Source organism: Panthera pardus, unplaced genomic scaffold, assembly GCF_024362965.1.
Source record: "Panthera pardus isolate Hobbes unplaced genomic scaffold, ASM2436296v1 HiC_scaffold_2, whole genome shotgun sequence".
Lineage (NCBI taxonomy): Eukaryota > Metazoa > Chordata > Mammalia > Carnivora > Felidae > Panthera > Panthera pardus.
Genome location: NW_026526765.1, coordinates 107,233,306 through 107,521,663, shown reverse-complemented (window position 1 = coordinate 107,521,663; position 288,358 = coordinate 107,233,306). Strand labels below are relative to the sequence as shown.

The following is a 288,358-nucleotide window of genomic DNA, read 5'->3' as shown; positions in this document are numbered from 1 at the left end:
CTTCTGCATGTTGCTATCCAGTTCTCCCAGCACCATTTGTTAAAGAGACTGTCTTTTTTCCATTGGATGTTCTTTCCTGCTTTGTCAAAGATGAGTTGGCCATACGTTTGTGGGTCTAGTTCTGGGGTTTCTATTCTATTCCATTGGTCTATGTGTCTGTTTTTGTGCCAATACCATGCTGTCTTGATGATGACAGCTTTGTAGTAGAGGCTAAAGTCTGGGATTGTGATGCCTCCTGCTTTGGTCTTCTTCTTCAAAATTATTTTGGCTATTTGGGGCCTTTTGTGGTTCCATATGAATTTTAGGATTGCTTGTTCTAGTTTCGAGAAGAATGCTGGTGCAATTTTGATTGGGATTGCATTGAATGTGTAGATAGCTTTGAGTAGTATTGACATTTTGACAATATTCTTCCAATCCATGAGCATTTCTTTATATCATCTTCAATTACCTTCATAAGCTTTCTATAGTTTTCAGCATACAGATCTTTTACATCTTTGGTTAGATTTATTCCTAGGTATTTTATGCTTCTTGGTGCAATTGTGAATGGGATCAGTTTCTTTATTTGTCTTTCTGTTGCTTCACTGTTAGTGTATCAGAATGCAACTGATTTCTGCACATTGATTTTGTATCCTGCAACTTTGCTGAATTCATGTATCAGTTCTAGCAGACTTTTGGTGGAGTCTGTCGGATTTTCCATGTATAGTATCATGTCATCTGCAAAAAGCGAAAGCTTGACTTCATCTTTGCCAATTTGGATGCCTTTGATTTCCTTTTGTTGTCTGATTGCTGATGCTAGAACTCCCAACACTATGTTAAACAACAGCAGTGAGAGTGGGCATCCCTGTCGTGTTCCTGATCTCAGGGAAAAAGATCTCAGTTTTTCCCCATTGAGGATGATGTTAGCTGTGGGCTTTTCATAAATGGCTTTTATGATCTTTAAGTATGTTCCTTCTATCCCGACTTTCTCAAGGGTTTTTATTAAGAAAGGGTGCTGAATTTTGTCAGAGGCCTTTTTTGCATCGATTGACAGGATCATATGGTTCTTTTCTTTTATTAATGTGATGTATCATGTTGATTGATTTGCGAATGTTGAACCAGCCCTGCATCCCAGGAATGAATCCCTCTTGATCATGGTGAATAATTCTTTTTATATGCTGTTGAATTCGATTTGCTAGTATCTTATTGAGAATTTTTGCATCCATATTCATCAGGGATATTGGCCTGTAGTTCTCTTTTTTTACTGGGTCTCTGTCTGGTTTAGGAATCAAAGTAATACTGGCTTCATAGAATGAGTCTGGAAGTTTTCCTTCCCTTTCTATTTCTTGGAATAGCTTGAGAAGGATAGGTATTATCTCTGCTTTAAACGTCTGGTAGAACTCCCCTGGGAAGCCATCTGGTCCTGGACTCTTATTTGTTGGGAGATTTTTGATAACCGATTCAATTTCTTCTCTGGTTATGGGTCTGTTCAAGCTTTCTATTTCCTCCTGATTGAGTTTTGGAAGAGTGTGGGTGTTTAGGAATTTGTCCATTTCTTCCAGGTTGTCCAATTTGTTGGCATATAATTTTTCATAGTATTCCCTGATAAGTGTTTGCATCTCTGAGGGATTGGTTGTAATAATTCCATTTTCATTCATGATTTTATCTATTTGGGTCATCTCCCTTTTCTTTTTGAGAAGCCTGGCTAGAGGTTTGTCAATTTTGTTAATTTTTTCAAAAAACCAACTCTTGGTTTCGTTGATCTGCTCTACAGTTTTTTTAGATTCTGTATTGTTTATTTCTGCTCTGATTTTTATTATTTCTCTTCTTCTGCTGGGTTTAGGTTACCTTTGCTGTTCTGCTTCTATTTCCTTTAGGTGTGCTGTTAGATTTTGTATTTGGGATTTTTCTTGTTTCTTGAGATAGGCCTGGATTGCAATGTATTTTCCTCTCAGGACTGCCTTCGCTGCGTCCCAAAGCATTTGGATTGTTGTATTTTCATTTTTGTTTGTTTCCATATATTTTTTGATTTCTTCTCTTATTGCCTGGTTGACCCACTCATTCTTTAGTAGGGTGTTCTTTAACCTCCATGCTTTTGGAGGTTTTCCATACTTTTTCCTGTGGTTGATTTCAAGCTTCATAGCATTGTGGTCTGAAAGTATGCATCGTATGATTTCACATCTTGTATACTTATGAAGGGCTGTTTTGTGACCCAGTATATGATCTATCTTGGAGAATATTCCATGTGCACTCGAGAAGAAAGTATATTCTGTTGCTTTGGGATGCAGAGTTCTAAATATATCTGTCAAGTCCATCTAATCCAATGTATCATTCAGGGCCCTTGTTTCTTTATTGACCGTGTGTCTAGATGATCTATCCATTTCTGTAAGTGGAGTGTTAAAGTCCCCTGCAATTACCACATTCTTATCAATAAGGTTGCTTATGTTTATGAGTAATTGTTTTATATATTTGGGGGCTCCGGTATTCGGCACATAGACATTTATAATTGTTAGCTCTCCTGATGGATAGACCCTGTAATTATTATATAATGCCCTTCTTCATCTCTTGTTACAGCCTTTAATTTAAAGTCTAGTTTGTCTGATATAAGTATGGCTACTCCAGCTTTCTTTTGGCTTCCAGTAGCATGATAAATAGTTCTCCATCCCCTCACTCTCAATCTAAAGGTGTCCTCAGGTCTAAAATGAGTCTCATGTAGACAGCAAATAGATGGGTCTTGTTTTTTTATCCATTCTGATACCCTATGTCTTTTGGTTGGCGCATTTAATCCATTTACATTCAGTGTTATTATAGAAAGATGCGGGTTTAGAGTCATTGTGATGTCTGTATGTTTTATGCTTGTAGTGATGTCTCTGGCACTTTGTCTCACAGGATCCCCCTTAGGGTCTCTTGTAGGGCTGGTTTAGTGGTGACAAATTCCTGCAGCTTTTGTTTGTTTGGGAAGACCTTTATCTCTCCTTCTATTCTAAATGACAGACTTGCTGGATAAAGGATTCTCGGCTGCATATTTTTTCTGTTTAGCACACTGAAGATCTCGTGCCAATCCTTTCTGACCTGCCAAGTTTCAAAAGAGAGATCAGTCATGAGTCTTATAGGTCTCCCTTTATATGTGAGGGCACGTTTATCCCTTGCTGCTTTCAGAATTTTCTCTTTATCCTTGTATTTTGCCAATTTCACTATGATATGTTGTGCAGAAGATCGATTCAAGTTACGTCTGAAGGGAGTTCTCTGTGCCTCTTGGATTTCAATGCCTTTTTCCTTCCCCAGTTCAGGGAAGTTCTCAGCTATTATTTCTTCAAGTACCCCTTCAGCCCCTTTCCCTCTCTCTTCCTCCTCTGGGATACCAATTGTGCGTATATTATTTCTTTTTAGTGTATCACTTAGTTCTCTAATTTTCCCCTCCTACTCCTGGATTTTTTATCTCTCTTTCTCTCAGCTTCCTATTTTTCCATAACTTTATCTTCTAGTTCACCTATTCTCTCCTCTGCCTCTTCTATCCGAGCTGTCGTCGTTTCCATTTTATTTTGCATTTCGTTTAAAGCGTTTTTCAGCTCCTCCTGACTGTTCCTTAGTCCCTTGATCTCTGTGGCAAGAGATTCTCTGCTGTCCTCTATACTGTTTTCAAGCCCAGCGATTAATTTTATGACTATTATTCTAAATTCACTTTCTGTTATATTATTTAAATCCTTTTTGATCAGCTCATTGGCTGTTGTTATTTCCTGGAGATTCTTCTGAGGGGAATTCTTCCGTTTGGTCATTTTGGATAGTCCCTGGAGTGGTGAGGACCTGCAGGGCACTTCCCCTGTGCTGTGGTGTATAACTGGAGTTGGTGGGCAGGGCCTCAGTCCGACCTGATGTCTGCCCCCAGCCCACTGCTGGGGCCACAGTCAGACTGGTGTGTGCCTTCTCTTCCCCTCTCCTAGGGGCGGGATTCACTGTGGGGTGGTGTGGCCCGTCTGGGCTACTTGCACACTGCCACGCTTGTGGTGCTGGGGATCTGGCGTATTAGCTGGGGTGGGTAGGCAAGGTGCACGGGGGCTGGAGGGGCAGGCTTAGCTCGCTTCTCCTTAGGTGATCCACTTCAGGAGGGGCCCTGTGGCAGCGGGAGGGAGTCAGATCCGCTGCCGGAGGTTTGGCTCCGCAGAAGCACAGAGTTGGGTGTTTGCGTGGAGCAAGCAAGTTCCCTGGCAGGAACTGGTTCTCTTTGGGATTTTGGCTGGGGGATGGGCGGGGGAGATGGCGCTGGGGAGCGCCTTTGTTCCCCGCCAAGCTGAGCTCTGCTGTCCGGGGACTCAGCAGCTCTCCCTCCCTTTGTCCTCCAGCCTTCCCGCTTTCTGAGCAGAGCTGTTAACTTATGACCTCCCAGACGCTAAGTCGCGCTTGCTGTCGGAACACAGTCCGTCCGTCCCCTCAGCTTTTGCCAGCCAGACTCGGGGGCTCTGCTTGGCCGGCGAGCCGCCCCTCCGCCCCGGCTCCCTCCCGCCAGTCCGTGGAGCGTGCACCGCCTCGCCGCCCTTCCTACCCTCTTCCGTGGGCCTCTCTTGGGTCTGCAGACCTTCCGTGGGTCTGCGCTTGGCTCCGGAGACTCCGTTCTGCTAATCCTCTGGTGGTTTTCTGGGTTATTTAGGCAGGTGTAGGTGGAATCTAAGTGATCAGCAGGACGCGTGGTGAGCTCAGCGTCCTCCTATGCTGCCATCTTCCCTGGAGAAAGCCTAGATCCATCCAATTTCTGCAAGTGACTGACCAGTAAATTCAATGGAGATCTGAATGAGATCTCCTTGCATTATTTAAGCCTTTCAGTGTGATGCTAATCTCCGTAATTTTCTCTGGGATGAATTATTATTTGACTTACTGAATTGGCAGGCATTTGCAATAGTAAATGGTTGCATGTGCTTTTTGGGGAAGCACTGAAAGAATCAAGTGTATACAGTACTATACACTTTTTTCATGGAGACCCAGTCCCTCCTTTAGTTGATGGATTCTAGAAATCAAATGGTTTGGAGACAGAACCTGTAAGGGATCATGACTTTTCACTGGGCAGCTGACATCAGGCTTCTATTCATGCAATCCTAATTTATTCTAGAGATGGGTATATATAGTGTCAAGTACAGTCTAGCTTTGGCCTGACCCATGCACCTGTGGGTGGACCAGTATAACCCAATAGAAGTATAGTGTGTAAAAAGAAACAGGTGACATTATTTTTAATCCACTTTATTTAATTTCACATATATATAATGTTATTTCAACATGTAATCAATACTTTAAAAATTGAGTTGTGTGGGTGTCTTGGTCAGTTAAGCACCCAATTTTTGATTTCAGCTCAGGTCATGATCTCGTGGTTCTTGAGTTCGAGCCCTGTGCCATGCCTCTTTCCTTCTTTCTCTGCTCCTCACCCACTTGAGTGCATGTGCTCTTTCTCTCTCAAAATAAATAAACTTTGGGGTGCCTGGGTGGCTCAGTCGGTTGAGCATACGACTTTCAGCTCAGGTCACGATCTCACAGTTCGTGGGTTCGAGCCCCACATCAGGCTCTGTGCTGACCTCTTGCTCAGAGCCTGGAGCCTGCTTCAGATTCTGCGTCTCCCTCTCTCTCTGCCCCTCCCCTGCTCATGCTTTGTCTCACTCTGTTTCTCAAAAATAAATAAATGTAAAAACAAATTAAAATAAATAAATAAATAAATAAATAAACTTTAAAAAAACTACTTAAAAAATCATCAATGGCACAGTTTACATTCCTTCTTTCTTAGTAAGTTTTTGAAATCCGTATTTTATACTTCGGGCACATCTCCATTACATCTAGTCACGTTCAAGGGCTCAGTAGACACATGCGGCTAGAACTGTACTAGAACAACTTTAGACCATAAAATGTAACACAGAGTTGTCCCACCTTGAGTCAAAGGGACTCCAGTACCTCCATATCAGTCAGTTAGGAGAAAGTAGGGGGAAATGAGTATAAAACTTCCCTAGACATTGCAGGCTAAAGCAGCTCTCAGTAGTCAAAACCAATTCTCTGAAAAAGGGAATAGCTATATGCCATTTTCCACGGCACTTGAGGCTATTAAGGAATAGGAGCATTGTCTGGAAAAGGGGACCTACCTTGGAGCTCCATGGTGTCTACTACACTAAGTTAGTTAAGATAGTTTCTGTTACTTGGACCTGAAAATCCTGAGATGCGACAGGGTATCTGAAATGTGTCTTGCTATCCCATGACCTTATTTTTAAGAAACCTTCCTAATGTGAACTACTCCCCAGAGCTTCAATCTTTGTGCAGTTCTTAGTAGAGAAAAAGGAAACAGGCAGACCTAATGCATCTACCTGGGTAACTCTGCCAAATAAAAAAAAAAAAGCCTTAGGTTAAAGCAGTGGCTCTCAATACCTGCTCCCAGAATCACGTGGAAACTTGTCAGAATGAAAATCGAGAAATTGAGGGGGCGGGGGCCAGCAGTCCCTGGGAGAGCCATCCCTCCGAGTGATTCCGACGTATGCTCAAGACAGAACCATTGAGTTAAATGCATGCTCCCTTGGGGAAGGCAAAACCTCAGCCCTAGCACAGCAAAGGGAGACTCATGAAATACCTATGTTCCTTGATGGCTTTACGGAAGCTAGCCTTAGCTGCCTAGATTAACAATCCTAATGCTATATGCACTTTCATGAGAGACCTGAGAAAAGATGGCCTTCATATTTGATGCATTCATAATTAAGACAGTGTAACTTACTGGTTCTGTATTATAGGATACTTGAGGCTAGTGTTCTATTTTCAGAGTTTAAACAATGATTTTGAGTTTGTACCTGATGTATTGCTGTGGGAAAGAGCAGCCCACTATGACACCTGCTGTTGCAATAGACCTAAGGCAAAGTGTCAGAGATACAGAAATGACAGACAAAGAGCCATGGCTAAGTCCTCTGCCAAGATGCCCTAGATTGGCTAAAATTCATGGCCAGATACATCTGGGGTGTTCACAAAGTGCTGATTAGTTTGCTCTTGGGATGCAAGTCTTCCTGGTCAAGTTGCAAAGAACAAGCAAGTGAGCAGGAAAGAAAGTAAGTTCCATTAGAAGCTAGACACATAAAAGTCATCAAAACAGAGGCAAGGGACCCAAAATGCTTAGATGGACCTTAACTTCAGATAAAGGGGTCTTTATTTAGTTAGTGCTTTTTAGTCACTTAGAGTTGAATCACTAGAGGGTTTAGAGGACTCAGTTTGAAAAACACCATATGAAAAGTTTAGCGTGGTTGGTTTTCACTTGTTGCCACAGGGATCAGAGGTACAAGAACACATGCTGTGATCATATGCAAACTTGTTATGTAGTGTGGTCTTCTAGGTAATCCTGGAGAAGCTTGGTACTCATTTGTTTGGATTATTAATGAAAGTAAAACAATTTAAAACATTGTCACAGAGAACTTGCAACCCTATCCCCCAAGAATGTCTGGAAAAGTAGCTGAATTTGAGAAACACCATTCTGAATGATTTTTTCTTGGCTTTTCTCCCCCACTCTATGAAAATTTAAGAGTCCCTTATTGTGAAGTCTCTTCTAGAATTGCGAGATTAATTTCTTTCTGCAGTCTCTAGTGTGAATGGTTCATTTCTTTTCTAATAAAGAAATACCCATAGATGAAAATGTGCCAACTTGATTATAACAACTAGGACATAATGATGACGAAGTGTTTACATACTGAATTTAATTAGTATAACGCCAATTCCTGTTCTCAAGATTGCTATCCATCACTGTTATACTCCAATCCCAATCCCTTGTGAAACTGCAAAAGTTGTTGCAAACATTTGCAGATGTTTCTACTCTGAATGTTTACTAAAATGTTAAATAGGCAATACAATATATAAATAGGATTTTCTCTATTATAATAGCTCTGTTATCCATGATGGCCCAGTTCAGTACAGTGGTTCACTAAACCCTGATAAACCTAGTCTCCTGCACCATGACTTGCTGAACCATTTTCAAAGAACTAGCACATACTAAAACGTGCAACATCTAAAGTCTGTAATGAATAAGACACGCAAGTGTATATGTGTGTGTGAGAGCATTTTAGGTACCAGCTGTATGACTGACTTAAAATCATGACCATTTCCTATTATTATACTGTTTATGTGTGGGGTGGCTGTTGAAGAGATTACATTTATATCAGAATCACATTACCTTCATTTACCAATTGCATGGCTCTGAGCAAGCCTTTCAGCTACTTGGTGCTCAGTTTTTTCCTCTGTAAAATTGGAATAATAATACTTCCTGCCTGTGTAAAATAGTTTGAATAGTATCTCACACATGGTAAGCACTATATGAAAGTGATGGATGTTATTAATAAAATACCAGAACATAAAATATATTCCATATTTCTTCTAGAGAGATTTACAAGCAAATTTGTAGCCAGTTTTATAATCTCTCAAGACATGCTTTTGGGTAAGATGGGAAAATAAGGCTAAATGACATTTTAATGAAGTGAAATCACTAAAGAATCAAATCATAAGCATTTAGATTAGTGGATTGATGTCACTGATCAGGGAAATCTCTACTGTACTTTTTAGTATTCTCTATCTGCTCCTAACCTGTTTAATATATTGTCAATGACCTGAATAAAGATGAAAAGCATATTTAAATTTTCAAGTAAAATTGAGTTTATGATTACAATGTCTATGTATTATAGAATCAGTGAAAACAATAATAGGAGTTTCATCTACTGAACACACTGTGATGGTCAATTTATATGCATTATCTATAATCCATAGGATGGTCCTTTGAGTTTGGTATAATTATCTCCCATTGGAGGACATTTGTGATTGCCTACTTTCCTTCTTTTGATGAGAAAGACTTAAGGGAAACCACCTGCCCCGTAATGGCCCCAACCTTAGCTGCAATCCTAGGGGTGCATCATATTTCATAAAAGCAACAGTTATCTGACTGTGGCCTTAATCAACAATATCAGTATGGTCTGCAGCCTTACTGGAAAAAAAAATGGCTGGGCCATACCTCAGTTTGACTAAATCAAAAACTCTAGGAGTGGAAACCAAGAAATCTGTGTTTTTACAAGAATCCAGATGACTGTGATACTTAACTAGTTTGAGACTGGTCTAAGCCAATCTTATCACCCTACATATTTAAACATAGTTATATGATAAAATTCTGGTCAGTGACCTGTGAAGAGAAATCTGAGAGACTTCTAGAAAAGATTTTCTTTGTTTCTTAAAAAGAACATTTGGGGAAGAGGAGTCCCTCTTTTGCTGGTGGACATATTTCTACCTTTATAAAAACAATTATTTTGAGACAGAGCACATGAATGGGGCAAAGGGGCACAAAGAGAAGAGAGAGAATTCCGAGAAGGCTCTCCACTGTTGGTACAAAGCTTGATGAGGGACTCAATCCCATGAACCATGAGATCATGACCTGAGCCAAAATCAAGAGTCAGATGCTCAACCAAGTGTGTCACTCAGGGCCCCCATGTTCCTATCTTCAGTGCATGGAACTGTGGCAGCCATTTGGAGTCATAAAGGGAATTTGCCTGAGGAGAACACATGGAATGTCACAAAATGGGAAGATGGAAATAGCCTGAATCTTGATCCTATCACTTAACCACCAAAATTACCAAAACTAAAACTGTCTTAGCTCCAGACTTCATTGTTTTTGCTGAAGTATAATCGACATACAATGTTATGGTCTACATTTGAAATGAATATATTGATTTGATAATTCTATACATTACACATTGCTCACCACACTAAGTATGGTCACAATCTGTCACTACACATCTTTATTACAGTATTATTGATAATATTCCCTATACCGTACTGTACTTTTCATCACGATGACTTGTAACTAGTAGTAACTTGTTTTATAACTACCTCTTAATCCCATTCATTCTCTTAATCCCCTTCATCTATATTGCTTATGCCCCATTCACCTCCCCTCAGACAACTACGACTTTGTTCTCTCTCTTTGAGTCTGTTGGTTTTGGAGTGCCTGGGTGGCTCTGTCCATTGAGCATCAGTTGGCTGAGGTCATGATCCCATGGTTTGTGGGTTCAAGCCCTGCAGTAGGCTCTCTGCTGTCAGCACAGAGCCTGTTTTGGATCCTCTTTCCCTCTATCTCCCTGCCCCTAGCCCACTCAAGCACTTTCTCTCTCAAAAATAAATAAACATTTTTTAAAAACCAGAGTCTCTTGGGTTTTTTGTTTTGTTTTTGTTTTGTTTTGTCTTATATTCCATATATAAGTGAAATTATGTGATGATGTTCTTTGTCTGACTCACTTAGCATAACACCTTCTAGGTCCAATCATGCTGTCACAAATGATAAGATTTCATTTTTTCTTATGACTGACACTGCAATAAACATAGGGGTGCATGTATCTTTTCCAATTAGTGTTTCTGTATTCTGGATCAAATGATAGGTCTGTTTTTTAATTTTTTGAGAGAACTCCATACTATTTTCCACAGTTTGCTTTCTCACCAACAGAACACAAGGGTTCCTTTTTCTCCACATCCTCACCAACACTCGTAATTTCTTGGCCTTTTTGCTATCAGGCATTCTCTCTAGTTTAAGGTGATATCTTGGGGCACCTGGGGGCTCAGTCAGTTAAGCATTCGACTTCAGCTCAGGTCATCATCTCATGGCTCATGAGTTCGAGCCATACTTGGGCTCAGTGCATCAAGCTCTGTGCTTATAACTTGGAGCCTGGACCCTGCTTCAGATTCTGCTCCCCGCCCCCCGCCCTTCCCTCACTTGTGCTCGCTATCTCTCTCTCTTTCTCAAAAATAAATACACATTAAAAAAAATTATCAAGGTGATATCTTGTTGTTTTGATTTGTATTTTCCTGGTAATTAGTGATGTTGAGCATCTTTTCATGTGTCTGTTGGCTCTATGTATATTTTCTTCGGAAAAATATCTCCTCAGGTCTGTTGCCCATTTTTTAATTTGAGTGGGGCATTTTTTGTTTCTTTGTTTTTGTTTTTGGCGTCTTGTAAATTCTTTATATATTTCGGATATTGACCCCTTATCAAATATATCATTTACAAGTATCTTTTCCCATTCAGTAAGTTGCCTTTTTGTTTTATTAATGGATTCCTTTGGTATGAAGAAGCTTTTGTTTTGCTGTAGTTCCAGTAGTTTATTTTTGCTTTTGTTTATCTTGCCTGAGGAAACCTATCTATTAAAAAATGTTGCTAACACTGATGTTCAGGAGATTACTACCTATATTTCCTAGTAGAAATTTTATGGGTTTTGGTCTTACATTTAGGCCTTTAATCCATTTTGAGTTTATTTTTGTGTATGAGGTAAGAAAATGGCCCGGTTTAATTCTTTTGCATGTAGATATCCAGTTTTCTCTGCCTCATTTATTGAAGAAACTCTCCTTTACCAATTATATATTCTTGCCTCCCCATGGTAATAGGTTAATTTGACCATATAGGCATGGGTTTATTTCCTGTTCTATTAATCAATGTGTCTATTTTTGTGCCAGCATGGTACTGTTTTGATTGGTTTAGCTTTGTAATGTGGATTAAATCTGGGATTATGAGGTCTCCAGCATTGTTCTTTTTAAGATTCCTTTCACCATTGAGGCTTGTTTGTTTGTTTGTTTGTGGCTCCATGCAAATTTTAGGATTATTTGTTCCAGTTCTGTGACAAAAGCTATTGGTTTTTGATAGGGATTACACTGAATCTGTAGACTGCTTTGGGTAGTATGGACATTTTAGCAATACTGGTGTTCTGAATTTTTGAGCATGGTATATCTTTGCATTGTGTAGTTTTCAATTTTTCATAAATACCTGATAGTTTTCAGAGTGTAAGTATTTTACCTCCTTGGTTAAATGTATTCCTAGGTATATTATTATTTTTGGAGTAACCAAAAATGAGATTGTCTTCTTAATTTCTTTTTCTGCTAGTTCATTATTAATGCACAGAAAAGCAATCGATTTCTGAATGTTAATTTGGTATCCTGAAATTTTACTGAATTCATTGATCAATTCTGATAGTTTTTTGGTTGAGTTTTCAGGGTTTTCTACATATAGTAACATGTTGTTTGCAAAGAGTGACAGCTTTACTTGTGAGTTATCTATTTGGAGAACTTTTAATTTTTAGGTGATTGCTACAGCTAGAACTTCCAGTAGTATGTTAAATAAATGTGGTGAGAGTAGACATCCTTATCTTGCTCGTGATTTTAGAGGAAAATCTCTCAGTGTTCCACTATTGAGTATGATAATAGTTTTCGGTTTTTCATATATTGTCTTTATTATGTTGAGGTATATGCCTCTAAACCCACTTTGTTGAGAGTTCTTATCATGTACAGCTGTTGGATTTTTGTCCAATGAATTCTTTTTGCATCTATTGAGATGATACAGTTTTTGATTGATTGTGATGTGTTGTATCATATTGATTGACTCTTGAATATTGAACCAAGCTTACATCCCTGGAATGAATAACACGTGATCATGGTGAATGATCCTTTTAATGTATTGTTGAATTAAGTTTGCTAATATTTTGTGGAGGATCTTTTTGTCTATGTTCATCAGATATATTGACATGTAGTTTTTTTGTTTGTTTGTCATTGCCTTTATCTGGTTTTGCTACACAGCATAATGCTGGCCTTAAAGAATGAATTGGGAAGTTTTCCTTCCTCTTCTATTTTTCGTAATAGTTTGAGAAGAATAGGTATTAATTCTTTCATAAGTGTTGGGTAGAATTCACCTGTGAAGCCATTTAGTCCTAGACATTGGTTTGTTGGGGTGTTTTGATTACTAATTCAAACTGATTACCAGTAATTGGTCTGTTCAGTTTCAAAAGATTGTATGTTTCTAAGAATTTACCCATTTCCTCTAGGTTGTCCAATTTATTGGCATATAATTTTTCATAATCTTATAATCCTCTGTATTTCTGTGGTGTCCATTATGTCTCATTCATTTCTGACTTTACTTATTTGAGGGTTTTTTGTTGTTAGTGTTGAGTACAGCTAAAAGTTCATCAGTTGTGTGTGTCTTTTCAAAGAACCAGCTCTGGTTTCATTGATGTTGTCATCGTCGTCTCGTCGTCCTCCTCCTCCTCCTTTTAGTTTCTATTGCATCTATTTCTACTCTAATATTTACTATTTCCTTCTTTTTACTAGCTTTGAGCCTTGTTCCTTCTTATTTTTCTAGCTCCTTTGGTTGTAAGCTTAAGTTATTTGAGACTTTTCTCCTTTCTTGAGATAGACCTGTATCACTATAAACTTCTCTCTTAGAACTGCTTTTGCTGCATCCCAAAGATTTGGGACTCTTGCTTGCATTCTCATTTGTCTCCAGGTATTTTTAGATTTCCTCTTTGATATCTTCAATTACCCATTGGTTATTTATTAATATGTTGTTCAGCTTCCATGTGTATGTGTTTTTTTCCCAGTCTTTTCTTGCAATTGATTTCTAGTTTCCATTGTGGTCAGAAAATGCTTGAAGTGATCTCAATTTTCTAAAATTGATTGAGACTTGTTTTGTGGCCTAACATGTGATCTATCCTGAAGAATATACCTCATGTACTTAAAAAAAAATGTGCATTCTACTGTTTTTCTATGGAATGTTCCATATATATTTGTTAGGGCCATATGGTCTAATGTATCCTGAAAAGGCACTGTTTTCTTATTGATTTTCTGTCTGGCTGATGTATCCATTGATGTAAGTGGGGTGTTAAAGTTTCCCAGTATTATTGCATTACTGTCAATTTGTCACTTCATGTGTGTGAATATTTGCCTTATATATTTAGGTTCTCGTATGTTGTGTGCATAGATATTCACAATTGTTCAATCCTCTCATTGGATTGATATCTTTACCATTATGTAATGGTCTTCTTTTCTCTGCTTACAGCATTTGTTTTAAAATCTCTTTTGTTTGATAAAAGTACTGCTACCCCAGCTTTCTTTTGCTTCCATTTGCATGGATTATCTTTTTTCATTGCTTCACTCACAGTTTATATGTATCTTTAGGTTTGAAATCTCTTGTAGGCATCATAAAGATGGGTCTTTTTTGTTTTATCCTCTCACTAACTTTTTGTCTTTTAATTGGAGTATTTAGTCCATTTACATTTAAAAGAATTGGTAGCTATGTCAATTAATGCAGTCTTGTTCATTGTTTTCTAGTTGTTGTGTAGTTCTTCTCTTTTTTTTCTTTTCTTCCTTTGCTCTCTTCCCTGTGGTTAATGGCCTTTTTTAGTGTTAGGCTTGGATTCCTTTCTCTTTTTTTATTTTTATTTTATTATTTTATTTTATTTATTATTTTGTTTTATTTTTGTATCTATTGCAAGGTTTTGATTTCTGGCTGCAGTTCAGGCAAAATGTAACATCTTATGCACATAATGGTCTGTATTAAATTGATGGTTGGTTAAGTTAGAACACATTCTAAAAGCATTAAATTTCCCACACATACATTTTAAGGATATGATACCTATTTTACATCTTTTTATTTTATGTATCCCTTGACTCACTTTTGTACATATAATCGATTTTACTACTTTGTTCTAACCTCCATACTGGCTTTATAAATGATTAACTTACCTTTATGTTTGCTTTTACTTGTGAAATTTTTTTCTTGCATAATTTTCTTCTAGCTTTGGCCTTTTCTTTCCACTTAAAGAATTTCCTTTAACATATCTCATAAGGCTTGTGTAGAGGTGATAAAGTCCTTTAACTTTTGCTTGTCTGAGAAACTCGTTTTCCCTCCTGTTCTAAATTATATAACCTTGCTGGGTAGAATATTACTGGTTGAAGGGTTTTTCATTTCAGTGCTTATATATCATGCCACTACCTTCTGGCCTGCAGAGTTTTTGCTGAAAAATCAGTCAATAGCCTTAGGGGGTTTCCTATGTATGTAACTGTTTCCTTTTCTCTTGCTGCTTTTAAAATTCTTTATTTTTTACTACTTTTTACAATTTTTACAACTGTCTGTTCCCTTCTCTCTCTTCTCTCCTTCTGGGATCGCTATACTGTGAATGTTACTATGCTTGATAATGTTATAGATTTCTCTTAACCTACTCTCGTTTTTTTAATTCTTTTTTCTTTTGGCTGTTAAATTTGGTTGCTTTCTATTACCCTGTCTTCCAAATCACTTACCCATTCTTCTCCATCCTCTAATCTGTTTTCTATTTCCTCTACTGTGTTTTTTTCATTTCAAATACTGAATTCTTCATCTCTTCATCATTGGTGGTTCTTGATATTTTCTATCTTTGTGGAAATTTTCACTGAATTCATTAACTCTTTTCTCAAGTCCAATGAGTATCTTTATGGCCATTACTTTGAACTCTTTATAAGGCAGATTTTATCTTTATTTTATTTAGTTATATTACTTTAATTTTTTTCCTTTTTTTAATTTAGGACCTACTCTATCTATTCATTTGAATAACTCTCTGTGTTTGTTAGGTATTAAGTAGTCAGCTATGTCTCTTGGTCTTGAAACTGGTGGCGTTAGGACACCTGGGTGGCTCAGTCAGTTGAGTGACTGACTCTTGACTTTGGCACAGCTCATAATCCCAGGGTTTTGGGATCAAGCCCAATGTTAGGCTCCATGCTGAATGTGGAGCCTGCTTAAAATTTTCTCTCACTCTCTCTCTCTCTCTCTCTCTCTCTGTCCACCTGCCCATCCCTCTGCATTCCCTCTCTCTCCAAAAAAGGTAAAATAAATAAATAAAATCTTTAAAAAGAAAAAAAAAGTAGTGGTCTTGTGTAAAAGAGGTCCTATGCTGCTCTATAGCCCAATCCTTCCCAGTCACCAGGACCAGGTGCTCCAGGGGTATCCTTGTGTGAGCTACCTGTGCCCTCCTGCTATAGCTGCACCATGATTGCCATCAGCCCAGCCAGCAGCAATTATCTCCTTTGCCTGCTGTAAGTGTATTGGGCAGGGTTTTCTCCCTATGCTATTGATAAGCCAGGCTGTGGTGCTGTGGGTTCATTTTTGGACAGGACCAGTCAGCCTATCTTTTTAAATTTTTTTTTTCAACGTTTTTTATTTATTTTTGGGACAGAGAGAGACAGAGCATGAACGGGGGAGGGTCAGAGAGAGAGGGAGACACAGAATCAGAAACAGGCTCCAGGCTCTGAGCCATCAGCCCAGAGCCCGACGCGGGGCTCGAACTCACGGACCGCGAGATCGTGACCTGGCTGAAGTCGGACGCTTAACCGACTGCGCCACCCAGGCGCCCCAACCAGTCAGCCTATCTAACTGCAATTAGCCTCACTGCCACACAGCAAGTTCATTGAAGGGAAGGGCTTGTTCCTTATAGAACTTACTAGGAGGCTGGTCACAGGAAGTGCTTTTAGCTTGGTTTGTGCAGTTATCTCTCTCCACCTCCTTGGGAATGAGTCACTTGGAATGGTGTTGTCCTAGCTGGGATTGCCTGTTAAATGGGGCAGTAGTCACTTTGGAAGGAAATCTGCTAAGGTGGGAATGTTGGGTTGGGTGGTCATCAGGGGATCATGGGGTAGGAGCACATGGTCCTAGCAAGGTAGACAAAGAGTATCAGAACTGGTTCCTAGAGGCATCTGAAAACCTAAACTGGAGGAGGGGAAGAAAAATACTGTCCACCAGCACTTTTTTTCCTGAAGAATGCTCCTGCCAATCCCTGCTCCTCTGGCACGTACTCTGAGTTTTGTCAGTAAATCTCTTGCACATACACTCTAGAAGCTTTTCAAACTGTTGCTTCTGTGTTGTGTCTCAGGCTGAGTTAGTCAGTATATGGGCCCTTAAAAGGTGGGGTCTCCATTTTCTCTCATGCTTTGGTCTTCTGAATTTAAGCTCTGCTTGTCTTCAAAGCCAGATGTTACAGGCACTCATCTTCTGAGTACAGGTCCCAGTAATGGAGGTGCCCAGTGTGGGATATGATCCTCTCAATTCTCATTACTACTAATGCCTCTCCTATTTGTGGTTAGTTGCACTGCAGGTTTGGTTCCCTCCTACCCTTTTCAATGTGGCTTTCTCTCTACAATTTGCTGTGGGAGATCACCAATATTCAGGCTGTTGATGAGTTAGTTGCATAGACTTAGAGGTTACCTCCACAATGGGGAGGGTACAAAATGATCTCAGGATCCTCCTACTCTGTCATCTTCCTGAAAGCTTCAGACCCTCTTGTTAGGGATAATATATCCTCTTGTTAATTGGCCATTTTAATTTGGAGTTTCTAATATCTTTCCTCAAAGGAATCCTAAACAACACTGTACAATTCAACAGTAAAGCGTACTGAAGCTCTGAAACATTGAGGTAAAAGGACTGGAAGTAAAGATGAAGAACTGAGAAATAGCTTAATATAAGTTTGTGTGAAGAGGCCCAAGACATTCAGATGTTGTATAAGCCAACATGATGGCAAGCAACAAGAAGAGGGAGGATAAAAATTTAAAGCAATCTAGTCCTCTGTTAATGAATATTGACTACAGGGGGCATAAACTAGGAAGGAAAATGTTGAACTCTGTTCCACTCTTGTACATTCTATTCTCATCTGGTCCACTTTGGTCCCCACTTTTCATGGAGACATTGAAAATTGAGAGCATGTATAACAAATTATGACGCAGAGATGATAAGTTATGATGATCCTGCCATAAAATTTTAGTTAAGAATAAATGACTCAAAAAATCAGGAAGGAAGGGAAATGGACCCTAGGTAGGCAAAAATAGAGATAACGACTTAAATAATATTTGATCATCCAACAAATTAAAAATATACCTAGTTTATTTTATGAAGTCTCACTTGACATAACAAGAATTAATGGGTAGAAGTTGCTGGGAAATATATTTCTAATCAGCACAAGAAAGAACCGTATAATTATTAAAGCTGCCCACAATGAATAAGTTGCACCAGAAAGGGAAGATGTACTATCACAGGAAATTTGCAAGCCAAGGTTAAATGACCACCTGCAAATGATAGAATACAGGGGAGTACCTGAATTAGTAGGGAGGAGGAACAGAAAAACTCGAAGGCCCTTTCCAATTGTAAGCCTATATATTTTATGATTTGGTGTATGTCTATAATTCTAAATTGTATCCATAATATATAAAATAATATGTAAGACGTTCTCTATAAACATTCTAGCTAAAAATCATCTGCTGTTGTTCTTGTCATTCCTTTAAATAACTCCTTTAAAGTGATATTTCTGGAAGGTCTTTGGCTTATCAGAAGACTGGGTAATGAATTTTGACCAGCTCTTCTGTTGTTATGGTAACTAGAGAAAGGCTAGGAAAAAGGATTAGCTTGTGATTAGAAAGTTTTTAAATAGCAATTGCCCCAAACAAGGAGAGTTGGTACATGTGATAAACAATACCAAAAGAGCAGTGTGGTTTACCCATCACGTGGAGAGAAAAAAATCAAGATATACAACCAGATAGCATGACAGAAATTTCTCATAGAAATACCTGAACAAAAAGGAAGGAATCTATCAAGAACGGTGAAGAGGTACTGGTGCTAGAATTGATAAAAGTGCACTGAGTCAGTAAGCATGATGTTTTTTAACATATTGATTCAGAAATAGAATTGATTTCCATTGAAATAAGTATTTCGATTCGTTGTAAATTCAAGAACCATTTGGAAATACAAACATGATGGTGCTGCATGAACAGAAATTGACCCCCTCCTATGTGTACAATGTCCTCATCCAGCTGGGGGGGAAAGAAAAGGGAAAAGGGTGATCATTCTGCCTCAGTCAAACACACACACTGACCAAGAAAAAAATGCAGCTAAGTCTACTCAATTGTCTATAAATGTCAAAAGTTATCTGCATGAAAAATAATTTTTATTTCATGGAATTGAAAGAAATTAAGCTTATCTCAACAAAATAGTGAATAAACTCCACTTTGAATCAATTTTTCCCCGTATGTTTATTTTCTAAACACCTAATAAGGATTGGACCAGATTGGGAACTATTCCATGGCTAGGCAAAGGTAGCTCCAAACTTTGTAAATTTGTACACAGGATTGACGTCTGTTAGCTTTGGCTAAGGAAAGATGCTCCATAATCCCACCAGATTTTCAAAAGGAGCTATGACCAACCAAGTACACTAACGGATCTTTATAACACCAGTTCACTTCAGAAAGGTGTACACTGAATCCTGTGATAACTCTAATATTGCTTTAAAACATTGAAAAGGAAAAAGATAATTGAGGCTACATGATACAATGAAGAGCATCATTAAGGCATCAATTATCATAGGACTTTTTCACATACTTTGAGCTGGAATAGAAAAATTAGAACAGCCTTCCATCTTGGACTCAAAAGACAGAGGAGGCTTTCTATTAATAATATTTATTAATAACTCAGAAATATATTTGACATTATTTTTATTTTATTTTTTCTATAGATTTATTCAGCCCACACGATTTCAGAAGATTAAGTAGATAAGCTACAATTAAAGACAGGATTATCTACACTGCTGGAAATCAGAAACCATAAAAATCTCATAGATTGTGAAAATTTTTAGATGTCTTGCTAAATTCTTTGAAGCTGATGTTTTAAAATTTTACATTAATGGAGTGTCTGGGGAGCTTAGTTGGTTAAGCATCTGACTCTCGATTTCAGCTCAGGTCATGGCATCATTGTTCGTGAGATGGAGCCCCTCATGAAGCTCTGTGCTGACAGCATAGAGCCTGCTTGGGATTCTCACTCCCTCTCTCTCTATCTGTCCCCTGCTTGTGCTCTCTGTTTCAAAATAAATAAACACATTTTTTTTAAATTACACTAATACTTCTCATTAGGAAAATAGCTATGAATTAAAATAAATCTTGTCATTAAGCAAAATAATAAAAATATTATAAGAAAAAATGTTTCTAAGGAATGTGGATACTGAACACATGTGCTTCTGACAATAAAGTATCCATGTCTGTCTGTCTCAGCAATACAGCCATTTTATTATTATTTTTAAAATTTATTTATTTTGAGAGAGTGTGCGAGCAAGGGAGGAGCAGATAGAGAGGGAGTGAGACTCCCAACCAGGCCCCAGGCACTGTCAGTGCAGAGCCCAACACAGGGCACAATCCCAGGAACCATGAGAAAGAGATGCTATTTTAAAAGAGTACCCTATGGAGCACCTGGGTGGCTCAGTCAGTTAAGCATCCAACTCTTGACCTCAGCTTGGGTCATGATCTTGTGGTTTGTGGGTTTAAGCCCTGAGTCAGTCTCAGTGCTGACAATGCAGATCCTGCTTGGGATTCTCTCTTTCCCTCTCTTTCTGTCCCTCTCCCACTTGCTCTTTCTCTGTCTCTCTCTCTCTCTCAAAATAAATAAATAAACTTAAAAAAATTTTTCTAAAGTGTACTCTATGAACACACATGTTTCCTGTATGTCATAAGATTGCCTTCACACAAATATTTTCCAGTGCATCATAGACTAAGCATTGTCCTCATGGCTTCAGCCATGACTGAGCTCAATCCCATTCTAGATGTATATTTATTACTGAAATTCCAAACTCTATTCCCCTACTAACAAGACCTTTTCTTTTTTTTCTGCTGCCTCTTTTGTTCTGCTTGTTCCCCAAACCCTAAATTTCTGGCATGCTGCAGCTGCCCAAAGCCTCTGTGGTTCCCCACAATGCACCAGCCAATAATTGCCATTGACACATGTGGGCCTTCAACCCGAAGACAGGTGAAGCTGTGTTTTCTTACTCATTTAACTCTGAGGTCCCCATACTTCTTCCTGGGCCTGATCACCAGGTATAATGGAAATCTGTCTATCTCCATTCCAGAACCCCTCCGTGGTTACTCACCTAATATGTAACATCACATTCTCTGGACTAAATATTTCCAACTACTTTCATCCTTTTTTACTCGGTTTGCTATTTTTTTTCCAAAATATTGTCCTAAAATGTTAAAAATTCTTTCAGCTGAGACTGATCAATAAAAACATGGCGGCGTGTGTTTTCATATCCTTATAGCTATACCATTACTGACATACTTGGTTTAGTAGCAAAACATGAAAATACTTAGAATTATCCAAGCTTACCAGTCTTTTGGCACCATTAGTCCCAGCAGTTATTTTTCATCTTGCAGCTTAGTATTTGTTTTTCTGATTTCTTAAGAAAAACTAATGTTTTAAATTTAAGGAAATTACACTTAATGTCTTTATTTAACCTAGAAATTTTGGTGGGGAAAAAACAAAAAATGTTTTCTTGCCATATTTTTATCTATCTCTCTGTGTCTCTCTTTCCTTTTTCTATTTCCATGTTATGATGCCTGTATACTTTTGCATTCTGATGGGATTATTGTACAGTTTCTTGAAATGTCTCTCATACTTTGTCATAGATCATTTTTACTGATGATCCTTAAAACAAGACAAGGTCTATTTAACAGTAATGTTTGTCCATAGAATTTTGATGTGGCCTCTTCTCGATATACTCAGGTGATGTTTTATTTCTCTTCTCAGATTTACAGCTGGTGGGCAGAATGATATACACCACTTCAAGCTGAATGATAAGCTTCTTGGAGGCTTTTTTTAGTTCACCTCTGCTCTCTGGAAGCAGCCTCATTACCTGTCTTTACTGCCTAAAACTGTGTTATTAATGAACCTTAACTCTAAATCAAGCTCCTCCTGTCTGAATTATCACCAAATGTACTTTACTCTTTAGTATTGTGTTTCCCAAAGGCTATGTAGTGTCACAGTTGTGAACCTCTTCCCCTCCCCATTTCTTTCCCAGTTATTTTCTGGTAGAAATACCTTTTTTTTTTTTTTAATTTTTTTTTTTTTACATTTATTTATTTTTGAGACAGAGAGAGACAGAGCATGAACAGAGGAGGGGCAGAGAGAGAGGGAGACACAGAATCTGAAACAGGCTCCAGGCTCTGAGCTGTCAGCACAGAGCCGGACATGGGGCTTGAACTCACGGACCGCGAGATCGTGACCTGAGCCGAAGTCGGACGCTCAACCAACCAAGCCACCCAGGCGCCCCGGTAGAAATACCTTTTTTAAGGTTTATTGATCTTTGAGAAAGAGAGAACAAGTAGGGGAGGGGCAGAGAGAGAGGAGGACAGAGGATCTGAAGCAGGCTCTGTGCTGAGAGTGGCTAGCCTGATGCGGGGCTAAAACCCATGAACTGCAAGATCATGACCTAGGTTGAAGTTAGACCCTTAAATGACTGAGCCATCCAGGCACTCCTAGAAATACCTTTATTAGGAGCAGTAACTTGGTAGGAAGAAATAATATATGAAGGTTGACAGTGGGACAGAAAAACAGGCATTTGAGCATCTTTGGGATAGAGCAACAGCTGCCTAATTTTCTAAGTGATTTAGATCCTGCATCTGGATCTAGGATAGACCCAGGAATGGGAATGATAGGAAAGGTCTTTATGCAGATTTTTTAGGTGTACTCTATTTCATGAATCAGAGTCATGTTCTATTCATGATAAGCCATGGAAAGGACTCTTGGTATGATATTTATCATTGCTCTAAGTTTTTGGAAGTGATACACATTTATCCTTTTTCTTTTACTGGAAAGTGGGAGAAATAGAGGCTATAAGTGAGGCTGCTAGACAAAATCCTGTATTAAACAAGGAGTTTCCTATGGAAGCTTATCTTTTCAAAGTGCCTTTGAATTTTAATCCTTTTTACTCAAGCACAAATATTTTTTTCTAAATTTGGGGTTATTCTTGAGCCTGATTACTATGCATAGCAGATTATATTTTGCACAGATGGCCACAAAAATATTTGGCATTTTATATGCTTGTCTGCAATGTGACCTTGATATTCCCTCATCAAGAAATGGAGTTGATTTCTCCATGTCCCTGAGGCTGAGTAAGACTTATACTTCTCAAGCAACAACATATAGCAGAATGAGCCTGGCACTTTCCCATCTTGTTTTTTGGAAAACTTTGTTTTTGGAAGCTCATTTTGGGAAAGTAGCTGCTGTCTTAGGAGAAGCCCAAACTACCAAGAGAGGATACATGTAAGGTGCTCCAAGGCAATGACCCTAGGTGACCTCCCAGGGCACAACTAGAATCAATTGTCACTGTGAGAGTGGGTCATTTGAAATATCCAGCCCAGTAGAACTTGGAAATCATGCATGCCCCAGGAGCTATGTGATTTCAGTTAATATGAGTGCCCCAAAGTAAAAACCACCTAGTTGAACTCAGTCAGTCCACAGCACTGAGAGAAAATGATAGTTTTGTTTTAAGCCACTAAGTTTTGAGATGATATGTTAAGCAGTAAGAGATAATTAAAATACTATTTTAAATGAAGCCAGATGCCGTGAATCATTGTCTGTCTTACTCCCCTGAAGCTAATCTGGAACTTTCAGTAGTAATTTTTTGGAAAACATAGAGTGGATCTGAATAACTTTAAGATTAAGGCTAAATTGAACTAGTCCCAGTAATGTTGGTCCAAATAGTGTATAAGAGTGTGTGTATAAATATGTGTATTGGTTAACATACTAGCTCATTAGGGCTGCCGTGAAAAGTCACCACAAAACTAGTGGCTTAAAACAGAAATTTATTTCACAGCTCTGGAGGCCTAAGTCTGAAATCAAGGTCTGTCTTGACAGGCACATGCTTCCTCTAACCCTTCTAGGGGGGAATCCTCCCTTGCCTTTTCCAGGTTCTGGTGTCACTTGGCATTCCTGGGCTTCCTTGGTTTCCTTGGCTTGTGGCTACACTGCTGCAGTCTCTGTCTTCATGTCACTTAGTCCTCTATGTATGTGTGTCTTCTCTACATGCCTGTAGATAAGGTAGGATTATCTCCTCACCCAAGAACCTGAATTGAAATGTATCTGTAAAGACCCTCTTCTCAAGTAGGATGCCATTCTCAGGTTCAGAGGATTTGATAGGGTTATCTTCTGTGGGCCATATTTAGGCCAACCACAATTGGTGTGGGAAGGAAGCGGTGGAAGGAAGTCCCTATAACCCTAAGGTTTCAAGGAAAGTAAATACAGCTTAGAATCACCAAACAAGCAAATGAGTTCATTGCATGCAGTTTCAAAAATATAAATGCTGCAGTGTGAGTTCTTTTCCTAAGGTTGATGACCAAATGGGGGATACTCTGTGTATTTGCCTTCTGTTCAGTTGTTTAGATCACTGACACTACATATATTAGCATGAGACAAATGTAAGATGAATATTTGTAAATGTTTTTAAATGAAGCTCATTTTAGGGTTACGTAGATACTAACAAGGTTAACTTCACCAAACCATAAAGAATAATTTCTGTTATAACACATTAGGATTACCCTGCCAAACTGCTTACGCTGATCACATCTTAGTTGGTTGTCACTCTTGGACTTAGCCTCATTATCCTCCCCCTCTTATAATTACCATAAATATATTGCTTATTTCCTTTACTTAAATTCTGATTATTTTCCTCTGCACTGTTCCAGCAATAATCCTGGTACTTAAAACAATCTAAGCTTCTTATTGACCTTAAATTCTCTAAAGAAGGAAATCTCCTAGGAAAAACTCACAGCTCATATTTTACTAGTTAAGTGAAATGCCAAATAAATATGCCAGTAGTGTTGGCAGGTGTACGTCTGGTGGTAAATGCACTGAAACACCCAAGTCAGTTAATGTTGGCAATTGTGTTATCAGATGTTTATGACTTGTAAATTCAGTCACTATTGATGGAAATTGTGCAATATCTGAGCCAAGATTAAACAGGTAGTTAAATTCCTCTGCTGAGCCATCCATATAATCCATTAAATACTTCTACTGGTAAACACTGATTTTGAAACAGAAGAAATAGCATATTTAAACATTCTTTCTGTCTCTTTTGAACACACACACCCGCGCGCACACATACAGTCTGAGAGAGAGAAGTAATGGCCATGGGTTGATCTGCCAAAAAAAAAAAAGAGAGAGAGACACAGAAAGTAAAAAATGTCAGAATTTTGAAATTCCTGCTCTTCTCTAGTCTTAGAGAATAAAGGCAAAATGGAAATACAAAGAGTGTTTCTTTTATTACATACTTTACTTACCCTAGTCCCCAATATTCAGATTTATATATTCTGAGTCAAAAACTAAGCCGTAGTTTAAAAATACTAATGCCATAAAAGGAAATCAGCACTTGTTTTGGAGCATAGTTACTGATACTAGTGGTACATGTAAATATTTGTAACACAGAGGGTCCCAATATTGCATGTATAACAAGTTTATTGAATAATCTGAATAAGACAGAGTTTTATTTTCCCTCACTACTCCTTTCTGACATAATCTATGAAATCTACCTTCCATTCTCCCTAATGACCTCTCATTCCCATTTTAGTGAGTATAGTTCAACTTTAGGTATGAAAAATACCATCAATCAAAACCAAAACCAACTTCACATTGTCTCTAATTTTGCAATTTTATTTTTATTTTTTTATTTAAATTTAAGTTAGTTAACATGAAGTGTAGTCTTGGCTTCAGGAGGAGAACCCAGTGATTCATCTCACCTGTGACACCCAGTGTTTATCCCAAAAAGTGTCCTCCCAATGCCCATCACCCAATTAACCCATCTGCCGACTCACCCCACTCCAGCAACCCTCAGTTCTCTGTATTTGAGAGTCTCTGATGTTTTGTCCCCCTCCCTGTTTTATATTATTTTTGCACCCCTTTCCTTATGTTCATCTGTTTTGTATCTTTAATTCCACATATGAGTGAAGTCATATGATACTCATCTTTCTCTGACTAATTTCACTCTGACTAATTATTAGCATAATACACTCTAGTTCCATCCACGTTGTTGCAAACAGCAAGATTTCATTCTTTTTCAGCCCTGAGTAGTATTCCATTTGTATATATACCATGTCTTCTTTATCCATTCATCAGTCAATAGACATTTAGGATCTTTCTGTAATTTGGCTTTTGTTGATAGTGCTGCTATAAACATTGGGGTGCATGTGCCCCTTCAAATCAGCATTTTTGTATCCTTTGGATAAATACCTAGTAGTGCAATTGCTAGGTCACAGGGCAGTTCTGTTTTTAAATTTTTTGAGGAACCTCCATACTGTTCTCCTGAGTGGCTGCACCAGTTTGCATTCCCACCAGCAATGCAAAAGTTTTCCTCTTTGTCCACATCCTAGCAAGGGAACAATAAGGAACAATGAAACAGAGACATGGGTACTGTTGGAGTCAAGAGTTAAAGGAACAGTTGAAAGGAGAAGTTGCAGACATAGAGGGGATCAATTTACATAGGGCTTAAAGGGTTAAACTATGTTCCTACCCTGTGGGTGAAGTCTTAAAGGGTTTAAAAAAAGGAAAAAGTATAATAAGTGGCTTTAAGTTTGGTGAGCTACCAACAGTCACTAGTTACAGAAGCTCAACTTAAGACCTCAGTCTACTAACACTCTGACCAAATGTCATCCCATAAGCCTGGTACATCAATACAGCCTGAAGGCTTATTAACACACAGATTGCCAGACCCTACCACCAGAGTTTGATTCAGCAGATTTGGGGTGGGCTCAAGAATTTGTATTTCTGTTAAGTTTCCAGGTGCTATTGATACTGCTGGTCCAGGATACACTTTGAGAATCAGTGCACTGAACCATATCACTCAACAAATTAAATATAGGACCATTCATAGGTTTGGGTGGAAAAAGAAAGAAAACCCCAGGCATAGAAACAGCAAAAAAAAAAAAAAAAAAAAAAAAAAGGATAACCTAAGAATCATTTATATTTAGTCGGGGAACATTTTTTCTTTCTCAGCAGCAAACACAACCTTGGGCTGCAAATTCATTCCCATGCGTCTCATTCTGTTACCTGTAAAACAAGGTCATTGAACCAAATGAGTTCTAACATCTCCTCCAGGTATAAACTTCTACAATTTTACAATTAAGCTTCTTAATTGTATTTTGCAAAGGTGTTTGTTACATTACTTTTTACTCTTCAAATACACATTTGGGTAAAAATAAGGAGAGAATGGTCTAAGATTTCTGGGAAGTGGATCAGAGTTAAAACTGGGCTGTTTTTCATGAATGATAAAAAGGCTGGACCATCAAATTAAATACACATGATATGGAGCATGGTCATCAATAAAATATCAGGATAAAATCAGGTGATTTGCTAAAATTCTTGAATTTTGAAATATTTAAAAACTCAATTTTTTGAGGCATCCTTCTAAATGATTGTTTACCTGAAACATAATCCAAATAGTATTTTCCCTTTAACAAACATATCAATATCCTTCTTCACCATCTTATTAGCTAAGGGTACCCATGGTGAGACAAATTTTAAAGTACCACACAAATAGTAAAATGTCCAGAGTCTATGGTAATGCAAGCTGGTTCAGCCACTCTGGAAAACAGTATGGAGGTTCCTCAAAACACTAAAAATAGAACTACCCTACAACCCAGCAATTGCACTACTAGGCATTTATCCAAGGGATACAGGTGTGCTGTTTTGAAGGGACACATGCACCCCCATGTTTATAGCAGCACTATCAACAATAGCCAAAGAATGGAAAGAGCCCAAATGTCCATCAATGGATGAATGGATAAAGAAGATGTGGTATATATATACAATGGAGTATTACTCGGCAATCAAAAAGAATGAAATCTTGCCATTTGCAACTATGTGGATGGAACTGGAGGGTATTATGCTAAGTGAAATCAGTTGGAGAAAGACAAAAATAATACGAGTTCACTCATTAAGACTCTAACAGTCAAAACAGATGAACATAAGGGAAGGGAAACAAAAATAATATAAAAACAGGGAGGGAGACAATACAGAAGAGACTCATAAATATGGAGAACAAACTGAGGGTTACTGGAGGGGTTGTGGGAGGGCAGATGGGCTAAATGGGTAAGGGGCACTAAGGAATCTACTTCTGAAATCATTGTTGCACTATATGCTAACTAATTTGGATGTAAATTCTTAAAAATAAAAAATAAAAAATAAATTGAAAAAAAAAGTCCAGAGTCTACATAATATTCCTGTCATTTTTTTACAAAAACATCAAAAATATTTTAAGACTTTACCTATAGCACTTTGCTTATTTTTGTTTTGCTCACTATGACTCCTCTTAATTCTTTAAGAACATCACATTTCCTTGTTAAATATTTCTTACTGACTTTGTATTAGGAATTAAACAGCATCCAATGTTTTCACTGCAGGTATTGATTTTTCTGTCCAGTTAATGTCCTCTGCATAATTTTGTGTGTTAATCACATTAAAATATCTCATAACTTCAGGAGGAATCTACTTTTCCATCTGTGAAATAAACTTGTTAGTTTGTCTTCTCTCTGTCATGTGTACCTGTCTTTAATTTGACTCCTTTATTTAATAAGAATTAAATCTTTGTTATTCTTCAATGCTTTACCTCAGTGCACCCATGTCATTTTCCTTTTGTCATATTTCCTAAAAATAGCAGCCTTTTTCAAAATCATACACTCTTGACCATCTCTGATGCTAAGGGTGAAATTCAAACTTTTTGTGGAAGTTCTTACAGACTGCTCAGACTGAGTAACAGAAAATAATTTACTGGAAAGAGGTCAGGATAACTCTCAGAAATACAGGAAGAGCTGCAGAACCAGGGGAAACTCAGATAATATTGAGAACAGAACCAGAGGCCCAAGCAAAATCAGTTGTCTCTCCTTCTCTTCTCCTCTCTGTGCTCTTCTTTGTATGACTTCATTCACTCCTGCTGCAGGAAAGCTTTCTCCAAACAATGGGAACATGGCCACAGGCTACTTGCTAACCTAATAGGAAAAAAGAGTTTTCTCCCAGCTCTCATTAAGTGTGTAGGAATGGACCCAGACTGTCCTTGATCAGGTGATACTATCTCATGGTCCACTCACTTTAGCAAAGGTAACATAGGGTCATGATTGGCCCAATCTATGCCATATCCCACCCTTACAGTGTACAAAAGAGAAATGCCTTGATTGGTAGCTTCCTGGTTGTATTAGAGGAAAAGTCAAAGAAGGAGGATATTTTCCCAAACAGGCAAAATGGCGTGTCCACTACTATTCCGCTTATTATTGGAGTGAAAAAACACCCCAAGGATGCATAGCCAAACAGAGCAGGTATTGGCATGAACTCTCCTTATTGAGTCAGTATTGAGAGAATAATAATCCTTAACCTCAGCAGAGCTTCCTGTGGAGACCTTGTGACAAACCCTTGGCAGCTCCTACAGGTACTGACTCCATAATGGTAACTTGGAGGTGCAGCTTCTATCAGCAGCAACAATTTTGATCCTCTCCTCCCCCAGAACAGCTTCCACTTCCCTCCACACATGCACAGCTCAGTGAAATTGTCCCAAAGGAAACTCCAGAGGGAGTGCACCATAGAACTGTTGTGTGCAGGCAGCAACGATGCTACAGAACTCTTCAATGAACTTGCTCAAAGTGCCCAAGGACCGCATTAGGAAAACCAGCCCATGGAATATACCTGTTGCCACACCTTAGCTGCCTCCTCAGCAGCCTCTTACTGTGTCTTGAAAGGAGGTTCAGGTTCAGCTTCCTGTGCTCAGCACCTTCATAATCCTTAAATGCACCCAAAGGCTGGAGTGTTGGAAGTAATGTTCCACAAAGAGAATGCTATCTGCATCCGTGTTTCCAGTAGGCTCTCCAAAAGCCAAATTTAGGTTTCATTTGTCTCCACATTTGCAAGCAGATTGTACTTTCCCAGCCCAAGATTAGCAGTGTGTAATGTATTCCTGGAAGGGTGTATTAGAAACTAATGCCAGTCTAGAAATTCCAGAATATTTTTAAACACTGTATATCCTTTAATATGCAGATATATTTAATAAAGACCAAGGGTAGCAATGTATGAGAACTTGCGATGCTTCAACTTATAACCAAGGTCTTTAAATCAGAAATACAGAGGTATCTTGTTGCTATTAATAAAAATAACAATAAAATAATGAGGGAAACACTGAGAAAAATTGATGACTACCTTAGGAGATGTTGCTAGACTGTGTTAAACCCAAGGACACTGAGGGACAACTGTCCATTTCTCTGACATGTTCGGCAATGAGATCAGATAGTCAATTACTAATGGTAGTGCTGAGATGAAAGGCCTTAAGATCCTTTTATGGTTTTAAGTTTTCTTTGGTATCTTGGTATCTCAAATTGATTTTGTCTTGATTGCTTATGGTCTCCTATTACTATTCTTGGTATGCTACATATCCATGAATTTCTAAAGAACTTCTTGATCAACATAATGGAGAAAAATTTCTCCAAGTGCCTCTTTCAATTTTATTCTAGTTTATAAAATTGATAATAATGGATAGATTATCCTATGAAAAGACAGATGTTTCCAATCCATCTTTTGATGATGCAATATCAGGTATGCCTATTAGCCTGCTAAATACTTGTTTCCATTTTACTGGATTTTATTTTTTTTAATTTTATTTATTTTATTTTATTTTTAGTTTCAAGTTCTTATTTAAATTCCAGTTGGTTAGAATACAGTGTAATAATACTTTCAAGAGGAGAATTTAGTGATTCATCACTTACATAAAACACCCAGTGCTCATCCCAACAAGTGCCCTTCTTAATACCCATCATCCATCTAGCCCATCCCCCATCAATCTCCCCTTCAGCAAACCTCAATTTGTTCTCTATAGTAAAGAGTCTTTTATGGTTTCCCTTCCTTTTTCTTCTCCTTATGTTTATCTTTTTCATTTCTTTTTTTTTTAAATTTTTTTTAACGTTTATTTATTTTTGAGACAGAGAGAGACAGAGCATGAATGGGGGAGGGGCAGAGAGAGAAGGAGACACAGAATCCAAAACAGGCTTTTTTTCATTTCTTAAATTCCACATATGAGTGAAGTCATATGGTATTTGTCTTTCTCTGACTTACTTTACTTAGCATAATACTCTCTAGTTCCATCCACACCATTGCAAATGGCAAGATTTCATTCTTTATGATGGCTGAGTAATATTCCATTATATATATTTCTATATTTATAATATTTATATTTTAAAATATATAAAATTATATATATGTATGTATATATATACTGCATATATACTGTATGTGTGTGTATATATATATACATATATATATGTGTGTATATATATATATATATATATATATACATACATATACTGCATCTTCTTTATCCATTCATCAGTCGGTGGACATCTGGGCTCTTTCAATAATTTATCTATTGTTAATAATGCTGCTGTAAAATCAGGGTGCATGTGTCCCTTTGAATCAGTATTTTTGTATCCTTTGGGTAAATACCTAGTATTACGATTGCTGGATCATAGGGTAGTTCTATTTTTAAAGTTTCGAGGAACCTCCATACAATTTTCCAGAGTGGCTGCACCGGTTTGCATTCTCATCAACAGTGCAGAAGTGTTCTCCTTTCTCCACATCCTCACCAACACCTGTTGTTTATTTTAGCCCTTTTAACCGGTGTGAGGTAATAACTCAGTTTTGATTTGCATTTTCCCATTGGGAAATGATGAGCATCTTTTCATGTGTCTGTTACCCATCTGGATGTCTTCTTTGAAGAAATGTCTGTTCATGTCTTCTGTCCATTTTTTAAATCTGATTATTTGTTTTTTAGGTGTTAAGTTTTACCAGTTTTTTATATATTTTGGATACTAACCTTTTGTCCGATATGTTACTTACAAATGTCTTCTCCCATTCCCTAGGTTGTCTTCTAGTTTTGTTGATGGTTTTCTTTGCTGTACAGAAGCTTTTTAATTTAATGTAGTCCCAATACTTTATTTTTGCTTTTGTTTCCCTTGCCTTAGGAGACCTATCTAGAAAAAAGTTGCTATAGTTGATGTCGAAGAGGTTACTGTCTGTGTTCTCTTATAGGATTTTTAGGGTTTCTAATCTCACATTTAGGTCTTTAATCCAGTTTGAATTTGGTTTTGTGTATGATGTAAGAAAATGTTCCAGTTTCTTTCTTGTACATGTTGCTGTTCAGTTTTCCCACCATTTGTTGAAGAGATTGTCTTTTTTCCAAAGGATATTCTTTCTTGCTTTGTCAAAGATTAGTTGACCATATAGTTTAGGGTCAATTTCTGAGTTTTCTTTTCTATTCCATTGATTTGTGTGTTTGTTTTTGTGCCATTACCATACTGTCTTGATCACTACAGGTTTGTAGTATAACTTGAAGCCTGAAATTGTGATGCCTCAGCTTTGCTTTTCTTTTCCAAGTTGCTTTGGCTGTTTGGGGTCTTTGGTTTCATACAGATTTTAGGATTGTTTGTTCTAGCTCTGTGAGATCTGCTGCTGGTGTTTTGATAGGAAGTGCATTAATGTATAGATTGCTCTCAGTAGTATAGACATTTTAACAATATTTGTTTTTCCAGTCCATGAGCATGGAATGTTTTTCCATTTCTTTCTTTTTCTTTTCAGATTTTTAAATCTCTTTTATTTGTTTATTTTAAAAAATATGATTTATTGTCAAGTTAGCTAATGTACAGTGTATACAGTGTGCTCTTGGCTTTGGGTATGGATTCCCATGATTCATCACTTACATAAAGCACCCAGTGTTCATCCCAACAAGTGCCCTTCTCAATGCCCATCACCCATCACCCATTTTCCCCTCTCCCCTGTACCCCCATCAACCCTCAGTTTGTTGTCTGTATTTAAGAGTCGCTTATGGTTTGCCTCCCTCTCTGGTTGAAACTATTTTTCCCTTGGTAGTCCCCATGGTCTTCCATTAAGTTTCTCAAATTCCACATATGAGTGAAAACATATGATATCTGTCTTTCTCTGCCTGACTTATTTCACTTAGCATAATACCCTCCTGTTCCATCCATGTTGTTGCAAATGGAAAGATTTCATTTTTTATCATTGCCAAGTAATATTCCATTGTAAACATAAACCACATCTTCTTTATCCTTTCATCAGTTGATGGACATTTGGGCTTTTTTTCCCATAATTTGGCTATTGTTGATAGTGCTGCTATAAACATTGGGGGTACATGTGCCCTATGAATCAGCACTCCTGTATCCTTTGGATACATTCCTAGTTGTGATATTCCTGGGTTGTAGGGTAATTCTGTTTTTAATTTTTTGAGAAACCTCCACACTGGTTTCCAGAGAGGCTGCACCAGTTTGCATTCCCACAAATAGTGCAAGAGGATTCGCATTTCTTCACATCCTTGCCAACATGTGTTGTTTCCTGAGTTGTTCATTTTAGCCACTCTGATCAGTGTGAGGTGGTATCTCAATGTGGTTTTGATTTGTATTTCCCTGATGATGAGCTATGTTGAGCATCTTTTCATGTGTCTGTTTGCCATCTGGATGTCTTCTTTAGAAAAGTGTCTATTCATGTCTTTTGCTCATTTCTTCACTGGATCATTTGGTTTTTGGGTGTTGATTTTGGTAAGTTCTTGATAGATTCAAATACTAACCCTTTATCTGATATGTCATTTACAAAATTTTTCTCCCATTCCATTGACTGCCTTTTAGTTTTGTTGATTGTTTCCTTTGAAGTGCAGAAGCTTTTTATCTTGATGAGTCCCAGTACTTCATTTTTGCTTTTATTTCCCTTGCCTTTGAAGACATGTCGAGTAAGAAGTTGCTGTGGCTGAGGTCAAAGCAGTTGTTGCCTGTTTCCTCCTTTGGGGTTTTGATGGTTTCCTATCTCACATTTAGTTCTTTCATCCGTTTTGAGTTTATATTTTGTGTATGGTGTAAGAAAGTGGTCTAGTTTCATTCTTCTGCATGTTGCTGTCCAGTTCTCCCAGCATCATTTGCTAAAGAGACTGTCTTTTTTCCATTGGATATTTTTTCCTGCTTTGTAAAAGATAAATTGGCCATACATTTGTGGGTCCAATTCTGGGTTCTCTATTCTATTCCATTTGTCTATGTGTCTGTTTTTGTGCCACTATGACACAATATGATGATTGGTGCCAATATTGATGATTACAGCTTTGTAGTAGAGGCGGAGGTCTGGACTTGTGATGCCTCCCACTTTGGTTTTCTTTTTCAACATTTCCTTGGCTATTCAGAGTCTTTGTGGTTCCATACGAATTTTAGGATTGTTTGTTCTAGCTCTGAGAAGGATGCTGGTAAAATTTTGATTGGGATTTCATTGAATGTGTAGATTGCTTTGGTTAGTATAGACATTTTAACAATATTTTTTTTTCTGATCAAAGAACATGGAATGTTTTTCCATTTCTTTGTGTTTTTTTTTTCAATTTCTTTCATAAGTTTTCTATAGTTTTCAGCACACAGATCTTTTACATCTTTGGTTAGGTTTATTCCTAGATATGTTATGGTACTTGGTGCAGTTGTAAATGGTATCAATTTCTTGACTTCTCTTTCTGTTGCTTCATTATTGGTGTATAGAAATGCAACCAATTTCTGTACTTTGATTTTGTGTCCTGTAATTTTCCTAAATGCATGTAGCAGTTCTAGCAGTCTTTTGGGTTTTCCATGTAGAGTATCATATCATCCACAAAAAGTGAAAGGTTGACTTTTTCTTTGCCAATTTGGATGCCTTTTATTTCATTTTGTTGATGGCTGAGGCTAGGACTTCCAACACTGTGTTAACCAAGAGTGGTGAGAGTGGATATCCTTGTCATATTCCTGATCTCAGAGGGAAAACTCACAGTTTTTCTGCATCGAGGATGTTATTAGCTGTGGGCTTTTCATATATGGCTTTTATGATGGTAAGGTATATTCCTTCTATCCTAACTTTCTTGAGGATTTTCATTAAAAAAGGATGCTATATTTTGTCAAATGCTTTTTCTGCATCTATTGACAGGATCATATGGTTCTTATCCTTTCTTCTATTAATGTGATGTGATGTATCACATTGTTTTGTGAATATTGACCTAGCCCTGCAGCCCAGGAATGAATCCCATTTAATCATATTGAATTCAGTTTGCTAGTATCTCATTGAGAATTTCTGCATCCAGTTTCATCAGGGATATTGGCCTATAATTCTCCTTTTTAGTGGGGTCTCTGTCTGGTTTGGGAATTGAGATAATGTTGGCTTCACAGAATAAGTCCAGAAGCTTTCCTTCTGTTTCTGTTTTTTTGGAACGGCTTGAGAAGGATAGGTATTAACTCTGCTTTAAATGTCTGGTAGAATTCCCCTGGGAAGCCATCTGGCCCAGGACTCTTACTTGTTGAGAGATTTTTGATAACTAAATTTAATCTCTTTGCTGGTTATGTGTCTCTTCAAATTTTCTGTTTCTTCCCCTTTGAGTTTTGGTAGTGTGTGGTGTCTAAGAATGTTTCCATTTCTTCCAGGTTGTCCAGTCTGTTGGCATATATTTTTCATAGAATTCTATAATAATTGTTTGTATGTCTGTGATGTTGGTTGTGGTTTCTCCTCTTTCATTTGTGATTTTATCTATTTGGGTTCTCTCTTCTTTTTGAGAAGTCTGGCTAGGGGGTTACCAATTTTGTTTATTTTCTCAAAAAACCAGCTCTTAGAGTCATTGATCTGTTCTAATTTTTTTTTATTCTATATTGTGCATTTCTGCTCTAATCTTTATTATTTCTCTTCTGCTGGCTTTGGGGTTTCTTTGCTGTTCTGCTTCTAGTTTCTTTAGGTGTTAGGTTATGTTTTCTATTTGGGATTTTTTCTTGTTTCTTGAGATAGCCCTGGATTGCAATGTATTTTCCTTCCATGACTGCTTTTGCTGCATCCCAAAGGGATGAACTGTAATGTTTTCATTTTCATTTGCTTCCATATATTTTTAAATTTCTTCTTTAATTGCCTGGTTGACCCATTCATTCTTTAGTAGGATGTTCTTTAACCTACATGTATTTGAGGCTTTCCAAATATTTTCTTATGGTTGATTTCAAGTTTCATAGTGTTATGATCTGAAAGTGTGCATGGTATGATCTCAATTCTTTTATATTTGTTGAGGGCTGTTTTGTGACCCAGTATGTGATCTATTTTGGAGAATGTTCCATGTGCACTCAAGAAAAATGTGCATTCTGCTTTTGGATGAAAAGTTCTGAATATGTATATTAAGTCCACCTGGTCCAGTGTTTCACTAAAGGCCATTGTTTCCTTATTGATTTTCTGCCTACATGATCTATTGTTGTAAGTGGCATATTAAAGTTCCCTCAATTACCATATTCTTATCAATAAGATTGCTTATGTTTGTGATTGACATACATTTCATTGTCACCAAGTTGGGGGCATGAACATTTACAATTGTTAGTTCTTGATGGATAGACCCTGTGATTACAATATAATGCCCTTCTTCACCTCTTGATACAGCCTTTAGTTTAAAATCTCATTTATCTGATATAAGTATGGCTACTCTAGCTTTATTTTGACTTCCAGTAGCACGATAGATGGTTCTCCATCCCCTCACTTGCAATCTGAAGGTGACTTCAGGTCTAAAATGAGTCTCTTGTAGACAGCACATAGATGGATCTTGTTTTTTTTATCCATTCTGATACCCTATGTCTTCTGATTGGGGCATTTAGTCCATTTACATTCTGAGTTATTACTGAAAGATACGGATTTAGTGTCATTGTATTATCTGTAGGTTTCATGCATATGGTGATATCTCTGGTCCTTTGTAGTCTTTGCAGCATGTCACTCACAGAGTCCCCCTTAGGATCCCTTGAAGGGCTGGTTTAGTGGTCATGAAATCCTTTGTTTGTCTGGGAAAGCCTTTATCTCTCCTTCTATTCCGAATGACAATCTTGTTGGATAAAGGATCCTAAGTTGCATGTTTTCCCTGTTCAACACAATGAATATATCCTGCCACTCCCTTCTGGCATGCCAAGTTTCACTGGACAGGTCTATATGCCTCTCCTTGCAGGTTAATGTCCATTTGTCCCTAGCTGCTTTCAGAATTCTCTCTTTAACTTTGTATTTTTCCAGTTTCACTATAATATGCTGTAGCAAAGACCTATTCTTGTTGAATCTGAAGGGAGTTCTTCTTGCTTCCTGGATTTGGATGTCTGCTTCCTTCCCCAGATTAGGGAAGTTCTCAGCTATAATTAGTTCAAGTAAACCTTCTGCCCCTTTCTATCTCTCTGCCCCAGGAAAGCCTGTTATATTTGTACTCCTGAGAGTAATGGCTTCACAATTACTTATTGAAAATGTATTGTCCAGGGCCTTGCACTTCAGGAATTGTTTCTGGTGTATGCTCTGTGCACCCTGATGCTGTGATTTGTCTGCTCTTTCCCTCAGGTATGTCCTCTGCAGAGTGTCTCCTTGCCTGCAGTGGAGAGTGTTGGGACCTTGACCAGAGTGTGGCAAGTTTTAATTAGGTGTGTTCTGGTCTGCTTATTAAAAGAGACCTGATGTTATTGGCACTAGAGCTGAAGCTTTGCAGAACTCTATGTCAGTAGACCTGGTGCATGCAGGGAGCTTGTGCTAGTCATCTGGAGGAGGGGCCTGCTGCACTGGTTATCAGGCACACTTACCTGAGAAAAGCACCACCTGCAGAGCACAGGGCAAGTGGGTCTTGGTATGAGTAGTTTAGGCTCCCATTGTTGGTTCTGTGCTGCATACTGAACTTCGTTTATACTGAGGGGTGAGGGAGAGAAATGGCACCCAGAGAGGTGTGTTCGCACCTGCTGTTATCCAGGAAGCTGTCCCAAAAGAATTGAACAATTTCACCTTATGCTTCCCGGGCATTCCTCAGATCCCTGTCATCACCCTGTTTGTGCCTTGGCCATCTGCCTGCCCAGCAGTGCACCTGTGTTCTATCCCAGGCAGGCTGACTGAGTTTTAAAACTCCAAACTTTAGGGACCTGGTATGGTGGGGACCCGTGCTGGTCCTCTGGGGCAGGGGGATCTTGACATACTGGGAATTATGCAGGCTTGTCCCAGAAAGACAGTTGAACCAAAGTGCACAGGCATGGATTTTGGAGTAAGCACAGAAAAGAGCCAGTGTCCAGGTTATCCACCCATGGCAGATATCTCTGTGCCTATGTTGAGGGGCCGAGAAGGGAAGTGGCACCTGTCAGCTCTTTTGTTCCTGGGTAGGCAACGCCACACTTCCCACATATGCTCCATGAATGAGGAACTGTCTCTGTCAGTGTGTCCCAGGGGATCTTGAGATAGTGCTGTCCACTACCAGGCTATCTGCCTTCCTTCTCCGCAGGAGCACTGCAGTGCACATCAAGTTCCAAACGACCACATGAAAGACCTCTAAAACTCCAGTCTTTGAGCCCCCCTTGTTGTTAAAACTCAGGAAATCAGTCTTCTCATTTTCTTGTCAATGGCTCTGGGAAAGTGTTTTCTTTGTGTAATCCCCTGTGTGCTTCTCTCTCTCTCCCTCTCCCTCTCCCTCTCCCTCTCCCTCTCTCTCTCCCCCCCTCCCCCCCTCCCCTCTTCTGACCAAGGCTCCCTCTCCTCACAGCACCTGCAGTCCTTTTCTCTCCTAAATCACGTCTCTGCACCTCCTACTTTTCATAATGTGGTCTCTTCTCTCCCTCTAGTTATGTAGTTTGTTCTGTCAGTCCTCAGATTGATTTCTTCGGTATTTAGAATGATTTGATATTTTCTAGCTTCGTTCTAGGGACAAGGCAAACCTAGGATCCTCCTACTGCTCCCATCAGCATTTTGTTGATGGCAATCAGATAATGTCATTAATATTCTCTATTATTAAAATAGCTCACCATTACTAAACTTTTTATTTTGGAATGGTCCATCTTAATCTTTATTCTTTGGTACTCATTTGATATTTTTCATACCTTAATAAAGTGTCAAACAGTGCTCTGATATTTACACTTGTTGTCATTTGGTGCTATTTCATTAAGGAATACAGGACTAGAGTAAATGGAAAGCACATTGTCGCAAGTTGCAACTGACCCTCTCCAGGTCTTGGCTTAGCCATATACTAGTTATATGCTCTGAGAATAGGAAGGGATTAGCACTAAATTAGTGGTTCCCAAACTTTGCTGTACATTACAGTCACCTGGAGAGCTCTTTAATCAAATCACATGTATATCAATTAAATCTGAATATCTGAGGGTGGGAGTTAGTGTATACCAAAGTTTGGGAAACTTAGTACCATGTTACTAGATGATCAATAAAAAGAGAATATATTTAATAAAAAGAAATTAGGGCATTAGTGGGAAAAACTAAGCTTTTTGAGGGACTGTGAGATAGAAACCTTCACATGAAGCCTGCCAACAGGATGGAGTCTTTTGAGAAATAACTTGCTAGAATAAATTTTACTTGTGTACAACCCTGAAGATAAGAAGTAAGAACAGAAACTTTAAGAACAAATATACATTGTACATAGCATCTATCCAATAGAGATAATGTCACAACAACCATAAGGATAATGATCATATTATGTGGAATGTGCACTAACATCTAAGAAGAAAACAAGACTCTATTATTTTATTCTCTTGTCAACATAAACCACTCTAATTCTCTCCCCGCCCTCTCACTTCTTTTCTCTTTTTGGGCGGCAAGGAGGATGCTGTATCCAGGGTCCTGGCCTCTTGTAAATACTGTGGTCAGAGCTGTGTCTCTTCCATTGACCGAAGGAGTGTGGTTATGTTAGTCTTGCTTAAGGTAATTAGTGACTTACTGAAGGAATCTGTACGGTAGGAAGAGCTATAACAATGGTTTTGAGAGGGTTTAATTAAAGAAGAAAACAAGGCCTTTCAACTTAGGTTGGTAGAACATACAGTATTGTTTGAAGCAGTCCTTACGTAACTTTATCCACACTAGCAAGCACATTATTAGTCAACCAACTTAATAAAGGAAATATTGTGTTTCATTAGACAAAAGGAGAAATAAATGCAAGTCAAAACATTGTGGGTGTTTATTACCACCCAGCTGTTAAGGAAAGAAATGGTATCTTTTGAAAGCAGCTTGTAAAAAAGATATAAAGATAAGATACTATAATAAACTCTTGTATTTACCTCATTTATCTGGAAATGCCCTCAAAGTTTCATTTGTATGAAGCCTTACATTGCCTTAGTATATTTATAATAACACATGCTTTTAAGTATATTTATAATAACACTCACAATGAGTAAAGTGAGTGATTTTCGTTGTTTTGTTTTGTTTTGTTTTGAAGATCTTTAACCATTCTGAATCTTCCTTTGCTAACTTGTATTTCTCTAAAGTTAGGAGTCTCAAAGCTTTGGAAATCGATCTGTACCTTTCCTTTAGTTATACATATATTTTAACAGCTTTATTGAGTTATAATTGGCATAACAAGAAACTGCACATCTATAAAGCATACAACTTGATAAGCTTGACATAGATAAACACCTGACAAGCCATCACTACAAATTCGATAATGAATATGTCTCACATCCCCAAAAGATTTCTCATGTATCTTTGTGATTCTTCCCTCATAATTTTCCTGGAATCTCCCCCCTTCCATTCCCTGACAAATGCTAATATGTTTTCTGTCATAAAAGATTAATGTGAATATTCCAGAATTTTATTTAAGTGCAATCACATACTCTTATTCTGTCTTCTCATCAAATTATCTTGGGATTCACCCATGTTGGGATATGTATAAATGAGTCCTTTCTTTTTATTGCAGAATAGTAGTCCAATATGTGGATATACCAGTTTGTTTGCCCATGCACCTGTGGATAGACATTTAGGTTGTTTTTAGTTTAGGGCTATTAAAATAAAGGTGCTAGGTACATCTGATCAAGCCTTTGTACGGATATACGTTTTCATTTCTCTTGATCTGGAAGTGGAATGGCTGGCTTGTATATAGCTAATATATGTTTAACGTTTAAGGAAACTGTAAAATTGTTTTACAAAGTGTTCATATTATTTTATATTCCACTTAGCAGCATGTGAGAGTTACTATACCTACTCACCAACACTTGATAGGGTCAGTATTTATAATTTGAGCCATTCAAATAGGTGTCTAGTGCCATATAATTGGGCTTATAATTGCATTTCTCCCATGACTAGAAATGTTGAATACCTTTTCATGTGTTTGACCTTTGTATATCTTCTTTGCTGAAGCATTTGTTGAACTATTTTGTCCATTTTTTCATGTTTGTTTTCTTATAATGAGTTTTGAGAATTCATTTCATATCATGGATACAAGTCTTTGATCAGATATGAAGCTTACAAATATTTTCTCCCAGTCTGTGGCTTGTATTTGCACTTTCTCAACACTGCCTTTGAAGAGCAGAAGTTTTTAACTTTGATAAAATTCTATCTATATTTTCATATTGATCATACTTTTGGTGTTGTATATATGAGAGCCTTGCCTAACCCAAGGTCACGACGTTTTTTTAGCTGTTTGATTTTAAAAGTTTCAGACTATACCTTTATATGATGCAAGGTAAGAATCAAAGCTCATTTCCTACATAGGGCCATCCAATTCTTCAAGCAACATTTGTTGAAAAGATAATCTTTGCTCCACCGAATTACTTTTGCACCACTGAAAATTGTTCATTCTTGGTGGTCCTATTGTGTACTCCTTATTCTGCTATATTGACCTATTTCTCTTTGTGGCAATATCACACTGGCTTGATGATTGTAACTTTATAAGTCTTGAAGTCAGGAGTATTAACCTTCAAACTTGTTCATCTTTTTCAAAGTTGTTTTGGCTATTTTACTACATTTGCATTTCATATAGATTGTATTTTACTTTATTTTTAATGTTTATTTTTGAGAGAGGCAGGCAGAGAAAGGCGGACAGAGGATCTGAAGCAGGTTCCACACTGACAGCAGAGAGCCCGATGTGGGGCTTGAACTCAGGAACTGTGAGATTGTGAACAAAGCTGAAGTCAAATTTTAGAGTCTGATTGTAAACCTGTGAAACAATTTTTGACTGAGATTGCCCAAAACTATAGAGTAATTTGGGGGAAAATGGTATAATAAAAATTTTGAGTCTTCTGTCTCATGAACACAGTATAACTCTCCATTTGTTCAAGACAATGGCAATGATGTGTGAACTTCACTGTACATGACACAGGCTGTAAGAGAAGAAAATAGAAGCATGATAAAAGTGCAAAAAAGTGTGGGGGGGGACACTAGGAAGTGGCCAGCAACATCAAGGACTTCCAGAGGGCCTGATGTGTAAACTGAGTCATTAAAGGTATGTAATTTTCTAGTTGAACAAGAGGATGCGGGAAATAGCAAAGCGTGGTAGGCATTGCATAACAGTGCTTGTGTTTGCCCTGGTGTTCGCAGTCCTATTACTGCTACCCCGTACTTTAATTGCAATGAACAAAGAAGAAAAAGTCAGAGATAGAATTAATTCATAAAGAATGCAGTCACGCCATGTGAAGACCAGATGACTACAAAGTGAGTTATATGAACTCTGGTTTCACAAAAGTTCAAATAGAGAAAAAAAGTAGGAGAAGAATAGAGTCATATACCCCAAAGCAAAATGGACATTTAAATCTGAAATGAAGGTGCACCACTCAAGTCAGAACCATGTTCACGTTGCAACTGATAATATAGTTTTAGAAACAACTTAAGCCACATCGAATTAATGTTCTTCATTTGTTCTCAGAGAGCTCTAACTACCATCTATAGACCATATTTCCTAAATTTTTATCACCACCTTACATTTCTATTCTCCAATTCAGTGGATGTCCAATAAGCATCTCCAATAGAACACTCCCAAATAACAACTTTTGTTCTCTTCTCTAGTCTCATCCCTCCAACCCGCCCTTCCCTAGATTTCTCCACCTCAATAAATGGCACCTGTAACCATTTGTTTGCTCAGCCATCCCTCACCTATGAGCCTTCTCATTCACACCTGTAATTTAATCCATCAGGAAATTCTCTACCTTCAGAACATACCCAGAATTTGACCCCATCTCACTACCTTCATTCTACCATGCTGGTTCAAGTCCATATTACTCCTTACCTCCTATCAAGTCTCCGTGTCCTTTGCCACCCCTGCCGTCTTTTCACCATGTAATCCCTAGAGTGATCTATTTAAATTTATCGTGTCTTATCTCGCTTCTATCCAAAACTCACCATTAGCTTCTAGTCTGGTTCAGAGTAGTGTATGTATTTTACATATATAAATTAGATGGATGGATACATAGATAGATAGATAGATAGATAGATAGATAGATAGATAGAGTTGACTGCAAGGCCCTATATAATCTGCTCCCTCCTGCACAACCATAGCTCTCTGATTATGCCCTCCTACTCCTCATTATTCACTCTGCTCTAATGCTTCAGCCACACAGTTTTCCTTAATGTTTCTCAGACATACCAAACAGACTTCCGCCTCTCTGTTTTTTGTTCTCTTGGCTACTTCCCTCATGTCCTATGGGGCTCAAGGAGAACCTTCTTGGCCTTATCTAAAATTCAAATGCCCGCTCACTCCTATCTCCCTTCTCATCCTTATTTATTTTTGTAAAATTCCTGCAATAGCATTGGGAAAAGCATACAATTAAAATACAATTCCAGAATTCGTACCGTCTTCCGTGGGCCTCTCATCTATGCTTGGCTCCGGAGAGTCCTTCTGCTAGTCTTCTGGCGGTTTTCTGGGTTATTTAGGCAGATGTGGGTGGAATCTAAGCGATCAGCAGGACGAGGTGAGCCCAGGGTCCTCCTACACCGCCATTCCTCAATAAATACTTATCAAGGCTTGAAACCAGAAGGGGGCAGCAAAGCTGCACCAGCTCAGTAGGTAGCTACCATGTTGGGTCAGCAATTCAGAGGGCACAGCAGAAAATTAGACCCAGCTCACACTGAGAGTCTAAGCTGAAGAGAGTGAAACCAGAGAGCTGGTTCAGACGGTGTCCCCACCAAGAAGTAGGGAGAGTGTCAGGAAGAGAAGAAGACCAGGCTTTTCCAGGAGAATGAGACCCACAATGGGGGTCTATGGAATGGATGGCCGGGTTGATATGGAACCAAATCAGGTGCCAGAGAATTAAGCAAATTATCCCTATAAGTCAGTCAAGCCTTTCGGTGGTGACCACAAGGAGGCACAAGTCTCAAATACAAGCCAATTTATCCTCATAGCCAGAATCTAGAGTCACTGACAGTGGACCTACCTCTGAAAAGACAGATGGGGAAATGTGCAGTTACCAACATATGTGATACCTCTTCCTTGAGGGCCATGTTTCTTTTAATCATTTAAATGTTTGACATTTAATATTTTGTTAAGTAAAAACAATGGCAAGTGCTTCGGTCCAGGTTACTGCAAAAGAAAAACAGATACTGCTGCATTTGCACTAACAAAACAGTTAAAATAGGTATGGCCAAAAGTGGTCAGAAAAACACAGGCACTTTTCCCATTATTCCCTCAGACTCTTGTCATTTATTCCCTAATAGATAGTCATTCCTTGAAGTAGGAAAAAAAAAAAGTATACCATAGTCCTGTCAATTCTCTGTTGGCTAGTGTGACTGAGGAACCGAATTTTAAATTTTATTCCATTTTAATTAAACTGCATTTAAAAGCTCATGCTTGATTCATTTAAGGGGAAATTTTTAAGTATGTTTGGAATAACTTGAGTTACATGAATCTACTTTTGACCATAAATGGTATGAAATACAAATACATACATATTTCCAATGAAAATTTAGCATCTGAACTAAGATGTTGAATTTTGATGACTTTGTACAAAAATATATATTTTAGTAATAATTTTTATATTGATTGGTGAAATGATAGTATTTTAAATATTTGGGTCATTTAAAATATATTATTAAATTAATTTCATCTACAATTTCTTCTTAATGTGGTTGTTAGAAAAAATATAAGTTGTACAGGTCTTATATTTTTATTTCACCATTCTAATCTGCGGTCTTACTGCTGAAACTGTAGTCTGTGTATTAGCATTAAAGGTGTCACCTGGAACTTCTAAGAAACACAGAATAAAAATCTGCCTTTAAAAAAATCCCCAAGTGATTTATTTATCCATTAAAGCTTAAGATGCCTGGATCTACACTGCAACTATCAATCCTCACCCACCCACTTTACCTCTGTATCTCTGGCATATGGAAGCCCCTCAATCATTAGTATTTAATTTCCCTCAAATTCCCTTCAAATGGCCAGGGTATGAGACCACGATCAAGCTATTTACTAAACAGCACTGGTCTCAAGAAATTGTTGCCCCTATCTTTCCCTGGCCTCCCCTGCCTTTCAGCTACCATAACCTAATCCAAACTCTATGTTTACTCCACATATTATAATCATGGATTCATATAGTGCTAGAACTAGATGATGACTATTACAGGTGCATTGCCCTGAAAGCAGAGCCTGAGACAGGGACTTGTTTCCAAGTGATTTATTCACAGTGATCTCAGATAAAAGATGAGTAAGAGAAGCAGAATAGGGCAGGGGGAAAAAACACTAAGCAAGAATTTTGTCTCCCCTGGAGACTAGCTTTGTCCTGATGTACAGAGATGGTCTGAAACCCAGATTTTACTACAGTACTGTTTGCACCTTCAGACAATCGTAATCCTTTCGTACCTTTAGGCTAGTCACTCATTGGCTGAAGTTGGGGGTCAAGGGTTAGCCTCCATGTTAGGTGGCTCCTTATAGCTGAAATTTTCTGTGTAAGGGGGCAGCTATGGGCTGTTACCAGCTAACTCACAGTGGTTTGGTAAAGAATACACCAGCCTTTAAAGGAAATTGAATTGAGCAGTGACAGCACTGATTGCAGTGAAACCCCATTGCGTAACAGATTTACTTGGTTTTCAAATTAAGTTCACTCCATCCAAGCATAGCTTCTCTAGGGTTCTGGCTGAACACGATTTCTGGAAAATCTTACAAAAAGAGGATTCTTAATGAAATACATTCCCAGCTGTTGTTTGGTCTTGAGAATAATACTCATACCATCTGCCTCCACCACCACCATTCTAAAATCCCTTCCGTTCAGCTAGCCCTTCTGCTGGTCTTCTTGGCTTGCCTGGAAAGTTGGCCCAAACCTTCATCCTTGAGGGGACTTAGGTCCTGGTTTCCATGAAGCTGTCAGGCCATGATTGCTGTATTGTTCATTTACAGTTATAACTGGGTATATACCAAAAGAAACCTCAGTAGATCACCTGAACACAACTATACTCCATCATGCTTTCATTTTATAGCAGTATTTCTACCTCCTCATGATGGTTAGGATCAATTACATTTACTAGTGTATCACGTTCTTTCTTCATTTATTGCCAACTGTCATGGAGATCCTATTGTGACGTAAGCCATAAATTTAAGTTTGGTGGAACTCATCCTGTGTACCCCAATAAATAGGACTGCTAAAAACCCACAGAAGCTAAAGTCAACACCCCAGGTGAGTCACTGGGAGTGACTTTCACTTTAATACGTTGGTTTCTGGACCCATGCATTCTACATAGTGGTGACACCATTGATTCATGATAGAAACTGAATTCTGAGGACAGTGTATTCCTGACATGGTGTGATTCGCAAGCTCTTACTCAGCTGCACGTTTAAGAAGCCATTCCTTTGCTTTATCCTGAGTTACAAGGTGAAAGATCCCTAAAAATTTTTCAAAAATGGAGGTTCCTGAATCTTTGTGTAGTTCATCTCTCACCCTCTGGGGCATATGAATGTTAACAAGCTATCCAGAGTTCTTGCCTCATGTTTTTCAGATCTAATTAACCATCAATATATTATCAATAATTTCAATATAGTGGACTAATGTTAAATTTAGCAGAATAATCAGATGGTGAAGGTCTCTTCAAACTATATTAGGACAGAGAGCAAGAGGATTAACATAGCCCTGAGATAAGACCCTGTATATAGTCTTGTTTTCTATCTCATGTGAATGTAAACTGCTTCTGATACTGCTTCCGATGTGGGACTGCCCAAAGGATATGTTCACTTGATGGCTTCTCCACTTTTAAAAATATCACAACTGTTCAAGAATCTCCATTACTATAAGGGATTTTTGATCCCTTCCTCTACAGTTTGCTACAGCAGGACTGGCATCTCTACATTATTTCGTGTAGACAACCATTCTTTCCAAATGTCCAAAGGTCATTGCAGAAATGTATTAGAATCAGTGACTTAGCACTATTGCTAAGGGTTTTAATCCTTGTTACAGGAAAAAAAATTCTTATTACAGGAGAGTGCTTATTACAGGAGAGTGCTCCCATATCCTCAAACTGTCTCTTATCCAGCTTTATAGTCCTCCCCTCTTGATTTAACATTGGCATTCATTCTCAGGCATAATATACTGGTTTGGATTGTTATGCATTGGCTAGGAATTGTAGCAAATTGGGCACATAATTTCTCTGCTCTCTTGGCCATACCTAGCACTTGGTCAGGATATGCTGAGGTTTTATTTTCTGGTGGCCAGTATACAATATAGGGCAGATTCTCAGAAGAGTGGGGGTTCTAAAAGGCACCTACCTCCTTTGAAGTCTCTGCATAGTCTTCAAGCAAAGGGGCCTTTATCTTCTAACAAAGAGAGTAGGCCAGTCTTGCAGATTCAGAGCATTTAAGGGAATCCAGGAGATCAAGGATCTCAAAGGTTCTCTTGTACATCTACGCAAATACCCCCTTCCCAACCTTAGCATCCCTCCTGTCAGGGCACTCACTTTAATGTAAAACACTTGACAGCGTTGTGATTTCAATCTTCTCAGAATGTGTACTGCTTTTCCAATTAAGTAATGAGTAGTGTCTTCAACATGACATGACTTGTGGCTGTGGAAGATAACGGACTCTTTCCCTGGTGCCAAGGAGGTCCTCTGATCCTCACCCTTTGCTTTGTATTGTTGATTAATAGATATGTTTTGTCATCTCTCAAACATTCATGAGCCACCCAATGTCAGTCCTTATAGTTATTTCTCCACTTTGTTCAACCCACTGAACATTGCGCCAGTAACAGATCTCTGCAGCTATATCCCATACCAGTTCACTAAATAAAGTCTCAGTAATTATTCTGCGGCATTATGCTTGGGGCTGTCAAATTCCACCTACTGTCAGTGATAGTGTCCTTGTTATCTAGCTGCAAAATAATCCAGAGTGAATGACAGAACTATAGAAACCCATCTTTAGAAGCTGCATCCTAAAACCACTTCCTAGACTCATAAAATTGAAGCATTCAAAGATATCTGTTGTATTCTGTTTCTCTGGAAGCAGACATGGATTCTTGTTCAAGTGATTCTTGATGAGAACTTTGAGAAAAAGAGGGAAAGAAGATAAAGCTTGCTCAAAGGTAGGAGAATTGATCCTACCTTGAGGTATGCCTATCTACCACATGCCAATTGGTCATTGGTTTAAGGGCTGCCCTGCCCTGGGTTAGACATTTGGGGTGGTGGTTTAGATAGCCTCCCAGGCGAGTTGGCTCCAATTTTCCTGAGGATTCTCCTTTAGAAGAGAAGGCATCTTGAGTTTTATTAGCAAACACTGACAACAGCTGACAGGCAAGTACACAAGCCAGTTAAGGGGATCCGGCAGGCACCCATTTATTTATCTGTCTATCTATCTATCTATGTATCTATTTGTTAAATAAAAAAATAGCTAACTCAGTGATCTTTAAAGTTCCGCCTTTTGCACCACATACTCCTTTAAGAAGTCATTGAATGTTGTGAATCCTCCCCACAGAAAAATCTGCATGCGTTCAGATATTTGCATATATTGAAAGGAGGTTGACAGACAAGTTAATTAAGACTCAAAGAATTTATATGACTCAGCCAAAATTTATGCTACAAGTTGGAGCAGAATGAGATGACCAGACCACCAAAGTTGTAAGCACCAAAACTTTTTGATGCAAAAAAATTGATAATGTATTATACATACTTGAGGTATTAAAGCAATAAGATATCTGAACATTTCCCTATTGCCTAAATTCACAGATAGGTTAAAGTCATGCTTGAGATCCTCAATTTTTTGTATTTATATATGCTTCCTGTAACTTTTAAAACAATCATAAAGATGTACTCAGAAGTGGGTGTTGTGTTGGGGCACCCTGGTGGTTCAGTTGGTTAAGCGACTGACTTCAGCTCAAGTCATGATCTCATGGTCCATGGGTTCCAGCTCCACGTCGGACTCTGTGCTGACAGCTCAGAGCCTAGAGCCTGCTTCTGATTCTGTGTCTCCCTCTCTTTGTCCCTCCTTGCTCACATGCTGTCTCTCAAAACTAAATAAACATTAAAAAAAATTTAAAAAAGAAGTGGGTGTTCTGTTAGTGGGACTAGGGAAAGGATAAACGTTAAAGTACAACTAGGGCTCAAAAGTGCCTTGTTTTTACCAAAAGCACATATTTTAATGGGGTATTTTGTTTGTTTTTCTGCTTTCATCTTCATTTAGAATACTTAAAGTAAGAATTAAAGTTCACAAGTTCAAATGTGTTAAGAATGCCTGTTATACAATGCAAGTTTTTATATTCCCTGTTTTCTCATTAGTGGTGTTATAGATTGTTAAAATGTAAGTACTTTTATAAGACAAGGAAACTTTGGATTTAAAAAAATTTTTAAATAAGTTTTAGTCTGTGTTAAGAGTATTGTATGTAATGAAAGGCTATTGATAAGTCCTTTGAAAATGGCTTTTGGATACCAACTTGCTACTTGGGGAGTTAATAGGGGACAAATTGAGCCCTTTGGGAGTTTAACATCTCTGGTTTGATATTTGACCTCAGTAAATAATTACCTATTATTAATAGATGATATGGTTTTAGAAGATGATGGTTGTGGTTTCAGAATGGTGATTTAAGACCCAGGAAAAATGGCTCTAGTTCTGGCATTTAACATGATAGGCTTTGGCTGCCTAAAATAACATGTATACCTAGTGACATAGTATATTTACATACATATTATATATACACACTCAGATTTCCTGTATTCTGCAGCCTTCCATACCTCAGTCATGCCCTGAGGTCTTAAAACTTTACCTTTGAGGATACCCAAGTGTGTAATATGGTGAAGGCTGTATTTTCTTGAATGCATTATAGAAATTACCTCAAACACAGGCCTGTCCTGCTGAAGGATGCTTTTAGGAAACTGACCATCACATCATTTTGTTTTGCAACAAATACTTAGGAATGGTCTTGCGTTGTTTTCCCCTAGTTACCTCTACCTGGAGGGCAGGAAGGCCCAGAATACTAGTTTTTATGCTAGAGGAATCCCTCCTCTGTACCAGCAGCATCACGCATAGCTAAAATCTCTCTGGGGAACTCTGGTATAGAGGAAGCTGTTGGTCCATCTGGAGGGGCTCTATGTTATCTCCTAATTTTTCTAGATCCTTTGCATCGTAAGTAAATGTACATCCTTTAAATGTACCCATTTTATCTTTCCACCTCTCATGCCCCTTTCCCATTATTAAGCTCGAATGCATAATAAGCAAGTCATACTTTCTTAGTATTGAGCTGAATAGTAAGGAGTTAAAAAATAACAGTACTGTTTTTTGAAAGGGCCTAGAACACAGTAATGTTTAATGAATACGCTCAATATATCATTTTGTCTTCCAGCCAAGTATTCATTTTTTCCAATACTAAAAAACAATTAAAATTATTTAATTTATATTTCAAAATTACAATTTTTAACACTTGGAACCCAGGTGGAGACTTTGCAGCGGGCACTAATTTATTTCATCAGTGTGAACTTGATCATTTCTTTTGTCTTCAGTTCCTATCATGTTTGCTTCCTTTGGGCAACATTTTCTGTTTGATTTCTTTTAATTCCCTCTCTTTGTTCTCCTTGACTTCTCCTTGGGCTCTTTCTCAATTGCAATAGTAATGGAGATATGAAAGACTTCTGTTCTAAGAAGCATTTGTAAAGGGATTTCTCCTTTGTGTCCCCTGCCTTAAGCAATGAGAACACCTGCAAAAAATTAACTTGAAACTAAATATCTCTGCCAGTCATATTTCTAAAGACTGAATCCAAACTCTGACTCCATTTAGAAAATCAAAATTGAAATTCTAAAAAAAATATTTAGAATTATTTTATTTAGTAAATAGCTTTCAAATAAATGAATACAAATAATCAGATAATAAGAATTTAATGCTGGCAACTTGCCTACTTTACTGTAACACAACTATTCCTTAAATATGGCTATATTTTTTTCTAAGAATTGGTTTATAATCTTGAGATTTAATAAATAAGGACTTACGATTCTACACTAAGTACTGATAACTGACCTAAGCCAGTTTGATCATTCCTAATTGTTAGATATTTTTGGTAAATAGCAATAGTCTGGTTCAAAAGAGATAAGTAAGTATTATAAGTCTCTTCCCCTAATGTCTTGTTACCAGATGGAATAATACAATGAAAACAAGTATCAGACCAAAATTTGCCCAGCTATAAATCCTAGAGAAAAAGTAGGCCAAAAAAAAAAAAAAAAAGGTGAGAAATGGAATAATATTCAGCCTTATAAAGGAAGGAAATTATGACATATACAAGGTAATAGCAGTCAAAATTATAGAGAGAGAAATTTGAATGGTGATTGCAAGGGGCTGGGTGGAGGAATGTATAATAGGGAGTTTATTTAATGTGTACGGAGTTTCAGAATGGAAAAATGTGAAAGTTCTGAAGATGGATGGTGATGATGGTGGCACAGCATTAATGTTTTTAATAACATTGAACTGTACACTTAAAAATCATTCAGGTGGTAAGTTTTGTTATGCATGTTTTACCACAATACAAAAAAATGGGGAAGAGAAAAAGGTCATTAGCCTATCATGTAAGCTCAGTGATATCCTTATCCTTCGTACTTTAAAGCACTTTGCCAGAAAGCTTCACCCAAAGCAGAGGCAGTAACATTCTAGTTGTAGAGTTCTGTCCACCTTCTGGTAAGATCAAATAACAGACACATCCCATAGTGTCTATCCACATACGAACTCCAGTGGAGTTCGTATGCTTAGCGTTAGGCTATTCTAAATGCAAGGGCACAATCTCCTGGGATTAGTGAATTTGGATTACCTTTTCATGCAAGCATGGAGATAACTGTGAAGTTTGTGGGTTTTTTGTTTGTTTGTTTTGTTTCGGCCAGTCTGTATACTTTGAAAACCACTGACAACATGAATAATCATTTCTAAGAGCTATGTACTAATGATCAAAACTTTGGGTGTGCCTCACTTGATAAAGCTAGTCATTCTGACTAGTCTTTCAAACATCTCAGGGATATGAATGCATTTATTTATTTATTTTTTTTTTTTAACGTTTATTTATTTTTGGGACAGAGAGAGACAGAGCATGAATGGGGGAGGGGCAGAGAGAGAGGAAGACACAGAATCAGAAGCAGGCTCCAGGCTCTGAGCCATCAGCCCAGAGCCTGACACGGGGCTCGAACTCACGGACCACGAGATTGTGACCTGAGCTGAAGTCGGAGGCTTAACCGACTGAGCCACCCAGGCGCCCCATGAATGCATTTAAAAGCCATTACCTAATTGTCCTACAGTATAGCTTAAAAGTAGTATGCATATTTATCACATTATTTTTCTAATTAGAGATTAATGGCCCTTAGTAGGTACTGACTTGCCCTTCATTAACTCTTTTCAAATCTTTTATTATTAATGAAGCATTTTCTAGGCAGAAAATTTCTACCTTCCTGACAACCTCTCCAAATAGTTCATCCACTCCACCCCTTTTAATTTCCCAGCTTTCTTTTTTTTTTAATTTAATATTTTATTTTTTTAAATTTACATCCAAATTAGTTAGCATATAGTGCAACAATGATTTCAGGAGTAGATTCCTTACTGCCCCTTACCCATTTAACCAATCCGCCTTCCCACAACCCATCCAGTAACCCTTAGTTTGTTCTCCATATTTATGAGTCTCTTCTGTTTTGTCCCTCCCCCTGTTTTTATATTATTTTTGTTTCCCTTCCCTTATGTCCATCTGTTTTGTCTCTTAAAGTCCTAATATGAGTGAAGTCATATGATATTTGTTATTCTCAGACTGATTTCACTTAGCATAATACCCTCCAGTTCCATCCATGTAGTTACAAATGGCAAAATTTCATTCTTTCTGATTGCCGAGTAATACTCCATTGTGTATATATACACCGTATTTTCTTTATCCATTCATCCATCGATGGACATTTGGGCTCTTAACATACTTTGGCTATTGTTGACAGTGCTGCTATAAGCATGGGGGTGCGTGTGTCCCTTCAAAACAGCACACCTGTATCCCGTGGATAAATGCCTGGTAGTGCAATTGCTGGGTCGTGAGGTAGTTCTATTTTTAATTTTTTGAGGACCCTCCATACTTTTTTCCAGAGTGGCTGCACCAGCTTGCATTCCCACCAACAATGCAAAAGAGATCCTCTTTCTCCACATCCTCGCCAACATCTGTTGTTACCTGAGTTGTTAATGTTAGCCATTCTGACAGGTGTCAGGTGGTATCTCATGGTGGTTTTGATTTGTATTTCCCTGATGATGAGTGATGTTGAGCATTTTTTCACGTGTCGGTTGGCCATCTGGATGTCTTCCTTGGAGAGTGTCTTTTCATGTCTTTTGCCCATTTCTTTACTGGATTATTTGTTTTTTGGGTGTTGAGTTTGATAAGTTCTTTATAGATTTTGGATACTAACCCTTTATCTGATATGTCATTTGCAAATATCTTCTCCCATTCTGTTGGTTGCCTTTTAGTTTTGCTGATTGTTTCCTTCACTGTGCAGAATGTTTTATTTTGATGAGGTCCCAGTAGTTCATTTTTGCTTTTGTTTCCCTTGCCTCCAGAGACGTGTTGAGTAAGAAATTGCTGCAGCCAAAGCCAAAGAGGTTTTTGCCTGCTTTCTCCTCGAGGATTTTGATGGCTTCCTGTCTTATGTTTAGGCATTTCATCCATTTTGAGTTTATTTTTGTGTATGGTGTATGAAAGTGGTCCAGGTTCATTCTTATGCATGTTTTCCCAGCACCACTTGCTGAAGAGACCGTCTTTATTCCATTGGATATTCTTTCCTGCTTTGTTAAACATTAGTTGGCCATACGTTTGTGGATCCATTTCTGGATTCTCTATTCTGTTCCACTGATCTGAGTGTCTGTTCTTGTGCCAGTACCATACTGTCTTGATGATTACAGCCTTGTAGTATAGCTTGAAGTCCGGAATTGTGATGCCTCCTGCTTTGGTTTTCTGTTTCAAGATCACTTTGGCTATTTGGGGTCTTTTCTGGTTCCATACAAATTTCAGGATTGTTTGTTGTAACTCTGTGAAGAATGCTGGTGTTACTTTGATAGGGATTGCATTGTATATGTAGATTGCTTTGGGTAGTATTGACATTTTAACAACATTTGTTCTTCCTATCCAGGAGCATGGAATCTTTTTCCATTTTTTTGTGTCTTCTTCCATTTCTTTCATAAGCTTTCTATAGTTTTCAGTGTAAAGATTTTTCACCTCTTTGGTTAGATTTATTCCTAGGTATTTTATGTTTTTTTGTGCAATTGTAAAGGGATCGATTCCTTGATTTCTCTTTCTGTCGCTTCATTGTTGGTGTATAGGAATGCAACCAATTTCTGTGCATTGATTTTATCTCCGGCCACTTTGCTGAATTCACAAATCAGTTCTCCCAGTTTTTTGGTGCAATCTTTTGGGTTTTTCATATAGAGTATCATGTCATTTGCGAAGAGTGAAAGTTTGACCTCCTCCTGGCCAATTTGGATGCTTTTTATTTCTTTGTGCTGTCTGATTGCTGAGGCTAAGACTTCCAGTACTATGTTGAATAACAGTAGTGAGAGTGGACATCCCTGTCTTGTTCCTGACCTTAGGGGGAAAGCTCTCAGTTTTTCCCCAGTGAGGATGATATTAGCATTGTGTCGTTCATATATGGCTTTTATGATCTCGAGGTATGATCCTTCAATCCCTACTATCTTGAGGGTTTTTATCAAGAAAGTATGCTGTAATTTGTCAAATCTTTATCTGCATCTGTGGTTCTTGTCCTTTCTTAATGTGATGAATCACATTTATTGTTTTGTGGATATTGAACAGCCCAGCATGCCAGGTATAAATCCCACTTGGTCATGGTGAATAATTTTTTTAATAAATTTTTGGATCCAGTTGGCTAAAATCTTGTTGAAGATTTTTGCATCCATGTTAATCAGGGAAACTGGTCTATAATTCTCCTTTTAGGTGGGGTCTTTGTCTGGTTTTCAATCAAGGTAATGCTGGCTTCATAGAAAGAGTTTGGAAGTTTTCCTTCCATTTCTATTTTTTGGAACAGCTTCAAGAGAATAGGTGTTACCTCTTCCTTACATGTTTGGTAGACTTCCTCTGAAAAGCCATCTGGCCCTGGACTCTTGTTTTTTGGCAGATTTTTGATTACTAATTCGATTTCCTTACTGGTTATGGGTCTGTTCAAATTTTCTATTTCTTCCTGTTTCAGTTTTGGTAGTGTATTTGTTGCTAGGAATTTGTCCATTTCTTCCAGATTGCCCATTTTATTGGCATATAATTGTTCATAATATTCTCTGATTATTGTTTTTATTTCTTCTGTGTTGGTTGTGATCTCCCCTTTTCATTCTTGATTTTATTTATTTGGATCCTTTTCTTTTTCTTTTTGATCACCCTGGCTAGTGGTTTATCAATTTTGTTAATTCTTTCAGAGAACCAGCTTCTGGTTTCATTGATCTGTTCTACTGGTTTTTTTTGGTTTCGATAGCATTAATTTCTGCTCTAATCTTTATTATTTCCTGTCTTCTGCTAGTTTGGGGTTTTACTTGCTCTTCTTTTTCCAGCTGCTTAAGGCGTAAGGTTAGGTTGTGTATTTGAGACCTTTCTTCCTTCTTTAGGGAGGCCTGGATTGCTATATACTTTCCTCTTATGACTGCCTTTGCTGTGTCCCAGAGGTTTTGGGTTGTGGTGTTATCATTTTCATTGATGTCCATGTACTTTTTAATTTCCTCTTTAACGGCTTGGTTAGCCCATTCATTCTTTAGTAGGATGTTCTTTAGTCTCCAAGTATTTGTTCCCTTTCCTGATTTTTTCTTGTGGTTGATTTCAAGTTTCATAGCGTTGTGGTCTGAAAATATACACGGTATGATCTCGATCTTTTTGTACTTGTTGAGGGCTGATTTGTGTCCCAGTATGTGGTGTATTTTGGAGAACCTTCCATGTGCACTGGACAAGAATGCATATTCTGCTGCTTTAGGATGAAATGTTCTGAATATATCTGTTTTTCCATCTGGTCCAGTGTGTCCTTCTAAGCCATTGTTTTCTTGTTGATTTTTTGATTAGATGATATGTTCATTGCTGTGACTGGGGGGTTGAAGTTTCCTACTATTATGGTATTACTATAGATGAGTTTCTTTATGTTTGTGATTAATTGATTTATATATTTGGGTTCTTCCACATTTGGTGCATAAATGTTTACAATTGTTAGGTCTTCTTGGTCTATAGACCCCTTGATTATGATATAATGCCCTTCTGCATCTCTTGATAGAGTCTTTATTTTAAAGTCTAAATTGTTTGACATAAGTATGGCTACTCTGGCTTTCTTTTGTTGACCATTAGCATGATAGATGGTTCTCCATCCCCTTATTTTCAATCTGAAGGTGTCTTTAGGTCTAAAGTGGGTCTCTTGTAAACAGCATATAGATGGATCTTGTTTTATTATCCATTCTGTTAGCCTATGTCATTTGATTGGAGCAATGAGTCCATTGATGTTTAGAGTGAGTACTGAAAGATATGAAATTATTGCCATTATGATGCTTGTAGAGTTGGAGTTTCTGGTGGTGTTCTCTGGTCCTTTCTAATCTTTTGTTGCTTTTAGTATATATATATATATATATATATATATATATATATATATATATTTATTTATTTATTTCATCTTTTTTCCCCTCAGGAAGTTCCCCCTTAAAATTTCTTGCAGGGCTGGTTTAGTGTTCACAAACTCCTTTAATTTTTGCTTGGCTGGGAAACTTTATCTCTCCTTCTATTTTGAACAACAGCCTTGCTGGATAAAGAATTCTTGGCTGCATATTTTTCCAATTCAGCACACTGAATATACCCCACCGCTCCTTTCTGGCCTGCCTAGTTTCTGTGGATAGGTCTGCTGCAAACCTGATCTGTCTTCCCTTGTAGGTTAGGGACTTTTTTCCTTGCTGCTTTCATGATTCTCTCCTTGCCTGAGTATTTTGTGAATTTGACTATGATATGCCTTGTTGATGGTCGGTTTTTGTTGAATCTAATGGGGGTCCTCTGTGCTTCCTGGATTTTGATGTCTGTGTCTTTCCTCAGGTTAGGAAATTTTTCCGCTATGATTTGCTCACATAACCCTTATACTCCTATTTCTCTCTCTTCTTCTTCTGGGACCCCTATGATTCTGATGTTATTCCTTTTCAATGAGTCACTGATTTCTCTAATTCTTAAATCGTGCTCTTTTGCCCTAATCTCCCTCTTTTTTTCTGCTTCATTACTCTCTATAAGTTTGTCCTCTCTATGGCTGATGCTCTGTTCTGCCTCATCCATCCTTGCTGCCGCTGCATCCGTCTGTGATTGCAGCTGAGTTATGGCATTTTTAATTTCATTCTGGCTATTTTTAACTACTTTTATCTCTTCAAAAAGGGATTCTAATCTGTTTTTGACTACAGCTAGTATTCTTATTACCGTGATTCTAAATTCTGGTTCAGACATCTTGCTTGTATCTGTCTTGGCTAAATCCCTGGCTGTCGTTTCTTCATGCTCTTTCTTTTGGGATGAATTCCTTCGTTTTGTCATTTTGAAGGGAGAAAGGGAATTAATGAGGTAGAAAAATTAAAATAAAAACAAATTAAAATTTAAAAAATATTAAAATTAAAAATTAAAAGCAGACATACACATAAAAATCGAATAGATGATGCTATATCCTAGGTGTGTTTTGGTCTGGGTGTTGAAAGTGGTTTGACAGATGAGAGGAAAAAAAAAAAAAGGAGGGAGGAGAAAAGAAAAGGAAATTGTTTGAGAATTTGAAAAAATGAATACACTGAAGTTGACTAAAATGAGATGATGGGGGTAAAATAGAATTTGAAAAAATATACACAAAAGTAAAGAATAGGGTAGAAAAAAATTAAAAATATTTTTAATAAAAATTAAAAATAAATATGAATTTTTTAGTTTTCTATATTTATGAAAAAGAAAAGAAATGAAAAAGAGAAAAAAGGTTAAAAAAAGAAAAGAAAAAAGAAAAAATTTGAAAATTTGAAAAAGTGAATATACTGAAGTGGACTAAAATAAAACGATAGGAGTAAGATAGAATTTGAAAAAATTTACACAAAAGTAAAGAATATAGTAATAAAAATTAAAGACAGATATTTTTAATAAAAATTGAAAATAAAAATGAATTTTTTCTCTTTCTTTTGCGGCTTCTCGTTCCCCACGTTCAGCTCGTCGTGCCACATACCTGCTGAATTCTGTGGTTCAGGTTGTGCACATTGTTTTGTTAATCCTCCAATCAGTTTTCTAGGTGTGTAGGATGGTTTAGTGTTGGTCTGGCTGTATTTCATGGACGCAAGACACACAAAAAGCTTCCATGCTGTTCTGCCATCTTGGCTCCTCCCTAATTTCCCAGCTTTCTTATTTTCCCCTGCAGGCTGATCTTTAAGTGTTTTAGTGAAGAGCCTCTATATTAAACCCAGTCTTATGTTCCTCCCCATACTATTCTCTCCCCTGCAGTGGCACTGAGACACTGAGAAAAGAGCCTGATTTTCCTTCTTTGTGGGAGAAATAAGAAAATGTTGTAAATAGCTCATGTAAAAATATTCATTATAATTTACAATATCCCAATGTCCTAGGAGAATGTGCCCTAGTACTTGGAGGGTCCTTTGTTGTCGAGTTCTGTAAGATGTGAAAGGTTAGAGCTAGAACTAAATTGCTCTGTAGAAGAAAAATCGAGAAGCAGAGACAAATTCCTGAGGAAGACAGGGCTAGCAGGGGCACCTGGGTGGCTCGGTTGGTTAACTCTCTGACTTCCACTCAGGTCATGATCTCACACTTCATGAGTTCGAGCCCCACAGCTCTGTGCTGACAGCTCAGAGCCAGGAGCCTGCTTGGATTCTGTGTCTCCCTCTCTCTGCCCCTCCCCTGTTCACACTTTGTCTCTCTCAATTAAAAATTTAAAAAAATAAGGGGGGGGGGCTAGAAGCACAGAAGCCAGGGTTTCTAACCTAAGCCCAGTGAGATGTGAGGGCAGTAAGAGGAGTCCAGTGACAGTGTGGCCAGAAGCAGAGAATTAGGAATGTACAGCAAAGTGAGATTTTGAAAGAGACGTGGGGGTTGGGGGGGCCGTGTGATCCTGTTGGGATCCACAAAACTACAAGGATTGCAATGTGCTTGGTGAGGTTGGATTTCTTGTGGAAAAAGAGAAAAGAGCTGACTAAGAAGAAGATGGACAGCTGACCCCTGGGTTATGTAAAGATGCATAAGATGCCTTAGAATTCAGCTCTTTGTCTGAAGGATTGGGATTTGTAACATCATGTAGGACTATGGAAAAGATAGAGCCATGTTTGCATATACCAGGGATAATGCAATCCCTGATACCTTCATACCAAGTACAGGAGCAGACACGTAATGAATCAATAACAGGAGGAGTCTAGATTTACCAAAAGCAGTAAACACACATGGTTGCTACATAACACTCTTCCCTTAGTCATTTTTTCAAGTAAACATTTAAAAGCATTTGGTACCTTAAAAATGTATTCCGTTTTTTGTATTTTTCTTTTGCTCCCCAATTCTGTCTTTTCAGTCTATCATACCAAAAGTACACAGCAGAAATAGGGAAGAAACATACCAAGAACAAAGAAAATAAGAAGACACGAGGGCGGCCAAAAATGTCAAATACATGCTAATAGTCAGGAGAACAGTCACAGCTTGGAGAGTGTTGTTTCAAATCACAGTCAGTACCCACTTATGATTCAAGATTTCCAAACTGAGCTCTTGATTAGTATTTAGCACTACCTGATTTAATAGTCACCAAATTGGAGGGATACGTGGAAAGCACATTACCAAATTTCACAGGGCTCAGAAATAAAAACATATAATAGAATCAAGATTTTTGAGATTTTGGTGCAGGTGCATCACAAAACAAAAGCAGTATGATGATCACAAGCTCCAGTGATGTGGAGTCCTGTCTTGTGAGCTTGAGAACCACATTGCCATCTGCCTGCTTGCCCGTACTTCCTGGACATCTTTAGGGGCAATCTTAGGTTTCATATATCCAAAGTGATCCTCTTTCTTTGTAGAACATGTTTCTCTTACAGTATTCTACATTTATTTTGAATACAACTACCATCTAGCCAGTTATGCCAATAAGAACTATAGTGCAGTCATCATAGGCACCAACTTGGCTTTTTGTGACAATTTCACCTCAAGATCGCTCAGATAGGAAAGTTACTCTATTTCTTCCATAATGCCAACACTTCTTCCCAAGGTTAGCACAATAGCCCCTATTGGTCTTATTGAATCTGTTCCTAACTCCCTCCAATTCATTCTCTACACTGTTGACAGAATGATACTTTCAAAACATGGGTCTGACACATTCATGCAGCTGCTTGAACACTTTAACGGATTCTCACTGCTTTGGAAGTAAAGAACAAAATATTTACCGTAGCCAGTGAGGCTCTGCAAGATCTAGCCATTTTTTATCTTGTTAGCTGCATTTTATATTACACTTTTACTCTGGCTCTGTGTCAGCCCCCAAGGGCTTCTTTCCAGTTTCTTGAACTGACAATTCATGGTTCATCTACAGAGCCTTTATATACTCTTTCCTTCTTCCAGAATGCTTTTAATTTCCCATTTCACCAAATTGCCCACTATTTTTTTTTTCACATTTACTTTAATCATCATTTTCTCAAAGGAGCCTCCCTGAGCTCCCAGAGTTGGTCAAATCCTTCAGGTATATTCTCTCCTACTACCTTATCCATGCCTCATGTAGCATTTATCTTTTTAATTTCCTTTTACTCGTGTGATTGTTTCCTAAACTAGGCCGAAACTTTCAGAAGAGTAGAAACCATTCTTGTCACATTGACCGTTGGAGTCCCGTAGTATTTGACATGTAGATGCCTATTAAATACCTATTTAATGAAAAGATAAAAGTTGATAGTGGTAAATGTGCAATTTTACATTCTGTTCCAAAATCTTAATGCATCAAAAGAATTGGATTTGAGTTTACGACAAACCTCTTATTAACAAAGAAGATGGCCATAACCTTTGACTACCCTGAAGAGCATTCACTGTACTCCCACACTATGTCTGCAGCAACATGCCTTTGTACTGGCTGCTCCCGGAGTGCTCGTGTCCTCAGGTAGACACATGGCTTACCTTTTTCTCTTTCATACCTGCTCAGATAGCACTGCCTCAGTCAGAGTCCCAACGGGAAGCTGGGAAGTACTTCCTTGGAAGTACATACATGGAAACAGGGTACTTCAAGGGAAGTTTATGAATTGTAACCTCACCACCGCCCTCAGAAACGTTTTGTTTCTTTCACTGCTTTACTTTTCTCCCTAGCACGTTTGGCTTTGTAACATACTGTGGACTTTATTTATTTGTTGTCTTGCCTTAGGCGAATGTAAGCTCCACAGGAGAAGGACTTCGTTTTGTTCACTGCTGTATCTTCCCAATATAAATGGACACATGAAAGATTATCAGAAAAAATCTCCTGAATGAATGAATGCACTAAGTCCTGGGTTCTATATTTTTAAGAGGGGCATCAAATATTAGAGGAGAGCCCCAGGATGGTGAAGTATCTGGCCTGCGTGTACCATAAATAGCTGAAGAGCTTGATCACGCTTAACCTAAAAGTGAAATGGTAATGGATTGCCTTCAGATCTGTAAAGGGCTAACCTTTAAAGGTTAAAACAGACATTCTATTAATATGTTCCATCAGAGGACAGAATTAAGGGCAGTGGACAAAATGTTTTTAAGCAAGAAGCTTTCAGGATAATATAATAAAGAATATTTGATTAGTTAGATCTGCCCACTAATAAGACAAGGAAAATTTTGCTTTGTTCAAAAGTAAATTGCTCATCATTGGAAAAGTCCTAACAGAACGAAATGGCTATCTTCCAGAATATTATGGAAGAAATTGCTGAATTGAATGGAAAGTTTAACTAAATTTCCCATTGCAATGCACCAAATACACATTTTGGTTGAACGACAAAAGTTTATGTCAATATTTGGCCAAAGTCAAGGCCAAAACTGAAAATTACCATCATAGATTGAGTTCTTGAGGGCCTGAATAAAGCTGAAATTTTATTTCAAAATATTACTGTGGGGAGCCTGGATGGCTCAGTCAGTTGAGTGTCCAACTTTGGCTCAGGTCATGGTCGCATGGTACTTGGGTCCAAGCCCTGCATCGAGCTCTGAGCCTCACACCTGCTTTGGGATCTGTGTCTCCCTCCCTCTCTGCCCCTCCCCTGTTGGTGCTCTGTCTCTGTCTCTCAAAAATAAATAAACATTAAAAAAAAATAAAATTGAACTGCAATGTTGGAATTAAATTTTATCATTTAAAAAGCCTCATATTATAGTCATGAATCATCACTTAGCACCACAGCTGCTAGGTGCTTATTACCCTTGTGATTCTGAATGCTCATCTTCACATGAGCTTGGTGGCAATGCAAGATAGATTTCAGCTAGCTCTGTCAGTGCAAGATACTGACTTTTGTTATTAATCTTTCCTTCCTCTCTGACAGGAACCAACCAAGGTTATCCATTCTTAAGTCTCCTAACCTATACCTTGTTAATGCTCTGGACCCAGAGATTCTTGGATGCACTTTCACCGACAACCCCAACAATGAAGTCTCATTCCCTGACTGAATAAAATGTTTCCTGAGGGCAATTGTGTTAACCTTTTGTTTGCTTTCTTTCATGTATTTGTTGCTTTACAGGATCACTTAGGAGAATTTTTTTTTATTTCATTAAACTTTGGATATAGTAACATATCAAAATAGAAGGTAATTGGTTTTCAAAATAAAGAAGATGTCTATGTCACCAGAAATGACCCTCGAGTCAGCGTTTGGCTTTGTGGCCCTCCAAAGACCAAGGCTGAAGCTAAGGCCAGGGAGGAGTTTGTGCCATAGCTAACCACTCTCTATAGGTGGATAGACACCTTAGAAGTAGAATCTGCCTTATGACTCTGATAGGATAAGGCAGGGCTAAACGAGCATCGGTATTCAGGGGGTCTTCTGGTCCTAAAATTCTACGATTTTGTTATTTTATAGATCAGGAAACTGAGGTTCATGCAGATTAAGTGGTTTGGCCTGAAGCAACACAGATAGTGAATGAACCAGGCTTGGGTCTTGCATCACAGTGGCATTCATTCTGTTCCATGGTGCATATTCCAAAGGATAAAACTGTTAAATATCTAATTAAATTGCCCAATTTCATGTAGGCACTGTGTGTAGAATGCTGCTCTCTAGGTAATACTCTAAGAGTAAGTCTCTAACCATAACCTTTTAAAAAAATATATTTTTTAACGTGTATTTGTCTTTGAGAGAGAGACAGAGCATGAGCAGGGGAGTGGCAGAGAGAGAAGGAGACACAGAGTCTGAAGCAAGCTCCAGGGTCCGAGCTGTCAGTTCAGAGCTCACCATGGGGCTCAAATCCACAAACTGTGAGATCATGACCTGAGCCGACAGTTGGACACTTAACTCAGAGGAGCTGGATACTTAACCAACTGAGCCACCCAGGCACCCCACCTCCTTTTTTTTTTTTTTTTTTTTTTTTAAGAATTACTGACTTGGGCATCTTTCCTTCAAATGAAACTTGTGAAAAGAGTACAAACTTGTCCGTTCTTCATTAAAGGATAGAAGTGACAGCCACTCTGAATACTAACAGTTTATGAGACCGATAGGTATATGACACGATATGCACCAGTGTAAATGATGCTCTTTTGTAAATTTGTGAATTTCATGTCCTCACTGTCTAAGACCATAAACTTAAATATCAGGATAGAATCAGGGTTGGGCCTTTTTCAGGGAAAGCAATAGTAGACTGTCTGGTCCATTCAGACCCACTGCTGCCAGATTGAGCTAGAATAAAGACTGTCATAATATTTAAATGGTTATATTTACTTAAGTTACTTTGGCAAGGCAGCACGTATGAATCACAATTCTTTTTTTTTTCTTTTTCTCTCCTCTCCCTTTTTCTTACTCTCTGATAAATAACCATTGTTTTTGCAAACCAGTTTCATTTAAATTCTGAAACCAAACGACTAACATTTGAAATGGGTCCCCTAACAACGTTTGAAGATGGAAGGGATGTGTAACCTTTTTGAAACTAGTAATATTCTCAATTTTGATCAATGAATTGGTTTCAATAAATGTACTGATGGAAAGACTACTTTGAGATATTCCCTTAGAAAAGACAATGCAGGTGAGGGGCAGACTGATTAGGAAGTTATCTCAATAACCTGGAAGGAGCCACCTAAGAGTTAGTGTTTAAAACATGTACCCTGGACAGGTAGGCTAGCAATTACTGCTCAGTCCACCTAATGATTATTGTAGTAGCCCTCTAAAGAATAAATTGTTCCTACTGAAAAATTACCTATTCAAATGCTTTTGTTGTTTACAAGACACTGTCACATTTGATAATGACAACTGGGCTAAGATATAGCATTTAAGAGAAATCAGTAATTAAGTAATCTTGGAAATAAAGTTATGTGATTTGCACAAGATCATGTAGCTCATAAATCAAGAACCCAAGTTTTTTTTTGGTATTTTCACAACATCATACTTTCCTTTGAAAGAAAGTTTTTCCCATTAGGTGTTTAAAAAATTCGGGACTGAACATAATTTATTCATTCTATATTGTAAATATATATCACATATTTTAATTGGTATATACAACTATGTTATATACAATTATAACTTATTATAATAATGTTAATAAGCTCCTGATTTAGTGTCATTGGAGTGTTTTCAATAGAATCACATTTCATTCCAATAGTAATAAAATCCATTTTTTAAAAGTATCTACTCTTGAGAGAGAGAGAGAATGCAGGTGGTATAGGGGTAGAGAGAGAGGGGGTCAGAGGATCCGAAGCAAGATCCAGGCACCGTGCTGACAGCAGGGAGCCCCCAATGCTGGGCTTAGACTCCCAAACTGTGAGTTCATGACCTGAACTGAAGTCGGACACTCAACCAACTGAGCCACCCACGCACTCCATAGTAAAATACAAATTAGTGTGTATTTAGTAATGGCAAATAAAAATCAGATTTATTCAGCTTTTTCAGATTTCATTTGGCCTCAGTTCCATTTTCAATGGGTCCATTTAGTCTTACATGTCCTGAAGAGAGAGAGTTAAAAGTAAAAATGCATAACCACTTTTCCTGAGGGTTTTTCCTTCTCCATGTGTGTTATCTACAAATCTCTAGGAGCTTTGCCCTCTTTAATAATTTTGGTCTTAGTTGCTTAACTTTTCTTCTGCAGGTACAATGCAGATACTTAGGGATTACTTTGCCATTGTCTTTCTGGCCTCGTTGTATCCTTGTCCAATCTGGGACCCATGTATTCACCAGCAGTTCTTTTATGAAACATTAATTCCTTTGACCTTTGTCTTTGGGCCCTGCTCACTTTCCCAAGTCTAGGCCTCCTATGAATCATATCATTGTACTGTCTTTGTTTTTCTTCCTGAGATGCTGAACATTTTGAAGGGAGTCTAAAAACCTGCATATAGACTTTTACCAACATTCCAGCTTCAGCCTGTGTCTTTTTCTGATGTCCAGTAATCTTTTATTCTGTGCTCCATTAATGACACAGTCACCACTTAAAACAGACACTTTTTTTTTTTTTTGAGAATTCGCCCACCTAAATATCTGTTTCTATATTCTGATAACAGTACCCAATATTCCTTTGGCGGATTATGCCTCTTCCACTTTCAACTTTTGTGATCTGAGTAAGGAGGCTAATTCCTCTCAAAACTCCTAACCCAACACATCCACACATGAGTTTTATGGGTGAGAAAATAACATCCAATTGGTGAAGTTGTTGGTTACGTCCTTCTAGTCACAGTGATTGATGGGAATGGGCATGCTGTCCAAGTCTGTATACTGAGTATCAGTTCTAGAAGTTTGCTGCAACTATTGAGAAAGAGGCATTCTTCCACTGCACTTGCTAAACTGCTTGAATTTCAGCCTGGAACTACTGGTGGCCAATTGTGCCACCACATAGACTGATCCTGCCTAAAATAAAGTCAACACAGAGAAAAATAAGGTCGAAAGATTGAGATATCCTGCTGATGGCATCATTTGAGCACTTAGATCCAAATATGCATAAAACTATCGTAGACTTATTCCTATGAAGTAATGACTGTTTTCCTTGAGTGAACTTGAATTTGCTTTCATGTCATTTCACTGAAATGAGTTCTAACTAGAGTATTGTTCCACAGAAACTGTTTTCTTGAAAATTGTCGATAATAACAGCTGGTATTTGTTGAATCCTTACTGTATGTTAGATGTCATTTTAAGCTCTTGACATAGACAAAATCATTAACACTTCATAATAACTCCGAATTATTTCCTACTTACAGACTAAGAAATTAAGGCAAAGAGAGATGAAGAAACTTGCCCTAAGGTTTTATAAATGTAAGTGGGATTCAAACCCAGGCATTATGGTCTTACAGTCCAACACCTAAACTCTATTGCCTTGTGAGTCATCAAACCCAGTTACCTTTTCTTATCCCCCTTAACCTCTTTGCTGTATTCAGTACTATCCACTTGTTCTTCATACTCTCATGGAAAGCCTTTGCTTTCCACAACATGGTTTTCTTATGGCTTTTTCCAGTCCTTCTAACAGGAACTTCTTTAATTCTTTTTCTGCCATGCCTCCTAAATGTAGAATTTTCCTAAGGCTTCTCTATTCTTCCCTTGGTGGTCTTACAACTTCTAGTATCATTTCCATGAAAATGATGCCATTAACTCAAGCTTTTATTTCTAACTGCCTACTGTCTCCACATCACCTAAATGTCTGCTCAGATCTCAAGTGTCATGAGTTGCAGCATGCATTATTGGGTTTCTAGGAATAATTTATAATAATTTAATCTTGGTTGGAAATTATAACTGAAGCCAGATGTTAGAAAACTCAACTCTCAGATAATGCAAAGCCTATTGACACAGATACTTTGAGATGGCTTCCTACTCAGCTAGCCATTCTATCTGGTTGGATGACAGGAACTGTTAGTAAATTTTGAGATACCAATTACCTAATAGTTAAAATAAATTAGCACTTATCTGGGTCTTACATCATGACATTGTTATCTGTCATTTTACAAAAAAAAATGAACGATCTTCTATGAAGTATTGACAATCATACTCTTCGTTTGTAACTTGGAGATGATGAATACTTGTTAAGATGTTTATTGTAGAAAGTTTCACCTCAGGTTGTAAACTGGTAGAGAGGTTGTTTTTAGTTCACCAAATTTGTACACATTAACTCCTCTCTAGGGTTCTGGTTTTCAACCTTGGTCATACATTGGAGTCACTGGAGGTCTCTTCCCAGGAAATTCTGATTGAATTGTACCAGGGTGACAACTGACATGGGTAGTTTGACCAGTTCTTCAAGAGATTCCAAGGTGCTGTCACGGTTGAGAACCATTGTTTTGAGGGTTCACTTTTTAGGTTGCTATGGATCACCAGTCGAATTTTAACTTCTAACATAATAGGTTTTAGTGTTAAAATTTTAACTGGGCATCCTGGTTTTATTTGCCAAATTTGTCAACCCTGTCATTTCTCTGACTATATTCTGTGGCTTCATCGGAAATAAGAGGCTAAATTACATGCTTTATTCAGTGTTAAGACTTTGTGTCTTGTCTTTCTTTTTTCAGTACTGTTGGCAATAAATTTAATCCTTCTAAAAAATTTATTTCTATAAAAAAAAAAAAAAAAGAACACTGGCTTCTGCTTCCATGAGCTGCCCACATTTTTCTTTGTGGTTTCCATATTGTTTTCTCTAGCCCCACAAGACTCTGACTACAGCTGGAGAAGGTTTTCTGCTTCAAAAGGATCATGTGATTAGCTTGGGCCTACCTGGAAAATCTAGGATAATCTCTTTATTGGAATTTGTAACTCTAACTACATCTGCAAAGTCCATTTTGCTATGCAATGTAGCATATTCAGAGGTTCCAGGGATTAGGATGTGGACATCTTTTGGGGGCCACTGTGCCTACCACGGTTGTCTTGGGTGTAATTTTCACTTTTCTAGCACACCCCCTCCTCACTCCTTTTTTTGTAATAGAGCACACCCTCCAGCTGTTTTCTGAGAAAGAATGAAAAGAATATTTAAAATTTCGCATAACTGAAATCTCTTTTTCATCCTGTTATTGATCTCTAGGTTAGAAATAATTTTCCCTCAGAATTTATCATTTATGTTTCTGTCCAAAAGTCCAATGTCATTTAATTTCTGAATCATAATAAATGATCGATTTTTTTTTCCTCCCTGGAACCCATTAAATTCTTCTCTCTGACACATGTGCTTTGAAATTTCACAAGAACACACCTTTATATAGATTATTTTTATCCACTGAGCTGAAAGCTTGTGTCCTATTGCCCTTCAGTTATGAGGACTGTTGTCTTGGATTTCCTCAACAATTCTTTTTCTTCTATTTATTGTATTCACTCTTAGGTATTTGACCTTGCCTAGTCTAATGGCCCTGGATAAAATGTGCAGTACAAAGTTGAAAAGAAGTAGCAAGAGAGGACCTATTTGTCTTATTCCTGATCTTAGGTATAAGTATCAATTCTCTCACCATTAAGTATGATCTTAACTTTGGTTTTTTTATAGATGTCTTTTATCAGGTTGAAGAACTTCAGTGAGTTGACTGTTTTTATCATGAAAAAGCATTAGATTTTGTCATGTGCTTTTTCTTCATCTATTGAGATGATCCTGTGGTCTTGACCTTCTATTCTAACTAAGAGTACAACTTCAGGAAACCAACTTTGCATTCCTTAGATAAATCCTTGTTGGTCACGTCATAAAATGTTTTTTCTTTCTTTTTTTTTTGTATGAAAAAAAAGTTTATGGTCCCAATGAATAAATTATTTTGACTATATAAAACAGACAAATCAACATACCAAAAATGCCTTCTGAGGTACCTTTTGAAATTTGTACCTTTGTGTACAATACCTATTCAAAATATAAATTAAGAAAACTCTAAATCTAATGTAAGTTTTCTGTTTTTAATTATTTTATTTTTTTCAATTTACATCCAAGTTAGCATATAGTGCAATGATTTCAGGAGTAGATTCCTTAATGCCCCTTACCCATTTAGCCCCTCCCCCCCCACACTCCCTCCAGTAACCCTGTTTGTTCTCCATATTTAAGAGTCTCTTATGTTTTTGTCCCCCTCCTTGTTTTTATATTCTTCTTGCTTCCCTTCCCTCATGTTCATCTGTTTTGTATCTTAAAGTCCTCATAAGAGTGAAATCATATGATACTTGTCTTTCTCCAATTTTGCTTAGCATAATACCCTCTAGTTCCATCCACGTAGTTGCAAATGGCAAGATTTCATTCTTTTTGATTGCCGAGTAATACTCCATTTTGTGTGTGTGTGTGTGTGTGTGTGTGTGTGTGTGTGTGTATCACTTCTTTATTTATGAATCCATCGATGGACATTTGGGCTCTTACCATACTTTGGCTATTGTTGATAGTGCTGCTATAAGCATGGGGGTGCGTGTGTCCCTTCAAAACAGCACACCTGTATCCCTGGGATATCTCTGTATCTCCTGCCACTTTGCTGAATTCATGGATCAGTTCTAGCAGTTTTTTTGTGGAATCTTTTGGGTTTTCCGTATAGAGTATCATGTCATTTGTGAAGAGTGAATGTTTGACCTCCTCCTGGATGATTTGGATGCCTTTTATTTCTTTGTGTTGTCTGATTGCAGAGGCTAAGACTTCCAATTCTATGTTGGAACAGACACAGTGGTGAGAGTGGACATCCCTGTCTTGTTCCTGACCTTAAGGGGAAAGCTCTTAGTTTTTGCCCAGTGAGGATGATATTAGCGTTTGGTCTTTCACATATGACTTTTATGATCTGGAGATTTTTATCAAGAAAGGATGCTGTATTTTGTCCAATGCTTTCTCTGCATCTATTGAGAGGATCATGTGGTTCTTGTCCTTTCTTTCACTGATGTGATGTAAAATGTTTCTTCTGTATTGCATTTGGTTTGCCCGTTTCTGGTTGTGGATTTTCTATTAATATTCATAAGGTATATTGGTCTGTAGTTTTCTGTACTCCTTGAGGTCTTTGGTTTTTGTTAATGGTTTCATTGGATTCTCAGGTGGGAAATCATTACAATGCAACCGTAGTCTTGGACAAGAATCCACCTCAGCCGCTTCAAGCAAATGGAAATTTCTACATCTAGCAGAGAAAGCTATATAGTTTTTAGACGTTCCTCTCCTTAAAGCTTCCTTTCCCTTCCTCAAACCAACTAATAAAACTTGGCCTTTTATGTTCCGAAACTTAGGTATCACCTTCTGATGATCTGTTCTCATTGTTCTGATGTACTGCTGAAAAGTCAACATTTACTGCAAGAGACCCCCCTCTCTGAATAAGCACTTTTGATATACCTCTGGTTCTCCACTCACTTATACCAACTGTGATTGGTCAAGAGCCAAGTCAAGAACACTTCGGTGATTAATCTCAATTGAACAAAAGTGGAACCGAAGGCACAAGAAGTAATAGGCCCTGCAGGTGGTATCAGAACTCAGACCTCCAGGAGGGACAGGGTGAGGCCAAGATTGAACAAGGCACGGGAAACTTCAGTTGCTCTGGTAGCGGATGGCGAGAGAAAGTTCGCCCCGGTGTCCCCTAGCGGGGCATTGCTGGCACGGCTCCGGTCTGCACGTGGTCAGGTCAGGGTGGGGCTCAGCCCACACTCGGCCTGCGGGGCGGGACCCACGGAGGTAAGGGAGCGGGGCGATCCGCGGTGCGGAGCGCCTGGGCGCCGAGACCGAGGCGAGCTCGAGCGCTTTCCGCGGGGTTTGGCTCCTGTCGCTTCCCGTCTCCCAGACCCGGCTTCGCGGCCGCCGGAGCCGCCGGGCGGCGAGTGCTCAGAGCCGGGCTGCGAGTGGCCGGGCGCGCCGGGAGGGGGCGCGGAGCGGGCGGCTCCCGGAAGCGGACGCAGGTAAGGGCCGGCGGCTCCGGGCCCCGCAGGGCACGCCTCGCCGAGAGGGTCTGGCCTTCACCCGCCCTGAGCGGCCGCGGCTGCTCTTCCCCGAGCTAGGACTGCTGGAGGGCTGGCCTGGCCTGGCCGCGCCGCCCCCCACCCCGGGCCTCAGGTGATGTGGCCACGGTGGTTTAACTTTCGCACTTGAGGCTCTCCGTGGAGTCCTCGGGGCGCGACCGGAGGCGGGGTGGAATTACACCGGGTCTGGAAACGTGAGCCAGGGCGGTGAGCATCGGGGCCGGGGTAGTTGGGGGGGGGGGAGGGAGCAGGGATCCGGCGGAGGGCAGGGAGTGGGGGGTGGGCGACTGGGTGGACTGTTGGCTGCTCTCCAGGTCGGAGTTGAGGAACTGAGTCCAACTGGGGAGAGTCGGCACACACCCCCTTCCGTGGCCCGTTGCCTCTGCACAGAGCCACTTTCTTTTGTCTGGTCCTTTTTGGTATTGGCCTTTCAGCTGCTTTTGTTGCAGTCTTGGATCCAGAGTGTACAGAATTTGCTCGGCAGAGGTTAGAAGGAAGCTTTGTGCAGCAGCGGGGCGAGGTGGGCAGAGGGTTGTTGGGGGGATGTTGTTATTGTTGCCTTAATTAGCGTGCATTAACACGTATTTATCACCGTGACCTTTTCCAGATAGTACTCAATACTTCTGTAGCATCTAATAGTTTGGCTGGACCCAAGACAATATTCATTAGCTAACTTCAAAGGAACATTGTGTGGACAGGTTACTATTAAATTGCCCCATTTTATAGGCCAGGCACCTCAGGCACCCACGCCCAAACCTGATGATAAAACTAAGCAGTCAGCCCTTGAGGAAGAACTTGTCTGAGAGTTATCCTCGGTCCAGTCAGTCACTCAACCTCGCACAAAATGTAGGGCCCACAGTGCCCATCTGACACATTGTATTTTTGTTAAGTCATTAATTACTGAAACCTTTTGTTAAAAATAGAACTGAGCCCTTTTCTGACTCTGGGAATAGCACCCATAAAAAATCATTTTAGTACATCAGAATGATTTTGTTACCAGAGCCCAAGTTCAGGGCCACCTGGGTGCCTTCGGACTTCAGCTCAGGTCGTGATCTCCTGTCTGTGAGTTCAAGCCCCCGCATCAGGCTCTGTGCTGACATCTTGCACTCTGTCTCTCAAAATAAATAAACATTAAAAAAATAAAATAAAAACCCACCCAAGTTCAGCTTCCTGTTGCTGGGAAGGCTTAAGAGATGAGTTTTCAGTGGAAAAGAATATGAGCTTTGTTCATGAGGCTGGCCACCTGGGGAGAAGGTGGACTCTTGCCCAAAGGCCAACTATGAGATTTGTCTTGCCCTGATATTTTTAAAGTATGTTGATCAGTTAAGGGAATACAGTCGTCTGTGATGTTTCTTGATTAGGTGCAGACTCCACGATGCCAGATACAGAGTTAGCTTTGTACTCAGAGGTTGTGCAGAGAAGTTCCTTGGTGCCCTGGGTTGATTGTGCAAAAAGAGCTGATTCCTTGGTACCCAGGGGTGGTTGTACAGGAATACTCTGTTGTTTCTGCAAAGGAGGGCAAGGTCTATAGATGCACAAAGGGAGGTCAGTAAAGTCGTTCGTGTGACCTTAAAAAGAAAAAAAAAACATTTCGCTAAAAGAGGGCTGGTCTAATCAGCAAGCTGAGGGGCCTTCAGGTGGACTTCCTGGCCTCTGTGGCCTGGGAAAGTTCTGGTCCCATATTCCCCAGGGCCAATGGTCTGCAAAACTTGAAGAAAGCCAGTTCTGTTACAGATCAAGGGCCTTAAGTCAGCAGGCAAGGAGTGTGTTAACTTGAAGCAAGTTAACCCTTAAGACCAGCTGGAGTGCTCTTACATGTTCAGTTGGATCGGGAGAGTAGTAGTAAGGACTAAGGTGTTTTGTTTTGTTTTGTTTTGTTTTTGTTTTTGTTTTTTTGGTCTTTGGTCTGTCAAATCTTTAATCTCCTATATAAATACTGTGCCACTGGGAGCCCTAAATATTTATTTAATGAATAAGTGGAATAGAAGAAGTGAGCTCCTAGGTATCCTAGAACAATGTGCAGAAAGCTTTCCCAAACAGAAGAATTAAGCATTTAGGAGAATAGCCATTTTAATAATTTCAATGACATTTAACTTGTAATCGGGCACATTTATGTTGTTGTACTTTTTTAACTCTCAGAACCATCGACAGTTCACGAGTTTTCCTAGGGTTTTCTCTTATGTGAATTTGCCAATAGATCTTTTACTGTCCATTTTTCTTCCTCCCTTTCATTTATGTATTTGGTTTTTCACAGTGAAGGTATTTTTTCTTCTAAAATCAAGTATTTAAAAAAACAAGCATTCTTTCTTGGTAAAATAGACTCAAGTAGGACTTTTATGAGTGTATTTTAGGTTAGACACTAGCCTCTCTAATAAGTAGCTGTCAAACATCAAGCAAGAATTCTTTCAGACAAGTATGCAGTGAATCTTTAATCATTTTAATGGAGCTCTGTAATATTTTATGACACATCTATTTCATATAATGCCTTTTTATCAAGCAGCATAAAGCTAAACATTTCATTAAAATTTTGCCAACGACGAGATCCTTAGACTTAATTATTGACTCATGAAATAAACACAATTCTTTGCCTTACACCACCTTCATTCATCCACTTGGGAAAAAAAAAAAAAAAGAATGATAATCTGGCCTTTCTGTCATTAGTGATATTTGGAGAGTTAATGAAGTAAATATTTTTAACCACATGGAAGAAAGATGCTCTGTGACTTCAAAGTGTGACTATAGAGTCATGAAACCCTGCCCTTATCCAAACATGCTGTTATTTATTTTTTAAGGGAGAGTGTTCATTCCAAGTGGTCACTTTAGGACACTACATGCTTCCAAAAGTTGCTATTCACAATTATTTTGAATCTTTTGAAATGTCTAGTCAATTTACAAGTAACAGAAACATGCTTTCAGGATCGCTTTTATAATTACTTGTTTTTGTTTGTATTTTTTAATCAAAAAACTATTAACTCCATTAGAACACCATTTTCATTTGCTAAATTTGAAAAATGATTTCTGCATGACTGTGAAACTCTTTTCTACCTTCCAGATTTTGCCACTATTAAGGATATTAAAAGATTATTTGAAAGGCTATGAAAACAATTTCAAACCAGTGGTTTAAAAATAGTTTTAAACAATGGCAATGTTGTTAGAATAACTTTGCATCCTTCCCAGAGTGACTACTCTAAAGGGGACAATACTTACTTGAAGGCTAAAGTTCTATGTCTATATGTGTATAGGCATAGATATACTTATTTTTATATGTACATTTGCATGTTTGTTAAATAATTTGAATTGTAACCTAACAATTTATAGTAGTCCACAATAAAATGGGGACATAAAAATGCCCACATTAAAATATCTTGTTTTGGCTCTAGTATTCGATAAAGTGCATAAAAAAGGAATCATATTGATGAAAACTAAGTATTCTTGTTTCTTTAAACATCATCCACTTAATTAACAAGGTGTTTTTTTGCTTTCTTAGATTTTGAAAATATTGGAGGAAATGACTTGAATGGCAAATCTCTTAGAAAAGCTAGCTAAGGAAATTAAATCTGTTGCATTTTTTTATCTTTATAATTTTCTCTGTAGCAAGCAGAAATATTATAAATGGTTATATTAATAATAGAACTGACCTCATTCTATAATCTCTTTACTTGATTATTTCACTGGTTTGATGGCTGGAAAAATTTAGAAACAATCAGTAGATCATTAGCACACATATTTAAAGCAGTTTCAAAACATCCTTCATAAAATTGCTGAGATAAGCATGAGAGTTATTCTGAATTAGATTTGCCTGACCTATTTAGAAGCCTGTTGAAAAAATTTATCCAAGGCACCAGAATTGAAGTGTGAACACCAATTCAGGCTGCTTTTAACAAATAGTATAGGCAGGTTGGCCAATGATGTGACGAGTAATTTGAGGACTATTTACTTAATTAATTAATGGAGCTAGAAATTAAAACTGAAGTGTATTTTTCTGGCCATATTCTCAAAATTTTGGGTTTAAGGTAGAGACTGTTCTTTCTCAGACAACTTGTCTCCTGGAGAATATATAAATTGTGTAATAAATATTTATATGGCTGCACTTGGCTGATTTAAAACCAACTAAGGCTTTATGGTCCTAAATAAAACCTTCTCTCTTCTAGTCAGGCATTATTCTTTTTGCTCACCAACCATATCCTTTCCCAGCTTAGTGTTTTGCCTTATATTATTTTCCTTGCTCAAGATACCTATTTCTCTGCACTCTCCTTAACTAATGCTGTCTACATCCTTTCTATCCTTAAGACCCAGCTGTAATACCACTGTTTTCCATAAAGCTTTCCCTGACCCTAGTTCTTGTTTTCAGTTTACCAGGCAGTTGTAGTTGTTGGTTACTATCTATGTTTTTTAATATTTAATTAACCGCGTCCTTGAACTTGTTCTCCACCTAGATTTTTTTTCCTTGAAGGCACAAGTCATACCTTAAATATATATATTTTTTTTCTGAATGCTATACAGCAGCTAGAACACTGGATAATAGCAGGACATATCAGCTTATAAGGTTAGATCTATAAGATGAATTTATTAATCAGGTACTGAGGTAAAATTTCTTAATGCTTCATAATTGTATCAGTCATTGTTCTAGTAGAAAACAGATTGCAGGCTCAGATGGGGTAATGGAGAAGAGTTTAACTTAAAAGGTGTGCCTGGATTAAAATACACCACCAATGGATGGTGAAGTATCTCACGACTATCTGTAGTGGGAGCCATTATCATCCCTAGGCCTGAAGGGTAAGAGAAGAGAACCATTACTGAAACCAAAAGACAGTAGCTATGTGGAGGGAAAGGCTATGTGACTATAGCTCTGGTCTTTCTGTGATCAAGCAGGGGAGCAAGCAGCTGCAGGAATAAATACCCCAGCTTCACTTTCGTCCAGTCCTCTGATGTCCTGTTTCGTTCTCGTTTAATTCAGTTACTAACATGCAAGAACACTTTATTTATGAATGATGTATTTCATTTGAACCACCATCCGTTTTCCCCCCTTGTGATGTTAGTTGGTATGGTATTGGTATACATGCCATCTCCGTGATTTGTTTCGTCATATGTTGTCTTTTGCTTATACAGTGCACAGGTGGAGACCTAGAACTATGTGCATGGTCATTGGTAAATCTCCCTTCACCATTCCAACCATTTGATTTGGCTGAATCAATCAAGGGTGCTCATTTTTGTCTTTGTGCCATTTTCATAGATCATTGATTTTCAGTCTTGGTGTATGTGGTTCTGAGTGTCGTCATTCTGATTCAGGCAGGTTTAGGATAAGGCTTGAGCATCTGTTCTTTTACAAAACATTCACATATTTCAGATATACAATACATGAGAACCACTAGCAAAAATAGTCACTTTGACCCAAAGGTTATGGCTGTTGCCCCCTTTCTCCTCATTGTATATGTAGCGTCATCAAGGCTCAAATGCAAATTTGATTGTGCTTTATGTACTCTTGAAAGCAAAATAACTGTCTTAGATTTTTCATTTTGTGAAATGCTTATGTTATAGGATGCAAAACATGTGGCTTCCATGTTAACAAATTTCAAGTTTAGAAAAATCATAAAACATTTCAAATAAACAATATAGAAAATAATATAATGAACACTCATGTTCTCATCCCTTAGTCTTCTAAAAAATAACATATTACTATTATTAATGATTTTTTTAAAAGCCCCTTTAAATCCCTTCTTAGAAGTTACTATTATCTTAAGCTTGGTGTCTGTTACTCCCTTTAGTATTTTTAAACTCATGCTACAGAAACATCAGTAAACAAAACATAACATTGTTGCACATGCCTTAAATTTTTTTTGTGACTGTTACTAAGCTCTGTGTGTCGTTCTTTAATGAGCATATTTCTGCAGCATTTTTTCCTTGTTTGACATAATGTAGAGTTTTTTCTAGATACATGTAGCTTTAGTTTACTTTTATTATACAGTATTACATTGTATCCACGAACAGAAATTTGTCACATCTATTGATGACCATTTGGTATGTTTCTAGTGTTTTGCTACTGCAAAGTGTTGCTAAAACGAACATTCCTATATGATATATTTTTTAGTTTTTTTTGTGTACATAAACACTTAGATGTATAACTGTAAATCAGTAGATGCACGTTCTCTCTTACCAGAGTTTGCCAAATTCCTTTCCAATATGTTTGTGCCTCGTTGTGCTTTATGAGTCTCTTGATGCTGCTTCCTACCATTTTAATGTGATATTATCAGACATTTATATTTTCCCCAATGTAATGGTTATGAAATGGTGTCTTATTTTAATTTTAACTTTCCCAATTTCTGGTAAAATTGAGCACTTTTCATATGACTGCTAGCCATTTGGTTTTCTTCTTCTAAAAATGGTGTTTCTCAAAGTTTTGCAGCTTTTTACCTTACTGACCTAAATTGTTCCAAGATAAGATGAGTTATAAATAATATGAAGAAATAAATGTGGCATGCAGTTTGTCATTGGAATGTCTATAAAATTATTAATCTTTAAACCAATTGTGTAAAAGAATTTCCCAGTTCAAAAGTGATACCTGAATAGCAGCATCCAGTGTAGTTTTTTCGCATTTTTAAGTTCCTCTGAAGATGCAGAGTAACATGAAAACTCAACATAAAACCAGAAAAAAAAAAAAAAAAAAGAAAACACACACACACACACACATACCACGTAAAACACAAAAAACAGAGAAGTGACCTCAAGAAGCAGATTGTCCTCTGGTGAGAACTTCCCCACATCAGCACCTTCCTTCCCTATGCTACTCTTGCCTGTTGATGCAGACTGCCTGGTGAATATAAACTCGGAGGCTTCTTTCTGCTCCCTCAGTCACTTCCCTCAAGTATGCAGGTCTTCTGCCAACTAGCAAACTGGGAAGACATCCCTCCCACCCTCTGAGATACTGCTCAGTTAGGCAGGGACTCGTGGATATTCCTTTACTTTCTGTGTTCCATGCAAATTGCAGGACGTGCATAGGCGGAATGTAGGGGGTTTGTGGTGGGTGCCACAGAGCATTCAGAGACCTGCAGCCCAAAGAACCCTGTTGACAGTGTATGGAAGCAGTTGTACTCGGACCTGTCTTCGTGGGTCCTGTCACTTCTCTCCCCCGGAAACGGATAGGCCATGAAAGCTGGTGCATGACATCCCCTCTGAAGAACACAATAGAGAACAGAGAAACAGGTGGCTGACACCCTGCTAGAGATAGCGAAACCATGTGGAGCACTTTGTGTTTATTAGCAAGCTCTGCCACCATAGACCAGAGCAGGTGGCCAGAAGAGTGACCGTGGTAATTTTTTCACCTTGTCTGTATAACACCAAGCCTAGGCAGATCTCCCTGGGATTAAAGGGTATAGGGAGAAAAAGAAATAAAACAAACTTAAATGGCACCCCTGAAATACTGTGGAACAAAGGAAGGTTGATTATTAAAGGGGTTGTGATGTAACAATAATTTCAAGGTCTTGATAGGGAGTAGCACCATGTTTTTCCATATTTTTATATTTTATGCCCATATATTTTGTAGCCTTAGCCCTTGATTTGTGCCTCAAGGATTCTACAAATAGTGAAGTATCTAGCCCCTTCATTTATTTTGTCAAGTTGAAATTTTGGAAATCCTTATAAGATTTCGTAGGAGGGGAAAAGGGCAACTGCTGGTATTCTCAAAATACTGAACTTAAAAGAAATCTCGCAAGTTGAATCAATTTCATTAGGCTGTCTTGCTAATCACCATTAAAATTGTTGTGTGTGAAATTATTGATGTTGGATTTAATCATGAGTAACTGTTCAGAATGTAGGATAAGTTAGTACATCACATGTGCAGAAACATTTGAAGAAGGCAAGGGGAACCATACATCCAGTAGCCTCTGGGGGCCTCACTGAAGGGGAAGACGGAAGAAACAACCAGTACACCATGGCTGTTTCAGGATTATTCTTAAGTCACATCTTCTTAGTACACCATATAAGAGCATCACTGAGTTTCAGAGAGATCCATGCTGAAGGCCTGTCTATGCAGAACACCTGTCTGTAGAAGCATCTGTTGCCACATAGTGAGAAACTGGAAAATGATAACCCATTACCTGTGTCCTGATGTGGATTCCATAATTCTAAAGAAGGGCAGGGGAAGGGGGGGGGGGGGGAGTACACAAAGGCAGCGCAAACTTTAAAAGTGAAAAAGTACCACTCCCCATATGGTAAGTGGTACTTACCATAAGTGTTAAGTGGTAAAAATACCACTCCCCATACCACACACAGGAGTGTGTGTAGTTTTTGTGGACTCTGTTAACTCATTGGAGCCTGTTTTATTTTTAGAAGAGTTAAAGGGGAGTACTTCTGGAGTACTTCTGATGTCACCCAAAAGCTGCTCAGGACTGAAAGGAGATCTCGAAGCTTGGAACTAGTTACTACTTCCCTGTCTTACCTCTGCTTTTCTTACTGTAGTCCTTCTGGATGCCAGCAAAAGGGGTGGGGGGGGGGGGTGATGTTTTTGCCTCCTTTGTTCCAGTAAATGGCTTAAGAGAGAGCACTTTCCCCCAACTTTGAACTGTCTGTAAGGACTTCAATCTGCTTCACTCCTCATATCCTTACAAATCTTAAGACTCTAGAAAATAAGAACCTTTTCCTCACAAAGTAGTGAGAACAGTTTAGGAAGCTACTTGACTTCTCTAGGCCTCAGTTTCTTTATCCATAAAATGATCTTAACAATCCTTACCTCATGGGAATGTTCTGATGATTAAAGGAGCTAATGCCACTTTATAAGTACTGTGCTCAAAATAGTATCTAGTATTTAAAATAATACTAACCTTTGACTTCATGTTTGATGATTAGAGATTTTAGTTTAAAAATAACAAAGTATATCTCTTTATGGCCCTTTGCTAAACAGAAAGATGGGGCGCCTGAGTGGCTCAGATGGTTGGACATCCGACTTTGACTCAGGTCATGATCTCATGGTTTGTGAGTTTGAGCCCCACATTGGGCTCTGCACTGGTGATGTGGAGCCTGCTTGGTATTCTCTGTCTCTTCCTCTCTCTCTGTCCCTTCCTCACTTGTGCTCTTTCTCTCAAAATAAATAAAGAAAACTTAAAAAAAAAAAACTTAAAAGAGCAAGGTTTTCTGATGGATTCCTTCATAGATGTTTATAAATAATTTGAATACATCCAGTAATCTATAGTTGTCAAACTACATCTGATGTTCTGAATCTCAGACTGTGTTCTAAGATGGAGTCTCTAAAAAGTGAATCTTTGTAAGCTTTATGAGGCGGGGACCAGCTTCCTTCGGTGGTGTTTGCTAAACTACCCTGGTGATACCAGTAAATTGTGCCTTGACTTTAAGCAGAGTGAGGAAGTAATTTTTTTTTTTTTTTTGTCTTACCTCTGCTTACTTGCTTATTCACTCAACTGATTGGTGCCCAACACTGTGTCAGCACCACAATAAATTACACTGTCAAGGAGCTTGCCACTCAGCAGCGAAGACAGACATGGAACAAGTAATGAAAAGTGTGATGAATGTTCTGAAGGAGAACTAGAAAGGTATTTAGTGGAAAATAATCGTTTAAGGATGATCCCCACCTGCACCCCCTTCGGAAAGGGGTATTTATGCTGACTTGAGGGATATGGAGGTACTCTCTAGAGGGCGGAGGTAAACTTTCTAGTGATCCAGCAGTAGGAGGCAGAGGAGGGAGCCAGTGGAGTGGAGGATATGAAAAAAGTCTGGACTGCTGGACTGTAGAGCCGCGTGGGGCGGAGTGTAGACAGCAGTCTGGTCAGCAGAGCACAAGGAAGCCTCTCAAAGAAGCAGCAGAATAATGATTTGTTTTGCATTAACATCTTCAGTATGGAGAATAAAATGTTTCAGGTTTTCATGGAGTAAAATTTTGGTGACTAGAACCATCATTTCTGGCCTGGAGTTTTTGAAGGCATACATTCGCTTATTGTTTAGAGAGTACATGGGATGAAATATCTTTCTTTCCCCACATTTCTTCCTTGGTCTATTAGACAGATTCTGTTCCACTCTCCCTTTTTGAAGGAACTGGCGAGGAAGCTTCTTCAGTCCACCTTAATCGTCTTCCCTCCCATTGCCCCTCCCTTTTGGACTGCGAAGTTCTCCAAACATATTCTAAGAATCATGACTTGAACTCTCAGTGACCTTACCAAATGACAGGAATAAGTTTTTCTTGCAGTAGTTAACAGAATGGGAAGCTTTCAGTTATAACCTGAAAACCTCTGCTACAAATAGCTTGAACTTGTCTAGAAACGTTTGATTATGTATCATGTACATTCATGAATGACATTGTAACAAAGTAAAAGAAAGCTCTGGAGCCAGAAGGAACAAAGGTGGGCAGAGCTTGGAAAGTAGACACACAGAAACTATCCTTGCTGTTAGAGTGAGGTCACCTAGGTTCACTAACGGAGGGGCTTCTTGTTTTGTTTTGGTTTTGGTTTTTTCCCCCAGGGGCTTGGGTTTTAATACTCAAGACTCATGCAGGAGGCCAGAATCCTCAGGTATACATGAGGGCAGGCAGTTGGCAACTGAAACTTCCCACAAAGCCAGGATTTTGAAAGGCCAACACTCTCAGTGTAACAAGAGATTAGAAACAAAAAACCAAAAAAACAAAAAACAAACAAACAAAAAAAAACAACGTCCACAGACACAGAGAGTATAGAAGTCTGTATCGGTCTAGTCTGAGCAGATTATGGAGAAAAGTCTCATCTGAAAATTTGCTTTATGAAATTTTTTAAATGTGAAAAATTTGAAACATACTCAGAAATAGAATTGTATAATGAATCCTCATGTACCCATCAGCTTCAATAGTTATTATTCTTTCATTCTTTTTTCTACATTATGAAATTTGTTTCTATATTATATAGTTGGACCTGTGAATGACCAAAGTTACAATATTGATCTCTAGCTCAGGACCTTTAAAAAAGATAACAGCATTATATAACACATCCACATTGAACTTAGTTCATGTATAATTTTACTCATTTGTCTCAAAAATCTGTATTTTTAAAGTTGATTTCTTGGATTTAAGATTTAGTCACTGTCTACACATTACTTTTCATTGATATCTGGTATCTCTTAAGTTTTTCCTTCCTCTTAAAAATTCATTTATTTGTTGAAAAACCTAAGTCATTTGTTCTGTAGAATTTTTCTTATTTTGTATTTGGCCAGTCATATCCTTATGGTGTTATTTAACATGTTCCTTTATTCTTCATTTAGTAATTAAAATGGCTCTTAGATTTAGATGGTTGCTTGATTCAGTTTAGGGTTTTTTTTTAAAGAATACTTTATAGATGGTGCTGACTACTTTTATTTAAACAAATTTTTTCTTTAACATTTTTATTTATTTTTGAGAGATAGAGCTCGAGGAGGGGAGGGACAGAGAGAGAGGGAGACACAGAATCCAAAGCAGGCTCCAGGCTCTGAGCTGTCAGCACAGATCCCAACATGGGGCTCAAACCCACAAACTGTGAGATCATGACCTGAGTGGAAGTCGGATGCTCAACTGACTGAGCCACCCAGGTGCCCTGGTGCTGACTATTTTTAATTGCACTGCATCAGGAGGCACTTGATGTTTGGTTGTTGTTATGGGCTGAATTGTGTCCTTGCAAATTCATTTTTTTTTTAACACTTATTTATTTAATTCAAGAGGGGAGGGAGGGGCACAGAGAGAGAGGAAGAGAGAGAATCCCGAGTAGGCTCTGTGCTGTCCGTCCTGCTATGGGGCTCAGTTCCACAAACGGTGAGATCATGACCTGAGCTGAAATCAGGATTTGGACCCTCAACCAATTGAGCTACACAGGTGCCCCACAAATTTGTATATTGAAGGGTTAATTCTCAGTACCTCAGGATGTGACTGTTTTTGGAGATAAAACCTTTAAAGTTACAATGAGGCTGTTTGGGTGAGCCCTAATCCAATCTGACTGGTGTCCTTATAAGCAGAGAAATTTTGGATTCACACAGAGACATCAGGATGGGTGCCTACAGAGGAAAGACCATGTGAGGACACATGAGAAGGCAGCCATCTAAAACCCAAGCAGAGAGACATTAGAAGAAACAGTCGTGATGGTCCCTTGATCTTAGACTTCTACCTTCCAGAACTATGAGAAAAAACTTCTTTTGTTAAAGCCCCCCAGTGCCACAGGGCACTTTGTTATGGTAGCCCTAGCAAGCTAATACAGTTGTTCTCTATTTAGTTATGATTGCTTAGTTTAAGATATTAGGCTTGATCTTTGAGTTCATGTGGTACAGCCTTGTACCTACATTATAAAATGCTCCATCCTTTTTTTTTTTCTAATGTTTTTAGTATCTACTGATGGTGTTTTTTTCCTAAATCTATCATTTTATTAAGGGGTGAAAAATGGTGATTATATTGATTTTCCTACATTTCTGTAGGATCATTTGAGCATGATGCCTCAAAATAGCATGATGTCTCATGAGTTTTTCCCCATCAACTATTTAGTTACTGTAAAAATAGTATGTATAGCAAAGGTAGACTTGATTCTTTTTATAATTCATCTGTTTTCAGATTAAGACATCCTTTAAATCACCTGAGAATCCTTAACTTCAGATTTTAGGGCTTGAATTTATACTACCAGGGTGACCCAAGGATCCCCAAACTGAGAAACTTAACTACAAAACATTCTTTCGTTGGTGATACCCCTTTAGCACCTGGCAGATAGAAGGTGAAACTTTTTCCTGGCGGAACAGGTCCTCTAACAAGGCCCCACACTTGTCTCATGGTAAAGATGAGTTTATATTCTGAGATTATGAAACCAAAGAGGAAGCGAGTGAAAATTAATAGACATAACTGAAAAAAATTTAGATCCCCAGAAAATTTAAGTGGGCCCAGGGCTTATTATTTTGTTCTTTTCTGTTTCCATACTCACAGCCTTGTAGATCTCCTCTGTTTTGTGGCTTTAGAGAACCATCCTCATTTAAATCTCCTCCTCAGATACTGTAATTTACAAGTCCAGATTCTGGAATCCAGCCATGTCCTTAATAGTGATACTTGAAAGTCAAATAGACACCTCAGATTTCATACATCCAAAACTGAGCTCCTGACCTGCCCCTCCTTTGTGTCTGCATCCTTGCCCATATCAGTTGATAGCAATTCCATCTTTAAAGTCGCTCATTCTAAAAAATTTCGAGCTATCTTTGATTCTTCTCTTAGACCCCTCATGCAGTCTCTCTGGAGACCTTGTTTCCTCTATTTACACTGTATGTCCAGAAGTTGACCATTACTTATCACCACCACTGCTACCACCGTGATCTGAGTCCTGTCTTTTGGGTAGATTATTGCAGCAGTGTTTTCCCATTCAAACAGAGTTTATGTGGTAATTGATAGTTTTAGTAACTGTATTTCTACTTTATGCTTAGAATTTTTATTTACAACTAAATCTTGGGGCACCAGGATGGCTCAGTCTGTTGAGCATCTGACTCTTGATTTTGGCTCAGGTCACGATCTCAGGGTCATGGGATTGAGCCCCCCCCCCCCCCCCCCCCCCCCGCCATCAGGTGCCTGCTTGGGATTCTCTCTCCATCTACCCCTCTCCCCTCCTTGCTCCTTGCTCGCGCGCGCTCTCTCTCAAATAAAAAAACAACAAGGAAACACACACAAAATATAAAATAAAACAAAATCTTATGCCCTGTCTCTGGGAGCTTACAATTTATAGGAAGAAACAGATGTACCCATTAGTATAATACCTGGTGGTACAGTGACATGAGTACTGATCAGAGGCTTATGTAACACGTGAACTACTCAAGGGTAAAGGCTGCTCAGGAAAGACAAAGCAAACAGTAATAGCACCAGGAGCTTTAAACCCTTTTGGAGGGAAAATGATAGGATAATTAACTAAATAAACAGGCTCAGGGATTTTGACTCTTCTAGGTCAGTGCTTTCTCCACTGGCACATACCCTTTTCTTTTTCTTTCTTTCTTTCTTTTTTTTTTTTTTTTTTTTTTTTTTTGTCTCTGCTATCAGTCTTTTGCAGTAAGCTAGTATGGCTGCCTCCATAGTCAACAAAAAGCCATTCTGTGTAACTGTTCTTTTGGCCCGAAAGAGAAATGGATTTTGAAGCCAAATCAGTGTGCTTTTCTGTGGTCCCACTTTCTCCTCTGAATCCTTTCTTGATAGTTGATACTTGACCCATCAAAAAGAATATAGCTGTCCAGTAAAAGCATGGCAAATTAGCTACTTATTATCACCTTTCAGTTAAGACCATGTGTTGTATCATGTTAATGTATTTCACATAAAGTAAAGATGTTTCAGCCCATTTTTACCTTTCTGAGAAATCAGCATGAGAAGCATCTGGGGAAGTAAGACTCTGTTTAATCTCAGGACCAATTGGTTATTGGGATGTTTCCCTCCACAAATCATATGAATTTTGTGTCTTCTCTCTCACCTAATTGGTTTAGAATCCCTGTCACCCTCCCATACGTTTTCACAGTCCATGTATTTGTTATTCATTGTGTTCTCTCACAAAATAGTAGTAGAGCCTTGGCAAATACTTACTGAATGAACATCTGTAGCTTCAAAGCACAATTTAAAATTCATTTTAAAGTATCACCTGATTTTATTTTCTTCTTGCTACTGTCTCTTCTTGGTCCAATCAGGAATATTGGTGGTACTTTTATTTAAAATATGGTAGGCCTACTTTAGATTGCTCAAAAATCTCCAAAATGACTAAACCTATTCCTTGGAACAAAAAATTGCAGACATCATCTGGTGGTTTCTGGTATTTACATATGAATACAAATATACACACAGCATTTTTGTAAAGTGTATTTTGCTTTCCTCACAATTCTGTTAATTCTGTATGTAATTTCTACCCTTCCTTAAATTTTCCCCCTAAGAAAGTAGTGTCTGAGGAATAAGTATATGTATGGGTACTCCACACTCTTACTTTGATTCATCTTTAGAATTTATTCCTTCTTTTACCAAAGAATGGTAGCCGTTAAAATGGGTGACATTAATCAAATACAGAAGTTAGAAAATGTGCCTCTTCAGTATCTTTTTTTTTTTTTTTTCAATTCTTAAAAGTGTCACTTGTATTGAAAAGCTGCAGTGAGCATTTAAGACTGAACATCTGACGTAGGTTTGGGAGAGAAAGAAAAGGAAAAAGGACAAATTTAAAAGAATAAAGAGGTGCTGTTGCTTTATAGTATGTAGCTTAAGAAGTTCCTGGAGAAGGTAGGAAATAACTGGTAGATACTACAACATCAAATGCATATTATCTTTTCTTCTTAAAGTTGAATATGCACTGCATCCTGCCTGAGAGTTCAGCAGTTCCAGGGCAAGTAGGAGAGAAGGGAGAAGAGGGGTGAAAGGTAACTAGATGGGGATTATGTAGTTGGAATTATTCATTACTTGGTTATCATCAGAAGTTGAGTGCTTTTCAAGAAAATGGTTTCTGGATATGAATACCAAAGTGTATGCAGAACCATTTAAGCAGTTCAAGTTGTTGAAGTTGACTTCATCATGTTTGAATCCTGAAGTGTATAACATAAGCAGTTATTGAAGAAGATTGAGCTCTCTCTCTGTAATTTATGACAGTTTTAGAAATAATAATTTGCTGACTTTAACTACCATTTTAAACACCCTAGCCACCAAGTCTAGATTGGGAGAATTGACAGTTTAGAAATCACCCGATTCAGTCTCTTACTTGTTTTCATAAAGCATCTCATACATACCCTTGAGAAATTCTGAAAACTAATGGAAAAGGAATCTTTTTTTTTAAATTTTTTAACATTTATTTATTTTTGAGACAGAGACAGAGCATGAACAGGGGAGGGTCAGAGAGAGGGAGACACAGAATCTGAAACAGGCTCCAGGCTCTGAGCTGTCAGCACAGAGCCTGACGCGGGGCTTGAACTCACGGACAGCGAAATCATGACCTGAGCCAAAGTCGGCCGCCTAACCGACTGAGCCACACAGGCGCCCCTGGAAAAGGAATCTTGAATTGTAAGCCAGCTTTCACTAAATTATATGTGTTCTAGAGATATCTATTGAACCACAGAAGGCATGTACATTCCACTGGAATCTGGTCATATCTGGAAGACCCCTTTTTAATTTCTGCTTAAGTTAAGATTACTTTTTGGGTCCTGTCGTGTTCTTACGTAGGTCACAAACAATTGTAATGACTATTAGTTTAAAAACTCATTTATATTTTTGCAACTTTTCATTGACAATTGATTGCAGTATTTATTAGTACTTCTTTTCTTTGGCCTACTTGGGTTTGGCACATTTTATTCTTCTGTGTTCACAACACATCAAGATTCACTATCAGCAAGGGGAAGTGGCATGGCCTCAGTTTACGAAATAACATCTGTGCCGCTAACTCTCCTTAGAGTTATCACATATAATGTTGTACTCGTGTGAACAGTCATGGTTCCAAAGCCCACTTTGGAACATTGGTGGATTACTTCCAGGGTAACTGTGTCCTATGTAAAAATGAGAGTTCTCTTTCATTAAGAACATTCTGGTTTTTTTTTTTTTAATATTATAAAATACATATATTCTCATTTCATGAAATATATATCAAAATATACTATATATATGTACATACACATGCATATATATACATATACATTATATAGTTATATAAAACTATATAAAATGTTCTCATTTCATGGAGACAGAATTCCAGTATGCAATTCCTGTATACAACTTTTAGATGATGAGTTACGCCTTAGTCTACTGTCTCAAAATAGACCATGATGCTTTTAAGCAAGAAAATCATATACACATTTGTAATTTAAGCCCCCATAGGGTATGGCGAGTGTATTTCTCAATCAGTAATGGAATATTTTCTTTCTGATTTTTGTAGTCATTATCTAAAAAACTAATATCCTGTCTCATCAGCATCAAATATGCTCCCATGGGCGTATTGATCTGTAGACCTGCTTCTGAGCCAATCTTCAGCAGATACAGGAGGTATAGATGCTTCCTCATTTAGGTAACATGATAGCAACATGATACTGAGTTAACATGGTATTGAGTATTGAGGTTAATATCACCTCTTACTCTAGTGTGGTTTGATTAGATTTTTCTTAATGTTTTTAACTTTTTTAATTTGCTCTGAGATGGTCTAAATTGGCTAAAACAGTTTAGTGTTTTATTTTCTAATTTGGTATGCATTACTCATTCCACAGTTTTATCAATTTCACCTCCTTTGGTTCTAATTTTTAAGAAATTCATAGATAATTGATAAGGGACCTCTAAATTCTTTGTCCATTTTACTCTTTGGTATTTCTTCCTTATTCACTAACAGATGACTTTTAGACCAAGGAAATTATTATTGAGTCTTAATATCTAATGAAATTTGACTTGTTAGGTTTGGACTTGCTTGGGACCTCTCTCTCCTTTTCTGTAAGATTTCTCTTTATATTGATTTTTTTTTTAAGTTTAACACATCAGACAATAAAAGACATTTTGTATTTCATGCATAGAACCGTGTCTGTCCTCAGCCTTTCCCACCATTTTATTTTAGAAACACATAATTTCTCTGATTTCACAGGTTCACAGCTATAGAGAAATTTTGCCTCAGGAATAATTAAAGGGTCACCCATACTTGACTTAGATGCTAGTTGGGAATTAGAGCTGATTCGTGAATGGGTTAAGATTTGGGGGCTATTAGGATAGGGTGGATGTATTTTGCATCTGAAAGGACATGTAATTTGGGGGACCAGAGGAAGAAATGTTAAGGACTGAACTCTGTCTCCCATCCGCCCCCACCAATTCCATGTGTTGAAGTCCTAACCCCAGTATGATGGTATTTGGAGATATGGCCTTTAAAGATGTCATTATGCTTAAATGAGGTCATAAGGGTAAGTCCCTAATCCAATAGGACTGTTATCCTTATAAGAATGGGAAGAGGCACCAGAAAAGTACACGCACGGAAGAAAGGTCATGTGAGGATAGAGCAGCTGTCTGGAAGCTAGAAAGAGACACCCCAATTCCTGGCACCCTGATACTGGATTTCTGGTCTCCAGAACTGTGAGAAAAGAAATTTGTATTGTTTAAGCCACCTAGTCTATGGTCTTCTGTTATGGCATCCCAAGTAACAGGGAACATATTGACAAGGTAGAAACTTTTCCTGTATTTAGGAAACCAATGTTGATATCAAGTTTCAGAGGAAAAACTATTTTGAATTGCATAACTACCAGGGAAGTAAATGAACCCTACTTTGTTAATGAATAATAACTCTGAGTTAATAGAGCTATGTTACATCAAAATAATTATATACTTTTTTTTAAGAGAGTGAGCACTAGCAGGAGAGAGGGGCAGGGAGGGTGGGGGACGGGTGAGAGAGAAAATCTCAAGTAGGCTGCACACTGTGCTTGATCCCATGACCTTGGGATCATGACCTGAGCTGAAATCAAGTTAGATGCTCAACTGACTGAGCCACCCAAGTGCCCCTTGATGTATTATTTTTAGCTAAAGTCTGTTGTTTACATCGGGGTTCACTGTTTGTGTTGTATATATTTCTATAGGTTTTAGACAAAAATAGTACCTTGTATCCTCTGTTATAGCATCCTACACCATGGTTTCACTGCCTTCAAATCCTCCTGTGTACCACCTACTTATCCCTCCCTCTCTCTGCCCAAATATTAGATGATAATATAAAAAGATGATGAAATTGCTTGAAATCACTAATTTACAATTGTCTTTCTTTACTGTTCTGATAGAAAAGTTAGAATTCTTTTCTAATGAAATACAAAAATGCTTTTATTGATGTTGTTGTCTGACTGATGTGTTGAACTTGAAAGTTGTCCCTGTGTGAGAGTTCTTTGCATTAGTTTTTTCTGTCTTGACCCATTCCCAATTGTTCGGGATTTGGATTACAAAAGGCTCCTTTAGCATTGAAACTATTCTTTGGTGGTGAAAGGGATCAGGACTCTTTATCCGCTCCCTTATAAACTGATTTTTGACACATCAGTATTCTAATGAGCAAGCCCCAGGGGCACATTGCTACATATTCCCCTGTTTTCTCCCATTTTTCCTTGGTGATAGGTAAGTTTATCCTATCCTCTAGGCAGAGGTAGGAATATACATCTCTGACTCCTTGTCCCATTGGAATTCCCTGACTTCCACCTGTCATAAAAACTGGCCTTGTATCCAGGACTAGATGATGAAAGTTGCCACTGTAGACATGGCACCATATTGAGCATTATTTATCTACTGTTTTCAATCAGAGGCAAGCATGGGGTCATATGGTGGTGGGAACAGAAGCAAGGACTGACTTTGAAGTCACTGCAAGTTTTTAAAGTAGTTCCTATATTGAAATATGATACAGTATGAATATGAAAAGTAATGGATCACAAGTGTATAGCAATGAATCTCCACACTGAGAAACTAATATTGCATTAGAATTACTATATTACTAGTCCTGCATCACCTTAGTTTTTAATTTTGCATTGTGTCCCAGCAGATTTCTTTGAGCAGCACACTCTTTGAATAAGGAAAACAGGGAAAATATTTTCCAGGATCTTATTCTCACCATGTAAACTGGTGAGAAATGTTCTTATGGGGTGGGGGGAGGTGTCTTTCTGCTCATTAGTAATACTGAAAGTATTGAATATAAATCTAAAAGTTGAATTTAAACATTTAGACCGCATATATATACGAATACATGAAAAATTTAAATATAGTACCAAGTAAATGAAAGTGGTGCAGTTGAGATGAAAATCAAGAGAATGAACAATGTGGTAATGGAACAAAGAAACGTGCATGTGGTGTGCACGACAGAAGTATTGTTTATACGTGTTTTCTCCTCAGTTATCAAGGAACAAACCTGCTAACCAGTGTGATTTATATAGTTCTAAGAAGGTGGAAACATCTTCAGCCCCAAAGAAGAAAAATGATACCATGTGTTATAACAGGAATTTAGGTTCCTTTTAACTTATTCCTTTCAATCCTTGAACCTTTAATTTACTTTCCTTTTATTGTGTTTGCTAGTAGTTCTGCTACAAAGTTGAATAGTGTGGCGAATATGAGTATCGTTGTCTTTTTTCCCTGATTTTCAGGGAGTGCTTTTAAAGTTTCATGATCAAGTATTAAACTGCTAAAGATTTCAGTAAACTCTTCGTTTTGCCAGGTTGAGGACATTTTCTTCTATGATGCAGAGGATTTTCATGTTTTAATCATGACTAAGTATTGAATTTCACCAGAAGTTTTTATTTTGCATCTTTTAAAATGGTCATATGTTTTTTTCTTAAAATCCTTTAGTTTGTTGAATATATTGGATAGATTTTTTTTTTTTCCCATTTTGTACCTTCTTTGAATTTCTGAAAATAATCCTGTATGGTCAAAATTTTTTTTTTCTTTTCATTGATGGATTCTGTTGGCTAATATTTTATTTAGGATTTTAGCATTTATGTTCATAATAAAATTGGTATGTATTTTTCTATACTCTCCTTGTCTGGTTTATGTATCCTTACAGATCTAAGGATATCCTTATGTATCCTTGGTATGTCAAGGTTATATTATTTTTTTTGAAGCTAGTCTTCCTTATATATGTTACATAGTTATAAAGTTATGTAAGTTACAAAGATTACCCATTTCTGAAAGTTTTGGATAATTTTCCAACTAGATCATTTTTGTCTGGACCTCCCTCCCTTTTTTATATCGGTTTTTGAGTTCTATTTTAATTTTTAAAGTTGTGGTTTATTCATGTTTTCTAATTTTAGGTTAATTTTCAAAATTGATACATGTCCAGTTTAAATTCATGAGTAACAAAGAAGGTGAGCAAACCGTAGAGACCCAGGAGTGTGGAATTAGTCCTGTGCAAAATGCTGATATTTTACCATGAAAAAGTTGCAAAGGTAGACGAAGGAATGAAACTTCTTTATGGAGGTTAATATTCAGTTGTTAGCTTTAGAGAAAATTTCAACTTAATTAATTATAAATATGTTTCTGCATAGGGACTCATAAATCCTTCTTAAATATTTTAAAGGATATGGTGAGAAATAAGACTTTCATAGGCAACGTTTTGGGGATCACTGTTTTGCATAAAGTAGCAATTCTCAGAACATGGTCCACAGTCCCTTATGTCTCTAAGACCTTTGAGAAAATCACGTCAGACTGTTTTCTTGGTAATATTAAGATATCATTTGACTTTTTATTTTACAATTTTTTTAGAGTGTGCGAGTCGGGGAGAGGGCCAGAGGGAGAGAGAGAATTTTAAGCAGGCTCCATGCTGCTCAGCACAGAGCCCAACGCAAGGCTGGATCCCACACCCTAGCCGAAATCAAGAGTCAGATGCTCAACTGACTGAGCCACCCACGTGCCCCTTATTTGCCTTTTTTAAATGTGTTAACATGTTCATTAATAATGCAAAAGCAGTAGTGAGTATAACTGCTGATCCCTTAGTAGAATCAAGGCATTGGCGACAAACTGTGCTAGTACTCATTTTATTCTTCACTGCCCTCACATGTGGTTAATGTTGATTGAAGCAGTACATATTATTGATTTTATTAAATCTTTCCTCTGAAATCAATACTCTTTAAATATTCTGCATGAATAAAAAAATAAAGACTGCATAAAGCATTTCTGCAGTACACTGAAAGCTGATGGCAGTCCAGAGGAAAAGCCCTTTCACATGTTTTAGTTGAGAGCTGCTCGGTATACCTTTCCCTACTACACTGTGTTTCCTTGAATGATTGACAGAATGTAGTTGTTCCCACTCGGGTATCTTGTAGTATTTGTTGCAAGTGATCGAATTTTTAACTTTAAACAAAAATTAGTGCTTTGGAAAAGTTGTATCCAACACTTTGATCGGTGCCATAATTAAATAACTTTTTTGCTGATGTTGATGGTGATATTAACACACATGGCCTTTTTGAAATTCTGTAATGAAATGTGTTGATATTTGAGAGATATGCATAACTTAGGAAACCTTTATTTCCCAAATCCCCAGTGCATTGAGGAAATGTCACAAAGTGTCAAGAGTATCGGGATGGATAATGAAGTACGGCAAAGGGAAACCTATGAACAGGCAATGTGGAGATTAAGTAGATATTACGAGCTAGCTTGGTCCAAGAGACAAGTGTGGGATAGGAGACAAGGTCAACATGACCAAGACTGTGACAGGTAGGAAGAACTAGGGTCCAAGGAGAGCACTCCATGTTAGAAAAATGTATATATCTGATCTGATCAGAACCGGAATAAGAGATGAGGAATAGGATTTGTGAGAAAAGCAGCCAAAGACTACTCTAACTGAATTCCTTAGGCCCTACCCACTTGTAAGTTGCATGGCAATTCTATGAACAGTTAATATCAGGATTCTACACATTGTTTATCCGCATCTGTTGACTCAGAACCCAGCCCCTCTGCACAGTCACTGCATGTATTTCTGAGCATTATGAGATGGCCCCTATGTACTCAGGAATGAGTTCATTTTTGTGTTGGACCATTTCCCAAGATCACCTGTCTCTGTTGCTTTTCTCTTTGTTTCGATAGTACTCTCTATTCATTACCTCCAAGTCCTCACAGTGTTAAAGCCATGTGGTGTTAGGTGTGTGCTGCCCCAAATTTAGACTCGAGTGTATCACAGAGTTCAGAAAACAGTTTCCAGTAGTTTACTTCTACATTCCCCTCTTCCTGTTACCATTACTAGTATCCAGGGTGCTGAGGTGAGGATGAATTTGAGTTAGCAGCCAACAACTATGCTGTGTTCAGATTTATTCAGAGATCACCATTTTGGTAGTAAGTTCATTTACCGTATTTGGCTGTTTCCTTGAGCATAGATTCTTTGACCGAAGCCACCTCAGCTCTCTTAGAAATACATCACTGTTGGGTAGCTTCCGCTTCTCCTTTTAAGCTTAGGTACGTGTAAACATAGCTTTATTTCTTGGGCTCCTCACATCACTGGCAAAAGGATTTCTGTCCACTCTGCCCCACTAATAGTTGTCTAGACATATTTAACACTTGGTATTGGAAAAAAGACAATTTGTAAGCTGAGCTGTCTCCCAGATCTTTGTTCATCTGATTTCAGCAAATGTTTGTTGGGTGTCTTTTTTGGTACCAGGTACCATGTTTGATTGTAAGACTATGGAGTTGAAAAGAATACTGTGCTCTTTAGGAGTAAGTTGATAGGACACACGTTGCACAGATATAAGTGTAATGCAGCGTGACTAGTGCTGCTGTAGAGGTTTGTGCAAAGTACATTGGGAACATGGAAGAGGGAATGGTTGTATTTTCCTGGGGGCGCTTCTGTAAAGAACGCTTTGAGCTCAGCCTTAAAGGGTGAAAAGCATTTCTTAATGTAAAGTCAGCGGGTAAGAGAAATGACATTACAGAAGAGAGAACAGCAAATTTCAAAGTATGAAAGCAGAAAAAGTAATTTTGGGGAACTGCACAAAGATAAGCATTAGTGTTGATGTGGAGTATTCATGGAGGGGGATACCAAGCTTGACAAACATCTTTGAGTCCAATTTTAAAGGGTGTAAAAAGGCTTTGTTTTTTGTTTTGAAGAGGAAAAACTAAATGATATTCCTATTCTCCTTGAAGAAAAATAGTCTTAGTCATATGAAGAGGCAATCAAAAAGTATGCAAAAATATAGAGAAAAGGCATTATAGAGGATTATACAAATATGTTAAGGACATTGAATTGGTGAAAATACTATGAAGTTTTAAAATTTGGACTTTTTACTGTATGTGGTAAACATTGTTTTAACTTTTTACTCCGTGATAGTTGTAGATTCAAGTGTGAATTGATAATTATAGATTCACGGAGAGATCTCTGAATATCCTTCACACCATTTACTTAATTGACATCTCACCAGTTACATGCATTCTGTTGTGTGTATTTAGTTCTGTGCACTTTTATTGCGTGTATAGATTCATGTGAGCACCATTGCAGTCAGATTGAGAGCACTTCCCCCACAGAGATCCCTTGTGCTACCTAAAGGGCCTTTTTTGACACAATAGGGAGCTTTGACTGCATTCTGTGGGTTGGTGTCTCTCAAACTGTGGCCTTTGGGTCACTCTAACAATAACCTAGTGTTCTTTTTAAATATACCAATTCCTACCATAGAAACAGTTTTCTACCCACATTCTCTGGGAATGTGGCCCTGTGACCTACATTTAAATAACACCCCCAGGTGCTCCTTGTGATGAGAACATGATGCAAACACCTGCAAGGAGGAGGTCTGGACCAGTGTCATCTAACTGGAGCATGACACAAGGCATACATACAATTTAAAAATTCTGGTAGCCAAATCAAAGTAAAAAGAAACAAGTGAAATGAATTGTTACAAACATGAAATTAATCTAAAACGATTGGTATTTAATGATTGGTATTAGCTTTTTTTTCCTTCGAAGTATTCCAAATCCAGTGTGTACTTTGTATTTCACATCTCAGTTGAAATTAGCCGTATTTGAAGTGCTCAGTAATACACCTGATTAGTGGCTACCGTATAGGGTAGCGCAGACCTAGACAACAAACAGTCACTACAAAGGCCGTGAGAGAGATTCATACAGAGATGTGCAGTTGACATCTGGAAATTGAAGTTACTGCTCTAGAGCTTTGGAATAAGATAAAAATTAGATATATAGATTTATAAATCATTGATGGAAGAGTTGTCACACTGTAATTTTCAGTAATTCTCAACAAAGACTTATTAGACTCACCTACAGGGTTTTTTCTAACTGCATACTTGCACCCCAAGAAAGCATGGAAAATCTTGACACTTGGAGAAAAGGATGGAAAAATAGGGAGGCATGTGCATCTCAAGGAGAGGAGGAACATAGACAGATAGGGAGTTTCTCCATCGTTGATTTTGATAGGACCCCTCCCTGCTGTCTCCACTCCTGGCTGAGAACCACTGGTGTTTAAAAAGGGAGATGAGGATTTAAGACACTTAGAAGGACTTAGAAGGATCTAGAGCGAAGAAAGGAGTGCCAAAGAAGTAAAGGAGAGGGTTTCAACAACGAAAAAGGCAGGAGGAGATGAGACATTTGCAAATACCGTATTATTAAGATTGTTGAGGACCTAGAGTAGTCAACTGGACTAAGATGGTCTGTGCGGTTGTTGGTGGAGACAGAACTGGATCTAGCTACCTGAAGGTTGGAGGAGCTAGATTGGCTGTAAGAGGGTCGTGCTGTGCCCTCCCAGGCAGTTCCTTAAATCCTTTAAGTTTGGTGAAAGTGTATCAGAATTCTCTCTTTTATAGTTCTTAAGTCTTGCAGTTTAGTTGATTTTTGTATAATACGTGTCTGTCTTCACCCTGACCATAGGATCTGACCATAGGACCACCCTGACTGTAGGATCCCTTGAGGAACTTTACCCACTCCTAACTCCCTCCCCATGTCCTAATAAGTCAAAATTTCTATGACTGGGCCCTAGGCATCATTTTTTAAAGTTTCCCAAGTGATTATAATGAGCTATAGTAGAAAACTGTTCATTACTTTGATCAGTTTTCTACCCAGTGAGTACATTTGTGACAGAAAATAAGTTTTACTCAACTTCTTGTCCCCAGAGTTTGTGTGGCATTTGGTTAGCTGTCAGGAAATGTTGAAGAATGAATGAAAAATGAAAGAGCTAACAAATGAGGAAATGTGGCCAGGGAACTAGTCAGTCCCTTGTGGATACCTTAATAAATAACATTTCCTTTCTTTCTCTAATGAATAGTTACGAGGCCCATTATTAAATATACTGCACATATTTTGGAATTATTAGTGTGAAATTGTTCTGCCAAATTGCTCTAATTTACAGTATTTACATAAAATCTTAGGTATAAAAATAAGACTACAAAGTTGGTAGGATGATTCTCCAAGTTTTTTTGTTTGACTACATATACCACAAGATGCAGTATAATAACTGTTCCACTGAGTACAATATTTAAGACAAATTACTGCATTTTAGGATAAAGAATTTTTGCCATCAATTTAAAGAAAGTACTTACTATTATCATATAATTAACTACAACTCAAATTCTATTATGTTTAAAATTTGGGGCGCCTGGGTGTCTCAGTCGGTTAAGCGGCCGACTTCGGCTCAGGTCATGATCTTGCGGTCCGTGAGTTCAAGCCCCGCGTCGGGCTCTGTGCTGACAGCTCAGAGCCTGGAGCCTGTTTCAGATTCTGTGTCTCCCTCTCTCTGACCCTCCCCCATTCATGCTCTGTCTCTCTCTGTCTCAAAAATAAACGTTAAAAAAAAAAAAATTAAAAAAAAAAATAAAAAGAAATAAAATTTAATGCTGTGTTTATTTAAACTTCCTATTTAGAAGAATATTTGTAGTTCTTTGTTATAGCTCTTCTAAGGCCACTGCAGTAACTTATTTAATTGACCCTTTAGCAGTTGCTTTTGATGACTTTTAGTGAGAGAAAGATGGAAAAAGACATAAAATGTTCTGCAAAAATAAAATAAGCTGGTAGTCACTAACAAAATTCATCATCATCATAATTGAATTTTCTATCCAGAACATAGTTTATAGAGTGTCCCTAGCCCAAGACCTGGTAGTAGGTACCTCAGTAAATAAGAATTATTTTTCTTCTGCTCCACATGTAGCTGATGTGGTGGTAAGGGTTTAGAAACTCAAGTTTATTCTGACACAGTTCAGCATTGAAAAGATGCATTCATTTTCCCACAGATGAAAAGAAATGAAGAATTGATAACTAAAAATCACAATCAAGAAGACATAAGTATTCTTCGTTGTTGGAAATGTAGAAAATGTATAGCAAGTTCTGGTTGTTTAATGAGATATCTTGAGAATCAAGTGATTACGGTGAGTACTCCAAACTTCAAACTATTTCCTAGTATACGAATGCCGCGAGCACGCCCACAGGTGCACACCTATCCCTTAACACCTGGCTTAACTTCTTTTATGTTCTTTTACCTCACCACTGAAAACATTTTCAAAGTGCTATTCAGAAGGCTTCCCATCTTCCACAGTTAAAATTAATTTTATTTTTAGCTGCTGACATTAACATGCCCTTAAAATTTTAAGTGCAGTATCATAGATGTAAGTTGAAGATAATAGTCAGTGTTTTTCTTATTCCCACTATGAATGAACCTTACTCATCATCACAAAATTAAATTCAAGATCCTAGTGAGAAATGGAAAACTTATTTTATTGTGTGTGTATATATATAGTGTGTATATAAAATAAAATAAGTTTTATATATATATAACTGTGTATATAGTGTATATATATGTACACACATACACACACGCATACACACACGTGTGTGTGTGTGTGTGTATGCGTGTGTGTATGTGTTTAATATTCAGTATGGGCCTAGGAAGTTCATGTATAATTCAGAGTCAGTAGGAAAACCTGAATAATATTTAAAAGCATTTAACTGGTCATCCTGGCAAAAATAAAGGCTTTTTAAGCAACAAAACTAAAAGCCCTAAACTTCTCTAAGAGCATTATGAAAGAGGCAGTATGAAAGAGGTGCAAACTAGATCATAATCCATAGACTTTATAGGAAGTTCTCCTTTCAACAAAGAGAGTGGCTGTAATCACCTGTCATTATTCACTTCTCCTTCTTCAAGAGATACTCAGGTTTTGGTTTTTGTTAGTTTGTTTTCTTTTTTCTTTCTTTCTTTTCTTTTTTTTTTTTTTTTTTTTTTTTTTTTTTTTTGCCTCAGCCATGTGTAATTATGATTATTTCCTCATAAGTCTAACAAATTAGCCAACTGGAACTGATAATAGTAGATCATTTTGGTTTACATACTTAACTACATTACAGATACAGATACTTTTTAAAAACTGACAAAGCATTTTAATTGGGAAAGAAAAACTGGTCATGCTAAGAGTATTTTGTTGGGTATAATTTACCTAGAGTAAAAAAAGTTAAGTATGCAACTTCATAAATTTTTTCAGTCCTGCCATGAATCAGATCAAGGTCTACATTTCCATCATTCCAGAAAGTTCTCTTGCCCTTTTCTAGCCAATTCTCTCCTCTCCTTCTCACAGTACAATTACTATTTTGATGTTTATCACCATAGATAGTTTTGCTTGTTCTTAACCTTGATTCATTCACATAGAATCAGACAATATGTATTCTTTTGTACCTGACTTATTTTGTTCGGGATAATGTTTTAGACATTCATTCGTGTTTTGTGTTTGTAGTTTGCTGTTATTGTTTTTTACTGAGTATATGCTATTGATGAATATACCACAATTTATTATTTTTTTCTGTGAATGGGCATTTGAATTTTTAGTTTTGGGTTATGAATAAAACTGTCAGTATTTTTGTAAAAAACTTTCTGTGCTTGTGTTTGATATGTAGGAATGAATTCTGGGGGGCACAGATGAGGTATTTTTTAAATCTATTTAACAAACACTAGTATAACATGCTATGTCAGGTATTGTTTCCAAATGCTTTACAAATATTAATTCACTTTACAGGCTTACAGATCTCAACTGTAATCCTAAAAGGCAGTAACTAGGCCTTCTCATTCCTGCTTTTTTTCATCATTCAGAATCTAAATTAGGGAGTTTTCCAGGGTTCTGCTGGAAAGTTAGTTACAGCTCCCTTCACTCATGTTCCAGGCTGCATCTTCCCAAACTTCATTGGTCAGTATTGCTTCCTGAATCATTAGAGTGGGTATGTTTTAATATTTTTTTTTTAGAAACTGCTACTAGTTTTCTAGGGTGAATGTTAATTTCCAACAACAATGATGACAATTCCAGTTCTGCATCTTTGTCAACACTTGGTATTTTCAGATTGTAATTTTAGCCATTCTGCTAGATGTATATTGGTATATCATTATAATTTTAATTTGCATTTTTGCATTTCCTTACTGATTACTGATGTCAAGTACCTTTTTTGTGTTTATTGGTCAGGCATTGTTATAAATGTTTTGTATTATTTATTGTTTATAGTTTATAAGAATAGATTGTCTTGAAGATAATTTCCATTTCATAGATAAGGAAACTGAGGCACAGACAATTAAATAATTTGCTCCAGTTTGTACTTTTTCTAAGCAGTGCAGCTACACTTGGACCTGACATTGAGGGTCCAAAGGGAGTACTCTAAACTCCACACTCACTTTGCTGCTTTGGCTCCTCCCTCAGGGTATCATGCAGTCTTACACTTTGTCAATAGAGTGGCTGCTACTTCCATTTACCTGCAGAACTCCCAGTCATTAATTCCTTTAACAGTTATTTAATGAGCGAGAAAATTCTAGGTGCTACTTTAGGATGTATTGGGATGGGTTGTGGAAGAAACTGGTATGGAATACAAAAAATATTCTTGTCCTCTAGGAGCTTTGTTTCATTTTATTATTATTTTTTAGGAGCTTTAAACTCTAGTTCAAAACAGGTCAAGTGGTGTAGACTGATTTGATAAGTACAGTAACAGAGAGATGTGAACAAACTGCTGCCTGGGCTAGTCATGGAAGGCTTCCCAGAAGGAGAAAAAAACTACACCCACACATGCTTGTAAACCATAAAGTTCACCCATTGTAAGAATATGATTAAATGATTTTCAGTAAATATTTGTGTTGGGCAACCACCAACTACAGTACAGTTTTAAAACCTTGCCATTACCCTGGAAAGTTTCCTCAGGCCTATTTGCCTGCACCCATGCCCAGCCCCAGGCAACTACTGATCTGTTGTTCGTCTCTGTAGCTTTATATTTCAAATAAAATGTATATGTATACATATATATGTACACACACACATATATGTATATATAAATACATATACACACACATAAAACTATTGAAACTGTCATATATTTATATAAAATAATTTATATTCAATACATATTTATAAAAATATATATTCATTGTTTATGTAAAATAAAATATATTAAAATATCTAATATGCATGTAAAATAACACCTACATATGTAACATCTATTAAAAGCTGGGCTGGGGCGCCTGGGTGGCGCAGTCGGTTAAGCGTCCGACTTCAGCCAGGTCACGATCTCGCGGTCCGTGAGTTCGAGCCCCGCGTCAGGCTCTGGGCTGATGGCTCGGAGCCTGGAGCCTGTTTCCGATTCTGTGTCTCCCTCTCTCTCTGCCCCTCCCCCGTTCATGCTCTGTCTCTCTCTGTCCCATAAATAAATAAATAAATAAATAAATAAATAAATAAATAAATAAAAAATAAAAGCTAGGCTTAGGAATAAGTCAGTATCATTGTTAAGTCTGGAGAAAGGAGGAGTATGTAATCATTAAGTCCTGATGGGGCTTCTAAAGTGGTAATCGTGTTTGTCTTTACTAAACTGGGTAGTGGGTATATTGGTATTAACTTCTTTTTCAGTCTTTCTTTAAATTATAGAAACACTTTACATTTTTAAATGGAAACATTTCATAAAAATATTGAAGGTGAATAAAAGATCTGTTTTAATTAAAGTAAATTATAAAATAAAATACTGGAATCTGAACATAATTTTCTCAGATGCTATGCTGAAAGAATGCTAAATTTGTTACCTATTATCTTTATTGCCTATTACACTACAATTAAAAACATGGGTATAAAATAAATTGTGTTTATTTCTGGAAGTATTGTGTTGTTTTAATTTCTGTAAATGAAATCACACTGTAAGTAGGTATTCTTCCAGAAATTGTTGCTTTTACTTAAATTATCACGTTCTGTATAACTACCACTTATTTTCACTTTTGTGTAATGCAGTATTCTGGTGTAATTCATTCCACCTTTGATAATTTGAGTTTTATCTTGTTTTGTTTTTAAAAACAGTGCTGTTATGAGCTTTCTTCTACATGTCTTGACACAGATATTTTCTGTTGTAAATATCTTTTGCCAATTTGCAGGAGTGTATTTCTAAGAATAAAGTCACAGCATCCTAGGGTACGTGCATATTCCAACCTCACTGGGAGGCGCTAAACTTTTTTCAGATGACAGTGCCATGAGCAATGGTTTAGCATTGCTGTCACTCCACATCCTTGCCAGCATTTAACATGTCATCTCTGAGGCCATTTGTCTTTTCTGTAAAATGTCTTCTTTTCTGCCTGTTTTTAGGTGGTTTTGCTTTGGTTTTTGGAAGTTCTATGTGTATTCTAAATATGAATACTCTGTTTTTTTATTCTAAATATCTTTTGCCAGTTTGTAGAAGTTGTATTTCACTCCTTGTGGTATCTTTTCATGAACAGAAATTCATAATATACTGTAGTTGAACTTACTAATCATGTCCTTTATGTTTTGTACTTTTTGTTTAAGAAATACTTCTGTGCCCTCAGGGGAAGATTTTTTTTTCCCTTTCCTTTCACGTTGACATTAGCAAGTTTTCTTCTGTGTTCCTCTGAGCACCAGATTTATTGCTTGTTCACTCTTAAACTGAGGTTATAGCCCAACTTTATGTAGGCGTTCCCCTTTAGAATCTCCTCACCCTGAGCAAACCTCAGATTCTGTCTCCTGTCTTCATCACCCCACACAGATGTGAAATGGCCTTCAGAACAACCTAGAAGATTAAGAACCTAGGGAGACAGAACCTAAAGTCCATAGCTTTTGGCTTGAGAACCACACTTCTTTAGCCCTGTCCAATGCCAGGAAATGGAGGTTACGCTCTGCCTCTCAACCCCCACAAACTAAAAACTGGATACTGGGATCACAGTAACTTGTGCTGCAGAATAGTCAAATACCTTCAAAACAAAGCACAAATGCAGTCATCATGTAGCTTTCCTAATAGTGAGTGGGTATGTCAGCTTGGTGGAAGCTAGCTGTATATGTGGAACTTGAGCTGTAAGGGAATCTGGGACATTTGAACTTCAGTTTCCAGCCACCAGCACGTAGGAAGGCATGCACCAGGGAATTTAGAGTGGAATTTCGAGGCAGTCTGCAATGCCCACATGGGGAAAAGGGGCTCCTGCCCTACCCTTTAGGGCTGCAGCACATGAAATATAAGTAAGAACCAAAAGCAAAATAACAAAAACCCTAAAAACATAAAAATAAAATGACAGAAATGCCCTCCATTTGTGAAGTCTTTGCCAGTGGCTAGGGATGGTGTCCTCAGTTTTAGTTTTTTAGTCAGCTTTGATGATACAGTTTGGACATGTTGAGTTTATATGGTCTATAGAACATTCCAATAGAGATGTCTAAGAGGCTACTGATTCTGAGGATGTGGGATTGAGAACATCTGCATAAAAATGTGGATTTGGGAGTCATTAGCATACAAGTGGAGAGTGCAGCTATGACAGTAGGTGAGCTCACCATGCTGAGTGTGAATGGAGTAAGAAAGAAGAGGGTCTAAGGGTATTTAAAGGATGGATGGAAAAAATGAAGCTCACAGAGTAGAAAAAAAGAGTAGCAAGAAAGGTAGGACTGAAAATCAGGATATAGTGTTAACAGAATTCAAAGGATGGATGTTTTCTAGGAAGAGAGATTGGCTAATAGCACTGGGTATTGTGGGGAGATATTGAAGAACAGACACTGGCTTCAAAGTACAGGTTGTACACTGCACAATTCCAGAGGGTGCTGGTCTGTAAAAGGTGCCCCCAAGGTTTGTGTAGAGGTGGCAGACAAACTGGTCATATGTAGAGACCCTGCATGACAATTAACAGTGTACATTGGCTTTAGCAAAGAGGAGATCATTGGTCAGTGTTCATTATAGTTGAGAGAGTTGTAGCGACAAGTACCAGCTTCTAGTGAGTTGAGGAAAATGGGGACTGAGGAATAATCCAACACTTAAAAGCATTATAACTGAAAAAGTCTGACTCTTTTTGAGTTACATTCTGTGAAGTGTTTCAGCTTTAAAACACCATTGCCAGCACCAAGGTGGCAATAATGTAATCACTGAGTGTTGAATTGATTATTGGATTACACAACTCTTCCACCTTTTTTTGGCTACATATTTTGCTCATTTTCCCTCTGACTTTATTAATCTTAGGATATCTTTCCTTCAATGGCTATCATATTGAAATCATATTTATATTGTTTATTACATTTTAAATATTTTTATGTTCCCTTAGTGGCAGCAGATATTTCATACTCAGTTTCCACATGCTACAGACTTCATGGAGTCCTCTGTACAAGTTCATTTTGAAGTCTTATTACCCAGTGTGACTATCTGGAGATACGTCTTCAGGAGATAATTAGGATTTAAATGAGATCTTAAGGATGGGGCCCTGGCCTGAAAAGACTGTGGCCTTATAAGAAGAGGAGACAGATGTCTCTTTATGTCCACCATGTGAGGCCACAGTTAGAAGGCAGTCATCTACAAGCTGAGAAGAGAGTTCTTACTCCTATCTGAGCATGCTGCCTGCCAGTTTGATCTCAGATTTCTAGCCGCCAGAAGTGTGAGGAATAAATGTCTTCTGTCTCATGTCTTCATACATGAGCTGTATGGTATTTTGTTGTGGCAACTCAAACCGAGTAAGACACAACAAATAGTTCATGTAACAGACACTGGAAATTCAAACAAGAAGAGAGAGAGGCCTTGTCCTTGTGAAGCTTTCAGGATAGTGGTCAATCATAAATATCTATTGGCCATGTAAGTGGCAAGAAGAAAAAGTATTGGGAACCATAAGAACAGTATGTAGACAGAATTGAAACTGCTTGTAACAGGAAGGTAGAACATTCTAAACTTTGAGACCAGCATGTTCAAAGACCTATGTTGGAGAGGATGTGGCGTATCCATGAAACTAGAAGATTTCCATGATTGGAGTTGAGAGAGCAAGAGGAAGTTTTGGCAAGATTTGAGGCAAGAAAAAAAAGTTACCAGTTAGATCATTAATGGTCTTGTAAGCCAAATTAAGGACTTTGATTTTTATTGTAAGAGCTGGAAAGTTACTGAAAAGAAGTGATATGACCACTGAATTTTAAAAAGATCATTTTGGCTATTGTGTGAAGAGTGAATTTTTAGAAAGTTAGGCAACAACAGATGTGGGGAGACTGCCCTTAAGTGAGTCTTTTAATATTTTTTTTCATTCATTCCGACCTTTTGAGTTAAAAAAAAATGTTTTTTTTCACCCTGAAGTATCTTCTCAGAGTCCAAATAAGAAACAAAGGGCAGTGTGATAGAATTTGGTTCTTTTACTTTTGTGACACTTTAAATATTCAGTTAATAATGTTAATGTAAGTGACATGTTTGTTACTCTGTCTTTTCCTTGTGTTTATAGCAGTAATAGTTAAGTGTATAGTTGGCTCACTTTTGGTAAATTAGCTGAGGGAATATTACTGCTAACATTGGAAATGCCAAATGTTGAACATTTTTCAAAACATCTTGGAATATTAAATTGTCTGTGTCAACTTTTTACATTTAACCTGTTCTGCTTGATTAGCATCGTAAAGATCATTAAATGATAAAAAGATAACACATAAAATTTATAATTTTAAAATTAAATGAAGTTCTCTGTATATACAGCAACAAGAAACATTCCCTACCCTTAAAGCACAAATTAACAATGCCTTAGCTCCCCCTGCTGCTTGAAACTAATTATTTCATTTATGAAATACTTTGTCAACATTTTTCTGACAGCATTAAGTGAAATTAGCTGTTAACTTTTCATTCTTCCCTCACGTATAAATTTGAGACATGAGAAAACTGTCTAGTAAGGTTTTATTAAGTCCTAGTAATACAGTTTTTCTAATATTCAGTTTGATTTTTTTCTAGGAGATAACATCTCATGCCATTACTTGAAAGGCATTAAATTCCTGAAATTGGAATCCTTCCATTTTGTCATTTGTCTTAAAATACATTCATTAGAACTTGTCTTATATAAACTTGTATGATTTTTAAAAAATTAGATGATTGTAGATTTATAAACTAAACATAATATTTTATGAAATGTCCTACTTTTCCTATAAGTCTATATTGGAAGTAAATATCATGAATAATATATATATTTTCTAGGACTGTGTGTATAAGTACAGGTGAAGTAGTTGGCAGTCTCATTATTTATAATTGAGGCTTCTTTGTTTACACTGGCTTTCTTGGTCCTTTCTAAGTTTTCTGAAGAGGAAACAGAACACTATATAGTCTTTATCCGGCCTTTACATTCCTCTCACCTGTATCAGTTGCTGTAACCAATTTTCCTTTTGTTTGTCTTGGCATGAAACTGTGGTTTAACTCAACTATTTAGAGAAAAATGTGTGCTTGGTTTATACTAATAGTTCTCAAATAAAGGTCAGGTTGGGGGAGGTCCCATATCAGAAGAAACTGTAGAATTTTTTCTAAATCTACCTTTCCTCTTATATAAGTTAGTGTAATGGTTTTGGTTAACTTAAAAATAAATTATGCCTCAGGTTTTTTGTTTTTGTTTTGCTTTTTTTCTAAGGCTCAGAAAAAGTAGTATCACCTTAGAACATACTTATGCTAAAGATAACGGAGAGTTGATTGCCCTGAAAACAGTAGTATTTATTACATGCAGGAAGTAACAATGGAAACTTAGTGACTCAGGACAGGAGTATTGAAGCCTGACTGCCTGATGGAAATCCTTGCTTTACTACTTAATATGTGACCTTGGACAAGTTACATAAAAGTCACTTAATTTCTCTTGTCTCAATTTCCTTATCTGTAAAGTAGTAAAAATCCTTAAAACAATGCCTGGGCATAGTAAACACAGTATAAATGTTAGTGAGCCAGTAAACATAAGTACCTTTTAAAATATCTTTTACCTACCTAGAATTATGACTCCCAATTTATTCTCACAAAAATATTCATAAAGCATCTCTATAGTTTGTAGTTGATGGTGGTTTCTTAGTTATCGTGGTCAATCTTAGGGGATTAAATATCATAATCACTTTATGATTAAATTAATGGAATACTCACAATGAAATAAACAAGACAATAAATTTAAAGTACCTAGCATAGTCCCTGGCATGCATTCATAGATATAAAAATATTTATATATGTATATATATGCATTTATATATTACATATAAATTTTACTCCCTTTTTATGGTCAACACTGGGTCTAGTAATCATGAAATAAATATTCATAGGTTGATTGCCATTTCTTACTTTGACATTAATATCCTACTGTTTATTGTACCAATGTAGAATTATTTACTTAGTTCATATATAGACAGAAGCTTGAAAAGTCAGAAGTAGTTCTGGATGTAATAACAAAGTAAAGATGACTTTGTCTATTCGAATTTGTATTCTTGATAACAGCTTTTTAAAGAATTCATTGCATTTAGACTACTCTGAAAAACTCTCAGCTCCTAATGTAAGGGGCTAATGTGTTTGAGTATGGATGTTTGTGAGATTAATTATATTCTAAAAAATGTCATCCTTAATTTCATTTTGTTTCTAAGGCAAAATATTTAGGTAAAGCTAGACTGCTTATTTTTATGGAGTCACTTCCAAATAGTTTCCCAAAGTTCTTTGATAAACAGATTTGTATAGTCCACTTTAATTTGTTATGATGAGCCTTGGCTCATATATGATCAAATTGTTAAGAATTCAGGTTCTTAAATGTATTTAAGAATACAGAAAGGGAAAACGGGCACACTATCTTTGCACATTTGTGTCAGTCTTCAGTAGTTTGAAGGAACTACTTTAAATTTTTTTTTTTTAACGTTTATTTATTTTTGAGACAGAGAGAGACAGAGCATGAACAGGGGAGGGGCAGAGAGAGAGGGAGACACAGATCGGAAACAGGCTCCAGGCTCTGAGCCATCAGCCCAGAGCCCGACGCGGGGCTTGAACTCACGGACCGCGAGATCGTGACCTGAGCCGAAATCGGAGGCTTAACCGACTGAGCCAGCCAGGCACCCCTTGAAGGAACTACTTTAAAAACTATAGGGCTCAGAAAGGTAAAGGTAATAACAGCAGTGAAAATTCTAAAAAATTGAGCACAGAATAGGCTTTCTTTCATTCATCAAGCATTTAGTAAGTGCCTGTTGTATTTCAGGGGCTGTCTTTTTATCTGAAGATACAGAGAGGACTAGGGTAGTATATGTCCTATGAAGCTTACCAACAAAATTGTATGATTCACAAGTGTTTCTTAATAACTTTTCTTAAGGATACTTTCATATTTTTTAAAATCAGTTTTATTTGGGTGTAACTTACTTGTAATGAAATGCACACTTGAATGAGTTTTGACAAATGTATACGTATTCATGTACCTGCAGCCAATGTGTACAGTATTCAGTCTTTTCCAGAGTTTCTATATATAGAAACTATATATGTAGAGAGAAACTATATATATAATATACATATATATTATATATATATATATTATACACACACACACACGCGGAAGCTATATGTGTAGAAAATACACGTATATACACATACACAAATACATATGTATATATATTTAGAGAGAGAATATAAGTGTATTCTTTCATATATAGTTTTTTTATGCTCAGGATAAGTTTTTGAGGTTGATTTATGTTACCACATCTATCAGTAGTTGATTTCTTTTTATTACTGAATATTCTCTGTTATATGGATCCTATAGTTGTTTATTGTAGGGATGCCATAGTTGTTTTGGGACGTTTAGGAGGTTTGCAGTTTTGAGCTATAATAAAGTTGCTATGAACATCTGTATGCAAATCTTTACGTAGACATATATTTTCATATCTCTTGATTATTGCTAGGAATTGCTAGGTCTTGTGGTAAGTGTAGGCATAGCTTTTTAAGAAACTGACAAATGGTTTTCTAAAATAACTTTGCCATTTGCCATTCCCACTGGCAATGTATAAGATTTTCATTTGCTCTTTGTCAGTACTGATATTGCTGGTTCCTTTTTTCCTTCTCCTCTTCTTCATCCTCCTCCTCTTTTTCTTCTTTTTTAGCTTTTTTAATAAATGTGCAGTGGTATCATTGTGCTTTGAATTTGCATTTCTCCAGGGGCTAATGATGTTCTGCCTTTTTCATGTGGTTTTGAGCACTAGTATATCTCCCTCTGTGAAGTGTCTGTTAAAATCTGCACTCATTTATTTTTTAATTATGTTTTCTTCTTACTTGGTTGTAAGAGGTTTTTTTTTACATATATATTCTGGCTAAAAAGTTCTTGTCAGGTATAGGTTTGTGTTTTCATTTTCTTAGTGACACCTTCAAACAGTAGATTGTTTTCATTTTGATGAAATCCAGCTTATCATATCCTCTTCTCTATGGTTTGTGTTTTTGTGTTCTCAGAATCCTTTTCCTATCACAGGGTTTCAAAGGTTTTCTTCTCTGTTTTCTTCTAGACACTTTACAGTTACAGCTTTTACTTTTTAGAACTCTGATCCATTTTGAGTTATTTTTGTGTGTGGTGTATCGTAAGCATCAAGGCTTTTTGTTTTGGTTTTTTGGTTTTCTTTTAACCTCAGTTGTTCCATCACCAATTATTGAAAAATAGATCTTTTCTCATTACATTGAAATATTTACCAAAAATTAATTGACTCTATATACAGGTCTATTTTTGGACTCTATTCCATTGATCTAATAACTGGTGAGATTAGATAGTGTATGGCCTTTACTTTTCTTCTTCTGTTGCAGAATTTGTTGGGGTGTTTTAGGTCAATTTTCATTTTCACATAAATTTTGTAATCCATCAATTTTAATAAATAGATCTTCTGGGATTTTGAGTACGATTGTAGTGAATCTGTGGATTAATCTGGGAAGAATTGAGATCTTGAAAACATTGAGCCTTCATGGTACATTCCTTAGTTTAATTAGGTCTTCTTTAATTTCTTTGTATAGTATTTTGTAGTTTTCAGTGGACAGGTCTTAATTATGTTGTATCAAATTTATACTTACGTAGTTCATGTTTTTTTATGCTATTGTAAGTGATACTTTAAACATTTTCACTTTTTATTTGTTGTCAATATACAGAAATGTGATATACAGAAATTTGTATGTTGATGTTGTATACTGAAATTATGCAAATTTTTAGGCAGCTTTTTTGGTGAATTCCTTAGTATTTTTCATAGTATACTAACTGTGAATAAAAAAGTTACTATGTTCTTTTTTAGAAATTGTACTAAAATATACATAACATAAAATTTACCACTAGGGATATTTAGTACGTTTGCAGTGTTGTGTATCCATCATCACTGTCTAATTCTAGAACATTTTCATCCTCCCAAGAGGAAAGCCCATACTCATTAAGCTGTCACTCTCCATTTCCCCTTCCCCCAAAGCCCAGGCAACTACTAATCTGATTTATGTCTGTAGATATGAATATTACATGCAAATGGAATCAGACACTATGTAGCTTTTTGTGTCTGGCTTCTTTTACCAGCATTATGTTATCAAGATTTATCCACGTAATAGCATGTATAACTATTTTATTTCTGTTGAAGCTGAACAATATTTCATTTTATGGATATACCTCATTTTGCTTATACATTAATCAGTTGATGGATACATGGGTTGCGTCCACCTTTTGATTATTGTTATTCTGGTAAGAACATGTGTACAAGTTTTTGTTTAAACATCTATTTTCAATTATTGTGGGTATACACCCAGGAGTAGACTCGATAAGTAAATTGGTAATTCTGTTTAACCTACTGAGAAACAACAAGGTTTGTTTACACAGTGGCTGCACCATTTTACATTCCCACTGCAAATGTTTGAGGGTTCCATTTTTCCATGTCCTCACCTATGCTTATGTACTTTTTATTTTAATATTTTTTTATTAGCCATCCTAGTGGGTGTGAAGTTGTATTTTGTTATTTTGTTAATTTTTATCTGTGTGTCTCTTTTCTTTTTCTTGCCATATTCTACTAACTTGGAACATCAATACAATGTGGCATAGAAAAGAGTGAATTGTATATGTACACCACATCTTTATCCAGTCATCTATCATTCAACACTTAGGTGGCTTCCATATCTTGGCTATTGTAAATAAGGCTGCAATAAACATAAATGTGCATCTGTCTGCTCAGATTAGTGTTTTCATTGTTTTTGGAGGGGTGAAGGGGAAAATATTCGTTAGTGGAATTATTGGATATATGGTATTTCTATTTTTAATTTTTTGAAGAACCTCCATACTGTTTTTCACAGTGGCTGTGCTAATTTACATTCCCACCAGCAGTGCACCAGAGTTCTTTTTTCTGCAACATCTTTGTCAACACCTGTTATTTTTTGAGTTTCTGATTTTAGCCATTCTGACAGGTGTAAGGTGATATCTCATTGTGGTTTTGATTTGCATTATTGATAGATGTCAAGCATCTTTTCATGTGTCTGTTGGCCATCTGGGTGTCTTCTTTGGAAAAATGTCCATTTGTCCTCTGCCCATTTTTTAATTGGATCATTTTGGAGGTTTTTGGTGTTGAGTTATATACGTTTTTTTATATATTTTGGATACTAGCTCCTTATTGGATATATCATTTGAAAATCTCTTCTCCCATTCAGTAGGTTGCCTTTGGGTTTCATTGATGGTTTCCTTCACTGTGCAAAATATTTTTATTTTGATGCAGTCTCAATAGTTTTTTGTTTGTTTGTTTGTTAATGTTTGTTTTTTGCTTTTGTTTCCCTTACCTTGGTAGACACATCTAGAAAAAAGTTGCTGTGGCCAATGTCAAATTATTACCTGTGTTCTTTTCTAGGATTTTTAGGGTTTTAGGTGTCATATTTAGGTCTTCCATCCATTTTGGGCTTATTTTTGTGTATGGTGTTACAATGTGGTCAAGTTTCATTCTTTTGCATGTAGTGTCCAGTTTTCCCAGCACCATTTATTGAAGTGACTGATGAGATCTTGCCATTTGCCATAGCATGAATGGACCTAAAGGGTATTATGCTAAGTAAAATCAGTCAGACTGATAAAGGCTAATACCATATGATTTCTCTCATATGTGCAATTAAAAAAAATGAATAAAAGGCAGAATCAGACCCATAAATACACAGAACAAACTAATGGTTGCCAGAGGGAAGGGTTAGTGGGACAGCAAAATGGGTGAAGGGGAGTGGAAGATACAGGCTTCCAATTATGAAATGAATAAGTCACAGGGATAAAAAGGTACAACATAAGGAATATAATCAATGATATTGTAATAGTGTACCAGTGACACATGGTAGCTACACTTTTGGTAGCATAGCATAATGCATTTTGAATCTCTGTGTTGTACGCCTGAAATTAGTATAGCATTATGTGTTGTCTATACTGAAATGAAAACATAAAAAATGCTAGGCCCAGAACTGTAACTAGAAGGAACAGGAGCACTGAGATAGCTAAACCCCTAAGACACCGGGACATAGTGTGTGCTAAGACTGACAGAGCTAGGAAAGGAAGATAAATGTGAAGTAGGGTATAGCAAGGAAAAGCTGGCAACCTAGAAGATCAATAGAAACCTAAGCCGCTTTCATTATCTCTGTTCTTGATATTGTGAATATGTGTCAGAAACTATACCCCTTCATCAAAGAGTTAGATACACATCTGTCTGGTCGAAGAGGTGGAGAAGCTGAACTGGGATTCAGGGGAAGATGGGGAAGTTTTAGGTTTGTTGAACTGACTATCCCACTTGAATAGGGTGAGCCAGCATGATAAAATCATGGGAATGGAGAACAGATTGGGAAGTGGGGAGGAAAGTATTGACTATGAAGGGCCAGCATGAAAGAATTTGAGGAAGATAGTGGAACTGTTTTTGTATCTTGGTCATAGTTATGTATAATCTACCCTATGCATTTCACAAAATCCAGGGGACTGTATACTACAGAGTAATTTTACAGTACATAAAATGTTTCAAATGAAGGTGAAATGAAAACTTTTTCATAGAAACATGTCCTCAAAGTACTCATCACCAGTAAATTTGAACTATCAGAGGAAGTTCTTCAGGTATTAGGAAAATGTCATCAAATGGGATTTATATCAATACAACTGAATAGGGTGATCTTGAAATGGTAAATGTGTTGGTAAATGTACATTTCCTTTTAATTTTCCTTAAAGGACAATTGTTAAAGCAGAATGTTAACAGTTTATCGTGTAATTGATAAATGCAAAAATAAAATGTGTGAAAACAATAATACAAAGAATAGGAAGCAAAAAATCAAAGTATACTGCATAAGTTTCCAATCTGCACATACTGTCATATATTATAATTTAAAGGAAGACTATGATAAATTAAAGATGCATATTGTAAACAAAAGAACAACCACTGAGGAGGAGAGGAGAAATAATTAGCTCTAAAGAGCCAGCAGTAAAAGACAGTAAAAGAAGAAAAACAGAAGAGGGATCATGAGACAAATAGGAAATAAGATACTGAATTTAAACTTGAACATATTGGTATTAACATTAAATGTAAGTGATATACATGCTTCAATTACAAATTTCAAACTGTATGTTTTTATAAGAAATTCACTGAAATATAAAATGAAATAATAACACATTTTTATCATCCCAACATAAATCAAAGGAGAACTGGAATTGCTATATTAATATCAGGCAAAGTAGATTTCAAAACTACAAATACTATTAAAAATAAAGAGATAATTTTCATAATTATGAAGTAATACGCCAGAAATGCATAACAATTTGAAGTATGTATGTAACTAATAGCAGAACTTGAAGCAAAAGCTGACAGAATTTAAAGAGCAAATGTATAAACCCATAATTATAATTGGAAATTTCAGGGTTTGTTTCATAAACAAATATTCTTCATATTCTGTAGAGTAAGAATATTCTACATATTCTGTAGAATAAGAAGACAGAAATTCAGTAAGAAAACATTACATTTAGACAACACAACAGACATTTATGAAACATATCCAACAACAGAACAGGTATTTGTTTAAAGTGCAAATGTAGTATTCTTCAAGATATACCATTTGTTGGACCATTATTTAGATTTTAAAGAAAGAAAATAATACCACATATGTTCTCTGAGGTACAATGAAATTAAATCAGAAAACAATAGCAGAAAGTTATCTGAAACATCCTCAAATATTTGCGCATTAAAAAACGTACTTTAAAACTTAAAGTCAAAGAAGAAATCACAAGAAAAATTAGGAAATACTTGAAATTGAGTGGAAAGGAAAATGCATAAGCCATATATTGTAGGATGCAGATAAGGCAGTGGTCACAGGAAACTTTAGAGTGTAAGTACTTCTATTTGAAGAAAGGTCTAAAATCAATAATGTAAGCTTCCAGCTTGGTAAGAAAGCAAGAAGAGCATATTAAATCTTAAGTAAGCAACAGGAGGGGTGTCTGGGTGGCTCAGTCAGTTAAGTGTCTGACTTCAGCTCAGGTTGTGATCTGGTGGTTCATGAGTTCAAGTCCCACTTCGGGCTGCGTGCTCACAGCATGGAGCCTGGAGCCTGCTTTGGATTCTGTGTCTCCCTCTCTCTTTGCTCCTCCCCTGCTTGCACTCTGTCTCTCTCTCAAAAATAAATAAACATTAAAAGAAAAAAACCTGAAAAAAATTTTTTAAAAAAGTAAGCAACAGGAAGAAACTAACACCTGTCAGAAGTTAATAAAAAGGAAAATAGAATGAAATCAAAAGATATATTTTTAGACAATGAAATTAATATGTCACTAACTAGAGTGAACAAGAAAATACAGATAAAACACAAATGACTAATATTAGGGAAGAAGAGAGACATCATTATAGAGGCACTGACCTTAAAAGAATAATAACAATGTAGTGAAAAATTTTATGAAAAATTTGATAACCTAGATGGAATAAAACTTGAAAGAGATACAAATTATTTAAATGAATCAAGAGAAAATAGACTTTACGCACAGACCTACATCAATTAAAGGAGATGAATATGAGATGAAAACCTGTACCCTCCAAAAACAAACAAGTATTCTTTTTTTTCCCCATTCTTATTTATTTTTGAGAGAGAGAGAAGCAGGGAAGGGGCAGAGAGAGAGGGGGACAGAGGGAAAAAATAGATACTATTAGAAAAGATACCCACACATCAACACCTCTTATGAAGATAGTGTCAAAAATGTTTGATAAAACATTAGTACAATTTAGTAATATATTATCATATATATAGTAAATGCTAAGGAATTTACAAAAAACCAGCAAGGAGTGAGTTTAGTACGTTTGTAGACTATAAGGTCAGTATGGTAATTCAACTATTTAAACTAGCCACAGAAGACTGCAGTAAGCAACTGGTAAAACACCAGTTATGGCAGCATCAAAAAACATGAACAATTTAGGAATAAATTTACACATTATGTAATAAAAATTAGTTTAGCATTCATAAATCAATCAATATTATTCAGTGTATCAATAGAATAGAGAAGAAAAAAATGAACATTTTGATACATGTGGCAAAATTATTTGATAAAACTCAATACCCATTCATGATAGAAACTCTCAGAAAATGAAGAAGGAAAATTTCTCAACTTGATAAAAGGCATCTGTGAAAAACCTACAGCTAAACTCAGTCATTGGTCAAAGAGACTTACTTTACTCTCTGATTGCGAACTACAGGGCTTCATTCTCACTGTTTTTTTTTTTTTTATTTTAAAAATTATTAAAATTTTTAAATTTACTTTTTCAGTTTTTATTTGAGTATAGTTGACACACAGTGTTACATTTTTAATTTAGATAGAATTTTTATCTCTAGACATACCATTTGTTTGTTGTTACTTTAAGACTTTTCTGTTTTTGTTTTATTCATGTTTTACTTTTAATGCTTGAACATATTTATAATAGCTGGTTTAATGTCTTTATCTGCTTATGCAGTCATTTCCACCTTTTTCTGGGTTTATTTCTGTTGCTCGATTTTTTCTGTTGGCTATGGGTCATTTTTGCTTTGCACGTATCTGGTAATTTTTTTTTGTAAGTTGGACATTTAGTTTTAATATTATTGAGTGTCTGAATATTATTATCTTCCTTTAAAGAGGTTTTTAGCAGGCATATAAATTACTAGTGATTGACTTTGATTCTTTGCAGGCCTAGTTTTAAATTTTTGTAGGTTGATTTCTAATAGGCTTTATTCTAGGGCTAATTTAGCTCTGCTCTTATGGCAGGACTCTTTAGAATCTACTAAATACCCAAGCTGTTCATTGAGATCTTGCTACTCTGGCTAATTGGAGCATGAATATCTTCCCAGCTTGCTGTGATCCGTGTGTGAATAGTTAAATTTACAGTTTACTAGCAGATGTCTTTTCCTTGGTAAATTTTCTTTATCTGGTTCTCTGGTATTTCACCCAACATGTGTTCATATTGGTATTCAACCAAAGATTTAAAGGAATCTCTGCAGTTCTCTGGAATTTTTTTCTATTTGTAGGCTTCTCCTTGCCAGTACCTTGTCTATAAACTCTAGCTATTTAGCCTCTGTACACTTAGATCTTCACTTTATCAGCAAGGCTTCTTCTATGTTCTTGGCTTCCTCCTCCCTACATAAAGATTCTAGAATTTCCCCAGGGCAGAAATCAAGGGTGATTTTTAGGCTCCCCTCATTTATGTTTCTCTTCTCAGTGTTCACAGTCCTGCCATTTATTTTGTCCAAGGTCTTATACAATTTTTTTTAAAAATATATTTCCCTAGTATTATCTATTATAATGCTGAGAGCATATCTAATTCCACTTACTTTAGGATTGCCAGAATCAGAAATAATCAATTTATTTCCTTTTCACTTGAGCCAATTTTTAAATAAAATTGTAATCATGTAAGTGTAATTTAATATATTCTCCCATTAAAACAATTATGAGAAAGTTAAAGTCTCCTTTTAGTAACTCCTACCCTTGGTCTTTCTTCCTTAAAATCTAACCAATGTTGGGGCACCTGGGTGGCTCAGTCAGTTAAGCGGCCGACTTCAGTTCAGGTCATGATCTCGCAGTCTGTGAGTTCGAGCCCCGCATCGGGCTCTGTGCTGACAGCTCAGAGCCTGGAGCCTGTTTCTCCCTCTCTCTGCCCCTCCCCTGTTCATGCTCTGTCTCTTTCTGTCTCAAAAATAAATAAATGTTTAAAAAAATTAAAAAAAAAAAATCTAACCAATGTTAGCAACTTACTACATGGCCTTTTAGGGGCTTTTTCTATCCATTTTTGTTTGTTTCCATAGAAAAGCCATAATACTGCTCATCTAATTTTAGGTTATATATGCTTTTAATATCATAGTTCAGAGTGCATTTATTTCTTTCACCTGACTTTTTTTTAAAAGAACAAAGAGTATGTAGCAGCGATGCATGTTATTAGTACAAACAAATCTAGTTCACATTCTTTATATGCTGTAGTACTATTTTTAGCAAGAATAGACATTGGTCCTCAGTAGCTCATCTTCTACACTTGCTACAAATGCTTTCCATCTTTTTTAGGCATCTCTAGCTACCCTGGAATGTTGCCCCATTTTTCTCTTGTCCAAGTACTCCTCTTGCCTGGAGACAGACAGACTTACTCACCGCCTGTGATAGTTACCCAGGACCTTTTCTGTTTCTGGTTTTCACCTGTTTGACATGGACCATTCTTTGTGTTGTTCTCATCTATTATGTACTTGGAACTTAGATACATTGTGCTTTTATTTCTTCGCTAATCTTTCACAGGTTCCTCATAATTTCTGATTCATTGAAATCTCCCCATCTGTATTTCCTAATTCAGCGGTTGGGTTCTTTTTGTAAATGTCTTGTATTGGTTTTTTGTTTTGAGAGAGAGGATCAACTGGAATATGTACTCACTTTACCACCTTGAAACCAGTAATTTCTTCACTCTGCCTGAATTTTTCCATCTTCTGTTTTATGAGAATCTAGAATAAAATAAACCTTTGTGTGTCGTAGTATCTCCTCCTCTCTTCCTCACTTTGTTTCCATTCAGTAATATGTTCTTCATTTTGGCCTGGGCCTGCCTGGCTATTTCTCATTATTCTCACTGTTGACATGGTAAGTTGCATTTTGTTAGCCAGAATTAAAGTTCAGGCATCATTAATAGAACTGTAAAGTAACTCTTTGGCCCACTATAAATCCTTTTCAACAGACTTTGTATTGGTCAGTGAAGTATTTTCTACTTGTGTTGTAGATTTTTAAAATATTAGAATTAGAAAATTTTGAAACCTTTTAACAAGAGTATTTTTCCTCCATTATAAATAAATAAATATATATAAAATACAATTGTGTACAGTGTACAAAATAGTGAAATGTGGTCTAACATACAACAATATCTCCTGTCCTTTCCTCTTTTAATTTACTTCATGATTTTTTAAGAGCCTGACAGAAATTAGATTAAGATGGCTTCTTTATAGATCTTTCTGATATATAAATACATCATCCTGAAACTTTTCTTGTATATGGGGCCACCATTTAGTATCTTAATATGTATGAATGGAAGAGAAAAGTGATATAGGGCCCAGAGGAACCAGCTTGGGAGATTAAACCTAGAAATTCAGGGTGATCTTGGTTCCAAGTCACAATGTAAATTATTCATTGAAAGGTTCTTAAAGACATTCAGTCTTCTTTCATTCGTGTCACTATGAATACAAACTTAGAAAGGATGTTTAGTAATTTCCTTGTTTATTTTGTTAATCCAATTATGGTATCTAGTTGTGTAACTGCTTGGGAAATTTAAAAAGAATTGTGCAACTTGGAAACACTATATCTATGTAAAATCTCACCTTGGACATGGGTCCGTGGGCAGAAGCCTTATTTTTCCCTGTTATTCTCAAGCAACTCTTTTTTGCCATCATAGAATGTCATTCTGTATACTCAGAAGGGACCTTAGCAACTATCTAGAAGTATTTTACAGGTGAAGAAACTGAAACCCAGAGGGGTAAAATAATTGGCCTAAGGTTCACTAAGGTCATAAACAGTCATACATCTCCATGCTGCTCTGTCCTGCATTTTTTTGATACGTGTATCGCTTCACCTATATATCATAGTTATTTTTACATATCTATTTCAGAAAGCCAAAAGTATCTCTCTTTGAAATATTTTTTGTTCTAACACAGCTGAAATATAGTTGGGGCTTTTCCAGCTGCCTACACAATTCTTCTTCTCCCTCATCCTCTTGTACTTTTCTTGAGCATCTTGATAGATTATATAGCAACTCCTTTATTCTGTCATTAGTAGAGTACAGATGGAATAAGAGATGAAAGGCCCAGGAAAGTTGTCATGAATGGCGCTGTTTTTTCTTACACCCAGGAAAAAAGAAGAGGGTGCCAGATTTTTCTATTGAGTGTCTTATTGCTAAATTTTAAATTTAATTTGATGCTTTTTTTTTTTAATTCCCAAGTGGTTATTCCCTGAAAAAAAATTTTTTTTGTCTTTGTGGGTTTAAGGAGGGAGTGAGGAGAGGAGAGCAGTGTATATTTTCTTCCTGGCTAAAACTAGATGTGTATTTTTGTGTTTTACTCAAACATGAAATTTGTTAAATAAATCCAGAACCTGGTAATGACTAATATCATGCATTTTTATACAACAGGATAGACATGATTCAGCTGATGATCAAAATATTTGTCATGTGTGGCACATGGATATAGAAGCTCTTCCAGAATGGATAAACTGCCTAATACAAAAAGTAAGTTCCTTAGTTTCTGAGTACAATTAGGAATGTAATCCTTTCAAGTTTTTTTATCCTCATTCTAGAGCTATTTTTTATTGAATACATGGTTTCAAGAGATAAGAAAGGGTGTATAACACTTGATTGCATTTACTGGCTTCATTATTACTGGAGTGTTATAGGTACTTTTCACCCTCAGACTTTGAACTTGGTATTTCCCCTTCCTTGATTGCTCTTGCCACAATTAATCCCTTCTTCCTTCATTTCCATATGTCTTAATCACAATGAGGCATTGCCTGTGCAAACTATCAATTGCCCTTACCCACTATTACCACTCTTCACACTTCCTTTCTCCCTTTTCTGTTTTATATACCTATTTATATTTTACATATGCACACACACACAATAAGTAATATATAGTACTGGTAAATATGCATACGTGTATATGACATGTATAAATATAAACATTACTGCACGCGCGCACACACACACACACACACACACACACATACACTTTCCCACATACATATATGGCTTACTGATCCTGTTAATTGCCTAGCTCCCCTATTAGAATATAAGTTCCATGAAGTCAGAAGTTTTTCTCTGTGGTTTATTAGTGTATCTTTTAGATACACCTAGAATAGTGCCCAATGACTGAATGAAATATCCTGCATCATTCGTGTATCTACACACATATAAAATAAACTAGATAAGTAATGACTGTCATTGGTACAATCAAAATCAAATTACCACATTTTTAAGTCTCCTTGATGAAATATTATAAGAGCAGGAACTCATTTTGTTGACATTATAGTATCATTATTTCTCGCAATTCAAAACACCTATGTATTAGAAAACTATAAGTAATATGATTTTGGAAAAGTATAGCTGCCATTCTCCAATGACTTTCTTTGTTGTTGTTAAAAAATAACATCTGATAGGTATCCCTTGCATTCATTCTCACATTGTAATGATTTCCTGGGAACATGCCAATATGCTGGTTTTAAGTGTCCTGAACTTTACAAAATGTATCAGGATGCTACAGATGTTCCACTACCTCTGTTGAAAAAATAATTTTTAGCTAGTTTATTATTAATTTCCCATTTGAATATAGAAACTGTACTCTGATGTACGCAACCAATATCTTTTGGTTGTATGTAAAAAGGCAGGAAGAGCTTTATTCTGTTGGTTGGGTAAAGTTCCCTCCCACAGTGTTTGGTATGCAAGAAGTGTATCAAAACAGACACTTTTCTGTGAGATTTTACTTGCAAATTAAGCTCTGTAGACTGATTTGCTTCCTGGTTCCATAGTGTATTTTTCTTTTCATTAATTCACACTGCATCCATATTCAACCTATTGTTTGAGAGAGTCTTTTAGAATTCTTAGGAGTATTGTTGAGATGGGCATAATGTATAATATGTTATTCTAGAACTTTGGAGTTGCTTATCTCTGTTTATTAAAAGGCTTATTTCCATTTATTGGTCTGTCTACTAATCAGAAAACAGGAAGCTAGCCTTTTCTGTGGCATAGAAAACTTTCATGTGGTTGGCTTAAAAAAAAAAAAAAAACACAAAACAAAACAACTCACATTCTCTTTGGTTACTTTACAATGAAAGCATTGTCTTATTTTCCTTTATTACCTGTAGGCCCAGTGGACAGTTGGAAAACTGAATTGCCCTTTCTGTGGGGCCCGTTTAGGGGGCTTTAATTTTGTCAGCACTCCAAAATGTTCCTGTGGCCAGCTTGCAGCTGTACATCTCTCTAAGAGCCGGACTGATTATCAGCCAACACAGGCAGGCCGACTAATGAGACCATCGCTGAAATACTTGTCACATCCTAGAGTTCAGTCAGGTTGTGACAAGGAAACTCTGCTCACAGGTGACACCTCCAAAAACAGAAATCACAGGCTTTTAAATATGGCCCAAAATAATAATGGCCCTGGAAGATTAACAGAAGCACTCTGCCTGGAGGTACGGTCAACATATTTTCAGATGAAGAATGAAAAACTGCTCTTCAAAGCATCAGATCCAAAATACCAGCTTTTTGTTCCTCAGCTTGTGACGGGCAGATGCACTACAAGAGCTTTTCATAGGAAATCACATAGTTTGGATCTGAACATCAGTGAGAAACTGACATTATTACCCACTTTATATAAAATACATAGTAAGACTGCTGCCTGTCCCAGGCTAAATGAAACACAGCCTATTCACCTTTCAGGCTTGCCTTTAGAATCTAGTAAAAATAACTGTTCCTTTCAGATTTCATCCAATTTTGATCCTAATATGCTGCTGCAAAGATTTTCAGTGACTCCCCGTGAGACCCAGACACAAAGAGGAGGAGAATTTCAGTGTGGTCTAGAAGCTTCCGCAGTGTACACTGACCATGCTAGTTCTAACAACCTGACTTTCCTGATGGACCTGCCCTCAGCTGGTCGGAACATGATAGAGGCCTCGGACCAGGAAGAACACCTCTCTCCACTGGACTTCCTGCGCTCGGGCACTTTCTCATTGGGTGCCATTAATCAGAGGCTCAATAAAAGAGAAAGGAGCAAGTTGAAAAATCTGAGAAGGAAACAACGAAGGCATGAAAGATGGCTACAGAAGCAGGTAATTTTTTTGAGAGTTTACTAAAAATTCTGTATTACTAATACTGTGCTCTGGAGAAAGGAGCTAACTTTGGATACCTATATTATAAAAACATGGTTTTAATGAGTATTGGAAGGACATTTCTGTCTAGGTAAACTTAATAATCATGTACCTCTCTTATGATTGACAGATATAAGCCTGTCTCTGTGCTCACCTATGTTTAGAAAATGTCCTTTTGTGAGATTTTCCCAATTCTAATATTTTACACAAATATTAATCATGATATTGAGATGAGATTGTCATTATTATTTTAAATTTATTCATGTTAGGATTGTTTACGGCAATTTTATTTCAGGTTAAGTTGAAACAAAACAGTTTTTCTAATTAAATCCAATCTAGTGCCAAATTCATTGACTTTCATCACTTTTAGCTTAAATGGATATTTTCAAGGAGCCTTATGTAATTATATGCTCACATGATCCAGATATAGTTTACTGTGCTAAGTTATGAAATTCGTCTTGGTAATAATTGACCCTTACTGTAATTTTATAGGAAAGTGTGCTTCTCTATGGTTTAAACTTCTGTGCCTATAATGATTTGTTCAAAAGCCATTATGAGAAGGCACTGAATAATAAATTGCAGGTGCTGAGGAGACCAGTGGAAGCCAATGGATGAGGTGCTCATGAAAATTTGAAAGTTTGAGGACCGGTATTTTCTATGTAAACTTTTTTCAAAAATTGCCTTTGTTATTTACTTGTTCATAATAAATAGCAATCCTTATTAATCAGTATGTTGAATATCAACAATGTCCTTAGAGCTTAAATATAGAAAGCTGCAACTGTGCATAATAATTCATTATTTTAAACAAGCGAACTTGTTATTTGTGATTCTAGTCATAGATTGAATACAATAAAATTACTGTGAGTGCTTCAATCAGGTTAATTATTTTTCATTGTCTGGTTGGATAGTATAATTATAGGTCATTACTACATTTTTGAGTGGATGCTGACAAGAGGATTGCAGTTTGATTTATTTGCAAGTGATGGCGTAATGTGGCATCAAGGCATATATTGTAGATTGTAAAAAAATGAATATATTTTAGCATCATTATAATATACTTCACAGCTTAATTTATCGAAGCTGTAAAATACAATATTTTTAATTGAAAATTTGACTTAAACCCATAGATACATTGGAGATGATCATATATTATGTTAATATTCAGAAATAATACCTGAAAAATAAGGTAGAGAGCTCTAAAATAATTTAACAAATAGAAATTTAAAAGAAATATACTTGCTCTGTTCTGTAAATATATGCGGACAACATCCTTGCAATTTAAAAAATGTGTTTAGTTTTTAGGCTGGGTACTTCTGAAAAGTTCATCTATATTACCGATTCCTTTCAGCATAGGAACACTGTACTTCATACAGTTTAGAGCAAAGCAAGACCAACATCAGTGGGTTTTTGTTTGTTCGTTTGTTTGTTTTTATGAAGTTACTTTTATTCATTCACATACGTGTATTTTAGCCAGCCTGCCTGGCTAATGGATCAGAATGAATGAATTCTAGTCAGATCTGTGACACTTCAGGATAGGGGGTAATATGGCAGGACCCTAAGAGGTTTGGTTGGTTGCACAGGAGATATAGGCAAACAAATGCCGATAGATCGTCCGCTTAGCTGTAGCAGCGTGGAAATGACAGTTAGTGATGCGAGCACACACCATGGTTAGAGCCAGAAAGAAGAAAAATTTTCAACTGTTTTGCTAAGTGAAACAAAAGGATAAATCCTAGAAAGATTTAGTATTTGAGATAAATTAATGGTTTAGCTATTCAGTTCATTCCGTGTTTAGTAAAGAGTAGTTAATTCTGTAAACATTTATCAAATATGTGTTTCATATACCATGCCTTTGAGTAATGACTTCATCATAGATCCTGCCCTTTTTTAAATAAGGAAGATAAGCATACAAGATATAAAGGCAAAGTTATCCATTAATGATAAATTTTTTTAAGTTTAAAATAATTTCGTTGGGAAATCTAGATTTCTGACTTTCATTTGATATTTTTAATGATTTTTTTCACAAGCTAGACATCTTTATGTGGCATTTACCTAGTGTTATTGACACTAGAAAAAGTTATTTAAATTTTTGAAGCTTTGGGGTATAAATGAGACTAACATTGAAACAGAAACTATAGCCAACTTTCAGTGTTTTATTCAACAGATGTTAATTAAACATCTACTTTGGGGGAAGATAGTGCTGAGCGAACTTGGTTTTTTTATTCATCATAGTCTTTTTGAGTGTTTTGTTTTAGTTTTTGTAATTATTATGCAATAAAATTGATTTATTCTTGGCATATAGCTCTATGATCTAAATACACAGGTTCATATAACAGCCACCATGATGGGGATACAGGATAGTTTCATCAACCTCAGAATCTCCCTTCTGCCTCTGTAATTGTGCCTTGATTATATCTTTATAATCATATCTTTGCCCTACCTCTAATCTCTGAAAAACACTGATTTGTTCTCTATTACTTTAGCTTGTCTCTTTGATGATGTTATAAATAATAATGTAATGTTATAAAATTAGAATCATATATAACTTCTAGAGACTGGCTTCTTTTACTCAGTACAGTTGCCTGTGAGAACCGTCTAAGTTATTTCATATATCTACTGTTTGTTCTTTTTTATTGTTCAGTAATATTCCATCATATTAATAAACCAGTTTGTTCACCTGTGATGGCAGGTGAGTAGTTCCAGTTGTTTTGGCAATTATGAGTAGAGCTGTTAGAAGCATTTCTGTTCTTTTTGTGTGTGTGTGTGAACCTAAGTTTTTTCATTTCTCTAGGGTAAATAGTAAGATTACTGGATCATATGGTAAGCATATATTTAACTTTATTGGAAACTGTCAAATTGTTTTCCAGTTTGGAAATGGCTATACTCTTTTGTATTCCAAGACAGGATGTATGGGAATTTGCTTTGCTGTCACTCCTCACCAACACCTGGTAGTCTCAGTATTTTTTATATTGTCATAAGTAGATAGGTAGTTGTATCACATTGTGGTTTCAGCTTGCAATTTCCTAATGGCATTTTCCTTATGATGTTGAACATTTTTCATGTGCTTATTTGTCCATTTGTATATATTGTTTAGTGAAGTGTCTGTTTAAATCTTTTAGTTATCTTTAATTGGGTTGTGTTCTTTGTGTTGAGTTGTAAAAGTTCTTTGTATAGTTTGGATGTGAGTTTTTCATTGCTTGTGTGATGTGTAAAGATTTTCTCTGAGTTTGTAGCTTGTCTTTTCATTCTCTTAACATTTTTTTCCTATAAAAACATATTTAATTTTGATGAAATCTGATTTCTCATTTTTTAAAATCAGTTATGCCGTTGGTGTCATATCTAAGATCTCTTTTGCTTAACTCTAGGTTACAAAGATTTTCTCCTGTGGTTTTGTCTAAAAGTTCTATAATTTTAAGTTCCCCATTAAGAACTAGGATTCATTTTGAGTGTATTTTCTCAATACGGTGTAAGGTTAGGTCAAGATTTCTTGTTTTGCATAGAGATGCTCGATTGCTCCAGCACCATTTGTTGAAGACACTGTCCTTTGTCCATTGAAATGTTTCTGCAGCTTTATCGAAGATCATTCGGCTGTGTGTGCGTGGGTCTATTTCTGGATTCTCTTACCTTCAGTTCATTTTGGGGTCTCTCTCATTGCCAGTAGTTCTTTGTCTTAGTTATCATAGCTTTATAATAAGGCATAAAATAGGATTCTAGAATTCCTCTAACTTGTTATTTTTCAAACTTGTTTTACTTATTATATAGTTCCTTTGACTTCACATATAAAATTTAGAATTGGCCTGTTTATGTTTACAAAAAAACCTTGTTGGTATTTTAATTGTATTATATGAAATCTACAGATCAACTTCGGAAAACTGAAATCATTACTATGTTGATTTTCTTAATCCTTGAACGTGGTATGTCTCTCTTTTTATTTAGGTCTTTGATTTCTCTCATCCACATTTTTGCACTTTTTATCATTCAGAACTTGTGCATGTTTTGTCAGATTTATACCTACTTACTTTTTGGTGTTATTCATTTTAAAAAATTGTTGAAAATTGTGTATTACTAGTGTACACAAACACAATTGTTTTGACTTTGTGTCTTCTTATGTTGAAGGTACAGACCTCTGACATCTTTTATCAGATTTATCTCTCAGTATTCATATTTTTTATACTGTTGTTAAATGATATTGTTTTCTTAAATTTCAATTTCCAGTTGTTCATTGATAATATGTAGAAATAAAATTGAGTTTATATGTTGATCTTGTGTCTTAGAACTTTTCTAATCTTACCTATCTGGATCCCATTGTGTTTTCTACTTAAATGATCATATCTGTAAAGAAAGACAGCATTACTTCTTCCTTTCCAATCTGGAATTTGTTTCTGTTTTTTGTGTTACTAAAGTAGCTAGAACATCCAGCACAATACTGAGTAAAGATGAGGAGAACAGACATCCTTGTCTTTTTCCTGGTATTAGGATGAAAGCATTCAGTCTCTCGTCATTAAGTAACATGTCAGTTTTAGGTGTTGTGTAGATGCGCTTTATAAGGTGGAGGAAGTTTCCTTATATTCCAAGTTTGCTAAAAGTTGTAAATGGATGTTGAATTTTGTCAGGTGTTTTTTCTGCATCGATTGATACGATTATGCATTTTCAGTATTAGTACCGATTAATCAGTCCCACAGTAAGCACCACTTTATTATGTTGTATTCTATTCCTGTATATAGCTGGATACTACTTGCAATATTTATTTGTGAGATTTTTTTTTTTTTAACCTCTGTACAGGAAGGATATTGACCTGAAGTTTTCTCTCTTTTTGTACTGTCTTTGTGTGTTTTGGTATCATGACAGTACTAGCCATGTAAAAAGAGTTAGGAGATAATCTTTCCTCTTCTATTTCCTAGAAAATATTATGAAGAATTGATGTCATTTTTTCTTAAATATTTGGCAAGGAAACTTTCTGGGCCTGAAGATTTCTTTTTTGGAAGATTTTTGACTAGTAATTCAATTTCTTCAGTAGTTGTAGGACAATTTATGTTACCTGTTTCATTTTGAGTACATTTCAGTAGTTGTTTTCAATTAATTATCTAAGTTTGTATTGTTGAAATTATGTGTTTAGTATTGTTCATAATATTCCTTTATAATTATTTTAATGTCTCTTGGGTCTGTAATGACATCTTCTTTTTAATCCTTACCATGCCAGTTTGTTTCTTTTTCTTTTTCCTTTTTTTAAATTTTATTTTAGTTTTGCTAGAGGTTTATCGATTTTATTGATCCTTTCAAAGAACCAGCCTTGGGTTTCAATTATTTTTTCTATTGTTTGCTATTTTTAAGTTCTTAATTTCTACTCTTACCTTTAATATTGTCTTCATTTTCCTTGCTTTGACTTCATTTTCTTTTCTCTTAGAAAAAAATACTTTGTGATAGAAACTTATCAAGTGGAAAATTTTTTTTCTCATCTAAGCATTTAATTCTATAAACTTCCCTTTAGTTACTGAATTACCTACATCCTGTGACTTTTATGTTGTATTTTTATTATAATTCAGTTCAAACCATTTTCTAATTTCCTTTGAGACTTCTTTTTTGGCCCACCTTGTTGGTCTAAGTGGTTAGTATGATCATGAAAAGACTGAAATACTAGCATTTTGAGGAAATTAATAAAAAATTTCTTCCTGGGGAAAATAGTTCTTCCTTTCGGTTAAGGGAAGGTAAAGCTGTCTCTAGTATTGTTGCATAATATTTTTTAATTTAAGTCTATGTAATATGAATAAAAGAAAATATCTCTTAAAGAGATATCTTTAAGACCCCAGGAAGCTATTGTGAAAAGAGAATTTACCTTACCTTTCTGTGGAGTGTTGTGCATGAGAATATAAAATAATTGACCAAATATCATGGTTTGTAATAAATCATTGAACTTCTACAATGACTATGATATATTGTAGTCATAAAACATAATTATTTTAAATGAGTTCAGACTCATTTAATAGAATTAAATTAATTAAATGAGCTAAGACTACTTGTATTATTACAAAGGTATGATTTAGACACTTGGGAGAATAGAAGCCAAGAAATTATATTAAGGACCCGCTTATAGTTTATCTAGAAAAGATATTTTCCACAAGGCACTAAATTTCATTTTCATGGATTTGTCACAGTGATCATTTTGAACTTTGCATAAATTTCAAAGGAGTTCATTTAATCATTTACACTTGATTTGTCATCTTCAAATTATGCACAAATCATATTCCAAATACATATTTGGTTGTCTCTTTAAAAGAGGAATTTTTGCATATCTGAATTATAATAGTAATCCACCTATTGAACAATTATTCCCAATTTTTTCTCTTTGTCCAGCAGAAAATTAATGGTTTATTGACAGAAAAAGCCTTAGTAATGAAAATCTGACATTTAGAATTACATGCCACAGATCTTACTGGTTTCATTAAACATAGAAACATAGTCACGAAATGGTCTTTTAGGAAAGAACATCATGACTTTTAGTTATAGGGAGACAAAGTATTATTTATTTCTCTGTCTACTTTGTGTAAATTTATTTTTTCAGTTTAAGTTTGTCACTCTTCTTTTTCTTTTTTTATTGAGTTATAGTTAACATACAGTGTTATTTTAATTTCAGGTGTACAATATATGATGCAACAATTCTATACATTACTCAGTGCTCATCAAGATTAGTCTACTCTTAATCCCATTCACCTATTTCACCCATTCCCCACCTACCTCCCCTCTGGCAAACATCAGTTTGTTGTTTGCATTTAAGAGTTAGTTTTTGTTTGTCTCTTTTTTCCTTTGTTTATTCATTTGTTTTGTGTCTTAAATTTCACATATGAGTGAAATCATACAGCATTTGTCTTTCTCTGTCTGACTCATTTCACTTAGTATAATACCTTGTCCATCCATGTTGTTGCGAATGGCAAGATCTCATTCTTTTTTATGGCTGAGTAATATTCCACCATGTCTGTCTGTGTGTCTGGATACATATACATACACACCACATTTTACTTATTTATCCATTTATGGATGGATGTATACTTGGGTTGTATCTCTGTCTTGGTTCTCATAAATAGTGCTGTAGTAAACATAAGGGTACGTATATCTTTTTAAATTAATGTTTTCATTTTCCTTGGGTAAATATCCAGTAGTGGAATTACTGAATCATATGCTAATTCTATTTTTGATTTGCTGGGGAGCATCCATAATGTTCTCCATAGTGGCGGCACCAATTTGCATTCCCAGCAACAGTACATGAGGGTGCATTTTCCTACATATTTTCATCAGCACTTGTTATTTCTTGTCTTTTTTACTTTAGCTGTTCTGACAGATATGAAGTGATAACTCATTGCAAATTTTATTTGCATTTCCTTAATGATTAATAATATTAGACATCTTTTTTTTCTTTTTTTTTTTTTTTACATTTATTTTTATTTTTGAGAAACAGAGTGAGACGAAGCGTGAGTGGGGGAGGGGCAGAGAGAGAAGGAGACACAGAATCTGAAGCAGGCTCCAGGCTCTGAGCAAGCGGTCAGCACGAATCCATGAACCATAAGATAATAACCTGAGCCAAAGTTGGATGCTTAACCAACTGAGCCACCCAGGCGCCCCATATTAAACATCTTTTTATGTTGCCTGTTGACCAACTCTCTTCATTTTATTAGTGTAACAACATTTAGGGCTTGCTCAATAAGTTGATACTTCTACATTTGTTCTACCTTCCAGGAAGTCACCCTCAACTGAGAAAATAAGATACAAATAAGTTGTCAAAAAGGCATAAGCAAATACCTTAACTTTGTTTTCCTGCCATTTCAATTGATTTCAAAATACAGGTAAATGAATAACTGTATATAGAGCAAAAGTATGTAGAATTGATAATTCCCTTATCTTAAGATCTAAATTTTCTAATGCTTAGCACAATACTCTATGCATAGTAGGTAATCAGGGATTTTTTTAATAAAAGCTTTTTTTTATTTTAGCATAGTTTTTGGATTTTTTATAAAAGTTGTGAAACTAGTACAGAGAGTTCCCCTATGCCAACACCTAGTTAACCCTATTATTAGTAACTTACATTGGTATGGTACATTTACAATTAATCAGTATTGATATATTATTATTAACTAAATTTTATATTTTATTCACAATTCTGTAGTTTTTATCTAAAGTTCTTTTTTTCTGTTCTAGGATCCTATCCAGGGTACCACATTTTATTACATTTAGATACCATGTCTCATTAGGCTCCTCTTGCCTTTGCCAATTTCTCAGACTTTCCCTGTTTTTGATGACCTTGACAGTTTTGAGGAATGCTGATTAGCTATTTTGTAGAATGTCCCTCAAATAAGATTGCCTCATGGTTGTTTCATGATTAGACTGGAATTATTTTTAAACAATTTTTTTAAGTTTATTTATTTATTTTGAGAGAGGCAGAGCATGAGCAGGGGAGGGGCAGGGAGAAAGGGAGAGAGGGAGAATTCCAAACAGGCTCCATGTGGTCAATGTGCAGAGCTCAACATGGAACTGGGACTCATGAAACCATGAGATCATGACCTGAGCTGAAATGAAGAGTCAGATGGTCAACCAACTGAACCACCCAGGTGCTCCTAGACTAGGATTATAGATTTTGTCATGGGTCCCCAACACTACCTCCACATTCAATGATTCACTAAAAGGACTCACAACACTCACCCTATAGTCACACCCACATCTGTGTATTATTATAGTATAAGGATACAAACCAACATCAGCAAAGGGAAAGGTGCATGGGGCAAATTCTGGAACAAACCAGATAGAGCTTCCAAGAGTCCACTGAGTTCTGTAAAATGAACTTAGTTCTTCCATCAACAAGTTGTGACAACATGTTCAATGTTGTATGCCAGGAAATCTTATTACAGAGTCAATGCCCAGGGTTTTTATTGGAGGCTGGCCATGTGGACACCTTCTGCCTGGAACATACCAAAATTCTGGACTCCAGAAAGAAAGCAGGTAATCAGCATAAACCATATGTTTTTGTTTAGACATGAAGCACAGTGAGCCAGTCTTATCAGTTAGGTTGATGAGCCCTCCAGAAATTGAAATACTCAGATGTCAATCAAGGGCCAACCTTTTAAGTGTAGATAGATATGCTACATTAGCACTTTTCTGGACATGGGTTTTGGGGAAGAAGACCACAGAGATAAAATGCTGTTTTCATGACATAAGACATCATGTCAAGGATATATACTACTGACATGACATCAGTACTGATGCTAGCCCAGGAATGGGGGAGGGGGAATAATAATAATTATCACACTTACATATCCCTTATGTATTGCTGCTGTAACAAATAACCAAAAACATAGTAGCTGTAAACAATATAGTTTTATCATCTTATAGTTCTGGAGGCCACATTCTGAAAATGGATGTTATGGGGCTAAAATCAGTATGTTGAAAGGGTTGCCTTCCCCCTAGAGGCCCTGGGGTGGAATCTGTTACTTGGCCTGTCTCTGTTTCTTGGTTTGTGTCTTCCTTCCAGCAGCAGCATCATTCCAACCTCTGTTTCTTCTGTCACTTCTTCTCTTTGACCTATTTAGGGGCCCTCGTAATTATACTGGCCCACCTGGAATATGCAAAGTAATCTCCCCATTTTAAGGCATAAGTTGATCACAACTGCAAAAGTCCCTTTTGCCATGTAAGATAACATATTCAGAAGTTCAGGGATTAGGACATGGACATCTTTCGGGAGCCATTATTTTGCCTACCTCATGAAGCTTACTATAGGCTGGGTATTTTTCCGAGCTCTTGATTTCATCTAATTTTACACCATTTTATGAGATAAGTTCTATTGTCAACATTTTATGGATGGAGTAACTAAGTATTGGAGAGGTTAAATAACTTCCCTAGGCCCACAAACCTAGTATGTGGCAGATGTAGATCCCAAACTCCATGCTGAAAAGTGACCTCTCAAGAAAGATTTCCCACATGTTTTATCATTCTTAGATGATTAAGAAAACATTTTATCATATACCTTAATTTTTCTTTCATCCTTTTGTTCATTTAACTGGTATCTGTTGGGTAGATGACTCTTGGCCAGAAGCTATACTAAATATTGAGGTTACAACAATGAATGAAATATGATTCTTTGACTCAGGGACCTTTGAGTGAAGGGGGAAGGCACATATGAGTATCAGTGATCTTTTTCTTAACGCATTTGCAGAAATGTTGTATCATCATGATGTTTGGACAACAGCTTTTTAAATCCAGGATTGTTTTGGATTTAACAAATGTTGGATTTAACAAACAGACCTTGAGATACACTGAGAATCCCAGAGCAGTCCCAAAGAAAGTAAGCTTGGTTGGGGAAGGGTAGGAAGATTATGCAGAAGTGAGAAGATTGATGGCAAAGAAGAAAAGAGAAACGATTAACTGAGGAACAGTTATGAGGGAGTGGTAAGAAACATATGTTTGATTCTGAAGATGCCATGTGGTTGCTGAGTAATTTTAGGCTAGGTCCACAGTAAGAGCTCAGTAAGTAATTGCTGAGTACATGAATTGAACAAATAAATAATGTAGCCAACACTTTACGCGTGGAAAATAATTTAAGGGTCCTGGCTAACATTGGTTCCTTAACGCTGATTGCAAGTTGGAATCCTCTGAGGAGCTTTGAAAAACTGCCAGTGCCTGGGCTCTATCAGGTTATACTTCAGTTGGTCTAGACTGGACATCACTATGTGTGTTTTTGTATGCTAAAATGTATATACATACAGTATATTTTAATTTTCAAGTGATTGTAATGTATAGCCAGAGTTGAGAACTATTGGAAAGAAGGGAGATCGATAAAGAATTTATTAACAAGAGCAACGAGAATTTATTCTGATTGATATTGCAGAGGAGAGGCAGCTGGCTAGAACCAGACTGAGGAGGAATTAGATGAAGAAGCCTATTGGAAAGGACAAGATACTTTGATCTTATACCTTCTAACACCTAATATAGCTCCTTGCATATAGTAAAAGACAGTACATACTTATGTCCAAGTGACATTTAATATCTTCACATAGCTTTTCTTAGCCTAGTATTATGAGAATGAGAGTTCTGACTAAGAGCAACCTGAAGGGAGGGAGTGGAATGAAGAGTTTCTGGCTGTGAGAGTGATGGTAGCAGCAGTTAGAAGTTACTGAGCCTAAGTGTATGCTAGGTACATTACAAGGTGTTTTACTTGTATCCCCTCTTTCCCATGAGCTGGTAGCTTGCCGGAGCAGGAGGAAGCTCTGAGGAAGGCAGGCTTTGGACACTAGAGAGGAGCATGAAGGCACTGACTTCCCCAGGCACTGAAGGGAAAAGGCAGTGGGGTGTAAGAGAATGGCAAGGAGGCATGCTATCCTTTCCCAAATTTTGTGTAAGACCATTTGGAAAAAGGAGAAAACAGAATCATCAGTAACCTAGTCCCAAAGTAACACTTAAGGAAAATTGGAGCTTATCATGTAGGACTGAGCTTAGTCTAGGTGTGTCGGGTGAATAGATCTAGACTGTGTCTTCAGTTCTTCTGGCCTCTTGTGCTCTGGGAAGATTGTGCCTGGTTTTCATTCTAAAGCTCCACATTTGGCTTCATTTACCACATTAACCAAGGTGGTTTATACACAGTCCACCTGTTGTCCCTTATTCCATTTCTGTACTAACCTATTTTTTTTTTTTGAGATGACAATTTAAGAATTTAAGTACCAGTGTATTCATAGATATATACTGATTTTTCTTTTAATATGCCAGGACCTGGATGAGACACATGAAATGGGTGTGGGTGTGCGCACGCGCGTGCGGTCTAGGCCTTGGGTGTAAAGACTAGAACTTTTCAACTCATTATAAGGATAACTGATGGTCATTTCACAATAGAGCTCTCCATGGAGTTTGCTGGGGCTGTCGTCAGGCATTCTACCTCAAGTTTGACTTCTACCAAATCTTGCTTTCTTTCCCTCCACAAGGATATTCCCTAATAAATATCCTGCAAATTCCATCTCAGGATCTGATTCTCAGAAAACTCACTCTAGAGCAACTGGTCACACAGGTCTATGAAGCTTACTTCTCTAAGGAAGGGGGGAAACAGGTCTTACAGTACCTTTGATTTTACACAAAGAGGAACTTGGGCTGAGACATGAGAGGAGGCTCCCCTCCATTAACAAAGCCTCAAGTAGTCAATCCATGTACTAACCTATTTTTTAAAACCATAGGGCCTTCTTGTCCTGCTCAAACTTCCTTGAAACTGCACAGTGCTGAGACATGTGTCACCCAATCTTCTCATATTTAAGAACGTCACAATGTCAGCTTCTCTTTGTCCCCAAACTGGGGATGTAGCTGGAATCCTCTCCCTGGCTCTGCATGACCAGTTTGAACTGCTGTCACCTGGGCTTTCTTTTACAAAGTAATATTTTAAAGGTAATTTTCAGTTTCAGAAGCAGCATAACATTGTTAGAGAAAATGCAGAAAAGTAAAAATTACATTTACATATCAATCGTTTAAATATCAAATTGAATAGAGTGGTTGCCTAAGAAGGGAAGGGAGAATATGATCCAGGGTGCTGTATAGGGGGCTCCAGCTCTATTAATTATGTTCCTAAGATGGATAGTATTTTTCACAGGTGTTATCATTTGTTTTATTTTTTTTAATGTCTCTAACATTGTGTAATACAATTGAAGCATCAATTATAAATCATAGCATTCTAATAATGTCATGCCCTTTTTATTCTTTTTTTTTTTTTTTTTTTTTTGCCTCAAAATCTTAAACCATTCACCTTTGTTCTTGTTTTAAGGCTAGAGGCTACAACAGATAATATAGGCAAGTAGTCTTACCTAATAGGCTTAATTTTTTATAGTGCTTGTCTAATATTCTATCAATAAACATTGATTAATAAACCAAAAGCAAAACTTTCTGCAAAAAAATAACTCTATATCTGTATTGAATTAAAATAAGCTTTTCCACTCTAATAATTGTGCTTTTATGACCCTCTCTGGAATGCTAGTTTGTAAAGGCTATATGGATCATCTAGTTTTCCAACACCAGAGGGCACCAAATTTCCTCTTGGAGCGAAACAATCAGCCATTTCTTTCCATCAAAGAATTTCATCTACTGGGGTAGAGTATGGAATGGCATAAATTTTAGTTTCTTGTCAAATCAAAACAGTGGAGAATGTGTGCTTTGTGAGAAGGAGTTTACAAAATAATAAGAATGCTTTCTCTTTTTGCCATCAGCTAAGAACCTGTCACTGTTTGTAGTAAGCTGCTTTTCAGTGGTATTTATTATGTTTATTAGAGGGAGTAACACAGGCACTCTGCAATAATATTTAGGATAAAATATTTTGAAGGAGCTATGGATACTCCATATATTTTGGTTTAAGTTTCAGGTGGCATGTCTAGTTTTCTGGAAATGTACATGGCCCTAAATGCAGGATAAAATCAGTGGCAAATGTTGTGCTTCAGTGTGGAAGGGGATGCTGGCTGAGGGAAGTGAAATGATACAAGCTAGTAGATGACAGTGAACTGTTTACACATTAATGTTTGGCAGGGTTTTTTAAACTTGAATCTGATAAATCATCTTTCCCCTATTCTTGAATAAAAGAAAATTCAGAACAGGGCCATACTAGCCAGTGAGTTCTTTTGACTAAATTTTTTGGCCAGTTGAACATTTAAATCTATTTTGCAGTGTAAGTTAAATTACTTAAAATTACTGGATCTTTCTTTTTCCCTTGTATCTTCAGGCACAGCAACTAATCATCTATGTTGTCTAATCACTAACAATTACAAATGAGGCAATTTCCGCCATCAAGCAGCAGCACAATTCAGTAGGAAAAATACCAAGCATGTATTTTAAGGAAATCAGGGTTTGAGCTCCTTCTGTGTACTTTGATGGTATATTAGTTTCCTAATGTTACTGTAACAAATTTCCACACATTTAGTAACTTCCAACAACACTAATTTATTGTAGCTCTGGAGATTAAAAGTCTGAAATGGATCTCACTGGGCTAAAATCAAGGTGTTGGTGGGTTTTATTACCTTCTGGAGGCTCTAGAAGAGAAACTATTTTGTTTGTTTGCCTTTTCTAGCTTCTAGAGTCCACATTTCTTTGTTCATGCCTACTTTTATCTTCAAAGCCAACAGTGGCTGGTTAAGTCTCTCTCTTTTTTTTTTTTAAACGTTTATTTATTTTTGGGACAGAGAGAGATAGAGCATGAATGGGGGAGGGGCAGAGAGAGAGGGAGACACAGAACCGGAAGCAGGCTCCAGGCTCTGAGCCATCAGCCCAGAGCCTGACGCGGGGCTCGAACTCACGGACCGAGAGATCGTGACCTGAGCTGAAGTCGGATGCTTAACCGACTGAGCCACCCAGGCACCCCAGGTTAAGTCTCTCTTAAGATGCCATCTCTTTCCTTTTGACTCTTCTGTTGCCCTTTTCCCATTTAATGACTCTTTTAATTTACATTGGGCCCACCCAGTTAATTCAGGCTAAACTCCTTATTTTAAGGCCATCTGATGAGGAACTTTAATGCCATCTGATGAGGAACTTTAATTCCATCTGAAGTCTGCCTTTCGCCATTTAACATAACCACAGGATCCAGGGATTAGGCTATTGGCATCTTTGGTTGGAGGAGGAGATTATTCTGCCTACCACAGATGGTTTTAGTAGAGTTTATGAGTTAAGCCAATCTTGAGAGAAAAGTGGTAGCTGCTTATAGGTCTTGAAAGCTTGGGGGGAAAATTAGTGTTTTCTCTGACCTTCCCTGGAGTTTCCCACATTACTCACTTCTGTAGTTTTCTTGTGTTTCTGAAGATTAATGTGTTTTAGTGGCATAATTAATTAGTACAGTATTAGACATTACCACCATAATTTGGCTAAAGTGATTATTAGTCCTTCAGGTCTTCCCTAAGTTGGGTGAAGGGTCATCAAGTTTAGATGGAGAAGCTGGATCAGAAAAAGTAAGAGGCGCAAGGCATTTTTAAAAAAGGTTGAGTGGCCCTGAACATGGAAAGCAGCTTGAGAGCAAGGGCTAGTTAGGTAAAAGGTATGGTACTGAAGACAGCATTGATCTACCTTACAGCATTGCCTGGAGCCAGGAACATCCAACAATAAACCAGATCTTCTTGGCACATAAATAACACCCAAGTAGTAAGAGACTATAGCAATATCTCAGGCTACTAGAGTCCATTTCAGTCCATAGAAACATACCACAGGTGTATTGATGATAGAGACAACAGCTTTCCTGTAGGATGTCCATTTTAGTTTCTTGTACTTAGTAGCCTCCTAAGTACCCTAAAAGACCAGTTTTCCTAATGTTTTTTATACTACTTTGAAACAACTAAGTGCCATGTGAAAAGAAAGACAGTCATAATTTCTTCTCAGATAGTGTAAATCAGAAGGAGATTCCACAAACGTGCTTAGTTTGATAAGGAAGAGTGAGTTCTCTTTCAGTTAATTCATTAGTTATCTAGGTCTCTAATCATTATGCTAAATATAGAAGCTAGAACTTTGAGTTAGCCTTTAAACTAATTAGTAATAGTTTGGGGGAATAGTGCATGTTGTGATATGATCAAGAGTTTCGGCTTACTCAGAAGTGAACTGCTGAATTCTCCTCTTCTAGGAGGTTCTGAAGCATTCTCTGCAGTCCCTAACTTTCATGCAGTGCCATCATCTAACCTAGAGTAAATGAATGTGTTTACTATTGGGGTTAAACTGAAAGAGGAAAGAAAGAAAACAATGTGCCAGCTCATCCAAGAGAGCAAAAAGCCTTTGTAGCCACTATAGGTATGTGTGAGCCAAAGAGTAGTGCTAAGTGACTACTTTCAGTTTTAGAATATTTTTTCTATTTCTCAATGCTTAGATTTTATCAAAGTTCAGGGCTGCATACTTTAGAAGGAAAAAGTCTTCGTACACATTTTGTACGGCACCTGGTAGGGGATTGTTGTCACACTGAATGCCAAAACTTTCCTTTCCACTAAGGAATAATAAATATGGAGAATGTAATGGTTTCCTTTTCACAAGGATCCCAAAGCATGAATGTTTATACTTTTAGCTTTATTTAATGTTTTTTATTTTTGAGAGACAGTGAGAGAGAGAGAGAGAGAGAGAGAGAGAATGAGCAGGGGAGGGGCAGAGAGAGGGAGACACAGAATCCAAAGCAGGCTCCAGGCTCTGAGCTGTCGGCACAGAGTCTGACGCAGGGCTCGAGCTCACAAACGGCCAGATTGTGACCTGAGCTGAAGTCGGACGTTTAAATGACTGAGCCACCCAGGTGCCTTTATATTTTTAGCTTTTGATACAACTTGATCTCAGTAACATGTTTAGGGAAGAGAGAGAGATTTGAATCTCTCTAAATAGGTTTTCTTTATGCCTGAAAGAATTACAGTATTGTGGTTGTCAGATGCTCTGGACCAGCTGCATCAAAATCACTAGGGGAGCTTTTTATAATTCCCTCGACACTCTAGTGTCCTAAGTCTGGGACAGGTCCTAGACAGTTTTCTAAAAGCACCCTAGTTAATTCCAGTACACCGACTTGCTAACTCTTAGACACTTGTTCTAAAGTTGACAGAAGTTGAAGTTCACACATCTCCCCTATGTCAGTAGACTACATCTATAAAAAGTCATAAAATCGATATTGGTGGAAAAAAAGCTAACAAACTTTCTTAAATGGTATGTCACATTTAAAGGATTGATTTCAAAGGTAATATTTTTACTTTGGAGTCAAACAATGGTAATGATAATGATAAAGCAGCAACAGTGAACGCTTACATAGCACTGTCTCTGTGCCAGGCACTGCTTCATTCGCTTTAATTATATTATTCACTTAATCTTCATGGCAGCCCTCTGAGGTACTTACTTCATTATTGCTATTTCACCAGGAAAGGTTAGATATCTTGTGCAATGTCAGCCAGCTAGTAAGTGGTAGAGCTGGGATTCACACCCAGGCCTTGAGGCTTAGGAATCTGTGCTCTTAATCACTGTGTTCCATCCCCTGCTCTCCATTTTATCTCATGATTCCTTTAGGCCTTGGAGCGCCTTGTGTGCAAGGCAAAGTAGTGTAGTAGGGTGGTTTAAAACCATGGGCCTGTGGGCACCCTCTACAGCACTGGCTAGGTAATCACTTAGGTGAATGCCTTACCCTTTCTGAGCCTGGATTTTCTCATGCAAAAAATAAACTTTAAAATACGTTCTTTGTAATATATCGGTGAGACTAAATTTGGAAATATTTACCAAATATTGAACACGTGCATTTTACTTAAGGAACACCCAATAATTGGTAGCGGTCATTATCATTATTGTATTTAGTTTTGAGGTATCAAAAAGTCAAGAAGCCTAAAAAGTAAAATATTTTGGCTAATGTGACTGGAATTTATTGACCGGTTAGATTTTAGCAGTTTTAGAGCTCTATGGATAATCTAGGAAAGAGACCCAAAAAGTCTATAGTTTGTTGTGCAGAGATAATCTAGATTGACCAATATAAAGCATCACTATTTTTAAAGACTTGTGTTTTCTATATTCAGCAAAGATGGTGTGTTGTAAAAGCTAAAAACAGAGATGTAAGCACCAGGACATAGGTGATTTATCCTTAGGCACTGTCTACTTCAGGGGATCACCAAAAAACCCTGGGGGGATTCAGTGGGCGTTCCACGATTATGTCTCCTGAGAAGATTTTAGTAACCAATGCTAAGGACTCCCAAGGAGCAGAGGATGTAACTGAGAAATATAGCCTTTGGGCATTTCTTGGTATCCTTGGTGATAAGCTGCATGATTTCCTTTATGTGAAGTCATCTTGCTCCGGAGCAGTAGGGAGGGAAAAAAAGAACTGCCAGGACTTAACATCTTACTTAAAAGTTATTTTTCTGAATGCTGGTGCATCTGAGGAGTTAACACAGCATTGTCACACCACTACCTGTAGAAAGACCTAATGTCCTTAGGATTTCCCTTTGCTTTTATCCACCTTCTATACCTTTTATACCTTCTATGTCTACTTTCTCTTGTAACTCCCAGGACTACTGTTTATTACAGCAATACGTAAGTTTCTTCTTATTTGTACTATCTCACTGGCCTCCCAGCTATTCTCTCTTCTTTTTCAATTTATATTAATTTGTTTGTAGCTCCATATTTGTTGCTTTTACTGTCATATTCCCAAACCTCTTTGACTCAGACTGCCTACAGCATAAATGAATATCGGGGGTGCCATTCCCTGCCTTTGCAGATCTACCGTCAGTTGTATCTGACTTTCTGTCCATGTACCCTGTGTTCTAGCCAAGCTAGACTGCTTACTGTACTCTGAAATTTTCTTACCTCTTAGCTTTATTTTGTCGTTTTGCCTATTTAGACTGTCCTCCTGGAACCAGAGCATCCCTTTGAAATGCTAACCATCTCTTAAGGCACAATTAAAAGAACACTTTTTTTCCCCTCCTCAGTCTTTCTTAGTTATTTAGGCAGAGATGATTTTTCCTTTAGCTGGAACTCCCCAAATTTGTCTCATTCCCTCTCTTATGTCCCAGGTTCCTGAAAGTCAGTGAAAACAATGACTAAACTAAACTTCTTTGGGTCTTCCTTGTATAACATCTAAGACTGTGCTTTGCATATAGACACTCAATAAATAATTATTGAATGAATGGATTAATCTAAGAGCCATTTAGCGAATTCTTGTGAAAAGGAAATATACCAAAAACTTGACATCATTTTGAGTAATTTCATCATTGCACCCAAATACTGTATATTTTGTGTTAGGTGACCTTCAAAAAGTTTTGAGACTTAAGAGCTTACTTATATCCACACACTTTTTAATCCTGAATGTACATGAAATGATATAAAATTATTGTTACAGTAGTTTGTTGTATGTTATAAAAAGCCTTTTCTTATATTTTGGTCTTGTATTTCAAGCTCCAACCTAAATATATGTTACTGAATTATTAACAGAGAAAACAGAAAGACTGTGTTTGCTAAATTCTGGGTTTTTTCCTTGTCTTTTTAAAACACATGAGCAAGTATTTAGAGCACATAAATACTACTTTTGGAGAAGTAGGAAATAATGTATTGCTTTGTCTTTAACATTTATTATGTTCATTAAGACTACTTTACTAGTTCTCTCTTGCTATAATGCTGCCTCAAAACTCACTGACTTAAAATCACATGTTTTTATTTGTCCCCAACTCTGTTGGCTCGCAGTTTAGGCTAGGATCAGCTGGTCTCTACTGACACCAGTTTTGCCCATAGCATTTGGCACTTAACTTGGCCTAAAAGGACCAAGATGGCCTAATATGTATCAGGAGGTTGAAGGTTTTTGAGGTTTTCCTCTTTGTCCATGTCATCTTTTATCCTTAAGGATTTTGATATGGCAGCATCACCTTCCACGATGGCTAAAGTGAAAGCTGTAGACCACTTGAAATCTAGGCTTGGAAGTCACAGAATATCACTTCCATATACTATCGGTCAAAGCAGATCATGAGGGTAGATCAGATTCATAGGTGGACAGATTCTTCCTCTTGATAAGAGGAGCAAAAAAGTAATATTGAGAAGGAACATAGGGCCATGAAAGCAGTTATTAGGGCCACCTTTGCGGACAATCTGTATTACATGTATTGTGCACTTCAGAATGTTGAAAGTTAATCCACAATTGTCTTTTGTTTCCTCCAGAAGACTCCACTGAAAACTGGTTGCATCCTAAGTATGTACCCTCTGATGACTTTTGCCTTTTGGCTTACATGGATTTTTCTAGGGAGATTTTGAAATAGTACTTATATTCAACTCCCCTTCCCCAGAGTCCTATTAAATTCATCAGGAGTTGTCCTAGTCTTTAGAATTTTTAAAGAGCTTTCTAGGTCTATGTTATTTTAAAAATGTGCAGCCAGGATTTTGAGCCACTATCTTAGTGTTCACTGTATACTACTCATTATCTCATTTCTCTTTTAAAGTGGGCAGTGTCTGTGCTGGTAGGTCAGAAATTAGGTGAAACAATTGACAGAGAGCAGTTTGTTGACTTACTGATTTTCAAATTATGCTTCTAGTTTAAAGCGACGTGAAGTACTAAAATAGGAAATAAGACAGCCATCACAGATAATCTGTTTAAAGAAACTGGAAATGAAAGACATTTAAAAAATTGAGGAGCATTATAGTTGTAAATAGCACAATGGGCCACGTTTCACTTATGGGCTCTTGTACACACTGTCCATGAACTGATAGACGAATTGCACGCAAGCCTCTGAGAGGAGACTTTAGATCTTCTCTCTCACCCAATATACATTGGGTGAAAGCACCAAAATCTCTGAAAGAAAACTAATAGCATTGGGAACTGAAAGAAAAAATGGTTCAGGAGCTCTAGTGAAGAGTGCAGAGTCACAGATGTTATCGCTGAAAAGGCCCACTGGAATTATGTAGTCTACCACTCCACCTGCCTGGTTCTTCTTTGCCACCACTAGAATTAAGACTGACTGTCCTAAATAATCTCCTTACATTCTAAATGAATATCCTAGGCCCTTTCAGAAACCTTGTCATTCATTGTGGTTTGTATTGAGGGGAGGCAGCATAGCATACTGGAAAGAGAACCAAAAGTCCTAACAGACTGAGATTTGAATCCTGGCTCCACTGACAATTTAGCAGTGTGGTCGTACAAGTTCAAACACTTGTACACGTGACCCTAGGTTTCTTTTACGTGTTTAGAGTCTCATCCACAAAAAGTAAAAAATTAGATGGGTAGATGCTACTAACATGTCTCTGTCTCCCCATTTGTTAATCAGCTAGTAAGGAGGTTTTTTTCCCATTTAATTAGAGATTAATAGCATGGTCATTGGCAGTACTATGATCTTAAGCTTTCTAACTTTATGGTCTTATATGCCTTTCTAAATAGCAGTAACCCTTTGTCATTTTACTATAACTCTACGAGTATTTTTGTTTAAGTTATTCCTTTCAAATGTTATGTCATAATGATAAATGGGGAAAAAGCAGGGTATAAAAGTATGTTTGTAGATAATTTGATCATAATTATGAAAATTGTTGGAAGAAAACATACCAAAATGTCACCAAGTCTTTACAAAGATGTTTCTCTTTTTTTTCTTCCAAATATTTAAAATAAACATAGATTCAGGGCGCCTGGGTGGCTCAGTTGGTTAAGCATCCAACTTCGACTCAGGTCATGATCTCATGGTTTGTGGGTTCAAGCCCCACATCGGGCTCTGTGCTGATGGCTCAGAGCCTGGAGCCTGCTTTGGATTCTGTGTCTCCCTCTCTCTCTGCCCCTCCCCGATTCGTGCTCCCTTGCTCTCTCTCTCTCTCAAAAATAAATAAACATTTAAAAAAATTAAAAAAAATAAAATTAATAAAATAAACATGGATTGCTTCTTTAACAAGAAATAAACAGTACACACACACACCCTCCTTAATGTTCATATATATTTTGCCAAAAGTAGCCACACTTTGAAACAGGTTTATGTGCTTATTTTGTGAAAGAGCTATTTAAAAAAAAAAAAAAAAAAAATTTTTTTTAACGTTTATTTATTTTTGAGACAGAGAGAGAGCATGAACAGGGAAGGGGCAAAGAGAGAAGGAGACACAGAATTGGAAGCAGGCTCCAGGCTCTGAGCTGTCAGCCCAGAGCCCGACGCGGGGCTCGAACTCACAGACCCTGAGATCGTGACCTGAGCTGAAGTCGGACGCTTAACCGACTGAGCCACCCAGGCGCCCCTGAAAGAGCTATTTTTTAAAAAAATTTTTAACATTTATTTATTATTGAGAGACAGAGAGACACAGAGTGTGAGCAGGGGAGGGGACAGAGAGAGGGGAGACACAGAATCCAAAGCAGGCTCCAGGCTCTGAGCTGTCAACGCAGAGCCTGACACAGGGCTCGAACTCACAAACTGTGAGATCATGACCTGAGTGCAAGTTGGTTGCCTAACCAAGTGAGCCACCCAGGCGCCCCGAGAAAGAGCTATTTTTATAGTGACTGAAGCCACGTACAATTCGGAAGTTTTCTAAGATAGACAACCCCAGAGTGGAAGTTCTTACCACTTTTCATGGATTTTCTGTCTAAATTTATAGCTTCATTTAACCATTTAACTAGAAACATGGGAATTTTTCATGATTCCATTTCCTTCATTACACATGTATTATTATCACACTCATAATTGGTTATTTAAGTTGATTCCTTTTTCCTTTAAACTTTTTCTTCTACTCCCACTGTGTGAGGCCCTTTTTCAAGTCCTTATTACCTTCTTCATGAATGATAGCTAAAACATACCTGGTCACAACATTCTCTTACCTAAAAATCTGTGAATCCTTGTTTATGAAGATAATGTCCAAACTCACTCACAGTTTGCTCCCACTCTACAGTTCTTTTTTCATCCTACTCATGCTTCAAAGCTCCTTTCAAATATGAACCTTTCATCAGTTTGCCCCAGCAAACTTAGCTGCTTCCCTACCTCCTAGGCTTTTTAAAAGCACCTCACTTATAACATGTAGCATGCTGTAAGATTTGCATACATGCTCAGACTAGACTGTGAGCCTTTAATGGGCAAGGCCTTTGTGCCTTTCATCTTGATGCTTATTAGTAGGTTCAACCATTGGATAGTCAGATACTAATTGTTTGGTGAATGTGATATAAAGTGGATATAAAAGTGGATATAAAATTTCCTCCTTCTCCTCTTCTTTCATGACTGAATCAGAATAGTTGGTTAAAGATCAGTCACAAATCTTAAATGTTCAAATAATGAAAAATAACAACTGAGAACAAGGGTAGTTGAGAGTATGCATATTGAAGTGGAGGGGAGAGTTTTCTTAAATGGAATATATTCTCTTATTTCTATCACATAAAAAATTCCACCTTGTAAAGTTCTGTATTTCAAAACCACTATTAAGACTTAGAACAGTACTGTACTTGTACTAATGGTAATAATTTTGCTTTTGACTACATTCAAATCCCTAAATTCTGAAATCAGTTATTATAAGCTATGTGATTAAAAAGAGAAGAGTGTGAGGCAAGTCATGTAACAAGTATTTGGTAGTGCTGAGATACAAAAGAACTGTTAATATTTTAAAATAATCACAAAAAAGTAATGTTTAATTTAACAGTATGATGCAGTTGAATAATGCTTTAACTATGACATATTAAAACTATTATTATTGACATAATCTACAAATGAGCAGTCAACATTTTTCCCAAACACTGGTCTATAAAAGTGGATTCTTATCTATAAATTCATTATCAATTTTTTTAATCCAGCCACCATTCCCCCCCCACCCCCCACCCCCTGCCCCTCCACACATGCACACAGATTGACCCTTACCAATGCACTTAGTGCCAGTAGGCTGACACTTAGCAGGGCTCCATCTTTCATCTACTAACTGCTAGTATGTGTCCTCCTTTGCGTTGCTTATATTTGGACTCAAAGAAGATGCTTATATATTACATGTTTTTAAAGATACTTTCTTGTATCTGCATTTCTTTATTTATGGATCAGCAATGTATATGTAAGAGTTTCTGACCGTTCCCATTTTCCTGATGTTCTGATTTGATAAAGTATTTTCTTTTTAGGTCACTGTGTTTCATGTAAATAATAACTTACTTTGTTCACATCTCATCAAATACATTTATTTTTACTGCTAAAGAAGCAAAAAACACACTGAAGAACAAGTAGTCTTCCAAATTCTACTTTCACGTAATTCTTTTTTCATAGTTCCATAATTTATTAAGATAAGTGCCATTATTAGGCTTGTTTACATATTTTGTCATTTCCTCGGGAACGAGGGAACGAGTTTGTTCTTTCTTAAAAGCAGCTCAGACTGTGTTGAAAGTAGCAAGGTGACTTTGATTGTGAAAGGTAACATTTGGATGACTGAATAATGTGAGCTTTTTGTTATTGCTGTTAAAATGGCAATCAGTGCTTCTACTCTTTAAAATAAAAATATTCAGTGATGTATAAAATTAAGACTGTCCCAGGAAGGTGAAGTTTGCATAAAAATTAATTGTTCAGAAAGGAAAGCTTGAAAGCACTATTAAAGGGCAGCTAAAGGTTACAAAATTAAAGGCATACAAATATATATATGTGTATTGTATGCATGTCTATGTAAACATACTTTTTATGCAAGTAGCAAATAGGGGCATTTTCTATGAAGTGTTTACCAGGTACTGTCTGTACAGCATAAAATTCAAACTACTATCAACTACTCACTTTTATAAAGAAAATCAGGTTCATCATAGGTTTTAGAGTATAGCTTTATTCTATTTTGCAACTAAATTAATTGTAATATTTGGAACAGTTGCAGATCTTTTGTTAGTTCCTAGAGGACCAAAATTAATAAATACTCATCCTTTATACTGGTGGAATTTAATAGAAAAAGGTTGGGAAGTACTTGAAGAAAAGTGCATCAATGAGTAGACTGGCATAGCTGGGGTTATACCCCGTGGTCCAAACCAGGGCATGGCAGAATCCATGTGAAGTGCCTGGCTGTCTAGACAGTCTCTTCAACAGGTGAGACTGGGTTGAAGGCCAGAAGTAACCCAACCTGGCATGTGATCCACTAATGAAAAAGGTCCAGAAAAATAGTTACAAGGGGGTAGGGATGGAACTTGGGGGAAAAAGCTGGGTTGCAGAGGAGTGAGTGAGGTTAAGGTCAGGGAAGGCACCAGAGTCCAACAGGAAGGACTCAGGTTTTAGTCCTAGGACTCCCTTTCCCAAGAAGATTGTGAAGAACAAGGCAACATCTAACATGTCCAACGAGTTCAGTAAGGATGCTGGCAGATAGCAGTGGGAGGAAAATGGATCATGGCCCCACTTACAACTGGAGTACATGTAAGAGCCCAGCCTGTTGATTTAAGTGATTTTTTTATTGTAGTCATAAATTAGTATGGCTGTTAGCTCAGGGCTTGAAGGTATTCTTATATCCTGCATGCATAAAAATGTCTAAAATAAAAAGAACAGGTTTTTTTTAATGCCTTGAGGATACATGATCACTGTCAGCATTGTTTTTCAGAACACTCCAAACTGTTTTGACCCACTAAATTGAGTTCTTGACTCCCTAATGAGTCAAAACCCACAGTTTGAAAAACACTGCTTTTGAAGGTGATGGATAGTAACTTTGCCTCTTCATCTTGGAGCCTGTACCCCCTGTTCAAAATGAGACAGTTTGTGAGTGTTGAGAGCCCTCTGATTTGTCTACTGCTGCTGCTGCTTTTCCTCAGCCTTGCACAGCAACCTTTCTCAGTAGAATCGTCACAAAGAACAAAGAAGAGAAAAATAAACATAGTTGAAGCGAGGGATTCAGTTCAACACAGGTTTGTTGAGCGATCTCCTGCCATTTGTCAGGCACTATACTAGGCAGAGAGGATATGGGAACAAGTTACACATGACCTTTTTCTTGGAGAACCTAGGTTAATGAAAGGAGAAGAATAGAAATAAAATAATGATGGGCGTTTTATCAGCTGTATTGTGCGTACAGAGGAGAAAGTAATCTGTTCTACCTGAAAAAATCTGAAAATATTTCACAGGAGATACGGCGCTTGAGCTGTCTAGTAAGATGAGTAGATATTAAGTTATCTTGGAAGATGAAAGGTTTTTGCTGGTTATTAAAGGTGGTAAAGAACAGTCTGGGCAGTCAGAGTAATTTAAAGAAAAGTACAGAGAAATGAATTAGCCTAGCTCTTTCTCTGAACCTCCATAGTTCAGTGTGACTAGAAAAAGACTGATAAGGTTGATGGTGGGAGGTTGGGGGGTGGGGGGTTGGGGATTCAATGACAGACTTCCAGGTGATGCTGAGGAGACCTTTCTGCAATAGGAGGCAGTGACAACAGTTTACATTTTAGTGAGATTACTCTTCAGGGTACATTGTGGAGACTGACACAAGTTGTCTGGAAACCAGGAGCTCAGAAAGAGGAATAGTCAAATAATCTGGTGAGGGCTTTAAATAAGACAGTATCGGTAGGGATGAGGAGAAATGTAAAAGAAATGGCAGAGAGAAAAAAAAACCAAGGTAGAATTTAAGAAATGTCCTACTGAGGACACATATTTCAAACTTGAATTATCCAAATGCATACTAATTGAGTATACTAAGGAACTGAAAATTGATCATCCTTAGCAATCCATTCAAGCACCATATTACCAGGGTAATTGTCTCAGCCACACATTATTATAATTTTCTCCGAGTTTGATATTACTAATATGTTTGTATCTTCTGATTTGTTCCTAGAAAGATTTAAAGCATACAAAATATATTTTTAAGTAAAGAAAGATAGAGAACGACAAGCACAAATAACTAAAATAACATGAAGCTGTGGGTGAAGTTAGTACATAAAATTGACCCAGCTGGTACAAAGAGGGAAATGACTAGGTACACAATACATAGTGCCCACGAAGTGAAAACTGCTTGGAAAACTAATATTTTTGGCACTGGTGCAAAATCATCTCCCTTAAGCTCCTCACAAAGAGAATATTTGAAGTGGTGAACCGTGTTCTCAGTAGCTCTCCTTGTAGTAAGTAGAAAAATAAATTTGGGAGAGATGTTTTATAATGTGCCTTAATGAAAGTCCATAGCCTCATGCCAGATCAACAAGGAACCAAAGTGCTATCAACATGTATAGCTCCCATCCACTCATTCACATAGTGTTTGAGTCCCTGCATTACGTCCAGTTATGTAGTAAACACTGGGAATACAACAGAGCACAGATCAGACATGTTCCCTGCCCTTGATGGAGCTCGCAGTCGATTAGTAAATGTAGTAAACAGGCACGTATTATATGGCATGAAGAATGCTATAATGAGGGAGGGTGGGGTGCCTGTTTACATATAGCAATGGAGTTCAGGGGTCCCAGCAGATCCCTGAGGAAGCGTTGTTGTCCTGAAGGATGCGGTGTTAACCAGTAGAGAAGAAAAAATGTTGTGAGCAGAAAGTGGCAGGGAGTTCAAGATTACACACTCTTGCTGATATTCTAGTTACCAATTAAACAAAAGTCTATGGGCTTTAATGTTTAATAGTCAGCCAAGCTGGAGGTAGGACCCCAGTACGATAATTAATTTTGATTAGTTTAAAATGTGATAAATAGTAATGGCGATGTGTGATCAAGTAATCTCATCTTTTAAGGTACCTTTCAATGTTTTCATCTATTCTCAGAATACATTCTCTACCAGTCTTTATTTTATAGAAGGGAAATTTAAGGCTCTCCTAGTATCAGAACAGTGTGCCTTGTTTCCATTTGTTCTAAAGACCATAACTATTTAAAGGGCAGATCTAGCGAGGCAGGCATATCTAAATGGCAGTTAACCAGGAACAGGCAACATGAAGCAGCACAGATGGTACTAGTTATATGGTGTTTACCTCATCATACTTTTCTGCCTTGGTTTACTGTTAACTGCTTTTCTCCTCCTTCCTTCTCCCATTCTTTTCTTAACACCAGTTTGCGTTTAAACTTCCTACGTGGGTGCCTTTCGAGTATATGCATACCTTTTCTCTCTTAGGCTCTTTCTCTCTAATATCTATATAATAGCTATCAATTCATTTATATATTTCTCTGTAACTAGCTTCATGTAGATAAACTTAACTATTTGGTTTTTATTACAATACAGCAAAAACGTGGGCTTATTGTTAAAAAGATAGCAAAAAAAAAAAAATAGAAATCAACTGTGTTCGCACTGGTAATAGCTGCTATTAACATATTTTAAGTTTTTGTTTTAATTCCAATTAGTTAACATACACTGTACCATTAGATCCTGATGTGCAATGTAGTGATTTAACATTTCCATACAACAGCCAGTACTCACCACAGCAAGTGCACTCCTTAATCCTCATCACCTTTTCAACCCCCCCCCCCCCCCCCCCCCACTCCACCTCCTGGTGACCATCAGTTTGTTCTCTATAGGTAAGAGTCTGTTGCTTGGTTTGCCTCTCTGTTTCTTTTTTTCTTTCCATTTGCTTGTTTTTTTGTTTTGTTTTGTTTTTAAATTCCACACAGGAGTGAAATCAAATGGTATTTGTCTTTCTCTGACTGGCTTATTTCGCTTAGAATCACACTCTCTAGCTCCATCCATGTCTTTACAAATGGCAAGATTTTGATCTATATTTTTTATGGCTGAATAATATTCATATATATACTGAAATATTATGTATGTATAGCAAATCTTTTTTCCATCAGATCTAGGATTAGGGTTTGGTTTAGGGCTAGGATAAGGGTTAATTTTAGGATTAGGGCCAGGCTGAGGCTATATGCCTATTGTCCTGAAGTTCAGAGATCCCTCCAGAGGGTAAGTTTAGGGTTAGGCTTACAGTTAGGGTTAGAGAGTAGTCGTTAACAGGAGTTTGGGTAGGATTAGGTTTAAAGCTAGCGTTAGAGTTATGGTGAGGATATATGCCTCATATCCTGCAGTTCAGAGACGTCTCCAGAAGTTACGTTTCAGTTTAGAGTTAGAATTAGGGGTAGAGCTTAATTGAGGGTTTCTGGTTAGGGCTAGTGTTAGGTTTAGGCTCAGAGTTAAGATTAGGGTTAGGGTTAAGTGTTTATGCTTGGCATCCTGTACTTCAGAGACCTGCCCAGAGAATAAAACCTCAGACTTCTGTCGGGGTGAGAATAAACATAGTAAGTAGACAGTATCCTGTAGTAAAGAGGGGTTTTGGTGTCTAAATGCTCTTTAAATGGATACTCCATCAGTCTGTTTTGATCTCTGTTTTCACATCCATTTTCAGAAATACAACAAATACTTTTTTTTTGTTAAGTATTTGTTTTAATTCCAGTTAGTTAATATACATTGTAATATTGGATTCTGATGTACAGCATAGTGATATAACACTTCCATACAACACCTGGTGCTCATCACAGCAAGTGCATTCCTTAATCCCCATCACCTATTTACTATTTAACTCATTCTTTCCCCGCCCCCCCATCCTGGTGACCATCAGTTTGTTTTCTATAGTTAAGTCTATTTCTTGGTTTGCCTCTCTCTTTTTTTTTTTCTTTCCATTTGCTCATTTCTTTTGTTTTTTAAATTCCACATAGGAGTGAAATCTTATGGTATTTATCTTTTTCTGACTTACTTTACTTTGAATGATACACTCTAGCTCCATCCATGTAGTTGCAAATGGCAAGATTTCAATCTGTTTTTTGTGGCTGAGTAACATTCTGCTGTATGTGTATGTGTATATATATATATATATATATACACATACACATACACACACTAGGATTAGGGTTTGGTTATGGCTGGAAGAAGGTTTAGGGTTAGGACCAGGGTAAGGGTATGTGCCTATTATCCTTCAATCAGAGACCTCTCCAGAGGGATAAGCTGAGGATTATGGTTAGGTAAGGAGCTTGTGGTTAGTGGTTAGGGTTAGGGTTTGTGTTAGGATTAGGGTTAGAGCCAGGGTTATGGTGAGTGTATATCCCTCATATCCTACTGCTGTTAACATCTTTATACATTTCTTATCACTTCACATTTTTGTACATTTTCTGTCACACCTTTGTACAAAATGAAGTTAAATTGCATGTTATTTTTAAAACTGTTTTTCTTTTGGTAATTATAACATATCTTTTCATGTTGGTACATATACTCTATAACGTTTTTTAAATAACTGAATAGTATTAAAATGTCAAAGCATATCAAAATATATTTAATTGTTGACCAATATTTGAGCGTATTTAAATGACATACTTCTACCTCAAGTTACTCTGTGTGTCAAGGATTGTTTCCTTAGATTACATTGTAGAAGTAAAATGATGCCTCAGAAATCTGCAGAATTTTGTGGTGCCTGGGTGGCTCAGTCAGTTAAGCATCTGGCTCTTGATTTCAACTCAGGTCATTATCTCACAGTTTGTGAGGTCAAGCCCCACTTGGGACTCTCTCTATAGATAATCTCCCTCTTCCTCTCCCCCTCTACCTCTCCCCACTCCCCTGTTCATGAGCATATTTTCTGTCTCTCAAAATTGTAAGGCTGTTGATACTTATCACTGAATTGCCTTGTGGAAAGATTGTCATATGCTGTCTAACTACATGAAGTATCTTATAGACTATGAAGTATTAGAACATTTTAAGTCTTCCCATTTGGTGAAGCAATGCCATTTTAAGATAATACTAGAAAGTAAAGCTAGGGTTCAGTGGTCAAAAATCATTAAAATGACATTCACAGAAATCAGAATTCTTGGAAGTATAAAAACTGTGTGGCATAAGCTTATTTATACAATGCCTATCCTATAAATGGTATTTCTAATTTTGTAGTATTCTGCATTTATTCCTCATTTACATATGAAACAACTGGAATACAAAGAGATTTAAAATGTGCTCAATGTCCTACTATTGCTATATGGTAAAGCTATGATTCCAAACCAAATCTGTCCAATTTCAGGGTCTGTGTCTCTTCAATAGATAAGTGCAGAGTAACTGCCTCACAGCATTGTTCAAGTGATTAAATGATACATGCCCTGTCCAGTCAAGGCCTTCAGTAGTTACTGTTGAAAAAGCGAAAATAACAAATTTTTAGTAAGCCCCAGACAGTTGAGAGGGGTATAGAATACTAGGGATTGAGTTTGAAAGGCAAGTGTTGGGGCTCCTGGCTGGCTCATTTGGTTTAGCGTCTAACTCTGGATTTCAGCTCACATTGTGACCTCACAGGTTCATGAGTTTGAGCCCAATGTAGGGCTCTGTTCTTGGGATTCTCTCTCTCTCACTCTTTCTGCCCCTCCCCTGCTCGTAGTCTCTCTCTTTCTCTCTCTCAAAATAAACTTTTTTTTAAAACATCTTTAAAAAATTTAAAAGAAAGGCAAATGTTACCAGTTTTCTTTGGTTTTGCCCCCCCCCCTTTTTTTTCCATCTCCCAAGTAACATCAAACAGTGTAAATTGCTGTTACAACCTTTGCATCCAGACATATTGATTTGAAGACTTTGGAAACACACTAAATCTAATTCACTAGACCCAAAAAACGGGAAAATTCATGGATCTCTTTCATTTGGTTTGCACAAAAATACCACCAAGAGTATAGATAGAATCTCTAGAGAAGCAAAAGTGGTCCTTGTGCAATTGGTGTTAAATGCTTTATGTATACCATAACATTAGTAGTATATTTAAATGGCAATAATGATGATGATAATTGTTAGATCTCCTGTGCCCTTCTGTGCTGGGTCCTGCTCTCATTTTTTATAGGTACTGTCATTTCATTGGATCTGCCTTTGGGTCAGGCTAGTTGGTGTAGTATTGGTAATACACATTGTGGGAACTACAGTGGGTGGGAGCTGCTTGTTCAGTAAAGGTCAGTATTTGGCCCCAGGAAAAGGAATTGATGGCTCTCTTTAGTTCATTCTCAATAGATTGAGGCCGTACTTTGTTCAGTACATCCTAGTTTTCCTAACAGTTCGTTTTTGAACAAACATCTATTTACCTAAATATTTTAAACTTACATTTTTGGCTCCTGATTGTTCCATATGCTTGTTATACTTTAAGTATGTTAATTTATTCATACTTCAATTTATGTCTTTCAAATTTTAAAGAATGACCTCTAGTTCTAGTTTTTGGAGGTCAGAGTAAGGTAATGGTGATAAGCATGGGATCTGGACCTGACTTTGGCTTTTAATCTTACCTTATCATCTATTGTTTAACCAGCTTCTCTGTGTGACTCCCTTTCTTTGCTAAAATGGGGTTATTAATACTACCCCTCTTATACAGTGGCTGTGAGGATTTCATGAGCTAATAAATGTGAAGCAGTTGGATCAAACACTTAAAGAAAAAAAGAAACAACAATAGGGGCATCTTGGTGACTCAGTTGGTTAAGCATCTGACTTCAGCTCAGGTCATGATTTCACAGTTGGTGAGTTCAAGCCCTGGGTCGGGCTCCACACTGAGAATGTGGAGCTTGCTTGGGATTCTCTCTTTCCGTCTTTCTCTCTCTCTCTCTCTCTCTCTCTCTCTCTGCTCCTCCCCCACTGTGTACATGCTTTCTCCCTCTCTCAAAATAAATAAAAAAAAAACAACACATAAAGTTAGCTATAATAGCAATAGGTAACCAATATAATATAATCAATATAATATAATAATGGAGAACCAATAATAATCCTTAATGATAAGTAGCTCCCAATATTCTTGCTTTAAGACTTTTTACTTTTTAAGTAAATGTTTGTTTTGATTGTCTGAGAGAAAGCATTTATAGGGAATTTGCCCTTAACCACTATCTTGAGCAATGTGATAATACTTCAGTAGGAGTCTAACCAAGAGAGGGACTCTTGAGGGAGGAAATGCCTAAATATACTCCTTCTCCCTAATATGAAAAAAACAAGTGAAGTGATTAGAGTAATTAATTTGAGATCATGAAGTCTACTATTTACATTTAAATTATTTAATATATATGTGCTCTAAATTATGTTTTGAAATTTACATGTAGATGGTAAACTTAAGGGGCGCCTGGTGGCTCAGTCAGTTAAGTGTCTAACTCTTGATTTTGGCTCAGATCATGACCTCACAGTTAGTGGGGTCGAACTCCATTTCAAGCTTCTGCACTGACTGTATGTGGAGCCTGCTTGGGATTCTGTCTCTCCTTCTCTCTGCCCCTCTCCTGGTCATGCTCTCTCGCTCGTGCTCTCTCAAAATATAAAAAAAAACAAACAAACAAACAAAAAAAAACAGAAAGTAAACTTAATTTGTATCATTGTAGAGTGTACATAACAAAAATTTGGTTTCATTTTATAAAAACAAAGAGAAGAATTACTTGGCGTCTTCTCCATTTCCTGTATATAAATGCCTGGTCTGAGCCACCATGGAGTGGCATCATTTATTATGATATGCACGACAGCTCCTTGCAGCCAGTGACTATTTTTTCATTCATGTTTTTACCTGGCCTCTATTAGGACCTAAATAAATATTAATCACATCTGGTAAAGGAGAAGAATACTTGAAAGGCAGTGGAATGTCACTTTTGAGAAAAGTAAAATGCATTATTGCTTTTCAAGTATAGGAAATAGTACAGCATGTGTCACTGTAAGGAAATCTAACAGCTTGATTTTTAGATGTTTTCTTACAGTTGCTGTATATATATACTGAATGAGCCTGAGTAAAGACCCAGATAAATACAGCTTCGTTTATACCTTTATTTGAGGGTATAAACTGTTTCCTAGATACTCAGATACAGGGAATATAACTGACAGGGAATTTTCTTTTTAAATATTAAATCTTTATTTTTCTTTAAAATATCAAGTTCCTCCAGACTGGTCTATGCATATTCTATTCAAAACCTTTAAAATAACATTGAGTTTCTAGTCTGTCTTGAGTTCTTATTCAGATACATTAAATGTTTTTTCAGCCATATCCCATTGTTGAAAACTTAGATTGTTTACACATTTTCTTGGGGCGCCTGGGTGGCTGAGTTGGTTAAGCATCCAACTTCAGCTGAGGTCATGGTCTTACGGTTTGTGAGTTCGAGACCTGCGTTGGGCTCTGTGCTGACAGCTCAGAGGCTTGAGCCTGCTTCGGATTCTGTGTCTCCCTCTTTCTCTGCCTCTCCCCAGCTTACACTAATGTCTGTCTGTCTGTCTGTCTCTCTCTCTCTCTCAAAAATAAACAAATGTTTTTTAAAAATTTTTAAAAAGGAATTTACTATTGCCTCTCCTGACAGTTAAATGTAACAGTATGTTTTAAAAAAATTTTTTTTAGTGTATTTCTTTTGAGAGAGAGTGAGCGAACATGAGTGGTGGAGGGGCAGAGAAAGAGGGAGAGGCAGAATCCTAAGCAGGCTTCATGCTGTCAGTGCAGAGCCCCAATGCGTGGCTCGATCTCACGAACTGTGACATGATGACCTGCGCTGAAACCAAGAGTCGGACACTCAACCGGCTGAGCCATCCAGGTGCCCCAACAGTATGTTTTAAAGAAAATATTTGAGTACTCTTCTGACCCTTGTAGTATAGTTCTCATAACAGCATTGTAGGGGTAGGGAATTTATAAAACGATGTGTGTTAGGGTTTGCCATAGAAGTGGGATCTACGAACAAGTAGCATCAGCCTCACCTGAGAACTTGCTAAAAGTATACTATCCTAGACCCCACTCTTCCTACTCAGTCAGAATCTGCATTTTAATTAGTTCCCCCAGGTGATTCTTGTGTTCAAGCCACATAGGTTTGAGATTCTTTGTTTTAGGCTGTTTTGTACCCAGGTCTCACTTGTCACTTATAGAGAACTCACTTTGCTCCTCATACTAATTGCTTTTGCTGTATGTTGCATTTTCCTGTCTGCTAGAAAATACTGCCCTTTCTTTTTTATGTGTCTGGCTCAAAACAAGAATAGAATCTATTTTATAAGGCAATTGTCTTTTAAAGTATTGTTCCTCACTTGAGTTAGAAGCTATTGTATTGATTGTGGCATTTTAGAGCAAACTGAATTATTAATTTGGCTTCATTTGGCTAACAGAAACATTTTAAAATCTGAGATCTTATGAAACATGGTGCCCTCTGTCATAGAACTGTTATCTTTCTCTTAAAGATATGCTAGTGCTAATGAATATTTTATAATGTATCTGCCTGGATATAAATAAATAACAGTCATCTTAAAAACAAGCATTATATTTATCTGGGCTTACTTTGCAAATTCATTGTTTCAAGGACAACAAATGTACATTTAAAATAAGAAACATGATAAAAGTTTTACTTGAGATTACAATTTTCTGCTGAGTATAATAAAATGTTTTTAGATGTTATCTTTTCAAACCTTAGATGAAACTCCTAAAGTACTATTCATCCATCAGAACATGCAGGTATTCCTCACTGTTTAACCTCAGGAAACAAATAGCTTTGAACACATTTTTTGGAGATCTATATTTTCTTTGTGTATTTTCTTTCATTCCTCACTATCTGAACTCAGGAGCCACATAGGTTTGAATAGCAAGTGATTCTTGTATCCTTCTTACACATTAAATGCACATAGGATTATAATATTTAGAAGTCTTTGACAGTTAGCTTTCCACAAAATGTTAACCTCTGTTTCTATAGTATATTAAATATAGAAATACTCTAAATTGTGCCCTCTTTTTGGACGCTCAAAATATAGATCGGTCTGGATGGATTCTCTATGAAATAAGTGTGTGTTAAATCTTGCTTAAGCCAATATTGCTAACATGCTAAATGACGAGGACCAACAGGCCATGTGCCAAAATGATGAGGCCATATTGTGTTTAGATTAGAGACTGTGAGAGCCTTAACCAGTAGGAGCCTCAGATCCCTCATTTGTAAACTCAGTTTTGAGTTAAAAATACTGACGTGTATTGGAGTGCCTGATATACTGTCACTGGTTTTATATTTCCAGTGGAAACTTGGTGACAGGGCTACCTCGCCAGTGATTATTCACTAAAAGTGAGATCTACTCTAACACCCCACCCTGATACTCTGCCTTCTCTCCGATGGCATCACTGATCACTTGTGCCCTCGTTCACTCAGCTATAGCCACACTGTTCGCTTTATTGTCTCTTGCGCACACCAAGTGCTTGTTCCGTCTGCCTGGAAGAGTCTGCCCTCAGGTAACCACATGAGTCTCTGATCTCTTTCATAACTCTACTCAAATGTCACTTCCTGAGAGAGACCTATTTGATTACCCTAAGTGACCTGCCTACACCACATATACATAACTCTATTTTCTTAAAGTTTATTTTTCTTTGTGGTACTTATCGTTACGCGATATATATTTATTTTATTGTTTCAGTTACCCCGCTAGATTATAAGCTCCACAAGAAAAAGGTCTTTTTAGGTTGCGTTTATTGTTGTACACATAGGAATTCAATAAGAATGAACAAATGCATGGTATTTTACCAAGTATGTAGAAATAGATTTCTATTTGGGCCTCTCCCAGTTTATTTTTAACATCAGACATATAATTTTGGAACTGTATCAAATGCAATGGTGGCAGACATTGTTAGTTCGCTAATTTAGCACCTCTTTCCAGCCACCTTCTTCCTTGCCTGCCTTTCCTATGGAGGACCCCCAAAATAAAACAAACCCTAGAAACAAACTCTGCCATTCTCCCCTGTAACTAGGACTGTGTGGCATAATTCAGATCAATGGAAAATAAGCAGATTCTTCCAAGACCTCTAGGAAAAGCGCTTTTTTGTGTCCACAAGGGGCCAATGTGTCTGCTCTAGACACTTCTTCCTGTCTTCAGAACACAGTGCCTAGAGCTGTGGAAACCATCTTGCAACCCACACTTTCAGACTTCTTAGTGTTCGTTAAACAGTTATTCTGTTTATTACATATGATAAGGTTGCTTAACTCATACAAAATCTGCATGAAGAAGGTAAGGAAGTTCATTGCCTGACACACATACACGATTCTGAAGCAACTTTTATTACATTAGTTTATGCCTTTGAATATTAAGGCTGAGGAACAGTCACACTCAAAATATTTTTAACCACCTAATGAATTTGATATTCTTATTTTCAGTGTTATACTACATTGTAAATTAAGGTTGTAAAAAAAATTAGTTTTTCTTTCCTAGAGCTGTAGTTATCAGTTACATAATTTAAGAAGTACAAAAGTCTCACTGCAACAGGTAATCTTATGAACTGTTTACTGAGCCTCTCCTCCTCTGTGCCCCTCCTTATTTTTCCAACACTGTTCAGCTGGCTGCTTTCTGTCGATGCATTGTCCACAACTAGAGGGCAAACAATTCAGAAAAAAAAAAATCATTGAAGTAGATTTTCTGGGTTTTTTGCTTGTTTATTTGTTTTATTGTTTATAGTGATACATTGCTTTTAATTCTTTGAAAAAACCATAGTTTTGAAAGCAAATGTTCTTGAATTGTAAAAACTAGGCTTCTTGACAGAAAAAGAGTTTTCAGAGAATCCAAAGAATAGTCTTAAAGGAGTTAAACATCAACTTTATGCCATAAACAATTGATTGAAAAGGAAACTGATATAGAAGCTTTTCTTAGCAGATAAAAATCTTCCTTATATTAGGGAAGGAGACCTGCCCTCCCCACCCAGAGCCAGTATTGGCTCCCTTCCCACTAAGATTCCCTGATTCACGTGAGCTCTTAGGGAGTCTAAGTCCTCTGAGGGATCAAGACTGAAAGAAGAGAAAGACATGATATAAGGACAGAATCCTGACTCTTGGCCACAAGAAACTGAGCCTTAAACTGGAGATGAATGATTTGCCCTGATCATTGGCCTAGTCTACACAGAGGAAATGAGAGCTAAATAGGTTAGATTCACTTGCTTCGAAAGCATTGTGTTTTTTGTCCATATGAATTCGGTGACATTGAAATTTATACTTGCTAGACTATAAACATGAAGCTCTACACTTCTATTCTAGAAGTTTTTCTTTCTTAATGCCAAGAATTAAGGTATGTCAGTGGATTTTAAGTGTCCTGTAGAATTTTTTATGATAAATTTGCATTTGAACTTTCACTTCGTATAAATTTTTCACATCATTTATATCCGCCTTGTCATTTAGCTATCATAACTGAAGTAATATTCTCTGTTAAATTACTGGAATACTAATATTTCTTTTTCTTCAAGAAAAAAGTTAAAAACTTGACATTTTCACAGGTAACTCTTGTACTTTTGAGGAAATAAGGTAAAATTTGACCCCCTAGGGTTTAACATTTTTGTTACTAAGATATTACTCAGGGTGCAGTTTTTCAATCTGTAAAAATACTCTCTGACTGAGGACTGTAATGTGTTTTATTTCTTCCATGAACCTGGCAAGTGCAGTTGAGTCCTAGAAGTTATATAGACAGGGTAAAATGAAAATCTGTAAGATCATAGAGTAAAAGTTGTAGTTAGTACTGGCGGATCTTTCACTTTTCTCTCCTCTCTGTATCTTCAAAGTGCTTTTATTAAGAGAAGCTTTCCTCATAACCCCTGTGTGCACTTATAAAAGGAGGTAAAAACCCCGAGTTAACAATAATACAGACATATTTGACTTTTAAACAAATTTGATATGTCAGAATCTGAATTTATATTATGGCTGAAATAAGGGCAATTTTTTTTTCTTTTGCTTAAGTATTTCCTATAGGTTTCCTTGAAATAGCAAACTTCTGTAACCTAACAAAAATAAGACATTTTCTGTCAACCAAGTATAGTTGTCTTCATCTTACCAAGTATAGTTGTCTTTATATGTCCTGAATCCGTTCTTTTTCATCTTCCAGCAGTAATGAAACATCATTGTCACTTGCCTCGTCCACCGCGCCAACTCACTTTATCTTCCTGCTACTGTTCTTGCTGCCCTTCCCTGCTATCCACTCCCTGCCCAACATCATAGTAGCCAGATGACTCAGGTCATGTTTCTCCCCTGTATCAAAATGTCCTATGGCTTCCCATTGCCATGTAATGGCAATGCCATAGAAGAAAATAAGAATTCCTCATCACAGTGTGAGGACTCTAGTGATTTGCCCCTACTCTAGCTTGTCTTCTTGACTCCCCCAAAGCTTGCTCACTTCATTTTGACTACCCTAGCCTTCTCGATGTTTCCTAGTTATGTTCAAACATAGCCCCACCTTCAGACTTTTCCTCTGCCCTTTATCATTCTCTACCTGGCTGGTTCTGCTTGTTTTTGTCAACTGCTGCATTCTCAGGCCTTTTCTAACCACTCATAGCTCTCAACTCTCGGTTTTCTTTTCTTGGTAGTACCTATCTTTACTTGCAAGTATCTTACTTTTTCATTTGTTTACTTGTATATTACCTCTCCTTTCCATTAGAAGGTAAGCTTTATGGCAGAGAATTATTATGTTTTTTGCTCCTGTAACCCTAGTGCATAGAATTTTGCCTGACTCATTATAGTGCCCGGCCTAATAAATATTAATTGAATGAGTAAGTTCTGGGTATGTAGCTGAAAAGAGAAAAAATATGTAAAGTACTGATTATAAATCAAACCATTGAAAAAGCATTAAGTATAAAGTCTATTGGTTATTTAATGGGGTCCCTGGGTGGCTCAGTCAGTTAAGCATCCGACTTCAGCTCAGTTCAAGATCTCACTGTTTGTAGGTTCAGGCCCTGCATCAGAGCCTGGAGACTGCTTCAGATTCTGTGTCTCCCTTTCTGCCTGCCCCCTCCCACTCATGCTCTGTCTCTCTCTCTCTCAAAAATAAACAAACATTAAAAAAATTTAGTGCTATTTACTTTATAAATATCTTTTTCTTTTTTTCACATTGAGTAATACATTAGTGAGCATGGCATGCTTACCTGGGAAACCTCTTGGCCTGCCAGTCTCCATGCTGCAGCCAGGGTGATCTTTACAAAACAGAGAAACCTACTCCCTTAGAAAGCTTCCATAGATTTATTTCTCTTAGGATGAATATCTAACATGGCTAGACAAGCACAGCCTGGTAAACATCCATGTGCCTCTCTAGCATCACCCTGTTGCACTCTCTACTAGATCCCTGTTCCTTCCCCTGGGCCTTTTTAACCTCTGCCTGGACCCCTTACCACCTCCTTCCCCATTTTGCCTTTTGAATCCTGCTCATCCTTCATAAGTCAGCTAAAGGATCCCTTCCTTGGAAATCTTTCTGCATCCACCAAATTAGATCAGGTTCCTTTGTAATTTGCCTCAGGGATCATATTTCTTTCAGAGCATTTATCTCAATATTCATTACTATGTATAGTTAAAACTTACTTTTTTGTGATGAGAACTTTCAAGATACATTCTCTCAGCAAATTTCAAACAATCAATGTTATTAACTATAGCCAATGCTGTACATTATGTCCCCAGCACTTATTTATTTTGTAACTGGAAGTTTGTGCCATTTTACTACCTTCACCCATTTTTTTTTAAATTATGTATCACATGGTTAGGAATCTAAGAGGTTAATCAGCTTAGCATAGTGCCAGCCCAGAACCTGGGCTCTGGAATCAACAGTTTTGCTAAGTCCTGGTTCTTCCTGTTAATAGCTGTCAAGTAACTCAACAGTCTCTGGGCTTCAGTGCCCTTGTCTATAAATTAGAGATAATAGTACCCACCTCCTCAGGTTATTGTGGGGATTAAATGAGATAATACATTTGAATGTACTATATGTAAATGTGTTTTGCATATAGTAAGCATTTGATAAATGTCAGTTATTATTATTTAAAGTTAAAGTTATTTTTTATAGTAAATTTGCCCTTACCATTAGGGGTGGATCTTCTCTTCTTGGACTTTATCATATTCCTAATACTTACACCAATGTTATTCTAAAAAGTCAAATTAACATTTGGTCATTCTGAGCTTGAAAACAGCCCAAATTTTATCACCTCGCTTTGATAAATGGAAACATTTAAAAATTCTGTTCAGTTAAATGAAATATATAAACATAGACAGATTATGTATATTTATAGATCTCTTTATAGATCTATAGATATGTTTTATATATATATATCGATTTTCTATAAAAATCAAGATTATGAAGGTAGTCACTTCTAAGCTTAAGGAGAGGTAATACCTTAAGCAGGAGAACCAAACCCTTTTGAAGTCCATCTTTAGCTATTTTCTAGGAAGTTGCTATTTAAGAGGCAGGATCAGAATGGCGATAAATAGGGCCTGATGACGAGATGAAGATGGAAATTGTAGAGACGGTGTTTCATCTAATGATTCCTTTTCCTCAGGGACTGACAGACCCCTATTGCTGTCTTGTTTCTGGTAATGTACAGCTCTTCGAACTGGAATTGTTTACTTTATTTCTTCTTTTTTTTAAAAAGCAATAAGGAATTTTATACCTTGGGGACATCAGAAAATCTCTGGCATTTTGCATTGTGCTTTTATAACGTGTCATGTTACAGAAAGCATTTAGGAGAGTTTGAGCTGGAGGAAAATGAATTTATAAATAAACGTATTAAATAAAACTGGGTTTTGGAATGATGCAGTCATGAAGAAAGCCATAAGTAAAAATATAGGACAGTCTCTTGTGATCATCCATCCTTCTTATATAATCTCTTTGTTTGGATATTGAACACCGTAATGGACTTAGCTAACTATAGAATATGGCAAGCTTCAAGCATATTGCATACAACAAAATGCCTAAGAAAACGTAGAGAACATTAGTGAAGAAAATCTAATTCTTATGTTTTCCCCAGACATTAATTCATTTTCTACCCTGGATTCACATAAGGAACCTTAGAAAGTCATTCGGTAAGTATATCTGAACCATCTGAAATGATATCTGATATCTTGATATTTAAGGAAAAAGAACCCACACTATCAGAAGTCAGCTGCTACTGTTCTTTACTACATTTTTCCCATAAATAAATCATGCTTTCCATATTTCTAAAGAAAGATCACAGTTGTTTGAACTAAATTAAAAACAGAAAAAAAAACATTTCTCAAAAAAATTAAGCAGCCACTAGATGAGTTATGGATCTTTATTGAAAAAAAAAAAATCTTAAACCATTCATCTAAAAAGTAAAACAGGTTGACAAGTCCCAAATTTTTTGATACATTTATTTACTAATACTGAACCCTTTCTGTGTGCAGAATACTCTCTTAGGGCTAGGAAAATAGTTAAGGAAAAGACATAGTGCTTGCCTTCTAGGAACTCACAGTCTAATAGCTGAGATGGATATAAGGCAGTGATGACATTATAACGTTGTCAAGTGCCGTAAAAGAAATATAAACAGAATGTTGGAAAAGCACGCAACTCTGCACAGGAAAGATAAAGAGTCAGAAGATAGTTTCATCTAGAGGGGCGTCTGGGTGGCTCAGTTACTTAAGTGTCTGACTCTTGATCTTAGGGTCATGAGTTCAAGCCCCGAGTTGGGCTCCATGCTGGGCATGGAATCTTCTTAAAAAGAAAAAAAAAAAGAAAAAAAAAAAGATATTTTCACCTGGGAATCCTTACATGAAGTTTTGTAGGACAGTCATTTAGGAGTTGAGTAGGAGGTGAAGCAGAGAAGAGCGAAAGGAGAGCGCATGGCCTATTCAGAAACTAAGACAAGAAAACGGCAATGTTGGAAGAAGGGTGTATATGGGAACATTTCTGAATAGGGTCCAACATGGAAAAGTGTGTAGAGGCCAGCATAAAAAGACAGTTTTATGCCTTGGTAGGAACTTTAAAACAAGATTAAAAATGACCTCATAAGGTTATGTTTTAGACATCAGTATAACAGAAGTGTAGAGAGCGATTGGGGGACTAAAGGTAGATAAGATTTAGAAAGGGTAATAATCAGAGAAAATAGTTAGGAGGTTATTACAGAAATCCTGGTAAGGGAGTTTAAATGACATTGGATATCAACAAATTTTAGAGAGACTGAGTGCCAATAGGACTTGAGAACTAACTTGAGAACTTGGTGAAAAAGGAAGAATAAAGGTTTGGTGGTGGATGAATTGAAGATGCAATTTCCTTGAACCATAAATGAAGGTTAAGGGGCAAGTTTAGAAAGGGGAGTGAGGTAGAATAGGTAGACACGTGGAGACTGACATGTGTGTGGAATATATATAGGCAGATGAATTCAGTAGTTGATTTTATATATATATGGTGATACATGTTTGAGTTTAAAAAATATCTTTGGGCTGAGATAGTTTCAAAAACATCATTTTAGGTAATTGATTATATCTGGGAGACTAGTTTCACTAAAAGTGGGTAAAATATCAGGGAAAAGCATACGTGCAACTAGAAAAACATCTTCATTAAGGGATGTGGTGCTTGTCAGAATGGGCTTTTTGAATGTGAAAGTACAGAGGTAGGTATTCGTAAGTGAGGGAGCAAAGAGGACAGCAGTGAGTAGAAGAAGCTTCTGTAGCCACATGTGAGTGTTATTAGCAGGAGTTTTGTTTGCTTGTTTGTTTTTCTCAGAAGTAGAAGAGCAATAATCTAAAAGAGGACTTCTTCTTCCTGGGAGGAATGTGCTATAGGAAGAGCAGGCTATCATGAGAAAGCTGTAGAAGTGATGTGCTGGGGAAGAAAAGTTCAGGCAAGGAAGGAGGTATCTGTAAATTTGTGAAGAGGCTGAGAAGGCCTTAGTCCCTGTGTGATGGGGAGGACATATTAGGAGCATTCTATGGGAGAACCACAGTAAAGGAATGTACTGGAGACAGAGCACACAGGATGAGGGTGTTTGCAAGAGATCGATATCTAGAGGAGCAGAATACTTTTCTTGAAGCCTACTTTGATTTAGAGAGATTTTCTTGGTCCTAAGAAAACTTAAACTAGTCCACTCAGGTATCCATCTTGTGATGTTTAACATCGCAGATACTCACCTTGGCTCATACACTCACCAAAACTTCTTAGAGATCTAGTCCTATTGTTTGACTTTTGAACATAGCTATAACTTGTTTCTTTAAAGTTAAATGTCTGCGGCTCCTGGGTAGGTAAGTCGGTTGAGCGTCCAACTTCTGCTCAGGTCATGATCTCGTGGTTTGTAAGTTCAAGCCTCGCATCAGGCTCGCTGCTGTTAGCAAGGAGCCCACTTCAGATCCTCTGTCCCCCTCTCTCTCTGCCCCTCACCCTATCATTCCCTGTCTCTCCCTCTCTCTTCTTCTGTCTCTTTCAAAAAAAATTAAAAAGATTAAATAAATTTTTAATTAAATTTCTATTTTGCTTCATTTATGATTATAAGGGTTCTCTGTGCTCATTGTAAAAATTCAGGCACTGGGAAAAGAATAAAAATCTCTTACAATCCTATCTCTACAACCAAAAAACAATTACTCTTAACATTTTAAGATTATCCTTACCTCTTATAGAGTTTACATATGTACAGTTTAATAAACAGAATAAATAAATATATGAATATAGTATTGTGTCTGTATGCACATATTATGAAATATGTATATTTACACGTGTAGACTTTATGTATATAGACATTTTGCCAAAAAGACTAACTCTGCATAGAGTCTTTTAAACTGCTTTTTCCCTCATTTAACTTCATGACAGTTTTTCTGGGTCTGGGACCTACATTCTCATTTTTAGTGGCTACAAAATATTCCATTGAACAGTCATGCCATAATTTCTTTAGTCATTCCCCTGTCCATGAAGTTTTATTGCTTTCTGGTGTTTTATTGTAACTGATTTCAGAGGTGTTTTTTTTTTGGGGGGGGGGGTGGTATAGTTGACATACAATATTACATTAATTTTATGTATACAACATAGTGATTCAACTTGTCTGTATTATGCTGTGCTCACCACAAGTGTAACTACCACCTGTCACCACACAACACTATTATTATGATTGACTATAGTGCCTATGCTGTCCCTTTTATTCCTATGACTTATTTTTTCTGTAACTGGAAGCCTGTATCTCCCATACCCCTTCACCACTTTGGGCCATTCCCCTCCCTCCCCCCGCCCCAACTCCCTTTTCTCTGGCAACCGTCAGCTTATTCTCTGATCCTGCTTTTTGTTTGCTCATTTGTTTTATTAGATTCTATATATGAGTGAAATCATATGGTATTTATCGTTCTCAGTATGACTTAATTGATTTTGAAGAGTTATTTATGAAAGAATAGTCTTTCTTTTGAAGTGAATTACTTTGTATTTAAGTAAGAAAAAAATTAATTTCTGCAATGTTTGGTTAAGAGCCTTGGGTTCTACTACTAACGTTATCTGAGTAGGTCATAACACTTCTCTGGCTTCACTTATCTCATTTGTAAAATTATCTATTAATTTAATTATCTATTAATTTAATTCTTCAGTGTCTTCCTTTGGAATCATATCATATTAAGATTGAGCCCTGGTTCCACAAGCGAGTAGCTGTAGGACTAAGTCACGTTTGTTTACCATCTCATCTCTGAGCCTTAGTTTCCTCATACATTAAAAAAAAAAAAAAAAATATATATATATATATATATATATATATATATATACATGTATATATATATGTGTGTATATATCATTGTTTCATAATGGTTTTATTTAGGTACATGCAGAAATAGCAGATTTAACAGTTTTGGCTTTCTAGTGGTTCTGTTGTAAGCCCAGAAATCATTTCATCACTTAGCATACCATGCTTCTGCCCACAAGAGCAACTTTGGATAGAAGGGACTTTATTTTTTAATTGTGTTCTTATACATACTTCTGATACCAATATTCTTTATTCATTGGTTCTCCAAATACAGTACTTACATGAGATTATAGGGTTTTTCCCTTTTTTCTGAAAACAAAACAAAACAAAACAAAACACCTTTCTACGCACAGTAACCTCATTGATTGTCCTTCCCTGCCCCCCTCTCCTGTTTGGTTTCTTTCTTAAAGTGCCATTATCTGATTATATATTATAAACTTATGCTTTAAATAGCAATTTCTTTTGGGTTTCTTGTTAATGAATACCACATGGAAATAACCAAAGATTATCTAAATGTGAATAGGTAAGAGCTATTTATTCTAAACTTGCTACAGTCCAGGGGTTGGCCATCATTACTTGTATTTGGCAGACTCAAAGGCAGACAGGTGAATGGGAAATCTTTATAGTGGAAAAAATGGAAGACTTCAGCTGTATCCTGATTAGAATTTGTTGGCATGGAGAAGCTGTAGGTGGGCTGACTAAAAGCAGTGTATCTCAAATCTATTGGTTAGAAGTGAATATTTGGCTTTCTTCAGTTTGTCCTAAATTAGAAGTGGAGGCAAAAATTAGGGAAGCTGTTATTAATCAAGCTCTGGCCGTTTGGGGCCAATTGTTTCAAGGGTTCTTGCTTGGCTTTCTGGACTGGTTCATATAGATAATTGTCTGATTTCAAGGACTGATACTGTAGATGATGGGTTGCTACTTCATACTGTAAGTAGTACTTTTAGATATATTTTGATATCACTTAATATAGTGAAAATATAAATTAGCAAGATATGTATTCCATTATTATCAATGTTAAATATTAAAATAACTTCTTCATATTTTTCAGAGAGATTGGTAGCTGGGTACATATAGTGAACAATAAAAAGTAAAGGACATTGTGATTTAAGCACATAATGATTAACATTCATATTCTTGCCAAGTTTAAGGCATTATCCATAAATATGAATATTGCAATATCATGAAGTAAAAATAACAGTACATGCAGCCTTTTCTGACTTCTGGGCAGTCATCTAAACACCATATGAATATTAGCTAATTTAACCTCGAAACCTTCCTATAGGGAAGGTCCTTTTATGTTTCTTCTTTTGCAGGTACAAAACATAGGCATAAAGAAGTTAAGTCATTGTTCAGAGTTACTCATTTGGTAGTGGTGGAACCAAAACTTGAACTCTGGAAGCTTGGCTCTTTTTTGCTTGATGTATTTATACTGCTTGACAATAGGATTACACTACTTAATTGATGCAATTTGAGAGTCTTACTGCAAAACCATATTGTTATTGACCTCACAGCCAGTTTTATTGGTATTCTCAAGAACATCTTTTGAATTGTCATTTTATTATTATTCTTAAAAATGTACTGCACTTAGGTTACATTAGCAGCTATTATATCCCCCTGCAATCTTCCTTTACTTGCAGTAGTGTCACCAAGGTGACACAAACTATTTGAATCTAATAAATAGAAAGATAAAGGGAAAACTGATACATTTATTTCAAAGCTAAATATAAGGTTGTTGAATAATGTATTCTTTAAGATTACCTTTTCCCCTTTGTTTTATACATAAATAAGTAAAATCAGTCTGGGGGGAATGAAAACAGGACCATCATTTACTGAGTGCCACCTGTGTGCTGGGCGCTGTGCTGTATGCCCAAATAAACCAACTTACTTATATATTGCTCTTTTCAGGTTTCAAAATTGAATGGCCGAACTAGCACCCCCACTCTGAGGTAGTAGTAGAAATTGATGACCCATTCCTATTACCATGCCAGAAAGCCCAAATAAGCAATGAATGTGAATTTTAATTTTTTTAATGTTTATTTTTTATTTTTTGAGAGAGAGACACACACATTGCAAGCGGAGCAGAGAGAGAGGGAGGTACAGAATCTGAAGCAGGCTCCAGGCTCTGCACTGTCAGCACAGACCCCGATATGGGGTTCACACCCAGGAACCGTGAGATTATGTCCTGAGTTGAAGTCAGACGCTTAAACGACTGAGCCATGCAGGCACCCCCAATGAGTGTGAATTTTAAATACATAGTTTACCAGTAACAAAGTCTCAGTTAATTGCGTCATATTTCTTAAATAGGGAAATACTTAAATAGCATTGATTTTTAGAAACACAACGGCATTGAGAAACATGAACTCTTTTCAGAGGCCTTTTCATGAGTAGCAAAGGATTTTTGTTTATTTCTTACCTGTCATATAGAAAGTCATTTTAGCCTTGAGTGATTTATTTTTAGCATCAAAGCCCTTAAAAATGGTCCTGTAACATTTTTGTGAACAACAGTTATTTTTTTAACCTCTAACCTTTTTTAGGTTCTCCAAAGGAGTATTTGTGATCCACTTACAATGATGTCTCTGCCCAACCAAAACTCTCACTGCAAAATAAGTGCTTCTGTATCAGCTGCTGCTTCAAATATCCTATGCTGTGGGAGTCCTAACAAGATGTAAAACTGGGAAATAGATATGAAGGCAATGACAACGACATTGTATAAGAGCACTATAGTTAAGTCCTGGCTTTGAAACTTCCTCTCTCTGTGACTTTGGATAAGTTACCTGCTTGAGAATCAATTTTCTGGGAGGAGGCATGAGAGGTATTTCAGGGTGTTAGTAATGTTCTTTTTCTTCACCTCGACAGTGGTTTATACGGGTGTTTTCAGTTTGTTAGAATTCATGGTGCTTTTATGAATTTTCTCTATGCGAGTTAAGTTAAAGTAAAACTTTAATACTGTGCTGTTAAATACTTTTCTGGGCCGTGAGTGGGGGATGGAGGAGCCCTGACTTGTAGCATTTGTCAATTTCCATGGTATAAATACTCTTACCATGGCTGATTTCAAGCAACCTATGTGAAATCAGTGAATGAAGAATTGGAAAGAGATATGAACATTTGGCCCTTTGAGCTGATTCTAGTACATCATGTATTTGGACTAGGTAAAGAACCTTTTAACCACTGACCTTTCCTAATTTATCCTGTATATTTTTATTTTTGTCATATTTTTAACAGCTTTGAAGTGAAAAATCAATTGATAGAGTAGCTTCATGAAGACCTGTTAACTTTTTTTTGATGTAAAACATTTCTTCTCAGTTGCTCAAAATTGGATTTTTTTAATAGAATATGACAAACCATCATCGATTTATGCACAACATTTAGTTGCTTTATTTTACTTATTTGGGGTTTTTCTAGGTATTAATGATTTGATGAATTTTCATGAACGCACTGCCCAACCCACATCTAGAATGTCCTCTGTTACATATAAAACATAGGTTTGTTTTAGTTTTATCACACACACGTGCACGCACGTGTATACACACAGATGTGCAATCAGTATCTTATTTAGTTTTATTTATTTTTGAGTTTTATATAAAGATCTTAATGTTCTGAAATTAATGTTTTGATTTAACCTTGCATTACTAAGATTCACCTTTATTTTTTTCTAATATAGTTTATTCATTTTTATGGTATAAATCTACATACCTTTTACTCAGTTTACCATACATAGTTAACATCATTATTAGTATAGTAGTTTAATTTCTCAGCAGAGCAAGCACATCATGCTTTGTTTATTTTACATGCCTCTTTTCACAAATTGATGAGTTGTAAAATGTCTTCTCTTTTCTATTCTCACTTCTTCTTTCCAATATCTGTATTCTTTCGTAAGTGAGTGTGTTTTCCCCAAAATGGGTCACACATCACTAGAGCAACTTAATGTGTTAGTGCCACACAGAAGAAAAATGTTCTGAAGATTCTATCATGGTTCCAAAAAAAGTTCTATTAATAGCTATACTTAGAGTTCAGATTTCAACCTCAAGTTGGTTAAGAATTATTATAACTAGAATAGTTATAATAGACTAGCTCCTCCTCCCTTATAAAGTTATGATTATGATTATAATGTATATGTATGATATGTAACTGAATGAATACTTTGTTGCCGAGGGAACGTGCCCAGAATATTAGAGGTGACCAGCAGCCAGAAACACCACAGTCCTCACTAAAGAGGGTGTTGCTCTCTCAGAGCAATTATCTGTTGTCAAAATTTCACCACCTGATTTCTCTGAATTGTAGAGAAAGATCTAAAATGGTTTTCTACTACAAGTTTAAATGTTATAACCAAACCTCTAAGACAACACTAACAATCAAAACTTAAGAGTAAAAGAAAAAAGTTATTAATTCAGAATCACGGAGTGGAGGAATAGATGTACATATGGAGAAAGAGCAGATAAATATTTATCCATACAAAAATAGGACCGCAATTCCTGATCACAATTCCAGATTCAAAAAACTCTGAAAACCAAAGTTTTTTATTTTGTTTTCATAATTCATTTGGTCACAAAACCTCTCCTGATTAGAAAGCATTTGACAGTAGAACCTGGCTTGAAGTAGTGGAGAACCATTTATTACTTTTATTTGTTCCACTTGGTGTAAATTTTCATCTGTTTTGCTGGCGAAATATTAGTATTTTGATTCCAAGATGACCTGGACCGTGCTGGCACATTACATGCGGTTTCTCCACCTTTTTTGGAGTCTGAGTTCTTAATCATATCTTTCCCAAAGGATTCTATTAATGGATTGTGAGCTGTGGTAAAATGAATTGCTTTACTTTATATTTAGACCATGGGTAAATCTTAACCTTTCTTGTGCCATGGACCTGTTTGGTAAACTGGTAAAGCCTGTAGACACTTTCTCTAAAAGAATGTTCCAGATTCATAAAGCACATGGACAACAAAGTAGATATATTGAAAAAGTTATCAAAATGATACAAATTTGTAATATAGTAATATATATGCTTCTTTATTAAGGCATTAAATAACAGAATCTAACAGTGTGCCTAAATGTTGATGTAAAGTCATCACAGTAATAAGTATAAATGATATTTGGGGATATTTGTAATAACTGTAATGTCATGTCAAAATATCTTTGATTTCTCTTGGTGACAATGACACAGGTACTACTAATACTGCTGATATTTGTCTTCTACGTTCATTGAAGGACATGATAAATTTAAAATACAGGTTAGAGAAAATAGGTATTTAATTCATGCCCCATCCTACTTCAGGTTGTCAACCCCCATCATTCTATCCATGGATCACAGTTTGAGAAACCTGGATTACAAGTACCATTCACCATTAATTTTACTGTCTTCCTTATTTGTTTTCCATGTCAATTCATTTAGGTTCACGAGATGATGAAGCTGGAATTTACATCATGATTTTACCTTCAGCTGGCATTATTTATTTTTTTACTGTCTATAATGTGTTTATTTTTTATAATTTACATCCAAGTTAGCACATGGTGCAACAATGATTTCAGGAGTAGATTCCTTAAGCCCCTTACCCATTTAACCCATCCTCCCTACCACAACTCCTCCAGCAACCCTGTTTGTTCGCTATATTTAAGAGTCTCTTATGTTTTGCCCCCCACCCCCCATCGTTTTGTATTATTTTTGCTTCTTCTCCCTTAGGTTCATCTGTTTTGTATCTTAAATTTCTCATATGAGTGAAGTCATATGATATTTGTCTCTCTCTGGCTGACTAATTTCACTTAGCATAATACCCTCTAGTTCCATCCATGTAGTTGCAAATGGCAAGATTTCATTCTTTTTGATTGCCAAGTAATACTCCATTGTATATATATATATATATCACTTCTTCTTTATCTATGAATGCATCGATGGACATTTGGGCTCTTTCCATACTTTGGCTATTGTTGATATTGCTGCTATAAACATGGGGGTGCATGTGTCCCTTCGAAACAGCACACCTGTATCCCTGGGATGAATTCCTAGTAGTGTCATTGCTGGGTCATAGGATAGCTCTATTTTTAATTTTTTGAGGAACCTCTATACTGTTTTCCAGAGTGGCTACACCAGTTTGCATTCCCACCAGCTGTGCCAAAGAGATCCTCTCTCTCCTCATCCTCAGCTGGCATTATTTTTTAAAGTTCATACTTTATTTTGAGGAGGTTTTTTTTTACACAAAAGACAAAACATCTGAGTGTTTGTTATTTAGAGGTTTAATTCTAACTACAGTACTAGTTCTTAGAGTTTTTCCTCCTCCAGGCACGTTGTAAATCAGGAAGCAATGCAATATTTGTATTAAAGACTGTCGTTTTTTCTTAGTGTACAGGACATTGCGCTATCTTTCCTTTTCTGTTATAAACTTCCAAATGTCTTAGATGGAGAGAATCTTCATGGGTGGGAAAAAAACAATCTGTATATCCTGTGCTGACATTTCAACTTTGACATTTCTAGTACTACCATCTAAGTGACTTTTTAGCCTTTAAAATCAAAGAGCATCTTATACATGACGGAGAAGAGCATACCAAAGTAAGATTTTGTAATTTTCAACTTCAGAGAAGCATCTGATTAATTCCAAAAGAACTAATGTATTCTGATTTACTGGCTAAGAAAAATTTATCATCTGCTGTTGCCCATTTGTCTATAATGCTACAGCCAAAAACTTGGTCCAGCCTGTTGTCATCTTATATTTGGACTGCAGCAACAGCCTTGGGGAAAGTGCCCTGCCTTTAGTCCCTCTTAGCTTCTGTCACTTACATGCAGAGCTGCTCCCTCTTCCTTAAGCACTCCTCTCTGTCACAAGAACCATTCCTCCAAACCTGTCCTGATTCACAGCACAGCCTCAAAATCCTCTATCAGGAAACCGCCAACCCACAGCCATCTCGTGTTGCTTCCTCTAATACCTTTACCTGTTGTTGCATACCTGCATCCAGATTACTCATTCCCAGGCCCATAGTCTGCTCATGGCCATTCTTTATCTCTCATGTACCCTTTCTCACGCTTTCTTCAGTAGGTGATACCTTTCAGATCCTTTGAGGGATGATTTCAAACAACCTATCCAGTGAAACACTGTTAAACTAACTCCATCCTACTCTAGTCATTTTCTGGACATGCTTTATTTACCCTTTTCATGCTGTCTTTATTTGTATATCACTACTTCTTATTGAAAATATCATACCCCTCTGTCACAATTTTTAAGAGGAAATGTATGGTGGTTTTGTTTTTCCCAAAATTTTCCCTGTGATAGTCTGTCATAGCTGGCAGCAGCCCACACTTAACAAATCGGAGTTACTTTTTCTGTGTTTTTTGTGCCTCAGAGCACGCTACAGTCTGTCTTTAGTATTCTTATGTGCCCAGGTAAGGGCCTGAAAATTCTTGTGTGTTCCTTTCTAAGTAAAATTGAAAATGATTTTGAAAAATTCTTACTAAAGACCCTGATGTGTTTGTCTGAGATAAATTGCTCTTCTAATAAGCTATTGTCCAGCTAAGCCGTGGGGTGTCAGAGTAAATCACATGTGCCTTTGGAAATTGGGATTAGTGTCACAGTTGTTCACCTCTGACTTCTTTTCTAACTTCTAAATCTATTTTTGAAATTAAGCTGATTTTCCAATGGAGCATGAATGGTTTTTGTCATATATGTGAAGTAATGACCTACTTTTAAAACTTGACTTTGGAACTTAGAGGCACCTATCACTCTTCCCTTCTTACATGCATTCACATGGGCCATAAGCCCTGCCTGCCACAGTGACGTGCTGATGTGAGTTTCTTCCTCTCTCCTCTCCCGTTTAGAATACAGGCACAAAAACAAAAGACTTCTCTAGTGTTGTTTTTTGTGTTTTGTTTTAAGGAAGCAATATATTTCACAGAGTTTTAAAAAGATGTCTGAAATAAATGGGTAAACTACTACATTTGTCTTACCTGTATTTATCACATTTTAGAGGGGAGTGTTAGTATTGGTAACCAGCCCTGCCCAACTGAGGAGAAAATAAATCAGTGTTACAGTACCAAATCAGCATATGCTTCTGTCTTCAACTCAACAGTAAATAGCTGGGCAAGGAAAAGGGAAATTGACCAAGTAAATGCACTCTTCATTTCCGTGTACACCCATCTAACTAGTAAGCAAATTATAGCAAAATCTTCTTTTCTTTCTTTCCTAAGAATTTGAGGTCAGATTCTGACTTATATTTGCTGAGTGTGCCAATGGCTGTAAAGGGGTCATTTATTTAATGTGCTCATGTATTAGGGTCTTTATTGGGTACTTTATGTGTAAGAGCTCACTTAATGTTTACAACAAATCTGTGAGGTAAGTGTCATTATTTTCACTGTGCAAATGAGTAAACTGAGCCTCGGAGAACTTAAGTAATTTATCTGTGATCACAAAATACATCAAGTGGCAAAATTGGGAATTAAACTTATGCTTTTCTGAAGCATAGCTTTTTCAATTTAAAAAATGCTATATATTAGCTGTAATCAGTTTCCTTTTCAGCTCTTTGTCTTTTTTGCTTCCCCAAATTCAATTTTGAGCTACTGGGGAAAGGATATAATTTAGAAGTCTTGTTCGTGCAAAAAGATCATGTGAAGGTAAATTCAGATGATTTTGATTAATATAAGGAAGAGCTTAAGATGTGACCACAAAATAACTGATGTATTTTTTGGTTGATCTTGTCCCATTGAGATCTCAACTAATAGTCTTGTGGATACTTTCAATTGACTTCTTTAAATTTAATTTCTGATCTTTGGTCCCTACTGGAGTTGAAAGAGACAGAGCAAAATTAGGCAATAAAATGCTTAATTTGAAGAGCTATGATATTTCATGTGCTTGGCTTTCTACACTTATGTAATAATCTGAAATAAAAGGCAAATAATTTTAAAAAGCCGGGGGGAGTGTTGCCTGGGTGACTCAGTTGAACACCCAACTCTTGATTTTGACTCAGGTCATGATCTCAAGATCATGGGATTGAGTCCTATGTTGGGCTCTGTCCTGAGCATGGAGCCTGCTTAGGATATTTTCTCTCTCTCCCCCTCTCCCTCTCCCTCTCCCTCTCCCTCTCCCTCCTTCCCTCCCTCCTCCTTCCCTCTCTGTCCTTTTCCCCCACTCACATGCTCTCTCTCTCTTAAAAAAAAAAAAGAGGGGCGCCTGGGTGGCTCAGTCAGTTAAGCATCCGACTTCAGCTTAGGTCATGATCTTTCAGTCCATGAGTTCAAGCCTTGCATCAGGCTCTGCGCTGACAGCTCGGAGCGTGGAGCCTGCTTCGGATTCTGTGTTTCCCTCTCTCTCTCTCAACCTCTCAACCTCTGTCTCTCTCTCTCTCTCTCTCTCAAAAATAAACATTAAAAAATATTTAAAAATTTTAAAAAAGAGTAAATAGTTTGATTAGTGAAAGGAGAAATTAAACTATTACTGGGTATGAACTAGATTATTGTGTGATGTCTTTCATAAAAAAAAATCACAAAGTATAAGGTGTATGAATACATGCTATTGGTGTTTTCTGCCATTTTAACTATGTATAACCCTGCTTTTAATATTGAACATCTGATATAATGAATGTGTATGCTGCTTTTGAATATTAATTGCAATTGATACACATGACTTTCATTTTAGTTATATTTATAGTTTCTTTTTGTAACCAAGTATAAAAAGTAATTACTTTATTGCACTGGTAACTACTGCTATTCATTCATTAAATCAACATTTAAGTTTACTATGTGCAAGGCCTTGTGCTAGGTAATATAACATAATGATAAGACAGACAGGGTCCTTGACTTTGTGGAAGTTATAATTTAGTGGAGGAGATACATAAATTGATGTAAAATTACTTTGTAATAAATTCTAAGAAGAAGAGATTCAGAGTGCTGTGAGAACTGTAATTGCTGAGTTAAGAATTTATATTTCTGTGACTGAATGTTTAAGCATTGTGTGAAAGATTTTTCTTTGCTTTTCAAAAGCTACCCAATGAGAATACATCACAAAGAACTTTAGGAATATTAAAAGAGACCTTATGTATCCCACAGACAAAATACAATGGAGATTTGGTAATATTTCTTCAGAAATTAATGACAATGTAATGTAAGATTTGATTTCACTTTCCATTGATGGCAGCATTTAAAATGCACTGTGCACTAAAACAGGGTTTCTCAACCTTGTCGCTTGACATTTTGGGCTGGATGATCTTGTTAAGGTGGCTGCCTGTACATTCTTGGATATTTAGCAGCGTTCCTACACTCTCCACACCAGATTCACAGGCACTAGTAGCACTCACATGTCCCCAGTCATCCAGTTATGACAATAAAAACTATTTGCAGACATTGCCCAGTGTCCCAAAAAATCATGCCAGTTAATAACTACTGTCCTGGAGTGTTTTGCATCCATTATGAAGGTTAGAAAAGAATCCAAGTTTGCAAAGTGTCCGCCATGGGAAAATATGTATATCATGATCTTATTTTTGTGAAAAACCATACATACCCACACCAAAGCCAAAATTCAAATAACAAAATATTACCCATATTTATCCTGGTTATCAAGAAAAAAGTGTTATTTGAGGTTGTATTTCCTTTGTGTTTTTCTTTCATTTATTACCTTATTTTTTGTTCGTTTGTTTTTGTTCTGTTTTTGTTTTTGTTGTTTTGAGGGAGAGAGAGAATACACACAAGGTGGAGAGAGAGAATCTTTGACAGGCTCCACACTGGGTCCGCCAAAGTGGGACTCGATCTCACAAGTGTGAGATCATGACCTGAGCCGAAATCAAGAGTCAGACACTTAACCAACTGAGCCACCCAGGCACCCCTCATTTATCGCCCTTTTAATTAGAACAATAATTTACTTTATATAATATTCAGCCTTTACACGGATGATACGATGTCTTAGTCTGCTCACACTGCTACAACAAAAACAGCGTAGACAGATGGATGAGACAAGCATTTATTTCTCACAGTTCTGGAGGCTGGGAGGTCCAAGACCAAGGCACAAGCAGATGCTGTGTCTGTTGAGAGCCCACTTCCTGTTGATAGAAGGCCATCTTCTCATTGTGTTCTCATGTGTGGGAAAAGGCAAGGGAGCTCTCTGGGTTTTCTTATAGAGACAGTAATCCCATTCATGAGGGCTCCACCCTCATGGGTTAAGCACCTCCCACAGGTCTCCCCTCCAAATACCATCACGTTGATTAGGATTAGGATTCAACATATGAATTTGAGGAGTACACAAACATTCTATAATATATAGTAGTTTCCATAGATAAGCCAACATTTGAAAATTTGACTTAGAATATTATACGCAGCATCATGCTTGAAGAGCTGAAGTAAATATTGTATGTGACCTGGATTTTTATTGATGTCCGTGCAACTGGAATAACACAAGTGACTGATAATTTCTTCTTTTGTGTAACCGTCGGGATAAGGAACAAAATATCCTGTAAACTTGAAGCACTGTTTTGGAGAACTGGGTTGTTCTACTTTCTGCCTCCTATAGTTACTTATCAGAAAAACTTGCTTATTCCCAGAGGGGAGGTTAAAAGTAGGACACCACACAGTGGACACAACAGAGTAAATAAAATGTGACTTTCCTTAGTCACATGTTGCTGACTAGCCTAGAGGCATGCCCTAAGATGTCTTAAGATTATTTCTATTCTTTTTAGACCTTTAAGTTTTATTTTGAAAAGCAAACAGTTTATTAAATGGGAGTCTAGAACAGCAGTTCTAAGGTGTGTGTGTGTGTTGTGTGTGTGTGTGTGTGTGTGTGCACGCGCGCGCACGCACACATGTGTGTTCCCCCTTACTGGGACACAAATGAAGGAGAACTTCACACGTATTCTAAAGAACATTTCCAGGTTTATACATAGCTCTCAACTCCCCAGCTATAATCATTCCTCTTTTTCCCCAGTCAAGAAAGAAAACCAGAATGCACATAGATTTAGAGTGCAGGGATAATGAAATGCAATAGATGAGAAATAAGGAATTTAAAAACTAAACTATTTAAAAACACTGATAATTTATTACAGATGTAATATTCAACAGATATTGATTGATTGGTTACTACATAACAGGCAATATATTAGGCACAGAGGTGAAAGTCTAGTGGCAGTGGCACACCTTAATCAAACTCTCATACACAAATACGTGTGATATGAGAGTATGTAATTGGGGAATCTGTTGTAGATTAAGGAGCCAGAAAAGGCTTTCCTGAAAAAAAAGTATCTTTTTAGCCAAGATCTAATAAGTGAATAGGAATTAACTAAGTAAAAAGAGGGCACAACATTCCAAATAAACAAACCAACTTGTGCCAAGATCTGTTTCTTGAAGGAGGATGGTCCATTTAAGGAAGTAAAAGGACAGACTAGATAGAGCTCAGAGAGCAATAACCTGAATGGTGAGGGATGAAGTTGATGAGGTGGGATGGAGTAGGAGGGCCCATGGTATAGATGTTGGTTCTTTAGCCTTTACTTTCAGGCTAAAGGAAAGCATTGGAAGTTTTCAAACCACAGTGTGGTGTGATAAGAATGGCAATCTGAAAAATCATTTGGGCAAAGTATGCAAAACTTGTTAAGATGCAAAAAAAAGGATGTAAGGACCAGTTAGTAGTTTATTGAAGTAGTCCAGCTGAAGAGTTGTAAAGAATTTTATCTTTATCTTTCTGAAATAGAAATGGATTCAAGAGAAATTCAAGGACTAGAATCAATAGGATTTACTGATAAATTAGGAAGAAATATCAAGGATAACAGCTATAGTACTAGTGAAGCTGGATGGATGCAGTAGGTTAAAGAAAATTAGAATTGGCTTGATTACAGAGAAAAGTGTGTGAATTTGAGGTATATTGAATCGAGGTGCTTTAAGACATCACAACAGAAATACCAGATGGACACTAGATATATAGATTAGAACTCAAAAGAGAGGCTAGGACAGAGCTATGAATCTGAAAATCATCTATATACAGATATTAGCAGAGACTTTAGGTCCATTGCCTAGGGAAATTATATAGATTGAAAAGAAAAACAGAAGGCAGTTTAGGACTAAACATTAAAGAACTCCCAACTTTGTGGGAGTAAAGAGGAAGATGCTCTTGAAGAACAAACAGATAAGAAAAATAATTTGTATATTTTTTATTTTTTTGTTTTTATTTTACTTCATTCCAGTTAACGTACAGTGTTCTATTAGTTTCAGGTGTAAGAATGTTGTTTTATAAAAATCAAGAGAAGTGATAGATATTTCAAGGCATTTAAAAATGTTTAAGAACAGGGGTGCCTGGGTGGCTTAGTTGGTTAAGCCTCCAACTCATGATTTCAGCTCAGGTCATGATCTCATGTCTCTTTGTGGGATCAAACCCTGCATCAGGCTCCGCACTGTCATCACAGAGCCTGCCTGGAATTCTTTCTCTCCCTCTCTCTGCCACTCTCCTGCTCTTGCGTGCATGCTCTCTCTCTGTCTCTCAAAATAAATGAACAAACTCTGTTTTAAAAAACGCTTAAGAAGAGAATAATCAATACTGTCAAATGTAGCTGAGAGATCAAGAAAGATGAAAAGTGAAAAATATTTATTGGATCTAGTAACAGTAACCCAACAGCAATGGGTTGAAGAGTATTGCAGAAAATTTAGAAAACAAACAGGCAGCTTTTTAAGGTTGTGCTGTGACCAGAAGAAGAGGGGGAGGGTGGTAGCTAGAAAAAAATGGAGGACTAAGGGAAATCTGTAGTGTGTGTGTGTGTCAGTGTATGTGTGTGTTTAATGTGAGAAGCCATTAGAGAAAGAGAAATGGTAGATCCAGGAAGAGTTGAAAGGAATGGTGAAGGTTTTAGAAGAGTCACATGAGAGAGCCTATCTGTGACTTAGTCTAAGTTAGCTAGGAAAAAATAATACATATATTAGAACTGTTCCCACAGATTTGACAGTGGCATTGGACACTGCCAAACTGAAGAGTATAATGCAATTTAATTACTTGAAAAATATATGGAGGATTATTTAAAAGAAATTTCTAGAAGAGCCTTGTTTTCTAGTATTGAATTAGGTTATTTTCTAAAATTCCTTATAGCCCTCTCTTCTGCTTGGAGGAGTTCAAGGAAGTCTCTGTCTTCTCCAAAATAAGCTGGGAGTCTTTTTTTTTTTTTTTTTTTTAACGTTTTATTTATTTTTGAGACAGAGAGAGACAGAGCAGAACGGGGGAGGGGCAGAGAGAGAGGGAGACACAGAATCGGAAGCAGGCTCCAGGCTCTGAGCCATCAGCCTAGAGCCCGACGCGGGGCTCGAACTCACGGACCGCGAGATCGTGACCTGAGCTGAAGTCGGACGCCTAACCGACTGAGCCACCCAGGCACCCCATAAGTTGGGAGTCTTAAATATTAATTGTTCTGTAGGTTTCTTTTAGCAATGTTTTATCACTTTACTAATTTTATCTTTTTTTAAATGTTTATTTATTTTGAGAGTGAGAGAGAGAGAGCATATGAGTGGGAGAGGGGCGTGGGGGGGGGGGGAGGAGGAGAGAGAATCCTAAGCAGGCTCCATGCTCAACATGGAGCCTGATACGGGGCTCAGTCTCACGACTGTGAGATCATGACCTGAGCCAGAATCAAGAGTGGGACGCTCAACTAACTGAGCCACTGAGGTGCCCCCTAATTTTATCTTTTTTAACCTTACCTTTTCATATATACTATCTCCATTTAGGTTCAATTTCAGATTTGCTTTTCCTGTTCTTGGCCTTTTTGATTATATTCTACTTTTGAAATCTCTTTTGAATGCACTTATTTTCTTATATATTTCTCGGTGATATGTAGTTTATCCAGTTAATTCTTCCATTCATACATCTACTTACACTTTTAGTTAGCAGTTTGTTTTATGGCATACTTAGTAATTTTTGACTGTAAACGGCCCTCAGTAGGGGTGGGTTCTTTGTGAATCTCAGGTGCTCTGAATTGTGGAAGAAACCCCTTGAGGCTAGTTTTGTGTTTGGCTTTGTTGTGATCTTACAGTTTTCACTGGTATAGGACTTAATATTATTTAATCTATTCAGGGTTTCCAAGCTTCTTGGGAAGTGCTGATTGAGACCTCAGAACAACCAATAATGCAGGCTTGAATATCTTCTGGTCTCCTTCTGCTGACTCTTTGTCCAGAGTAGCTGGCTCTATACCACATTCCACAGACCAGACAGCCATTCTAGCTTGCTTGCTATATATAGAGCCTAGGGTTTTGACTCCTAACCCATATCCTCAACATATAGATTAGGTTTTTGAACATTTTATCTAGCTTTTTAAATTTAATTAGCACTAGAGGGAGGCTTACTGCCTTGGCTTCGTTCCCCATGTTGACCAAAAATCTTTTTTGGCAATATAAAAATCTTTTCCAGTTGTTTCTTAAAATATATTTTTGATGACTGATATGGAAGCTAGCATATGTTAGAAATTCAAAACTGTCAAATTTGGAATATGTATTTATGCAAATTTGAAGTCATATTTTGAGACTAGACATACAGATTCCTATGACACAACAGTGACATTTTTAAAAGTTTGTATTTCCTTAAGAATCAGAAAAGGGGTCTGTAATATATGTGTCTGTATATTTAAAGTAACTTCCATGTTTCATTTCTTAATCACTATTTTCTGGATAACCTTAATAACTAAAATTTTTCAGTAACATAGCATGGACTTTGTGTCAGGCATAAGAAAAATGCAAGAGAATAAGATTTAGAGAAAGCTAGGCATACTTCAATTTTATGAGAACAGATTAAATGATATAATGAAAAGAAGAGAGAGGGAAGAATTTATTCTAGGATTGTATCATAATCTACAAAGTCAAATATTCAGGAAATTTAATTTTCCTTATTTTTAAATAAAAGTTATTCGTATATGATAAGTACAGTGGGTATTTATTGAATAAATGAATGTATGAATGAATTTAATGTCTATTTTGAGCCTTTTTCTCTTGGAAGCTACACACCTTTTTTTTAAAATTTTTATTTAATTTAGTTTTTTCATTTACATCCAACTTAGCATATAGTGCAACAATGATTTCAGGAGTAGATTCCTTAATGCCCCCTACCCATTTAGCCCATCCCCCCTCCCACAACCCCTCCAGTAACCCTCAGTTTGTTCTCCATATTTATGAGTCTCTTCTTTTCTATCCCCCTCCCTGTTTTTGTATTAGTTTTGCTTCTCTTCCCTGATGTTAATCTGTTCTGTGTTTTAAAATCCTCATATGAGTGAAGTCATATGATATTTGTCTTTCTCTGACTAATTTCGCTTAGCATAATACACTCTAGTTCTGTCCACGTAGTTGCGAATGGCAAGATTTCATTCTTTTTGATTGCTGAGTAACTGAATCCTAATCAATCCAGGATTGTCTCCCCTCCTATCCCCCTAGGTCTGCATCCTAAATTTCTAGTATTCCAAGTATCAGCATGCTGGCAGATGGGATGGATATTTGGCCTGGTTGGTACCTATTGAGCTGTCTACCTGCTCACTTCGTATTGACTGAAAAATCTTCACTACCCACTCTGCCAAATAAATGCCAACCATTTCTGCTCCCTTACCATGCTAACCAGGAAAGAATTCTGAGACCTTACTTCCTCCTCAGACTCTTTTCTGGAGATTGGGGATTGTAGGCTTCCCTGTTATCAAAACCCTAAACCTGATGGGATTTTCTTTCCTGTCCATCATCCTCCCACCAGTTTTAAGCCTGGGTGAATATATTGCAAAGTACCTTTTCAGAGACCCACCACATTCTTGGCCAAGTCTCTTAGAATCTTTGTCTAGTATATCTTGAGCATAAGGGAAAAGGGATAGGAGGAGCAGAAAAAAAAAAAAAAAAAAATCTTCCAAATCTATCATTTACATTTAGGATACTAGTCTTTTATAGATCAAATGCCAAAAATTTAATAATTAAATTTATTTGTTGTGTACATCCTGCTGTGTCATCCATTCTTTGAAGCAGGGAAGAAACAGTTTCTGCCTGAATGGAGAAGAAGGGTCATGGATAAAGAGAACTGAGAACAAAAGATATGGTTAATACATAAATTTTTTCTCCGCTACAAAGAAACACAATAAGGGAGAACAAAATAAGACAAAAAAAGAAGCCCAAGTGGCTTAGTAAAGAGAAGACTGAAAGACCTCTTTACTCTCTAAAGTAAAATGTGAGATGCTGTGATTTAGGAGTAGCTGGATTCAGTGGATCTGGACCTGACTGGCAGGTGTAAGGATTGTTGCTGGAGGCTGAAAAATGGCTTTTGTTACAGAGCTGTGTTCTCTCTCAGTGGTAGCTCAATGGGACTTCTCACATGCCTGAAAGCCAGAAAATAATATCCTGGACCTCTTTTTAAAAGTGTTCAAAGGAAATAGGGAATGCAAATCAAAATAAGAATGTGAACTCAAAAGATAGGATTATTTTAAGGTTTTCAAGGAAAAAAAATCAGACTTGTTCATTATCAAACCAATGTATATTCATTCCTCCACTCAAATGAAAATTAGGTCTTAGTGATTTTGGTTTCAAAATGTCTTAAATTTCTGGTGCACCCACTCTAGTTCAGGTCCTTGATACCTCATTCCTTAACTATTCCCTCTTTCTGCCACTTAGCACTCATGTTCTTGAAAATACCTCCTCTTGACACTTCTTTTTTAAAGAATTACTTTCTAGGTCTTCCTTGGTAATTTCACAGCAGCATCTCTAGTGCCTTGTGTACCCTTACTCTGGGCTAAATCATGCCCCTCCCCCCATCCATATGTTGAAACCCTAACCCGCAATGTGACTATATTTGGAGATTGGTTTTTTGGATGTATGTAAGGCTAAATGGTTATAAAGGTGGAGTTCTGATCCAATAGGATTGGTGGCCTTATATAAAGGAAGAGAGAGATTTTGTTCCACACACACATAAAGGAAAGGTCTTATGAGCACAAGGCAAGAAGGCAACCATCTGCAAGGCAGGAAGAGAGCTGTCACCTGAACCTAACTATGCTGGTACCCTGACCTTGGATTCCCAGCCTCCAGGACTGTGATAAATAAATAGCTGTATTTAAGCTGTCCAGTTAATGCTATTTTATCATAGCCCAAGCTGACTAAGAAAATCTCCAGAGCTCAGCTGACTCAACAAATATTTGTTGGTTGTTGTGGAAATTAGTATATTACATTCAGAAACGTGATGAGACTTCTTAGCCTGGCAGGTAATGGCCTGCACTGTAGACTTTGCTGAGCAAACAGTCTCTGTCACAACTACTTAGCAGCCCTACACAGTACCTAGACAAATGACCATGGTTGTGTTCCAGAGAAATTTTATTTATAAAAACAGGCAGCACAGGCCATATTTGGCCCGTAGGTTGTAGTTGGCCCATTCCTGTCCAGTAGCAGTGGTCCATGTCAACAAGGGTCTTAGAAATGTCATAGAGGGAGCCATGTAGACAATCAATATAGGTATTATGGAAGGTATACAAAGAATAGTAAGGACACAAAGGAATGGGAACATTTTACAAAGGGTAGAGTAGTAAAATGACAGTGATCAGGCCTCACAGAGGAAATGATGAGGTACAAGATGGAATGCTGCAGGAAATGAGATGGGCATACGGGACAGAGGATCAAGACTACAGAGGGCAGGGAGTGGGAAGGCAAGCAAAAAAGGAACAGAGCAAGTCTGAAATATAAAAAGCAGTCAGGGGATCATAGTATTTATGTAAAATATGTATGTATTTAGGTTAAAAAATAAGAGGAAAATAAAAATCATGATGTACTAACATGATATGTTGGTAAGTGAAAAAAAGGGCCAGCAGAGTATTTATATGTACGTGTGCTTTTATATTTTCTGTGAGCCAACAGAAGTCCTGAAAGGATTCAACAGTGTTGCCTTGGGGGTGGTTGCATCTGGAAGACAGGGAGTGGGCAGGCAGAATAGAGATGGTTATTGAGATTATGTCTGTAAATAAGATAAACTTAACAGCAGCTTGACAGGTCACTGTTTGTTTGTTTTCTCATATAAAAAGTCTAAAGATAGTTTCTGCAATCAAGGATATAGATTGTAATTTTGCTCCACTTCTGTTTCCATGCATGTTGCTTCATGTTGTAAGAGAGCTGACAAAATCCAAATCCTAGGATCATCATGTTCAAGGAAAGGAAACAGATAGTATCAGCTATTTCTGCCCTTTTCATCCAGAAATGCAAAGCTTTACTGGGTATTTTCAGCATACTTTCCTTATGTCCCATTGGCCAAAGCTGGGCCAACTCGAGTTATAAGAAAGCCTAGATAAACAACTATTTAAGCTTTCTGGCTCCTATATTGGAGAACAGCACTTAAAAAGGAGAAGAGGTTTGAGAAAAGTATTGGGTTATCCAACCAGTAGTATCTTCCCTAATTTGCTTTGCCTGCGTGAGTTATTATATTGTCTTGTATCATTTGTTAACCATAAGCATGTATTCCTTTTATAATTAGAAAATAAAGCTCCAAATTCATACTTGCCACCAGCCACCAAGCTGGCCTCTCAACCTAAAAGTGTCATATTTCTGAGCATTGTAGTATCCTCTGAAAATGGAAAAGATGGTGGCAGGGCTTGTATTGTTAACATAGTAACCTTATCCACCAGTTCTGATCATGGTTTGATCAGTTATCTCTAAAGTGGTTTACCTGATTTGTGTATTCTTTACCTGAAGCTAGATGTAGGTTCCTCTGGACTGAAAAGGATGGTGAAAATTTCTCTTCCATGTAAGGAACACAGATAGCAATGTATTCTAGATTCCATTTAGAAAGATCTGTCTGGCAGCAGTATAGCGCATGGAACTGTAGCGGTCATGAAAGAGGGGTAGACTCTAAGTCCAGGCAAAAGATTATGAGACCTGAACTGAGACATTAACAATGGGAAAAGAAAAGGGGAATAAAATATAAAGTTTTGAAGCAACCTATATACATTGATTGATATTATTTGATTGAAAGATGTAGAAAATGAAGATAAAGGAAGAATCTAAAATGCTAAATTTCTTTTTTGGGTAAATAACAATTGGATTATGGTAACAGTCACTAAGATTTTGAGTGAGGTACAGGTTTAAGGAAAGAGTTAAATTGCCTTTGAACACAACATGTTTTCCTATGCCTAGGTGGCAAATCCACAGAGAGATGGATGTCTGATAGACTAGTGGATATCCATAGACTAACAGATTTGGCATCCAGGAGAGTGATCTAGGCTAAAGCTAGAGATGATTGAGTCAATATACCAGTAGCTAAAACTGTAAAAATGAAAGATGAGATTGCTTAAGAGGAAAAGGTACTGTTAGAAAAGGAAATATCCAAGCCTGGAAACTACTGAATACCAATATTTAGTGGGTGGGCCAATGGAAGAAAAGCCAGAAAAGGAACTAGGGTGAGAAATTTGAACCTCCATTCAAGTGGCATTCTTGAAAATGACAATTTTTAAGAGAAGGAATTGGCTGAGAATGTGAAATGCTGTGGAATTATCGTGGATAATGAGAACTAAAAATAATCTATTGGATGTCATAATTGGGTCTTAGATGACCTTTGGTTACAGCAGTTCTAGCCTAATAGTGGGTTAGTGAGAGAGAGTAGACAGAACCGATATTCTTTTCTTTCTAGGAACTTGACTCTGAAGGGAAAGAGAGAAGTGATTGCAGCCAGATGGAAATGTAGCATCAAAGAAGAGGTTTTTCTGTTGTTTTTAATGGAAGAGATTTCTGTATGTGTATCTCCTTTAGGAAAGAACATGTGGAGAGAGGATAATCTTACTTTTTTAAATAAAATTTATTTATTTTGTGAGAAAGAAAATGGGGGGACAGGGAGGGAGAGAGGGTGAGAGAGAGAATTCCAATGAGGCTCCACACCATCAGTGCAGAGCCCAATGCAGGGTCTGAACTCATGAACTCTAAGATCATTACCTGAGCTGAAATTGAGTCAGATGCTTAAATGACTGAGTCGCCAAAGTGCCCTAATCTTATTTTTTTTTAGAAAAATTTAAAGGTATGTTTATACCTAGGAAAAAATACTAGTTATATCTATAGTATTAGTGATTATTATGGCTAATAGTTGGTTTTCATTTTTACTATGTGTTTTTCTTTATTTTCCACAACATTTTTCTTAATTTTCCACAATAAATATTGAGACTTCAAACATATTTGAGAACATTTAGAATTATCTAAACTCCTAAACTGTCACTTCTACATTCTGTTGGTAAATTAATGAGGAGTTGACTGAGTCTATTGTTTAGTATCTCATCTAATATATAGTCTGTCCCCTAGTGATGAGTAATCTTTCACAGTTCATTCATTAAACCAATATTTATTGTGTCCTGCTACATGTGAAGCACCGTTTTGGGTACGTGGGGTTATATTAGTGAGTAAAACAGACAAAGGTTCTTGCTCTCTCAGATCTTACATTCTAGCATAGAGGTCAAACAATAAACATAGTAGATAAAATTGTGTGTATATTTGAAGTTGATAAATGTCGTGGAAAAAGTAGAGCAAAATAGGGATGTCAGAAGATGGGGGTCATGCTGTGGTATTAAAAAGTGTTAGTTAAGGTAGATCATGTTGAGAACACGAGAATTGATCAGAGACTTGAAGGAGGTGAGAAAACTATCTGAAAAAAGCATTCTGGACATAATAGTAAATGTAGCAATCATAACGCAAGAGTGTTCTAAGAGTGATCCAAGATAATAATAGGACCAACAAGCAGGTCACTGTGGCTGGAGCGTGGTGAGAGGAAGATACTGGTAGAAGATGAGATCAGAGAAGTAAGGGTTATTGGGAAGGTTCATGCAGGACCTATAGGCCTTTGTAAAGACTGTAGTTTTTATTCCAAGTGGTTTTATAATGTTGTCAATTTGAGCAGTCTTGTAACATGGTGTGACATTTTAAAATGACCCCCTAGTTACTGTGTTAAGAGTAAACTATAGGAAATAAAGAGGGAAGAAAGAGAAAATGTGTGTACCAAGCAGAAGGAGGGAGAGCTAGTAGGAGGCTGTTACAGCAATCCAGGCAAAAGATTATTGTGCCTCAGACCAGGATGAAGAACGTGTATTGTATGAAAAATATAGGAAAAACTTACAGAGAAAAAAAATTGTGATTCAAAGCACAGTATTCAACTTCGTGCATTGCAATATAAAGAAGTGGTTCGGAGTTGGAGTTTGTAGGTTAAACAGAGCTGTGGCTGACATAAGTCTTCTTAACCTTAGCTTTAGTCAGTCACTCTGAGCCTCAGTTTCCTAATCTCTGGAGTGGAGATTATCTCAGTCTGCCTGGGCTGCGGTAACAAAATACCATACATAGACTTGGTAGTTTGAACAGCAGACATTGCTTTCTCACAGTTTGGGTGGCTAGGAAGTCCTAGATCAAAGTGCCAGCAGATTTGATTCTGGTGAATTCCCCCTTCCTTGGTTGTAGACAGTCACCTTCTTGCTGTGTGTTGACATGGTGTTTCATCAGTGCTTCTGCATAGAGAGATAAATTCTGTCTCAGTTTTCCTCTTCTTATAGGGATACTAAGCCCATCATGAGAAGTTCCCACCCTCATGATGTCACCTAAACTTCTCAAAGACCCCATCTCCAAATGTTATCATATTGAGGGTTAAAGCTTCAACATATGAATACTGGGGCGACACTACCATTCAGACCATAACATGGAAGATAATCATTGTTTTGAGCATTAAGTACAGTATTATATGTATATAAAAGCACTAAGCACTATGCCTAGCACATAGTAAATACAAAATGAATGTTATTATTCCATAACAGCTGATTAGTTAATTATTGTTATTATTATTATTATTATTATTATTATTATTATTATTATTTTACTTAGAGGTAAATTTGACTTTTTTCTTGAATTTTTAAGACACCATGGATTGACAGTCAGTTTAATTAATAAACTTTTGGAGAGAGGTGGGAAGATTTTCAAATTAAAGACCTGTGTGTATCTGGATAAAATTACATATGAATTTCAGAAATGTTAAAATGCCAAGAGAAACCAAATCGCAATAAAAGATATACATAGTCACACATAGATCCTGTAAATCATTGCCTGCCCCAGCTTTGCCAAACTCATTCTCACATGTCATCTGAACCAATCTTACCTACTTGTTAATTTAGGAGGTACCACAGGATAGGTCAGAAATTGTCCTGCTACCAAGTATGGCCTGTGGCCTTCCTTGTTTCTATTCATGTTTCAGCTTGGACTGGAGCTCTGATTCACTTAGCTGGTGCTGAAATAACTTCGTAGCTATCTTTTCTCCCTTCCTTCTGGCTGTCAGATGCTTTCACCTTGTCCCTACCTTGTCTAGAGGCTTACCTCAAATATGTGAAATCTCTGAGATGCCACAACTGCCTTTTTTTCTTTTTTATCAGAAATGCCTTTTATTTAGAAAGTAGAAATTTGAAAAGTTGAGATATAAGGGACTTATTATAATCCTGAATGGTGGAAAATTTCATAAGATAATAATCTATTAATATATTTTCTAGTTCCCAGAAAGCAGGATACATGTCCTCTATTTTTTTAAATTTTTTTTAATGTTACTTATTTTTGAGAGAGACAGAGTGCGAGCAGGGGAGGGGCAGAGAGAGAAGACAACACAGAATCCAAAGCAGGCTCTGAGCTGATAGGTCAGAGCCTGATGTGGGCTTGAACTCGCAAACCACGAGATCATGACCGTAGCCGAAGTCGGATGCTTAACTGACTGAGCCACCCAGGCGCCACCTGTCTACTATTTTTTGAAGGGTCCATCTGATTTAAAAATAATTATAACATTTTATTTACATTTCACTGATTCATGTAATGTCTTTCTAATGCTACTTTCTATTAAAACGAGATAACTTCTTTTCACCTGGATAGTAAAGATGTAAATAATGAGAATAGTAAGTGCATTATTCATTCTGTACACAGTCAACAATTACAGAAATGTTTCATATCCATATAAAATAGAATGATAGGTGTTTCCAGATGAGAAGTCTGATTGCAAACATCACAAAACAAGTGCACAAGCAGAAACCAAGATGGAAACACCCAAAAAAAGAAACAGCTCATGTTCATAAAAATGTTTAAATATTAAAATATATTTGAAAATCATCTTGGCTAACCATGGCTTTAAAATGTTGAACTTGCTTCAGAAACATAATTTTATATGAAATAAGATTCGGAGACACTAATAGATGATTAAATCTTAAAATACCAGAATGCAAATACTGCTTAAATGTTACTTAGTTCTTATCCCACATTTTGCAAATAAAGACATTTGTGAAGTAGGTATAAATTTTATAGTACTTTCTAGAAACTATAGGAAAATTTAATTTTGAATGTATTTAAATTATAGTTATTGCTCCATGATATTTACACTAAAAAGCTAAATTACCAGCCAAACTATTGAGTACATGAATATGATTTTTAAATCATAATACAAAAAGTTCTTTGTTGGTGGAGATTGTTTTTTGAAGTAGACATACAGTGTTTCATTGGTTTTAGGTGTATGACACAGTAATTCCACAACTCTATACATTATGCTGTGTTTACCACAGATGTAACAGGGTAACTTCTGTCCCCCTACAATGCTATTACAGTACCATTGACTGCATTTCCTGTGCTGTACTTTTCATCCGTGAGACTTAACTCATTCCATAACTGGAAGCCTATACCTCCCACTTGACTTCACCCGTTTTACCCACCCCCAAATCCACTTCCCCTCTGGCAACTCTCAGTTTGTATTCTGTAGATATGGGTCTGTTTCTACCTTTTTTGTGTGTTTGCTTATTTTTTAGATTCCACATGTTAAGTGAAATTATTTGGAATTTATCTTTTAAGTCTGACTTATTTCACTTAGCATAATATCCTCTGCATCCATCCCTATTGTCTCAAATGGCAAGATCCCTTTCTTGTTTCTTGCTGAGTTATACTGTGTTGTATACAACGTATATATTATATGCTACGTCTTCTTTATCCGTCCATCTATCGATGGACATTTAGATTGCTTCCATATCTTGGCTCTTGTAAATAATGCAGCAGTAAACATAGGTTGCATATATCTTTTTTTTTTCTTGGGTAAATAACTAATAGTGGAATTACTATCATGCATTAGTTCTATTTTTAATTTTTTAAGGAACATCCATCCTTTTCCACAGTGGCTGTGTCAGTTTACATTCCTGCCAAAGTGCACAGGGTTCCTTTTTCTCCACATCCTCACCGACACTTACTTCCTTTTGCTTCTAGATTCTAGTCATTCCAAGTGCTGTGAGTATGTCATTGTGGTTGTGATTTGCATTTCCTTGATGATTACTGATGTTGAGCTTCTTTTCATATGTCTGTTGGCAATGTGTATATCCTCTTTGGAAGAATGTCTGTTCAGGTCCTCTTGTCGATTTGTAATCTGATTATTTTGTTTTTTATTGTTGAATTATGTAAATTCTTTATATATTTTAGCTACTGACCCCTTATCAGATACATCATTTATAAATAACTTCTCCCATTTAGTAGGTTGCCTTTTCATTATGTGGGTGGTTTCCTTCACTGCACAAATGCTTTTTTTTTAATATTGTTATAGTCCCAATAGTTTATTTTTTATTTATTTCCCTTGCCTCAGGAGGCATATGTAGAAAACTGTTGATAAAGCCAATGTATAAGAGATTACTACATATGTTTTCTTCTAAGGGTTTTACATTACATATCTTACATTTAGGTATTTAATGAATTTTGAGGACTTTTTAAAGTTTATTTATTTTGAGAGAGAGAGAGAGAGAGAGAGAAAGAGAAGATCACAAGCAGGGGAGGGGCAGAGAGAGAGAATCCAAAGTAGGCTCTGTGTTGTCATCTCAGAGCCTGATGCAGGGTTTCAACTCAGGAACCAGGAGACCATGACCTGAGCTGAAATCAAGAGTCAGATGCTTAGCTGACTGAGCCACCCAGGCACACCAGATTTTGAGTTTATTTTTGTGTATATGGTGTAAGAAACTGGCCCAGTTTCATTCTTTTGTGTCTAGCTGTCCAGTTTTCCCATTACCACTTATTGAAGAGATTATCTTTCCCCACTCTTGCCTCCTTTGTCATAAATTAATTGACCATATAAGCATGAGCTTATTTCTGGGCTCTCTATTTTGTTCCAGTGATCTACCTGTCTGTTTTTTTGTGCCAGTACCATTCTGATTTGACTGTTATAGCTTTGTAGTACATCTTGAAATCTGAGATTGTGATACCTCCAGCTTTGTTCTTGTTCAAGATTAGTTTAGCTATTTGGGGTCTTTTGTGGTTTCATACTAACATTAGGATTATTCTGTGAAAAATGCTGTTGATCTTTTTTTTTTTTTTCATTTTCAAATTTTTATTTAAATTCTAGTTAGTTAACATACAGTGCAATATTGCTTCCATGAGTAGAAATCAGTGATTCATGTTGATATTCTTCTTATCTATGATCATGGTAGGTCTTTCCATCATCTTCAGTTTCTTTTGTTACTGTTTTACAGATGTCAGAATACTAGTCTTTCACCTCCTTGGTTACATTTATTGCCAAGTATTTTCTTCTCTTTGGCACAATTTTAACTGATATTGTTGAGGGTGCCTGGGTGGCTCAGTCAGTTAGGCATCCAACTTCGGCTCAGGTCATGATCTCATGGTTCGTGATTTGAGTCCCACGTTGGGCTCTGTGCTGACAGCTCAGAGCGTGGAGCTGCTTCAGATTCTGTGTTTCCCTCTCTCTCTGCCCCTTCCCTGCTCGCACTTTGTCTCTCTCTCAAAAATAAATAAACTTTTAAAGTATTAAATGAAAAAGTAAGTTAAATTGGTTTTTTTAGTTTCTTTTTCTGTTGCTTTTTTGTTAGTGTTAGAACTGCAGCCAATTTCTATATATTGATTTTGTATCCTACAACTTTATTCAATTCAGTAGTACTTCTCTAGCTTTTTGGTGGGAATCTTGAGGACTTTATACATAGTCTCATGACCTGCAAATACTGAGAGTGTTACTTCTTTATGACCAATTTATAGGCCTTCTATTTATTTTTCTTATCTGCTTCTTATGGCTAGGTCTTCCAATACCATGTTGAATAAAAGTGGTGAATGTAGACAATTTTGTTTTGCTCTGGATCTCAGAGGAAAAGTTCTGTTTTTATCAATGAATATGTTATCTGTGGTTTTGTCATCTATGGACTTTATTATGTTGAGGTATGTTCCTCTAAACCCACTTTGTTGACACTTATTTTTTTCACGAAGGGAATGTTGAATTTTGTTGAATGCTTTTTATGCATCTACTGAAATGATCATATGATTTTTACTTCTTGTTTTTTTGATGTGGTGTATCATGCTGATTGATTTGCACGTATTGAGCCATCCTTGTATCCCTGGAATAAATCCAACTTGATTATGGTGAATGATCCTTTCAGTGTGTTGTTGAATGTAGTTTGTTAATATTTTTTGAAGATATATGCATCTGTATTTATTATGGATATTGGCCTGTAGGTTTTTGTTTGTTTGTTTTTGTTTTTTCTTGTAGTGTCTTTGTCTGGTTTTGGTACAAGAGTAATGCTAGTATTGTAGAATGCATTTGGAAGCTTCCCTTCCTCATCTAGTTTTTGGAAGACATTGAGAAGAATAGGTATTCTTCTTTAAGTGTTCGGTAGAATTCACCATTGTGGGTCTGGACTTGGTTTGTTGGAAGTGTTCTGATTACTGATTCAGTATTGTTATTAGTAATTGGTCTATTCAGATTTTCTTTCTCTTCCTAATTCAGTTTCAAAAGATTGTATGTCTCTAGGAAATTGTCGATTTCTTCTAGGTTGTCCAGTTTGTCAGTATATAATTGTTCCTAGTTGTCTCATAATCCTTTGTATTTCTGTAAGTGTTAGTTGCTACTTCTCTTTCACTTCTGTTTTACCTATTTGGGTCCTCTCTTTTTCCTGATGACTCAGGCTCAAGGTTTATCAATTTTCTTTATCTTTTCGAAGAACCAGGTCCTGGTTTTCTTGGTCTGTTCTATTGTTTTTTATCTCTAATTTATTTATTTCTGCTCTAATCTGTATTATTTTCTTCCTTCTACTAGCTTTGGGCTTTGTTCTTGTTTTTCTAGCTCCTTTAGGTATAAGTTTAAGTTGTTTATTTGATATTTTTCTTGTTGCTTGGGATAAGCCTGTATTGCTATAATCTTCCTTCTTAATACAGCTTTTGCTGCATCCCAGAGATTTTGGGCTGTTGTGTTCTCATTTTCATTTGCCTCCATGTTTTTGTTTTTGTTTTTTAATTTCCTCTTTGATTCCTTGGTTGACCTGTTTGTTATTTGGTAGCATGTTTTTAGCCTCCATGTATTGATGTTCTATCCTGTTTTGTTTTTTTTTTTCCTATAATTGATGTCTAGTTTTATACTGTCATGGTCAGAAAAGATGCATGATATGATTTTAGTCTTTCTGAATTTATTGATACTTGTTTTGTGATCTAACATGGGGTCTATTCTAGAGAAAGTTCCATGTGCAGTTGAAAAGAATGTATATTCTACTTTTTTGGATGGAATGCTCTAAATATATATTTTAAGCTTATCTGTTGCCTTAAAGCCACTGTGACTGATTTTCTGTCTGGATGATCTATCCATTGATGTAAGTGGGGTGTTAAAGTTTCCTACCATTATTAACTACCTTTGTTAATAGTTACTTTTTGTATTTAGGTGCACTTATGTTGGGTGCATAGATGTGTACAATTGTTATATCATTGTGTTGCATCCATCCCTTTATCATTATGTAATGCCCTTTTTTTACTCTTCTTACAGTCTTTGTTGTAATCTATTTTGTCTAATAGAATTATTGCTCTCCCAGCTATTGGTTTTGGATTTTTGGTTTTTTGTTGTTTTTTGTTTGTTTGCTTGTGTGTTTGGCTTTGGCTTTGGTTTGCATGATGAACGTTTTTCCATCCCTTCACTTTCAGTCTATTTGCAACTTTAAGTCTGAAGTGTGTCTGTTGTGGGCAGCATATAATTTTTTTTTTATTCATTTCATCTATTGGTACAACTTTCCATGGAGATAAAGGCTGAACCAAGCTGTTGACCTCATATCTTTTAATGATGAATCTCAGACTGTTCTGATTGCCAGGAGCAGGAATTTACTTAGAAGCTAAAGTATAAAGAACAAACAAAGCTGGGTTAGAGATGTTTTTGTCCTCAACCCTGCTGGACAGAAACAGTGTGTGTGTGTGTGTGTGTGTGTGTGTGTGTGTGTGTGTGTGTGTGTGTGTATGTTACCTTCCATAAAAACATTATAATAACATACTATACTAATACAAATATTTTTAGATCACCAAACCTTTTTAGGTATTATATGTAATGTTATAATAGCTATGAGCACATTGAGAAGCAGATTAGGGAAAAAAAACTATTACTTATTTATACAAACGGAAGATGAAACTTAAGTGGTTAGCCTATTATTTTCTAAAGTCATTGATAAAGTGTTACATTTGGTGTGTGCATTGGGAGATGCTTTCATTTAGATAGCATCTTCTGGGAAGGACTCTGGGAAGTAATATGTGAGCTGAGACATAAAGAAATAAGAGAACACCAGCCATTCACAGAGACAAGAGAAGAGAGCACTTGAGGAAGAGCAAATAGCAAGCATGAGATTATGTGAAACAGTTAAAAAGAGAAAGGCAACTGCTCTAAATAGCTAATAACTGGAGCTTATGTAAACAAAACATATAGTTGCATTACTTACAGCCTTTTAATATATTGTTTATTGTGAGATTTAGTATTGTGGGAATTTTTAATCTATCATAGCACATGAGAATGTACAATCATAATTTTAATACCATATAATTAGAAATATTATTTTAAATTAAAAGAAAAATATAAAAGAAAGCATATATAATATCAGAATTTTATTTGAGAAGTGGAGTCATAGGTGATTTATTGCTGATCTATTTGCCATTATTTTACACATTTTCTGCATGTTATTTCCCAACTTCATTTCAAAGAAAGTTCTCAAACATCTTTCATCAAAAACAGCATTATCCTGAATATTGAAATTCAGTTAAATATTGGTGTGTCATGAATATAATTTCTGAAAAGTGAATATATTAGAAAGGTTAAGTATCATATTGCTACCAAAGAATCATCCCTTGCATATTTTGTAAAAACTTCTAATATTAAACATACTCATACTGGTTTTATAAATACATTTAAAGGGCACCCGGATGGCTCAGTTGGTTAAGCATCCAACTCTTGATTTCAGCTGAGGTCATGATCTCACAGGTTCATGAGATCAAACCCCACTTGGGATTCTCTCTCTCCATCTCTTTCTGCTCTACTCATGCTCTCTGTCCCTCTGTCTCTCAAAAATAAAGAAATAAACATTTAAAAAATAAATACATTTAAGAAAATAAGATGGTAGCTATATGTGCATCATGCATGCGTCTCCATACTTCACACCACCTGGAGGTGTTAAGTGGAGAGAGTTCCAAAATTTGTAGACCTCTCAGAACCACCTGCCAACAGTTTCAAAATTGTTTTGTTTGTTTATTCCTAACCAGTGACATTTTTTAAAATTTTGTGTTTCAGACAAAAAAGTAAAAATAGTTTGGGACATACATTGCCACATTGAATTTGGATCTTTTTACGATTTAATCTCATTTTTATATTTTCTATAGGAAGCATATATTGCTTTTATGTTTATGTTTTTGAATGATTCATGTAAATACTGCCTTAGTTCATTTTTTAACTGAAAAAAATTAAAACATTTTATAAAAACCATAAAAAGCTAAAGACCTTTTAGCCAGTACTCCCAGTCTAAATCATTTTCCATTGCCCACAGAAGGGATCATCCTTAGGAGTTTCTTTTATAAACTTGACCTTGGCCTTTTAAATAAAAAATATATATATTTATGTGTGTGTGTATACATAAATATGTATACATATTTATATATATATACATATACATGTTTATGTATATGTATATATATATAAATATATATATGATGTGTATGCACATCATACTTATACATGTGTGTATGTACATATATAGAGTAATACATATATAGACATATATATCTAGAAAGATAAATGTCTAGAAATATATATAGAAAGATACATATCTAGAAATATATGTCCATATAAAATATGTGGCATTGTTCTGCCTGTGTTATTTCTGTAAAAGTGGTGTTATGCTGTATTAAATTGTGCCACATTAGTTTGTTCCTGTTGAATCATATTCCGTTTCCACATTTTTGTTTGTAATTTTTCTTCTGATATGAATTTTATATACAGTAAAATATACAAATCTTAGATGTTCATTTACTATTTTAACAGATGCACACACCTGTGTTTACAATCTGCACTAAGATGTAGGATATTACATCATTCTGAAACGCTTCCTTGTTCCCCTTCCCCACTAATTTCTGTCTTATGTGCCAGAGGCAAGTAGTATTCTGATTTTTTTCAGTCATAGTGTAATTACACTTATTCTGGAATTGTACAAAAATAGAATTATGTGCTGTGCACTCTTTCATGTAAGGCTTTTTTTATTAGACAGTATTCTAATAAACATGAACTGTTTTATTCATGATGTTTTATATATAGGTAATTTATTTCTTTTTATTGCTGAATGGTATTCCATTTTAGTATAGGAGTATACTAACGTACATTTACTTGTGCCACCAACGACTCCAGCAAGAAGATTAATAGCATTTTCTCATGGGCCTTTTCTATTGTCACTGAAGCATCAGATGCAGTGAAGCCCACTTGGTTCTCATGTGTGAACCTGGAAGTGAGAGGGTGTTAATGCCCAGGGGGGCACATTTTGGATCAATAGGAGATGGGCACCAGCAGATGGATTTTTCTCCCTTCATCCTTCAGCAGACTATAGATCACACTATATGTAGTTGGGACACTGTATGTAGTTCAGAGCCCTCTCCTAAGACCGTACGCAATACTAGTTCAAGGCCTACTCAGAAATCTGTCCTCTGACATTTTTTCTTCCTCTTTATCTTATTTGCTCTCTTTTTCTCTCACAACTTCAGTCTCTAATAAAGTAATAGAAAATAAACTTCTGCCATAGTTTAAATTCTGGATAATCCCAGTTAATGCATCCTGTATGTAGAGGTTGATGTTATTTTTAATCTTTTTCCTTGTGTTCACCTGAAGTGTTTCTCTGGTGTCTTTCTAGTATGGCAAGTACATTTTTTCTTTTACCAATCTTCCTATTCTCTCACTTAAGTCATATTTACTGACCATCTTCTACATGCCGAGCCTTCTTCTAAGTAATGGAATACAGTGGTTAAACATAATGTTCTTGATTCCTTTTTGATGGCCAGAAGTTACATAGAAATGGTTTGAAGGCTATTGATTAGCCATTTCTAGTCACCTCTGTTACCTTGCTTCCATTGTTTTGCTCTGACAATAGCAGAAATAATAGTATTTTTAGAAACATGAATATTGGTATATTTGTAATAATTTTAGATTCAAAGACCTTTATACCTAATGTGACCACAGGCTATTTTAGATTCCTACGACAAGGACTTGGAAGTGGATAATAGATGTTCTGTAGAGAGAATCTGGAGGACACTTTGGTTCACAGGAAGTGCAATCTCTCAAGTTGGCCGAGTGACATATCAGGATTAGCCCCCTGGTACTCATCCCATACTGTTTCCCTTGAATCACTTAAACCCCATTGGAATACATAGTTATGTCTACAAGTGGACGATGGGTGAATTTCCCAATTAAAAATCAGTAAGTTGTTGGCAGAAGATAGGAGTGGATGCTGGAGAGGAGTTTCCCCAAAAGTGTCCACTAAACCAGACCATATCAGATCTGAATGGTGTGTAGGTATTAGGGGAAGAATAGAGGTAAAGGGATATTTTAGGCAGAAGGAACAGGTTATGCAAAAGTTCCAAAAGCGGTGAGGAATTTGGTATAATTGAGAAAGAGAAAGGTTAGGTTTTAGAGGTGTCGTTTAGGGTACTGAGTCAGTTCTTCCCTCAAGCTAGATGTTCTTCTAGATTTTTCAACTACTGATACCAGCAGATTTCATTTTAATTTTTGAGACACTTTGAATTGGGTTTTCTTTCACTTGTAACAAAAAGATTTCTTACAAGATCTTGACTTAAATGCCACTGCCTCAAAGAAGCCTTTCTGTACCCCAGACTAATTTGAGTTCCTCTGTTTTATGCTTTCTTAGCAACCTTTTATTCTCTTCCACAAGACCAAAAGCTCCATACTATATCCTCAGAGCCTGGGAAAGCGACCGGTACATAGTAGGTGCTCAATAAATATTTGTTGATTGAACACAGAGGTAAAAACCTGAATGAGGAAGTAGCAACAAAAATAAAAGGAATCATGGCTAAGGAAGTACAGGGGAACATTGGAACAGTTGAAGAGCTAAACTTGGCAAGGATTAGATGTGGGAGGTGAGGAGAAGGAATCAGATCTGGGGGAGAAGTGAATTCAAGTTAGAATATATTAAGATTGGAGTCCTAGTATGGTGATTTACAAAAGGCAGTTATAAATTTGTATTTGGAGATTAGAAGAAGTATAATAAGATTAAACCAAGATTTTGGTGGCATCAGCATGAAGGGAATAGATACCGAGGACAGTAAGAAAAGGTAAGTACACCTAGGGAAGTAGAAAGTGCAGAAGACAATCTTTGTAAACACCATTACTGAAAGGACATTAGACAGAGAAATGCATATATAAGAAGTAAGTAGCAATAAACAAAATGTGATATATCCATACAATCAACTGTTATTCAGTTACAAAAAGGAATGAAGTGCTGATACATACTATAACAGAGATAATCTTTGAAAACAGTAAGAGAAAGAAGCCAGATACAACAGGACATGTATGATTTTGTTTATATGAAATGTTCAGAACAGGCAAATCTGTAGAGACAGAAAGTAGATTTGTTGTTGCCAAGGGTGGGGTGTGGAAGGAGGGAAGAGGGAAATGGGAAGTGACTGACAATGGGAATGAAATTTCTTTTTGGAGTGATGGAATTTTTTTAATATTAGATGGTGGTAATAGCTGTACCACCTTTTGAATATCCCAAACCCACTGAATTGTATAGTTTAAAATGGTGAATTTTAGGGTATGTGAATTATATGTCAAAAAAAGTCAGCAATAGGCAGAAAATATACACAAGACATACTTAGAGAAAAAGGTAGATAAATCAGATGGACAGTTACAGTGAAGCCAGAAAAGACAAAGGGAAGTTCATCCTCCCCCCCGCCTTTCTGTCTTTCCAACAAAGCAAAATGTCTTCCATAGAATAATTGCATTTTGTAGTCTTTAAGAACATGGTGACCAGTGCCTTTGAACAATGTGGTCGTGTATAAGCAACATAAGCATAAATAAAGATATTATGTCTTAATATTTTCCTTTTGGAGCTAACCATTGAATTGGAATTCCCATTTTTCTTCCCTTAAGTAAACATGGCAGAAGCTTTTACAAATAAAGTGAAAATTTCCCAGAATTACTAATGTGTTAGAAGTATTACAAAGCAAGACAGTCTTCCTTTCAGACAGAATAGTAATATTTTTAGTGTATGTGATTATTAAATTTAAATGTTTATACAAAAATATGCTGCATCATTTATCATTTTATAAAGATCTAATAACTTGTGTAGAACATGTAAAATTTTTAAAATAAGTGCTAGCACATCCTTGGTTTTCAAACCAAAACCAGAAGATATTCTCAAAAAATGACCATCACTACAAAATATTGCAAACATTTTATTTCAAATGCCAAAAATGGGGGTGGTGAGCAATACAACTTATGTAAAGCAAAAGTCATAAGATTTTCTATAAAAAACGGTAAATTTTAGAGCTCATATGTACTCTAAAGATAGCCAGAAATGGCAGAAATATACTCTTTAAATTTTGCTGAGGAAAGGTTTTCATTCTAATTAATTGCTTTTAGCCAAAACCAAACTTATTTGCAAAAATTTATAAATTCTAGCCTGAGCATTTGGAATTATCCGCTGTGAATGTGGATCATTTTCAGTTCTTTCAGGGTAAGCACTGTTTCCTTAATTTTTTACTTTATTTAACTTGATTTTTGTATTTTAGAAGTAAACTGATTATCGTTTTGGTTTAATATTCGTATTGATTAGGAAAGCAAATAAGTTCTGGAAAGTTGCATTCCCCAGAGCTTTTAATGGGATAAATAGAATTCTTCCAATGGTCAGTATAGAGAAAATGATATTATGTACTTTTTGAGAATTTTTCATTTCATACATTCATCAATAAATACAGTGGAGCCCTGAAGGGATTTTATTTATCAAGCAACATAGTGAATCAATGGTTTCTGAATAACTCTGTATCTGATGGCCTGGGCAATACTGAGTATTATATTAACCTGCAAACCTACAGAGAAGGATGATGATGAGTGGAAAAAAATATTCTCAGCAGTTTTGGTTACCCCCTAGAGGCATGTAAAATCTTCCTTTAGTCTCTTCCTTTCTCTGAGTATGTTAGTAAATTATAGGAATAAATATTGGGAAGTTTCCACTCAAATCTTTGAATTTCACGACCCCAGTCTTCGTCTGAGACCCCATGAATTATGTTTTTTCCTTTACCATGGGTTGTAGGGATTTAGTGTGTTTCTTCTTTTATTATTATTTTTTTTAATGTCTTGTAATCTTTATTTTTGAGAGAGAGAGAGAGAGACAGAGTGCGAGCGGGGGAGGGGCAGAGAGAGAGGGAGACAGAGAATACAAAACAAGCTACAGGCTCTGAGCTGTCAGCACAGGGCTTGAAATCAGACTGTGAGATCTTGACCTTAAGCTGAAGTCAGATGCTTAACCGACTGAGCCACCCAGGTGCCCTGTAGTGTGTTTCTCCTTTGATAGCTACTAACTACTGACACATGTACTCAAGACCTTGGGGTGTTATTTTAGATTTTTTTTAAAGTAAAACAAACACTCAGGCCAGGACAGCTAGATCATTTTGGCATAGATCCTAGAGCTAACTCTAATCTAAAGCTGTATTTCTGTCTTGAAAAGTGATTGATATAAAAAACAATTCAGGTATAGTAATTATCAGTCTATCTAGAATAGCTTATTAATGAGATGTTTTAATTAGTTGAATATTTGTATTAAAGAACCCCATATGAATCACCAACTATCAAATAATTTTAATGTAGAAAATACACCTATAGCTCTATTGAAGATCTTTAATCTTTAATCTTTAGTCTTTCCTTGATGCTTTAGAGGTCACCTCAGAGTATTATAGTAGCTCTTGCTTTCATTTTAAAAAAAATTTTTTAATGTTTATTTATTTTTTTGGAGAGAAAGACCACGAGTAGGGGAGGGGCAAAGAGAGAGGGGGAGACAGAATCCGAAGCAGTTTCCAGGCTCTGAGCTGTCAGTGGGGCTCGAACTCATGAGCCATGAGATCATGACCTGAGCCAAAGTCAGACACTCAACCAGCTGAGTCACCCAGGCGCCCCTCTTGCTTTTCATTTTAAATAAAGTTAGTTATTATCTAATAGAACTTTAAATATTAAGCTGATTGATTTTTATATTGATACTATGATGTATCTAGATGTGGCTTTTTGAAGGAAATGTTAATCTCCCTCTCTCCTTCTTTACAGTGTGCCTTTTTTTTTTTTTTTTAAGTAGTCCTTAGAGCTTTTATTTCTTTGGATCCCAAATAGATGAGAACTTGCCATAATTTAGACCCTCCTCATTATTTTTTCCCCTAAATTGTCTTGCTTAGTATAATCACTGATGAGATTATTGTCAATATTGCCAATTTACTAAATACTTGCATACTTCAATATAGTATCTACTATAGGCCTATGGCCCAAATCACCTTTGCTTTCTATCTCCTACTATATTAATTCTCATACTTCTGGTCTCAAAATCCCTGTAAAATATTAAAAGTTATTGAGAACCCTAAAGAGCTTTTGTGTATGTGGATTATAAATATTTACCATATTATAAATTAAACAGAAAAAATTTAAATATTAATTCATACAAAGATAATAATAAACCATTATATGTAATCATGACATATATTATGAAAATAATCAAAACAAAAATTGAGATGAATGGCATTTGTTTCATTCTTTCAAATATCTTTAATATTTGGCCTAATAATCAAAAGATGTGTTCTCACGTCTGCTTCTGCATACAATCTGTTGCCATATGCTGTTTTGACTGAAGTATGTGAAGAAAATCCAGCCAGACACATAGTCAGAAAAGGGAATAGTATTATAATAGCTTTTCAAGATGATTTGGGATAGTTGTCTTTGATACTATACCAAAACTTGACAAGTGCTAGATTATTAAAGTCTATTACAATATGAAATCTGACACTTGATGTGAATGTTAAATACTCTGTTACATTAAAATCCGTTAGTCTGTTTTTACACTTTGAGTGGTTCATTTTCTCATGCATAATTTTGTAATATCATGTATGCATCATTTTATAATATCCTGCATTAGACATTTGGAAACTCCTGGTTCACTGAATTACCTAGCTCTCCTAACTGTTGTCATAATTCATTAAGCACTAGCAAAAAAACTGCTAATACCATCTTTTCAGAAAAGTCTGTAAATACTGGGAAGCTATAAGTATATAGAAGTTTTAAAAAATTTTGATTTTGTTGCTTGAAAGCTAAAATTTTATCATTTTATTTGGTGACAGACACTATTTGTTTGCCTTGAAGTGACAGATTTGCTTTGTTCATTTTTGTGAAAATGTCTGCCAAATAACCAATTCTGAATACTCACTTTTCCTGGCCATTGTTCATTACATAAAGATGATATTTTTCCATGGAAAAACCAGCTAGTTCATCTCACAACTAAAACATTAACAAAGGTTCTTTTTCTTAAAATAACCATTATGCTTTGGAATGCAACAGAAATGCATTCTGTGTACTTCCTGTTTCTCTCACATGGAGTATTATAAGATAAATATTCAATTAGTCAAAGTTAATCTTTTTCCTTCTTCATCAAAAGCATTCTGGTTTTTTTTAATTTTTAATTTTTAATTTTTTTTTTTATTTTTGAGAGAGAGAAAGCATAAGCAGGGGAGGGGCAGAGAGGAAAACAGAATCAGAAGCAGGCTCCAGGCTCTAAGCTGTCAGCATAGGGCCCAATACGGGGCTCGAACCCATGGACTGCCAGACCATGACCTGAGCTGAAGTCAAATGCTTAACCGAGTGAGCCACCCAGCCACCCCAAGGGCATTCTTAGCAGAAATTGACTTTTGTTTTTTTTTTCTGTCTCTGCATGTGGTGGAATACACATACACACACACACACACACACACACACACACACACACACACACTAAAATTAGGTATAAATTTTAACTTACTGAAATTATATTCATTGCTTCCTTTGGAGACAATTTTAAGTAAAATAAAATATTAACGTCAACTTATACTTTTAAATAAAGTAGAATTATAAAAAAATATATCTTTAAAAAGAATAAATATGTAACACTGCTGGAAAATAAGACTGCATAACTTGAATGGGCCACAACATTTCAGGAATATCTAAGGGTAGAAGGCAATTTGAATTTATTTAGAAATGAAGCAAATTAATTGTTTTTTTAAAGGCCAGGGAATAAACTGATATAGAATTAAGAGCAGTTCTCATTAGAGACCTGGAGTAACTTCAAGATCAATTAGAAGGAACCTCGAATGCATATCAGTAGGTGAAAGAAGCTAGTCTGAAAAGACTACATATGTGTAACTCCTATTATATGACTTTCTGGAAAAGGAAAACTATATACAGACAGATCAGTAGTTGACAGGGGTTGGGGAAAAGGTAAAATGGATGAATAAGTGGAGCACAGGGGATTTCATTCAATAGTGCAATGAAACTATTCTATATGATACTGCAATTGTGGATACCTGACCTTATCTATTTGTTAAAATCCATAGAATGTACAAAACCAAGAATAAACCCTAATGCAAACTATGGGACTCAGTTAATAGTAATGTATCAATATTGGTTATTAACTTTAAAAATGTACCATAATAATGGTAACAAAAGGTTAAACTGTGTGTGTGTGTGTGTAAGGAGGTATGGGGGGATTGTCTTTTTTCTGTACAATTTTTCTGTAAACATAAAACCACTCTCAAAAAAGCCAATATTTAATAATAAATATGATTGAATACAATGACAGCAGCAAACATTTACATTCCAGGTATTGTTTGGAATGTTTTATATACATATTAACTCTTTCTTCAACAACTGTGAGCTCGGTACTGTTAGTATCTCCACCTTAGAAATGAGAAAAGTGATACTCCAGGGAGTTAAGTAATTTGCATAAGGTCACACAGGCAATAGTGTCAGAGCCCAAACAGGCTCTGGAGTCTTGCTCCTATTCACTGCCCTACTAGCACCTATTAAAAAATAGTAAGTTAGAGGAATAAGGCCAAATATAGCTGTAATCACAATATTGTAAATGAGCTAAATGGCACTGCTGCTTTGTTATTACTAATAAAAACTCTTGGTCTGTTAATTTTTATGTTAGTTTTTTCATGAATTTTTTTGAAGCTTATTGCTTTATATTATTTAGCAGTTTATTTTCTCCTCTTCTGAGACTGGAAGCCCCTGGAAAGGAATGTGAGAGACTGAGTGTGTTTGTTCTTTGTAGGACAGTTTCCACGGGGTCAAAAGTAGTTGTACATTGGGCACCTATTATATTCATCTGCTAATTTTGATAACAATGCCTTGAAATTTTACTTCCCTGTAGATCCTAACTAAATTTGTCTTTTTCTTTAAACCTACGTCATAATCGTCACCAGCTAACATTTATTATTTGCTAGTATGTTTTGAAGTACACTGACTCACGTAAGAGTGTGGTAGTGAAGAGCACTGCCCTAGGTCCATATACTGGCTTTTTTCAAATGCCAGCTTCACCACTAGAGTTAGTGAGCTCTCAATTTCTCAGTTTCCTTTATTCTAAAAGATGATGATAGTAATAGTACCTGCTTCATAGGGGTTTTGTGTTAAGGAAATTAGTTAATGTATACAACTTTAATTCTCTTATTTCTAAGCCTCAAAGAATTTCATGGGGAGCATAAGATAAATGGTGAGCTCCATGACAGGTGTACTGTGTAAGAGTGGCCATTTTATGCTGTGCTCATGTCGTTTGGGTTTATAAATAGGTATTTCTCTTACAATCTATCACCTCTTCACATCCATTTGCTTTTAGATCTAATCGTAAAAACTCCACAGAGGAAAATCAGGATCTCTGTCATACCAATGCTTGTTTGTTTATCTCATCTCCTGTCACTATTTTTCTGAATGAATATCATGTTTTAACCGTACTTTCTAGGAGGTGGTTTCAGAACCCATGCTGCTCTGGCCTTCGGTGTTTCTGTGGATGACTCTCATTTGTCTGTGTTCCTTAGAGTAGCTACAAACGTGTTGTGATCGTTGTACAATGAGGGACGCATAAACCCACACTACACTGCACTTCAGGTTTGATTGGCTTTTTAAGTAACTACATCATACACTGAGCTTAGTTAAGTCAGTTAAAATCCAGATAAAATCCCTAGCTCTTCTTCACATAAATTGCCTTAGCTAAATTTTATTCATCGTATAGGTGTGCAGTTTCTTTTAGAGTCTTCAATTAGGAATTTATATGTATCTGTTAAATTCAATCTTGATTTCAGCCCAGCTACCTATTGAGACTTTTTAAAAATCTTGACTCTGCCAACTGGTTTAGCCTAGTGTACATTTTTATATTATTTGCTAATGGCATACCTTATTCCAGAAAGGATTTTGGTCCTTAATTAGCCAGCTATCTTTCCTGTCCCCTTCCTTACATTTCTGATAAGCATTTCTGGGGTCTTCTTCTATGACCATTGAAATATTGAGGAGACGAATATGAGTTCTTAGACATACCTATTAAAAACCTCTTTCTCTGTTGGCAGTGATCCATTAATGAGTATTAATTTCTAAAATATAATTTTTCAACTAACTGGAATTTAAATAAAAACTTAAAAAATGTAACTCTCCATCCAACAGCAAATTTACTATTATACAACCCTCCATCGCTGCAGTTTGGAGAAATACCCACTGGTATTCTATCCTTGAGATAATTTGTTTGTCTTTTTGTATAACGGTATTTATTACCAGACAGGTGCAGTTTTCTGGATTAATGAAAACTTTAAACCTTTTTAACTCCCTAAAACGTAGTGAATTTTATATACGTTATTTCTGTTTTGAGGATTGATTCACTTAGATCAAATAATAGATGAATAGTTCCAACCTCATTTTGTATTTTCAAACTCACATCAAGTTTATTTGCAAAATATTGTGTTTTTAAAGAGCAACGCTTTTATTTCCTTGCGTGTTTTAATGTGGTCTAGTTACTTTTGTTGGATATGTAAAGTACTTTATAGAAATAAAATTCTGCACAAATATTTGGGTCACAATTTGAAATGCTTCAAGAGGTTCCACAAATGATGGGGTTTTTTTATGCCATGGGTTTCTTTAAGGTTAATTAGTTCAAATCTCAAGGCACAGTCCTGAGAGTATAATGCAAGCAGAATAAGCTGGCATTATGAAATAAAATTTAGGTAAGTCAGCATCTAGGTCCATAGATGTTTTTATCTGGGGTGCCCAGTTCACTACTAATCATTTACTTACACCTTTCATTTTGCAAATATCTTTTCAGTTTAGGAAAGAATATTCATGTATCAAAAATGAACAAAAAATTATGGATTCTGTTGCCTTTCCTAGAGATTTTTCTTTATTATTGTGCATGTCCTAGCTGCAAGCTCTCTTTTGGAGAGAGACTTTTACTTCATGTCCTGTTTTAAACTTTGTTTATGTTATATGGGATTTCACAGAATGCTTGATATCTAGTGGATTACCTCATTTAATCCTCACATTATCCTCACAGATGGGGAAATCGTGAGCCTAAGTAACAGGCATTCTGTTACCAGGCCTCACGCTGCTAACCTCTGAGCTGCCTCTTTCCTAACTACATCTTTCTTAACTATTCTTTTTTGGGAGGAGGGAAGGGACTCATCCCATTTCTCAGCTACAAGGCTGATCCCCAAATTGCTACAAGTCTCTTTGCCTTGTCTGTTTCGTGACATATGTTAGTCTTTGGCCGTTTCTTGGCCTTGGGGTCCACGAAGGGACAAAGTGTGGAGTAGATAGTGCATGCCTGGTCTGGGGATGAAGCATATATGGTATCCTCTTGCCCTTTTTATCATATGCAGATGCCCATATAAGGCTCTATAACCTTGTGACAATCACTTTATTTGCTGTGGTGGGAGTGGGATCAATGGGGAATCTGTAGTCCTGGGACTAGTATACCTGACACATACTTAACTAGTACTGGTTAAATAGAGATAGGGGTTACTCCAGTATGTTTGGGCAGATTTTAGCATTTAGTATTATATAAAAATACGAAAAATACTTTTTAAAAGAATAATTAAGACTTCTGGATTTTTCGTGTGTGTTTTGAGTTTCTTGTCACTTTGCAAGATAGCCTTTCTATCACTTGAAATATGTCACAGAAAGAGATATTATGTGCTTCTCATAAATATTTTTATTCATTTTAACAAAATGTAAAGGCAGTCTCTCTTTCTCAAGGAAACCAATCTCATACTGAACTGAGAGAAATTATTTTTGCTTATGTTTTACAGACTTTGAATAATGAGATGAGTACAGATGATGACAATGAATATGCAGAAGAAAAGGAAAGTTACATCTGTGCAGTATGTCTGGATGTTTATTTCAACCCATACATGTGTTACCCTTGCCACCATATCTTCTGTGAGCCCTGCTTACGGACTCTTGCCAAAGACAATCCTGCAAGCACTCCCTGCCCGTTGTGCCGGACAATTATTTCCAGAGTCTTTTTCCAGACAGGTAACTGTTCTCTTTCACTAACATGATTGCCTGATTGTTCTGACTACAGCTTTGTTCTCATTCTTAAGGTACTTTATAAATGATTATAGAACATTATTGAAAATCATATACAGGATGATTTCTTATTCTCTACTTTATAAAACAGTGCTTGCCCAACTCATAGAACTGTGTGAAAATCATAGAATCCTAGATGAAAAGAAGTTCTCATGTCTAATCTCCTACTTTATGCTGAGATCTTTTCTAAGATATTCTAACCAGTTGTTCAGTCTTGGCTTGGACATTTCTTTTTTTTTTTTTTAATTTTTTTTTTTAATGTTTATTTATTTCTGAGACAGAGAGAGAGCATGAGTGGGGGACGGGCAGAGAGAGAGGGAGACACAGAATCAGAAGCAGGCTCCAGGCTCTGAGCTGTCAGCACAGAGCCTGACGCGGGGCTCGAACTCACAAACCGTGAGATCGTGACCTGAGCCGAAGTCGGTCGCCCAAACCGACTGAGCCACCCTGGCGCCCCTTGGCTTGGACATTGCTAATGGCAAGGGCATTTCATTAAAACTTGAAGCAGCCCTGTTGATTATTTATTCCTCATATCTGCCTTTTACTGCTACTCATTCTTTGGCCCTTGTTATTTCCTCTGGAGTCTTTGAGAATAATTCTGTAAATATCTGAGGAAAACTCATGCCTTTCCCCCTACCCTCCGTGTCTTTTCAACATCCTTATTCTTAAGGTTTTTCTTCTTGAATGAGAAGAAGTAAAATTGGAGCAAGGATTTGTTTAACTAATTATCAGTAAAGATGAAATATAATTTTTAAAACATACTAATGGAGGGGCGCCTGAGAGGCTCAGTCAGGTAAGTGTCCAACTTCGATTCAGGGCATGATCTCTCATTTCATGAGTGTGAGCCCCGCATCGGGCTCTGTGCTGACAGCTCGGAGCCTGGAGCCTGCTTCAGATTCTGTCTCCCTCTCTCTCTGCCCCATTCCCTACTCGCACTCTGTGTCTCTCTTGCTCTTTGTCTCTCAAAAATAAATAAACACATTACAAAAACATACTAATGGAGACAGGAAAAACTAATGAATGTGGAACGTAGAGAATTGCTAAGGAAAAAGGGAAGAAGGATAGAAGTAAGTAGATCTAACATTTATGGAGGGCACTACTCTGTGCCACCCATCACAGGAAAAAATGCTATCTCCATGTTCTGCAGGTGAGGGTGGATGAACAGATACACAAGCCAGATGATGCTACATAGTAACTATAATTAGGTGAAGTATTTGGTTTTAAATATTCTGCCACCTGAGTTAAAATAAAAGTAAGGACACAATTAAGTGATTCTCATGATTCATTAAAAGAAGTATCCCACTTCCCAAGAGTAAGCAAAGGTTTTTCTGGCGCTTGAAAGGGAATTTTTTATGTGATTTCTCTTCCAGGGCATACTAAGAAGTGGAGTAGGCAGTGTCCTCAAAAACATCTTCAGAGCAAGTGGCCTATCAGGTTTCCTGACATCTTCTGGTATACTTTGATAAAAGCTCAGGAAATACCAGAGTATAAATTAGGGACAGTGACATTGCTGGTAGCCAAAATGTTATGGTCTAATTTTCTTATAGAAATAACTTTTTAAATTATAGAAGTAATACAATTTCATTATGGGAAAAATCAGAACATCCAGTTAAAGTTCTAAGCTCAAAATCCTCTATAGTCCTAACATTTAAAGACCACAGTGAGTGAGTATACTTCCAGAATATTTTACATACATGTACTTAATTATTTTTCTTACAGAAAAAAATGTGACTATATTGTACGTAAGGCTTTTAACCTGCTTGGATTTTACTTAAAACTCTTGTGATTATATCATGATCTACTTAAACTACCAATATTATGGGACATTTAGTTATTTGTCATTTACTTAATTGCTGATATATGGAGATAAGTATTTGCACACATCTCTGAGCATTTCTTTGCGAGGGATTTCAAGAAGTAGAACTGGTAGTTAAAGCTGTTGTGTGTTTTAAAGCTTTGTGTATGTTGCCAAACTGTGCTCAAAAACTGTTATAAGCAGTATTATACAAGAGCTTATTTTCTCCACATTCAGGGCATTTGTTTTTCTTGGCCATGACCTTTGCTGATTTTTCTTATGGTTTGTTCATCTTTTTCTTGCTTATTAACAAGATTTTTTTTTTAATTAGTGTCAGCTTTTGTCCTATGGGGTAAATCATTTTCCTGTTTTGTCATTTGTATTTTAGTTATGTTTGTATTTTATGGATGTGCAGAACTTTTATGTGGTCTCATGTAGTAACATAGGTCTTTAATATTTCTAATTTTAAAGTTAGGAATTAAAAGGCCTTACCTATTAACTACAGAATTATATAAGAATTCTCTTTATCCACATTTATTTTAGGTTTCCATTTTGTCCTCCTATCCCATATTTAACTCCATTTAGCATCTTGTATGATGCATGGTTTGAGTAAGAATGGAGTACTTTTGGGGTGCCTGGGTAACTCATTTGGTTAAACATCTGACTTTTTTTTGGCTCAGGTCATGATCTCATGGGATCTCAAGCCCTGCATTGGGCTCCAAGCCAACAGGGGGTGCCTGCTTGGGATTCTCTTTCTCTCCCTCCCTCTCTGCCTCTCTCCTGCTCATGCAAGCTCTCTCAAACAAACAAACAAACAAACATTAAAAAAAAAAAAAAAAGAACGGAGTCCATTTTCTTCCATATCCTTAGACATTTATACTAGTATGATTTGCTGAACAATCCTTTTTTCCTATTGTAGTTAAATTGTCATTCTTTAAAAAGTAATAATAATTACTACAATGTAAGTGTGTTTCTTGACACCTTTTTATTTTCCATTCATATTTCTATCTTGCCCTATACCTCTTAAAATTATTCTAGACTGTGTTTTAATAACTCACAAGTGAATTAAAATTATAAGTTATTTGGAGATAATTCATAGTTTTTAATTGACATTTATATAATATTGGGTGATTGTTATTGGATATCATCTTAATAAATTTCTGCAATTTCCTTCCTAAAGGCTTTGCACAATTCTTATTAGTTTTCTGCCTGTATATTTTTTTTTTTTAATTTTTTTTTCAACGTTTTTTATTTATTTTTGGGACAGAGAGAGACAGAGCATGAACGGGGGAGGGGCAGAGAGAGAGGGAGACACAGAATCGGAAACAGGCTCTAGGCTCCGAGCCATCAGCCCAGAGCCTGACGCGGGGCTCGAACTCACGGACCGCGAGATCGTGACCTGGCTGAAGTCGGACGCTTAACCGACTGCGCCACCCAGGCGCCCCCTGTATATTTTTTGTTGTTGCTATTGTAAATGAATTTTTTTTCCTCTTCTGGTTTCAAATGCTTTTGGTGATACTTTGGAGAAGTTAGTTTACAGTCTTAGAGTATTCTCTTAACCTTACTGAACCCTGACAGTTACTTATTAAGTGAATGAATACTCTCAGTTACTTAATGTCAGCATTCCAGTTGCGAACAAAACGGGATAATTACTGTCAAAGGTCACAGTGGGAAAGCTGTCATTTCCTAAAGGAACTCAAGATATTTGGCCAATGTTTCAGGGGTTGGTTCTAACATAATTCTGTTATAGTAACTCAGTGGATAGAGATAATAATGAAATTCCCCCCAGATTTATTCCATAGACTGTACCTCAGCAAAATGATTTTAAACTTGTACTGTAACATTCACTGGTTAGGCAATTGTGCTTAAATTAACAGTATTGGATGTGATCTTGATAAAGTAGTTAACACATGAGAAGTTGGGAAGAGGAAGTGGGAAAGGATAAGTAGAAGAAAGGGTAGAAGGAGTTGATACCTATTTTTTTAAGGTAAATCAAGATATACTGTTGAAAGTTGATCGAGAAAAAGTTGTAGCAGACACTCTTGGTTGCTAATTAGTACCCATTACATCCTTCTTTTCTAATATAACTCTGAGTTTTATTCTCAAGTATTCAACTCTCCTAGACCAGGTGGCTCCTGGGTAGCAGACCCCATCCTTGGCTTCCTTTGCCAGTGATTGGTTTACAAATCTGCATGTGGTCCAGTTTTGACCAATGACATGAGAAGAAAGTTTGTCTTTACTCTTAAGACATGAGATAGAAAAGCCATTCTCTCTCCCATTGGACATAAACAAGAAAGTGTGTAACAGAGATAGTTTTTGGCAGCCATCTTATGAATAAGTGGGGAACCCACTTGGTACAAAGCCTTTATTTTTGAGAGCACAACGAAGGAAAGAAAAGAACATGAGGTCTTGGGGTGCCTGGGTGGCTCAGTCGGTTAGGCGTCCGACTTCAGCTCAGGTCACGATCTCGCCGTCTGTGAGTTCGAGCCCCACGTTGGGCTCTGTCTGTGCTGACAGCTCAGGGCCTGGAGCCTGCTTTGGATTCTGTATCTCTCTCTCTCTCTCCCTCCCCTCCCCTGCTCATGCTCTGTCTCTCTCTGTCTCAAAAATAAATAAAAACATTAAAAAAAAGATTTTTTTTTTTAAAAAGACAAGAACATGAGTTCTTGATAACCTCATTTAACCACTGAGTCAGCCAGCTTTGAAGCCCACACTACCTTTGGATTTCCTGTTCCATTAAATATTAAATTTACTAATTAACTAATACAGTTTGAGTAAATTTTCTGTTAGTTTCATCCAAGAGCATCCTAACCAATAAAAGCATACTCATAAAAGGTAGTCAATAAGGAAACTAAAAATGATATGATTCACAAAATTTTGACAGGTTAAAAGATAGTTTAAAAAGACTTAAATCCTCTTGGAAGGACATCAATAATATTTAAAGATAATAAATAGTAAAGAGGTTTCTGGAATGGTTGCATGAGAAGCTCAATCTTTACTCCAGTAAAACAGCTATTTAACTGATACCACTATACCACTATTCTTGTAAAAGGTTGTACCATCAAGACCTTGTAGCATTTGGATATCCACATGCAAAAGAAGGGTGACTTTGGAGCCACACCTTACACTGTTTACACATACACAAACATACACACACACACACACACACACACACACACACACACACACACGCACACATGCTAATTAAAATGGAACAAAGACCTAAATGTAAGAGATAAGAATATAAACCTCTTAGAGAAAACATAGGTGTAAAACTTTTTGAAATTGGATTAGGCAATGGGTTCTTAAATGTTGCACCTAAAACACAACCAAAGAAAAAAACAGATAAATTAGACTTTATCAAAGTTGAAAGCTTGTGTGCCTCAAAGGGTATGATAATCAAAAAGATAGTAATAAATGTTGACAAGGATATGGAGAAATTGAGACTCATATATATGTTTGTTAAAATATAAAATGGTGAAGTCACTTTGGGAAACAGTAGGATAAGTCCGGACATGGCAGATTCTAAGTTTGCTTAGGAGATTGGGAAAGTTCTGGTGTGTCCCAAATTAATTAGAGTCCTTTTGTCTTGAAGGTGAGAACGACACCAGTGTAAGCAGGTTTAATCCTTTCAGACCAAGAGCTCCCACATCAGCACCCCAACTCTAGGTCTCTACAGGGGGGTGCTACATGCCACATAAGAGGATCTACAGGCCACCTAAAATCAGCAGGCCAAAGACAGGAAAAGGCCATGGTATATAAGCATTATGTGGGGTAGGAGTCATCCAGGTGAGAGAGGAGAAATCCCTCAGCCAAGGATATCATGGGAAGGTGTCCTATTTTCTTGAATTGACTATCTGACTGAAGCCTTCAAACCAAGCGTGTCACTTCCCCTATTGTGGACTGACACTGAATGATCTTCCTGTAGGCAGTCCTACTACAGACCCAGTATCCATTGATCCAGGATCCCAACCCATGGTTATATAGTAGATGGGAGTGTCCCAGGTATTGCAAAGCGTGCCACAGAGTGAGTGTATCCTACTTCCCAACTGTGAAATGACTCACTGCTGTCCCCCCTCCCCATTCAGATGCACTCAAACCTCAACAAGAATGATTTCCACTCTTGTTCCACCATTTTCCTCCATTCAAACTCCATCTCCATTTTAACCACACACAACCCCATACCCACTACTCTTGTGCCTTTACCAGGCAGAACTAGGTGCTGATGAGCAGATATCCCAGTGAACTCCACTGGAAATAGAAAAAGGAAATACGTAAGTCTTTACCTTATGTATAGAAGTCCCTAACTAAATAAGGAAATGACATTTTAGCTAATCTAGAATTTTAAGCATGGAAGAGGCCTATGATGTTTTCACCAGGGATATTTTGGCTGACCCAATAAATGGGGGATGTTACTGGCATCTAGTCACTAGGGACAGGGATGACAGATATCCTAGAGTGTTTGGGCCAGTCCTGCACAGTGAAGAATTATTCTGTGTTCTGTCTGATTTCCTCATGTCCTGCTGGGATTTGTCCAGGACAGATAACTCATCCCAAAGAATATTGCACTTCCTCTTTTTATCTACTGTGACAGTCTATAATTAATTGGTCATGGTCTATTGTCCCTATTAAGAGCATTTCACCCTTTCTCTTATTCTCTACCACTAAGTCTGGTCTGTTAATTCTTATGCTAATAATGGTTTTGTTCTTGTATCCATCCATGCCTCTTTTGTTTTCCTGTTCATTTTGTACAGAATAGTCACTAAGCCTGAAATCCAAACTCATTCTTTCTATCAGTAAGAGTACCTAATTTTGTCTTCCAGTGCAGTCATTCTCAAGCTTTAATTTGTGGATTATTTTTATTATAAAAAAAGAAATATCAAAGTAAGCATAATATTTAGAGCAGTGTTTCTCAAACTGTGTCAGTGAAAACCCACAAACTGTCTTAAAATCTTCAGGGATTAAAAGGCAATGCTTACTTTGCACCTGTGTAAGAGGGGCAAGAAAGTGCCATTTGCCAGGGGCCTTAACTTTCCTGGTGAAACTCATTTTGTACCCCTGTGGTACCACCTTTACAATTTTTACTGTATCTGTGTACCACCTGAATTATTTTTTTAAGAAGTTTCCTCATATCAACACACCTTTTTTCTTAAATACTTATATTAGCTTCATCCTTAGCAATGTATTTGTGAATGTATGTGTTTGATGCTCTACTTAATATACTTTTTTTTTCTAATGTACATTAAATAGGTAACTTTTAAATGTTTAAACATTTTCATTCAGTATCACCCAAAATCATTTCACATGTTGCTAGTGTTTTGCAAACCAACTCTTCAACACCAATGACTTATTCTTACAGAGGTTAATCTCCAGAAAACAAAAACAAAAACAGGAACGCTTAAATAGTCCCTGGGGATTGGGAGGGGAGGTAGAAATAAGAAGGAGTAGAACAGATCATTGTCATTTTGTTTTTTGTTTCATTTTGCCCTTCTATACTGTTGGATTTTTTAAACCAGAGCTATATGTGACTTTGACAGTTTTAAAAGTAATAAACTGCATCATTGGCTATGATGTGGTGCACAGGAAAGATGGAATTTCTGTCTTTCTTTCTTTCTTCCTTTTCTTCCTTCCTTCCTTCCTTCCTTCCTTCCTTCCTTTCTCTTTCTTTCTTTCTTTCTTTCTTTCTTTCTTTCTTTCTTTCTTTCTTTCTTTCTTTCTTTTTCTTTCTTTTAAATATAATTTATTGTCAGACTGTTTTCCATACAACACCCAGTGCTCATCCCAACAAGTGCCTCTACAATGCCCATCACCCACTTTCCCGTCTCCCCCCGTCAGCCCTCAGTTTGTTCTCAGTATTTAAGAGTCTTTTTTCACACATAAGACAGAATTACAGATTCTTCGAAGGCAAGGATGGATGCTGTGATAACCTTTTGAGGATCTAGTAATATATCCCTACCCCTAGGATTTCAAAAACCTTTTTCTAAATCTTGAAATGTAACTTTACATACAAAATAATAACAGGATGCATCATCACAGTATAAAGTACTTAACATTTTGTCTTTATCTTAGCAAGAGCTTGGTAAATATTGTGGGTAAACTGGGGTTAATTTAATAGATCACCTCTTAGTCTTATAATTCCTGTAGCAGAGGGTAAACTAGCTATTCTTGGGTGATGAAACAGTTACTGATATGATTCTTGAGTGCTCCAAAGTCATTAAAGGACATCAGTAAGTATAAAGTGATCACAACTGCTTGAGGTGAAAGCTTGGATAAATGCTCTCCCCTGAGAAAGTCATAATAGTAGCAGATTTCTCCTGGGCCTGAAGGGTTAAAAATGATGATAATTACTTTTTCATTATTCTGGTATAAAATTATGAGAACAAAATATTGTAGCAAATACTAAATGGACTCACTAAATTAAAATGGATAAGTCATTAATTATGGCTTACCTAGATATTAAAATAGGAACTCCTAAATATTAACCTCAGTTCAGCATAAATTGTATAATTATAATGATTCACATATTGTAAAATCTGTAACTCCATTTTAACAGTATCATATTTAGAATTTTGGGTTTGGTTTTGTCCCTGTTCTATATGCCTCTGTCATCATGCTGCATATTTAGCTGGAAAATGGGACTTCCTAAGCAAGATTTTTAGCTTTGAACAGCTTATGAGTAAAGAATATGAAAATGAGGTTTTAATTTATTTTCTGAGGACACACAGATAAATACTCATCAGTGCTGGATGAGGTATTCCTGGTTGGCCTCCCTTCCCAGCATGCAGAGCTTTTCTGGACCCCAAATTCTATAGGGGATGCACTTACTAGTAGACCTTACAGCCACCCAGGGTGAGAACCTGCGAGTCCTGAAGAGATTTATATTACTGTATTTCTTTGATTCAAACTAGTCCTATTCTACTGAATGCAGGCTATGATAGCAGCTTATCTTTTCCCCTAACTTGTATTGTTCCCTTTAGAGGTGAGCATTTTTTTCTCTATGTGCTTAGGCTTTCCATGGCTCATATAAGAGAGAGTTCAAGTACTTTCTAGAATTTAAAGTGAATATCATCACATCTGTTCTCTGATTGGTCTGTGTTTACTTCCAATGAATATTTTCTTTTTCACTCATAAGGAAGTCTCTGAAAGATTGAGGATTTGATTCTGCATTTTTTTAAACTTTCTCCAATCATCAGCATTAGATTCAGTAAATTCTTGACCATCACATATAGAATGAACTAAAGAGATGATGAAGTAGGAAAAATTGTAAAAGATTTTTCCCTTTTATCCTCTCTCCTGAGCCAGGATTGTACTCTGGTTATTCTCTTGCTACACCTGTAACACATTTTTCCCTTTTTTGTCTACCTGTTTATTTCTACCTTTTTTTTAAGTTTATTTATTTATTTTGAGAGACACAGAGACAGTGTGAGACAGCGTCTCATGACCTGAGACGAAACCAAGAGTCAGTCGCTTAACTGAGCCACCCAGGTGCCCCTGTTTCTATCTTTTAATCTTGAGTCTTATTGAGGGCAAGGACTGGGTTTTTCTCTTTGCTGCCTATGGCATAATAACTGACATAAGAGATTCCCAGTAGATGTATACTGTATGTGTAGACACATCAAAGTTGCATCAAATGTGAATTTGAGGGAATTATGTTCGCTTGAATTCAAATTAAAAAGTTTACTCTTGTTTTCTTTCTTAAAGAGATCTAAATTTGTTGTCAAAATACTGTAACAATTTTTCATGCTCTTGCCGTTTTAGTCAAATTAACGTCTAAAACTACTGTTTTCTTTTGCTTTACTCTAGAACTGAACAATGCCACAAAAACATTCTTTACTAAAGAGTATTTGAAAATAAAACAAAGCTTTCAGAAATCCAGCTCTGCAAAATGGCCGCTCCCAAGCTGCAGGAAAGCATTCCATCTTTTTGGAGGTAAGGAAACGAATGCAAAAATGTTTGGTAACTTTGTCTAAGGTCTCTTTTTAAAGTGATTTTTTCCTAACTAAAATGTTAGGGGAAACATTTCTGCATTGGTCAGGTTTAAGTAAGGATTTTGCCAAGTATCTTCTTGCTGAAAGCATTAAATATAATAATAATAATAATAATAATAATAATAATACATGAAGAAAATAGAAACTGTGTAAGAGCAAAATTTGAGAAAAACACATGATTAAAGTACTTTGCCTTGCTGTCAATAACGTTTAATATGATGTTTAATAGATGAATGAAATTCACCTCAAAAGTAACAGATTTGACAAAAGCTGTATTTGACAAAAGCACTAGTATTCTTTATAAAGATCTTGAATAATTCATTATCATAGGTAAGTTGACTTAGTTTTATTATTTTACAGTTGTCCCACAAGTTTATGACAAGTAGCAAATAGCAGAGACTTGGTGTACAGAGCATCTCACAGGTACACAATGGAATAGGAACACCAGTTTCTGGGTTCAGGTTTAACTAGCTGAGTGACCTCAGAAGTGTCATAATAACCTCTTCTTTTGTTTTGATTTTCTCGTATGTAAAATGGGAGTATATAAATGTGTGCAACTGAATTAGTATAGTTGTAAGGATCAAAAGAGCAAATGGGAAAGCACATTCTAAATTATAACTAACTATACTACAGGTAGAAGGAATTAGCAAAATAAGGGCAAGGAAATTTCTGAAACCTTTTTTACCTTTGAGAATTTGTTACCGTGGAATGATAATCATACAATATGGACATAAAATATAATTTCTCCTTTAATAAAACAATGACCAGAGCATAAAATACTGTGTGGTTTTAGTATTTACCACTTGTGATATTATGGGATCTGTTTGGAAAGCTCCAGATAGGATCGTCAGGGAATGGAGCCGGGGAGCTTCTACAATAAGACCTAAAAAATCAGTACCCCACAACATAAACCAAAAGGAGATAGAAATGGAGCCTGTATGGTTGAGGCAAAAAATAAATTGATTTATGAAATCCCTGAGGTACGAAGAAAGTAGTTTAAGGACAAATACAATTTTATAGAGCAGTCTGAATGAAGAAAATAGTTGAAGGACATTTTACAAACATATGCTATTTTATAAAGTAGTAACTGTAGAAACTCATCCACAAATTTGGTATAGACACATTTAGACATATGAAAGCAAATATAAGAAAATGAATTTTCTTGAAAGATCTCATCCCAAAGAAGAGAAAATTTAAAGGATAACTTGTATGCTTTAAAAGATTCCTTTGGATCCTACATACTGCTGTGCACACAAATTTTAAAAAGAATGAAGCACCTTTCTGATAACCCCACAATTTCCTTCACCTTTGTGTATCCTGAGATACTGAAGCTGTAATTTAAACACTACCTTCTTTGTGATTTCATCATATTTGTCCTCCCCGTAAGAGTTCCACAGAACTTAAGTTGTTAAAAGTTTTTACGGAGGAGGTTCAAAGTAGCTTTGTTATATAACCCAACTTAAGAAATATATTACTATCAGAAAAAAAAAAAAAAGAAAGAAATACATTACTGTCAAGGGTCTGTGGAGCTAAACAAGAGTTGAGCTGTCAGGCTCAGCCAAAATTGAAAGAGTTAAGCCTTTGATCACTTGGTGCAGTGGTATAAACAGGAGTCTAAAACTGGAGGAAATGCTGATTCTCCTTACCTCAATTCCATTTTGGAACAGTGCACTGATCCAGATTCAGGCAGATCAGCACACATGTCGAGATCATCTGACTAATGAGGGGTCCCTAAACAAAAGGCAGTGGCAGTTTTAGCCCTGAAGGTGTTCGTAGGGGGAGGGGGGAGGGGTGGCAGTCAGCTAAAAGCAGAAAAGCACTGGGTGCTACTTAAGGGGGCGGGGTGGGGGGGCGAAGTGTCTTCAAGTTTCCCTGTTCTACCCCTTTTAAAGGGGTCCCATTAGAGGCACCTGAACAAGCCTTCTGCCCACGGCCTCATAGAAAGAACCTAGGAATGCCGGTGTTGGGCCTCGGGATGTAAATATGTAAAAGAGCATCACTGGCCAGGGAGACATAAGGGCAGTTTGTCCTGTAAAGTCTGTCAGATAAAGCTCTGTGTTTGCTTATGGTCAGGCCTGAAAAACCATTCATAGGATTTTAATCATAAACCAGACTCCTTATTTGTCTGTATTCCTGAATCACCTTCTGTCCTTTTTGTTTACTTCGTGTTCCTCTGAATTTTGCATTATTTCTTTATACAAGTACACACATGTATATTTAATCAATGCTATTTACTTTTGCTTGTTTTTTTAACTTTGTAGTGGTAACAGTATATATAAACTCCTCTACATTTGTGTTGTCACTTAGCATTATATTTCTTGGATCCATCCATTTCAGTCCATTATATGAATGTGGCACAATCTATCCATTTTCCTGTTGATCAACAATAGAGTTAGCCAGTTCTTTATTATAAACAGCTGCTATAAACTTTCTTTTCTTGTCTACTGGAGCATGAGAGTTCCTCTAGAATAAATGTGGGTAGAATACTTCTGGGTCATAAAAACACATTTTTACCTTGATTACCTAAACCAAATCATTTTCCTAAATGCTAGTACTGATTTATCATCACCTTTGTCTGCCACATTCGGTGTTTTCAGTCTTTGAGATTTTACCAGTCTGATAGGTATAAAATGGTATCTCATTGGGGTTCTAATTTCAATTTCCTGATTACTAATGGGGAATAAACATAGCTTTATATGCATATTGGCAATTGAGTTTTTTTCATCTGTGGAATCCTATATAAATTTTGTCCATTTTCCTATTGATGGTATTTTTCCTGTTAGTTTTTGAGAGTTTTAAACTATTTTCAGAGCATACTCCTTTTTCTCTTAATAATATGAATAGCAGCTATCATTTCCCAGTTGTGGTTTGTATGTTCTCATTATGATCTCTTTAATAAATTGTGGCTTCGCATTTGCTTCATCATCTTTCCAGTCTGTATTATCTGCCTTATGAAATTCTTCTCTATCCCCAGTGTCATACAGGTATCTTCCTGTATATTTTTCAAATAGTCTAAAGGTATTTGGAATTGACTTGTATTGTTGTTTTCTAAGTTTTGTGAGGGTTTTTGTTTGTTTTGCTATATTGTAGATAGGGATTCAATAACTTTGGCCTTTTTTCCTATTTACTTTAGCTACCATTTGTTGAAAATAATTCATCATTTCCCCACTGATGCACATTGCTAGTCTGTCATATATTAAGTTTCCATGTATGTGGGTCTATTTCTGAGGTCTTTATTCGGTTCTCTTGGTCTTTTTGTCTAATTCTTGGCCAAAACCATACTTTTTATTAAGTATAATTGAAATACAATGTTATGTTACTTTCAGGTGTATAACATAATGATTTGACAATTCTGCTCTTGGTTGTCTTTTTCCTTTGCCACTTTAAATACATCATGCTATTCTCTTTTGGCTTGTAAAGTTTTTGCTAAAAAATCAGATGATAGCCTTATGGGGTTTCCCTTGTATATAATTGTTTTCTTTTCTCTTATTGCTTTTAAAATTCTCTCTTAATCATCACTTTTTGCCATTTTTATTAATGTGTCTTGGTGTAGACCTTGTGGTTCATCTTGTTAGGGGCTCTGTGCTTTCTGGACTGGGATATCGGTTGAGAAGTTCTCAGGTATTTTTTTCTTATTCCTCTTTCTCTTTCTCTTCTCCTTCTGGGATCTCTGTAGTGCAAATGTTATTATTCTTGATAAGGTCACAGTTTCTTTAATCTGTTCTCCCTCTTTCTGCCAGTCAGCTTCATTGCTTTCCAGTACCCAGTCTTCCAGATTGGTGATCCGTTCTTCTGCATTAACTAATCTGCTGTTGATGCCCTCTAGTATGTATTTTATTGAATTCATTATTGAACTCATCAGCTCTGACTGGTGTTTTTAATATTGTCTGTCTCTGTATAATTTCTCAATGATTTCATCCACTTGTGTCTTAAGTCCAATGAGTATCTTTAAGACCATTAATTTTTTTATTAAATATTTTATTTTAATTCCAGTGTAGTTAACATACAGTGTTATATGAGGTGCATGTGTACAATATAGTGATTCAACAATTCCCTATGTCACCCAAGTGCTCATCTCAACAAGTACCCCCCTTAATACCCATCCCTCATTTCACCCATCCCCCACCCACATTCCGTCTAGTAACCATCAGTTCTCTACAGTTAAGAGTCTGTTTCTTGTTTGTCTCTATCTTCTGTTTTTTTGCTTTTGCTCATTTGCTTCCTAAATTCTACATATGAGTGAAATCATATGGTATTTGTCTTTGTCTGACTTATTTCACTTAGCATTATACTCTCTAACTGCATCCATGTTGTCGCAAATGGCAAGCTTTAATTCTTTTTTTATGGCTGAATAATATTCCATTGTATATATATATACCAACCACATCTTCTTCATTCATCTGTCGATGGACTTTTGGGCTGCTTCCCTAATTTGGCCATTGTAAATAATACTGCCATAAACATAGGGGTGCATGTATTCCTTTGAATTAGTGTTTCTGTATTTTGGGGGTTGATACCCAGTAGTGTAATTACTGGATCATCGGGGAGTTCTGTTTTTAACTTTCTGAGGAAACCTCCATACTGTTTTGCACAGTAGCAGCACCAGTTGGCATTCCCACCAACAGTACAAAAGGTTCCTTTCTCTCCATATCCTTACCATTATTTTTTTCTTAAGTTTTTGGTTTTTGCCTTTCTTACAGGTGTGAGGTGATATCTCATTGTAGTTTTATTTTACCTTTCCTTGATGATGAGCTATATTGAGCATCTTTTCAGGTTTCTTTTGGCCATCTTTATGTCTTCTTTGCAGAAATGTCTATTAATGTGTGACCATTACTTTTAATTCTTAATCAGAAGTACTGCTTATCTCTGATTAATTTAGCTCTTTTACTGTGATTTTATTTATTGTTCTTTCATTTGGGATATATTCTTCTGTCTCCTTTTGTCTCACTCTCTATGTTTGTTTCTGTGTATTAGGTAGTTCACCTGTCTCATGATATGGAAAGTAGTGTCCTTGTATGGAAGAGGTTCCATGATTCCCTATAATGCAATTCCCCCTGGTCACCACAGCCAGGCACTCCAGGAGTGTCTCTTGTGTGGGCTGCATGTGCCTTCCTATTATGTCTGAGCCATGATTATCTTCAGCCAGCTGCAATGACCAGCTTTGCTTGCTGTAGGCACACTGGGCAGGGTTTGCTCCTTGAGTGGTTGAGAGGCCCATGTGCCGAACAGGGAGCTTATTGGGAGGTCGGTTAGCACACAGCCTAGCCATCTACGGTTAGCCTCTCTGCCATAGCTGCAGGCCTACTGGAGGGCTGGGTTTGTTCCCTGTAGAGCCAGCTAAGAGGCCCAGTGGCAGACAGTGCAGGCATAGTGGTGTATGGGGTTATCTCCCTCCCTTTCCAGGGCAGGATGCCTTTCGCAGTGGCACCATTTTGGCAGGGGCCGCCTGCAGGATGTGTTAGGGCTAGAGCTGCTTTGGACGAATGCCTGCCAAGGGAGATGAGTTGGATTGGACAGGTTGGCAGGGGAACGCTATGGCAGGGCACACAGTGCCATCAAGGTAGATCAAGAGTGTAACCACTGGTTCCACCTATCTAGGCTGGTGGAGAGGAAGAGAAATGGTGACCACCAGTACTTCCGTTCCCTGACAAATCCACAGATCCCTGCCCCTCTGGCACACATTCTAAGATTAGTCAATAAAACTTCTTCATGTATACCCCAAGCACTTTTCAAATTGCTGCTTCTGTGCTGTGTCTCAGGGTAAATGATTTAGTTTGCTGGCCTTTTAAGGGTGGGGACTCAGTTTTCTATCACCCTCTGGCTCTCTGGGGGAGTTAAGCCCACACTGATTTTTAAAGCTGCCGTATGTAAGCCCTGCTAGTTTTTAAAACTAAATATTATAGGGAGTCATCTTCTCAGTGCAGGACCCCAGTGCCTAGGTTGCCTGGCATGGGGTCTGATCCTTTTATTCTCTATGCTTGTGATGTCCCTTCCATGTGTGGCTGGTCATGCAGGGACTTTAGTTCCCAACAATGTCCACCCCTCCTATCCTTTTCAGTGTGACCATCTTTCTAGTTTTAGCTCTGGAAGGTCTATTCTGCTAGTCCTCAGGTTGTTTTCAGGGTTAGCTGCACAGATGGAGTTGTTATCTCATCATGTCCATGGAACAAGGTGAGCTCAGGATTCTTTTTTTTTCTTTTTCTTTTTTTGAAAGAGAGAGAGCACTAGTTGGGGGAGGGGCAAAGAGAGAGAGGGAGACCCTGAATCTGAAGCAGGCTCCAGCCTCTGAGGTGTCAGCACAGAGCCTGATGCAGGGCTTGAACCCATAAACCATGAGATCATGACCTGAGCCGAAGCTGGACGCTTAACCAACTGAGCCACCCAGGTGCCCCTGAGCTCAGGATTCTTTCTCCACCCTTTTTCCAAAACCTCAGTATTGTACTGTGTTAGTTACTAAAGCTTTATAGTAAGTCCTGATGTCCCCTTTCAAACTTGTTATGCTGTAAGAGTGTCTTGTTTTTTGTGTGGGCTTTTTGTGGGGTTTTGTTTTGTCTTGTTTTTTGGGGTTTTTTTTGTTTTTGTTTTTTGGGTTTTTTTTGTTTTTTGGGTTTTTTTTTTGGCTCTTTGAATTTTAGAATTATCTTGCCAAGTTCTATGTAAAATTACATTGGATTGAAGGAGAGATGTCTTATTCAATGTATGGGTCAATTTGTAAAGAATTGACATCTTATAGCAATAAACAGCTCTCCCTGTCTACTAACTAGTTTGTAATCTTCTTTTATTTAGATCTTCTAAATCTTTAATACCATATGATAAAACTTTATAATTTTCTTTACAAATGTCTTAGACATCTTTTGGTTAGATTTATTTCTATGTACTTGCTGTGTTGTTGTCTTCTCCTTTTCTGAACCTTGAGTGCAGAGTTGGACCAGTTGTACTTCTTAATTAACAGCATACTGTCATCTCTAGACCACATTCATTGGTTTCCTTTTATCCCCATATTCTACTTCCCATTAAGTTTGGTTTACCTTTTTGTTTGTATTCTTATATAATGTTATGTTATTTTTTATATATTTCATATATATATGAAATATATAAAGGGTGCCATTCATATATTTTAATTAATGGAGATGGTATTATATATTGCATTCTATTTCTTTTTTTATACCAAGCTTTTAGATCCGTCCCCGTGGCTATGTGTACCTCTAATCCATGGGTTCTAATTCATGCTCTCCTAAGGTGTGTGTCTACCACATTTTATCTATGCACTGACTGGAATACAGAATACTTTCTACTCCCTGCCACTGCATATAACTTTAATGAATATCCTAATGTGAACCATGTGAATATTTATTTAGTATGTAGAATTAGGAGCAGAATATCTGCATCATAGAATATAAATACACCTAACTAGAGTAAATAGTGCCAACAGTTCTCCCAAGTGACCAACATAGATATCTGTTAACAGTGTGTGAGGGTCGGGAAAAATTAGAACTCTGGAAAATGACAAATGTTAGCAGAGTAAAACTTAGGAACCCTCATTATTTTAATTTTTGTTTATCTGATCTCTGATAAGTTGAAATGACTTCAAATGCTTGTTAGTCTTTGGGATGCTTGTTTTTAAAATGCTTTGCTCATTTTTCTAAGGGGGTTTTTGCCTTTATCATTTTTCCCAAATTTCTTGCATATTCTAGGTATTAATTGCTGATCAACTTTAGACATTACAGATTTTTATCCCATTTTATTATCTGTGTATTATTTATGTTGTCCTTTATTGAAAGAAATACGTTGATGCAATTAAAACCACCCTACTTTTGTCTTACTGTGTTTTGAAGTTCCCACATCACAAATGTTTCCTCTTAAGGTTTTTTTTTTATATATATATTAACTTTATAGTTTTACCTCCTCACTTAGGTCTTTATATAGAATCCACCCCTTACATTGTATTACAGAGTATTCTATCTTTCTTTAAATAATATCTCACTTTTCTGAATATTACACAGTGGTGCTGGGTTTTTAAAAATTATTCCATAATTATTGTTGTATAAAAATGCAATTGTGTGGGATATTGACTTCATATTTAACAACCTTCCTAAATTATGTTCACTCTCATTACAGGGTTTGGAGAGCTTTCAGTGAAGACAATCATATCTGTCTTATCTGTAAATAAACACAACTTTGTATCTTTCAGTCTAATACACTTTTTTCTCTTTTATCTTTCCATACTTTCTGAGCTAGGACCTCTGTTTGATTTTTAATAGGAAAAGTGATAGCAGCATTTCTGATATTAAAATATGCACTTTTAATATTTACCAGTAAATAGAATGTTGCTCTTTGTTTTTGGTGGATACTCTATATTAGGTTTTAAGAAATTTACCATCTGTTCCGAATTTGCTAATAATTTTGTCTTGAATAGATTTTTAATTTTGTGATTTTTTTCAGCATTTCTTGAAATGATTATAATGGCTTCACTTCATCAATCTGTTAATGCATTGGATTCCATTAATAGATTTTAATAGGTTTTCTAATGTGAAGCTGCTGGTGTATTCCTGGGGTAATGCAATATGATCATTTTTGTGCACTGCTAGACTTGGTTTGCTAAGATTTTGGCCGAGATTTTTACATCTATATTTATGAGTAAGATTACCTCTGTTTCCATTTTCAAAATATGTTTGTCAGGGCGCCTGGTTGGCTCAGTCGGTTAAGCGTCCGACTTCAGCTCAGGTCATGATCTCACGGTTTGTGAGTTGGAGTCTCACATCTGGCTCTGTGCAGACAGGGTGCAGCCTGCTTGGGATTCTGTCTCTCTTCCTTTCTCTCTCTCTGCCCCTCCCCCACTTGTACTCTGTCTCTCTCTCTCTCTCTCTCTCTCTCTCAAAAATAAATATTGAAAAAAGTTTGTCAATTTCTTCTTGAGTCATTTTATATAATTTATCTTTTTGACAGAAATTTGTCCATTTTTTGTTTTAACATTTGTTAACAAAAAGTTATTTATATCTTTTCATCTCTCCTGTATCTAAAGTTGTTTTCTTTATATTATTATTATTTGCTCATGCCCTGGGTTTTTTTCTTTTTTTTTTTTTCCCCCAATCTTGCTAGATAATTTTCAAATTTTATTATTCTTTTTAAACAACAAATTTTTAAAATTGACTCTATTGTATCTTTACTTTCCCCTTCATTAATCTTTGCTCTTTATTACATCCTTATTGCTGCTCTCTTTGGATTTATTCTATCCTTTTTATGACATATTAAGGTGGCTTTTTAGGTCATTAATTTGTATCCTTTTTACTTTAAAAATTTTTTAATGTTTATTTTTGAAAGAGAGAGAGAGAGAGAGAGAGTGAGAGAACAAGCAGGAGGGGCAGAGAGGGGAGGGAGACACATAACCCGAAGCAGGTTCCAGGCTCTGAGCTGTCAGCACAGAGCCTGATGCAGGGCTTGAACCCACGAACCATGAGATCATGACTTGGGCTGAGTCAGATGCTTCAATCCACTGAGCCACCCACCTATCCTTTTTACTTTTTAAGAATTATTGTTTCAGGCCATAAATTTCCTTCTCAGTGATCCTATACATTAGGATCATATTTGAAAATTGGAGTCTGTGATTCCCATAGTTATAGCACCCTCCTCAATGTGCCATGCCATCCTGCTATGTTAATGGTTTCCCTAAGACTCTTGAGCCTAGTTTTCTGAGATCAGGAAGAGGAAGTAAGGTGGGAGAGGGATCTTATGTGAATGAATACACATTCCCAAAGATGCCTTCGGATCCACAAAATCCGTGCTGTTTCCACAAAAATAAAACATTTTAACATAATTTTAGATTTACTAATCAATAAGGTTCATATAAACTCTTACTGAATTCATTCAGCCATGTCGCTAACTCACACTTAATAGAGTAGACCCGTTCCTTTTTTCCCTATCAAGTAGTGTCTTGGAAATATTGATGAGTTAAGCTAACATGTTTTAAATAAAATGTTTTTTTTCTTACATGTCATATTTTATGCATGTATACATAAAATGGGTAACGTGGAAAGGAATGGAAGTATTCTAGATAATATAAAGCTGGCACTTTATATCTGCTGTCAGGTGCTGGTTGTAGTGATGACTGTCAGTCATTGTTCGCTTAGCTGAAGTGTCTACCATTTGCATGTATTGCATCCTCAGTTTATCTTATCCGGTTGGCATGATTTCCAGCCATGCCATGTTGCTTGGTTCCCTAAGAAACCACTTTTGCATAAATATACATGTAATGCTAACCAGCTAAGAGATTTTACCAAGATCTTTTGCAAAAAACAAAATTTCCATGCTCATTTTTTTTCTTGGTATACTCAAGTCAAAGAAATGGAAAAAAAAAGTCATGACATAAAACTCTATGTCTTAATCTCTCTGGCAGTAATAAAAACATGGAGCTGAAATTCAGGTGTCTGAGATCTCTTTATGACAAATTCATCCATTTCTTGTAAAAGCCTGGGGATCTATTTATGACAAATGCATCCATTTCTTGTAAAAGCCTGGGGAATTATTTTATTTGGTCATAATTTTATCCGATGGTGTTAGAATAATTCTGCAAGTCTACACATGCTCAGTATAAATGAAGGAATATCCACATGGAAAAGAATGCTTATCTCTAATAGAAAACAAAACAATACATGCTCCAGCAGCAGGAGTTTGAATATAACCCAGAAATCTTCTTTCTCAGAAAGTTGGAGTTAAGTCAGAGAAATTTTAAAATAGGCTACAGACTTGGTGCTGCCTTTTAGCAGAAAGTGCACTAACCTTTACATTTCCTCTGAAACTGGAATAATTTTATTCACAAGGTAATTTTTTGAAAGATCTTACATCCAAAGTATCTTTTCCTTTCTGCTTATTTTCCAGTGGCAGAATCAGACCCTGTTTTTGCTGTAGATTTACTTATGAGTTTAAAATTTATTTCAGAAGCCAGCGAAGTGTCAAAGCCTGACAGTATCATAAACTACTTTAAAAATAACTAGCTATATACATTCCCATTAAAATGTAAATTATAGATTATAAGGAGTTAGAGAGGATACATAATGTAACTGCTCCAGCCAGTACAAAATGACCTCAACAGTCACACTCAGAGATGACTTCTGTACTTTGCTTGCCTGATAGGGAGCTCACTACCTGTAAAAGGAAGTTTGTACATTTCACCAACTCTATCAGACAAATCCCTTTGTTGAATAAAATCTGCCTTCTCACAGTTTTCTTTTATTGGTTCAGGTCTGTCTTAATCTCTCTTCATGGAACTGTTCTTAAACTATACAAAGACACATTTGATGTTGTTTGCTAGTCTTCATTCCACACATGAAATATCCACATTCCTTCAACTTCCTCATGGAACCTGGTTTCTAGGTCCTAGTTGCTTGTTTCAGAGATAGTAACAGAACTGGAAACTATGCCCTTTGGAAACTAGATACTAATAAAATAAACTGAGGATGAAGTATCTAGAGGTAGTAGTTTTTTCAGGGGAAGGAACTAAGATCGACAGAATCATAAGTAAAACTACTACTTGATAAGAGATGTAAAGTGCTAACTCATGATTATTTAGAATACTTCCATCCTTTTCACGTGACCCAGTATTATTCAGCTGTTGGGTCAATGAATCCATGGTCTCTATGTAAGGCAAAATAGTTCACTTTGGCATTGAAATCAAAATTAGAACATCTTTTACTTCTATATTAAATTAAGAATCCAAATTAATTAAAATACAAATTGTACATTTTGTTCAAACATCACCATTTCATAGTTCTTATTTTGAAAACTACCAGCACTTTCATTCTCTCACTCTGTCTCACCTCTCTCACATGCACACACACAAATTTCATCCTGTTTATCATTTTGCATATACATAACTTGCTTTAATTCCCTATGAAGTTGGATGTTGGCAGACAATACTACCTTCATTTACAAACACTTGGATATATAACATTAATGTATACATATTCACATTTAAAAACATTTAAAACCTACCCCCAAAGACCACGGGACATCTGAAATTAGCACTAGAGACAAATTCTCATGGTGGTTGCTGCACCTAACCTTGGCCCTGATCTGAGAATTTTAAATGCTTTTTCTAATACCAATGCATTCCATAACTACCATGCAGAATATATGACAAGAAGTTAAACTGCTGAAACATGAAGTAAGATGATTCTGGTACTGGATGGACACTAGATTTTTTGAACCTCTGATTAAGCTAGAGAGGAAGTAAAGGAGCTTAGCACAGCCAAATTCAAACTGGATTGTCAATGTCTAATAAATGGTGTTATTTAATTATAAAAAAAGATTTCAGCAATGTTGAAGTGTTGCAATGTTTGACCACTGGATGACTGCTTTGTTGGCGCAATGGGCAATATATGTATTGACTGTGAATCATCCTGGGAATCTGTGGTCAATTTTGGAATAAAAAATGAAGATTAAGGAGGTGGACCTTAAGAGTGGTAATGGAAAACTTAATCCATCACTGAGATACCTAATGATCACTTTAACCTATTCTATGATCACGGTGTGTGGCATAGTCTTATGAGTGACGACAGAGGTAGGCAGAGAACTTAAAGGTACTCTGAGGATGATTCTGGGTCAGTGCAATGGCTGCAAGTTATTGTTTGTGTTTTATTACACCTTTTATCCCAAATGATCAGAAAATGTGAAAAATCTTAGTAAACCTCTACTGTTTTATAGACCTGTCACATATTTGAGATACAGTGGCAAAAGGGGATGCAGGGCTATTCTCTCTTGGTTCAGCACTGGAAGAATAGCAATCTCATTTGATCATAAGCAAAAAAATGGATGTGACAGATGAAGACCAGATTCAGACCACAACAATGAGAAAACAGCCGTAGAACCCTGAAAAATAGCAGGAATAGATACAAGTCAAGTTTATTATTTCTGGTAATGACAGCAGTGGAGATTTCTTCTTCTAGGATACAGAAGATATAAGAAGGTATAGTAAAAAATAATAAATGATGGGAAGAATCAGCCTCACCGACAGCATCTTGGGGGGGAGGGATGATAAATTACAAAAATCATATTAATAAATCAGAGAGCTATGGAATTTAAGAAAGCAAACAGAATTAAAATTCCAGTGTGGACAAAGTCCCCCAAGAAAGCTAATATTGCCAGCTATTTGCATGACTGGGAATATTTCCTAAGTCTGGGAATTACCTCAGGATCAGTCTTGCCATAGGCAGAGGAGGACTCTACTAGGAGTAAGAGAAATGAGCAGAGGTTTTGATAACCATATGGACTGACATGTCAGAATGGAAGAAGAGTCCAAACATTTGGCCAGTTTTCCCCATGATCCATTTGCTAAGAGCTGTGGCAGTACTAGAGACAAAGTCGTTGGCACCAAAAAGCAATTTCCTGCAGTTTTAGAGTTTAACAATCGAGTCATAATATAGAAAGGGATCGGCAACAAATCCATAATAAGAATTCTCTTTAAGACATTTCCCTTATTTTATTGATTTTATTTTAGTTGTAATTCCAGCCTAGTTAACATAAGTGTTATATTAGTTTCAGGTGCACAGTATAGTAATTCTTCGGTACCGTACAGTGCTCATCACTATACATGCCCTACTCTTGATCCCCTTTACCTATTTCATCCACCCCTTTCTACCTCCACTCTGGTAATCGTCAGTTCCTCATAGTTTGGAGTCTGGGTTTTTTCGCTTGTCTTTTTTTTCTTTGTTCATTCTTCTTTCTTAAATTCCACATGAGTGAAATCATACGGTATTTGTCTTTCTCCGACTGACTTACTTCACTGAGCATTATACTCTCTAGCTCTTTGCACATTTTTGTAAATGGCAAGATTTCATTCCCTTTAATGGCTGAGTAATATTCCATTGTATATGTATACTGCATCTTTATCCATTCATCTTTCCATAGACACTTGAGTTGCTTCCATAATTAAGATATTGTAAATAATTCTGCAGTAAGTATACAGATGCATATATATTTTTATTATATGCATAATATATATATAATATAAAAAATGAGTGTTTTTATATTCTTTGGGTAAATACCTGGTAGTGGAATTACTGGATCAAATCGTAATCCTAGTTTTAAATTTTTGAAGAACCTCCATACTGTGTTCCACAGTGTCTGCACCAATTTGCATTTCCACCAACAGTGCACACGGGTTCCTTTTTCTCCACATTCTTGCCAACACTTGTTTCTTTGTTTTTTATTTTAGCCATTCTGAGAAGTGTGAGGTGGTATCTCCTTGTGGTTTGGATTTGCATTTCCCTAATGATGAGTGATGTTAAGCATCTCTTCATGTATCTTTTAGCCATCTGTATTTGTCTTCTATGAAGAAATGTCTCTTCATGATTTCTGCCCATCTTTTAATTAGATTGTTTGGTCTGGGGATGTTGAGTTGTATCAGTTTTTTTATATATTTTGGATACTAATCCTTTATCAGATATGTCATTTGCATAGAGGTTATCCCATTCAGCAGGTTTTCTTTTAGTTTTGTTGACAGTTTGCTTTCTGTGCAGAAGCTTTTTATTTTGATGTAATCCCAATAGTGTATTTTGCTTTTGTTTCCCTTGCCTCAGGAGACATATTCAGAAAAATGTTGCTATGGCCAATGACAGAGAAATTACTGCCTGTGCTCTTTTATAGCATTTTTATGGATTGAGGTCTCACATTTAGGTCTTCAATCCATTTGGAATTTATTTTTGGGTATGACATAAGAAAGTGGTCCAGTTTCATTCTTTTGGATATAGTTGTCCATTTTTCCCAATACCATTTGTTGAAGAGATGGTCTTTTTCCCATTCCAAGTACTATGATGAATAAAAGTGTTTGGAGTGGAAATCTTTGTCTTGCTCCTGATTGTAAGAGAAAAGTTCTCAGTTTTTACCATTGAGTATGATGTTAGCTGTGGGTTTTTCATATATGGCCTTTATTAGGATGAGGTATGTTCCTTCAAAACCTACTTTGTTAAGGGTTTTTATCATGAATGGATGTTGTAATTTGTCAGATCCTTTTTCTGCATCTGTTAAGCTGATCGTATGGTTTGTATCCTCTGTACTATTTTCGAGGTAGACCTGTATTGCTATAAACATCTCTCTTAGGACACCATTTGCTGAAACCCAAAGACTTTGGACCACTGTGTTTTCATTTTGATTTGTCTCCATATATATGTCTGTTACTCTCTTCTCTCATGGTCTGTGGGCTTTCCTTAGTGAAATACCTGATTCCTTTTTATTTTTTGCATATCTGTCACTGGTTTTTCTTTTATGGTTACCATTAGGTTTGTATATAATATACATATAGCAGTCAGTATTAAGTTGATGGTCACTTAAGTTTGAACCCATTCTGATTTTTCTCCCACGTTCTAGGTATATAGTGTCATACTTTACATCTTTTTATTTTGTGAATTCCTTGACTGATTTTTGTAAGTACCCCTAATTTTACGGTTTTTCTTCCTCCTACCCTTCTTATTCCTTCTTATGGTCTTTCCTCTCTACTCAAAGAATCCCCTTTAATAGTTCTTGTAGGGCTGATTTAGTGGTGGTGAATTGTCTTAACTTTTGTTTGGGAAATTCTTTCTCTCACCTCCTATTCTGAATTATAGTCTTGGTAGATAGAATATTCTTGGTTTCAGGGTTTTTTTCTTGCAGCATTCTGAATATATCATGTCATTCCCTTCTGACCTGCAGAGTTCTTGCTGAAAAAGTCACTATTTGTCTCTTGTTCTTTTTAAAAATCTCTTTATCACTACTTTTTGCCATTTCAATTACTATATGTCTTGGTGTGGAACTCTTTGGGTTGATTTTGTTGAGAGCGCTCTGTGCCTGTGGGATCTGGATTTATGTTCTTTCTCCAGATTTGACATGTTTTTACCTATTATTTCTTCAAATAAGTTTTCTGACCCCTTTTCTCTCTCTTCTCCTCAAGAAATCTCTATAGAATGTGAATGTTATTATGCTTGATAGTTTCACTGAGTTCCTTAACTTACTATTTTTTTTTTCTCTCACCTGTCAGCTTGATTGCTTTCCTTTACTGTCTTCTCCAGGTCACTTAGCCATTCTTTGGTTCCTCTAATCTATTTATTCCATCCAGTGTGTATTTTAAATTTCAGTTTTGAGTTCTCATCTCTAGTTCTTTTTTATGTCTTCTATGTCTTTATTATGTCTTCTATCTCATTGATATCCTCCACATTTTTCTCAAGTCCAACAAGTATCTTAATGACAACTATTTTAAATTCTCAATTGAGTATATTACTTATCACTGTTTTATTTAGCTCTGTTGCTATGGTTTTATCCTGTTCTCTCATCTGAGATACATTCCTCTGTCTTCTTATTTGTCTTATTCTCTGTACACTCTGTTCTGTGTGTTAGGAAAGTCCGCTACATCTCTTGCTGTTGAAAGTACTGAGCTTATGAAGAAGAGGTCCTGGAGTGCCCTGCCGTGCAGTGTGCCCTGTTCACCAGAACCTGATGCTTCAAGGGTGTCTCCTGTCTGTGCTCTGTGTGTCCTAGTATTGTGGCTTCTGTCTGCAATGGCTCTCTATGCCTGTTGTGGGCAGCGTCTGGTCCCAGTGGTGTTAGTGGGCCTGTCTTGGGCCACACTGGGCTTGAGTTGCGTCAGCCCAGGCATTTGCCAGAGAGCTGGTAGCACCTAACTACAGAGTGCTTTCCCTGTGTTGGTGGGGCCTGCAGTCTGACCAGATGTCCCCAGCCCTCTGCTGGGGCCGCAGTTAAACTGGTGCATGTGCCTGTCTCCCCCACTCCCCGAGGCAGGAGTCACTTTGGAGCGGTGCTGGCTTCTGTCAGAGCTACTGGCACACTGCCAGGTTTGTAGCACTGCTTTGGGTGGGCTCTGGCCAAGGAAGTATTGAAGGGGTCAGGTCCACAGGAGAACATAAGGATAGGGCCTGTGGTGTTAGCAAGGTTTGTGTGGGTCTGCTGTGGGAGGGGACTTGGAGTAGCTTTAGTAGACTCCTAAAGTGGCAAGGCAGGAGGGGGTGAGTGTGCAGGAGAGTGTGGGGGCAGGGCACACAATGCCAACAGGGTCCACTAGGAGAGGGCACGTGCAGCTGCACAGATCTCCTGCTGAGGCCACCTGGGTTGGAGGGGTAGATCTGCAGACATGCACAGGGGCAGTCCACTCTGGTCGTTAGTAAGCTGCGTGGACAATGTTTGCACTGTGCCAGTTCCCGCAGGTGTCAGTGTATCGAGGCTGCAGGGAGGTAAAGAGCACCCGCCAGGTCTTTTGTTGTTGGAGAAGTCTCCCAAAGATCCCTGCCCCTTCCACACATGCTCTGAGGTTAGTAAACACACCTCCCTCCCATATAGCCCATGGGTTTTCAAAACTGCTGCTTCTGTGCTGTATCTCAGTGGGGCTGTTTGTTTTGCTGTCTCTTTAGGAGTGAGGACTCCTTTTCCTCTACCCCTCCCAGCTCTCCAAGAGCTGAGCCCACTGATTTTTAAAGTCCCAGGGCTTAAGCCCCAATGATTGTAAGAACTCATGAAATTATGCCCCTCTGGCTTTCAGGTGCAAATGTTGGGGAGATTTGCCTTCCTCATGCAAGTTCCCTGTATCTGGGGTGTCTGGTGTGAAGGTCCGTTTCTCTCCCCATTCTGGACCTGCAGCATCCCACCCTCCCACAGATAGTCCCACAAGTCTGTTTAGCTTTCCCCCATACCTCCACCTTTCCTACCCTCTTTGATGTGGCCTCGTTTCTATGTTTAACTGTGGAGAGTCTCTTCTGCCATTTTCTGGATTGTTTACCCTGAGGTGTTATTTTTAGTTGTATTTGTGCGATGAGGTGAGCTTAGGCTCCTCCTACTCCACCATCTTCCCCAGAAGTCTGACACTTCCCTTATTTTAAACATTTTAGGAAAAAAGTCTAAAGAGTTCCATTTACAACCTCTGAAAAGCAGACCTTTCAGGTTAGCAGAGATGGAGACCTACTGAACTCTTAACTAAAATACCAGAGGACCATGCTTAAGGAGGAGTGACCTGAAAAAAAAAGTACAAATCTCCTGTAATCGTGGGGCTTAGGAGATAAAGTACCATTAAAGGACTCAGCATGCAAAAAAAAAAAAAAAAAAAAAAAAAGTAGGATAGGCCTTGCCCTTAAGCCATTTGAAATCAGAGGGAGACTATATGTGAAAGCTGCAACCTAACTTCACCTCCACTCCAGCTTATTAACTATTGGGTTCCGGTGATCAGCCCCTCACCCTATCTGCTTGACAAGAGTCAACCCTCTTGGGATGGAAACTCTATCTACTTCAGTCTCCATGAATCATTTATACAAAAAGAATTATGAAAAAAAAAAAAGAAAAGAATTATGAGACATGCAAAGGTTAGGAAACTGTGACCAATGATCAAGAGAGGAAGCAGGAAAAAAGGAGTAGATCCCCAATGATCTAATGTTGGAATTAGCAGACTAGGACTTTTAAACCAATGGGCCTGGGTGGCTCAGTCAGTTAAGTGTGCCACTCTTGTTTTTAGCTCAGGTCATGATCTCACAGTCATGGGATTGAGCACCATGTCAGGCTCTGAGCTGAGTGTGGAGCCTGCTTGGGATTCTCTCCCTGCCTCTCCTTTTGCTCCTCCCCCACTCACACATGCATGCTCGCTCTCTCAAAAAAAAAAAAAAAAAAAAAAGTAGACATTTTCAGTAGAAAATGGAATTTTTTTTTTTTTTTTTTTTTTTTTTTGAGACAGAGAGAGACAGAGCATGAATGGGGGAGGGGCAGAGAGAGAGGGAGACACAGAATCGGAAGCAGGCTCCAGGCTCTGAGCCATCAGCCCAGAGCCCGACGCGGGGCTCGAACTCACAGACCGTGAGATCGTGACCTGAGCTGAAGTCGGACACTTAACCGACTGTGCCACCCAGGCGCCCCTGAAAATGGAATCTTTAAAAAACAATCAAAAAGACACTGTGGGAGGAGCCTGGGTGGCTCAGGTCATGGTCTCGTGGCTTGTGGGTTAGAGCCCCTCGTCGGGGTCTGTACTGACAGCTCAGAGCCTGGAGCCTGCTTTGGATTCTGTGTCTCCCTCTCTCTGCCCCTACCCCTCCTTCCCTTTCCCTCCCCCCCCCCCCCCCGCTCTGTCTCTCTCTCCCTCCCGCCCTCTCTATCTCTCAAAAATAAATAAATGTTAAAAAAAAAAAAAAAAAAAAAGACACTGGGAATGGACTATCACTAAGCCATATGTTATTAGTGGCCCAGGTCTCAGAGTCATTGCCTTGGATTGGCATATTCTATTTTCCTTCCACTTCTGCTTCCTGCACTCAAATATAATGGGTGCCCTTGCATTCTATCTCAGAACCCAAGGAGGACCTTTTTAACCAATCCACTATACTCGTTCTTTCTAACTTTTATAGGTTTTATGATACAAACCTGGTATACTTCTTTGACTTCTACTTCATCCATGGATCTGGGCTGATTAAGTGGCCTAAGAGATCAGTCTATAGCCTTAGTTCTGCATCTTAGTCTGTGTACAGATCCCAGATCCCAAGTTGAAGACAAGAGGAAGAAACAAGAAGCCCATTTTTCTTTAATCCAGTTTACTATAGCCCCGGATTTGTGAAATTGCCTGGTGATTGTATTAATGAAGCCATGTTGTATTTCTCATTTGGCTAGTGATCCATTCACCAGAATCTAGATAATATAATTTACAAAGCATAGCTTACTCATCTTCATCTTCACATACCTCCCCATAGAGGATCATCTACCTGAGTTTACCTCCTCCACACTTCTAAGTTAGGAAAGCAGTCAGAGCTTCGAAGTCAGGAATGCCACATTGCAGAACCCCAAGAAGCACCTTTTATGTGGTTGTGTTTTGGAAGGGTGCTCCCTGGAGTTCTGCAGTGCACAGCATAAGTGGACATGTGTAGCCACTTCCTATCTTGTGTCTTTTCATGATAAACAGGGCTTATACTTACACTTATGGCTGCTTGACCCTTAGGACAGTCTCTCCAATGAGAAAGATAACTATCCACAAGAGTATTTCATGCCTGTGTATACTTAAGCCTCCAAGCATAACTTTATTAAAAGGACGATAATAACCTAGAGAAAAATAAAGTAACAAGAAAGTGCTCATTAAATACAATTAATTTAAAATGTATTAATTGTAGATGGATTGAAGAGATAGAATCTATAGTCTCAACAATTTCTTAATGAATTTATGCTCACTGCTCAGCTATAAATGATTTGAAAAGTAGAATTTCTCTGTAAAATTGGGGCACATCCAACCAAGAACATTCATACCACCTGTCATGACAGATGCAAAATAGAACAAATTATAAACAGTTTGCTTTTCCTCATATACGATTGTGTAACTATCTACCATTTACTCATGTTTACTGACCAAAAGCCTTCCATGGTTCATAAGTTATTTTAAGTGTATATAAATCTTATAAACTTTATTTCAGACTAACAAAAATTCTGAAGTTATGGAAGGAATTTTTGTGTTTTTTTCTTTTTGCAGAGTATTATATTTGCATAGATAAATTTTTTTTTCAAAATGACATAAAATAACCAACTTATAGGGGATTTTGTTTGTATCATGTATTGCATGGAGAAAGTAAACTGCAAACTAGTAATACTCATTTCAGTCTGTCAAGTGAGCATTTAGCTTGATTATACTAATAAAAAAGAACTTGCAAAAGAGCTAACCATCAGCATTCGCAATCTTAACACAGAATTTCAGGAATTGGGCTATTTAAAATAGATCAACTACAAAATAAGACCATTATTATGAAACAGAACTTCTCATCTAGGAAAATCCCCAGGTCGTCAACGGACTTGGACAGATGAAAAATACTTTTTTTGTGTGTGAAGGAAGAGAAGAGCTAAGGTTTTGCTTTGTTTTGGGAAGCAAAACAGTCTCTGGTATTAGTTTCTATCACACTATGACCTTGAACAAATCCTGCTGCCCTAGCCATTTCCCAGACTAATTAAATCAGAATCTCTGGAGATGGATCTTAAATATTGATATTTAAGGCTCCCCAGGAGAATCCAATGTGCAGCCAAAGCACCAAAGTTGAGGTCCATTGCTCTAGAAGCTGCTAGGACCTGTAGCTATATAGCAGTACCGACTTATGGACTCAGAATGGAAAGATATCTAAAAAGGTCCTTTTATTTATTTTCTGGCTTCCAAGCAGTAACATATTCATAACATTATGAAGAGTAGATTAATTAGATGGCATACAGTGCTATAAATAAAGGAGATGAATGGTGTTTGTCTTACACTGAAATGACATTAACTCTGGCATATTGTAGTGATAGTTTAATAGCCCATGGCAGCTGTCCATTTGTTTTTGATAGCAAATACAAACAACTGAAACTACAGTGCATATTAAAGAAATCTGCAAATAATTGCACAAATTAGAGTTTAGCCAATATGTTGAGAGCACTTCTTTGAGGAAAATGCCATGGCATTTGGGGAGACCATAAAGTAGTTTAATGCTTCCATATTGTATCCAAGGCACTAAGTCTATTTGTTTGTTCATCTGTAAAAATACATATATATATGTATGTATGTATGTGTATATATATATATATATATACACACATATATATATATATACATATATATGTGTATATATATATATATGTTTAAAAAATATACTTGTTAAAAGATGAAATTGGGTTGAATTGGCTATCAAGGTAGTCTCAAATGAGAAAACAAATTCCAAAACGAGAAAAAAAAAATTTCTAGGGACGTTCTAATTTGTTCCTTTGGGGACATGACGAGTATGCTAATAATCTGAAGATAAGCTTGAAAGTTCCAGATCGCTTTTGCCAGCTGGTGAAACAACTGCCATGATTTACTATACCATAGGAGCTGTAGCTGCGTCTTTTATTTTGGCAGTGCACATGAAGTAGAAGGACTTACTTATTATGGCCTAAAATAGGTTAATATTAAATGAGAGATATACCTACAAATTTTAACAGCTATTAGAGTATTAGCTCATTAAAATTAATAGGATAATATGAAAACATTGTAATGTTTCCGGATTTATAATTGGATATTGAAAACTTTCAAATGCCTGAACAGATTAAAACTTCAAATTTTTCCTTTACCACAATCAGGCTCATGTTACAATTAACCAAAGCAGCCTGAGATATTTGAAACTGAAAAACTTCACAACTGTAATGGTAGTGAAATAGTTTTTATTAGGCAAGTCCTCCTCTACATACATGCTTTAACTTTTCTAGGATTGCACTGAAATGATTCAAGGTTGGATGGAGATATTTTAGGTACTGTTTTGTGAATATTTCTCTTATCTTGGTAATACCATAGAGGTGCTTGCTGTATGATGTTATCACTTAAAATATATGCTCTCCTGCATTTCTGATGGGCTGAAATACTTGATAGGTAGAGTAAATACAATGCAAGGTTGTCTATAAATTATAGATTTTATAGTAGGATCTGATAATCTAAAAAGATTTGGTTTCTGTCCTGTCATTTTTTTCATTATTACATTTAAATATCCTTTTCCCTGAAATAGAAAAGAGAGGAAATAATAATATGGCACAGGGACTGCTTTTTCTTTTGTTGCTTTTTCTGGTCTGTGAAAATGAAAGACTCTAAGGATAATTTCTCAAAATATGCCAAAATAAATTTAAAGAGACTAATTAAATAACCAGAAACTGAGTTCACTCAGAAATAGGTATTACGCTTTCAGGTTTTTATTCTGCATTGCTTATGTGGTATGTCCTAAGAGTTCTCACAGAACAAAAAATAATAAGGTTACTAGTTCATTTTTAAGAGAGCTTGTACAAACATGTAGTGGCCAAATATGAAGCTTTTCAAGCTAATTTGGTATGACTTCCTGTCACATGGGTACTGATTTGCCAGGAATACTAGCAGAGCCATGAAAAGGTAAGATGAATCAGAAGCAATAGTGCTTTTTCTAATTTTCTAAAGCAATAGTGCTTTAGTTCTGAATTTAATCACCCATGGGTCATTTTCCCAACTCCCTATTTTGTTTCAAAAAGTTAGATTGCCAAATGAGTGACCCCTCTAGTGTTTCTTACAAGGACTCCCATTGGTCATTTGGTCAGGACAGTTCCTCACTGTATAAGACTAAGTCAACACCACTGAACAGGACACCTGACCAGAAGTTGATCCTCACATTTATTATAACAGAAATGCCCTCAAATATTTCCAAATGTCCCCCAACATCACCCCATGGAGGCTACATCTAGATTCAAACAAGAAAGGTTGCTCTGTTTTCTTCAGCATTATTGACATTATTGACAAAAAACTATAAAATATTTAGGGTAAAATGTGATAATTTGATAAATATATACATTGTGAAAGGATTCACAACCCACCAACAATTTATGCAGCCATCACCTCACCGATTTTTTTCTTCGATGAGAACATTTAAGTTCTACTCTCTTAGTAAATTTCAATTACACAATACAGTGTTAGCAACTATAATTACCATGTTATATATTAAATCTACAGACTTAATTCATTTTATAACAGAAAGTTTGTACCCTTTTACCAGTCTCTCTCTGTTTCCCACACCCCTCAGCCCAGTGCAACCACTTTTATACTCTCTGTTTCTGTTTTATTTTGGTGGGGTTTTTGGTTTTGATTTTTTTAACTGAAGTATAGTTGACAAACAATGTAACATTTGTTTTTGTATACAGCATAGTGACTTCACAAGTTTCTATGTTATGCTGTGTTTATCACAAGTGTAACTATCGTCTGTCACTGTACAGCACTATTAGAGTACCACTGACTATATTCTCTATGTTGAACCTTTTATCCCTAAGAGTTATTCATCCGTAACTGGAAGCCTGTATCGCCCATACCCTTTCACTGATTTTGCCCATCTTCCCACCCACTTCCCCTCTGGCAACCATCATTTTGTTCTCTTTATGTTCTATTTATTCTCTCTACCTTTTATTTGATTTGTTAGATTCCACATATAAGTGCAATCATACGTTTTTTTTTTTTTGTCTTTCTCTGTCTTACTTCACTTAGAATACTACCCTCTAGGTTTGTTCATGTTGTCACAAATCACAAGATCTCATTTTTTATGAATATTACCATATTCCATACACAGACACACACACACACACACACACACACACATGCATACATACATACATATCTTCTTTATTCATTCATCTATATGTAGACACTTGGGTTGCTTCTGTATCTTGGCTGTTGTAAACACAGGGATTCATGAATCTTCTTGAATCAGTGTTTTCCTTTTCTTTGGCTAAATACCCAGTAGTTGAATTATTGGATCATATGGTATTCCTAGTTTTTAATTTTTTCAGGAAACTATACTGCTTTCAACAGTGGCTCTGACAGTTGACATTCATACCAATAGTACATGAAGTTCCTTTTTCTACACATTCTTGTCAACCCTTGCTACTTCTTGTCTTTAGCTATTCTGACACAGATGTAAGGTGATAAGTCATTGTGGCTTTGATTTGCATTTCCCTAATGATTAGTGATGCTGAGCATCTTTTGTCTGTTTGCCACCTGTATATCTTAATTGAAAAAAATATCTGTTAATGTCCTCCACCCTTTTTAAAGTGAATTTTTGGATTTTTGGTGTTGAGTTGTATACAGTTTTTTATACATGTTGATATTAACCCCTCTCTGGATATATCACTTGCACGTATCCTTTCCCATTCATTAGCTTTCCTTTTTATTTTGTTGATGGATTCCTTTGCTCTGCAAAAGCTTATTATTTTCACATATCCCAATAGTTGATTTTTGCTATAATATAATTTACTTTTCCTATAATATAATTATACTATTTTGTCTCCCCCTTGCCTGAAGAGACATCTAGAAAAATGTTGCTAAGGCTGATGTCAAAGAGATGCTTGTGTTTTCTTCTAAGAGTTCTATGGTTTTAGGTCATTAATCCATTTTGAGTTTATTTTTGTGTATAGTGTAAGAAAGTGGTCCAGTTTCATTCTTTTGCGTGTAGCTGTCCGGTTTTCCCAGTTCCATTTGTTGAAGAGATTGTCTTCCCTGTTGTATACTCTTGGTTCCTTTCTTGTAGATCAGTTGAGCATATAAGCATGGGTTTATTTCTTGGCTTTCCATTCTGTTTCCTTGGTTTATGTGTCTGTGTTTGTGCCAGTATCATACTGTTTTGATTACCACAGCTCTATAGTGTATTTTGAAATTGGGATTGTAATACTTTCAGCTTTGTTCTTCTTCCTCACCATTGCTTTGGCTATTCAGCATCTTTTCTGGTTCCCTTCACATTTTAACAATATTTGTTCTACTTCTATGAAAAATGCTATTGGTATTTTGATAGAGATTGAATTTTAAATTGGATTTTTTGTTTTTGGGTGTTGTACCAGTTCTTTATACATTTGGGATATTAACCCTTTACCAGATGTATCATTTGCAGATATCTCCTGTTCATTAGGTTACGTTTTAGTTTTGTTGATTGTTTCCTTCCCTGTGCAGAAACTTATTTTTATATAGTCCCAATAATTTATTTTTGCTTTTATTTCCCTTACTTTAAGAGACCTATCTACAAAAATATTGCTATGGCTAATGTCAGAGATATTACTGCCTGTGCTCTCTTCAAGGATTTTTATGGTTTCAAGTTTCATGTTTAGGTCTTTAATCCTTTTTTTTAATACATTTTTTAAAGCTTACTTATTTATTTTGAAAGAGAGAGCATGCATGCAAGCGGGGGGTCGGGGGGAGAGTGTCAACACAGAGCCCATTGCAGGGTCCAAACCCACAAACCATGAGATCATGACCTGAGCCAAAGTTAAGAGTTGGACGCTTAACCAGCTGAGCCACCCAGGCACCCCTAATCCATTTTTGTGTATGGTGAAAGAAAGTGGTCCAATTTCATTCTTTTTATGTGGCTCTCCAGTTTTCCCAACACCATTTGATGAAGAGATTGTCTTTACTCATTGTATATTCATTATTCCTTTGTCAAAGATTATTGACCACGTAACTATGGGCTTATTTCTGGGTTTTCTGTTCTATTCATTGATCTATGTGTCTGTTTTTATGTTAGTACCATAATGTTTTAATTACTAGCACTTTGTAATGTAACTTGATATCTAAAATTGTGATACCTCCAGTTTTACTTTTTCTCTTCCAAGATTGCTTCGGCTATTCAAGGTCTTTTTGGGTTCCATACAAATGTGAGGTTTGTTCTAGTTCTGTGAAAAATGCTGTTGTTATTTTGATAAAGATTGCATTAAACATATAGATTGCTTTGGGTAGTATACATTTTAACAATGTTTGTTCTTCCAACCTATATGCATGAAATATCTTTCCTTTTTTTTTTTTTTTTTTGCATACTCTTGAATTTCTTTCATCAATGTTTTATAGCTTTCAGAGTATAAGTCTTTCACCTCCTTGATTAGGTCTTATGTTTTCTGTTGTTTTTGATGAAATTATAAATGGAATTGTTTTCTTATTTTCCTTTCTGCTACTTAATTAGTAGTGTATAGAAATGCAACCAAGTTCTCAGTATTAATTTTGGATCCTCCAACCTTACTGAATTTAAAATTCCTACAATTTTTGGTTGTCATAGGGTTTTCTATGTATAATATCATGTCATCTGAAAATAGTGACAGCTTATCTTCTTTCTTAGTTATTTGTATACCTTTTATTTTCTTGTCCGATTGTTACAGCTAGAACCCACGGTATTGTGTTGAATACAAGTGGTGAAAGTGGACCTCCTTGTTTTTTCTATCTTAGAGAAAAAGTTCTCACCATTTTCACCATAACTTTTTCACCATTGAGTATAATGTTAACTGTGGGTTTGTCATATATGGCCTTTATTATGTTGAAGTACAACTTGAAAGTTTTTATCATGAACACATGTTAAATTTTTTAAATGGTTTTTTGCATCTATTGTAATAATCATATATTTATCCTTCATTTTGTTAATGTGATATATTAATTGATTTGTGAATATTGAACCATCTTTGCATTCCTCAAACAAATCCCACTTCACTCTGATGAGACATCCTTTTAATGTATTGTTTAATGTAGTTTGCTATTATTTTCTTGAGGATTTTTGCCATAATTTTGTTCATTGGGGATATTGGCCTGTAGTTTTCTTTTTTTGTAGAAAGTATTTTGAAGTTTTCTTTACTCTTCTATTTTTTGGAATAGTTTTGGGAGAATAGGTTTTAGGTGAATAGGTATTAATTAATCTTCTTTAAAATGTGTAGTAGAATCACCTGTGAATCCATCTGGTCTTGGACTTTTGTTTCTGGGAGTTTTTTGATTACCAATTCAATTCTTTCACTTTTAATTGGTCTACTCAAATTCTCTACTTCTTGCTGACACAGGTTGTTCAATTTCCTAGCATATATTTTTATGTAGTACTCTTTTAAAATCCAGTGTATTTCTGTGGTATCAGTTGTTACTTCTCTTTCATTTTTTATTTTATTGGTGTCTTCTCCTCCTTGATGAGTCTGGCTAAGGTTTGCCAATTTTGTTTGCTTCAAAAAAATTAATTCTTGGTTTTATTGATCTTTTCTGTTGTTTTCTTTAGTCCCTATTTTATTTCTGCTCTGATATTTATTATTTCATTCCTTCTACTATCCTTGTCCTTTGATAGTTTGAGATTTTTCTTATTTCTTGACATAAGCCTGTATTGCTATATATTTCCCTCTAAGAACTGCTTTCATTGCATTCCAAAGATTTTAGATCATGTGGTTTCATTTTCATTTGTCCCCATTTTTTATTTCCTCTTTGATATATTCATTGACCCGTTGGCTGCTTAGTAGCATGTTGTTTCACCTCCATATATTTGTGGTTATTCCAGTTTTTTTCTTGTGATTGATTTCTAGTTTCATACTGTTATTGTCAGAAGAGGTACATCATAAGATTTCAATACTATTGAATTTATTAAGACTTGTTTTGTGGTGTAGCATAATCTGTCCTAGAGAATGCTCCACATGCACTTGAAAAGAACACCCTGTTTTTGAATGGAATGTTTTATTTTTTTTAATTTTTTATATTTTTTTAAGTTTATTTATTTTGAGAGAGACAGAGACAGAACAAGTGGGAGAGGAGCAAAGAGAGATAGATGGAGAGAATCCCAAGCAGGCTCCATGCTGTCAGCACAGAACCTGATGCAGGACTCGAACTCACAAGTTGTGAGCTCGTGACCTGAACTGAAACCAAGAATTGACACTTAACTGACTGAGCCACCCAGGTGCCCCTTGAATGGAATGTCTTATATATATATGTTAGACCAGATGAACATAATGTGTCATTCAAAAACTGTTTTCTTAATGATTTTCTGCCTGGATGGTATCCACTGATGTAAATGGCATGTAAAAGTCCCTTACTACTAACATATTACTGTCAAATTCTCCCTTTAGTCTGTTTATATTTGCTTCATTTTTGGTGCTCCAATCTTGGATACATATATATTTAAAATTGTTATGTTCCCCCAATTGATTCATTATTTTATCATTATGTAATGCCTTTGTCTCTTGTTGCAGTATTTGTTTCAAAGTCTTTTTTTGTCTGATGAAATTTTCCTTCCCTTTTCTGTATGTGGCTGTATGTGCCTTTAGGTCTGAAGTGAGTCTCTTGTAGGCAGCTTATAGTTGGGTGTTTTGTTTTGTTTTGTTTTGTTATTTGCATTTGGTCACCTATGACTTGATTGGAGCATTTAAGCTATTTACTCTCAAAATAATGATAGGTGTATCATTTTTTTAGTAGTTTTCTGGTTGTTTTTGTAGTCCTTCTCTTCCTCCTTTTGCTCCCTTACCTTGTTGTTGATACTTTCTGGAATTTTATGCTTGGCTTTCTTTCTATTATTTTTTTTTTTTGGATATCTATTACCAGTTTGAGTTTGTGGTTACCATAAGGTTCATATTTAACATCCTATGTGTATAAAAATAACATTCTATGCATATAGCAGTCCATATTAAGTTGATAGTCACTTAGGTTTGAACACATTCTAAAAGAACTTTTTTACTCCCCTTTCCAAGTTTTATACATATGTTGTAATATTTTACATGTTTATAATTTTCATGTTCCTAATTAGGACCTTTTCTACTTAAAGAAGTCCCTTTAGCATTTCTTGTAAGTCCAATTTAGTGACGAGTTTGCTCCTTTAACTTTTGTTTGTTTGGAAAACTCTTGACCTCTCCTTCACTTCTGAATGATGACCTTGCCAGGTACAGTATTCTTGGGTGTAGGTTCTTCCATCTAGCACTTTGAGTATATCATGTTTCTTCCTTCTGATTTGCAAGGTAGCTTCTGAAAAATCTGCTTATAGTCATAAGGGGCTAGTTTTTCTCTTGCTGCTTTTAAGGTTCTCTTTTTTTTTCATGAGAAAGTTTTTTAAATTTTAGTTGATATACCATGCTATATTGGTTTTAGGAGTAGAATTCAGTGATTCATCACTTATTTACAACACCTGGCATTCATCACAACAAATGCCCTCCTTAATAGCCATCACCCACTTAGTCAACCCTCAGTTTGTTCTCTATCATTAAGAGTCTCTTGTGGTTTGTTTCCCTCTCTTCTCTTCCCCCTCCTTTCCATGTGTTCACCTGTTTTATTTCTTAAATTCCACATATGAGTGAAATTATTTAGTATTTGTCTTTCTCCAGTTGGCTTATTTCGCTTAGCATAATACATTCTAGCTCTATCCACATCATTGTAAATCCCACGACTTCATTCTTTTTGGTGGCTGAGTAATACTCCATTGTGTGTGTGTCCATCAATTGATGGACATTTGGGCTCTCTCCATAGTTTGGCTATTGTTGATAATGCTGCTATAAACATTGCAGTACATGTACTCCTTTGAATCTGTATTTTTGTAACCTTTGGGTAAACACCTGATAGTGCAATTGCTAGGTTGCAGGGTAGCTCTATTATTAGTTTTTTGAGGAACCGCCATACTGTTCTCCAGAGTGGCTGCACCAGTTTGCATTCCCACCAGCAGTGCAAGAGTGTTCCTCTTTCTCCACATCCTCACCATGACCTATTTCTGGGTTCAGCTTTCAACTTTATCCAGCAAAGCCAAGGGCAGCAGAAAGGATTACTCAAGACTCTATACAAGTCAAGGGAGGTGAGAGGAAGGCTAAGGGAAGTCTCCCCAAGCTTCTGTCAAGCTCCCGTATTTATTAAGCATACATTTAAGGAAACATTGTGCAATACATCAGTGGGCTATATGCCAGTAAGAACGTATTGAAAGCATGCAGAAAAACAAGTTAAGGCATTCCCCAAACTACAAAAGAGCAGATGCAGAAAACAAGATGGAAAACAAGATAAAATAATCTGCATGGTAACATGGTCTAAGGAATTTATGAGCATAGGCAGGAGCCAACCCCTAGATCTACATTAACTAGATAAGCAACACAAGGTGTGCCCTCTTAGATAGACATTAACTAGGTGAGCAAAACATGGCCCACTGTTTTCAGCAAGGCCAGAAAGCAGTGTTCTGCTTTGCAATGTGTGCCCTATAATTTCCTAACCCAGGAACATCACTATTTGATTTCTCACACCTGTTGTTTCTGTGTTGTTAATTTAGCCATTTTGACAGATATGAGGTGGTATCATTGTGGTTTTCATTTGTATTTCCCTGATGATGAGTGGTGTTGAGCATAATATCCTCTTCTTATCTTTATCCTTTAACATTTTAAGTATTATGTATTGTGGTACAGACTGCCTGGGGTTCCTCTTGTTTGGAACTCTATCTCTTCTTCTTCTGAGACCCTATAATGTGAATTTTTGTTTGCTTGATGTTGTCCAAGAGATGCCTTAACTGATCCCACTCCCTTTTTTTTTTGAGTGTGTGCCGTTTAAGTTTGGGTGCTTCCTATGATCCATTCGTTGGCATCCTATAATCTGTTAATTCCTTGTAGTGTATTTTTCATTTTAGTTATTGTGTGTTTCAAATACGATTTTTTAAGTATTTTTTTCTCCTTGTTGAAGTTCTGAGTCCTTGCACTCTTATCTCCAGTCCGTTGAGCATCTTCATGATCATAACTTTAAATTCTTTACCAAGCATATTGTTTATTATCCATTTCAGTTACTACTTTTTCTGAGAGGAAGGACTGAGAGGTGCCTCATTTTTTGTGTTCCCTCTGCCTCAAGCTTTGAAGGGATAGCCATGGCAGTGCTAACATGCCTATTAAAAATTGCTTCTTTACTTCGCTATAGTTTGGTAGATGTCACTGATAAAAGTTCTTTGGGGTTTCTGAATTAGGTGCTTGCTTTCTACACAGAGTAAACTCACCAGCAAGTGGCATCAAGGAGCTGGATGAATTAAAAAAAAAAAAAAACAAAAAAAGACCCAACATAACCTCAGATGACTCACTTCAGCTCCTCATATACATATAAATAAAAAGTGAAAAAAAAGGATGATATTCCAAGCAAGCAAAAAGCAAATGGATATAGCCATACTTATATCAGAAAAAAAAAATTAACAGTAACAAGTAAAAAAGGTCATTATGTAATTATAAAAGGGTCAAAATACATCAAGAAGATATAACAATCATAAATACATATACTCTCAACACTAGAGCACCAAAATATATTAAGTAAATATTAACAGGTCTAAAAGGGATAAAAAGACCGCAACACAATAAAAATAGGGTACTGCAGCAGCTATCAGCAATGGATAAGTCATCTAGACAAAAAATCAACAAGGAAACATTGGTATTCAACTACACTTTTGCATTTTAAATATAAATAGAATAATCTATCCAGCAGCAGCAGAATATACATTTTCCAAGTGCACATGGAACATTATTCAGATTAATCTTAATAAATTTTGATTGAAATTAAACTAATTATGTATGAAACTAGAAATCAACAAGAAGAAAGTGAGAATACCTACAAATATCTGGAAACTAAACAATAAATTTCTGAACAATGAATGATCCAAGGAAGAAATCAGAAGAGAATTATAAAAATTAGGCTGTATTTGCATTTTTTCAACATATCAAATCATATGAGGTACAGCAAATGCAGTTCTGAGAGAAAAGTTTATAGTAATAAACACATACAAAATTATATCCCAGACAACTTAGCTTTATACCTCAAGAAACTATAAAAAAAGACCAAGTTAAGTGCAAACTTAGCAGAGGTAAGGAAATAAGATCAGAGTGAAATAAATGAAATAGAGACCAGAGAATCAAAACGAAGGATCATTGAAACTAAGAACTGGTTGTTCAAAATTATAAAATTGACAAACCTTTAGCTAGACTTACCAAGAGAAAAAAACCTCAAAATTAAAACTAAAACAGGAGGGGAAACTGGGTGGCTCAGTCGGTTGTGTGTCCAACTCTTGATTTCAGCTCAGGTTATGATCTCACACTTTGTGAGTTCCAGTCCTGCATCGGGCTCTGTGCTGACAGTGTGGAATCTGCCTGTGATTCTCTTTCTCCCTCTCTCTGCCGCTTCCCCGGTTGTGTTCTCTCTCTTTCTCTCCCAAAATAAATAAAACAGGAGACGAGTGCCTAGATGGCTCAGTCAGTTAAGCATCCAACTCTTGATTTCAGCTCAAGTCATTATCTGATGGTTGCATTCACAGCACAGAGTCTGCTTGGGATATTTCTTTCTCTCTCTCTCTCTCTCTCTCAGAATAAATACATAAAACAGGAGACATTACAACTGATACTACCAAAATACATAGGTTAAGAGATTAATGTGAACAATTATATCAAAAATTATGAAACCTAAAAGAAATGGGTAAATTTCTAGAAACACAACCTCCCTAAACTGAATCAACAAAAACCTCTTAACACAGAAAACCCCATGACTAGTCGGCTCCATTGGTGATTCCTACCAAACATCAGAAGAATACCAATCCTCCTCAATCTCTTCCAGATTCATACTACAAGCTTGGCATTACCCTGATAACAAAACCAGGTAAGTATACCACAAGAAAGCTATAGACCTATAATATCCTTGATGAATATAAATTTAAAAAAATTCTCAACCAAATATTAGCCAACTGAATTCAAGAACATAGCAAAAGAGTTATACACCATGACCAAATGTGATTTATCCCTGAGATGCAAGGATGATTCAACATATGCAAATCAGTAGGTGTAATACAACATATCAGTAAGATGAAACATAAAATTCACATTACACTCAATGGATAAAAATTGAAAATTTTTCCTCTATTGTCAGGAATAAGTGACCACTCCTACTCCATATAGTCCTGGAAGTCCTAGCTAGAGCAATTAGGCCAAAGAAGTAAAAATCATCCAAATCAAAAAGGAAGAAGTAAAACTGTTGCTACTTACGGATGGTATGCTCTTAGGTACAGAAAATCCCAAAGGATCAACCAAAAAAACTGTTGGAACTAGTCAATAATTTCAGTTTTAGATTTAGATTCTCTAAATCAACATAGAGAAATCAGTTGTATTCCTTTTCACTAAAAGGGGAAACACCTGAAAAAAAAAAAAAAACTATCCCTTTTACAATAGCATCAAAAATAATAAAATACTTAGGAATAAATTTAACTAAGGACGTGAAATGTACAATGAAAACTACAAAACTTTGCTAAAATGGAAGAAGACTCAAATGGAAAGCCATTCCATGTTCATGGATCAGAAGAATTAATATTGTTAAAAAGTCCCTGGGGCACCTGGGTGGCTCGGTTGGTTGAGCGACTGACTTCGGCTCAGGTCATTATTTCATGGTTTGTGGGTTCGAGCCCCATGTCGGGCTCTGTGCTGACAGCTCAAAGCCTGGAGCCTGCCTCAGATTCTGTGTCTGGCTCTCTGCCCCTCCCCCACTTGTGTGAGCTCACTCTTTCTCTCTCAAAAATAAATAAACATTAAGAAAAAAAATTTTTAAGTCCATACTACCTAAAGCCATCTACAGATTCAATGCAATACCCATCAAAATACCAAAGGCTTTCTTTTTTTAATGTTTATTTATTTTTGAGAGAGAAAGGGTGGGGAGGGGTAAAGAGAGAGGGAGACAGAATCCCACGCAGGCTCCATACTATCAGCACAGAGTCTGATGTGAGGCTCAACCCCACGAACTATGAAATTCTGACCCAAGCTGAAGTCGGACACTCAACTGACTGAGGCACCCAAGCACCCCAATACCGAAGACGTTCTTAACATATAATAGAAGTAATCATAAACTTTGTGTGGCACCACAGAAGACCCCAAGTAGCCAAAACATTTCTGAGGGAAAAAAAAGAACAAACCTGGAGATATCATACTTCCTGATTTCAAACTATAATATAAAACTAGGGTAATAAAATCAGTGTGGTGCTGATCATATAGACAAATGGGACAAAATAGAAAGGCCAGAATAAAATCCCAGCATACAGAGTCAACTAATATTCATCAAGAGAGCCAGGAATACCCAATGGGGAAAGGACAGTCTCTTCAATAAATAGTGCTGAGAAGTCTAGAGAAACAAATGCAGAACAATGAAATTAGGCCCCTGTCTCACACCACTCATAAAAATTAAATGGATTAAAGACTTAAATTTAAAACCTGAAATCATAAAGCTCCTTGAAGAAAATGTAGAGAAGTACCTTCTCATCATTGGCCTAGGCAGTGATTTTTTGATAAGACACCAGAAACACAGACAACAAAAACAAAAATCAACAAAAGAGACTACATCAAACTAAAAAGCTTTTGCACACCAAATGAAAGGAGAACCTACAGAATGGGAGAAAATTTTTCAAACCATATATTGGATAAGGGGCTAATGTCCAAAATATATAAGGAACTCATACAGCAATGGGCAGAAGAACTAAATAATTTTCCAAAAAGACCATCAAAATGGCCAACAGACATAAGGGCAGATGCTCAACATTACTAATTATCCCAGAATAGTAAATCAAAACCACCATGAGATAGCCATTCTAACAAGTGTGAGGTAATGTCATCAAGACAAGAGACTACAAGGATGTGGTGAAAAAGAAATCCTTACATACTGTTCAAGAGAATGTAAACTGGTCTAATAACTATGGAAAACAATGTGGAGGTTCCTCAAAAAAGTAAAAATAAGCAATTTTTACATACAATCCAGCAATTCTTCTAGGTATATATCCAAAGGGAATGAAAACGGGAATTTGAAGAAATAATAGGCACACCTATGTTTACTGCAGCATTATTCACAACAGCCAAGATATGAAAACAACCTAAATGCTCACCAGTGGGTGAATGAATAAAATGAATAAAAAAGATATATGTGTGTGTGTGTGTGTGTATATTATTATATGTTATGTACATTATATATATTATTTAGCAATGAGAAAGAAGGATATTATTCCAAGTAAGATAAGTCAGACAAAAGAAGTATTGTATGATATCACTTACATATATGGAAACTGAAAAAGTCAAATGTACCAAGAACAGTAAAAGGATGGTAACCAGGGGATGGGGGATGGATAAGGCTGAAGTTGCTTAAGAGTACAAACTTGCAATGAATAGTAAATACGCCATACAAATCCAATACACAGCATAAGGAAAATAATCATCATTATCATCAAACTCTGTTAAGCATCTAAAAATTATCACAACCATTAAAAAAGATAATTATATAATATTATAGAGGTGCCAAATACTACTGCAATTATATTACAATATATAAACATATCAAATTAACACATTATACATCTTAAATTTACACGTTTTATATACATGTGTGTATATCAAATATATTCAATTTAAAAAAACTAAAAAAAAAAAATCTCAAGTTGAATGAAGATAAAAAAAAAAGCAGTACTCAAAGGGAAATTTATAGCTATACAACTACATTTTTAAAAAAAAAAAGATCTCAAATCAGTAATACAATTTGGCATCTTGAAGAACTAGAAAACTAAGAGCAATATAAACCCAAAGCTAGCAGAAGGAAGCAAACAGTAAATATTAGAATGGAGGTAAATGAAATACAGAATAGTAAAGCAATAGAGAATCAATAAAAAACAAAGTGTGGTTCTAAATCAGAAATGAAAATAGAGATATTACTACCAACCTTAGAGAAATAAAAAGGATTATGAGCATTTATAAGCAAGTGTATGCTAGGAAATTAGATAACTTGCTTGAAATGGACAAATTCATAGAAACAAATTATCCAAACTCCCTCAAAGATTAATAGAAGAATCTCAACAGAATTATAACAAGTAAAGAAATTGAAGCAATAATCAAAACCATCTCTACAAAGAAAAGTCTAGGACCAAATGACATTACTGTTATATCTACCAAAATTTATAGAAGTAACATCAATCCTTCTGAAGCTGTTCTGGAAAAATGAAGAGAAGTGAACACTTTTCCATCTCATTCTGAGGCCAGCATTACCCAAATATGAAAACCAGGTAAAGACATCACAAGAAGAGTAGACCAGTATCTCATATAAATATAGATGCAAAACTCCTCCAAAAAGTACTGGAAAACTAATTACAGACTGTGACAAAATGGTATTTATCCTAGGAATGTGGTTCAGTGATTCAAAGAAAATTAATGTAACATACCATATTAACAAAATGAAGGGGGGAAAATATTAACTTGATTGATGCATAAAAAGTATTGGACATTCTACTCTATTCAAGAGTAGAACCCAGGGATTCATCACTTACATATAACAACTAGTGCTCATCCCAACAAGTGCCCTCCTTAATGCCTCCTTATATGCCATCATCCATATAGCCCATCCCCCATCCAGTACCCCTCCAGCAACCCTGAGTTCTCAATTTAAGGGTCTCTTATGTTTGCCTCCTTCTCTGTTTTTATCTTATTTTTCCTTCCCTTCTTGTATGTTCATCTGTTTTGTTTCTTAAATTCCACATATGAGTGAAATCATATGGTATTTTTCTTTCTCTGGCTTACTTCACTTAGCATAATACACTCTCCTTCCATCCACATTGTTGAAAATGGCAAGATTTCATTCTTTTTGATTGCCAAGTAATATTCCATTGTGTGTATACATGTATATATATAAATGTGTGTACACATACATATGTGTACACATATATTTACATGTGTGTACCTGTGTATATGTATATGTGTGTATACTATATACGTATATACCACATCATCTTTATCCATTCATCAGTCGATGGACATTTGGGCTCTTTGCATAATTTGGCTATTCTTGATAGCGCTGCTATAAACAGTGGAGTGTATTTTCCCCTTCAAATCAGCATTTTGAATCCTTCAGATAAATACCTAGTAGTACAGCTGCTGGGTTGTAGAGTAGTTCTATTTTTAATTTTTTGATGAACCACCATCTGTTTTCCATAGTGGCTGCACCAGCTTGCATTCCCACCAACAGTGCAAAAGGGCTCCCCTTTCTCCATATCCTTGCCAACATCTGTTGTCTCCTGAGTTAATTTTAGCCATTCTGACAGGTATAAAGTGGTATCTCATGTCATAATCTCCAAGTCGGGGGCATAAATATTTACAATTGTTAGATCTTATTGATGGATATACCCCTTGATTATGATATAATGCCCTTCATCATCTCTTGTTACAGGCTTTGTTTTAAAATCTAGTTTGTCTGATATAAGCATGGCTACTCTGGCTTTCTTTTGACATCCATTAGCATGATAGATGGTTCACCATCTCCTAACTTTCAATCTACAAGTGTCTTTAGGTCTAAAACGAGTCTCTTATAGGCAGCATATAGATGGATCTTATTTTTTTTTATCCATTCTGATACCCTCTGTCTTTTGATAGAAGCATTTAGTCCATTTACATTCAGAGCGATTATTGAAGATAAGAATTTAGTGCCATTGTGTTACCTGTAGAGTTGGTCTTGCTGGTGAACGTCTCTGGTCCTTTGTAGTCTTTGTTGCTTTGGACTTTTTTTTTCACTACTCAAACTGTCCCCCTTAAAATTTCTTTCAGGGCTGGGGCTCCTGGGTGGCTCAGTCAAACATCCGACTCGTGATTTTGGCTCAGGTCACGATCTCAGAGTTCATGGGTTCAACCTCTGCGTCAGACTCTGCACTGACAGTGTGGAGCCTCCTTGGGATTCTGTCTCCTTCTCTCTCTCTGCCTCTCCGTCACTCACATACTCTCTCTCCGAAGTAAAAAACTTAAAAAAAAATTCTTGCAGGGCTAGTTTAGTGGTCACGAATTCCTTTAGTTTTTGTTTGTCTGGGCAACACTATCTTGCCTTCTATTCTGAATGACAGCCTTGATGGGTAAAGAATTCTTGGCTGCGTATTTTTTCCCATTCAGCACCTTGAATATTTCCTGCCACTCCCTTCTGGCCTGCCAAGTTTCAGTGGACAGGTCTGCTGCTAACCTTATGTGTGTCTACCCCTAGGTTAAGAATTTTTTTTGTCCCTGGCTGCTTTCAGAATCCTCTATCTTTGTATTTTGAAAGTTTTACTATGATATGTCAGGGTGTTGACCTGTGTTTGTTGATTTTTATGGGATTTCTCTGTGCTTCGTGGATTTGGATGTCTGTTTCTTTCCCCAGATTAGGGAAGTTCTCAGCTATAATCTGCTCAAATAAACCTTCTGCCTCTTTTTCCCCCGCTCTTCTTTTGGGACTCCTCGGATATGGATATTGTCTCATTTTATGGAATCACTAAATTCTCTAAGTCTCCCCTCATGATCTAATAGTTTCCTTTCCTCTTCTTTTCAACTTCATTATTTTCTATAATTTTATCTTCTGTATCACCTCTTCTCTCCTCTCCAATCCTCACTGTGACTGTATCTAGTCGGTTTTGCATCTCAGTTACAGCATTTTTTAATCCAGCCTGACTAGTTTCCAGGTCTTTAATCTCTATAGCAAGGCTTTCTCTGGTGTCTTCTATGCTTTTTTCAAGCCCAGCTAGTAGTCTTATGACTGTTACTCTAAATTCTTGTTCAGATACATTACTTACATCTATTTTGAGCAAGTCCCTGGCTCTGATTTCTTCTTGACCTTTCTTTTGGGGGAGATTTCCTCTATCTTGTCATTTGGGCTGTGTTTCTGTCTTTTGTGTGCTTTAAAAGCTTGCTGTGTTTCCTGTACCTGAGAGGAATGCTGTATTAAAAAGGAGTCACAAACTGTCCAGGGTCCGGCACTTCAGGAAGTGTTTCTGGTGTATGCTGTGTGCACTCTTTTATTGCATTTTGGCTGCTCTTTCCCACTGGTCCATCCTCTGCAGAGTTCTTCCTTGTTTGCAATGGGGAGTGTTCAGATGTTTTACTAGGTGTGCTTTGATTTGTTTGTTAAAATAAGCCTGGAAAAGGGGGAAAAACTCTGATCCCAAAAAAAGAGAAAAGGAATGGTAACAAAAAACAGAGAATCAAAAAACTTGAAGGCTAATTCCAAAGAAACAGAATAAAGAAGACTGATCCCCTCCAAAAAGAGAAAAGGAAATGAGAAAGACAACCATGAGCCTGATTTCAGACTAAAAAAGAAAAAAAGTCAACCCAGTCCTATTTCCACCAGAAATGCAAGTGTCGTTTTGAAGCACTTGATTCTCAGTATACTTGGTGTGTGCAGGGTTCTGGCTGTGCTGGTCTTCTAGAAGAGAGGCCTGCTGTGTTGGCTCAGTGTCAGCCTTGCCCCAGTAAATAAGCAGTTGCCAGGCATGGGGAGGGCGGGGAGGGTTTGGTGTAAGCCATTCGGGCCTCTGCATTGCTCTCTGAAGTCTCCCCATGTTGGTGTTGGGAGGAAATAGCACCACCACAATCTCTCATTCCTAGACCTCACCCGGCCCTGCTGTTCGGCAACCCTCACAGACTAACAAGGGCAGGCAGCTCACCCTGTGCCACAAGTCTGCGTACTTTCTGTGTCATGCAGCTGGGTTTCAAAACTTGAAGTCTTAAAGGATGCACCCCCTTCTCTGACGCAGAGCCTTTTCACACTGTGTCTGAAGTCCTATGTCCCTGAGCAACAGTCCCACACCTGCACAGTGTGCATGGTCTATGGGGTAGCAGCACTAAAAGCTGCAAAGTTTATATTTCCTCTGTGTGTGCCTATCCTCTGCTGATGAAAGGCTTTTTGCTGGCGCCTACAGGGTCTTTTGTCCTTGGGGAGGAAATAGACCCTCTTACAAAAGTACTCCAAGAAGGGGAGTGTTCTCTCCCAGTGCACCCTGGAGATCTCTACACCCCGCCAATGCACTCCAGGGCCGCCAGTCCCTCCTCCCCAGGAGCACATGCCACAGCTCCACTCCAGAGAAAGTCAAAGTCACATACTTCCAAAACATCAGAGTTTGAGCTCCAAATGGTGGTTGCAAAAACCCCTGCAACACTCAGTACTCCTTGCTCCCCAGTCCATGACCCAGAGAGGTTTTTCACTTGTGCAAACCCAATGCTGCACTCGTTCAGCCCGTCTCCCCTTCTCTCCCTTTTGTCTCTCCGTGACAGTGTTCCCTCCCCTCCACAGCACTGCTGATTTTCTCTCCCCCAGTTCACTTCCATGCACCTTGCACCTTCCATGTTCTCTCCCTCCAACCATGGAGCTCCTTCTCCCAGTCCACAGATCAATCTCCTGGATCTTCCAAGTGATCTTACCTCAATACAGCTGTGTTTGAGGAACTAGAAAAGCCCAGGGTCCCCCTGCTTCTCTGCCATGTTAATGAACTCCTCCTCCTCAAACATCTTTTTTTTAAAGGAACTCAGAAAACTAGGAATAGAAGGTAACTTTCTAAACATAACAAAGGGCATACATGAAATACTCATAACTAACATCAAACTGAAGGCAAAAGACTGAAAGCCTTCTCACTAAGATCAAGAACAAGACAAGGATGCCCGCTTTCACCACTGCTATTCAATATTGTGCTAGAAATTCTAGCCAGAGCAATTAGGTAAGAAAAAGAAATAAATGACTTCCAAATTGGAAAGGACAAATTATATTTATCTCTACTCAGCAATGAAATAATCCTATAGATAGAAAATCCCAAAGAATCTAAAAGAAAGTTACTAGAGCTAATAAAAAATTCAGCAAAATTGCAAGTTACAAGATCAACACACAAATATCAGTTGTGTTCATCAACAGTGAACAATCTGAAAGGATATTAAGAAAGTAATTTCACGCTATTGTAAGCATCCTTTTAAAAGACTAAATATGTAAAATTTTAACCAAAGCTGTGAAAATGTGTACACTAAAAACTACAACACTGGTGAAATTAAAAAAAAAATGGCATAAATAGATGGAAAGTTATCTCATGCTCATGGATTAGAAAACTTAATATTAAGATATCACTACTACCCACAGCTATCTATTGATTCAGTGCAATCCCTCCCAAGATTATAATAGCCCTTTTTAGAGCTATTGTAGTAGGTGTGATCCTAGTGTGGTTTTCATTTGCATTCAAGGGGGCCTGAATAACAAAAACAAAAAATAAAATCCTAAAAGACAAGTACAATTTGGTAGGATTCTCACTTCCCAATTCCAAAACTTATTGCAAGGTTAGAGTAATCAACACACTGTGATTCTGACATAAGGACATAGAGATCAATGAAACATAAAATCTAGAAATAAACCCTTTTGTCTATGACCAGTTGACTTTTTTTTTTTTTTAATAAAGGCAATTTCTATTTTTATTTATTTCATGAGGGAAAAAAAGGGCTTTAAGCTCTAGAACAAAGCAACTGGCTTCTATAGTTTCAAAGACATAGAAGATCTATTTAATTGGGAATGCTGTACATTTTATTAAATTCTCACATCACAAGAACAGGAAGCAGAAGGGTACCTGGCTGGCTCAGTCAGTAGAGCATACGGCTCTTGATCTCAGGTCCATGAGTTCGAGCCCCACGTTGGGTACAGAGATTGCTTAAATAAAGAGAGAGAGAGAAAGAAAAGAAAAAAGAAAAAGAAAGAAGGAAAGAAAGAAAAGAAGAGAAAGAAAGAAAGAAAGAAAGAAGGAAGGAACAAACAAACAGGGGCTCCTGGGTGGCTCAGTCAGTTAAGCATCTGACTCTTGATCTCAGCTCAGGTCATGATCTCACGGTTCATGAGACCAAGCCTCACGTCGGGGCTCTGCACTGACAGTGTGGAGCCTGCTTGGGATTCCCTCTCTCCCTCTCTCTCTGCCCCACCCCTCTCACTCTCTCTCTCAAAACAAATTAAGGAAAAAAAAAAGCAGAAAAAAGCAGCTGTTTTATTTATTCACAGTAAAGAATATTTATAACCTGGTTGTAATAAAAACTTATTTCAGAGGTCATTCCTAGAATATGACAGTATCTTAGGTAAAATATTGTTTAATTATATTCATAAAGAAGAGGATCGTATCTGTACAAAGGGAGAGGAGGGGCTGGAGGAGGGTAGGAAGAGGAGGAGAGGGTGGAAGAGGAAGAAAAGAAGAAAAGCCCTTCAATAGGCACCATTTATCCTTAAACAGAGTCAAGTCTTAGACTTGGTTTTTCCACCCAGGAGTCCTTCCCCCATCACCCTCCAGGGCACATCAGAAAATGCAAAGAACTTTGAAGAGATTAGAGTCACATTCAAACTTTCATTGCAAGTAGCCATAATGAACACTCTCATTCTTTTTTTAAAAGATCGAATTAGATTACTTCTTGAAGTGTATGATCCAACAAGAGCCAATGAACTTGGTGTCCAATTTCAAACTATTTTCTCTTTTTCTCAAAAATCTTTATAAAAATACTCTCATTCAAATATAGATTCTTATTTTCATCTATAGTGTTCCAAAAAATATATATTTACTTCATTAGAAAGCGTTTTGGTCAGGACGCCCAGGTGATTCAGTCAGATGAGTGTCTAACTCTTGATTTCGGTTCAGGTCATGATCTCATGGGTCTGTGGGATTGAGCCCCACATTGGGCTCTGCACTGACAGCAGGGAGCCTGCTTAGGATTCTCTCTCTCTGCCCTTCGCCTGCTCACTCACACGCTCTCTCTCCCCCTCCCAAAATAAATAAATAAACATCAAAAGGAAAAAAGTTTTGTGCGACCAGTTGACTCTTGACAAGGGTGCTTAACTAAGTCCATTAAATGGGGAAAGAGTAGCTTCTGCAGTGAATAGTGCTAAGACAACTAGATTTCCCTATGCAAAAGAATAAAACTGGAACTCTGCCTCATATAATATACAAAAAAATAACTCAAAAGGGATCAAGAGCCTAAATATAAGAGCTAAAACCTTAGAGCTCTTAAAGTAAATATAGGGGTAAATCTTCATGACTATTGCATTCTTACATATGATACCAAAAGCATGAACACTGTAATAAAATTAATTGAACTTCATTAAAATTAAAAATATTGTGCATCAAAGGATTATCAAGAAGGTACACAGGCAGCCTAAATAGAAAATATTTGCACATCTTTTACCTCATAAGGTCTTAATACCCCGAATATATATAGAACTCAAGAAGACAACCGAGTTTTAAAAAGGGCAGCAGACTTGAATGGACATTTCTCCAAAGATGTACAAATAATCTGTAACTACATTAAAAGATGCTCAACATCATTAGTCACTAAGAGAATGAATGCAAATGAAAACCACAATGAGATCACACATACTAGACTAGCTATGATAAATTTTTAACACAAAATTATAAGTGTTGAGAAGGATATAGAGAGATAAGAATCCTCATAGATTGCTAGTAGGGATGTAAAATGAAGCATTCCACTGTGAAAACACTTTGGAGTTTCCTCAAAAAGCTAAATACAGAATTACCATGACTTCAATTCCTGGATATATACCCAAAAGAAATTAAAGAAGGGATTTGAACAGATATTTGTATCTCAGTGCTTACTATTTATGATAGCCAAAACATGGAAGTAACCCAGGATCTATAAACAAATTAATGGATAAACAAAATGTGGTATATACATAAAAGGGAATATTATTTAGCCATGAAAAGAAATGAAGTTATGATACATGCTACAGTATCAGTGAACCTTGAAAACATGCTGGATGAAAGAACCAGATACAGAACATGAATATTCTATGATCTGATTCATATGAGATATTTAGAGTTGGCAAATTCATAGAGACAAAAAGCAGAATAGAGGTTAGTAGGGACTGAGAAGAATAGGAAATTGGGAGATTATTCCTCAGTGACTACAAAGTTTCCCTTTGTGATAATGGTTGAACAATTTTGTGAATGTAATTAATGCTATTGAGTTGTATAGTAAAAAATGGTTAAAATGGAAAATTTTATGTTCTATATATTTTTTACCACAGTAAAAAATATTTTTAAAAAGGAATCATGGTATTCATTTTTACCTGGTTAACAGAAACAAAAACTTAAATATTTTTATGATTTGGTTTGATAACGTTATAAACTGTAGTTGACCCTTGAACATTTGAAAATGCAGTTGAAAATCTGTGTTTAACTTTTGACTCCTCCAGACTACTAATAACCTGTTGACTAGAAGCCTTGATGATGACATGAACAATCTATTAACACATATTTTGTATATGTATTCTATCTTGTATTCATACTGTAAAGTAAGCAAGAGAAAATCATAAGGAAAAGAAAATACATTTACATTATGCTACACAAAGTAAGTTTGTCAGAGAAAGATAATCATATGATTTCACTCATATGTGGAATTTGAGAAACTTAACAGATGAACATAAGGGAAGGAAAAATAAGATAAAAACAGAAAGGGAGGCAAACCATAAGTGGCTCTTAAATACAGAGAACAAAATGAGGGTTGATTGGGGTGGCGGGGTGGGTTAAATGGGTGACAGGCATTAAGGAGGGCACTCTTCAGATGAGCACTGCGTGTCATATGTAAGAGATGAATCACTGATGAATCAAGTAAGATGAAGAGATGAATCAAGAAGCCAAGACGACACTGTATGTTAACTAACTTGAGAATTAAAAAAATATTTTAAAAAATACATGCCTATATGTATAGTTATTGGAAAAAAATCCACTTGGAAGTGGCCCTACACAGCTCACATCCATGTATATGATCAACTATATACAGGATCAACTGTATACTGAAAATCAAACCAGTGTTACAGAATTATAAGTAATCCACAGTGTACTTTAACTTATTCAATAGAAAATGATTGATTGTACAGGATTTATACATTTGACTCTGGTATCCTAAAAAAATATAGGAGATAAAGATGACATTTAAAACCCACTGTGTATTAGCTTTTCAAGTATATTAACAGAGTAACTCTATACCTACTTTGACTATAAAAATATCACTCCACCTCTGCTAAGGCCTATTTATATCAATCAACTTGACACTACAAACGCCTTATGTAATAGGAAAATACAGAGCAGTAAAATACCATGCTTCAACCTTTTGTCTGTCCCATCACACATGAAGGATAGCACACATATCTTTTTTTTTAAAGCATCTAACTACATGTAAGCTGTAGGATGGGTAAGATGTAAGATGGGTAAAGCTGGAAGGTATCATATTGTCCTCATTCTTCAACTCCAGAAACTCAGTAAGAAAGGTGAAGTAACTTGCTCAGGATCACATAGTTGTTAACTAGCAGAACTGGGACTCAAGCTGTCCCCAAATGAGAGAGAAAGAACTAGGTTCAAATCTTAATATAAATTACTTTACCTCCATAAACCTTAATTTCCTTATTTGTAAAGTGTTGATGAATTCAGTGCTTACTGCAGTGAAGTAAGAATCAATAAGTCAGCATGAACTCTGAGCACTGAACTCTGAGCATGCAGTGTGTCCGTCTTGCTTACCGATTTATCTGATAAATGCTTGGCATATGACAGATGATTTTTTTTTCCTTTTTAAATACTGCTCTGAGTAATAGTAATTCACGATGGCCGCACTTTTGGTTTCATGGAGGAAAGCTTTATTAATTACAAGGGAAAGGGAATAAAAGGAATTAAACAATTATAGTAAACCTAAGAGGGAGAGAAGAACAAAGAAGGCTTTGTCTAATACATCAAATCAGGCACTCACAGCATCCAACCTTCTGGCTGCGGAAGCCCCGTGGTGAACAGCCAGGTTGAAGTCCCCACTGAGGGTGCTTGGCAGACTGGCCTCCCCTCAGGTGAGACTTCCAACCAACTATTCCTCCAGGGCATTATATATATACTACCTATGTATGATTTGTGATTAGTCATTAAGTTTGCCTAACTGCAGTCCTGAGGGAGCTGGATTTTTTTTTTTAATTTCTCTCTGTTTCTCTTATGTATCTCACAGTCTTAGGAGCCTGGGCATGTGCACATTTCTCTTCCCTCCCTGATGCATCCCACGGGGCCAGCCTGGTCTGGCTCAAGGAGGTGATGACAAGTTAATCCCTCTTGATATCAGGAACAGAAGGGCCAGTTCTGATCCCGAGACCAGATACAGAGTACAAACCAAGTGCCCCCTGATTGTCTATGTGCAGCTCTGAGCAGAAATACATGACAAGTCACACAAACAACTTCTGTGCAGAGCACATACTAATTTCAAAGCTCTCTGAAGTAACCTCTAAAGAATATTTTTTCTTAAGAACTACAAAATGTATCTCAAATACATTCCTAATAATATTCCATTCCTGCTAAAAATATATTTGGGAGTCTTGATTTGAGCCATTCTCAAAAAAATAGGCTAATTATTCATTCTATTTTCTGATGTGTTTCCTTATATACAGACACTCACTCAACCATCCATTCAACAAACATATTTAGTGCCCAGTATAAGCACTGTGAAAGTTGCTGAAAATTGAAAAAGATGTATGAGATAATTGTTCACAGTCTTTATGTCTCTGAAAGAGTCTTCAAAATAATGGAACCTACTTTATGGTCTTTGGTGAATGTAAATTTGAACCTTATTTGGGGGGAGGCAGGAAGTGATAGCCTTTATCTTCTAGGACATGGGAGAAATCCTTCTGGGGTAAAACTGTTTTTATAAAGTAGTATTTATAAAGTGGCACAAGTACCTGTTTGAGATTCGGAAATCCTGGTTCTTCTTTATACACTTGCTCAACCTGATTGTGACTTGCAGATTTTCTTCACAGTCCTTTCTCACTCTTTATTTTAAACAGTTTGACATTTCTCCAAGGGGACTTTTCCATGTGTAGGAAAAAAAAAAAAAAAGAAAAGAAAAGAAGTCAGATTCAACTCTTGTGATTATTACCCTTTTTCTCTTTTTGGTAGCTTTAAGGGTTACTCTGTGATTTTCAATTAGAATTCATAGTGATGTTGAAATATTTTCCCCTTGAGTACTCTGCTGGACATAATCTTAAGCTTTAGGACCTAGGACAGCTGAGCAGCCTCTGTCTGGTATATTGGTGGCTGCTGTGGAGGAGGAAAAAAGACTGATGCAGCTTCTCAAACTGATAAATGCTGTACCCCGAAGTGGTGCACAGTATTTTGTTTGAGCAATCATTTTCATTGGTAATGTTTCATGGCCATGCCTAACTTCTAAGGGGCAGGGAAGTGCACAATAAACCACATACTCAGAAGGAGACCAGATTATTTGTGAAGAGCCCTAAATGCACCACAGTTGTGCAAATTTTAGTCCAATACATTTGAAAACTGGGATAAAATGGAAAATGTCGCATAAAATTTCCAAAACCAACTCAAGAAAAACTTAGAAAACATGAACAGACCAGCAACTAATAAATTGATCCAGCTAATAAAGAATTGGTATTTAAAAATTTACCCCTACACCTAAAAAGACAGTGGACCCAAATCATTTTACAGGCTATATTTACCAAACCATCAAGATTTTAATTTTATGCACATTGTTTCAGATAGTAAAAAGGGCACAAAATTGTCAATGTTGAGAACTCTTAAGGGTCTAAGATTTACCCTATTTGCAAGCTAACAGGTTAGTCTACCAGTTTCATGGATGCCTGCAAAAAGCATAAGATTTCTGGGTCAGAAACAAAGGATGGTCTATTACTCAGAGAAGTAGCCAAAACAGCAGAATTTGTGGTGGGCACCTGAGCCCTCTTTCTCATAGAGCATATAGGTAGGCCCAGGCGATAACTACACACAAAGTGGAGTGTGTTACATGGAGCTCCGAGCTTATAAAATTCAATTCTTTTATAACAGCATTAAATATGCTATATTCTAAGGCTACAAATCACACCTTCCCAGAGGGAGACATTCTATCTGCCAAAACTGTTTGCTATAGGAATATCTTTCAAAAAATGGTACAGAACAAAGGCAGTTATTACTTCTGTTTGCAAGATATGCAGATACACAGAGACCCATGTAAAATTGTCACCTATTTGCCAAGACATTTTATGAAGCCAATAAAATCATGATAAACCAGGCAAACATAACATAAAACATAAAATTATACACCAATCATCCTTACAAACATACGCATGAAAACTATATAAAATACATAAAGCTGAATTCATCAGTGTACAGAAACAAATATCATGAATATAAGGAATTTATCCTAGGTATGAAAGGAAGGATGAAACATTAGAAAATCTATCACTTTATCACTTTAGTAGATTTTTTAAAATTATTCAACATTTAAAAAAAAACTATGTGAATTCATCACATTAACAGATGAAAGAAGAAAACCATATGAATATCTTGAAAGATACAGGAAAGCTATTTTGACTTGACTAAACGAATATGTTTAATATTGGCACAAGAATCCAAATTTTCTGATTTCTTGATAAGAATGACTTTCCCTGCACTGTGCTTTTTTTTCCCCACTATAATATCGGGGTGGGGGGGAAGAGTTGAAGTTTATGTCTTTATTGTGTTCTTTTACTTTAAAATAGCATAGTTAGAAGGTAGTAATATTATTAGATACTCTTTAAACCATGTCTAATACCAAACTAATCATTATTGGTTTATCACCAGTGGTAGGTTGTGGTTAAGTTCATGTAAAAGTGAATTCCTGGTGCAGAAGCCTCTCAGGCTATTAATTCCAATCCAAACTTTCTTGGAATAAAGTAGTTGTCTATATTACAACATTTACATTGAGTATTGTCAAAATGGTTTTAGGCGTACTGTCTTCTAGGCTATGCATGTTAAATGAGGGCAAAAATTGGTTTGGGGGGCACCAAAAAATCCTAGATAATACATTAGTTTGTGGCCCTCAAAATCTCAACTCCACCTGACAAAATGTATTTATTCCTATTTAATTTCTCTCATTAGGGAGAAATCAGATTTAAGTTAATTTAATTTATTGATTAGAATACTTAAATTTAACTTATTTTTCCCCTTATGGAGGTGATAATTTAAAAACGAAGCTTGAGAAACATTTTTAAAAAGACCCATTGTTTTTTAAAACAGGAATTATGTCTTAAAATATCTTTAAACCCTCAGCCACTAACAGATAGTAAATACACACTCTATAAATATTGACTAGATCTCAGAGTTTCAGTATCTGATATTCTGACATTCTATTTAAAGTTAGCCACTGCCTTAAGAAAATCAACTCATACTTGAAGGAAATAGAAACCATTTTGTTCGAACCATCAGTGATTGATTCAGAAAAGATAGATGTAATATGAAGAACAAGCTCGAGCAACAAAAGGTAGCTTCTTTCTCCTAAGAATAGTAGTAGCCAGAGTAATAATAATAATAACAACCTAACAAGAAGAAAAAAATCTAACAGTCATTGAACCAGGCCTTCATAGTGGACCAGGCCTGTGCTTTATGTATGTTAATTCACCTAATCCTCAAAATAGCCCAATGAATTAGGTCCTCTCATTATGATCATTTTACAGTGGAATCAGTAATTAATCACTGGTTAGTATAATGGCAATTTTTCTAATGTCATAATGTACCTAATACTTACCAAGTAACGATATCTATAATGTGATCTTCTTTTCGTCAGATTTTGATTGAGAAAATTGCAATCATCTCATCTAATTTATAGCTTTGGAAATTCCAAAATTGTTTTAAAGACCTACTCACTAACTCTCCACTTAAAAAAGTTTAAGAAATTAATATTAAACAAGAAATGATCATTATCCACCATACCTAAAGAACTTACTACCCTGAGCCATCTTGGGTCACCATCACCTTCTGGTTTTCAAAGCTGGAAATTAGCACACATGAGGCTACCTGAAGAATGAAAGGGGAACTATTAGTAGTTATATCCTGACAACAAGGGTAAACAGAGACCGTCCTGGGGAATAGCATAGATGATCTCTCTACTCATCTTTCGTGCCATGTCTACTCTTAGCTCTACTTTTTTCTGTAGCTATTCCATTAATACCATTATTCCTTTGACCCAAACAAGTGAAACTAGAATCTGAAACATCTAAGGTTTATAAATAATCCTTTAGGTCAGAAAAATCACTTATTTTTTACATATAATAATAATTTCCATTAACAATGTTACCTGTTCTCCAGCCTCTATTTGTGAAGAAGTTTTTGAAAACGTATATAAACTACTTTAGGAATATTTGGGTTATGTGTTAGGATGATTTTTGAATGTGAGAAAAACTCTTCCCACTTCCCCTCTATCCTATACCAACATGTTATGATGGTATGTAATGTTAACTGAGGAAAACTGGAAGTCTGGTAACACAGAAAGATTGATTTCATTAGTTTGTTTTCTATGTGTTACAATATGTTGAAAATTGCATATACCCAGTTAAATGGATTTACAGTATGTTATATAGTTTCAGATAAACTAGCACAAAGCAGACAAGAGCCTTAATTAAAAAGAATTCTATTAAGGGGTACCTAGGTGGCTCAATCGATTGGATGTCCAACTTTGGCTCAGGTCATGATCTCGCAGTTCGTGGGTTCGAGCACTGTGTCAAGTTTTGTGCTGACCGCTTAGAGCCTGGAGCCTGCTTTGGATTCTGTCTCTCTCTCTCTCTGCTCCTCCCCTGCTCATATGCTCGCTCTCTCTCTCTCTCTCAAAAATAAATATTAAAAAAAGAATTCTATTAAGAAATCAGATTAGAGATAATACTAATAAGGCAAACAAAAAAAGTAGAGGGGATGACACATCATCCTAGTGTAAACATTCTGTCGGCTATAAAAATTAATTATAATATAAAATATTATAGGAAGTTAGCCAAAAAACATAAATTATTAAAAATATATTTGAACTATGGCCCTCTAATTTATCCTAAAATATCATTTCACCTTTATCTCATCCTTTAAAATTTTATGTTTATAATCCACATAATACAAGTAAATATAATCTATAAATCAACACTGAAAATATTAAAAGTGACTGGAAAAGACACAACTAAATAGAAGGCTATTCCATGTTCATTGATTAAAAAACTTAATATTAAGAAGTCCATGCTACTCAAAGCAATATAAAGATTCAACACAATCCCTATCAAAATACCAAGGGCATTTTCACAGAAATAGAAAAAAACAATCCCAAAATTCTTATGGAACCATTCAAGAATCCCAAATACTCAAAGCAATCTTGAGAAAGAAAATTCCTGATTTCAAATTTTATCGCGAAGCTATAGTAATCAAAACAGTGTGGTACTGGCATAAAAATAGACACATATACCACCAGCTAACTTTCAGTAAGGGTGCCGGGGATACACAATGAGGAAACAATAGTCTCTTTAATAAATGTTGCTGGGAAAACTGGATTGCCACATGCAAAAGAATGAAATTGGACCCCTATCTTGTACCATACACAAAAATCTACTCAAAAAAGTTAAATAGATCTGGAACTGTAAAAGTCTGCAAGAAAACATTGAGGCTAAGTTCCCTGACATGAGCTGTGGCAATGATTTTTGGTTATAACCACAAAACTCAGGGAAAAAAATGAAAAACAAGTGGGACTACCTCAAACTAAAAAGTTTTTCCATAGCAAAAGAAACAACAAAATGAAAAGGCAACCACTATAGTGGGAGAAAATATCTGCAGATCATACATCTGAGAAGAGACACTGGAAATTCGCCAGTAGAGTAGGCTTTTACGTGCCTTTATATGGAATATGTCTTACAACTTAAATATGTACAATTTTTATTTTAAAATGTAAAATAAAACCTATAAACAGTAATCTAGAATTGTCCATCATCCAAGAAATTTGACTTTAAATAACTGTACTAATACCCAAGTGAGTGTAACCTTGCCATCAGAATAAGCAGCCTGATCTAGAGCCTAATTTTTAACATTTCTTCCATTGTTAAGAATGGTGAACCACAATCTGCTTCAAGCTTGAGACTAAGAAAACCTTTATCACCAGAGTTACTAGCAACTACCAAAATACTCAAGCTCTAAATAATTAGCATGCACATATTAAAAAGAAAAAGGACAACATTTTACAAGGAGATACAATAATTCTAAGATATATATTTCATTTAGTCATAAAAGAACTATCACTTTTTTAAGGTGGGTACTGGCAGTTTATTTCCTTGGTTTTTCATTCCGCCTCAAAATATTAATGTTGTACCCTGGGAGATTAGAAGTTTTGGATTTCCTTATTTGAGCCCTCCCTTGAGTTCTATTGCATGTATCTCTCTGTAGATATAGATCTAGTCCTAAAATCCTTCCACATCTCCCCTGCCCTACCCTGTCCTTCTTTCAGATCTCTATAGGTACAGATCTACCCAAAGCTTCTGTAGACAGAGTGCAAGTGTCTATTACACTGCCTGAACATAGTGGGCTATAATGTCTGAAACATGCCTGGCCAGGGTGGCCTCAGAACAAATGGGACTTTAGCTTTGTCTAGGGAGCCATGTGGAAGAATGGTTCCCTTAATAAAGTAGGAGGAAGGCTGTGTCAGAGTGTTTGGAAGGTCTCTGTACCCTTGGGGATGGCACTTCTGTGTGTATTACACAGAGCTAGAAATGGGGCTGCAGCCACAATGGAATCCACCACCAGCCACCCCAGAGGAATCTCAAGTCCAGGAGCCTGTACTGTCAATGGGTGGCCTGTGCCATACATATCTGTGAGCTTTCGGGGTCCCTGGCTTGGTTCCCTGGTGGAACTTTGCTGGATAGTGGGTTGTTGGTAGTTGCGTTTGAGGCTGAGGCCCCAGGGGCTTTGATCTACAAGGATATCTTCACCCAACTGTACAAACACCAGGCTGCCACAAAATGATCCTGTCACCCTCTCATCACCTTGACCTGAGAATTAGGAACCAGGAACCACCTGTCTACAAGACATTCTCCTGGCGCCCGTAGGGTGTTGCAGTCTTAGTGATGTTCAACCTCAGGCACTGCCTGGCAACTGCCTTCAATGGAGGGACCAAAAAAAATCCACAAAATAAACACATAACAATGCAAATGACCATTTGGCCTGATCAGCTAAAATTGGGACTCAGCATTTGGACCATCTTGGGCCGTTTATGCTTTCCCAAAATGCTCTGCATTTAGGACCCCACCCCCAAAAGAAGGTCTAATGCACTCTGTGTCAAGTCCCCCTGCACACATGTTTCCTTATGCTGTAAGGTAGCTCTCAAACAATGCCAGCTGAAAACTGAAATCGAAGAGCCACCAACTGCCTGGGAAAGATCCCATGGTGTTTCCATTAGATGGTCCCTTTATTTATACAGATGATGTTTTCTTTAGCTAAAGCCAGTGGTTTTTCTGGAACCGAAACACATAAGCACTGACAAACACAAAGTCACATACAAACACGCTCACACCTACCATTATTAAATGCTAATTGACTGTATTTAATTCCTGGTATAATTAGTCCCTTTACCAAACACTTTTGTTTAGATCCAGTTGTCTTCTTTTTTTTTTTTTTTTTTTTTTTTTGCTGTCGGTATTATTTTATTTTATTTTATTTTTTTTTTTTATTTTTTAATATATGAAATTTACTGTCAAATTGGTTTCCATACAACACCCAGTGCTCATCCCAAAAGGTGCCCTCCTCAATACCCATCACCCACCCTGCCCTCCCTCCCACCCCGCCCTCCCTCCCACCCCCCATCAACCCTCAGTTTGTTCTCAGTTTTTAACAGTCTCTAATGCTTTGGCTCTCTCCCATTCTAACCTCTTTTTTTTTTTTTTTTCCTTCCCCTCCCCCATGGGTTTCTGTTATGTTTCTCAGGATCCACATAAGAGTGAAACCATATGGTATCTGTCTTTCTCTGTATGGCTTATTTCACTTAGCATCACACTCTCCAGTTCCATCCATGTTGCTACAAAAGGCCATATTTCATTTTTTCTCATTGCCACGTAGTATTCCATTGTGTATATAAACCACAATTTCTTTATCCATTCATCAGTTGATGGACATTTAGGCTCTTTCCATAATTTGGCTATTGTTGAGAGTGCCGCTATAAACATTGGGGTACAGGTGCCCCTATGCATCAGTACTCCTGTATCCCTTGGATAAATTCCTAGCAGTGCTATTGCTGGGTCATAGGGTAGGTCTATTTTTAATTTTCTGAGGAACCTCCACACTGCTTTCCAGAGCGGCTGCACCAATTTGCATTCCCACCAACAGTGCAAGAGGGTTCCTGTTTCTCCACATCCTCTCCAGCATCTATAGTCTCCTGATTTCTTCATTTTGGCCACTCTGACTGGCGTGAGGTGGTATCTGAGTGTGGTTTTGATTTGTATTTCCCTGATAAGGAGCGACGTTGAACATCTTTTCATGTGCCTGTTGGCCATCTGGATGTCTTCTTTAGAGAAGTGTCTATTCATGTTTTCTGCCCATTTCTTCACTGGGTTATTTGTTTTTCGGGTGTGGAGTTTGATGAGCTCTTTATAGATTTTGGATACTAGCCCTTTGTCCGATGTGTCATTTGCAAATATCTTTTCCCATTCCGTTGGTTGCCTTTTCGTTTTGTTGGTTGTTTCCTTTGCTGTGCAGAAGCTTTTTATCTTCATAAGGTCCCAGTAATTCACTTTTGCTTTTAATTCCCTTGCCTTTGGGGATGTGCCGAGTAAGAGATTGCTACGGCTGAGGTCAGAGAGGTCTTTTCCTGCTTTCTCCTCTAAGGTTTTGATGGTTTCCTGTCTCACATTCAGGTCCTTTATCCATTTTGAGTTTAGTTTTGTGAATGGTGTGAGAAAGTGGTCTAGTTTCAACCTTCTGCATGTTGCTGTCCAGTTCTCCCAGCACCATTTGTTAAAGAGACTGTCTTTTTTCCATTGAATGTTCTTTCCTGCTTTGTCAAAGATGAGTTGGCCATACGTTTGTGGGTCTAGTTCTGGGGTTTCTATTCTATTCCATTGGTCTATGTGTCTGTTTTTATGCCAATACCATGCTGTCTTGATGATGACAGCTTTGTAGTAGAGGCTAAAGTCTGGGATTGTGATGCCTCCTGCTTTGGTCTTCTTCTTCAAAATTACTTTGGCTATTCGGGGCCTTTTGTGGTTCCATATGAATTTTAGGATTGCTTGTTCTAGTTTCGAGAAGAATGCTGGTGCAATTTTGATTGGGATTGCATTGAATGTGTAGATAGCTTTGGGTAGTATTGACATTTTGACAATATTTATTCTTCCAATCCATGAGCAGGGAATGTCTTTCCATTTCTTTATATCTTCTTCAATTACCTGCATAAGCTTTCTATAGTTTTCAGCATACAGATCTTTTACATCTTTGGTTAGACTTATTCCTAGGTATTTTATGCTTCTTGGTGCAATTGTGAATGGGATCAGTTTCTTCATTTGTCTTTCTGTTGCTTCATTGTTAGTGTATAAGAATGCAACTGATTTCTGTACATTGATTTTGTATCCTGCAACTTTGCTGAATTCATGTATCAGTTCTAGTAGACTTTTGGTGGAGTCTATCGGATTTTCCATGTATAATATCATGTCATCTGCAAAAAGCGAAAGCTTGACTTCATCTTTGCCAATTTTGATGCCTTTGATTTCCTTTTGTTGTCTGATTGCTGATGCTAGAACTTCCAGCACTATATTAAACAGCAGCGGTGACAGTGGGCATCCCTGTCGTGTTCCTGATCTCAGGGAAAAAGCTCTCAGTTTTTCCCCGTTGAGGATGATGTTAGCTGTGGGCTTTTCATAAATGGCCTTTATGATCTTTAAGTATGTTCCTTCTATCCCGACTTTCTCAAGGGTTTTTATTAAGAAAGGGTGCTGGATTTTGTCAAAGGCCTTTTCTGCATCGATTGACAGGATCATATGGTTCTTCTCTTTTTTTTTGTTAATGTGATGTATCACGTTGATCGATTTGCGAATGTTGAACCAGCCCTGCATCCCAGGAATGAATCCCACTTGATCATGGTGAATAATTCTTTTTATATGCTGTTGAATTCGATTTGCTAGTATCTTATTAAGAATTTTTGCATCCATATTCATCAGGGATATTGGCCTGTAGTTCTCTTTTTTTACTGGGTCTCTGTCTGGTTTAGGAATCAAAGTAATACTGGCTTCATAGAATGAGTCTGGAAGTTTTCCTTCCCTTTCTATTTCTTGGAATAGCTTGAGAAGGATAGGTATTATCTCTGCTTTAAATGTCTGGTAGAACTCCCCTGGGAAGCCATCTGGTCCTGGACTCTTATTTGTTGGGAGATTTTTGATAACCGATTCAATTTCTTCGCTGGTTATGGGTCTGTTCAAGCTTTCTATTTCCTCCTGATTGAGTTTTGGAAGAGTGTGGGTGTTTAGAAATTTGTCCATTTCTTCCAGGTTGTCCAATTTGCTGGCATATAATTTTTCATAGTATTCCCTGATAATTGTTTGTATCTCTGAGGGATTGGTTGTAATCATTCCATTTTCATTCATGATTTTATCTATTTGGGTCATCTCCCTTTTCTTTTTGAGAAGCCTGGCTAGAGGTTTGTCAATTTTGTTTATTTTTTCAAAAAACCAACTCTTGGTTTCGTTGATCTGCTCTACAGTTTTTTTAGATTCTATATTGTTTATTTCTGCTCTGATCTTTATTATTTCTCTTCTTCTGCTGGGTTTAGGCTGCCTTTGCTGTTCTGCTTCTATTTCCTTTAGGTGTGCTGTTAGATTTTGTATTTGGGATTTTTCTTGTTTCTTGAGATAGGCCTGGATTGCAATGTATTTTCCTCTCAGGACTGCCTTCGCTGCATCCCAAAGCGTTTGGATTGTTGTATTTTCATTTTCGTTTGTTTCCATATATATTTTAATTTCTTCTCTAATTGCCTGGTTGACCCACTCATTCGTTAGTAGGGTGTTCTTTAACCTCCATGCTTTTGGAGGTTTTCCAGACTTTTTCCTGTGGTTGATTTCAAGCTTCATAGCATTGTGGTCTGAAAGTATGCATGGTATAATTTCAATTCTTGTAAACTTATGAAGGGCTGTTTTGTGACCCAGTATATGATCTATCTTGGAGAATGTTCCATGTGCACTCGAGAAGAAAGTATATTCTGTTGCTTTGGGATGCAGAGTTCTAAATATATCTGTCAAGTCCATCTGATCCAATGTATGATTCAGGGCCCTTGTTTCTTTATTGACTGTGTGTCTAGATGATCTATCCATTTCTGTAAGTGGGGTGTTAAAGTCCCCTGCAATGACCACATTCTTATCAATAAGGTTGCTTATGTTTATGAGTAATTGTTTTATATATCTGGGGGCTCGGGTATTTGGCGCATAGACATTTATAATAGTTAGCTCTTCCTGGTGGATAGACCCTGTGATTATTATATAATGCCCTTCTTCATCTCTTGTTACAGCCTTTAATTTAAAGTCTAGTTTGTCTGATATAAGTATGGCTACTCCAGCTTTCTTTTGGCTTCCAGGAGCATGATAAATAGTTCTCCATCCCCTCACTCTCAATCTAAAGGTGTCCTCAGATCTAAAATGAGTCTCTTGTAGACAGCAAATAGATGGGTCTTGTTTTTTTATCCATTCTGATACCCTATGTCTTTTAGTTGGCGCATTTAATCCATTTACATTCAGTGTTATTATAGAAAGATATGGGTTTAGAGTCATTGTGATGTCTGTATGTTTTATGCTTGTAGTGATGTCTCTGGTACTTTGTCTCACAGGATCCCCCTTAGGATCTCTTGTAGGGCTGGTTTCGTGGTGACAAATTCCTTCAGTTTTTGTTTGTTTGGGAAGACCTTTATCTCTCCTTCTATTCTAAATGACAGACTTGCTGGATAAAGGATTCTCGGCTGCATATTTTTTCTGTTTAGCACACTGTAGATATCGTGCCAAGCCTTTCTGGCCTGCCAAGTTTCAAAGGAGAGATCAGTCACGAGTCTTATAGGTCTCCCTTTATATGTGAGGGCACGTTTATCCCTTGCTGCTTTCAGAATTTTCTCTTTATCCTTGTATTTTGCCAGTTTCACTATGATATGTCGTGCAGAAGATCGATTCAAGTTACGTCTGAAGGGAGTTCTCTGTGCCTCTTGGATTTCAATGCCTTTTTCCTTCCCCAGTTCAGGGAAGTTCTCAGCTATAATTTGTTCAAGTACCCCTTCAGCACCCTTCCCTCTCTCTTCCTCCTCTGGGATACCAATTATGCGTATATTATTTTTTTTTAGTGTATCACTTAGTTCTCTAATTTTCCCCTCATACTCCTGGATTTTTTTATCTCTCTTTCTTTCAGCTTCCTCTTTCTCCATAACTTTATCTTCTAGTTCACCTATTCTCTCCTATGCCTCTTCAAGCCGAGCCATCGTGGATTCCATTTTGTTTTGCAATTCGTTTAAAGCGTTTTTCAACTCCTCGTGACTGTTCCTTAGTCCCTCGATCTTTGTGGCAAGAGATTCTCTGCTGTCCTGTATACTGTTTTCAAGCCCAGCGATTAATTTTATGACTATTATTCTAAATTCACTTTCTGTTATATTATTTAAATCCTTTTTGATCAGTTCATTAGCTGTTGTTATTTCCTGGAGATTCTTCTGAGGGGAATTCTTCCGTTTGGTCATTTTGGAGAGTCCCTGGCGTGGTGAGGACCTGCAGTGCACTTCCCCTGTGCTATGGTGTATAACTGGAGTTAGTGGGCGGGGCCGCAGTCCGACCCGATGTCTGCCCCCAGCCCACTGCTGGGGCCACAGTCAGACTGGTGTGTGCCTTCTCTTCCCCTCTCCTAGGGGCGGGATTCACTGTGGGGTGGCGTGTCCCGTCTGGGCTACTTGCACACTGCCAGGCTTGTGTTGCTGGGGATCTGGCGTATTAGCTGGGGTGGGTAGGCAAGGTGCACGGGGGCTGGAGGGGCAGGCTTAGCTCGCTTCTCCTTAGGTGATCCACTTCAGGAGGAGCCCTGTGGCAGCGGGAGGGAGTCAGATCTGCTGCCGGAGGTTTGGCTCCGCAGAAGCACAGAGTTGGGTGTTTGCGCGGAGCGAGCAAGTTCTCTGGCAGGAACTGGTTCCCTTTGGGATTTTGGCTGGGGGATGGGCGGGGGAGATGGCGCTGGCGCCTTTGTTCCCCGCCAAGCTGAGCTCTGCCCTCCGGGGGCTCAGCAGCTCTCCCTCCCTTTGTCCTCCAGCCTTCCCGCTTTCCGAGCAGAGCTGTTAACTTATGACCTCCCAGACGCTAAGTCGCGCTTGCTGTCGGAACACAGTCTGTCCGGCCCCTCCGCTTTTGCCAGCCAGACTCGGGGGCTCTGCTTGGCCGGCGAGCCGCCCCTCCGCCCCGGCTCCCTCCCGCCAGTCCGTGGAGCGCGCACCGCCTCGCCGCCCTTCCTACCCTCTTCCGTGGGCCTCTCGTCTGCGCTTGACTCCGGAGACTCCCTTCTGCTAATCCTCTGGCGGTTTTCTGGGTTCTTTAGGCAGGTGTAGGTGGAATCTAAGTGATCGGCAGGACGCGCTGTGAGCCCCGCGTCCTCCTACGCCGCCATCTTCCGGAACCCCCCCCAGTTGTCTTCTTATAGTGCAAATAGTTCACTTTCAGAGCCCTGGGAGGCAAAAGGATATAGTAGGGGATTTTTGGTCTGTTTGTATTTTTTTGTATGTTTGATGGTTGGTTAGTTTTATAATTTGCTAGCACTTGGAGTTGACTAAAATAACTGGTTGCATTTTTCATCCAGTCTTCCTTTCAACCACTGATGTGACTTTAACCGTATAAGGAGGTTATATTTTTAAAATACCTTTTAATGAGATGTAAAATGGTACTTCCTGTTTCCGTTGTTTTCATTTATATGATTTTCTTTATGCACTCCCATGTTATCGGAATTGTCTTTTCCTTCTCCCATGTTCTTAAGCAGTGCTTTCATTTTAGAGCTCACGTCTCTCTTGACGTACCCTGCAAAGAGCAGTCAAGAACATGAAGACCCAGCTAGAGCCAATCAATACACAAAGTAATGGAATCTAACAAAGAACCAACTATTTTCTATAAGTGAAAAGTAGGGAGGCCTCACTCACTCTCAGACTGGGAATAGAATCACGTCCACTGCACAAGTACCTGGTAGCATCTCGATTTAGCCCAGACGTTCCACATTCACGTCTCCCATGTATGAGACATTTTTCTCATAGAATTTTGCTCAAATAACAATGAACTTCTTACGGTAAAAGATCAAAGGTTAAGTTAGTGACCAGAAGTTACAGAGAGCACTTGTGAAAATAAAACCTGAACAAGTTTTTAAACTTAGAAAATGCTCTCATGTGAAAAAAAATTAAAAATCTGTGAGGATCAAAGGTAATCAAGTTATTAGATGGTGTAGATGAGACATTGGGAGACCCGAAGTGATCAAATAACTTGCCCAAGAAAGTGACAGAACAAGGCTTGTCTCCTGACTCCAAATCCCATACTCTGCTAATTTTACTGTTCCTGCCCTAAAAACCCTCAACTAGAAGAGACTTCTCATAGTTCTTATCATTGGCGGGGGCCGGGCAGCAGGGGTGGGGGGGGGGGTGGAATGTCAGGAATACAACCTACCACTCAATAGAATCAAGATACCCTCTGTTCATAGTAGCTTCCTTTCTGAGCATGTGTCTGAATTCAGTGAGCGTTAAGATGTGTTCATACATCTTCTAGGTTTCCACAGACGTGCAGCCCCAGTTACAAGGAGGCAGTTCCCACATGGTGCACATAGAATGGATTATCTGCACTTTGAGGATGACAGCCGCGGATGGTGGTTTGACATGGATATGGTGATCATCTATATTTATTCAGTGAACTGGGTCATTGGATTCATTGTTTTTTGCTTTCTTTGCTATTTTTTCTTTCCATTTTAGGAATTTTCATACTTTACTACAGTTGAACAATCACAAATGATGTAGATAACAATTAAACATTTTTGAAATGAGATTTTATAATGTTGCATTGTATAAATTGTTGGTGTTTATAGGAAGTCTGAGAACAATGGACTTATTTATTAATGTTTTTCATGTAACAAACTAAGGTTTATTCAGGAACTAGTCTGTCTAGCACTTAGCAGTGATGCACTGTTGATTTCCTAGTTCCTCTTGGTTTAGGATTTGTGGGCTCTAATTTTACAATACCAGTTTTATGCTTAATTGTAAAGACTGAGGTTTCCCCTCCTTGTAAAAATACAAGACAAAATTATAATCTGGGTAGATAGTATCTTTATTGACAAAATATTTAGCCAATTGCCACTTATTCTTAGTCAAATTATGTGCATTAAAGATAAGTTATATTTCCTGGGAACTAATCTAGCAGGGTATACTCAGTTTTGGTTTCCAATTATCTCTGCTTATTTCCCGTTCTGTTATCAGGAAAGCTGGCTGTTTTTTTACAAAGACCTAATAATAGCTAGCATTAGTACAACATGTTTTATTATTATAAGAACAGAATAGTAAATGCAAAAAATCTGAGACTGATCCCCACCAATAGAAAGAGAAATATATTAACTTTCCGAATTGCAGGATTACTCATTTGAGGATATAAAAAATTTACCAATTTTCAGTAGTCTAAAAGAGCAGTGCATGTCCAAAATGTATCTAATTTAGTAATTTAATGCAGAGATTGTCAAATATACTGTAAATGTGCAATAAAAAGTGGCTTTTAAATTTTTTTTCATTGTTTAAGGTGATTTAATATCTGAAATAAGGAACTGCTGTTAATAGGCTTATGACATATACGAAGAAAACCTGGCATTTCTTTTTATTGTTACAGTATTCTGCCATAAGCCTTGGAATTAGTTTTTCCCTTAATTAAAAAAAAAAAAAAAAAAAAAAGAAATCTGAACTATCCCAGTATAGGAAACAATTAGGGCAAGCATCTCAGTTTCAAAAATGAGAAAACTAAAGCACAAAGAAATAAGCTTCCTTATTTCAGTCACTCACGTGGTCTTTGTGTAGCCTATGAGAACACAGGAACCACTCATCCAGCATTCCTACGCTATGTCATCACATTTCTGATCATGCAATACGCATATTTTACACAAGGTAAGTGAACCTGTCATGGCACTTAAAAAATAATATAACCATCCAAACTGTGGCTGACAAGGCTTCCAGAGTTCAGTCTAGGGAAAGTCCAAATTCGGCCTAATTACTACTGACTGTATTTGAGTAAAAACAGCTATCTGATGGCATGTGCTGTTCTGGGAAATAGGATAGAATGATACAGTGAAAGAAAACAACAGTGTACATAAGACATTATCAAATTTAGAAAGCAGTAAACTACATACAGTTTAGAACCATCAATTTTTTGCTCATGTATTAAAATATGTAAGTAAGTTATGCTGTAGCCTAGTGACATATAACTACTATCTTGGTAAAAGATGTCATTGACAAAGCTCAGTATTACCTTACAGAAATAAAAATCGGTATTTATAATCACTAATGTATTGCTCAAAGTGAAGGCAAATTAACAAAACACCTATGAGGGGGGCGGTATTTTAGTAAGTTTAAAATAAATTCCAGCCATTTCCCAAGCAACTCCTGGCCTACCATCCCTAGCAAATAAGCCTTCATTTCTCCTAAACTTAAAAGTTGATTCTAATTATGTGAAGCAAAGTAGGTAGTGTAAAAGATACAGATTTATCAGAGGAACAGATTTGATTCCCAATATGTATTTATTCATTCAGTGATAATAAGTCTATAGATCTGTATCTACAAACCAAATACAAATAAAAATAACACCCTTAAAAATAATAAATACCCTTAAAGAAAAAAGAAACCATAGTCTAGAGGAACACACTAAATGGACTGATTATATATGACTCTTATTAACTTGATCTGAGAATTACATCATTTGCCATATTAAAATTAAAAGTAAATTTAGAAAATTATAAATTGCTAATTTTACTTCAAGATATTTAAATTGTATGCAAATGGAGCTAAAAGCTGCCAAGTATTAAGAAGTGCAGTGCTCCCTACAGCTACAGTTTATTCGAAGCCAGATAAAAGCTGAGATGAAAAGAAACCATTTTCTGCCAGTACCTATCACACAGTAGCCACCAATAGATGATTAATAAATTTATAAATAAATACACGTATGAGCTTTAGAGTGACAACAAATTTTATGTTCTTCTTGTTTGGTGTCTTTCACAGTATCAATCACACAAACTCATTTTCCAATAAAGAACAAAGGGAAAGAAGAAAAATCCTAAAACTAATCAAGTACAACATTTGCCCTAATTAATATTATTTAATAGGTTTAATTTTCTGAGTTATGTCTCTCAACAATTTCTGTTTCTACTGAGCTCAATTACTGTGAAGGTTAATTTTCAATACTCTCAGACATGTGTTTAAAAAAATGGCCAAACCTAAGTTACATTTTTTAATTCTTTCAGCAGGTAATTTATTGCTTGATTAAAAAAGAAAAATTCACAAGCCAAGATCAGTTCATTTTATACTCATTAGAAGAGAGGGGAATCTAAATTAGACAAAATGTAAAAGGAACAGAACTTGTTATACAAAGACCCTATCACTTTGAATCACCAAATTCAAGAATAGGAAAAAAAAACAAAAAACAAAAAAAAAACCTAGTATTTCTCAGTCTGCTATACTACTAATACCCACTCTAGTATTAAAAGCTAAATATAGCAACAAAGCCAGTATCACTTTCGTTTCTGCCTTAGAATCTTGCTTCCAAGATACCTGGAATGGCATGACCAAAAAAAAAAGCCAATTAATGAAATTATCACTTGAATGTCCTCTGTATGTTTAAATGAAAACAGAGGTTTTTTAAAACTTAATTTTTATCTGGATCATTTGTTAAGGAATGTCTTAGAAAAGAGAATACTTTGATTACATGCAATGACAATTAGTCTTTGACTCTTCATAGAATTCTGCAGTTGAAGGCAGAGGACATTGTCATACAGCACAGTATTCCTTAGATTCTGAATATTTTATGCTCAACTTTCACTTTCTTGAAAAGTTTCTGATTTTCAGTAATTCTCAGTGTATGCACTCAGTAAGTTCTATCAGTGTATGCTTTTCTCCAGGATGCATTTATTTTCCTTTTTTTTGTTGAAGACAACACCTATAGTAAGAATTGCTTTTATACATTTCAGTTTTTACATAGATCTTATGATGAACATCATTAAGAGGTACCTTTAGGACATGGTATTAACATCCTATGAGAACAATATGTATCTATTTCAATGTGCATTTATCTTATAATCCTGCTTCTTTTACAGGGTCAGAAAAACAAATTCTTTCACATTCCCACTTTTGTTTAGGATCTCTCATATCATGCAATAGATATACTTTGAGAATTGTTGGTCTTATTTCAACACTTCTAAAATTAGTTTTTGGACCATTGTCACCAAGTTTATGGTTACTTCTCCTTATATACATAACTGTAAATAAATTAAGTGCTGTTAAGACAGAGTCCTCTTAGTTTTTTTCTTCCTCTTTCACATTTTTATAAGTCTAAACCTCATCCAAAGAATATCTAGTAAGTACAAAGACTGCTCAATAAAATGCATTTTTGTTATTGACAGCATAGGAAGAGATGATACTGCTCTTGAAAGAACCTGGAAAATATTTTAATTGCTTTACCTGCATCACCTTGTCCACCAACAAAACCATAAAGAGGAAAAGGCAAGTGAGAAAAGATAACATATATTTATGAAACCACTCTTAGATACTTGGCTGGTCACATTACCCTGTCTCCTCAATACTCTTTGAAAAGGATGATGTTAACCTTATATTATAGATGAGGATGAGAAGTAATGTGACCAAAGTCACACAAACTTAGAAGTGATTAATACTGCAAAAGGAGCACTGGGAATAAGAGATTATCTAAATCAAGAATGCAGGAATGAACTACTTGCTCCTTGTCTATAACAATTTTCATTGCTTACACTAACGAAAAACTTGGTATCTGCAGGACACTATTCAATACGCAGTACTGTATTTGATAAGAGCTTTCATCCTGTGTGCCAACTTAGATTGATCTATGGTGCTTACCTTTACTTAGAAGGATTCTGAGGTTACATCTTGGCACCGTGAGGAAAAGAGTGCTCTGAGCCACTGGCATTGTCCCTCGAATAGGGGGGAGGAAAGTGATGGGGAAGAATCGATCCAGGTCAGGTATTTGGATAAGGAGGTAGAAAGGCATTTAGGTTTTAGAAGCAGGCCTTACCATTTGTTGAGGGAAAAAGAAAAATGAAATTAAGTAACTATAATTAATAACATTATGATATATACTGTTATATGAAATATAATAGTAAACTACAGTCCTTTACTTTTCATTTTGCCTTAAAACAGAATAGGTACCTAGCTGTGAATTACATAGATTTTTAAAACATAATGGTGTAGTCACAATGTAATTTAATTTTCTCATACAGAGAAATTTTAACCCATCATTAAAAAAAAATAGTATATAGAGGTGCCTGGGTGGCTCAGTCAGTTAAGCATCCATCTTTGGCTCAGGTCATGATCTCACAGTTCGTGAGTTCGAGCCCTACATCAGGCTCTGTGCTGACAGCTCAGATCATGGAGCCCGCTTCAGATTCTGTGTCAAACCTCTCTCTCCCCCTCCCCCACTTGCATATTTTCTCTCTCTCTCTCTCTCTCTCTCTCTCTCTCTCTCTGTCTCAAAAATAAATAAATGCTGAAATATCAAAATATATATTTTTTAAAGTATACAGTCCTGACTCACAAGTTCTCAAGAACTAAATAGATGCTGCTGGTAATGTCTATTCTGAGCCCAATATCTAAAGGTAAGAAGTAGAGTGTAACAATCAACCTAGGCCAAAAGTCAACCTCAACATTACTTCTTAAACCTTCATATACCTACATTAAATCTTGATAAAGTGCGTATTTTTCAGGTGTGGATTAGGCTTGAGTTTCTGCATTGCTGATAAGCTGCCAGGAAGTACAGATCCGCCATGAGCCACACTTAGAAAAACAAGGAACTTAAAAAAATGCAAATGAAAAGGTAATGAATCTTGCGTTTCTGTCATCTAAAAAGTGTTCCCAAAAGATAAATTTCTCATTGTTTTGGCATTTGAGAATTATACTATACCAGTTATCTGATAATATGGGAATTATAAGGAATTGTGCTGTAAATAATTTTATATAAATACTGAATAAGCTTCTGAAATTACTTGGTGGGTTTTTAAGTCGAGGCAGCAATATGTCAGTAGTTTATTTAAAATCCACAAATCAAACTTTTCTCCTTTTTTTAGAAAAAAATCTTTCTCCTCTTTTCCCTATTTTCTCCCATTACCCCCTCTTTGACCTTCATATCTTTATCTAGAATCCACTTGAATAGAACAAATGTGAGATTATCCTTATAACTAATAATAGCATATCTGGAGATATAAAATATACTGTTACATTTCTTCTTACCTCAAATTCTTACTATTCATTATAATTGCAAGAATCAAGAGAACTCATTATCATCCTGGGTTCCACGACTAAAATTTACTTAACCTTTCTTTCCTCATTTTCATCACCTGTAAAACTATGCTGAATAAAACAGACCTTCACAGGATTCCTCTGGGATAAAATTCAGTTCACGAGAAAATTAGGAAACAGATCTAAAAGTTCTTTGAGAAACAGTTTATGCAAAGACCAGTTATTTAGAAATAGGCAAGTTATTTAACCAATCTAATTTTGTTTCTTCATTTATAAAAAATAAAAAGAAAAAACATTATGGATTAAGAGATAATGCTAGTGAAAGCAAGCGCTCAGTAAATGTGTCTTTCCCTTATTTAAAAACTTTCCCTTTCCCTTATTTAAAAACTTAACTTTGAAAAAGGCCATAGGCAAGTTTTTCTTTCTTACAGGATATTAGTAAGGTACAAATGCCTTATTGCTGTTCATGCACAATCTTTTTTTCAAAGATTTTTTTTTTAATTTTTAAGTGATCTCTACACCCATTGTGGAGCTCGAACTCACAACCCCGAGATCAAGAGTTGCATGCTCTACTGACTGAGCCAGCCAGGTGCCCCACAACTATAGTCCTTAATGGCCACGAACTGAAGCTAACATTCCCTTAAGCTGACAGCCACAGAACATAGTATAGAAAAAAATGAGTCATTAAGTGGGCCCTTAGGCAAAACTGAATTCTAAATCAAGTTTTCTAGCCACTGGAATGTAGGGCTGTTTCTCCTCCTTCATGGGCCCTACTTTGTTTGAACCAAAGACTTAGTAGCATCATGGCATATGGCCACACCAAGAAAAGTATTTTACTGAGAACCTAAAGCAATTAGGCTAAATATTTATCGTTTTGGCATTTGTTTCTTAACACCGAAAATGATACCACTGATATCTACCTATAAAATTTGAATCACTGTGCCACTTCTTGTAGCATTTTATAAAAGTACTTTATTACCATAAACTCAATCCTCAAATAGTGCTCTTGTTCATTTTTTGCACCTTTTAGATACAGCAAGCCATTCCATACCAATTCAGAGGAAAGGGGGTCTCATTTTACTTACAGTTTTGTGTAACAGTACTATAAACTTAATAATCCAGCTAGTAAATTGTAACATTTACTCAGAGTACATCACTGAGCTGTATCTCTGGTCATAAACCTGAGAATACCATGCCAAAGTATCCTTAATATCAAACAACCCTTACTACATTTATTTCAAAAATATTTTCATTATTTTATTTAAAAAGTTTTTTAATGTTTATTTATTTTTGGGAGAGAGACAGAGTGTGAGCAGGGGAGGAGCAGAGAGAGGGAGACACAGAATCTGAGGTAGGCTCCAGGCTCTGAGCTGTCAGCACAGAGCCTGACGCGGGTCTTGAACCCATGGACTGCGAGATCATGACCTGAGCTGAAGTCGGATGCCCAACCAACCGACCAAGCCACCCAGGCGCTCCTTTAATTATTTTATTTTAGAGAGGGCAAGCAGGAGATAGGGGCAGAGGGAAAGGGAGAGAGAGAATCTTACGTAGGCTCTAAGCTCTGTGCAAAGCCCCACATGGGCTCAGTCTCAAAACCCTGGGATCATGACCTGAGCCAAAATCCTTAGACTCTCAACTGACTGAGCCACGCAGGCACCTCTCAAAAAGATTTTATACATACATGGGAAAGACAATAAAGGATTTATAGACTAATATATCATTTTCGATTATAATTAAACTATTTCTACACATAAGGCTATTCTTGATGTAATAATAAGGTCAATTTTTTAATATTTTGTATTCAGTTCAAAGCTTATGTTTTATAGGCACTAAATATTTTACAACATATTCTACAGTGTTTTCGTTTCCTAACATAGTACCAATCTTGAACTAAGAACAAGTTGTTTTCACAAAATCTTCGAAGTTTATTTTTCTTGGAAATTGGAATAGGAAAAAAAAGAATTGTAGTACTATTTCAATTCCCATGTTAGTCCACAAAATCTCATATAAACCTGTATGAGGTACGAGAGGTACAGCACTCATACGGCTTGTCAACTCCAGCTAACCACCACCACAGCATGCGTTTTCCTCAGTGTGGCTCTAGACGCCTGGAAAGTATTTATACAACATCAACGCCTGCCCAAGATGTGATAAGGTGGTGGATAAAGAAAGGAAAACCCTCCTTGTAGCCACCAGCACATAAAAAGCTTATCTATATAATATGTAAAAATAAGGAGAAGAGACTGAGATTAGTGCTGTCAAAGAGATGTATAATGCGAGCCCTCTGTAATTGTAAATATTCTAACAGCCACACATAAAAGTGAAAAGAAACATTAATTCGAATGCGCTTAATCTAATTACATTCAACATGGTATCATTTTAACATATAATAGATAAAAAATAATGAGAGACTTACAGTGTTTTTGGTATTAAGTCTTCAAATCCAGTGTTAGTTCCAAATAGCACATCTCAATTCAGACTAGCCTCATTTCAAGTGCTCAGCAGGCACGTGTGACTAAGAGGTGGCCGCTGTATTGGACAGCAGAGGCTTTTATCAGTGCAGCAATCAAGGTCCAGTCAGGGAAGAAAAATCAAGATCTGAGTTGCATTATGGAATAAGGAACTTATCTAGGAATTAGACCTTACACAATTGTGGGAAGAGCCAGGGAAGTAGAGGTCTAAAAAGGAGAAATGAAAATCTGCAAAAAATCTTCCTAAAACATTAGAAAAAAGAAGTATCTGGGAATTGAGGTAGCTAAGCCAATCCAGCCTTTAAAGTGGGCCCACAAATTCCTGTGCAGGGATTTCTTTGAAGAAAAGGTGCTGAGCCTGGAGCGCCTTCGTGGTCCAAGGACCATCAGTCATGAAGAGCTGAAGGCAGATCAGGGGACGACAGGGCCAACCGGAACCTGCTGTCCCCTCTACATCAGCTTCCTGATGCCTCAGACCAGAAAGGTCTTCAGAGTGTAATGGCAAGCATTTTGCTTCTCCTTTTCAAATCTCGTGAACATTTCTTTTTTTGAGGCGCCTGGGTGGCTCAGTCAGTTAAGCATGCGACTTTGGCTCACGTCATGATCTCACAGGTCCTGAGTTCAAGCCCTGAGTGGGGCTCCGTGCTGACAGCTCAGAGTCTGGAGCCTGCCTTGGATTCTGTGT

At 36.8% G+C, this 288,358-nt stretch overlaps 1 protein-coding gene across 3 annotated transcripts; it reads left to right on the top strand.

Annotated features, from left to right (window-relative positions):
• Window positions 1-70,475: 70,475 nt before the first annotated feature.
• Window positions 70,476-280,461, top strand: RNF180 (ring finger protein 180). Of its 3 annotated transcripts, none has more exons than XM_019414328.2 (7): window positions 70,476-70,674; window positions 97,342-97,476; window positions 118,909-119,004; window positions 120,633-121,592; window positions 208,831-209,056; window positions 218,709-218,834; window positions 279,462-280,461. In XM_019414328.2, exons 2-7 carry the CDS (start codon window positions 97,342-97,344, stop codon window positions 279,659-279,661), a joined length of 1,743 nt encoding a protein of 580 aa, XP_019269873.2. In that variant the 5' UTR covers window positions 70,476-70,674; the 3' UTR covers window positions 279,662-280,461. The 3 variants fall into 3 exon arrangements, with proteins under 3 accessions (XP_019269873.2, XP_019269874.2, XP_019269875.2); XM_019414329.2 differs by lacking the exon at window positions 70,476-70,674 and adding an exon at window positions 70,757-70,941; XM_019414330.2 differs by lacking the exons at window positions 70,476-70,674; window positions 97,342-97,476 and adding an exon at window positions 70,757-70,941.
• Window positions 280,462-288,358: the final 7,897 nt, after the last annotated feature.

Coding starts and splice junctions, on each gene's coding strand:
- RNF180 (XM_019414328.2), top strand. CDS start 97,342: ATGAAAAGAAATGAAGAATTGATAACTAAAAATCACAATCAAGAAGAC. Junction 97,477..118,908: donor TTGAGAATCAAGTGATTACG/GTGAGTACTCCA, acceptor TTTATACAACAG/GATAGACATGATTCAGCTGA. Junction 209,057..218,708: donor CAGAGTCTTTTTCCAGACAG/GTAACTGTTCTC, acceptor GCTTTACTCTAG/AACTGAACAATGCCACAAAA.